Source organism: Engystomops pustulosus, chromosome 5 (assembly GCF_040894005.1).
Source record: "Engystomops pustulosus chromosome 5, aEngPut4.maternal, whole genome shotgun sequence".
Taxonomy (NCBI): Eukaryota; Metazoa; Chordata; class Amphibia; order Anura; family Leptodactylidae; genus Engystomops; species Engystomops pustulosus.
Window position 1 is genome coordinate 198,817,852 of NC_092415.1, and position 288,358 is coordinate 199,106,209.

The window sequence follows — 288,358 nt, forward strand, 5'->3', positions numbered from 1 at the left end:
CCGGGCATGATCTGAGGTGGGACATCGAAAATTATTTTGCATGTAGGTCAAGGTCGAAGGACATTTTTAAGGCAATGTGAGATATAAGTGGAAATAAAAACAGTCCTACAGCATCATGTTATGGTTCTTCCCCCAAAAATTAATATATAACAAAAACACAGACTATTTATGCACTCTCCTGCATGTGACAGGGAGTAGCGTGTTGCATGCTCATAGTTTACTATTAGACTCCTGCCATGTCCTACTGCCAATAATTACATAACACATTCCACTGCAGGAACAAGGATGTGATCGTACTACTGGCCAAATCAGTGAAGCCAGGAAGAGGAGCGTGCAAGTATCCAGAATAGGCAGCTATGTAGAGAAAATCTATTAAAAATTATCATTGATCAATGGTAAACTAATAGTATGTATTATGTTGTCAGGGACAGATTACTGGGAAGGTTCCTGAGGTGCGCACCCCGGGGCCCCCACCAGCAAGCACAATGTGAGCTGTTAATGGGAGTAATGTGTACTTCCTGCCTCCACGCTGTGGCAGTGACTCACTGGGGCTCATTTACTAAGGGTCCGCAGAGCCGTTTTGCGCCGCATTGCCCCTGTATTTTGGCACACGCGGTCAGATTTTGGCGCATTGGTGCCGGCTTGCATGCAACAGAAATCGTGGGGTAACCCGACGGATTCGGACAACGCGCGGGATTTAACATTTAGAAATGTGTCACAAGACACGCACTTACAAACACCGGGAGGAAGGTGAACTCCAGCGGACCTTGGCGTAGACCCGAATCCTCGTCGGACAACGCGCCACAGGTAAGGACCAGGAGTAAATCTGCCCCACTGGCTCTGTCTGCATGCAGTGCACTTGTTCGACACCAGCTCCTTTAGTTCCCAACACTGGTTACTAGCCAAGTCCTAGCCATTCTGTATTAGTTTTCTTCCTCACAAATCACTCGGTGGGTGGGGGGAAGGCGTGAGAGTAGGAAAGAGAAGAAGTGGCTCATGGGACTGGGGCTAGTAATCAGTTCTACTGCCATTACCACTGTGCCAGCAGCTAGGGTACTATGGAAGTAGGTTTAGAATATTCATTATAATTTAAAATAGTAATGTGTACCACTGTCTGGGCTACAATCATTTGGGACCCCACCTGATTTTGTGCCCAGGGGCTGTCGCCCAAGACCGGGCCAGGGAACATCTGGTCCCAAGCCGTACTTACCACCGGTTCTTCTCTTCAGCCCGTGGATCCGGCTTCTTCTATCCTCAGATTGCTGGCGATATGGCTGCGTCATAGCAGGTGCGCTCGGCGGAGGGCATATTGGGAGGCACTTCTGGGGGCTCTTTATTGGGGAACACTGCTGGGGTATTTTATGGAGGAGCACTTCTAAGGACATGTTCTAGGGTGGAGAACTCTGCTGAGGACATTTCTTTAATGGCGGGGAGACAAGGGGACATTATAGGTGTGTGGGGACTATAGAAAATGGGGTATTATTATGTCCCCTTTTTGTGTAGCTGTCGTCTTGCTACAGAAAGAAGGGCAGCTGCAGTAAATGGCATGTCATATGGGTTGGGGTTAGATATGGACTATTTGTGGGACGAAATGTTATTTTCCAGGGACCATGGTAAGAGGGTTGCCTGGCCCGGCCTGGTCCGTGGAAAAATCTCCAGATACAAAAAGGTTGGGGAACACTGATTTAGAGGGTACAGTTCATTGGTCGGTCAAATGGGACGAAGAAGACAACCAAGGAGAGATCATATGCGACCCCTTTGCCTCTTGACCTCACCACATCCCACCCTTTCCCAACCACAACCAAAGGTGAAGCAATTGTCCATTAATATCTAGTAAGAAGGGTGCAAGTGATATATTAAGCAAGTGAACAGTCAGTCCTTCAAGTTAATGGGGCACCGTCCGGAGCAGATCCCGAAAGTGCATTGTCCGACGACATTGCACTGTGCCACGATTCAAGAAGATCGTGCACCCGATATCCTGCATGTGTCGCTTCCCCGCTCAGGTCCGCCGGAGTTCACCATCTTTCTTCTGGTGCACGTAAGGGCTTGGCTTGCGACACAATTTTTTAAGTTAAATCCTGTGGTTTGTCCGAATCCGTTGGATCGCCCATCAGCAGTCCCCGATTTGTGTCGCACGAAAGCCAGCGCGATTGAGACACAATCCGATCGTGTGCAACACAATTGCCTTCTAAGTACCTGTCCCAGCGGCACAAACCCCGAAAACATCGGGAAAACCCGACAGAAATGCGGCCACAGACCCTTAGTAAATATGCCACAATGGGGGTCATTTACTTACCCGGGTCTTTCGGTGATTCACTAAGGTCGTGCGCCCGATGTCCACCAGGTGTCACTGCTGCGCTGAAGTCCGCCGAGGTCCGCTGGAGTTCACCAGCCTATTCCTGGTGCATGTGAGTGCTTGATTTTGCGACACAATGAATTTTTAAAATTCAGCTTTTTTTCCAAATCTGTTGGGTTTTCCAACGGCCACGCCCCCTGATTTCTGTCGCGTGAAAGACGGCACTGATATGCCACAATCCGATCGCATGCGCCAAAATCCCGGGGCAATTCGGTGCAAATCGGAAAAATTTGGGAAACCCGGCGGAAAAACGCGATTCGGACATTCGGAAGTAAATGTGCCACAATGAGTTGGAAGGGCGGAGAATGGGCCACAGATTGAGCATGAATACAAATTTTAGTAAATTTAGAATATGTAATTCTAACCAATCATCAATCTCTGCGCACGTGCACCAGTGTATGATGATATCTCCGCCCCTGTGGCACTGCCGAATACATCAAGAGGCTCCGGTCTCATTATGTATCCAGCGGCCGGACTGCACGGAGCTTATTTCTATGCCAGGTCCTACGTGATGAAGAAATATTCAGCAGCGTGCAAACTTTTACTAAGAAATGTTTGCTAACTTCAGCTGGTATGCAGGCGTGGGGCACAAACAGCAGTGGCCGCGCGCCCCCCCTCCTTTAACGACCCTCCATGACCCTTGGTGTGGAGATGGCATGAAGCAGGTTTGCTAGCAATTGCGATTATTTCATGTTTTCTACCCCGGTTTAATGAGGAGCATTGAACTTTGGACATTTTGGGAAATTTGAATATTTCCCCTAAATGAACTCAGCACTTCTTCTTTTTTTTTCTTTTACATCAAATAATCCATTTTATATCAGTTAATGTCAGGGTTAACTTGCATTAATTTATAGCGTTTTGATATATACATTCTGTTTATTAATATCTGTATCTGCATAGATCAGAAACGGTTAATGAGCATTGAGACACATGTCTGACTGTGTATCTCAAATAAAATTTTCCACAGTTATAGTAGAGATTGTTTTGCAAAAGAAAAACAGACTTGTTTAACAGAAAAGCAGACACTGGACCTTTAGAATGACAGGTGCTGTCTGGAAAGTTGTTTACACTTTAGAAACTTGCTGCCATAGTATATTATAGGAGCTCAATGTAGGTGTATGGGAGAAAACGTTGTAATTTTTTTTTGTGGTAAAATGTAACCATTCCACCCCCAATAGAGGGTATATAAGGAGAATAGTCCTAGTCCTTAGTGTCTTGCAGTTAGGGAACAGAGTTTGGAGAAGAAGACTGCCGGTCTACCTAATCAACCTGAAGCTGAGACGGGGATACTCTGCCATAGACCCTGGGCTCCAGGCTTTGACCAGGGTACCAGCCTTCTGAGAAAGTGAGGGACAGCTAGCCCAGGCCTCTCCTCAGCATTAACCCTTCTTCTGCCAGGGAGGAGTTTGGAGAACTCGCCATTTGATTGCTCGTATTTCTCCGTAGCTGAAATTTTTCAGGATCACTGCAGACCCTGACCTCTGGACTTCCCATTGGGGTGCAGCAACATGTGGTGGCACCTCGATGGTGCCCGGCGGACCCACCATAGCCTTTGGGCCACCCTACATCTGTGCCCCGCTGAGGGGCTGATAAATGTCCCCCTTTGTGATGGTGCAGTGTGGCTTTGGGTGACAGGTCTCACATTTTGCTGATTTGATTATAGTTTGGACTTTTTCCCCCAACAACTGCAATTTTCACATAATTCCACAACATTTTTCTACTCTTCTGCAGAACATTTCACCCTTTTTAAAGAATCGACTCTTTTATTAGAAAATACATCTGGAGATTCTTTAGACGTGGAACACTTCATTATTCTCCACTAAATAGAAAAAGTTACGTTTCTTTTTCTCTTGATTTCGACTTTTGCATTATTCATGTCTTAATGTCTGCAATCAATGACGAAAGATGGAGGGTTCTTCAATTAACAGAGAAACGGGAAAAATCAATACACTGTGACGGTCGGTGACAGATAGAAGAATCAGTTGTGTTGAAATTCATCTCTGCTGCATGTTGTGGTGGATGGATGGCGCTAGCGAGTAATGACGTTTTCAAATTGTTTCCTTAAATTGAATCACCAGCAGAATAGTGAGTGCAGCTCTGGAGTATAATAGGATGTAACTCAGGATCAGTACAGGATAAGTAATGTCATGTATGTACACAGTGACTGCACCAGCAGCAGAATAGTGAGTGCAGCTCTGGGCTATAATACAGGATGTAACTCAGGATCAGTACAGGATAAGTAATGTCATGTATGTACACAGTGACTGCACCAGCAGCAGAATAGTGAGTGCAGCTCTGGGGTATAATACAGGATGTAACTCAGGATCAGTACAGGATAAGTAATGTCATGTATGTACACAGTGACTGCACCAGCAGCAGAATAGTGAGTGCAGCTCTGGAGTATAATACAGGATGTAACTCAGGATCAGTACAGGATAAGTAATGTCATGTATGTACACAGTGACTGCACCAGCAGCGTAATAGTGAGTGCAGCTCTGGGGTATAATACAGGATGTAACTCAGGATCAGTACAGGATAAGTAATGTTATGTATGTACACAGTGACTGCACCAGCAGCAGAATAGTGAGTGCAGATCTGGGGTATAATACAGGATGTAACTCAGGATCAGTACAGGATAAGTAATGTCATGTATGTACACAGTGACTGCACCAGCAGCAGAATAGTGAGTGCAGCTCTGGGCTATAATACAGGATGTAACTCAGGATCAGTACAGGATAAGTAATGTCATGTATGTACACAGTGACTGCACCAGCAGCAGAATAGTGAGTGCAGCTCTGGAGTATAATACAGGATGTAACTCAGGATCAGTACAGGATAAGTAATGTCATGTATGTACACAGTGACTGCACCAGCAGCAGAATAGTGAGTGCAGCTCTGGAGTATAATACAGGATGTAACTCAGGATCAGTACAGGATAAGTAATGTCATGTATGTACACAGTGGCTGCACCAGCAGCAGAATAGTGAGTGCAGCTCTGGGGTATAATACAGGATGTAACTCAGGATCAGTACAGGATAAGTAATGTCATGTATGTACACAGTGACTGCACCAGCAGCAGAATAGTGAGTGCAGCTCTGGAGTATAATACTGGATGTAACTCAGGATCAGTACAGGATAAGTAATGTCATAAATTTTGCTTTATATAATCAGTAAAATATCAATCAACAATGAACCTCATTTGTTAATATTGCATCCTAATTAATAATTACCATAGCCCTTGTACATGATACAATTAGCAGGGACACAGATGACGGATTTGTATGAGAATTCTCAGATGTTATCGTTTCATTTACAGAATATGTTAGAAAAATAGGTCGCGGATCAGACGTCAGATTTAATGCAGTAGAATCTACAAATATTTGGATATTATATAGATATATATGATCTTTATATATTATACTCTGCAGGTTACATTCTTAATGTTTTTTTTCCTCTTTATAATAACATTTATAGATTTCATAAAAAATAATTAACCCTTCCTTGTATACTCATTGCTACAAAATAACTTAAATCTCTTTTTTAAAGCTGCCGCATGTCCCTTTAACCGATATATAAAACTTCTAGAAACTCGTGTAGAGAAAAAAATACACGTCCTGGAAACATCTTCTCATTTGACTCCTTGTGTCACTCACGACTTGGCCCCTCCCACACATTGATTGACGGGATTACCGGATGAGACCCCCTGCACCTCATACATTCTATCTCGATACCCGCTGTCAGATCGGTCACTTTGGTTTACAAGAGCTATGACTTTCAGGGGCCCTACACAGAATTCAGAAGGCCCCCTTGGTAATTTTTAGGATGTGGCCCAGACCCCCAATGACGACTTTACCAGATTTCCCATATAACAACTTTTCCCTGATCTTCATGGGGACATATGATGCGGATTGTTGAGTGCAGTGCTCCACTATTCATCAGTCTCACAGACTGTGAACAGAGGATCAGAGCACATGAGCTGTACCTGTATCTCCAAAAAAAAGGGCACATGAGCCGGAGACTCTTCTTACCAGTGGGAATCCCAATGGTTGGAACCAAAGCGATCTTGTAGTTCCAGTCAACAAGAATTTTTTAAAAACCGCTTATAAAAATATGGCATACATTGCATTCTCCAATTTAAAGGCTGATGAATAGATTCTGTAACCTAAATAGACAATAACACAACACCCCGGGGTATTTAAAGCACCATATCTCATGGGAAGGTGCCTGAGCAATAGGTTTCCTAGCCTGATAGTTCTTGAAGAATCGTTTTCTGTTGCTGTGACCCCTGACCCCTTATCGGACTCTAAACTTGTTCCACCTGTCCTGACCTCTGTCTGATTACCATTTCGACCATCTGTGTTATGAACTCTGCCTACACTGACCTCTGCTTGTCCGTTGACCTGCTAAAAGGTGCAGTTGCACTCAAGTTAATCAAGGTGTTTCCTGCCAATATCAGGAGGTCCATATTATGGATGAAAGTCTTTCATCAGGTTTCTGACACTGGATTATATCTTGACCTGCCTGAGTCTTATACCACTGAACAGTGACTACTCCAAAGACTCAGGGGTCATCTGCAGGGAAGGCAGGGTGCCATTTAGAAAATGAATGATCCCTATGTCGAGTTTGTTCAGTGGAACAGGGAAGTGACAATGAATCAGCCACAGGTCACCACTGTAACCATTTTACATACCAATGTTGGAACATGAGTTTTGGGTGTACAGATATTGGAAGCCTCAGAATGGGAGTGGTTAGGTAACAAGAAGGCCTTAGAATGGGAGTGGTGAGCTAGCAGGGGGCCTTAAAATGGGAGTGGTGGGGTATCAGGAGACCTTGGAATGGGAGTAGTGCGGTACCAGGAAGCCTTGGATTAGGAGAGGCAGAGTACCAAAAAGTCTTGAATTTGATTTGATTGTACCAGTAGGCCTTGGAATGGGAGTGGTGGCTACAGGTGGCCTTGGAATGGCAGTGGTGGGGTGCCAGGAGGTCTTGGAATGGCAGTGGAGGGGTAGCAGGAGGTTTTGGAATGGCAGTGGAGGGGTAGCAGGAGGTTTTGGAATGGGAGTGGTGGGGTAGCAGGAGGTTTTGGAATGGGAGTGGTGGGGTAGCAGGAGGTCTTGGAATGGGAGTGGTGGGGTACCAGGAGGTCTTGGAACGGGAGTGGTGTGCTACCAGGTGGCTTTGGGATGGGAGTGTTGGGGTATCTGGAGGCCTTAGAATGGGAGTGGTGGGGTACCAGAAAACCTTGGAATGGGACTACTCCTATGACCCAGGGGTCATCTGCAGGGGAGGCAGGGTCCCCATATGGTGGTTAAAGGGTAAAAACAAGGAAACCATTTAGAAAATGAATGATCCCAAAGTCGAGTTTGTTTAGTGGAACAGGTAAGTGAATCAGCCACAGGTCACCACTGTAACCATTTTACATACCATGGAGGATCATGATTTTTGGAGGTTGATGTACAGACATTGGAAGCCTTGAAATGGGAGTGGTTAGGTAACAAGAAGGCCTTGGGATGGGAGTACCAGTAAGCCTTGGATTAGGAGAGGCACAGTACCAAAAGACCTTGGAATGGGAGTTGGGGGGTGACAGGGGTCTTGGAGTAGGAGAAGCAGGCTACAAGGAAGCCATGGAATGGTAGTGGTCGGGTATCATGAAGCCTTGGAATGGGAGTGATGAGGTACAAGGTGGCCCTGGAATGGGAGTGGTGGGGGTACCAGGAGGCCTTAGAATGGAAGTAGGTGGTATCAGGAGGCCTTGGAATAGGAGAAGGAGGCTACAAGGAAGCCTTGGAATGGAAGTGGGTGGGAGTAGGAGATGCTGTTTTTAGAAAATATGTTGACTGGACAACCCCTTTAAATGAAGGTATTATTTTTAATCAAATATTTAGTATATCGTTATGTTTAGTACCCTCCTTTCTCTGCCATAGTCAAAGAAATGTATCATTAAATTTCAGGAAGTCAATATAGATTTTTGTAGTGGGCACTGGATTTGGTGGGAGCTGTAATAATATCCACGAAGATCCCCCCTCTTATGGTTGCCCCAAGTATATGCTATGACTATATGTAATGAGAAACAGCTTAGTACTGGACTGCCCTCACCTTGGGCCCCATATCTGTTTACCTGTGGTATTCCCCTCCTAGACATATATCACAAATGTCCACTAGTTGTGGGTCATCTATCACACGTACAAGGTTCTCAGACTCCAACCTACTGGGGACGTTGTGTCCCGCATCTATTGAAAATTTTTTGGTTTTGATGAACCATAAATGTCCAGGATGGGAATACTTCAGCCTTCAAGCAGTTGATAAAGTGTCTACACGAGATGTCGACAAACTTTGGGTAAAAAAACCCTCTACTATTAGACTAAAAAGAAAGAGAGATAGAGAAAATACAAATAAAATATGTTAAGTGACAACCATCCATCCCAAAAAAAGCTTAAAAATCTGGAAATTTTGAGTTGTAAGATTGAAGAGATTTTCAGTCTGTAACTCAAAGGGCCGATATCTGGTCATGAAGTGTGAGGGGCCTGACAGTAGGAGAATAACAGAGTTATAGGAGACCAAACAGTGACCTGATCCTACATCCTGTATGTCTCGGAATTGATGTTCTTTCCTAAAATCGTCATCTCTGACTGGTTAATAAAGTTAAGGTCATCCTGGGGTTCTAGGATCTAGTACTTTCATCAATGATGGTTCCATGGATTTCTGTAGGCCCCAACATTCCACTGACACGTAAAACCCTTCTGTTGGATGGTTTGGATGATTACTAAATGAGTGTTCATAGTAAAGGCGTGACTTGGGATGTCAACCTGTGATTAAGGTGTTTTCCCCAAATATACATCTACAAATGTCTGATAGAAGTAGGTCCTACCCTTACCCTTACCATCTCTACAAAATGACCCTCAATGCAACTTCCAATGATTATATATGTTCCGCCTTTCCCTCTGTTGTGTCATGTTAACCTTTCCGACCCTTTCCAAGAACTTTCTTTTTTTGTCCCACGTTTTTTACGATGTGTGGACCAGATACACATACAACTAGCCCTATCTTTGTTTGAAAACCTTTCCAATCCTCCATGCAGTCAAAGATTTAATTTTGGCGGGCTGCAGACCCCTCTTGGGGGAGCTTCAGAGCTTACTATATGAGGGTTCATATTGATGAGAATAAACTGTAATAACTTCGATGTTGAGGATCCTACATGAAAAAATTCCAATAAAAAAAGGAAATTTGACATGTCCTTATTTCAATTGGCCAAATGTCGTCTGGGAATTCCTTAACCCGCCATCTTTTTGAATGCTATGTCTTGACCAATGCCATGGAGATGTTCATGTGCATGTTACATCCTTCAAACCTAACTCTAAAGAAGGGAAAGACGAAATGCAAGAGGAAGGTCCACCCTTGCATTGCACATACGCAGAAGTTGGAGAAGACATCCTATGACCTTGACTGAAGGCGACAAAGAGTTTAGAGTAGAGGAACTCCTAGGGGACACCGGTCTACCCATTTGGCCATGATGTCTGGTGAGCAGTTGGCTCTGGGGAACATTACACTGTATTCCTCAGGAGTTACCCTGATTCTTTCTAACTTTTTGGAGCTGTCTAGAAATATTTCAACTAATTGAGACTTAAAAACTTAGATGACTAATCCTAGAGGTAAGCTTTTCCTACGTCTTGATATCTAGAATCTTATAGACCTTACTAGAGTTTATGGGAACCCATCACAGCCCATCTTGGATCTTGTAGACCTTCCTAATGGAAGCCTATGCCAACCCATCACATCCAATATTCGAATTTATAGACCTTACACGTGGAAGCTTATGGGAACCCACCACATCCAACTTATTGCAGGAAGTCATATCAAGCCGGACCACCCTTTCCAGATCAAAAAGCTTAAAGGTAATCTTGATGCCACCTAGCACCAACGTCCAAGTTTGTAAAAATTGTGCTCTTGTGACGGAACTTAATGAGCTCTGGTCTAATTTTCTACCACTAATGAAACAGACAGAAATCTGCAGCCAAAAGTCATACAATAATGAGAGGGGATCGTGTCAGACTGTCAACAATGTTCAAGGATTTTTCCATTTGGCTTCAGCAGTCCTTGCCCTTCACAATGTATTGTGGAGAAATCTCAGTCAACGTGATTCTGTCCATAACCACGTGATAAAAATTTCACATTCCCTGAATTGGCAGAAGCACATGAGTCAAAATCTGATCAACTCCATCAGTCCCGTAGAGCAGGACCAAAGTAGGTGGACCAGTAAGCTTCAGAGGTCCCTCCCAACAATGAGTCTTCTTGACAACCCTTACGTCGAAGGCTTTATTTCCATTGAGGGCTTCAGCTCATGGATTCCAAACATCTAGATCTGGTGAAGGATCAGGCGTATGTATCTCCGGAGTTAAGTGCTGTTATCTCTGAGTCCTCTCCGTATTTCCCATTTAAATGTTCACTGTTGGACTCTTGAGAGTAGAGATAAATGGGGACCTCTGTTATGGACGTCGCTGTGTAGGACGTAGATCGCATAGAACAATGTTCTCTTTTTCTCTGACCCCACTGAGTTTTATATTGCATCCACTGTCTCTTCAGCGCGCCCTGAACCTAAAGAACAAGAACAATGGATAGAAAGGTAATTAGGTAAAACATTCCACATGGATTTAGGTTTATAGTATCAGTCATTGGTTGAAGTTGGGAAAACATGGCTGCCTCCTACCAGTAACATTGAATTAGCTCATTAATGCAGTGACCTTTATAACTTTCTGGGGGTGTAGTGCGTTGTACGAAAGTAAAAGGTCACTGCCTGCTGCCTCCGGGCTGCATTATGTACATGGGGAAAGGTCTGTTTATATACAAACGTTCTACTACATCTGTTTTTATGCATTCTATATAGATAACACTGACCCATCATTACATCACTACTGACAATAGATGATGTCACAGCTTATCTCCTCCCCCTCCCTGTACAATGACCTCTATATAGATAACACTGACCCATCATTACATCACTACTGACAATAGATGATGTCACAGCTTATCTCCTCCCCCTACCTGTACAATGACCTCTATATAGATAACACTGACCCATCATTACATCACTACTGACAATAGATGATGTCACAGCTTATCTCCTCCCCCTACCTGTACAATGACCTCGATATAGATAACACTGACCCATCATTACATCACTACTGACAATAGATGATGTCACAGCTTATCTCCTCCCCCTCCCTGTACAATGACCTCTATATAGATAACACTGACCCATCATTACATCACTACTGACAATAGATGATGTCACAGCTTATCCCCCCCTACCTGTACAATGACCTCTATATAGATAACACTGACCCATCATTACATCACTACTGACAATAGATGATGTCACAGCTTATCTCCTCCTCCTCCCTGTACAATGTCCTCTATATAGATAACACTGACCCATCATTACATCACTAATGACAATAGATGATGTCACAGCTTATCTCCTCCCCTTCCTGTACAATGACCTTTATATAGATAACACTGACCCATCATTACATAGCTACTGACAATAGATGATGTCACAGCTTATCTCCTCCTCCCTGTACAATGTCCTCTATATAGATAACACTGACCCATCATTACATCACTACTGACAATAGATGATGTCACAGCTTATCTCCTCCCCCTCCCTGTACAATGACCTCTATATAGATAACACTGACCCATCATTACATCACTACTGACAATAGATGATGTCACAGCCTATCTCCTCCCCCTCCCTGTACAATGACCTCTATATAGATAACACTGACCCATCATTACATCACTACTGACAATAGATGATGTCACAGCTTATCTCCTCCCCCTCCTGTACAATGACCTCTATATAGATAACACTGACCCATCATTACATCACTACTGACAATAGATGATGTCACAGCTTATCCCCTCCCCCTCCCTGTACAATGACCTCTATATAGATAATACTGACCCATCATTACATCACTACTGACAATAGAGGATGTCACAGCTTATCCCCTCCCCCTCCCCGTACAATGACCTCTATATAGATAACACTGACCCATCATTACATCACTACTGACAATAGAGGATGTCACAGCTTATCCCCTCCCCCCTCCCTGTACAATGCCCTCTATATAGATAACACTGACCCATCATTACATCACTACTGACAATAGATGATGTCACAGCTTATCTCCTCCCCCTCCCTGTACAATGACCTCTATATAGATAACACTGACCCATCATTACATCACTACTGACAATAGATGATGTCACAGCTTATCCCCTCCCCCTCCCTGTACAATGACCTCTATATAGATAATACTGACCCATCATTACATCACTACTGACAATAGAGGATGTCACAGCTTATCCCCTCCCCCTCCCCGTACAATGACCTCTATATAGATAACACTGACCCATCATTACATCACTACTGACAATAGAGGATGTCACAGCTTATCCCCTCCCCCCTCCCTGTACAATGCCCTCTATATAGATAACACTGACCCATCATTACATCACTACTGACAATAGATGATGTCACAGCTTATCTCCTCCCCCTCCCTGTACAATGACCTCTATATAGATAACACTGACCCATCATTACATCACTACTGACAATAGATGATGTCACAGCTTCTCCTCCCCCTCCCTGTACAATGACCTCTATATAGATAACACTGACCCATCATTACATCACTACTGACGATACATGATGTCACAGCTTCTCCTCCCCCTCCCTGTACAATGACTTCTATATAGATAACACTGACCCATCATTACATCACTACTGACAATAGATGATGTCACAGCTTATCTCCTCCCCCTCCCTGTACAGTGACCTCTATATAGATAACACTGACCCATCATTACATCATTACTGACAATAGATGATGTCACAGCTTATCCCCTCCCCCTCCCTGTACAGTGACCTCTATATAGATAACACTGACCCATCATTACATCATTACTGACAATAAATGATGTCACAGCTTATCTCCTCCCCCTCCCTGTACAATGACCTCTTTATAGATAACACTGACCCATCATTACATCACTACTGACAATACATGATGTCACAGCTTATCTTCTCCCCCTCCCTGTACAATAACCTCTATATAGATAACACTGACCCATCATTACATCACTACTGACAATATATGATGTCACAGCTTATCTCCTCCCCCTCCCTGTACAATGACCTCTATATAGATAACACTGACCCATCATTACATCATTACTGACAATAGATGATGTCACAGCTTATCTCCTCCCCCTCCCTGTACAATGACCTCTATATAGATAACACTGACCCATCATTACATCATTACTGACAATAAATGATGTCACAGCTTATCTCCTCCCCCTCCCTGTACAATGACCTCTATATAGATAACACTGACCCCTCATTACATCATTACTGACAATAAATGATGTCACAGCTTATCTCCTCCCCCTCCCTGTACAATGACCTCTATATAGATAACACTGACCCATCATTACATCACTACTGACAATAGATGATGTCACAGCTTATCTCCTCCCCCTCCCTGTACAATGACCTCTATATAGATAACACTGACCCATCATTACATCACTACTGACAATAGATGATGTCACAGCTTATCCCCTCTCCCTCCCTGTACAGTGACCTCTATATAGATAACACTGACCCATCATTACATCATTACTGACAATAGACGATGTCACAGCTTATCTCCTCCCCCTCCCTGTACAATTACCTCTATATAGATAACACTGACCCATCATTACATCACTACTGACAATAGATGATGTCACAGCTTATCTCCTCCCCTTCCCTGTACAATGTCCTCTATATAGATAACACTGACCCATCATTACATCACTACTGACACTAGATGATGTCACAGCTTATCTCCTCCCCCTACCTGTACAATGACCTCTATATAGATAACACTGACCCATCATTACATCACTACTGACAATACATGATGTCACAGCTTATCTCCTCCCCCTCCCTGTACAATGACCTCTATATAGATAATACTGACCCATCATTACATCACTACTGGCAATAGATGATGTCACAGCTTATCTCCTCCCCTCCCTGTACAATGACCTCTATATAGATAACACTGACCCATCATTACATCACTACTGACTATAGATGATGTCACAGCTTATCTCCTCCCCCTCCCTGTACAATGACCTCTATATAGATAACACTGACCCATCATTACATCACTACTGATAATAGATGATGTCACAGCTTATCTCCTCCCCCTCCCTGTACAATGACCTCTATATAGATAACACTGACCCATCATTACATCACTACTGACAATAGATGATGTCACAGCTTATCTCCTCCCCCTCCCTGTACAATGTCCTCTATATAGATAACACTGACCCATCATTACATCACTACTGACAATAGATGATGTCACAGCTTATCTCCTCCTCCCTCCCTGTACAATGACCTCTATATAGATAACACTGACCCATCATTACATCACTACTGACAATAGAGGATGTCACAGCTTATCTCCTCCCCCCTCCCTGTACAATGACCTCTATATAGATAACACTGACCCATCATTACATCACTACTGACAATAGATGATGTCACAGCTTATCTCCTCCCCCTCCCTGTACAATGACCTCTATATAGATAACACTGACCCCTCATTACATCACTACTGACAATAGATGATGTCACAGCTTATCTCCTCCCCTCCCTGTACAATGACCTCTATATAGATAACACTGACCCCTCATTACATCACTACTGACAATAGATGATGTCACAGCTTATCTCCTCCCCCTCCCTGTACAATGACCTCTATATAGATAACACTGACCCATCATTACATCACTACTGACAATAGATGATGTCACAGCTTATCTCCTCCTCAAATCAGAAAAAAATGGTCAAAATTCCAGATAAAAATGTAGCTCCTTCAAAAAATATTGATTTCTTTCTGTCCAAATTTCGGTGAAGTTGCCCCTTTAAGATGCTTTGATATGGCCTATGTACAGGGTATATACAGATGGGATGACCCTGAGAGTTATCAGTGAATACAATAGAGACGAGAATCAATGCTTTCTTCTTCTTTGCCACAGCAGATGAAATGTATAGAAGTGACTCTGCACTAGATCAATGTGAACGCGTCCCTACTACTTTTATCGTCATGGACAGCAGTAGGTGGTGGAATCTTTTCTTCTTTCAGTAACACATTCTCGTGAATCACTGAAGAGCCGCGAGTCAATAATGTGCAAGGTAAAGAAAGGATCCTGACACGCAGGCTGTTATCTAAAGTCAGATTGATCCAGCCGGAAATGTGGAAAAATGGCTACGGCAGAGCTGAAGTGCTGAAATGCGGGTGAGAAATTCAAGCTATGTCGCTGGTTTCACAGGTTCTTGTAAGTAGAGGGCAATATTGTGCATTACAACATTTTGGGGATTGGACCAATGGGATGACTATAAAAACAAAATTTTAAATCAATAAATAACTGCCCATCATGACTATTAGTTTACAGCGTTCCCTTTTCTTTCTAGATCGTTGTAAACAGTTTTATTTCCATACAGCGCCACCTCAGGAGAAATGCAGTATTGCACAATTTCTTTGGACATCAATGGGGTGTCTATGCAATACTTGGATGCGCTGGGTTTTTCAGAGCGAAACATTCATCAGTTTTTCCTGGTTTATCAACAGCGTCGGACTGCCCCACCAGAGAATCTGAGGATCCTCCGGTGGGCCCTTCACTGGATTCCATAGATACATTTAAAAAATAGCCTAGTTTAGAGGCCAGAAGGACCTATTTCCAAAAATTTGATTAAGATTGGGCCTCTAGAAGAAGAGTGGACCACCAGAAAAATTTTATGTAGTGGCTCCAAGGAACCCTATTCTGATACAGCTTATCGATGAGGGAATAAAGCAATGAACTTACTATAAACTCAAAGTTACCGGTAAGGTAAGGCTATGTACCCTTGGAAAAAAATAAAAATAGAAAATGAATAATAATTAATAAAAATTAATAATGCACTTTTAGACTTTCCAACACAGATTTTGACCTACCATGCCCTATATTCATGCATGGATTCGCTTCTTTAAGAATGCAGATATCTATTATTGATCTATGATATAAAATTGACTCCAAGGTGTTAAATACCCCTGACGTTTCCCAGATTTTACATACTGATTGAACCTTTTTAGTATAATTGTTTTATCCACATTTCGTGCCTTATTTTTACATTGGTAAAGCAGATGAATAATTGTCATTTCTCTCTGTGTGCGAGAAATTGTAATTATTTCAGTGCTTCTATGTCAGAAAACTGGCAAACTATGATTTGTTTTTGTCAATTCCACCATATCTGGAATTTTTTTCCAGCTTCTCAGTACATGGCACAGAATATCGAACGATGCCAGTAGGAAGTACAATTTGTCCCACAGAAAACAAGACCTCATACAGCTCTGTAAATGGAAAAAAATGGAAAATAAATGGCTTTAGGAAAAAAAATTACTGTTTGGCTTCTAGGATTAGAGGTGCTGTCAAAGAGAAAGGAATAGAGGCAACGTTTTTTTTGTAATAAAAAATTGAAATAATTCTGGTTCCATCATATCCACATTGAAGAGGACATCAGCTCCTCAGAACTAGGGAACTTGAGCCAGACCCAGGCGTCCAGATTTGTAATAATATAATAATATTAAAAATAGAGATGAGCGAACACACTCGTCCGAGCTTGATGCTGGTTCGAGCATTAGCGTACTCGAAACTGCTTGTTGCTCGGGCGAGTATTTCGCCAGCTCGAGAAAATGGCATCTCCCGCCGTTGTGATTTTTGGCGGCCAGAAACAGAGCCAATCACAAGCCAGGAGACTCTGCACTCCACCCAGCATGACGTGGTACCCTTACACGTCGATAGCAGTGGTTGGCTGGCCAGATCAGGTGACCCTGGAATAGACTAGCCCCTGCCCGCACTGCTCGGATCATTCTCTGTCTGGATGCCGCTAGGGAGAGAGCTGCTGCTGGTCAGGGAAAGCGTTAGGGTGTTCTATTGGCTTACTATTAGGCAGGAGTGAGTCTACAAGAACCCAACAGCCCTTCTTAGGCCTACAATAGTGGGACAAATTATTAGGGGTTTGATTTGAATTAGGCAGAGTCTTCTGATTTATTTTTTTTACGTTTATTTCTTTTTATAACTCATTTCTGTTTATAACTTTTTATAAGTCATCAGGCACAGCACAAAATCCAGTTGTGTGCTGTCAGTGTAGGTTAGAAACTAGCCATAACAATAGGATAGCATCGTTTTGTTTAAAAAAAAAAAAAAACACAAAAAAAAAAACAAAAAAAATTTACAGTTTAAACTTTAATTTTGAAAATGTTTAACCCGAGGGCTAGGGGTAGAGGACGAGGGTGCGGACGTGGGCGTCCAACTACTGCAGGGGTCAGAGGCCGTGGTCCTGGGCGGGGGTGAGACACCACCTGCTGATGAGGGAGCAGGGGAATGCCGCAGAGCTACACTCCCTAGGTTCATCATGTCTCAAGTTACTGGGACTCGTGGTAGAGCACTGTTGAGGCCAGAACAGTGCGAACAGGTGATGTCGTGGATTGCGGACAATGCTTCTAGCCATTTGTCCACCAGTCAGTCTTCCACGCAATCCACCCATGTCACCGAAATCAGCACTCCTCCAGCTCCTGCACCTCAGCCTCCTCCCCCCCAGTCTGCCCCCTCCCAGGAAAATTTGGCATTTGAACCGGCGTACTCTGAGGAACTGTTTTCTGGACCCTTCCCAGAGTCACAAACCACTTGTCCGGTTGCTGCTGAGCTCTTTCCGAAGCCCAGGTTTTCCACCGGTCGCAGTCTGTGGGTGATGATGACATTGTTGACGTAGTGGAAGAAGTGTGTAAAGAGGTGTCGGACGATGAGGAGACACAGTTGTCAGACAGTGGTGAAGTTGTTGTCAGGGCAGGAAGTCCGAGGGGGGAGCAGACTGAGGGATCGGAGGATGATGAGGTGACAGACCCCAGCTGGGTTGATAGGCCGGGTGAACACAGTGCTTCTGAGACGGAGGCAAGTCCTCGATGAGAACAGGGTGGAAGAGGCAGTGGTGGGGCCAGGCGGAGAGGCAGGGCCAGAGCTGGTGCATCAGCGCCAAATGTTTCACGTAGTCAAGCTCCCGTGGCGAGGGCTAGATTTTCAGAAGTCTGGAGGTTCTTTAAAGAAACACCGGATGACCGACGGACTGGTGTGCCACATTTGCCAAACCAAGATCAACAGAGGTTCCACCACTACTAGCTTAACTACCACCAGTATGCGCAGGCATATGAATGCTAAACACCCCACTCAATGGCACCAAGCCCGTTCACCTCCGGCCGGGCACACCACTGCTCCTTCCCCTGTGTCATCTGCTGCCTCTGCTAGTCAGCCCCCTGCCCAGGACCCGGGCCCAAACACCTCCCGTGCGAAAACCACATCTTCGCCTCCACGATCCTCCACAGCATCCACCAATGTCTCCATGCGCAGAGTTCAGCTCTACATACCCCAGACGCTGGAGCGCAAAAGAAAGTATAGTGCAACCCACCCACACGCCCAAGCCCTCAATGTCCATATCTCCAAACTGCTTAGCCTGGAGATGCCCAATAGGCTGGTAGAGACCGAGGCCTTTCAAAACCTCATGGCGGCGGCCGCCCCTCGGTATTCGGTCCCCAGCCGCCACTACTTTTCCCAATCTGCCGTCCCAGCCCTGCACCAGCATGTGTCAGACAACATCATCCGTGCCCTGACCAACGCCGTTTCTGACAAGGTCCACCTGACCACGGACACGTGGACGAGTGCTGCCGGGCAGGGCCACTATATATCGCTGACGGCACATTGGGTTAACTTGGTGGAGGCTGGGACCGAGTCTGACCCTGGGGCTGGTCATATACTGCCGTCGCCGAGGATTGAGGGGCCTACCTCGGTCCAGGTCTCTCAGGCCTACTATGCCTCCTCCTCCTCCCACCCCTCCTCCACCTCCTCCGAATTACCATCCGTGGGCATGGCGCCATCAGTCAGTAGCTCTAGGCACAGCAGCAGTGCCGTCGCTAAGTGACAGCAGGCGGTGCTCAAACTGCTGAGCCTAGGCGATAAAAGGCACACCACCCAAGAGCTATTACAGGGCATCACGGCGCAGACTGATCTGTGGCTGGCACCGCTGAACCTGAAGCCAGGCATGGTTGTGTGTGACAACGGCCGTAACCTGGTGGCGGCTCTGCAACTCGGCAGACTGACACATGTGCCATGCCTGGCCCATGTGTTAAATCTCATAGTTCAGCGTTTCCTCAAGACATACCCCAATCTGTCTGATTTGCTCACGAAGGTGCGCCGCATCTGTGCGCATTTCAGGAAGTCCAGCGCAGATGCTGCCACTCTCAGGGCAGCGCAGCGCCGCCTCCAACTGCCCGCTCACCGACTGTTGTGCGACGTGCCCACGAGGTGGAATTCAACATTAACCATGTTATCCAGAGTTTACCAGCAGCGCAGAGCAATTGTAGACTGCCAGATGTCAACTTCCACCAGAACTGGTAGTCAGGTCAGTCAGCTTCCTCAAGTCTACAATGAGGAGTGGATGTGGATGTCTGATAGCTGTCAGGTGCTGAGTAACTTTGAGGAGTCAACACAGATGGTCAGTGGCGATGCCGCCATCATCAGTCTCACCATCCCACTGCTTGGCCTGTTGAAAAACTCTCTGGTCAGCATGAAGTCGGAAGCTTTGCGCTCGTCACAAGAGACGGGGGAAGAAGATTCCCTTGTTGATAGCCAAAGCACCCTTAGGTCTGTTTCTCAGCGCATATCGGAGGAGGTGGAGGTGGAGGTGGAGGAGGATGAGGAGGAAGAGGAGGAGAATGTTGGCGAGACAGAAGAGGGGACCATTGTTCAGTCCTTCACTGTTCAGAGTGTATGGGCAGAAGAAGAGGAGTTGGAGGAGGAGGAAATGGAGAGTCAGGCCAGTGAGGGGAGTGAATTCTTGCACGTTGGTACTATGGCGCATATGGCAGATTTCATGCTAGGCTGCCTATCCCGTGACCCTCGCGTTCAAAGAATTTATTCCAGCACCGATTACTGGGTATTCACTCTCCTGGACCCACGGTACAAGCAAAATCTTTCCACTCTCATCCCTGGAGAGGAAAGGAGTGTGAGAATGCATGAATACCAGCAGGCCCTGGTGCACAAGCTGAAACAGTATTTCCCTTCTGACAGCGCTAGCGGCAGAGGGCGTACTTCTGCGGGACAAGTAGCGAGGGAGAGTAGGCGAGCAGGCAGCTTGTCCAGCACTGGCAAGGGTACGCTTTACAAGGCCTTTTCCAGTTTTATGTCACCCCAGCAAGACACTGTCACCTGTCCCCAGTCTCGGCAGAGTAGGGCTGATCTTTACAGAAAGATGGTGAGGGAGTACGTAGCTGACCATACCATCGTCCTAAATGATCACACAGCTCCCTACAACTACTGGGTTTCAAAGCTGGACATGTGGCACGAACTGGCGCGGTACGCCTCGGAGGTTCTTGCCTGCCCTGCCGCTAGCGTGTTGTTCGAGCGGGTTTTCAGTGCAGCTGGTGGCATCATCACCGATAAGCGTACACGCCTGTTGACTGACAGGGCTGACAGGCTGACGCTTATCAAGATGAATAAAGCCTGGATTTCTCAGGATTTCCATTCTCCACCAGGTGAAAGAACCTGAATAATTTATCCACTCCTCCTCCTCCTCATTGTCCTCCTTCTCCTCCTCTTTGTACACTAAAGCAGAGGAAACTGGCTATTTTTTGCCAGGGCCAACTGGCTCTAGCTATAGTACTCTATGTATTTAATTTTTCTGGAGGGCCACCTACCCGGTCCTCTGTTTTAAACAATTTTTGGGAGTGCCACATACAGGCACTCAATCTATTCAATTTTTCTGGAGGACCACCTACCTGCTCCTCTGGTTTGAAAACTTTTTTGGACTGCCACATACAGGCACTATCCAAATTAAATTGTCTCCATAGCAGCCTCCACACGCTGTCTCCATTGCTACCTCCAAAAGTCGTCCATATAGCTGCCTCCATACATCGTCCCCTTATCAAACGAACTGTGTCAGGCAGAATTTTGGGTTGTTTTCATGGCTCCCACATCAAACTTGTTAACTTTGTCGCCACCCTGCTGTGTAATCCACAAAATATACTGGCAAACTTTTATCATTTACCAATATTATTTCAGCGCTTCTTGCGCATCTGTTTACATTCCCCTCACCCGCCATAACCCAAACTTATAAGAACGCTACTACACTTGATCTTATACAAAAGGTTCTTAGAAGTGCTGTTTGGGGAGTAGTCGAGAGACAGGGGCTAGGACAGGCGAAAGCTCGCCTGGCAGCGGACCGCCAGCTCCATCCCAAGATTAGGCAGCCTCAGAGGCATCCATGCATGCTGCCCCTGCTGTTCCCTGTCCATTTCGCCTCCATGATCCTCCACAGCGTCCACCAATGTCTCCATGCGCAACTTTCAACTCTCTATACTCCAGACGCTGGAGCACGAGAGGATATGCAGCACATCATCCCCTTATCAAACGAGCTGTGTCAGGCAGAATTTTCAGGTGTTTCACCAGATACATAGTGGAACTCGGCCCATCTGTCACCATGCTGGAGACCTGAAGTTGCAATCATAGCAGCGCAATATGAATGCCCCATACTGTCGCTCTTAATCATGGAAGTCGTCTCCATGGCTGCCTCCACATGTCGTCCCCTTATCAAACAAGCTGTGTCAGGCTCATTTTTCGGGTGTTTCACCAGATACGTTATGGAACTTGGTCACTATGTCGCCACCATGCTGTGTTATCGACTAAATATACCGTCAACCTTTTGTTCACATAGGAAATCATTTCAGCGCTTCTTGCTCACCTCCTTTGGTTCCTCTCTGCCACCCATTGGTTTGAAGCCTGAGTCCATTTAGGGTATGTCGCCATGACACTCTCTAGCCTGCCGCTGCTGCCGCTGCCTCTGCATGCCGTCCCCTATAGTGTCAGGGTCAATTATTGGATGTTTTAGATGCTATCTAGCTTCATTCTGTCACTCTGTCATGGCCATGCTGTTGCCCATAATTTTGGCATAATGGTGCGATTAAGCAGCCTCAGAGGCATCCATGCATGCTGCCCCTGCTGTTTCCTGTCCATTTCCGTGGTGTTTCCATCCTTTTCTGAGGTTCCCAGGTGTTTGGCCAAGCTTCCCTGTGCAGAGCCTTGGTCCCCTTGAAAAATGCTCGAGTCTCCCATTGACTTCAATGGGGCTCGTTATTCGAGACGAGCACTCGAGCATCGGGAAAAGTTCGTCTCGAATAACGAGTACCCGAGCATTTTAGTGCTCGCTCATCTCTAATTAAAAATCATTATTATATTATCAATCAATTATCAATATATTATCAATAATCAACATTATTATCATTTTATATTACAGCGGAAATACCATAAAAATCAATACTTAGTGGGCGAGTAGCTCTAAAAAAATAAACTAGAAAATTACGTTATTTCACTCTTATGGGACAGGTTAAATTTTATCATATTTGTTAACATTTTATTTAAAAAAAAAACAATTTCCCTAATAATATTCTCTGTGGTATTAAAGGGCACCTACCACCACAAATCTACCTATAAAGGTAGATTGGGTGGTAGGTGGATCATTGGGACGTGAGGATAGCCCTTTTAAGGGCTAATCCTCACGTCCCTGCACTTTTTTGAGAACTTTAATTTGATATTTATTCAAATGTACTTATGTGGCTACCGGGGCGTGGAGTAGCCGCTTATGAGATTACACGAGGCGGCTACTCCACGCCCCGGTAGCCACTTTACTCCTCCTACTCACCCATCTTCGGCGCGCAGCTCCGCGTAGCTGCGCGCCCTCGTCCGGCGAGCCTGCCGTCTGCGCATGCGCAGAAGAGCAGGCCCGCGCCTGCGCGGTCACAACTCCGAAACAGGCGCGGGCCTGCTCTTCTGCGCATGCGCAGACGGCAGGCTCGCCGGACGAGGGCGCGCAGCTACGCGGAGCTGCGCGCCGAAGATGGGTGAGTAGGAGGAGTAAAGTGGCTACCGGGGCGTGGAGTAGCCGCCTCGTGTAATCTCATAAGCGGCTACTCCACGCCCCGGTAGCCACATAAGTACATTTGAATAAATATCAAATTAAAGTTCTCAAAAAAGTGCAGGGACGTGAGGATTAGCCCTTAAAAGGGCTATCCTCACGTCCCAATGATCCACCTACCACCCAATCTACCTTTATAGGTAGATTTGTGGTGGTAGGTTCCCTTTAAAGTTTAATTAGAGTTTTTCTTATTTTTTTGGGGAAAAAAATAAAAAAATGAAGAAAGCCAAAATAATTATAAAACTTATTCAATGACACTGAGATATATTATAGATATAATAGAACACTGGTGCTAGCTACACTCGATACAATGAATCTATATGGAATACAACATTGAGAACTAGACCTTTCCTGTAACAGTCAGGGGAGCGTTTCTCTAATATGAGCTAATTTTTAAAATTATTATTATGTGATTTTTTTTAGTTCTGATTCTTTTTTTTAATAAATCAACTTTGTTGGGCAAACAAAAAAAGGGACAATTTCACTGTTGTGGTAACAACGCATTTCGCTTCGGTTCTGGAGCTGTCACTTGGTGGAACAATGAGACATTGATCTATATTCTGTGTCCTTCCTCATAGGACAGGACAAGGTCGCCCGGCTCCTCAGGTTACCGTGCCTGACATTTAGATACAATGGGGCAGATTTACTTACCCGGTCCAGTCGCGATCCAGCAGCGCGTTCTCTGACGAGGATTCAGGTCTTTCGGGATTCACTAAGGTCCATGCGCCCGTTATCCAGCAGGTGTCGCTGCTGCGCCAAGGTCCACCGAAGTTTACCTGCTTCTTCCTGGTGCATGTGAGTGCTGATCTTGCAAAACAAGTTCTTTTTTAAATTCCGCAGCTTGTCCAAATCCGTCGGGTTGTCCGACGGCCACGCCCCCCAATTTCTGTCACATGGAAATCCCGGGGTAATTCAGCGCAAATCGGAAATATTCGGGAAAGCCGACGTAAGTGCGTGATTCGGACCCTTAGTAAATGAGCCCCGATGTTCCTACTAAGAAGAAAACGCCCCTCCGGGAAATCAGTCTCTATGGTTTACAGCCATCGCAACGCAATGGGGCAGATTGACCAAGAGTAGACTGTGCCACATCTATTGTCCTCCATCAGACACTGTGATGAGTCTGGCGCAGTATAAGACTGTTTCGTCACCGCTAATTTAGTGTATTCTATGGGGTTTTTTTTTGTTGAAGTCCCACCCATTTGAATGAAGCCACACCCCCTCATTGGATCGGTCGTGAAAATGTTTATAAAACCTTTCATAAATGAGGTGCACAAGGTGTAGGGCAGTTTGGAAGCACAGATTACACCAAGAATTGGCTCTGACCTGATTCTCCCTAAGGGAAGATATATAAAAAGTATCTAAAAGTTATAAAATACAATCCTATCCTGCACCAGTTTACAGTGCCTGACGTTGGATGATAATTCTGGTCTAGTTTGAGGCCGTCTAGTCTAACTTTACACCTCATTATCTGGCCGACACCTCATTTACCAATAAACCCCGCCCCCTTTTATTAGGCCACACCCTTTGGTCATACTAGTTGTAAAAGTGTCTTAAACCTGCTCATAACCCTTGATAAATGTGACCTTATTCTAAACATTTTTAGAAACCTCTCTTTGAAGGGCTCCATGCAGCTCCAGTGGAGGCTCCAGATTTCCATGGATTCTGGTCAATGGTTAAGTCTAATGGGACACAGGAACACGGCTGAAGCTTTGGTGGGACTGTACAGAAGTAAATATGTTTTTCTAAAAAAACATATTTAAAACTTTTTTAACTTTTTTTTTTAAAGTTAAACATAACAGTAATACAGCACTTGGATTTCTCGAAGTTCACAGAATTGTCACAATGGATGCTTTTGACAGCCTGCAGCCACCACACATGGGTTTTTTTGATGTTTTATTCCAGGACATAAATCCCATCTGTCATCTACAGAAGGTCAATAAACCTGAGCCAAGACGTTCAGGTTGCCAGGAGTCAGAGATCGGAGTCGGAGAACAATCTCCTCATGGAATTTGTGTCAAGAAAACTGACACATTTAAGAAGTCATTGGGCTGCACATCCGATGCCACCTGACCCTATCATAAAATGGATCAGTAAATTGACCCAAGAACTTTGTTCAGGAGCAAAATTTGGGCATCTGACAATGGGGCAGATTTACTTACCCAGTCCTGTCACGATCCCGCGGTGCGTTGTCCGACGAGGATTTGGGTCCGACGTGATTCACGTAGCTTGTGATTTCCTGCATCCGTCGCTTCTGCGCCGAGGTCCGCCGGAGTCCACCTGCTTCTTCCCGGTGCTTGTAAGTGCTGATCTTGTGACACATTTCTAATTGTTAAATGCCGCGCGTTGTTCGAATCCGTCTAGATGTCCGACGGCCCGCCCCCCAATTTCTGTCGCGTGAAAGCCGGCGCCGAAGTGCCAAAATCCGATCGTGCGCTAAAATCCCTGGGGCAATTTGGCACAAAACGGAAATCATTGGGAAACCTGACGAAAATGCGTCCGACGGGCCCTTAGTAAATGAGCCCCTATCTCTTCAGTGGAGGTGGGGGAGGCCCCTCTACAGAAATCAAGAAGCTCATGGGTGGTGCACCTGTTTCAGCGTCTCAGGGCTGAATTTTTAGGCAGAGGTGTAACTTAAAACTGAGTCGCCCCAGTGCAAAACCCATACTGAGCCCTCAACTATATTGGGACGCATTTACTTACCCGGTCCAGTCGCGATCCAGCAGCGCGTTGTCCGACGAGTATTCAGGTCTGCCGTGAATCACTAGGGTCATGCGCCCGATATCCAGTAGGTGTTGCTGCTGCTCCAAGCTCCTACTTCTTCCTGGTGCATGTGAGTGCTTGATCTTGCGACACAAATTGTTTTTTTAAATTCTGAGGTATTTCCGAATCTGTTGGGTTGTCCCACGGCCACGCCTCCTGATTTCTGTTGCGTGAAAGCCGGCACCGATGCGGCACAGTCCGATCGCGTGCAGCAAAAACCCAGGGAAATTTGGCCCAAAACAGAAATATTCAGGAAACCCGATGAAAGTGTGTTGATTATTGTGCTATACTCTTCGTATGAGAAGGCCAACTAAGGCTTCTGGTCCCACTTGACCAGAACCTGGATACCCCCCTGCTTTCAGGAAATGCTCTCTGGCTAAAGACATTCAAAGTAGCTATAGAAGTTCTAGAAGTTCTTCTAGAAGTTAGAAGACTGATGACAATGACATGGATGTGATGAGTCTCTTCTTAAGATTTGGGATATTGTCCAAGTCCTGGAGAATGTGGAGGAAACCTATGATAAATGTCCCTCATAGAGGAGATCGCTTTGTCACAAAAACATTGACTTAAAATTATCACAAAAATTCTGTAAATACAAGATCTAACATTAACGAGCCAGTATACATGAGAGAAGGGAACTCTTACCTCCCCGTTGAAGAAACAGAAGATTGTAGCAACAAGTAATCCCTGGGAAAAAGAGAACATTATTACTATCATCGCAGTATACGTACAGAGATGTCATTGTTAAAGGGGGTTTCCAGCTCCTCATACCACTAATGACTTATCCATAGGGTCATTAATAGTTGCCATTTTGCTCTCATTCTCTATGGAGCAAGAAGAACAGAGTTCCGACCATAGAATATAAGATCGGGGCAGGGGTGCCCCACCCATCAACTACTAGTGACCTATGCAATGGACTACCCAACTTTTTTAAGAGCTGTAGAGGGGTGGGGCTCATCTCTAAGACCCCCCACACCTAATTACCATTCTATCCAACCAGGAAGATGGGAGTCTGGCTTCAGCCATTGAAGTTTAAGGAGCTGCTGTCTCCATAACATCCATGTAACTCAATGGCGAGGGAGATGAGGCTATAGGTCCCTCTGATCAGATAGGGGCCCCGACCATCCATCTTGATATCAGGGTTTCTTGGCCCAATAATCTTACATTTCCTGATACCTAATGATATGGATTCCAAAAGTGTGGAATGGAGAATCCTTCAAACTCAAATATCAATGACTCCTAACCGTACAAACCAAATGACCTGCAAAACATGTCGAGTTTGTGGACATCTGTCTAAAAGTGGTTGGACCAAGGTGTAAAATTGGGCATAGGGATGGAAATGTTCAGAGTCATGGATGTCCTACAATGGTGGTCAAGGATGAAACTCTCTACTGCCTGAGGCGAGCTACAGAACGGAACCCCCTCTCCCCTAACCAGAAGTAATATATCAGGTTGTGCTTTATAGACGTTGAATGCGCCCCTGATGCTGCCCCCTATCTTGCTCCAGTTGGCGCTGCGTCAGGCAAGAGGCTCAACTCGCCTCATGGATGGTGCACCTCTGATGGTAGTCACCAATAATGGAGGACAAGTGGTTGATGGCCCCTCCCAAACACTTGAGGACATGCATCTAAGAGGAGAATAATGTCTCCAGATATAGGTGGAATGTGAAGATACCTGATAATGCATCAATATGTGCATAATGTAGTCATAGATTTCTCCTGCCAGACGATTCTCCGGCCTCCACGGAATGATAACAAACTGGATACCCAGCAGCGGCACCAGAATTAATGTGGCTCTGACAGCTTTCATGTACATGTTGGACTCAGCTCGGTGAGTGTCCCGTAACTTCGTCACCAGAACGAGGACAATGTTCAGGAGAAAGAACAAGTTGACCTGGAAAGCAGAGAAGTTCAATGTCAATGAATTCATTATGGAGAGTCTCTCAACCTATCACTCACTGGATCGTTAGATTGTGACAATTTAGGTGGTTACCGATACAATAGGACATTCCTGATCTACGTTTGATGGAAGGGTGTAGACCATCTGGCTGCAATGGGGCATCTAGAGATGGAGGACTAAGCCAAATCCGGTTAAATCCTCGCTGCTACTGAGTGTTGGGTTCATGAGAAGGACTACCTTCTCCTACACATTGAAGTTAGCCAAATCCTAAATTTTACAGGACTGCACTGATCTAATGTGTATAGTGGAGCTCAACGCTGATGGAGATGTCTGGGGATAGAAGACTCAACATGTCCAGGTCCTTCAAAGGCGTCTTTGGAGTTTTCTGATGGTGGTTTAAGCTTCCAAGTAATGTATGGGGAACACAAGAGGAAGAGCTGTAGCCAGTTGAAGGCACAATGGCCATAAAGATTACCGGGCAAGGGCAATCAAGCAACAGATCAGTATTGATTTGGGTATCTTGGGCTCCTGTGCAGTAGAAGTTGTCCTGTTCATGGAAGTGCGTTGGCTGACTAATAACGTGGGGACCCCCTCCACTAAATTGGGTGGGAAAGCTCCAAGTAGAGAGATAACTGTAAATAACTTGCTCAATATATTTGAATCTATTGCATGTCCTACCCTGGACCATACCATCCCAACCCAACCCCCCTACCCCAATCCAGTGGGACAGTCCTAGATGTGCTGTACTTGACTCCCGGGTCAATACTAAAATATCCCACCAGTGTCAAGCAGTGTCGGAATGGGTTTCCTTAGGCCCACCAGAGAAAATCAATCTGGGGGCCCACCGGAGGATCCTCTGGTACTCTGGTGGGCCAGTCCGACACTGGTGTCAAGTCAAGTTGGCGACTGCTACGTCTGGATTTCTCTCTTCCGTCTTTAAGAAAATACAAGACTCTTACCAGCAGAGCAGCCATGATTGGCCCATGGACAATATATAAAAGATGCGTCTCCACGCTCATCCAGCAACTGTGGAAAAAAAGGCAAGGTTACATTTTAGAAGAAAGATGAATGTGAACATTAAAGGGAACCTGTCATCAGGTTTTACCCCAATAAACTCCCAGCCCTCTTGGATAGGGGATGAAATGTCCTTTTTAAAAATTCCCAGAATCAGGCAAATATGACTGTTCTCATCCCATATTTACATGAGATAAGTCAAGTTTAGTAGTTGCAGGGGTAGTGTCATTTTAGGAGCCTCTATCTTCTGTTCCATAGCATCTAGAAACATGCTGCTGGTGTCATATTAAAGATAAGGATCTCATCTTTTAGATTACATAAGATCTACAGAAACTGAGATACAGGCAGCTAAAGAGATGGGTGGAAATGCAAGCTGTAGCTAAAAATCCAGTTCCCACCTATTTCTAACTGCATTCATGTCCAGTTCTGTAGCACAAAAAATTAGATTTTTATCTTTAATATAAAACATAAAGCATGTTTCTAGGTGCTATATAAGAGAAGATAAGGGCTTTTGAAGTGACACTTCCCGTGCAACCACTAAACTTGACTCACCTCATATGAAGATGAGGTGAAATGAGTCATATTTGCCTAACTTTGGAGGAGATTTTTTTATATAGGTAAATGAGTGAGATTTCATATTAAAGAGGGAATTCTAGAAAGGACATTTCATCCCTTACCTGAGAGGCTGGTATTTTTTTTTAAAAAACAACCTATTTAATAAAAAGAGTCCTAAATGACCAAATGTCCTGATATGAAGTTACAGAAAACCTGTTATACATAAAAATATCATCAAATCATTCTTGACCCAAATCCACAAAAGACTATGGGGCTCATTTACTAAGAGCTCCGCGGCCGCACTTTTGTCGGGTTTCCCAAATTTTTTCGTTTTGAGATTAATTCCCATGGGATTTTGGCACACGCGATCAGATTTTGGCACAATCGCGCCGGCTTTCGCGTGACAGAAATCCGGGGGCGTGGCCTTCGGACAACCCGACGGATTCGTAAAAACCGCAGAATTTAAAAAACTAAATATGTCGCAAGATCAAGCACTTACATGCACCGAGAAGAAGCAGGTGAACTCCGGCGGATCTCAGCGCAGAAGCGACACATTGCAGGATATCGGGTGCACGACCTTAGTGAATCCCGGCAGAACCCAAATCCACGTCGGACAAGGCACCGCGGGATTGCGACTGGACCAGGTTAGTAAATGAGCTCATATTTAAGAGATCATATTTTGTCCCCTACTTAAGGACACCCGACTTACAGATGACCCCTAGTTACAGACGGACCCCTCTGATGCCTGTGACCTCTGCTGACCTCTCTGGATGTTACTATAGTCCCAGACTGCAATGATCAGCTGTAAGGTGTCTGTAATGAAGCTTTATTCATAATCCTTGATCCATGACAGCAAAAAATTGTCACTGGGACAAACAAATTTTTTGTCTGGAGCTACAATTATAAAATATACAGTTTCGACTTACATACAAATTCAACTTAAGAACAAACCCAAAGAACCTATCTTGTATATAACTTTGTAACAATAAAATACACAAAAAAGAAACATTGACCACTTACTTGTCATTGAAATATTTTGTTCTGGCAAAGGCGTGAATCGATGTCGGCACTAATGGAAATCCTGAAAAACAGGAAAGTATAATAAGGTTTCCCTTAAAGGGGTGGTACATCATCACTAGCAGCGCTTCTAGATTGGAGCTGAGACTTATAAATTGAATCTTTCTAAGACTGAACTTCTTGTCTTCTGATTTCCCGTCGCCTTCCGAATACAGTTTAAAATAATCACCCTCATCCACAAAGCTCTGCACAATGCTGCACCTCCCTGGGGGAGTTACCAGAGCCCCTCTATGTTGTAGCTTCACAGGCTGTTACACTTTCTTCCCTGTAACAGCCTGTGAAGGACTCTGGTAATTCCCCCCTAGAGCCAATTCTGGCTCATTTATATAATTTTAAAAGTTGATTTTAGAAGGAAGGAGGTCAAAGAGAACAAATATAAGAAGTTTAAAGTGTCTGGATTTATGAGTAATTAAAGGGATGGATGCACTTACCCCAGCCCAGGAGATAATACCAGTGCAGATGCTGTTCTTCCGCAAACACGGCCACCACTATCAAGGTGTGGAGGTAGATGCCTTCACACAACATCCAGAAATAGTTACATCCCATCATATACTGGTGGAAGAACTGGAGAACCTTGCAGCTCACCTGGAAGATACAAATCGGGAATGTGTCAGAGAGGGGGTGGACCACCAGGCTGATTAAAGCGGGTTTCCCACCAAACATGGTGGATAGGGTCTAACTTGGTGATCAGTGAGGGACTCAGTGATGAGAAACCCACAGATCACGAGAATGGGGGGTCCAATGGGGTCCCAGGTGCCTCCGTTGGACCCCTACGCATGTCCCTTCTGCTCCAGTCATCTCTATGGAGCTGAAGGACATTGCTGAGCTTTCAGCCTCAGGTGGCTCCTCTGCTCCTGTCCCGGATCAGTCTCTCTGATCCCGTCCTACAACCGGGTAGACATGTCCCCCCCCCCCCTAGGGTTGTATATTTTCTCGGAAGGGTTTTTCGTTTATCCAATGATTGAATCCTTTGTGCGCAGGTCGTACATGTGATTGGTTAATAATGTTGTGGTCAGCCACCACTTTTTCTCCAGGAGATGTCTTTATTTACTTGGTGGGGGGTAAGAGTGAATGTGGCGATTCTACAGTTTGTGTGCCATCAGATTCGGAGGTCTGCACCTTGTATGGTGATATGAGATGGAAAGAATTTCCTACAGACATGAGGAGAGAACTGCCTGTAGAGCCCTTAAACATGAGGAGAGAACTGCCCGTAGAGTCCAGAGACATGAGGAAAGAACTGCCTGTAGAGTCCAGAGACATGAGGAGAAGAGAAATTCCTACGGAGCTCAGATACAGAATTAGTAAGATGAACATATCTGGTGCATGGCACAAAAAAAATGCTGCTGCACTGAAAGGTCCTCAGAATACAGGGGTTTTTTTTTATCGGTAAACGGGTGAGAATTCACACAAAAGAGGAAATTCTAGAGAGGACATTTCAGCCCCGACCAGAGTGGACTAGAAGTTTAATGGTGACAGGTTCCCTTTCTGCTGACAGGTTCCCTTTAAAAGGAAGAAGTCAGAACTAGCAGCTGTCCCCTCCACCAATCTTACCGAGACCCGAGACCTTGGTAAGAGAGATGACCCAGAACCCAACCACCTACCTGGGCCGTATGACCTCTCCTTAGTACAAGGTCCATTAGGATCCCCAGACTGAGAAACAAGATTCTCTGATCCGATAAAACCGAGATGAAACTTTACCCCTTCATGTCTGGAGGAAATCACCAATGACCCTCAATAGAATTTTTTTAAAAAATTTGGGGCCCTTTTTGTAAATCACTCATTTTCCTTCTGTCTTCTGGATGCAGGGAGTGAACGGCCCCCGGAATAATCTCCAATATTACTAATCACATCTCATAAGACAAGGCTGCGGCGGAGCTGCGACGGGTCTCCACGATACAATGCTTTCCTAATAGTCCGTCTAGACAGTAGGGTAATGGAGTCCATAAATGGGACAACATCTCCGCCGCTCGCCCTCCTATTGGGCCTATAGTATCCGGCAGCCGCTTAATATGGGAAATGATTAGGGAAATCAGAAGAAAATAGGATTGGATGAAGGAAACATCACGGAGACGCATCGCAGCCGCATAATCATCTGATGGAAAATATCATCTTATTTACAGAAACACAAACATGTAAAGCGGCGACTTATTGTTATCCCATCATAAGAATTAAAGGCACAATCCAAACACTAATCATTTATTATGTAATACCTATTGCATGGCCTGGGGGGTGCAAAAGGGCCAGCTCCTCCTGCTCTATAATATGCTCCCTTCAGATAGGACACTATGTATAATCTGCTCTGCTCCTCCTGCTCTATAATATGCTCCCTTCAGATAGGACACTATGTACAATCTGCTCAGCTCCTCCTGCTCTATAATATGCTCCCTTCAGATAGGACACTATGTACAATCTGCTCAGCTCCTCCTGCTCTATAATATGCTCCCTTCAGATAGGACACTATGTACAATCTGCTCTGCTCCTCCTGCTCTATAATATGCTCCCTTCAGATAGGACACTATGTACAATCTGCTCAGCTCCTCCTGCTCTATAATATGCTCCCTTCAGATAGGACACTATGTACAATCTGCTCAGCTCCTCCTGCTCTATAATATGCTCCCTTCAGATAGGACACTATGTACAATCTGCTCAGCTGCTCCTGCTCTATAACATGATGCCTGCAGATAGGACACTATGTACAATCAGCTCAGCTGCCTCTGCTCTATAACATGCTGCCTGCAGATAGGACACTATGTACAATCTGCTCAGCTCCTTCTGCTCTATAACATGCTGCCTGCAGATAGGACACGATGTACAATCTGCTCAGCTCATCCTGCTCTACAACATGCTGCCTGCAGATAGGACACTATGTACAATCTGCTCAGCTCCTCCTGCTCTATAACATGATTATGTACAATCTGCTCAGCTCCTCCTGCTCTATTACATGCTGCCTGCAGATAGGACACGATGTACAATCAGCTTAGCTCCTTCTGCTCTATAACATGCTGCCTGCAGATAGGACACTATGTACAATCTGCTCAGCTCCTCCTGCTCTATAACATGCTCCTGCAGATAGGTCACTATGTACAATCTGCTCAGCTCCTCCTGCTCTACAACATGCTTCCTGCAGATAGAACACTATGTACAATCTGCTCAGCTCCTCCTGCTCTATAACATGCTCCTGCAGATAGGACACGATGTACAATCTGCTCAGCTCCTCCTGCTCTATAACATGCTCCTGCAGATAGGTCACTATGTACAATCTGCTCAGCTCCTCCTGCTCTACAACATGCTTCCTGCAGATAGAACACTATGTACAATCTGCTCAGCTCCTCCTGCTCTATAACATGCTCCTGCAGATAGGACACTATGTACAATCTGCTCAGCTCCTCCTGCTCTATAACATGCTCCTGCAGATAGGTCACTATGTACAATCTGCTCAGCTCCTCCTGCTCTACAACATGCTTCCTGCAGATAGAACACTATGTACAATCTGCTCAGCTCCTCCTGCTCTATAACATGCTCCTGCAGATAGGACACGATGTACGATCTGCTCAGCTCCTCCTGCTCTACAACATGCTGCCTGCAGATAAGACACTATATACAATCTGCTCAGCTCCTCCTGCTCTATAACATGCTGCCTGCAGATAGGACACTATGTACAATCTGCTCAGCTCCTCCTTCTCTATAACATGCTGCCTGCAGATAGGAAACGATGTACAATCTGCTCAGCTCCTCCTGCTCTATAACATGCTGCCTGCAGATAGGACACGATGTACAATCTGCTCAGTGACTCCTGCTCTATAACATGCTGCTTGCAGATTCCACAATATGTACAATCTGCTCAGCTCCTCCTGCTCTATAACATGCTGCCTTCAGATAGGACACTATGTACAATCTGCTCAGTGCCTCCTGCTCTATAACATGCTGCCTGCAGATAGGACACTGTGTACAGTCTGCTTAGCTCCTCCTGCTCTATAACATGCTGCCTGCAGATAGGACAATTTTATAATCTGCTCAGCTCCTCCTGTTCTATAACATGCTGCCTGTAGACAGGACACTATGTACAACCTGCACAGCCCCTCTTGCTCTATAATACACTACCTGCAGATAGGACACTATGTACAATCTGTTCAGCTCCTCCTTCTATATAACATGATGCCTGCAGATAGGACACTATGTACAATCTGCTCAGCCCCTTCTGCTCTATAACGTGCTGGCTGCATATATGACACTCTGTACAATCTACACAGCTCCTCCTGCTCTATAACGTGCTGCCTGCAGATAGGACACTATGTACAATCTGCTCAGCTCCTCCTGCACTATAACATGCAGTCTGCAGATAGGACACTATGTACAATCTGCTCAGCTCCTCCTGCTCTATAACATGCTGCCTGCAGATAGGACACTATGTACAATCTGCTCAGCTCCTCCTGCTCTATAACATGCTGCCTGCAGATAGGACACTATGTACAATCTGCTCAGCTCCTCCTGCTCTATAACATGCTGCCTGCAGATAGGACACTATGTACAATCTGCTCAGCTCCTCCTGCACTATAACATGCGGTCTGCAGATAGGACGCAATGTACAATCTGCTCAGCTCTTCCTGCTCTATGACATGCTGCCTGCAGATAGGACACTATGGGGGTCATTTACTAAAGGCCCGATTCGCGGTTTCCCAACGTGTTACCCGAATATTTCCGATTTGCGCCGATTGTACCTGAATTGCCCCGGGATTTTGGCGCACGCGATCAGATTGTGGCGCATCGGCGCCGGCATGCGCGCGACGGAAATCGGGGGGCGTGGTCGAACGAAAACCTGACGTATTCGGAAAAACCGCCGCATTTAACAAAAGAATTGCACTTACCTTCATCCAGGATAGGCCGGTGAATTTCAGGGCATTTCGGCGCAGCAGCGCCACCTGGTGGACGGCCTTGATAATTCCCGGCCGGACCCGAATCCAGCGCAGAGAACACGCCGCTGGATCGCGAATGGGCCGGGTAAGTAAATCTGCCCCTATGTATCATCTGCTCAGCTCCTTCTTCTTTATAACATGCTGCCTGCAGATAGGACACTTTGATAAATCTGTTCAGCTCCTTCTGCTCTATAACATGCTGCCTGCAGATAGGACACTTTGATAAATCTGTTCAGCTCCTTCTGCTCTATAACATGCTGCCTGTTGAAAGGACATCAAACTTTCCTATATATGATTTTATTCTTGGCCTTTGGAAGAGTTTTAGACTTCAGATCCATCTGAATGAGCAGCAGCCGAGATACAGACAGAATGTGAAGAATTTCTCCTTCTTATTTATGTCCGATATTGATGGAAGACATGAACCTGTCAAAATTCTGACTCTGTAACTGAAGTGAACTATTCTCCTAGGAGACAGGGCATCAGCCGCTACAAATAAAGCACATTCCTCCCTCTAGAACATTGGTCTGCATTAGGAATAGTGCAACTCTTCTTAAAGGGGCGGTCCAAGATTACCAGAACATGGATGCTGCTGATATTACATCTAAGATTCATTTGGGGAAATAAATAAGGGTGCGTTCACACTTCACTTTTTCAGATGCAGTTTTTGAAGCCAAAATCAGCTGTGGATTATAATGGGGCGCATTTACTTACCCGTCCCCTCGCGATCCCCCGAGGTGCGTTGTCCGACAAGGATCCGACATGTGTCGCTTCCCCGCTCAGGTCCGCCGGAGTTCACCTTCTTCCCCGCTCAGGTCCGCCGGAGTTCACCTTCTTCCCCGCTCAGGTCCGCCGGAGTTCACCTTCTTCCCTGCTCAGGTCCGCCGGAGTTCACCTTCTTCTTCCCGGTGCATGTAAGTGCATGGCTTGGGACACAATTTTGAATGTTAAATCCCGCGCGTTGTCCGAATCTGTTGGATCGTCCATCGGCCCGTCCCCCGATTTCTGTTGCATGAAAGTTGGCGCATGCGCCGAAAACCCCTTCTAAATGAGGCGCACATTGGAAATCGTCGGGTGTTCCGACGATAGTGCGGAACGCGGACCCTTAGTAAATGAGCCCCAATATGTGAGGTCCTTATCACCTATTTCCTACGGTGTGATCCTGTGTTATCTGCCAGGAATGGATTTAGCTATAATAGATCCCACACAACTTCTGGGGACCCCACAGACGAGCCGGCTTTTATAACCAAGGAGGAGAGGGATGACGCCCCACTTTCTGGGTGCTACTGTCCAGTTGCAGTGTCCGCCTCGCTCCTTACCCCTCGCAAAATTTTAAGTGCCATGGGGTGAAGGAATAAATGAGACTGAGCGGTGCCTCATCACATCAAGGGGCACAGTCTGGCATTAGAGGTCCTCGAGAAATAACTCTGCTTGGGGCCCTCAAAAATACAAATGCTCTATGGTGCTATGTGTCCCCAGTGGTGGATTTAGCCATAACGGAAGATTCCTGTTTTGGGAAACCAGGAAGGAGACTAAGATGAGGACCATCATTGTCCTTGTCTACCTTATGGTGGGGTTTGGCCCCATTACACCAAGGGGTGTATTTTAAGGAAATCTACCCCCAGGATGTATACCAAGCACACTGACATACTGGTGTTAGCCCCCTCTGGCAGGATCTGCTCTTCTTGTAGCCTTGTATGCCTTTGTTTTTAAGAAAAAGAGGCTTTAAAAATTATGCAGATGAACCTTCGGGGCTCCAAGCTCTATTGACATCTATGGGGTCTGGAGCCCCTGAGGCTCATTTGCTCAATTTCTGAAACCTTTTTATTGTAAAAACAAGGTCCTAAGAAGCTAAAAGAAAAGCAGAATCTGCCAGATGGGGCACTCACCAGTATGTCAGTGTGCTTGGTTTACAATCCTTCATCCTGGTGGTAGATTTCCTTTAAGTATTTGATGGGGCGCCGCATGTTGTAACATTGCTTGAGACTCCCAAAATGTCAAATCCCCCTTGTCTGACCCCAGTATTGTAATCCTGAGCAAATGGTCTTCAAATGGTTTTCTAACGTTACTCCCTACTTTATGTCCTGGAAGGAGTTTCTCTAGAACAGGATAACTTGTTCTTCATAAAATTGGACCTTCTATAACTCATGAAGAAGCGATAGTAATTATATTAACGTTCTCGGATTACACTCGGAAGGAAAGGCCCGGATGGTGCTTAGGATTTTATGACCCAACTTAGAATTTTATGGTCCATAAAATAATCGATAAACAAGGGCAGAGAATTTCTACGTCTTCATACTCTTATCTCACTGCTCTTCCTCGTCGTGGGCTCTCTGCTCCAGTCCTGGCCACTTTAAGAAACTGTGACCTGCTGCCTCTGCTGCACCTGTGACCTGCAGCCTCTGTTGCACCTGTGACCTGCAGCCTCTGCTGCACCTGTGACCTGCAGCCTCTGCTGCACCTGTGACCTGCAGCCTCTGCTGCACCTGTGACCTGCAGCCTCTGCTGCACCTCGGACCTGCTGCCTCTGCTGCACCTCGGACCTGCTGCCTCTGCTGCACCTCGGACCTGCTGCCTCTGCTGCACCTCGGACCTGCTGCCTCTGCTGCACCTGTGACCTGCTGCCTCTGCTGCACCTGTGACCTGCTGCCTCTGCTGCACCTGTGACCTGCAGCCTCTGCTGCACCTGGGACCTGCAGCCTCTGCTGCACCTGGGACCTGCAGCCTCTGCTGCACCTGGGACCTGCTACCTCTGCTGCACCTGGGACCTGCTGCCTCTGCTGCACCTGTGACCTGCTGCCTCTGCTGTACCTGTGGGTTGTTTAAAGTACAACTGTTAAGAATAAAAACTTTTGCCTAACTCTGCACTAAGCAAAAATAAGCACATCTCTAATTTACTGTTATTAGCTATCTGCAAGTGTTTAGCAGCTAGCAGAGGCTTTACCTTGCCCCCTCCCCCACCCACCCCCCAGGCTAATCTCCATTTGCCATGCTTCCTGGTAACAATAGGAAACTGTATAGAACGGCAAGAAACAACAGGAAACTTGGAAGGAGGGGCTGTAGGATCTTAAGTGATGTAAGAACCTGCTGGTCTGCATCATTTGAAAGTCCTTAGTGTTCTGGCAAATGACCTTAAGTGATGTCACAAGCATGTGACTCAGATTGGCTTCAGATCGACCAATTACAAACATCCTGTCCTGTTCTGGCTTCATTGCCCTGAGCTGATGTCACAGCCTGGAAGTGCCCGCCCACATCAGGAATAACTGAATCCAATGTTCTATATACCAGATATATCTCAGGCTAGGAAGAAGCCAGCAGCCTGATACAGGTATCGTTGGAATTGTTATCAAAGGCTCTTTCCAGCTGTGCCAACACAATTTCTTGTTAGCAACTTTACAGTTATGCTTTAAGGCTGTTTATCCCACAGGAAGTCTCCTATCTTGTTAGTGTCCTTCAAAGTTGCTTCTCATTTTATGTCTAATTACCTGTTTTTCTGACCTTGCTTTTGGATCCGACTCTCTGCCCCCTGTTCTGACCTTCTGCTTATATTCTAATTGACTCTGAATCGGTGCCCTGAGGCTGCGTTCACACGTGGCGTTAACGCATGCATTTTGAAATGCATTACAACAAAGGAGAAGAGGATATTTGACTAATTACATTGCTGTCAACATTACATTTACAAAACGCATGTGTGAACGCACCCTGACATTTGCATATCTATTGGATTGCACTTACACTGCACTCCCAAATTTTGGATTGTACTTTGAATAGGTCTTTGCCTGTCTCTTAGCCGCACATATAGTCCACCTGACCTGCAAGGGTCTGCTGCCACCATAACTCCATGATCCACCAATGACAAGGACAAATTAAGTAATTAGGATATACAGTACAATGTATATATTTGGACAGTTTAAATAGCTCCACCAATGCCATAAAGATGCAACAATGACATCAGGCTCTGCCAACGACATCTAGATACACCCAGAAAATTTAGCTCCACTTATGACACAAGACTCCACTTACAACACCAAGTATGGATCTATGACACCAGACTCTACCTACAACATGGACATCCCCTATGAAACCAGACTCCACCTACAACATGGACATCCCCTATGAAACCAGACTCCACCTACAACATGGACACCCCCTATGACACCAGACTCCACCTACAACATGGACATCCCCTATGAAACCAGACTCCACCTACAACATGGACACCCCCTATGACACCAGACTCCACCTACAACATGGACATCCCCTATGAAATCAGACTCCACCTACAACATGGACCCCCCCTATGACACCAGACTCCACCTACAACACGGACACCACCTATGACACACATACCACCTACAACACGGACACCACCTATGATACCAGGCTCTGAACTATGACAACAGGCTCCGATATATGACAACAACCTCCACTTATGTTACCAAGCCCCACTTAGGACATCAGGCTTCACCCTATAACAATAAGCTCCACCTATAACACCAAGGTCCACTGTAGACACCAGACTCTAATTTATAATACCAGGCTCCATCTATGCCATCAGGCTCTGAACTATGACAACAGGCTCAGATATATGTCTACAAGCTCCACTCATGTTACTGAGCCAAACCAAGGACATCAGGCTCCGACCTATGACAACAAGATCCTCCTATGACACCAAGGCCAACCTTAGACACCAGACTCCCACTATGATGCCAGACTCCATCTATGACACCGGGCTCTGACCTATGACACCAAGGTCCACCAGTGACATTAGATTCCAACCTATGATATCAACCTCCTACCTATGAACCTATGACACCAAGCTACACCAAGGTCCACAATAGACAACACTCTGACTATGATACAGACTCCATCTATGACACCAGGCTCTGACCTATGACACCAAGGTCAACCTGTGACACCAGACTCCAACTTATAATAACAACCTCCTACCTATGACACCAAGGTCCACAATAGACAACAGACTCCGACTATAATACCAGACTTCATCTATGACACCAGACTCCATCTATGACACCAGGCTTTGACCTATGACACCAAGCTCCACCTATGAGACCAGGATCTACTCAGGACAACATTCTCTGCCTGCAATAAGAGGACATTAGGACAAATGAAACCTTAAGCAGGTGTGAACCATCCATAGTTGAGCCTGTTGCCTCAGGAAGTACCAATTGCAGCATCAGGAGGGCAGTGACCTGCTATAAAGAAGGACATGACCCCTAAAAAATAGTGTCTCTTCCCACCTAATGTCAGCATGTGTGTGAGACTGTATGGAGAACCTGAGAACCTGCTAACTAAAAATATAAGCTGATATATTACTAGTGGATGAGACGTAGGGGGCGCCAGGACCGGATTAAAGGAGGGGCTCATGGGGCTCGAGCCCCGGGGCCCCCACCACTTTCACTTTTTAAAGGGGCCCCCACCAGTTGGCAGGCTACATACTACAGGGGGCTGGCAGGCTACATATTACAGGGGGCTGGCAGGCTACATACTACACTGGGCTGGCAGTCTACATACTACAGGGGGCTGGCAGGCTATATACTTCCATAAGCATTGTTGGAAGGGCCCCCACCAGATTGCGCCCAGGGGCCCCCACCACCCTTAATCCAGCCCTGGGGGGCGCCATTCTGTAGCTATAGATTAGTCAGTAATGATGATACACAATGCATATATTTGGACGGCTTCCTCACATTTGAAGTGTCTCGGAGTCAGTAAATTCCTGGAAGCGGCTGGGATTTGGCAGTGAAGAGGTAAATGTCTGATTCTGTCACCTCGTGTTAGAGGCGTCTCTCATCGGCAGAGAAGACAATTGCCAGGAGACGTTGCGAGGCCCGGCGGTGTATTGCAGGTGTCAGGTCGGCTCGCACAGAGATTGAGTTGTCTATCAACTGCGCGATGGTGACAAAGGAAAGTCACGAAAGTTGCTCAGATCAGCGATAGCGTCTGAAGAGAGGAGACAAGGCGTCTCCAGGTCAACCTCAAGACATGGCGAAGAAATGGGAAACTTCTGGAGAGACGTGAACTTGGTCCTGCCGGCCCAAAGTACTTCTGTGTAATAACACAGGCGATAAGTGGGAAGAATACCGCCATATAGTGCACATGTAACCAGCTGAAGAACAACTTTATACATTTTATACCGCCATAGAGTGCACATGTACTAATACAACTCCTTACTGTGCAACTACATACAATTACCCATGTAACAAACCAACCTGTGCCTACAGCACCCCGGTAATAGAGTTCTCCCACGTCCTGGCGATCGTCTTCCATCCGTTATTTATATATAGTGTTAATTATCTACTTCATTGAGTGTGATAATGAGAAAAGTCAGACTGACTGCAATGTAATTTGTTCTACTCTGATAGTAATGTATAGATCTGACAGCTCTCACCCCCTCCTCCCAGATACATTTCATATACATATCAGGGCTCGGGTTCTGGATTTTCACTGGGCATGAGGAGAATTTTCATTCTTGTCACTTTTGGGAAGTTTAATGACTTTGCTTCCTTCCGTAGCTGATAGATTCGTTCTTAAATTGCAAGTGACCTGCTTGACATTCCAGGGGGCGACGGTATATACTAGAACACTTAGACTATGTCTGGTATATGGATTCTTGGGTATATGGAATTGTCCCATAAAGTATAATATTGGGATACAATACAGGATGTAACTCAGGATCAGTACAGGATAAGTAATGTCATGTATGTACACAGTGACTGCACCAGCAGCAGAATAGTGAGTGCAGCTCTGGAGTATAATACAGGCTGTAACTCAGGATCAGTACAGGATAAGTAATGTCATGTATGTACACAGTGACTGCACCAGCAGCAGAATAGTGAGTGCAGCTCTGGGGTATAATACAGGATGTAACTCAGGATCAGTACAGGATAAGTAATGTCATGTATGTACACAGTGACTGCACCAGCAGCAGAATAGTGAGTGCAGCTCTGGGGTATAATACAGGATGTAACTCAGGATCAGTACAGGATAAGTAATGTCATGTATGTACACAGTGACTGCACCAGCAGCAGAATAGTGAGTGCAGCTCTGGGGTATAATACAGGATGTAACTCAGGATCAGTACAGGATAAGTAATGTCATGTATGTACACAGTGACTGCACCAGCAGCAGAATAGTGAGTGCATTCTCATTCTGCTGTGAGCTGCTGACGGGTGTGGTTGTGTGCTGCTGAGCTCCTGCACCACCTGGAGCAATCTCCATCCACCCAGGCCTGCTCTCTCCTCCCCAGGGAGGGAGTGGGTTCTCTGGGATGAATCAAGCTGGAAAGTCCCAGGCTCCTGTCTCCCGGACCAGGCCGGCGGGAGGCAGGAAAAACAAGTTACCGGCCAAAGCAGAAGGGGTGAGAAGATCTGCCCGGAGCCAAGGACGCAGCGATGTGACCTCGGCTGCCACCCCCAAGACCCAGGGAAGCCGCAAGGTCTCCGGTTCACAGAAGATCAAGGCAAGTGACATCAGCCTGAGTGCTCCTCCTGGAAAGCTGGATGTATGTGCGGGAAAGCTGGGTGGTTCAGCTGAAAAGCTGGGTGCTCACGGGGGTGTGCAAAAAGCATGGGGTGATCTTAAGGCCCGGGAGTCTGCTTCCATCTATGGCTCCCGGATTGCTGAGCACCTCCGTGAGTACGAGGAAGCTGGAAAAGCGCTGAGGAGGCTCCAGGAGGAGATAAGGGAGACCTTGGCCCTAGCGGGGGTGGCTACGCAGAGAAAGAAAAAGTCTGATCTACTTACCACCATAGACAGACTAAAAGCCGAGGTCACCGCTCTGCAGGAGAAGCGTCATCTTATCCGTGAGCACAGCGGTCCGTTTCGTGAAAAATTGGAGAATGATGCGAGGTTTGATGACATGCGCCAGGAGCAGCTGAGAAAGCTGAAGGGGCTTGAGATCCAGGCGGATGATGGCGATGATGAGGAGGAAGAGGAAGACCTGCCGTGTCCGTCTGGTGGCCTGCACCAACACCAGCAGGCCTCGCACGACAGGCTGCCTGCGGAGCAAGCGCCATTACCATCAGGCTGCGGCTCTGCCAACCTGGAGGAGGAAAGTGATGACAGCGGCCAGGGGGGGGCGCTAATGGCTCAGATCCGTCAGCTTGAGTCCCCAGTTCACCTCCAGAACTTTTCCTTCGGCGATGATATCCCGAGTGACGACCAAAAGAGAAAGAAGACGAGACCCAAGAAGACCAAGGCGTCTCAGGAGGTGAATCTGGTGTTTCGTCCCCTCCCTGTTCCCTCCGGGCGGGCAGCAGTGCCAGCCTGTCGTGTAGGCCCCGTTACCCAGCCCAGCACGAATCCTGCAGTGGACTCGGTGCCAGGGTGCGGGGAGAGTGCAAAGCCACGTTCCATCATGGCGCAGAGCACCAGCCTTGTTTGTAGTAGCAAGGATGGTGCAGGGAAGGCATCGGCCGAAAGGCCGGACAGTGAGGGCGATCTGGCAGGTCCTGGTACTGTGCGCTGCCCCCCAGTGGGAGGGGGGGGTGGCCCAGTGCCAGGGGCAGTGGCGGTGGCTCCTGTGGCCCTTAGCGCTGTTGCTTGCTCCGGTGAGCAGCGGCAGTGTGATGGGGCTGCTGGGGCTTGTAGTGCGGCGCCTCCCAAACATCCCGTGCAGCCTGCAGAGAAAGTCGCAGGAAAAGTGTTATTCTGTATTGGTGCATCAAACTCTGAAGATATGAAAGGGGCAAAAAGACTGTCTGGAGTCTGTAAGGACAAGAGGCCTCTACCACCAATCGAGCAGCGATGCTCAAACATTATAAAAACTGCAGGACAACAAGGGGTTAATGCCAATGAGGCAGAGGGCACAAGTAAGATCGGGGTTGGAGCTGCCTCTTCTCAGGCTGTATCAGCTATGGAGGTAGCTCTACCCCCAGTGCCCAGTGACGCCGAGGCAACCCCAGGTCCTCCTGGCCCAGCTGGTGTGAGTGATGCAAGGAAGCGAGGCAGTGATGCAAGGAAGCGAGGCAGTAATGTATATAGTGTGGTGAATGTGGGGGTGGTGAATGGCGCTGAGGGGGATCCTGGTGTGAGTGCTGGTCCATCTGCACCCCCAGTGGTGGCCGCTCCCATAAGGAGCTATGCGAGTGTCACCGCTGGGGCAAGTGGGGTTAACTCCTTGTCTCCTGGCTCTGGGAACAGCGTTTTGCAAAGGCGTCTTCTGGAGGCTCTCAGGAGAGGGGAAAAGTCAATCACTGTAGAGGGGAGAGATGTTGATCTGTCCTTCTGGACAGACAGGCATGGCCTGGCAGCCTTCCAAGAGAAAAGGGGGGGAGAGACTGTATGGTCTTTACCCACAACCGGGCCCGGAGCTGCCCGTAGGAATGTGGTTCGTCTTCGCTGGAGGGGCAGTGACGCATGCCCACCCAGGTCAAGGGTGGTGGAGCTCCTCCTGAAGATGAACTTCAGGGCTAGTGACATCTTTGCCCTGATACATCCTTATGGTACTCCGGAGTTCGATGTCAGCTTTGTTCGGCCGGAGGGCTTAGAGCTCTTCTGGTCGAATTATGAGCTGGCAAAGAACGAGCCCGCATGGCGAGACTTTGCTGTGCAAGCAGTGTCTCGCCAAAACACAGTCAGGAAAGTGACCGTTTTGACCCGTAACGAGTCACTTTCTTGCATGGACATCATGACGTGGCTCAGTCGTTATGGTGAGGTTGTACAGGTACCTCAGAAAAACCGCGATGAATTTGGCATTTGGTCTGGGGCCTGGACCTTCATGATGAAGTTGAAGTGTTCAGGCGGCACAGTCGCCCACATTCCCTCTTCAGCCTTTCTTGGGCGGGACAGAATCCTGATTTTCTACCAGGGGCAGCCGAAGGTCTGTCACAGGTGCGGTGACCCCACACACTTTAGCGCCAGCTGCCAAGTGCAGAAGTGCGCTTTGTGTGGTGGGCTAGGTCATCTCGCTGCATCCTGTAAGGACATTAGGTGTAACCTGTGTGGTGAGCTCGGTCACCCTTTCAGCCGTTGTCCTCGCTCCTTTGCCAATGCGGTTGTGACCCCAGTGGAGGAGAGCCAGGAGGTTGCTTCTGCTGGGGAAGGTACCAGCAGAGGTGGAGGAGCTGAGGGGCCTGTGAAGAAAAGCAAGAAGAAGTCGCCTTCTCAGTTAAGGCGGCTTGAAGCCAGACAAAAAGGGAGAGAACTGGGGAAGCCTCAGGTTGCTGGGGTGACCCTTGGTCCTTCCTCAGAGGCTGGTCATGCTACTGAGGCCCTGAGGGATGATGAGTTGGATGAGGAGGTCAGGAGGATGGAGCGCGAGAAAGGTGCCATGTCCTCCACGTCCTCCCATTATGAGAGTATGGATGAGGATAACAGGATTTGGCTAGAAAATAAGCGCAAGCAGAAAAAGAAAAAACGCGGCCTATCTAAGGTACCTAAGGAAGGGAAAACTTCCTCCCCTCTGGTTGAGCTTTCCAACCAGTTCCTCACCCTCGATGAGATCGCCTCCTCGGAAGGAGAGGCTGAGGGTGGGGTTCTGGAGGTGGCGGCGGAGCAGCCTGCAGGGGGCGCCGAGTCTCTATCCTCTGGGGATGCTGGGTCCTCAGAGTGGGAGACTGACTCAGAGCCAGGAGACAAGGACGAAGGAGAGGGTGGTCCGGGTGGGTCCTTGGGGGCCAGTAATAACATGGACACCTCAATTTCGTTAAAAAGAAGTTGCCCCAATTCTGAAGGGAAAAGGGAAAAGGGATCATCCTCAGAGGACAGTAGAGGGAAGGGAGTTAGTAAGAAAAAAGCCGTCTAACTCAATCACTCATGATGGCGGCACCCACTCCGTTGACGCTGGCGTCCATTAATGTCGCCAGCATTAAGTCTGATGCGGCTAGATTTGCGGCCTTTGATTTTCTCGGCCGTGTTGAAGCCGACATTTTATTTTTGCAGGAGACCAGGCTGCCAGATTTGGCGGCCGTGTTTAAAGCTAAGAGGGAATGGAGACACGGGCCTTCCTATTGGTCTCTTGCGGCCGAGCCGTATAGCGGAGTGGCGGTCCTTTTTACCGCACCGGTAGAATGCCGACGAGTTATTGAGTTAGAAATGGGGAGGTGCCTGATCATGGATGTCCTCATGAAGGGACAAGAACTTCGCCTAATTAACATCTATGGTCCCCAGTCCAAGTGGGACAGGAAGTGTCTCTTTATGAGGATCAAGCCCTACCTTTTTACAAGTCGGCAGGTGGTCTTTGGAGGGGACTTCAATGCTGTCACGAGGTCCCAGGATAGGGGAGGTTCCAGAGACAAGCTGACTTATGATAGCGTCGCTCTTAATAGCATAGCTAGTGAGGCTCGCCTGGTGGATGTCCACATCCGGCACACCCCAGGCCACGCGGGGTTCACCTATTATAGGGGTAGCTGCAGGTCTAGAATAGACAGGTTTTATTTAAAGGAGGAAGCCATCTCTTCAGCAGTGTCCGTTGTTGAGGTGGAGTTCTCCGACCACTGTCTAATTTTGTTTTCTCTGAATGTTACAGAGACCCCCCGGATGGGAAGAGGCTACTGGAAGCTCAATTCGTCTCTCCTGGAAGAAGCAGAGATAAGACAATCCTTTGAGGACTTTCTTCAGAGCCAGGTACCATTGCTGGGCCTTTGTAGCAGTAAGTCAGAGTGGTGGGAGATGCTCAAGAAAAGGGTGGCGAGATTCTTCCGCCAGCTCTCGAGCCTCAGGAGCCTGGACAGGTACCGCCTGTATCAGGGCCTGAGGAGGAAACTCGAGCATCTCGTCTCGACTGGAGGTAGTCGTGAGGACATCTCCAGAGTGAAATCCTTGCTGAAGAGGTGTCAGTACGATAGACACGCATCTTTGGTTTTTGAGAGGGATTACGGGAAATACCGCTCGCCCGACCCTTACAGAAACTGCAAGATGTCAGTGAATGGTAAAGTTGTCACAGGACTGGTTGACAGTACGGGATCCCTGAAAAGGTCCAGATCAGGGATTCTGGAGGTCGTCAGATCCTTCTACTCGCACCTCTTGGGCAGGAAGGATCTAGATCGGGATGTGATGTCGGCTTTCCTGGCTGAAACTGTCCCTGAGCCAGGAGTAGACCCCTCTCTTGATGTTTTGACAGAGATGATTAGGGAAGAGGAAGTCAGCCGGGCGATTGAAGGGCTCGCCCTCAAGAAATCGCCGGGTCCGGATGGCTTAACATCTGAGTTTTATAAGACCTTTAAGGACGCCTTGGTTCCCCTCTTGACTGAGGTATTCAATGAGTGTCTTTCCTCGGGCGCTCTGCCGAAGTCAATGAGGAGGTCTGCCCTGATCATCCTGTCAAAGGGTAAGGACCGATCTCGTATTGAGAACTGGCGTCCCATAGCGCTTCTCAATACGGACAGAAAGGTTTTGGCAAAGGTGCTGTTTAATCGGCTGGTGCAGTTTGCACCCCGGCTCCTTTCGGGGACCCAGCACTGCTCTGTTCCAGGCCGCAGTACATTTAGTGCTGTGCTTTGTGTCCGGGAGGCAGTGGAACAGGGCAGGGCTGGTAACTGGAAGGGGTACTTGCTGTCCTTGGATCAGGCAAAAGCGTTTGATCGGGTTAACCACGAGTACCTCTGGTCTGTCCTTCTGAGGTATGGCCTGCCGGGGGAGTTTGTCAATTGGCTGAAAGTTTTGTACGCAGGGGCAGAGAGTTTCCCGCTTGTGAACGGTTGGATTGGCCGCTCTTTTGAGGTTGGGTCTGGTGTTCGCCAGGGTTGTCCTCTGAGCCCACTACTGTACGTGTTCGCGATTGACCCATTCCTTAGGAGGGTTGATCGTGGGCCGTTGGTGGGAGTCGGGATGGACCGGGCAGCACCGGAAGCCACTCTAAGGGTGGTAGCGTATGCTGATGACGTCACTGTTTTTGTGTCCTCGAGAGGGGAGGCGCAATGGGTGATGTCAGAGGTCTACCGCTACTCAGAGGCTTCTGGGTCCAAGATCAACCGGGATAAGTGTGAGAGTCTCTGGCTGGGAGAGGGAGGTCCAGGCTTTGATCTCCCGGACACTCTTCCAGGGCCCCAAGACTCTGCCAAAGTTCTCGGCATCGAATTTGGCCAGGGGGATTACCCCATGCAAAACTGGGACGGCAGGCTTAAGATCGCCGCTCAGAGGGTGGACCAGTGGAAGGGTTGGTCTTTGACCCTCAGAGAAAGGGTTAATCTGATCAAAACTTACCTGCTCCCATTGCTGATTTACCTGGGCAGTGTGTGCATGTTGCCAGAACCCCTCTGGACTCGGGTTTACAGTCTGTTCTTCCAGCTGTTATGGGGGAATAGGCTGAACCTAATCAAGAGGGAGGTTACTTACCGCACGAGGAGACAAGGAGGGTTGTGTATGGTCAACCCTGTGGTGTTCCTAGTGAATACCTTTCTTAAAATCAATGTAGCAAACCTCTGGAAAGAGAGGGCTCCTCCGTGGGTATACTCCTGCAGGGGATGGTTTCGGCCTTTCTTCCAGGAATGGGAGACAGGAGGACAAGTGAAGGATCTCCGCACACCGCATGGGCATCTTCCGGCTTACGCTACCCCGGTTCTGAAGGTGATTCGCCGGTGGGGTCTGGGAATGTGGGAGATCAGGACCATGTCGAGGAAAACCCTTGACAAAAGGGTTCTGTTTGCCCGTTTCCAGAAGCCTCTGGCCCTCAGGGATTGCCCAAGTCGGGATCTTGGGGTGGGTTTGAGTTTATTGAATTCCATCAGGATCCCCTTGAAGTTTTGGGACTTGACTTGGCGCTGCTTCCATGGAAAGCTGTGTGTGAGGGACAATCTGAAGTGTAGGAGCTCTGAGGAAAGGGGTTGTCCCCGGGAGGAGTGCGGTGGCCTGCTGGAGAGCATGGACCACTTCCTGCTTCAGTGCCCCTTTAACACAGAGGTGTACAACCGGGTGGGCGCTTCCATCCATTGGTCCGGGTTGGCTGGTCTCTCCTATGCGGAGTGGGCCTATGGAGCATTCAGAGGCCTGGGTGGCCGGGACCGCTGCACTTTATTCCTAGTTAGTCTAGTGGTCAGGTACCACACGTGGAACGCACGGTGCTTAGTTTCGACGCAGCGTAAAATCCTCCCGGTGGATGAGGTGGTTAGGAACATTCTGGGTGACCTGGTGAAGGTGCGCTCTCTGGAGTATGAGGGGCTGGGCACGGGGAGGGCCTCTCTCCTTTGGAGGGGGTTCTCCTTTAGTGTCCCTTAGTCTGTCATCTCCTCTCCTGGTGTTGGGCTGAAGCTGACACTGTAGATTTTTGTTTTGTATCTGAGGTTATAGTGATGTAGGGGCTTGCAGGCGCCGAACCTGGGCTTTATGTGGTTTTGATATATGTTGATATGTTTAATGTGTTTGTATCTTGTGTACAGTGTGATATAGTTATATGTAGTTATAGTTCTTGTGTGTATATAGGTTGGTTGGTTTTGGGGTGTTGGTGTTAGGGTGTTAGGTTGGGAGGGGGGTGGACGGGACTTGGACTATACGATCCTGGGCACTGGTCTGGACTATATAGCGCGGACTTTGGACGTTAGACCAGTGTCTGGGGGGGGAGGGTGATGGGCGTGGGATTTAGTTAGTTATATTTTATGTTATTTATTGTTATTAATGTTATTTCCGTTATATTCATTGTTATTTCTGTGTTTATTTTTTTGTTTATTTATTTATGTGTATTTTGCTGTGTATTTTGATATAAAAAAAAAAAAAAAAAAAAATTTAGGTGGTGGGACTGGGTGAAGGTTTTGTTTGTTTTCATGCTGAGTGTGTGTGGCTGGGCCAGGAGGTTTTGTAAGTTTATTTTCGTTTATATTTGTTCTTTTGTAATTCTTTTGCCAGAAGTTATGGCTTTATTTATGTTTATTATTGTTATGTTTTTCACTTTTATATAAAATAAAAGATTTACAGGATGTAACTCAGGATCAGTACAGGATAAGTAATGTCATGTATGTACACAGTGACTGCACCAGCAGCAGAATAGTGAGTGCAGCTCTGGAGTATAATACAGGATGTAACTCAGGATCAGTACAGGATAAGTAATGTCATGTATGTACACAGTGACTGTACCAGCAGCAGAATAGTGAAACTTTTTTTGTGGATTCTTTCTATGTGTTGCCCATGCTGTTGTACAGTACAATGAAGCTTTCAGTATTCCGCTGTATAAATAAAGATTGTTATTATAATTAGTGACTAATTAGCAGTTGTGTTGTACAGATGCAGGTAAGTGACTGTATAGGAGATGCATGTACTTACAGGTCCCCTCCTCACCAGGTCTTGATCCGGTACCACAGCGGTGAGATGAACGATTGTGAACAGAGAATTCAGGACGTAGGAGAAAAATAAATTTTTATGCAGCGTAATCCTCTGGCAGCTGAGGCTCCTAGAATGCAGAATATAAGCCACATTTAATTAAAGCAATGTAAGAAGTGGAGTCTTATGTACACAAGTAGGAGACACAGATGTGCAAGGAGAATTATGTGCACAAATCCCTCAAAAGTAGATGTGCACAGGACATATGTTACTCACCTTCCCCCGATCCAGCATCGTGAGCTGCTTCTCCTCTCACATCAACAACCCAGCGCTCAGTAATGTCTTCACCTGTTGGGTTGTTCTACCTCCACACAGATTCCGGTATATTGAATGATAATATAGATGGTCTTCTCTCCATCCCCCTAACTCTAACCCTGCAGTTTAGCTTCCTAGCTGTATCTCATCTACTGTATATTGCAAGTCCAACAGCTATACTGTAAGTACAACTCTGTTCTACCATTGCCTCTACAGCAAACAGTGGCAAACCACTGTTCAACAACTCTTTACAGCCTGTCTCTCCAACATCAAGAGGTTCCAGCTGAACTATATCTCATGACCACAGTTGAGCATTACCACTGCATCTGCACAGCTCAGCTTCCATCAAAACACTCACTACTGTTCCTCTACATCCTCTGTCATCCAGCCTGTCACGTCCTGCAACGCAACCAATCAGTTTTACTCCATCTGATCAAGCCAATGTACCTTATTGCATCAATGCTTTTGCCTGTGTCCATTCAGGCTTCACCAGAAACAACCTACAGACTAGCAAATCCACCAAATCCATTGTGAACAACAGAGAGGAAATGGGATTTAAAGACTATAATCATCATGAGAGTCTTTTTGTACCTATGTACATTGAGAATCTTGAGCAGTAAAGTCCATCTATTGGATTGTCAGCTTTGCTCTATACGCTAGGACAGAATGAGCAGAGCCACTTCACAATTAGTAGAGGATGGATGAGTCAAATACTCATTAAAACCTTGATAAGGCTGGATATTAGCACTGTACACTATAGACATATCTACAGCTCTGTATGTAACTTTTTGGTCATTACCTGATCTTGGGGGAGGGGTTATATCAAATTTTTCCTAAAATGTTAATAATCTGCTATTCTATTTTCAGTTAACCAACTCAATGGGGCAGATTTACTTACCTGTCACGATCCCGCGGTGCGTTGCCCGACGAGGATTCCGGTCTGCCACGATTCACTAAGGTCGTGCGTCCAATTTCCTGCATGTGTCGCTTCTGCGCTGATGTCCGCCGGAGTTCACCTTCTTCTTGCCGGTGCATGTGAGTTCTGATCTTGCGACACAATTCCGTTTTTAAATTCTGCAGTTTGTCCGAATCCGTCAGGTTGTCCAACAGCCACACTCCCCGATTTCTGTCGAGTGAAAGACGGCGCAATTGCGGCACAATCCGATCGCGTGCGCCAAAAAACAATTCGGTGCAAAATGGAAATATTCGGGAAACCGGACGGAATCGCGGTCCGCGGACCCTTAGTAAATGAGCCCCAATGTCTTTGTAGCTAATATGAGGCACCTCCCTCTGCTGTTGTTCTCACACAGACAATACAGGAAGGGACTCAGTGTCCCCAATATGGCTGCTCCGCAGGGAAATTTTTCCAAATTAAAAAAAAAAAATGATTAACATCAAAATTTACAAACAGAACAAACACATTTAACGCTTCGTCTACAGACTCTGACGCACGGAAGAGAAATGACAGAAATGAGACATTCCCTTTAAGTCTCCAAACTAATTTTTTTTCGTTCCATCCTCGATTTATAAAATTACTTATGTGTTTTGTGTCTCGCACTTGATAAAGACACAACAAGTGAATTCCATTACCTGCCGAGCAGATGTGATTTGCGCTCGTACATCAGTATTCCGCCCCTCACTTTTTCCATTAATATTAAGCTCAGGAATTCAGTCGCAAACAATTAGAGTCGGAATGACACAAGCAGGTGGCACTTACTTGAAATAGAAGAAAATTCCAAGGGAAATCAACAATGAGACGATGGACAAGGCGTGTCCTACTATGGCCATGTAGTATAGGATGTAGGCGTTCTAGGAGGAGAAGGAGAGAGAGATATGTAATTTAATGTTATCCTTAAAGGGAACTTGTCAGGGGCTATAGAATGGTGGCTTAGTGTCCCTAATAGTGGCTTCATAGTCCTATAAGTACTCCAGATGTCAGCACATGTGCAGTTCAACCATGGAGAAGGAGGAGGATATGGAGGTGCAGCAAGTGAGAAGGAGGGGGATATGGAGGTGCAGACAGGCGAGAAGCAGGGGGATATGGAGGTGCAGACAGGCGAGAAGGAGGGGGACATGGAGTTGCAGACAAGTGAGAAGGAGGGAACATGGAGGTACAGACAAGTGAGAAGGAGGGAACATGGAGGTACAGACAAGTGAGAAGGAGGGGGACATGGAGGTGCAGACAAGTGAGAAGGAGGGGGTCATGGAGGTGCAGACAAGTGAGAAGGAGGGGGACATGGAGGTGCAGACAAGTGAGAAGGAGGGGGACATGGAGGTGCAGACAAGTGAGAAGGAGGGGGTCATGGAGGTGCAGACAAGTGAGAAGGAGGGGAACATAGAGGTGCAGAAAGTGAGAAGGAGGGGGGCATGAAGGTGCAGCAAGTGGGAAGGAGGGCGACATGGAGGTGCAGCAAGTGAGAAGGGGGGAACATGCAGCAAGTGAGAAAGAGGAGGAAACGGAGGTGAAGTTAGTGAGGGGGAGGGGGACATGGAGGTGCAGACAAGTGGGAAGGAGGGAACATGGAGGTGCAGACAAGTGAGAAGGAGGGGGACATGGAAGTGCAGACAAGTGGGAAGGAGGGGGTCATGGAGGTGCAGACAAGTGAGAAGGAGGGGGACATGGAGGTGCAGACAAGTGGGAAAGAGGGGGTCATGGAGGTGCAGACAAGTGAGAAGGAGGGGGACATGGAGGTGCAGACAAGTGAGAAGAAGGGGGACATGGAGGTGCAGACAAGTGAGAAGGAGGGGGTCATGGAGGTGCAGACAAGTGAGAAGGAGGGGAACATAGAGGTGCAGAAAGTGAGAAGGAGGGGGACATGAAGGTGCAGCAAGTGGGAAGGGGGGAACATGCAGCAAGTGAGAAAGAGGAGGAAACGGAGGTGAAGTTAGTGAGGAGGAGGAGGACATGGAAGTGCAGACAAGTGAGAAGGAGGGGGGCATGGAGGTGCAGACAAGGGTAGAAGGAGGGGGACATGGAGGTGCAGATAAGTGAGAAGGAGGGAACATGAAGGGGCAGCAAATGAGAAGGAGAGAACATGGATGAGCAGCAAGTGAGAAGGAGGGGGACATGGAGCTGCAGATAAGTGAGAAGGAGGGGGACATGGAGGTGCAGACAAGTGAGAAGGAGGGAACATGGAGGTGCAGACAAGTGAGAAGGAGGGGGACATGGAGGTGCAGACAAGTGAGAAGGAGGGGGACATGGAGGTGCAGACAAGTGAGAAGGAGGGGGACATGGAGGTGCAGATAAGTGAGAAGGAGGGGGGCATGGAGGTACAGACAAGTGAGAAGGAGGGGGACATGGAACTGCAGATAAGTGAGAAGGAGGGAACATGGAAGTGTAGACAAGTGAGAAGGAGGGGGACATGGAGGTGCAGACAAGTAAGAAGGAGGGGGACATGGAGGTGCAGACAAGTGAGAAGGAGGGGGTCATGGAGCTGCAGACAAGTGAGAAGGAGGGGGACATGGAACTGCAGATAAGTGAGAAGGAGGGAACATGGAAGTGTAGACAAGTGAGAAGGAGGGGGACATGGAGGTGCAGACAAGTAAGAAGGAGGGGGACATGGAGGTGCAGACAAGTGAGAAGGAGGGGGTCATGGAGCTGCAGACAAGTGAGAAGGAGGGGGACATGGAGCTGCAGCAAGTGAGAAAATGTGAGCTCCCCTAAATATTTACTTGAGGTTGAGGCACAGACAGCGCTGGAGGCTCTCGGCCTTATTCTGTATATAAGAGATGGGGGAGTATGACATCACTCGCGTCCCCGTCCTCGCCTCTACATGCCGAGCTCTAATAGATGCAATGTATCTAATTAGCGGGTAATATATATGTACATTAGTTCACTGCTCGTATCCATCGCATCCTCAGTGCGTTACAATGTGTCGGGAGCCTCACATCAGCAGGTGCTAAATGGATCCTGTGAATGTTCTGGGTCATTATGCAGCGCTGTGTCTGCTGTCCTACAGATGGAAGACTCCATGTATATTACTGGAGGAGAAATGATTATTCCATTGTATTTTATTTTCAATTATTTTATGCCATGCAATCACCCCGAAAAAAAAAGATGATTTTTCCGAACATTTTTGCTTTTATTGTTACTTTTGTATTTATTCATATTTAAAGGAGTTTTCCACATTCAGCAAATAATTGATTTTGTTTGTAATGAACAGTTCTGCAATTTTTCTAACACACTTTATAAATCAATTCCTTTTCTAGATCTCTGCTTGCTGTAATTCAACCGTTTACCTCTTGTGGATGTGAATATGTCCATGTGCATGTGATGTCACACAGGTGCATGGATCTTTATACCCCTGATCATGTGATGTCACACAGGTGCATGGATCGTTACATCCCTGGTCATGTGATGTCACACAGGTGCATGGATCGTTACATCCCTGGTCATGTGATGTCACACAGGTGCATGGATCGTTTATACCTGGTAATGTGATGTTACACAGGTGCAGGGCTCTTTATTTCCCTGGTCCACATGCACCTATGTGACATCACATGACTAGGCATATAATGAGCCATGCATCTGTGTGACATCACATGATCAGGGATATAACGAGCCGTGCACCTGTGTGACATCACATGACCAGGGATATAAAGAGCCGTGCACCTGTGTGACATCACTTGACCAGGTATATAATGAGCCGTGCACCTGTGTGACATCACATGACTGGGGACGTAAAAAGCTGTGCACCTGTGTGACATCACATGACCGGGGACATAACAAGCCGTGCACCTGTGTGACATCACATGACCAGGGACCAGTGTTTATCCAAAGAAAGTATAAAATGAGGCTTCCTATAAAATGACAGCAAGCAGAGATCTAGAAAACACTGAGGAATTGATACACAAAGTATATTGTAAAATTTTATAAATTTTCATTATCCAAACCACATGATTAAATTTACTGAAAGTGGACAACCCCTTTAACTCTTGGGTCTCCCCAAACTAGAATAAAGGGATTAATCAAAATGACAACTTACTGCATTAAAGAACTTTTCTGTGTGAAATAACATGTATATTTTTAGATGACATATTTGTAGAACAGGTTCTTAATGTGATATTGATTTAGTCTGCACCCAGGACCCCCTCAGATCAGCTGATATTAGGCAGAGAACAGAGGAGGAAACACAGCGCCGTTCTCAGTGTAGTGGTGAGACCAGTGTAGTGCATATCAGCTGAGCTGCAGGAACTCGATTCAGCCACTACAAAACGAATGGCGCTTTCAAGGGCGTCCCTCAGACAAGGGTGCACCAGCCATGAGGCCGGTTGAGCCTCTCGCCTCAGGCAGCAACAACTACAGGAAGGTGTGGGCAGTATCAGGGGCGCAGTCACCTGCCACAAAGCAGGACCTGACCATTAATAATTGTTTCTTCCCACTTGATTTAAGATGTCACTCAGCTTTCTTATTCCTCCACCCCATAATCAGACAGATTTGCTATTCAGGGGCTGGGGAAAGCTGGGTGTGGGGCTATAGGACTTAATGCAAAGCTGAGGTATTAGACAAGTGTTGATCATGTAAAACAACTGCTCCAAAGCAAAGAAGAAGAAGGAAATCCGTGGTGTTTGAAGAGGGAAAGTCAATAAGAAGGAATATCTGGCGCCTCCAGAATACAAGGAGATACAAATCCTAAAACTAAGACTCTTCCAGAAGCTCCGGAAAAAAATACAAGATATTAGAAGAGGAGACGACATCAGAACTGCTGGAAAACACAAAAAACCTGAGGATGGACCCCAAGGCGACTGTGATTGGAGGAGAGTAGCTGGAGGTCTGGGGCGGCAGATTTCGGGATCGTTTTCGGCTAGAAGGGGGGGGGGATGTTTAGAGATCATAGAGGTGGGGGCCGCAGTAATCATAACATTCAACAGCATGGCGGGATATCAATAGGAGACCACACAAGAGGCGCCGCAGGGGCTGCAGCTTGTGTTTAGCTTTCTGGGTACAATCGATGGGATACCGGTAATAAAGACCAAACTAAAGGTGGGGGGTCACAAGGGGGTCACCTACTGGAATGAAATAGACTTACACAGGTTTCCCTTTAAACCTGAGTGTCCCAATATTTATGGTGTCCCGATAATGACCGGATAAATACTGGGATCAGTCTGTACCCTGTAACAATGGGAGGCAGAGGCTCAAATAGGGAGACAGCCCCATGAGTAAGAGCGCTAGCCCCCCCATAACAGTGACAACCATAGTCTCCATAATAGTGACAGCCACAATCCCCCATAACAGTGACAACTATAGTCCCCCATACTAGTGACAGCTATAGTGCCCCATAATAGTGACAGCTATAGTCCCCTATAATAGTGACAGCTATAGTCCCCTATAATAGTGACAGCTATAGCCCCCCCATAACAGTGACAACCATAGTATCCATAATAGTGACAGCCACAATCCCCCATAACAGTGACAACTATAGTCCCCCATACTAGTGACAGCTATAGTGCCCCATAATAGTGACAGCTATAGTCCCCTATAATAGTGACAGCTATAGCCCCCCCATAACAGTGACAACCATAGTATCCATAATAGTGACAGCCACAATTCCCCATAACAGTGACAACTATAGTCCCCCATACTAGTGACAGCTATAGTCCCATATAATAGTGACAGCTATAGTCCCCCATAACAGTGACAGCTATAGTGCCCCATAATAGTGACAGCTATAGTGCCCCATAATAGTGACAGCTATAGTGCCCCATAACAGTGACAACTATAGTCCCCCATAATAGTTTACAGCTATTGTCCCCCATAATAGTGACAGCTATTGTCCCCCATAATAGTGACAGCTATAGTCCCCCATAATAGTGAAAGCTATAGTCCCCCATTATAGTGACAGCTATAGTCCCCCATAATAGTGACAGCTATAGTCCACCATAATAGTGACAGCTATAGTCCCCCATAACAGTGACAGCTATAGTCCCCCATAATAGTGACAGCTATAGTCCCCCATAATAGTGACAGTTATAGTGCCCCATAATAGTGACAGCTATAGTTCTCCATAATAGTGACAGCTATAGTCCCCCATAATAGTGACAGCTATAGTCCCCCATAATAGTGACAGCTATAGTCCCCCATAATAGTGACAGCTATAGTCCCCCATAATAGTGACAGCTATAGTGCCCCATAATAGTGACAGCTATAGTCCCCCATAATAGTGACAGCTATAGTGCCCCATAATAGTGACAGTTATAGTGCCCCATAATAGTGACAGCTATAGTGCCCCATAATAGTGACAGCTATAGCTCTCCATAATAGTGACAGCTATAGTCCCCCATAATAGTGACAGCTATAGTCCCCCATAATAGTGACAGCTATAGTCCCCCATAACAGTGACAGCTATAGTCCCCCATAATAGTGACAGCTATAGTCCCCCATAATAGTGACAGCTATAGTCCCCCATAATAGTGACAGCTATAGTCCCCCATAATAGTGACAGCTATAGTGCCCCATAATAGTGACAGCTATAGTTCTCCATAATAGTGACAGCTATAGTCCCCCAAAATAGTGAAAGCTATAGTCCCCCCATTATAGTGACAGCTATAGTGCCCCATAATAGTGACAGCTATAGTGCCCCATAATAGTGACAGCTATAGTTCTCCATAATAGTGACAGCTATAGTCCCCCATAATAGTGACAGCTATAGTCCCCCATAATAGTGACAGCTATTGTGCCCCATAATAGTGACAGCTATAGTTCTCCATAATAGTGACAGCTATAGTCCCCCATAATAGTGAAAGCTATAGTCCCCCCATTATAGTGACAGCTATAGTGCCCCATAATAGTGACAGCTATAGTGCCCCATAATAATGACAGCTATAGTGCCCCATAATAGTGACAGCTATAGTGCCCCATAATAGTGACAGCTATAGTCCCCCATAATAGTGACAGCTATAGCCCCCCATAACAGTGACAGCTATAGCCCCCCATAACAGTGACAGCTATAAAGCCCCATAATAGTGACAGCTATAGCCCCCCATAACAGTGACAGCTATAGTCCCCTATAATAGTGACAGCTATAGTCCCCCATAATAATGACAGCTATAGCCCCCCATAATAGTGACAGCTATAGTCCCCTATAATAGTGACAGCTATAGTCCCCCATAACAGTGGCAGCTATAGTTCCCCATAACAGTGACAGCTATAGTGCCCCATAACAGTGACAGCTATAGTGCCCCATAATAGTGACAGCTTTAGTCCCCCATAATAGTGATAGCTATAGTCCCCCATAATAGTGACAGCTATAGTTCCCCATAATAGTGACAGCTATAGTCCCCCATAATAGTGACAGCTATAGTCCCCCATAATAGTGACAGCTATAGTCCCCCATAACAGTGACAGCTATAGTCCCCTATAATAGTGACAGCTATAGTCCCCCATACTAGTGACAGCTATAGTCCCCCATAATAGTGACAGCTATAGTCCCCCATACTAGAGACAGCTTTAGTCCCCCATAATAGTGACAGCTATAGTCCCCCATAACAGTGACAGCTATAGTCCCCCCATTATAGTGACAGCTATAGTGCCCCATAATAGTGACAGCTATAGTGCCCCATAATAGTGACAGCTATAGTGCCCCATATAAGTGACAGCTATAGCCCCCCATAATAGTGACAGCTATAGTCCCCCATTATAGTGACAGCCACAGTCCCCCATAACAGTGAAAGCTATAGTTCCCCATAATAGTGACAGCTATAGTGCCCCATAATAGTGACAGCTATAGTCCCCCATAATAGTGACAGCTATAGTCCCCTATAATAGTGACAGCTATAGTCCCCCATAATAGTGACAGCTATAGTCCCCCATAATAGTGACAGCTATAGTCCCCCATAATAGTGACAGCTATAGTCCCCTATAATAGTGACAGCTATAGTCCCCCATAAAAGTGACTGCTATAGTCCCCCATAATAGTGACAGCTATAGTCCCCCATAATAGTGACAGCTATAGTCCCCCATAATAGTGACAGCTATAGTCCCCTATAATAGTGACAGCTATAGTCCCCTATAATAGTGACAGCTATAGTCCCCCATAATAGTGACAGCTATAGTCCCCTATAATAGTGACAGCTATAGTCCCCCATAAAAGTGACTGCTATAGTTCCCCCTAACAGTGACAGCTATAGTCCCCCATACTAGTGACACCTATAGTGCCCCATAATAGTGACAGCTATAGTCCCCCATAATAGTGACAGCTATAGTCCCCCATACTAGTAACAGCTATAGTCCCCCATAATAGTGACAGCTATAGTCCCCCATAATAGTGACAGCTATAGTCCCCCATAATAGTGATACCTATAGTGCCCCATAATAGTGACAGCTATAGTCCCCCATAATAGTGACAGCTATAGTCCCCCATAACAGTGAAAGTTATAGTCCCCCATAACAGTGAAAGTTATAGTCCCCCATAATAGTGACAGCTATAGTTCCCCATAATAGTGACACCTATAGTGCCCCATAATAGCGACAGCTATAGTCCCCCATAATAGTGACAGCTATAGTCCCCCATAATAGTGACAGCTATAGTCCCCCATAACAGTGAAAGTTATAGTCCCCCATAACAGTGAAAGTTATAGTCCCCCATAATAGTGACAGCTATAGTTCCCCATAATAGTGACAGCTATAGTCCCCCATACTAGTGACAGCTATAGTTCCCCATAATAGTGACACCTATAGTGCCCCATAACAGTGACAACTATAGTCCCCCATAACAGTGACAACTATAGTCCCCCATAACAGTGACAGCTATAGCCCCCCATAATAGTGACAGCTATAGTCCCCCATTATAGTGACAGCCACAGTCCCCCATAACAGTGAAAGCTATAGTTCCCCATAATAGTGACAGTTATAGTCCCCCATAATAGTGACAGCTATAGTCCCCCATATGAGTGACAGCTATAGTTCCCCATAATAGTGACAGCTATAGTGCCCCATAATAGTGACAGCTATAGTCCCCCATAATAGTGACAACTATAGTCCCCCATAACAGTGACAACTATAGCCCCCCATAATAGTGACAGTTATAGTCCCCCATAATAGTGACAGCTATAGTTCCCCATAATAGTGACAGCTATAGTTCCCCATAATAGTGACAGCTATAGTCCCCCATAACAGTGACAACTATAGCCCCCCATAATAGTGACAGTTATAGTCCCCCATAATAGTGACAGCTATAGTGCCCCATAATAGTGACAGCTATAGTCCCCTATAATAGTGACAGCTATAGTCCCCCATAATAGTGACAGCTATAGTCCCCTATAATAGTGACAGCTATAGTTCCCCATAATAGTGACAGTTATAGTCCCCCATAATAGTGACAGCCACAGTCCCCCATAACAGTGAAAGCTATAGTTCCCCATAATAGTGACAGCTATAGTCCCCTATAATAGTGACAGCTATAGTCCCCCATTATAGTGACAGCCACAGTCCCCCATAACAGTGAAAGCTATAGTTCCCCATAATAGTGACAGTTATAGTCCCCCATAATAGTGACAGCTATAGTCCCCCATATGAGTGACAGCTATATTTCCCCATAATAGTGACAGCTATAGTGCCCCATAATAGTGACAGCTATAGTCCCCCATAATAGTGACAGCTATAGTCCCCCATAACAGTGACAGCTATAGCCCCCCATAATAGTGACAGTTATAGTCCCCCATAATATTGACAGCTATAGTGCCCCATAATAGTGACAGCTATAGTTCCCCATAATAGTGACAGCTATAGTCCCCTATAATAGTGACAGCTATAGTCCCCTATAATAGTGACAGCCACAGTCCCCCATAACAGTGAAAGCTATAGTTCCCCATAATAGTGACAGCTATAGTCCCCTATAATAGTGACAGCTATAGTTCCGCATAATAGTGACAGCTATAGTGCCCCATAATAGTGACAGCTAAAGTTCCCCATAATAGTGACAGCTATAGTCCCCCATAATAGTGACAGCTATAGTCCCCCATTATAGTGACAGCCACAGTCCCCCATAACAGTGAAAGCTATAGTTCCCCATAATAGTGACAGCTATAGTTCCCCATAATAGTGACAGCTATAGTTCCCCATAATAGTGACAGGCACCAGTTACCATAAGTCGGGTGCTGATCCCGAAAAATCTCAGATAATGAACCCATCAATATGGAGTGCTACAGAACCCCAAATAGCGGTGATCTACACAGAACCCCTATAATCATGGGGCTATAGTTCCTCCTGAATAGGACCCCCATTAGTTCTAAAACTCGCATAACAATGACACACAGAGGACCCCTTTATTAATGACCCCATAGATAACCATCTACACTACACAGCAGAGGCCTACAACCTGCTGGTACCACCTCCTTACCTTTAGCTTCTCCTGGGTAAAGCTGATGCACATGGTGTAGTTGGACCAGGTCCTGTTGCTTTCAGGATGTTGGAACCAGTTCCCCTTCTCATCACAATATTTTGAAGCTTTTTCTGTAAAATTATTAAAGTATTCAGATTAATGGCACTAATATCATCTCCCAGAATGCACTTGTACAATTTAAAGGAGTTATACAAGACTAGAATAACATGGCTGCATTGCTTCAAGAACAGCACCACCCCTGTCTACAGGTTGTGTGAGGTATTGCAGCTTTAGTATGACAGAGCTGGTGTTGCTTGGAGCAAAGATCAGAATTTCCAGCCATGTATGTAACGGCTCGCTGGACGGATACGTTACAAACTTTTTGCGCTTCCAATGTCCTTTAGATAATAAATCGAGACACCCAGTAGGTGAAATGAGGGATGTTTCAGCTCCGCCTGGATCCAGGACACTACACTTCTAGAGACACTTAAAGGGCACCCTTCTCCTAGGGTGCTCTTTAATGTCCTTAAGAATGTCCTTAAGATGTAGGTGAAGTGTGACCAGCTAATCCTGCAATCTGTGTAGTTCCCATAGGAAGTTGCCTTTAAGAACAGGCCCTTTTACCCTTAATATGATATATTTATTCCTTAGTATTGTTACCACCTACAGACCATGACTGGTATTGCGGCTGCAAAACACCTGCCTGGTCACGAAAGGTTTACGTTTTGTCCAATGATATGCAATATTTGATTAACATGAATTGACTTGTAAGAAGGTCCCTGGTTGGATGATAAAGATAAAGCCTGCAGCAGCTCTGAGACCCACCACCAGAGGACCTCTCCAGCCTGAAGCTACAGGAACCAGACTGTGAGCCCCCACCCTTTGCCGGATACAATCCAACCAGCTACCTTGGACCTGGACCAGTTGAACTGTTACATTGGTCAGTTGCCTTTGCTGTGTTCGTGTTCTGGAATAAAGGAACCGAGAGTTGACATTTCACATCCTTTGTCTCAGTGTGATCCCTGGAAGCTGCTAACATCAAGGGCCTCGCCTCAACCATCTACCTGGGGATCCTCACACATACAGACATCAGGAGTGCCCCAAGTCTTTCCACCCACCCTCGGCTTCTTCCTCTTCTTGCAACCCACCTGTCGGACACCTGCTCAGCGTGGACAAGCTCTGTTCCATCTGGCACTCCAGCCAGTCAATCCGGTACCAGGAGAATCCAGATGCCCCCAAACTAATAGGTCAGGCCCTGGCAGGGGACGTTGCATGTACAACCCCTTTAACAAAACGGCTCGAAATATTATGTGCGTCGCCTTCGCATTATTCATAGAGGGTAATAAATCATTGCATAGTTTTAATAGTCATGAAAAATCCTATTTGCAACAAATGTCGTTTTAATAGCCAGGGATATTTTCGGTCTATGGCTAATTGCGTTATAAATGAATGTTATTACCGGGACTTTGTACACGACAAATACAGCAACGGCTCCGAACACCGAGCATTAAACATTACAAATCTGCCAACTCTGGAAGCAAAACGAATGAAAAATCACTTACCGTTTTGTGTCCGCAGCTCCTATGCAGAGTTCTGCATCACCTTTGTTACAGACTACTAACCAGATTACTGCAGGTTCAGACTACAAAGGGTCTGTTACCATGGCAATTAATTTTACTAAATACAATAGCAGCTTTATACACTAAAGGTTTTTTTTTTTAAAAAAGAAGAAGATCTGCAAATTTGTTTAATTTCTCTTTGAGGATGCAATGGAGAATGGCAATCAATCGTCATGACAGTCAGGAGCCCATCAAAGGCTTCCAGGACTGCCAGATTCTAGATTCCCTACTATACCCTGCATCTAGCAGGATGTAATAGATAACATGAAATCCAGAGGTCTCTCAAAGGCTTCCAGGACTGTCATTCAAGATTCCCTACTATACCCTGCATCCAGCAGGATGAAATAGATAACATGACATCCAGAGATCTCTCAGAGGCTTCCAGGACTGTAATTCTAGATTCCCTACTATACCCTGCATCTAGCAGGATGTAATGGATAACATGGCAGCCAGAGGTCTCTCAGAGGCTTCCAGGACTGTCATGTAGATTCCCTACTATACCCTGCATCTAGCAGGAGGTAATAGATAACATGACATCCAGGAGCCTCTCAAAGGCTTCCACGACTGTCATTCTAGATTCCCTACTATACCCTGCATCTAGCAGGATGTAATAGATAACATGACAACCAGAGGTCTTTTAAATGTTTTCAGGCCTGTAATTCTAGGTTCCCTACTATACTCTGCATCTAGCAGGATATAATAGATAACTTGGCAGCCAGGAGCCTCTACGAGGCTTCCAGGACTGTCATTTAGATTCCCTACTATACCCTGCATCTAGCAGGATGTAATAGATAACATGAAATCCATAGGTCTCTCGGAGGCTTCCAGGACTGTGATTCTAGATTCCCTACTATACCCTGCATCTAGCAGGATTTCATAAATGACATGACAGCCAGGAGCCTCTCAAAGGTTTCCAGGACTATCATTCTAGATTCCCTACTATACCCTGGATCTAGCAGGATGTAATAGATAACATGACATCCAGAGATCTCTCAGAGGCTTCCACGACTGTGACTAAGATTCCCTACTATACCCTGCATCTAGTAGAATGCAATAGATATGCAATATGCAATAGAATGCATTTCCTCACTGTGGGTCTAAAATAAGTGATCAGAAGGTCATACAGACCCCAAAATGGTAGCAATAACTCTTCCATTACACTACACTTGGAATATTTTTCCAGCTTCCCAGTACACGGTGTGGAATATAAAACACTGTCTCTAGGAAGGACAATTTGTTACATAAAAAACAAGCCCTCACACATCTCTGTACACAGGAAAAAAAGAAAGTTAGAATTAAGGTTATGGCCCAGCCACAGGATGAAGATTGCAATTCACAAAATGACCACTGGGCGGCTGCACGTAAAAAGATACAGTAGCACTTTATGACACTGCTGTGAAAACATTTCTCTTGCTAAGCAGCTCATCTTGTGACACTCAGAGCCTGTAAAATAGAGGACGCTGGTTCCGTAGTGAATGGATTTACATACATCTCCTGTCTGGCCATGCGTGACGCCAGCGCTCCCGAATATTACTAGACATCAAAGTAACCAACAGTTCAGAAGTTTTACTGCTTTATATCAGAGGTTTTGTCCTCTGCCTCATTTTTCATAGAGATCATTCTCACGAAAATACCATTTCCCTTCACCTCTGGCTATAATTAGCATATTGATGGTTGTGCATCTCCTCGCAGGCGGCGGAGCACCCGCTAATATCTCATAACCGAGCCCAGGGTGCAGGCGCCCAATCACCCTGAGCTCATGCAGCAATTTGGTTCCTCAAATGGAAGAAGCAATGAAATTAGAGGGAAAGTCTGTGACTGGTTGTGCTCGAGGAGCCGTCACCGGGATAATCACTGACACTTCTGTGAGCAGCTTTATTAGATGCAATAGAAGATACAAACCGCCAGGAATAAAACCTGAGATTAAACCGGAAAGAAAAGGAGCAAATTATAGTCACAATGGTGGAAGCTTACTGTACAGAGCTCCATACAGGACTAGTACACCGGATTAGTGACATCACTGTGTGTATTATCCCTGTACTGTGACATCACTGTGTGTATTATCCCTGTACTGTGACATCACTGTGTGTATTATCCCTGTACTGTGACATCACTGTGTGTATTATCACTGTACTGTGACATCACTGTGTGTATTATCCCTGTACTGTGACATCACTGTGTGTATTATCCCTGTACTGTGACATCACTGTGTATTATCCCTGTACTGTGACATCACTGTGTATTATCCCTGTACTGTGACATCACTGTGTGTATTATCCCTGTACTGTGACATCACTCTGTGTATTATCCCTGTACTGTGACATCACTGTGTGTATTATCCCTGTACTGTGACATCCCTGTGTGTATTATCCCTGTACTGTGACATCTCTGTGTGTATTCTCCCTGTACTGTGACATCACTGTGTGTATTATCCCTGTACTGTGACATCACTGTGTGTATTATCCCTGTACTGTGACATCACTGTGTGTATTATCTCTGTACTGTGACATCACTGTGTGTATTATCCCTGTACTGTGACATCACTGTGTATTATCCCTGTACTGTGACATCACTGTGTACATGGTGGCGTTTACTACTTAATTTATTTTGGGGGCTGGAATTACACCTGCAATAATCTCTCTTATGACGCTATGAAGTTATTCTGTCTGCAGACTCTTCTCTTTATAATAATACAAGGTGAGAACATCATTTGTATGAATTGTATTTGGATCCTGGTTATTACAGAACATTGCCCGGAGTTATAGCAGCCGACATCCGTGTGCACCACATCACAGCCACAACTGATATAGGTCACTCCATAAGGGACATCTTCTCAGTGTGACTCTTCTCCGCCCCTGTGACTCCTTATAGCTCATTTGCATACAGCGTGTGATCAAGTTCTGTGCTGAATCTCCCAACATCTAGAAGGACATCGCTGTGACCCTACAGACTGCGCCCCAGGTCCTCCCCACATGAGGATTCCTTACCCGTGGTGTCAAAATCTGGAAAATAGTCGGGGCAGTTCTGTGTAACGTTGTGCCCCGCGGGGGCATCATCCCAGCACAACCAGCCGTCCCAGGTGCGGTTACAGAACAGACCTGAGGATGAGAAGATGGACACAGGTTACTGGACAGAACAATGGTCACTTCTTACCACTCCTTAAACCTAACTACTTGTCTGAGATCACCTATCTATCTATAAGGCCTGGCATTAGGGCGTGGCAAACGGGGCATTTGCCTAGGGCCCCATGTCCTAAAGGGCCCCCTGCATGTGGACTGTTGTGGGCAGAGGATGTAATCATAGACATCCTACAAGAGGAGATGCCTGGGACGTGTCATGTAATAGAAAGTGATCCATGTGGGGAGAAGTGGAGCATTTATCTTACTGGATGTACAGAATAAGTACTGATAAATAATACCGTCATATCAGTCATTCTGTTCTTGAGAGAGAAAAAAACTTAAAATACAAATGACAGACTCATAGAACAATCCATTATACTGACAGGAGACTACAGGAGCCCCAGGTAGCTCCTCTATACAGGACATGTCAGTGTAACACAGGAGATGTGTCTATTATGTACAGAGCGCAACATTGTATTATAGAGCAGGACAATATTTCAACAAACCGCTCTGTGGTGCTAACAATCTACATGTCATGTGTTCTGACAATATAACAAGGGTATTGTGTTATATTACCAATACCGAGAAGTATTATAATAGTTATATCCTTGTACATAGGGGGCAGTACTATAGTAGTTATATTCTTGTACATAGGGGGCAGTATTATAGTAGTTATATTCCTGTACATAGGGGGCAGTATTATAGTAGTTATATTCTTGTACATAGGTGTCAGTATTATAGTAGTTATATTCTTGTACATAGGGGGCAGTATTATAGTAGTTATATTCTTGTACATAGGGGGCAGTATTATAGTAGTTATATTCTTGTACAAAGGGGGCAGTATTATAGTAGTTATATTCTTGTACATAGGGGCAGTATTATAATAGTTATATTCCTGTACATAGGGGGCAGTATTATAGTAGTTATATTCTTGTACATAGGTGTCAGTAATATAGTAGTTATATTCTTGTACATAGGGGCAGTATTATAGTAGTTATATTCTTGTACAAAGGGGGTAGTATTATAGTAGTTATATTCTTGTACATAGGAGGCAGTATTATAGTAGTTATATTCTTGTACATAGGGGGCAGTATTATAGTAGTTATATTCTTGTACATAGGGGCAGTATTATAGTAGTTATATTCTTGTACATAGGGGGTAGTATTATAGTAGTTATATTCCTGTACATAGGGGGCAGTATTATAAAAGTTATATTCTTGTGCTCAGGGGGCAGTATTATAGTAGTTATATTCTTGTACATAGGAGGCAGTATTATAGTAGTTATATTCTTGTACATAGGGGGCAGTATTATAGTAGTTATATTCCTGTACATAGGGGGCAGTATTATAGTAGTTATATTCTTGTACATAGGGGGCAGTATTATAGTAGTTATATTCTTGTACATAGGGGCAGTTTTATAGTAGTTATATTCCTGTACATAGGGGGCAGTATTATAGTAGTTATATTCTTGTACATAGGTGTCAGTATTATAGTAGTTATATTCTTGTACAAAGGGGGCAGTATTATAGTAGTTATATTCTTGTACATAGGGGCAGTATTATAGTAGTTATATTCTTGTACATAGGGGGTAGTATTATAGTAGTTATATTCCTGTACATAGGGGGCAGTATTATAGTAGTTATATTCCTGTACATAGGGGGCAGTATTATAGTAGTTATATTCTTGTACATAGGGGGCAGTATTATAGTAGTTATATTCCTGTACATAGGGGGCAGTATTATAGTAGTTATATACTTGTACTCAGGGGGCAGTATTATAGTAGTTATATTCTTGTACATAGGAGGCAGTATTATAGTAGTTATATTCTTGTACATAGGGGGCAGTATTATAGTAGTAATATTCCTGTACATAGGGGGCAGTATTATAGTAGTTATATTCTTGTACATAGGGGGCAGTATTATAGTAGTTATATTCTTGTACAAAGGGGGCAGTATTATAGTAGTTATATTCTTGTACATAGGGGCAGTATTATAGTAGTTATATTCCTGTACATAGGGGGCAGTATTATAGTAGTTATATTCTTGTACAAAGGGGGCAGTATTAGAGTAGTTATATTCTTGTACATAGGGGGCAGTATTATAGTAGTTATATTCTTGTACAAAGGGGGCAGTATTATAGTAGTAATATTCTTGTACATAGGGGCAGTATTATAGTAGTTATATTCCTGTACATAGGGGGCAGTATTATAGTAGTTATATTCTTGTACATAGGTGTCAGTATTATAGTAGTTATATTCTTGTACAAAGGGGGTAGTATTATAGTAGTTATATTCTTGTACATAGGAGGCAGTATTATAGTAGTTATATTCTTGTACATAGGGGGCAGTATTATAGTAGTTATATTCTTGTACATAGGGGCAGTATTATAGTAGTTATATTTTTGTACAAAGGGGGCAGTATTATAGTAGTTATATTCTTGTACATAGGGGCAGTATTATAGTAGTTATATTCTTGTACATAGGGAGTAGTATTATAGTAGTTATATTCCTGTACATAGGGGGCAGTATTATAGTAGTTATATACTTCTACTCAGGGGGCAGTATTATAGTAGTTATATTCTTGTACATAGGAGGCAGTATTATAGTAGTTATATTCTTGTACATAGGGGGCAGTATTATAGTAGTTATATTCCTGTACATAGGGGGCAGTATTATTGTAGTTATATTCTTGTACATAGGTGTCAGTAATATAGTAGTTATATTCTTGTACATAGGGGCAGTATTATAGTAGTTATATTCTTGTACAAAGGGGGTAGTATTATAGTAGTTATATTCTTGTACATAGGAGGCAGTATTATAGTAGTTATATTCTTGTACAAAGGGGGCAGTATTATAGTAGTTATATTCTTGTACATAGGGGCAGTATTATAGTAGTTATATTCTTGTACATAGGGGGTAGTATTATAGTAGTTATATTCCTGTACATAGGGGGCAGTATTATAGTAGTTATATTCCTGTACATAGGGGGCAGTATTATAGTAGTTATATTCCTGTACATAGGGGGCAGTATTATAGTAGTTATATTCTTGTACATAGGGGGCAGTATTATAGTAGTTATATTCTTGTACAAAGGGGGCAGTATTATAGTAGTTATATTCTTGTACATAGGGGCAGTATTATAGTAGTTATATTCTTGTACATAGGAGGCAGTATTATAGTAGTTATATTCTTGTACTCAGGGGGCAGTATTATAGTAGTTATATTCTTGTACAGAGGAGGCAGTATTATAGTAGTTATATTCTTGTACATAGGAGGCAGTATTATAGTAGTTATATTCTTGTACATAGGGGGCAGTATTATAGTAGTTATATTCCTGTACATAGGAGGCAGTATTATAGTAGTTATATTCTTGTACATAGGGGGCAGTATTATAGTAGTTATATTCTTGTACATAGGAGGCAGTATTATAGTAGTTATATTCCTGTACATAGGGGGCAGTATTATAGTAGTTATATTCCTGTACATAGGGGGCAGTATTATAGTAGTTATATTCCTGTACATAGGAGGCAGTATTATAGTAGTTATATTCTTGTACATAGGGGGCAGTATTATAGTAGTTATATTCTTGTACATAGGAGCAGTATTATAGTAGTTATATTCTTGTACATAGGAGCAGTATTATAGTAGTTATATTCTTGTACATAGGGGGCAGTATTATAGTAGTTATATTCTTGTACATAGGGGGCAGTATTATAGTGGTTATATTCTTGTACATAGGGGCAGTATTATAGTGGTTATATTCTTGTACATGGGGGCAGTATTATAGTGGTTATATTCTTGTACACAGGGGGCAGTATTATAGTAGTTATAGTCTTGTACATAGGGGGCAGTATTATAGTAGTTATATTCTTGTACATAGGGGGCAGTATTATAGTAGTTATATTCTTGTACATAGGGGGCAGTATTATAGTAGTTATATTCTTGTACATAGGGGCAGTATTATAGTAGTTATATTCTTGTACATAGGGGGCAGTATTATAGTAGTTATATTCTTGTACATAGGAGCAGTATTATAGTAGTTATATTCTTGTACATAGGGGCAGTATTATAGTAGTTATATTCTTGTACATAGGGGGCAGTATTATAGTAGTTATATTCTTGTACATAGGAGCAGTATTATAGTAGTTATATTCTTGTACATAGGAGCAGTATTATTGTAGTTATATTCTTGTACATAGGGGGCAGTATTATAGTAGTTATATTCTTGTACATAGGGGGCAGTATTATAGTGGTTATATTCTTGTACATAGGGGCAGTATTATAGTGGTTATATTCTTGTACATAGGGGCAGTATTATAGTGGTTATATTCTTGTACATAGGGGGCAGTATTATAGTAGTTATATTCTTGTACATAGGGGCAGTATTATAGTAGTTATATTCTTGTACATAGGGGCAGTATAATAGTAGTTATATTCTTGTACATAGGGGGTAGTATTATAGTAGTTATATTCTTGTACATAGGGGCAGTATTATAGTAGTTATATTCCTGTACATAGGGGGCAGTATTATAGTAGTTATATTCCTGTACATAGGGGGCAGTATTATAGTAGTTATATTCTTGTACATAGGGGGCAGTATTATAGTAGTTATATTCTTGTACATAAGGAGCAGTATTATAGTAGTTATATTCTTGTACATAGGGGGCAGTATTATAGTAGTATTATACCTTTATATAGGGAAAGAATTATGGTTGTTATTTTCATGTACATAGGGGGCAGTATTTAAGCATAAAAACTTATCAAACAATAGGATAGTAATAATTACAAACCCAGTGTTATGGCTATTACATGTGTATGGAGAATAGATATAACATCAGTTTATACTCCGCCATCAGTACAGACAGATGTGTATGTCGCCTCCTGTGCTGCCTTTCATTTTAAATTAATTGTTAAATTTTTCCTTTGCTTTACATAAATTGCTATTAAATTCCTATCACTGAGATGAAGATGTTACAAGTAATAAGGCTCAGACGTTCTCTGCTTCTGAAATTCTCTTTATTCCTCTGCCTTGAAATACCTACGGTCAGTTTGAGGACATTTCATGAGTACATGACCAGGAGGAACCTTCTATACGTTGTATCTAGAGAGACGATGGAGGAGGAATTATCCGTCCATTGTCAGACAAGTCCTCATGGCTCGGTGAGGATGTATAGCGGAGCCGTGTTATACAGTATAGGGAAGCGATGGCAGAGGTGAGATTTACCTGATTTAGAATACGGAGGATCTCGCTTCATTTTCTCATAACATTTAAATTGGGAATTCATGATTTTCTCCCTGGCGCGGGCGTCCTCGTGTGCGAGCGGCATCAGAGTAGGATCAGCATAGTTTACTGTAGAGCCATAACCTGGAGCCATTCTCTGCAAAAATAGAGAGAGAAAAAAATAGAGAGAAAAAAGTAGGTATCAATCTGTAATGAGTTCTGGAAATAGATAGATATGAAATAGATATGAGATGGATAGATAGATAGATAGATAGATAGATAGATAGATAGATAGATAGATATGAGATAGATAGATAGATAGATAGATAGATAGATATGAGATAGATAGATAGATAGATAGATAGATAGGAGATAGATAGATAGATAGATAGGAGATAGATAGATAGGAGATAGATAGATAAATATGAGATAGATAGATATGAGACAGATAGATATGAGATAGATAGATAGATAGATAGATATGAGATAGATAGATATGAGAAAGATATGGGATAGATAGATAGATAGATAGATAGATAGATAGATAGATAGATATGAGAAAGATATGGGATAGATAGATAGGTAGATATACGATAGATAGATATGAGATAGATATGAGATAGATAGATAGATAGATATGAGATAGATAGATATGAGATAGATATGAGATAGATAGATATGAGATAGATAGATATGAGATAGATAGGAGATAGATAGATAGATATGAGATAGATAGATATGAGATAGATAGGAGATAGATAGATAGATAGATAGATATGAGATAGATAGGTAGATATGAGATAGATAGATATGAGATAGATATGAGATAGATAGATATGAGATAGATAGATATGAGATAGATAGATATGAGATAGATAGATAGATAGGAGATAGATAGATAGATAGATAGATAGATATGAGATAGATAGATATGAGATAGATAGATACCCTGTTTCCCCTAAAATAGGACATCCCCCGAGAATAAGACCTAATAGAATTTAGTTCAAGCTTAGTAATATAAGGCCTCCCCTGAAAATAAGACCTAGCGGCAGCCATTGCGTCTGCTCCCCCCATGTCTTACATTAGTATTAGTAGATCATTTAGATACCACAAGAGGTTGGGACATGTGGGAAGAAATCATAGCATAAAATCTCTGGCTGTTGCGCTGAAAATGTGATACAAGCAGCTACCCGGACAAGAAGGGGATCATTTAAGGAAACTGCTATTGCTAAATCTGAGAGATTGGGGGCAATGATTCCATTAGAAATGGAGTCACAAGAAATTCTGCATGAAATAAATTTGGAGAGTTATAAGGATGTTAGAGAAGTTTTTTTTTTTTCCAATAATAAATGTGAATTATTTTTCATGGAAATACATGTCATCCCCTGAAAATAAGACCTAGCACCTGTTTAGGAGCAAAAATTAATATAAGACACTGTCTTATTTTCGGGGAAACAGGGTAGGTAGATAGATATGAGATAGATAGGTAGATAGATATGAGATAGATAGATAGATAGATAGATAGATAGATAGATAGATAGATATGAGATAGATAGATATGAGATAGATAGATAGATAGATAGATAGATATGAGATAGATAGATATGAGATAGATAGATATGAGATAGATAGATAGGTAGATAGATATGAGATAGATAGATAGATAGATAGATAGATAGATAGATAGATAGATAGATAGATATGAGATAGATAGATATGAGACAGATAGATAGATATGAGATAGATAGATATGAGATAGATAGATAGATATGAGATAGATAGATATGAGATAGATAGATAGATATGAGATAGATAGATAGATAGATAGATAGATATGAGATAGATAGATATGAGATAGATAGATAGATAGATAGATAGATAGATAGATAGATAGATATGAGATAGATAGATAGATATGAGATAGATAGATAGATATGAGATAGATAGGTAGATAGATATGAGATAGATAGATAGATAGATAGGTAGATAGATATGAGATAGATAGATAGATATGAGATAGATAGATATGAGATAGATAGATAGATAGATATGAGATAGATAGATATGAGATAGATAGATAGATATGAGATAGATAGATATGAGATAGATAGATAGATATGAGATAGATAGATAGATAGATAGATAGATATGAGATAGATATGAGATAGATAGATAGATATGAGATAGATAGGTAGATAGATATGAGATAGATAGATAGGTAGATAGATATGAGATAGATAGATATGAGATAGATAGATATGAGATAGATAGATAGGTAGATAGATATGAGATAGATATGAGATAGATAGATATGAGATAGATAGATAGATAGATAGATAGATAGATAGATATGAGATAGATAGATATGAGATAGATAGATATGAGATAGATAGATATGAGATAGATAGATAGATATGAGATAGATAGATAGATAGATAGATAGATATGAGATAGATAGATATGAGATAGATAGATAGATAGATAGATATGAGATAGATAGATAGATAGATAGATATGAGATAGATAGATATGAGATAGATAGAGAGATAGATATATAGATAGATATGAGATAGATAGATATGAGATAGATAGATATGAGATAGATAGATAGATAGATAGATATGAGATAGATAGATATGAGATAGATAGATATGAGATAGATAGATAGATATGAGATAGATAGATATGAGATAGATAGATAGATATGAGATAGATAGATAGATATGAGATAGATATGAGATAGATAGATAGATAGATATGAGATAGATATGAGATAGATAGATATGAGATAGATAGAGAGATAGATATATAGATAGATATGAGATAGATAGATATGAGAGAGATAGATAGATAGATATGAGATAGATAGATATGAGAGAGATAGATAGATAGATATGAGATAGATAGATATGAGATAGATAGATATGAGATAGATAGAGAGATAGATAGATATATAGATAGATATGAGATAAGTATTCAGTACTTATTATTTTAGCCCTCGGATGACTATAGTTTGGAGTTGGATGGGACACATGACTCATGGTCCGGTTTTCCTCTATAAACCCTCGGCCACACAATTATGGGACTTCTTACCACTATTAGGAAGAGGAATGACTATGAGCCTGGACCTGCCAGGAGTCCGTGTAGCGCGCCGCCGCTATGTGCCGCCTGGTGCTGGGGGTGATGGCTGTAGACCCGCTGCTGTGGATGGTCGTACATTATTTTTCTGGCTTCTCGCTGCGCTAATACAAAACCTCGCAGGCAGAGGGAGGACATTCATCTTCTGAGACGTAAATTACCTTCTATTAAAGAGCAGAAAACTTGTGATTTAGGGCTGAGCAATGTTCCCGCGTTTGGAACCAGTGTATGGGGAAGTAAGGGACCTGGCATGGACGCTGCATCGATTGAAGGGGATGTGTTGCAAAGATTTATTTTGACTCATTAAAACCAGATGACAAAATATTGTTATTTCCAATCTTTTTTGTTTGCCTTTTTCTGTCTATGATTATAGGGCGGCCATCATCATAGAAAGCAATAGTATATATCCAACTCACTGAGGTCTATAAGAGTGGTATAGTAATGTTCTAGGCAGAAATTCGGAGTTGAGAACCTGTGACATCATCTATTGTCAGTAGTGATGTAATGATGGGTCAGTGTTATCTATATAGAGGTCATTGTACAGGGAGGGGGAGGAGATAAGCTGTGACATCATCTATTGTCAGTAGTGATGTAATGATGGGTCAGTGTTATCTATATAGAGGTCATTGTACAGGGAGGAGGAGGAGATAAGCTGTGACATCATCTATTGTCAGTAGTGATGTAATGATGGGTCAGTGTTATCTATATAAAGGTCATTGTACAGGGAGGGGGAGGAGATAAGCTGTGACATCATCTATTGTCAGTAGTGATGTAATGATGGGTCAGTGTTATCTATATAGAGGTCATTGTACAGGGAGGGGGAGGAGATAAGCTGTGACATCATCTATTGTCAGTAGTGATGTAATGATGGGTCAGTGTTATCTATATAGAGGTCATTGTACAGGGAGGGGGGGGATAAGCTGTGACATCATCTATTGTCAGTAGTGATGTAATGATGGGTCAGTGTTATCTATATAGAGGTCATTGTACAGGGAGGAGGAGGAGATAAGCTGTGACATCATCTATTGTCAGTAGTGATGTAATGATGGGTCAGTGTTATCTATACTGAGGTCATTGTACAGGGAGGGGGAGGAGATAAGCTGTGACATCATCTATTGTCAGTAGTGATGTAATGATGGGTCAGTGTTATCTATATAGAGGTCATTGTACAGGGAGGGGGAGGAGATAAGCTGTGACATCATCTATTGTCAGTAGTGATGTAATGATGGGTCAGTGTTATCTATATAGAGGTCATTGTACAGGGAGGGGGAGGCGATAAGCTGTGACATCATCTATTGTCAGTAGTGATGTAATGATGGGTCAGTGTTATCTATATAGAGATCATTGTACAGGGAGGGGGGGGGAGATAAGCTGTGACATCATCTATTGTCAGTAGTGATGTAATGATGGGTCAGTGTTATCTATATAGAGGTCATTGTACAGGGAGGAGGAGGAGATAAGCTGTGACATCATCTATTGTCAGTAGGGATGTAATGATGGGTCAGTGTTATCTATATAGAGGTCATTGTACAGGAGGGGGAGGAGATAAGCTGTGACATCATCTATTGTCAGTAGTGATGTAATGATGGGTCAGTGTTATCTATATAGAGGTCATTGTACAGGGAGGGGGAGGAGATAAGCTGTGACATCATCTATTGTCAGTAGTGATGTAATGATGGGTCAGTGTTATCTATATAGAGATCATTGTACAGGGAGGGGGGGGAGATAAGCTGTGACATCATCTATTGTCAGTAGTGATGTAATGATGGGTCAGTGTTATCTATATAGAGGTCATTGTACAGGGAGGGGGAGGAGATAAGCTGTGACATCATCTATTGTCAGTAGTGATGTAATGATGGGTCAGTGTTATCTATATAGAGGTCATTGTACAGGGAGGGGGAGGAGATAAGCTGTGAAATCATCTATTGTCAGTAGTGATGTAATGATGGGTCAGTGTTATCTATATAGAGGTCATTGTACAGGGAGGAGGAGGAGATAAGCTGTGACATCATCTATTGTCAGTAGTGATGTAATGATGGGTCAGTGTTATCTATATAAAGGTCATTGTACAGGGAGGGGGGAGGAGATAAGCTGTGACATCATCTATTGGCAGTAGTGATGTAATGATGGGTAGTGTTATCTATATAGAGGTCATTGTACAGGGAGGAGGAGGAGATAAGCTGTGACATCATCTATTGTCAGTAGTGATGTAATGATGGGTCAGTGTTATCTATATAGAGGTCATTGTACAGGGAGGAGGAGATAAGCTGTGACATCATCTATTGTCAGTAGTGATGTAATGATGGGTAGTGTTATCTATATAGAGGTCATTGTACAGGGAGGGGGAGGAGATAAGCTGTGACATCATCTATTGTCAGTAGTGATGTAATGATGGGTCAGTGTTATCTATATAGAGGTCATTGTACAGGGAGGGGGAGGAGATAAGCTGTGACATCATCTATTGTCAGTAGTGATGTAATGATGGGTCAGTGTTATCTATATAAAGGTCATTGTACAGGGAGGGGGGAGGAGATAAGCTGTGACATCATCTATTGGCAGTAGTGATGTAATGATGGGTAGTGTTATCTATATAGAGGTCATTGTACAGGGAGGAGGAGGAGATAAGCTGTGACATCATCTATTGTCAGTAGTGATGTAATGATGGGTCAGTGTTATCTATATAGAGGTCATTGTACAGGGAGGAGGAGATAAGCTGTGACATCATCTATTGTCAGTAGGGATGCAATGATGGGTAGTGTTATCTATATAGAGGTCATTGTACAGGAGGGGGAGGAGATAAGCTGTGACATCATCTATTGTCAGTAGTGATGTAATGATGGGTCAGTGTTATCTATATAGAGGTCATTGTACAGGGAGGGGGAGGAGATAAGCTGTGGCATCATCTATTGTCAGTAGTGATGTAATGATGGGTCAGTGTTATCTATATAGAGATCATTGTACAGGGAGGGGGGGGGAGATAAGCTGTGACATCATCTATTGTCAGTAGTGATGTAATGATGGGTCAGTGTTATCTATATAAAGGTCATTGTACAGGGAGGGGGGAGGAGATAAGCTGTGACATCATCTATTGGCAGTAGTGATGTAATGATGGGTAGTGTTATCTATATAGAGGTCATTGTACAGGGAGGAGGAGGAGATAAGCTGTGACATCATCTATTGTCAGTAGTGATGTAATGATGGGTCAGTGTTATCTATATAGAGGTCATTGTACAGGGAGGAGGAGATAAGCTGTGACATCATCTATTGTCAGTAGTGATGTAATGATGGGTAGTGTTATCTATATAGAGGTCATTGTACAGGGAGGGGGAGGAGATAAGCTGTGACATCATCTATTGTCAGTAGTGATGTAATGATGGGTCAGTGTTATCTATATAGAGGTCATTGTACAGGGAGGGGGAGGAGATAAGCTGTGACATCATCTATTGTCAGTAGTGATGTAATGATGGGTCAGTGTTATCTATATAAAGGTCATTGTACAGGGAGGGGGGAGGAGATAAGCTGTGACATCATCTATTGGCAGTAGTGATGTAATGATGGGTAGTGTTATCTATATAGAGGTCATTGTACAGGGAGGAGGAGGAGATAAGCTGTGACATCATCTATTGTCAGTAGTGATGTAATGATGGGTCAGTGTTATCTATATAGAGGTCATTGTACAGGGAGGAGGAGATAAGCTGTGACATCATCTATTGTCAGTAGGGATGCAATGATGGGTAGTGTTATCTATATAGAGGTCATTGTACAGGAGGGGGAGGAGATAAGCTGTGACATCATCTATTGTCAGTAGTGATGTAATGATGGGTCAGTGTTATCTATATAGAGGTCATTGTACAGGGAGGGGGAGGAGATAAGCTGTGACATCATCTATTGTCAGTAGTGATGTAATGATGGGTCAGTGTTATCTATATAGAGATCATTGTACAGGGAGGGGGGGGGGAGATAAGCTGTGACATCATCTATTGTCAGTAGTGATGTAATGATGGGTCAGTGTTATCTATATAGAGGTCATTGTACAGGGAGGGGGAGGAGATAAGCTGTGACATCATCTATTGTCAGTAGTGATGTAATGATGGGTCAGTGTTATCTATATAGAGGTCATTGTACAGGGAGGGGGAGGAGATAAGCTGTGAAATCATCTATTGTCAGTAGTGATGTAATGATGGGTCAGTGTTATCTATATAAAGGTCATTGTACAGGGAGGAGGAGGAGATAAGCTGTGACATCATCTATTGTCAGTAGTGATGTAATGATGGGTCAGTGTTATCTATATAAAGGTCATTGTACAGGGAGGGGGGAGGAGATAAGCTGTGACATCATCTATTGGCAGTAGTGATGTAATGATGGGTCAGTGTTATCTATATAGAGGTCATTGTACAGGGAGGAGGAGATAAGCTGTGACATCATCTATTGTCAGTAGTGATGTAATGATGGGTAGTGTTATCTATATAGAGGTCATTGTACAGGGAGGGGGAGGAGATAAGCTGTGACATCATCTATTGTCAGTAGTGATGTAATGATGGGTCAGTGTTATCTATATAGAGGTCATTGTACAGGGAGGGGGAGATAAGCTGTGACATCATCTATTGTCAGTAGTGATGTAATGATGGGTCAGTGTTATCTATATAGAGGTCATTGTACAGGGAGGGGGAGGAGATAAGCTGTGACATCATCTATTGTCAGTAGTGATGTAATGATGGGTCAGTGTTATCTATATAGAGGTCATTGTACAGGGAGGGGGAGGAGATAAGCTGTGACATCATCTATTGTCAGTAGTGATGTAATGATGGGTCAGTGTTATCTATATAGAGGTCATTGTACAGGGAGGGGGAGGGGATAAGCTGTGACATCATCTATTGTCAGTAGTGATGTAATGATGGGTCAGTGTTATCTATATAGAGGTCATTGTACAGGGAGGGGGAGGAGATAAGCTGTGACATCATCTATTGTCAGTAGTGATGTAATGATGGGTCAGTGTTATCTATATAGAGGTCATTGTACAGGGAGGGGGAGGAGATAAGCTGTGACATCATCTATTGTCAGTAGTGATGTAATGATGGGTCAGTGTTATCTATATAGAGGTGTGTTAGACTCCTGCGTCATCTCAGGAGGATTTATGTATCTTGATCGGAGTTACCTTTTGAATAAAGAACTTGTCGACTTTTTGAAGCTCTATTGATTTTATCTCATGTTCTTTTAATTCAACCCCATAAATTTCCTAAACTCATTCATTTACCGACATTCATGCGGAGCACGGATCAGCCTCAGGAGACGCAGCGCGGAAGTTTCAAGGAAAAACCTGTCAGTCAGTGGCAGTAACTTCTCAGGGAAAGTTTTTTTGCCATCTGTTCTTTTTGAAGGCAACCTGTTACCTCTCGGATTTGCAATGGTGATGGTGATAACATGGAAAAAAGTTCCTGAAGGGAGCAGTTATGTTGGGGAGATAGGTGAAAACATAACAGAACCATTTCTGGATCCCCAAGAGCCTGGCCAGGAGTAAAGAGAAAGGGGGTGCAGTGAGGAAAAGCTTATTTACCCCCAAAATTTGGCTCAGTACAGACCATACATGGGGCAAATACAACATCAAGCTGGGATTGGGAAGAGGGTGATGACCTGAAGAAAGGTTTCTATATCCACACTTGGGTCTCAGATTGTACTGGGAAGATTATTAGTAAGATGGCGGTGTGACTTAAAGGGAACCTGTCACCAGGGACCTCATTTTCACTAAAGACAGGTTGCAGAAGCCCATTACTGCTGCATTGCACATGTGCCTTTCTGATGCTTTTCTTTCTGCATTACAATATAATTGTGTATTATAACGTACCTTGCACCCTGACAGAATCCTCTGTGTAGTCCCAGGGGTTGGGCTTTGGTTTGGATGCATTTCAAAAAACAACATATGACTTTTCTGTGCTGCTGACTCCTCAGCTCTCAGGAGCACAGACAAGTCACATGTTGTTGTTTGAAATGCATCCAAACAAAAGCCCAACCCCTGGGACTACACAGAGGATTCTGTCAGGGTGCAAGGTACGTTATAACACACAATTATATTGTAATGCAATATGTTAAAAGAAGGCAGAAAGGCAGATGTGCACTGCAGGTGTCATGGGCTTCTACAACCTGTCTTTAGTGAAATTAAGGTCCCTGGTGACAGGTTCCCTTTTAAAGGGGTGCCGTTATGTTGGTAAGATGGGTGATAAATTGAAGAAAAGTTTCTGTATCCCCAAAGTGCGAAATTATCGGTGGTAAGATGAAGAAACGGAACTGAAGGGTTGGAACCTGCAAAGTTCGCTACTAACTCAAACTTTTCAGTTCTGGTCCACTGGACACCAATGACAATAACAAGTCCTCATTGGGACTATGGAGGCTGAATAGGAAGAGATTACAGTGTGATTGGAAAGGGGGGTGATGACATGAGGAGAAGTTTCGGCGGTCTCTAGAGTTTTAGCACATGGGGAGAAATAATTTACAGGTGATACAGATGAAGCTTCTTTGTTAGAGTAAATGTATGGGAAGAAGTTACAGTATTCGGGTGTGATGTAAGGACGGTGATAACATGAAGCAAGTTTATGTAACCCTGACTGTACATGGCGAGTGATGTGAGTATCAGGACTGTGTTAGTAAAGGTAACACTTTCCACCATAGATACATTTCTCCTAGGATCAGTGGAGATTAACAGGATGGAATTGGAAGGGGGTGATAATATGAAGAATCACTATCCTCAAGTAGGGGCTGTGAATGGGGGGGAAATGTGAGTAACTATGGCAGCACCGTGGCTCAGTGGTTAGCACTACAGCCTTGCAGTGCTGGGGTCCCGGGTTCAAGTCCCATCCAGGTCAACATCTGAAAGAGTTTGTATGGGTTTGCGTGGGTTTCCTCTGGGTCCTCCGGTTTCCTCCTACACTCCAAAACATAGGAACATATAAGAAAGTGCCTCTCGTAGTGTATGTATGTAACTGTAACGTTAAGTCTGTCTCTGTGTGTAACAACTGCCGGAACATTGGGACACATTTTCTTACCCGGTCCCTGTGCGATCCCCGATCCGGACTGTCCAATGATAACGCTCTGTACCGCGATTCACTAAGATCGTGCGCCCGATATCCTGCAAGTGTCGCTTCCCCGCTCAGGTCCCCGGAGTTCACCTTCTTCTTCCTGGTGCATGTAAGTGCATTGTCTTGCGACACAAATTTAAATGTTAAATCCGAATCCGTCGGATCGTCCGCCATCCCGATTTTTGTCGCGTGAAAGCGGCACGATTGCGACACAAAACGATCACGTGCGACACAATCCCCGAAAAGTTGTGAAACCCGACAAAAATGCGGCCAAGGGACCCTTAGTAAATAAGCCAAATTGTGTACAAAACAAATTCCCCCCAGGGGATCAATAACGTGCTATTGTATCGTATCATATGAAGAAAGTTTCCTCCTTTGAACAACGAGCATATGGAAAAGATAAGTAACCAGATTTGCAAAGAGGAAGAAAAGGTCTTCCATCCGTCAGGGATCACTAGAGACTGCACAGGGAGAGAGATGACACATACAAGCTATAACCTTTGTTCTTCCTCCATCCAATGTACAGACAGAATCGGGAAGTAAAACTTTCCCAATGTTGCCGATCATCTCCGCCTTTTTACATACCTGCCCAGCGGTGAAAGGGTTATTTCTATCACATGGTCTGCCGCTACAGAAGGCCATCCGAGGACAACATCCAGAGGCTCATTGTCTCCAAATGTCGACAAATACAATTCCGATTATGATTTTATACCTTATTACAAAACCTTAACCTGTAATCAGACCTGAGAGTGAATGTCCGTCCAATGTCATTGTCCCCGAAGCCTCTGCAGACACTTCCTCCGTAGATGACAGGCTGATAGATGATGAGCTGCTATTAGCCTTGATGATTATGTGTCGCATTGAATAGATCATGTTAACTGCTCCAATTATCTGAATCTTAATTCCTCACGAAATCTGTGGGCAGGTGCGATGTTTGTCACTGCAGAGCCAAATGGCCATAATACTGATTATATATAGATAATGATAATGACTGACAAGGTCACATGACACGGCAGATGGCAACTTGCGACTATATAATGGTCATAGAGCTCCATGATAATATTCTGGACACTCGTGGCCACCACTAGAGGGAGCTCCCTACAGCTATAAAAATTCATCTTTAGACATATACATATTCTGCTGTCAAACTGCTGATATGGTAACAAAATCAGACCTCGAAATGCATACAGACCATGATTGATGCCAAAGAATATAGACAGAGACCAGACCCCTATAGCAAATACAGTCCCAAAACCATGTCCTTAAACAAATACAGACCCACGGCCATGTCCCTAAGCAAGAACTGACCCAAGGCCATACCTCTCAACAAATAGTGACCCAAGACTATGACCCTAAACAAGTACTGATATACACCTTAGACTGAATCCCTTAAACAAAATCAGACCGAGATCAGACAGCCCCCTAAAAAAATCAGAGGCCAGACATCATAAACAAATGTCGACTTCAAATTTTTTACAATGGCTCCTTCTAAATTGAACTTTTAAAATTATGCTAATGAGTCAGAAGGGCACTGGGGAGCATTATCAGAGCCCCTCTGTGCTGTAGCTACATAAGCTGTTAAATTGTACAGTAGCAATTCTCCACGGTGCCACAGTTGCCTGCAGGTGGTTTTGGGTACTGCAGCTCAGTTACACTGAAGTGCATTGGTGATGCCATACACATTTACTAAGGGCCCAAATCGCGTTTTTCCATCGCGTTACCCGAATATTTCCGCTTTTGCGACGATTTTCTCAGAATTGCACCGGGTTTTTGGCACATGCGTTTGGTTTGTGTCGCATTTGCGCCAGCATGCATGCGACGGAAATCGGGGGTGTGGCCGTAAGAAAACCCGACGGATTCGGAAAAATCGCCGTATTAAACAAAAAAAAAAAAAGTGTTGCTTGACACGCACTTACCTGCACCCAGTGTAGGATAGTGAACTTCAGTGCACTCCGACGGAATTCAGAGCAGCAGCGACACCTAGTGGACATCGGGCGCACTACCTTAGTGATTCGCTGGAAGACCCAAATCCTCCACAGAGAAGGTGCCGCTGGATCGCAACAGGACCGGGTAAGTAAATCTGCCCCAGTGTATTCGTATGCAAATGATTTATATTCTGTCCCTTTAAGCTTCTATGTAGATCAGGAGCTTTCTGGAAATCCTTTGCTTGTGTCAGCCGCCTCCTACACATGGTATGGCGGTGTAATGATGACAAGGTGATTATGGTTTGTGTTGAACATGTAAAGATGTGATGAAATTGCGATAGTCATCATCTCCCCCATCTGCCGCCTCTCAGCGCTCCGCTAGTTACAGCCTTTAGGCGGCCGATGAACCTTCCTGGCAAGTTCTGCTTATTGTACAGATGGCGAGATCCATGAACCGGATTCATCGCCTGGACCATAATACTGGGGGACACCATTGTGTGACGCTTCAGTCTTTCTCCCGTACGCTGTATTCATGCCGGGTGCACCAATGTCTACCTGAGGAACACAGTCAATACCCTCTGTTCCCAAGTCATACTTGACTTTTTGGGGTCTACCCAGCCCTCTATTTTCACACCACACCCATCGAGGGACATGTCACACCCCGTTTTTGGGATGCAGGTAGTTAACACTCCGGTCACACCTCTTTTTTTGGGATGTGACCAGCACATGGATACTGTTTATTTGGGAACATGAAGGAACTTTCTGTGAGTTAGAAGAGGTATAGAAGCAGATTGGGAGACAAGAGGTGTAGGGATCAGTCTGCGAGGGAGCTAAGAAATGGGGTTGAGCTCTGCGCAAGGGAAGTAGGAAATATAAGGGTGGTCTGAGTATCAGTAGACGCAAAGGAGACTTCTGTAAAAAGATAAGGAGGAGTCTATGAAATACATGAGGAACTGGGGGGATCAGTCTGCGAGGAAGATAAGGACGTGTGCTCAGCAGTCTGTGGTAACAAAGTAGCAGAACAAGGGAGAACAAGGGGAGCAGTCTGTGTATCAGAAGAGATGGAGGAGAATTCTGTGGAAGGAGGCATGGGAACAATTTGTGAGAGAAGGGGGAAATGGAGGGAAGGGGGAGCAGTCTGTGAGGGAAGGGGGAGCAGTCTGTCAGGGAAGGGGGAGCAGTCTGTGAGGGAAGGTGGAACAATTTGTGAGGGAAGGGGGAACAGTCTGTGAGGGAAGGGGGAACAGATTGTAAGGGAAGGGGGTGCAGTCTGTGAGGGAAGGGGGAACAGACTGTGAGGGAAGGGGGAACAGACTGTGAGGGAAGGGGGGGGCAGTCTGTGAGAGAAGGGGGAACAGACTGTGAGGGAAGGGGGAACAGACTGTGAGAGAAGGGGGAACAATTTGTGAGAGAAGGGGGGGCAGTCTGTGAGGGAAGGGGGAACAGACTGTGAGGGAAGGGGGAACAGACTGTGAGGGAAGGGGGGGCAGTCTGTGAGAGAAGGGGGGACAGTCTATGAGGGAAGGGGGAGCACTCTGTGAGGGAAGGGGGGGCAGTCTGTGAGAGAAGGGGGGACAGTCTATGAGGGAAGGGAGAGCAGTCTGTGAGGGAAGGGAGAGCAGTCTGTGAGGGAAGGGAGAGCAGTCTGTGAGGGAAGGGGAAGCAGTCTGTGAGGGAAGGGGGAGCAGTCGGTGAGGGAAGGGGGAGCAGTCTGTGAGAGATGAGGAGCAGTCTACATATCTGAGCCTTCTGTATGAGAAGACGGCCATAGAAGTGCTTCACAGTGCGTTTTGAACCTTTGACCAAGAAATGGTTTCATCTTGACTATTATAGACTAGTGATAGGAATTCCGGCTCTTCTTAGTGATCTGGATCATTAGGCTCAGCTCACTAAGAAAAGCCGGCTCCCTATTAAATATATAATAGGGAGCCGCAGGCCAGCCAGTCACCCCACACCACTCCACTTTTTACCCGATTGTATTGGGTTAAAGGGGGCATGGTGAGCCGGTTAGGGGTGGGGTTAAGTGAGCCATCGGCTCACTAAGGTGAGCCGGCTCACGTCGCTCACAAACAAGAGCCGGCTGGTTCTCAAACAACACATCACTAGTATAGACCTACTCACACCCCCAATGAGCCCCAGCATATGCCCAGGTGTTCTCATTATTGTCTTGGTCTATTGGGGTGAGGGGCAACAACTTCAATTTCTCACCCAGAATGAGATTATTCTTTCGAATTGTCAAAATCTGTTTCCACACTGGCCGGTTACTGTATCTGACTTCTTATCCCCCTCCGTTCTCCCTCACATCGGCGCTGATGAGATCTGATCCCGAAGTCTCCCGCTGTTCCTTGTGTCCTCATAAATAATCCAGACTCTTCCGAGTTGAAAGGGAAGCGTGATAAATAATTTGCGCGGGTTAGTCTGGGCGATTGCCCTCTATGCTCCATTCAGCACAATGAACAGATCCCAGAGATTTGCGCAAAATTTCCTGCTATTTGTTTTATAAAATTTCTTTAATTTACTGGGGAAATCACCAAACGCAGAAGAAAAGGAAAAAAAAATTCTCATTAATTAGACTGGAAGACGGAAGAAGACCCCATAGACCTGACGGATCCAGCACCGCTATTCACAGGCCGTTACCACGTATTATATTCACTATTATATAACATATCCAGCAATTATATACTCTACATCAAACCTCTTTATCTAGGCTCATCCTGAGCTTGCTGGTTCATGAACACAAAACCAACACTGAATCCCCACAACAGTCTGTGGTGTAGGTTTATACATGGCATCATCCTCTCCTAATTAGAAGATAAAGATCAAGATCTGTTCTATATTTGGCCGGCCCCTTAAATAAATGATGAGCCCAAGCTAGGTACCCTGAAAATTACACACCCCAGATTCCCAAACCTATTGAAAAAAGGTTATACCCCTGTCTAGTTACGGGCCACAAATTTATGCCCCAGACCTTCCCAACGAGATACCCCACACCAGAGCTATACACAAACTCGAAATATTTTGGGATTGGTCAAGAGTCTGTATGTAGGGAGGTCAAACTTCCCCTTTAAAGACCACAAACCTGGGGTTCCCGTGCTGTTGTTCCCGTGAATTAATATATGTGGCACCCAAGAGATTTACTAATAATGTGAAATCACCCCATTTTTTAGGGGTCTCCCCAGGGTTGGCTCCAGGTTTCAGTAGGCCCCTGGGCAACAGAGCCTCAGTGGGCCCCTTTACAGTGACCTCAGTCTCCTGTCTACTAAAATATTCCCTAGTTTATCATCCCAAACAGCCGCCTTATGGATATTTTATATAAAGTCCCCCTCACCCTCATGGATTCCTTATGTACAGCCTTAGGGTACATTCACACAGCGGTATGCCCGCCGTGCGGGCATACCGCCGTGTGCTGGAGAGGAGGAGGAGGCAGCCCCTCCTCCCTCCATAGAGAATAGCGGCGCACGGCCGCACACACGCCAAAAGATAGAGCATGCTCTATCTTTTTGCGGTGTGCGGGCCGGATCGGTGCCACACATGTGTGGCACCGCATCTGCGCCGCGCCGCTATTGCCGTCTATGGGGACGTACATGCGGCCGCAAATTTGCGGCCGCATGTACGTCCCCGCAGACGGCCATGTGAATGTGCCCTTAAGTGGACCCCCAGCAGCTCTGGGCCCTGGTACTTTCTCAGGTAAGCCCAGTGTTGGCGCCGGCCCTGGGTCTCCCACAGTTTCAAGAAAATTGGTAACTTCTTCATATATACCAAGTTTTAATTGGTTAAAATCAGGGTAATTAGTGTTATAATCAGGCAGCAGCAGGTTGTAGAGAAATATACTGTGATCCCCAACATATCCCCCTGTACATTATGCTATTCCCACGATATTCCCAGTTTAATCTGTATGCTAATGAGGTGGTGATGCCTAAGGACTGTTGTAGAAACTCATCAACATGGTTAATGAATATGTCTTTAAGGCTTTTAAATGAGGAAATAAAGAAAAAAAAGATTTTAAGAAGATCTCCACTGGTGCTGGGCTTCTGCTTCTTTCATTACTGATGAGGCAGTTGGTGTGCTCAGCACCAAAAGTCTTGCTATTCCCCCCTACATCATGTCCCTTTTCTGCAATGTAGCCCCATACTTCTCACCAGACAAATCTCCTGCCTTTCTGGTGTGAGAGTAGTGGTCCAAGTGCTCCTAGTGCGGAGGATGTATCCTGAGTGCACCTACTGCCTCATTAGCATATGGATTCAAATGGGAGTTTCTTGGAAATTGCAGAAATAATAAAAGTACTTTTTATGACAGGTTTACTATCAACTATTTGACACTTTGTGGTGGCGCAGTTTAAGATTCTACAGGATGCACCATCTAACTTTTAGACAGTTGTAGTTTATTGCCCCAATTGTACCTACCCCAAGCTTATAAAATTAAAGAGGATATTCTAGCCAGGCCAGCTGCACACCCACTGGACCAAGGGCATAACTAGGAGGGGCAGGGCCCCATAGCAGCTTCTGAATGGGGCCCCCTATCCCACTTAAAAAATATACATATTTGTAAACTTACACATGCGAGTTACAATCACAGATTTATACACTCATATAGAGCATATACACACATACAGGGGCAGATTTACTTACCCGGCCTGTTCGCGATCCAGCGGAGCGTTCTCTGCGCTGGATTCTGACGGGATTCATCAAGGTAGTTCCTCCGCCGTCCACCAGGTGGCGCTGCTGCGCTGAAAAGCATCTGAACGCACTGGAGTTCACCGGGCCGGACCAAGTGAAGGTAAGCGCGTCCCAAGTGACACATTTCTTTTTTTAAACGCGGCGGTTTTTCACGAATCCGTCGGGTTTTTGCTCGGCCGCGCCCCCCGATTTCCGTTGCGTGCATGCCGATGCACCACAATCGGATCGTGTGCACCAAAATCCCGAGGCAATACAGGGGAAATAGGCACAAATCGGAAATATTCGGGTAACACGTCGGGAAAACGCGAATCGGGCCCTTAGTAAATGACCCCCACAGTGTCATATACAAAGGTACAGCATATATACACACATAGGAGGTCATTTACTAAGGGCCCGAATCGCTCTTTTTCGTCGGGTTTCCCGAAAATTACCAGCTTGTGCCAAATTGCTCCGCGTTTTTAGCGCCCGCGATCATATTGTGGCGCATCGCCTCCGGCATGCATGCGCCGGAAATCGGGGGACGTGGCCGTCGGAAAACCTGACAGATTCGGAAAAACCGCAGTATTTTAAAAAAATGTGTCGCTTGACACGCACCCAGGATAGGATGGTGAACTCCGGCGGACTTCAGCGCAGCAGTGACACCTACCTTCACCGGAAGACCCGAATCCCCGACGGAGAACCCGCCGCTGGATCGCATCAGGACCGGGTAAGTAAATGTGCCCCGTACAGTATATACACAGACATACATCATATACACATACAGCATATACCCCTCATATATACGATATATAAACATCACATATATGTTATATACATATCATACTGTACAATGTGCAGCATAATATGTATATAACAATGCCCATCCTCCACTCTTTAGTGTGTCAGGTCGGATGACATGGGGCCCCCTGACACTGCAGGCCCCTTAGCAGCTTCTGTGGCCGCGGACACTGTAGTTATGCCCCTGCACTGGACCCTACTAACAATGTACTTACTATGGCAGGAGGCAGGGATCCATACATGAATGCAAATAGTTTGTAATTAAATCTATGTCATTCTACAGTAGCTGGAAAATTGTCATTCAATGTCTCGGGAGTAGAGAGAAGTGACACAATGTGAGGAGATGAGACATTATCATGGCAAGTGCATTGTACAGAGAGCACCGGGGTCACATTATAAATGGATAGGTTTCTTCTATTTGTACTGCAGGGCAGCTGGCAGCATACCCAGACGTCACATTATATGATGGAGGGAAATACCAAGGAATGCAAAGGGGCATTTTAGTGTTAATCCATTATTTTAATGAGAAATCACTGAACTAATGTTTTGGCTTAGAGAACCGACTAGTAGATAAAAAGTAAGCAAAATGAAAGCTAGTTTATAGACATTAGATAAAATAGAAATAGATTCTGTAGATAGATAGATAGATAGATAGATAGATGATGGATATTCACTGATAGACAGGTAGGTAAAGGCGGCTTTCCTAGATGGAGAGGCTAGTAAGTGGCACCGAAGGGATAGCCAGTGGTGAGTGTACAAGCTGAGGTCAGAGCAGGCAGAGATGTGGTCAGTGTACAAGCTGAGTTGAGGGCAGGCAGAGATGTGGTCAGTGTACAAGCTGAGGTCGGGGCAGGCAGAGATGTGGTCAGTGTACAAGCTGAGGTCAGGACATACGGAGATGTGGTCAGTGTACAAGCTGAGGTCAGGGCAGGCAGAGATGTGGTCAGTGTACAAGCTGAGGTCAGGACATACGGAGATGTGGTTAGTGTACAAGCTGAGGTCAGGGCAGGCAGAGATGTGGTCAGTGTACAAGCTGAGGTCAGGGCAGGCAGAGATGTGGTCAGTGTACAAGCTGAGTTCAGGGCAGGCAGAGATGTGGTCAGTGTACAAGCTGAGGTCAGGGCAGGCAGAGATGTGGTCAGTGTACAAGCTGAGGTCAGGGCAGGTAGAGATGTGGTCAGTGTACAAGCTGAGTTCAGGGCAGGCAGAGATGTGGTCAGTGTACAAGCTGAGGTCAGGGCAGGCAGAGATGTGGTCAGTGTACAAGCTGAGGTCAGGGCAGGCAGAGATGTGGTCAGTGTACAAGCTGAGGTCAGGGCAGGCAGAGATGTGGTCAGTGTACAAGCTGAGGTCAGGGCAGGCAGAGATGTGGTCAGTGTACAAGCTGAGGTCAGGACATACGGAGATGTGGTCAGTGTACAAGCTGAGGTCAGGGCAGGCAGAGATGTGGTCAGTGTACAAGCTGAGGTCAGGGCAGGCAGAGATGTGGTCAGTGTACAAGCTGATGTCAGGACATACGGAGATGTGGTCAGTGTACAATCTGAGGTCAGGACATACGGAGATGTGGTCAGTGTACAAGCTGAGGTCAGGGCAGGCAGAGATGTGGTCAGTGTACAAGCTGAGGTCAGGGCAAGCAGAGATGTGGTCAGTGTACAAGCTGAGGTCAGGGCAGGCAGAGTTGTGGTCAGTGTACAAGCTGAGGTCAGGACAGGCAGAGATGTGGTCAGTGTACAAGCTGAGGTCAGGACATGCAGAGATGTGGTCAGTGTACAAGCTGAGGTCGGGGCAGGTAGAGATGTGGTCATTGTACAAGCTGAGGTCAGGGCAGGTAGAGATGTGATCAGTGTACAAGCTGAGGTTAGAACAGGCAGAGATGTAGTCAGTGTACAAGCTGAGGTCGGGACAGGTAGAGATGTGGTCATTGTACAAGCTGAGGTCAGGGCAGGTAGAGATGTGGTCAGTGTACAAGCTGAGGTCGGGGCAGGTAGAGATGTGGTCAGTGTACAAGCTGAGGTTAGAACAGGCAGAGATGTGGTCAGTGTACAAGCTGAGGTCGGGGCAGGTAGAGATGTGGTCAGTGTACAAGCTGAGGTCGGGGCAGGTAGAGATGAGGTCAGTGTACAAGCTGAGGTCGGGGCAGGTAGAGATGTGGTCAGTGTACAAGCTGAGGTCGGGGCAGGTAGAGATGTGGTCAGTGTACAAGCTGAGGTCAGGGCAGGCAGAGATGTGGTCAGTGTACAAGCTGAGGTCAGGGCAGGTAGAGATGTGGTCAGTATACAAGCTGAGGTCAGGGCAGGCAGAGATGTGGTAAGTGTACAAGCTGAGGTCAGGACATACGGAGATGTGGTTAGTGTACAAGCTGAGGTCAGGGCAGGCAGAGATGTGGTCAGTGTACAAGCTGAGGTCAGGGCAGGCAGAGATGTGGTCAGTGTACAAGCTGAGTTCAGGGCAGGCAGAGATGTGGTCAGTGTACAAGCTGAGGTCAGGGCAGGTAGAGATGTGGTCAGTGTACAAGCTGAGGTCAGGGCAGGTAGAGATGTGGTCAGTGTACAAGCTGAGTTCCGGGCAGGCAGAGATGTGGTCAGTGTACAAGCTGAGGTCAGGGCAGGCAGAGATGTGGTCAGTGTACAAGCTGAGGTCAGGGCAGGCAGATATGTGGTCAGTGTACAAGCTGAGGTCAGGGCAGTCAGAGATGTGGTCAGTGTACAAGCTGAGGTCAGGACATACGGAGATGTGGTTAGTGTACAAGCTGAGGTCAGGGCAGGCAGAGATGTGGTCAGTGTACAAGCTGAGGTCAGGGCAGGCAGAGATGTGGTCAGTGTACAAGCTGAGGTCAGGACATACGGAGATGTGGTCAGTGTACAAGCTGAGGTCAGGACATACGGAGATGTGGTCAGTGTACAAGCTGAGGTCAGGGCAGGCAGAGATGTGGTCAGTGTACAAGCTGAGGTCAGGGCAGGCAGAGATGTGGTCAGTGTACAAGCTGAGGTCAGGACATACGGAGATGTGGTCAGTGTACAAGCTGAGGTCAGGGCAGGCAGAGATGTGGTCAGTATACAAGCTGAGGTCAGGGCAGGTAGAAATGTGGTCAGTGTACAAGCTGAGGTTAGAACAGGCAGAGTTGTGGTCAGTGTACAAGCTGAGGTCAGACAAGCAGAGATGTGGTCAGTGTACAATCTGAGGTCAGGACATAAGGAGATGTGGTCAGTGTACAATCTGAGGTCAGGACATAAGGAAATGTGGTCAGTGTACAAGCTGAGGTCAGGATATACAGAGATATGGTCAGTGTACAAGCTGAGGTCAGAACAGGCAGAGATGTGGTCAGTGTACAAGCTGAGGTCAGGGCAGGTAGCAATGTGGTCAGTGTACAAGCTGAGGTCAGGGCAGGCAGAAATGTGGTCAGTATACAAGCTGAAGTCAGGGCAGGTAGAGATGTGGTCAGTGTACAATCTGAGGTCAGGGCAGGCAGAGATGTGGTCAGTATACAAGCTGAGGTCGGGGCAGGTAGAGATGTGGTCATTGTACAAGCTGAGGTCAGAGCAGGTAGAGATGTGGTTAGTGTACAAGCTGAGGTCAGGGCAGGTATAAATGTGGTCATTGTACAAGCTGAGGTCAGGGCAGGCAGAGTTGTGGTCAGTGTACAAGCTGAGGTCAGGACAGGCAGAGATGTGGTCAGTGTACAAGCTGAGGTCAGGGCAGGTAGAGATGTGGTCATTGTACAAGCTGAGGTCAGGGCAGGTAGAGATGTGGTCAGTGTACAAGCTGAGGTTAGAACAGGCAGAGATGTGGTCAGTGTACAAGCTGAGGTCAAGGCAGGTAGAGATGTGGTCAGTGTACAAGCTGAGGTCGGGACAGGTAGAGATGTGGTCATTGTACAAGCTGAGGTCAGGGCAGGTAGAGATGTGGTCAGTGTACAAGCTGAGGTCGGGGCAGGTAGAGATGTGGTCAGTGTACAAGCTGAGGTTAGAACAGGCAGAGATGTGGTCAGTGTACAAGCTGAGGTCGGGGCAGGTAGAGATGTGGTCAGTGTACAAGCTGAGGTCGGGGCAGGTAGAGATGTGGTCAGTGTACAAGCTGAGGTCGGGGCAGGTAGAGATGTGGTCAGTGTACAAGCTGAGGTCGGGGCAGGTAGAGATGTGGTCAGTGTACAAGCTGAGGTCGGGGCAGGTAGAGATGTGGTCAGTGTACAAGCTGAGGTCAGAGCAGGTAGAGATGTGGTCAGTGTACAAGCTGAGGTCAGGGCAGGCAGAGATGTGGTCAGTGTACAAGCTGAGGTCAGCGCAGGTAGAGATGTGGTCAGTGTACAAGCTGAGGTCGGGGCAGGTAGAGATGTGGTCATTGTACAAGTTGCTCTGTAAAGTCTTATTTTCTTTGTATATGTAACACACGGTAAAATCTGGTGACTGGTGGGGAGAGATGAGATGCTCTGCAGTTGATATAAGATAAGTAAATAAAACCTAGATAATACAAAGATAGATTTTAGCCATCAAAAAATATAATATTATTATTCAATCAAATATATATACAGGCAGTCCCCGGGTTACGTACAGGATAGGTTCTGCTGGTTTGTTCTTAAGTTGAGTTTGTATGTAAGTCGGAACTGTATACTTTATAATTTTAACCAAAGTCAAATTTTTTTTGGTCTCTGTGACAATTGGATTTTAAAAATGTTGGGTTGTCATAAGAACCAGGATTAACACTAAAGCTTCATTACAGACGCCTTTGATAATTGTTATAGCTGATTATTGTAGCCTAAGGATAAAGTACAATAAATTACCAACACCCAGAGGCCCGTCTGTAACTTGGGGCCGTATGTAAGTCAGGTGTTCTTAAGTAGGGGACCGGCTGTATATATATAACAGTTTCTTTATTTCTGCATATAACATAACTATAATCATATGGCATAGACGCTGAGATCCTAGATATCTGGTATCAGAGCAGTTGCGGGATGAGATATGCAGCAGTTTAGCAGCCGTACATATGATGTCACTCCTAAAAAGCCAAGTAAATGACGTCATACATACGACCACTAAGCCACAACCATTAGTGTCTTGTCAGCCGCTCCCATGGAGGAGAAAGAAAGGTTAGTGAAGACACAGTATCATATACAGACACATTTCCTATAGTATAGAGGTTGTATAGGTAGGAAGATAGTTATTATTATTTATCCATAGGGCCTCATTACTTCCCTGGTGCTGTACAATCAGTAAGAGGGTCACATACATTACATTAAGACAAGAACAAATACAAGTACAAAATACAAAAACTATAGAGATCAGGAGAAAAGTAGGAGGAGGACCCTGCCCTGAGGGCTCACAATCTATATGGGAGGGGGATAGAGACACCAGGTGCGGGAGCAGAGCAGTTATTGTGTGTTGTAGATTCTGGACAGGTGGGACTTCAGGTAACGTTTGAAGGTTTGGAAAGTGGGGGACAGTCTGACACATTTTGGTAGAGAGTTCCGGAGTATGGGGGAAGCACGGGAGAAGTCCTGGAGATTGTTATGAGAAGAAAGGATGGTAATAGAGTGAAGCTGAAGGTCCTGTGAGGAGCGGAGATTATGTGTGGGACGGTATTGGCTGATTAGGTCGGAGATATATGGAGGGGACATGTTGTGGACGGCTTTGTAGGTCATGGTTAGGGTTAGTATTTTAACTGAATTTGCTGTGCAATGGGTTTAGAGACTGGCAGAGAGGAGGCAGAGGAGAAGAGAGGAGACGGATGGATGAGCCGGGCAGCAGAGAGGAGGCAGAGGAGAAGAGAGGAGACAGATGGATGAGCCGGCAGCAGAGAGAAGGCAGAGGAGAAGCCAGGAGACAGATGGATGAGCCGGGCAGCAGAGAGGAGAGGCAGAGGAGAAGCCAGGAGACAGAGGGATGAGCCGGCAGCAGAGAGGAGAGGCAGAGGAGAAGCGAGGAGACAGATGGATGAGCCGGCAGCAGAGAGGAGAGGCAGAGGAGAAGCGAGGAGACAGATGGATGAGCCGGGCAGCAGAGAGGAGGCAGAGGAGAAGCGAGGAGACAGATGGATGAGCCGGGCAGCAGAGAGGAGAGGCAGAGGAGAAGCCAGGAGACAGATGGATGAGCCGGCAGCAGAGAGGAGAGGCAGAGGAGAAGCCAGGAGACAGATGGATGAGCCGGCAGCAGAGAGGAGAGGCAGAGGAGAAGCGAGGCGACAGATGGATGAGCCGGGCAGCAGAGAGGAGAGGCAGAGGAGAAGCCAGGAGACAGATGGATGAGCCGGCAGCAGAGAGGAGAGGCAGAGGAGAAGCCAGGAGACAGATGGATGAGCCGGGCAGCAGAGAGGAGAGGCAGAGGAGAAGCCAGGAGACAGAGGGATGAGCCGGCAGCAGAGAGGAGAGGCAGAGGAGAAGCAAGGAGACAGATGGATGAGCCGGCAGCAGAGAGGAGAGGCAGAGGAGAAGCGAGGAGACAGATGGATGAGCCGGGCAGCAGAGAGGAGGCAGAGGAGAAGCGAGGAGACAGATGGATGAGCCGGGCAGCAGAGAGGAGAGGCAGAGGAGAAGCCAGGAGACAGATGGATGAGCCGGCAGCAGAGAGGAGAGGCAGAGGAGAAGCCAGGAGACAGATGGATGAGCTGGCAGCAGAGAGGAGAGGCAGAGGAGAAGCGAGGCGACAGATGGATGAGCCGGGCAGCAGAGAGGAGAGGCAGAGGAGAAGCCAGGAGACAGATGGATGAGCCGGCAGCAGAGAGGAGAGGCAGAGGAGAAGCGAGGCGACAGATGGATGAGCCGGGCAGCAGAGAGGAGAGGCAGAGGAGAAGCCAGGAGACAGATGGATGAGCCGGCAGCAGAGAGGAGAGGCAGAGGAGAAGCCAGGAGACAGATGGATGAGCCGGGCAGCAGAGAGGAGAGGCAGAGGAGAAGCCAGGAGACAGAGGGATGAGCCGGCAGCAGAGAGGAGAGGCAGAGGAGAAGCGAGGAGACAGATGGATGAGCCGGCAGCAGAGAGGAGAGGCAGAGGAGAAGCGAGGAGACAGATGGATGAGCCGGGCAGCAGAGAGGAGGCAGAGGAGAAGCGAGGAGACAGATGGATGAGCCGGGCAGCAGAGAGGAGAGGCAGAGGAGAAGCCAGGAGACAGATGGATGAGCCGGCAGCAGAGAGGAGAGGCAGAGGAGAAGCCAGGAGACAGATGGATGAGCCGGCAGCAGAGAGGAGAGGCAGAGGAGAAGCGAGGCGACAGATGGATGAGCCGGGCAGCAGAGAGGAGAGGCAGAGGAGAAGCCAGGAGACAGATGGATGAGCCGGCAGCAGAGAGGAGAGGCAGAGGAGAAGCCAGGAGACGGATGGATGAGCCGGCAGCAGAGAGGAGGCAAAGGAGAAGCCAGGAGACAGATGTATGAGCCGACAGCAGAGAGGAGAGGCAGAGGAGAAGAGAGGAGACAGATGGATGAGCCGGGCAGCAGAGAGGAGGCAGAGGAGAAGCCAGGAGACAGATGTATGAGCCGGGCAGCAGAGAGGAGACAGAGGAGAAGCCAGGAGACAGATGGATGAGCCAGGCAGCAGAAAGGAGGCAGAGGAAAAGCCAGGAGACAGATGTATGAGCCGGGCAGCAGAGAGGAGGCAGAGGAAAAGCCAGGAGACGGATGGATGAGCCGGCAGCAGAGAGGAGGCAGAGGAGAAGAGAGGAGACAGATGGATGAGCCGGGCAGCAGAGTTGAGGATGGATTGGAGAGATGTTACAGAGTGATCTGGGAGACCACAGAGAAGAATGTTGCAGTAGTCTAAGCGGGAGATGATGAGGACATGGACTAGTAGTTCTGTAGACTCTGGATTGAGGAAGGGTTGTATGCACGAGATGATCTTGGAGGTGGCAGGTTGTAATGAGGACCTTGACATGAAGCTTAGAGGAGTCAAAGATTATATAAAGGCAGTAAACGTTTGGGAGTGGGGAGTCAAGAAAGTTTAGGTCTGATGTGGATGAAAGATTATGGGGCTCATTTACTAAGGGCTCTGCGTCCGCACCTTTGCCGGGTTTCCCGAATTTTTCCATTTAACGCTGAATTCCGCCGGGATTTTGGTGCACGCGATCAGATTTTGGCTTTCACGCAACAGAAAACGGGAGGGGGGGGGATGTGGCCTTCGGAGAAAACGCAGAATTTAACGAAATGTGTCACAAGATCAAGCACTCACATGCACCAGGAAGAAGCAGGTGAACTCCGGCGGACCTCGGCGCAGCAGCCACACCTACTGGATATCGGGTGCACGACCTTAGTGAATCCCAGCAGACCCGAATCCTGGTCGGACAACGCCCGGGGGGATCGCGACAGTAAGTAAATGAGCCCCTATGAGTCCCGTTTTATCCAGTTTCAGAAAACGGGAAGTGAAGAAGGTGGACACGGCTCATAGACATTCTGGAATTTTGGCTAGAAGAGAGATGATTTCTAGGCCAAAGGTATAGATCTGTATGTCATCAGCATAGGAGAGGTATTGAAAGAAATAACATAGACGGGTACATCCTATGAGGTTACAGCAAAATCTGAAAACACACAAGTTCTGTAACTATATAATGTACAATATGTTATCAATATCAGAACTGACTTAATCCTGAGCAGCGTCTTTCACATACAGAGGTTCGTCTTCCTTACTATAGGTAGATTTTTATATATATATATAAGATCTATTTTAATCATATGGAAATTCCAGCCTCAGATAGAAAGCAACACACAATAGATAGGGAAATCATTACAAAAACTAGGCCAATATGCAAAAAAGAGTAAAAGATATTTACCTATTTACTGTTTGCATAGGTAAGTAGCTGCCAGATTTTTCTTATTAAATGCCTTTGAATAATTGATCATCAGAAGGTGTGACCACCTCCATAAAAGCAGGCGTTTGGGCAGTTTGCTGGTCTGCTGCATTCTGATGTGCACATAACGCAATGCCAAAGACCAAAGACACCAGCAATGCTCTGATAGGAGCAATTGAGAGTTAGAAGACCACAAGGTTTTAGAAAATATACCCATATATACTCGAGTATAAGCCTAGTTTTTCAGCACAAAAAAATGTGCTGAAACCCCAAACTCGGCTTATACTGGAGTAAAAAAAAATATAGGTTTTTGTGGTAAAATTAGGGGCCTCGGCTAATACTTGGGTCAGCTTATAGTCGAGTATATGCATACTTAATTTAGCTTTTTCTGTTTTGGGACTCCAAAACAGAGTCCAATATGGATTCCAATATCTCCATCTGAAAATGTTTCTTATTACCATATAATTGAGGCTTTGTCGGGTCTACACTGGTACCGTGTATGTGCAGCGGGAAACGGCGGAGCCTTATCGGTCTGAAAGATCAATGTGAGAGACATTTTACAGCTTGACTGCACATCATCCAGGGAGCTGAGTTAGAGGCAGGACGGCGCCTGACAAAACCGGACAAATCTACAAATCCCAACAGCAATGTCAGATCTCATGTCGGGATTGCTTAAGTTTGTGGCACAACCGACAGAGAAGAAAATAACATTTTGCCAAAAATACAAGGAAATTATAGAATTAAATTCCCCAAATATAATATTATCTAATATCAAAATCCATCAAAATCTGTAACTTATTGGAAGGGGAAGATCGTATCATCGCTGTAGTTCCTCTCCAGGCCCCTCGAACAGGTGTGGCCCAAAAGAAAGAGCCCAAAAAGCCCAAATAATAATCTGACCCTGTCCACAATTTCTCACTCTCCCTGCAGTCCCAGGAACCCACAGAGTGGGCTCTGAGTGCCACCTCTAGCACCCATGCCATAGGCTCACCACCACTGGTATAGAGGAAGCTGGTACAACCCATGTGATATAGCTAGATAAGACGTACAGTGGAATGGAAGGTTGGGGCAAAAGGATCTTCGAGCACCTTGGACCATACAAGTAGGGATGAGCAGACCCATTAAGGTTTGGGTTCAGCCGAGTTCAGTTCAGGTATCGAACCTTAACCTCAATGCTTAATCCAGTGGTGCATGCACCCTGCCATTTTACTGTGGATCGTCACTTTGCAAGGGGCATTTAAAAGAAAATCTACCACCAGGATGAAGGATTGTAAACCAAGCACACTGACATACTGGTGTGCTCCCCTTCTGGCAGGATCCGATCTTCTTAGAGCTGCTTATGGCTTCGTTTTTAGGAAAAAAAAAGATGTAAATGAGCCTGAGAGGCTCCAGGTTCAATTAGCAGTTATGGAGCCCAGAGCCCAGAGCCCCTCCGGCTCATTTGCATAAATTTTAAAGCCTTTTTTTGTAAAAACAAGGTCATAAGAAGCTAAAAGAAAAGCAGATCCTAACAGAGGGGGTACACACCAGTATGTCAATGTCCTTGGTTTACAATCGTCCATCCTGGCGGTAGATTTCCTTTGAAGAGTTAAGAACTGCTATTACGGGTCTTAACGGTGGGGGGGTTGAGCAGAACCCGAACTTGTGGCCTTAGTTCTGGTTTGAGAACCAGAACCCACAATGTTTGGCCTGGTTCTGCTCAGGGCCGGATTACAGGCAGGGCTCCCAGGGCGTGTGCCCCAGGGCCCCCACCATCTTGCTTCCACTGGGGGCTCCCACCAGCTGAGCATGTCTGACACTGACTGCGAGCTGTCACTCTCTGGAAATGGGAGCTATGCCCATACTATATTTTTTTCTTAATTTGCATTTAGAATCAGGTTGACTTTTAAGTAACCTTGGGACATAACAGGGAAGCCGGGAGAGGACTGCGGCCGCCGATGTGTTCACATAAATAAGACTATCTGATGAATTAATCTGTATTACTGATAAGACGGATCTCGCAGGGGAGGAAAGTTCCGGCCACGTTCCTTTTATTGTTCTAATCCTTAAGTAATTGCTGACTTTCCAAACAACTAATAATCCCCTTCAGATTCTACTCAACTTCCATTTATTAATTATTAATATTCCTTCTAAGGTAAAATGTGTTGAGAGGTGATAAGTAAAACTTTTGTAAGATCCCTTTAAGTGTTTCATGTTTATATTTCCATGTTGCAACTCGGCTTATCCAAAATCGGTGCTCAAAAATGATAAACTGTTGTTGCCTGTGGCCACCACTAGATGGAACACAGCATCAGAATTCGGTCAGCTCTTAAGCTCCCTCTAGTGGTGGCTATGGAAAGCCAGAATGTTAAACCTAGATTATTGTATTCAGGAAATTAGATTCTAACTTCTAGTAACATACATTAAAGGGAATCTATTAGTAGTTTTGATCACACAGACTGCAGACAGTCATGTCTAGAAGAGATGTGTAATCATAATTCTGTGTATATTTTTAGTATCAACAGGACTATAAAATATGGATTTACATTCCAGGATTGTAGCATCTCCAAATACACTGGAGGCGTGTCCTCACACTGCTGCGCACTGTGCTCTCTGCAGCCAGTGTTAAGTATTGTCCCTGGAGAGATGTGTACTCAGACCTTTGACCTGCTATTAATTATTAGCAGCAGAAGGACTCAGAAATGTTGATTTATATTCCAGGATTGTAGCTTTTCAAAGTGCGCTGAGTGTATGTCCTCACACTGCTGTGTTCTGTGCTCTCTACATTCAGTTGCTTCACAGCCCCCCACCCCCCTTTTATGATTAAAAGCTGTAACAGACTTATGATTGAATATTTGAGCAGCCAATTAGAAAAGAGGGAAGGGTCTGTGGAGCAGTACAATGTAGAGACATAAGAGCACAGCAGTGTGAGGATACACCACCTTCCCTTGGAGAAGATACATTCTTAGTATATAAATCCAGTAACAGAGCATTAATCATAAGGGAAAATATTTGCTATAAGACGTTTCAAGAAATTGCTTCATAAACGGAAACAAAGTCTAGAGACCACTGAGAATTGTTATTCTAGATCATTGAAATGAAGAAAAGTGAATGCAGACTAATGAGCAGGGATTCTTAACTTATTGTCATTCTCATGATGCTCCAGCACACATTTTCTTTATATTGAATATACTACAGGCCTTACTGAGTAATATAATATGTACAAACCTTCAACTTTTACGCCATTTTAGACATTGCCTACATAGTAATGTTTCACATATATTTTTGTAAGAGTTAAAGTTAATGCTGTGAGTCTATGCTGTGAGAGGGGAAAGGGAAGGGCAGAGAGAAGAAAGCTGGATGATTGCTATGATACATATGATGTATATTGAGGAGTATCTCGTTATGTTAGAAAGGGAAGAGAAAATCAGTGGGAGGATCTGAAAGTAGCTGGTGCTGTTAGAGGATGCTGTGAGAGGGGAAAAAGGGAGGAAGTGTACTTGTCAGAGCTCATACAGTGTATTTGACATAACAGTTCATGCTGTGAGGGGACGCTGCGAGAAGGGAAAAAAAGAATAGCAGTGCAGAGAAAGATAATTGGTCCAGAGCACATATGCCACACATTAGGGAACAGTTCAAGCTGTGAGAGGATGCTGTGCTAGGGGAAAGTGAAGAACAGTGGGAAGAAAACTTATTGGGCATATGTTGTACATTGGGGAGCAGCTAATGCTGTAAGAGGGGAGTGAGAAGAGCAGTAGACAGAAAGTTTATTGGTCATAGCTTATCTGAAGGTTATCTCATGCTGTGAGAGGATGCTGTGAGAGGGGAAAGGGAAGAGCAGTAGGAGGTCCAGGTATGACCATGCTGCCTCTATGCATCTCATGTCTATCGGCAGCTTTAGTCTTTGAGACTTCTGGCCTCACTAAATCAGCATCAGCGAGATCGTTCATACAGCATTGTAGACCTTGTGATACTTACTATGAAAAGGACAATGAGTAAGAAGCAGCAGTGATCCGTCTTCTCCTCCATCCTTTCTTTAAGAAATGAAAATTTCATTTTTTCTGGAAAAAATAAAACACAAAAACTATATGAAATATAAAAATAACTTAATTAAGTTTTTTTTTTGTGCACACCTATTGGTCCCTTTACCCAGCTGGATCCTCTACATATACTCGAGTATAAGCTCGCCCAAATATAAGACAAAGGACCTAATTTTACCACAAAAAACTTGGTAAACTGGACTAAAGTATGAGCCTAAGGAGAGAACTGCATTGGTCACAGTAATGAAATGCCCATCAGCCTTTCCTCACTAATGAAATGTCCAGCAGTCTCCCGTCAGTAATGAAATGTCCAGTAGTCTCCCCTCACTAATAAAATGTCCAGTAGCCTCCCCTCACTAATGAAATGCCCAGCAGCCTCCCCCACTAATGAAATGCCCAGCAGCCTCCCCTCACTAGTGAAATGCCCAGCAGCCTCCCCCACTAATGAAATGCCCAGCAGCCTCCCCTCACTAATGAAATGTCCAGCAGTCTCCCCTCACCAATGAAATGTCCAGCAGTCTCCCCTCACCAATGAAATGTCCAGCAGTCTCCCCTCACCAATGAAATGCTCAGTAGCCTCCTACAAATAGTAAAATGCACAGCAGCCTCCCCAACTAATAAAATTCCCAGCAGCCTCCCCTCACTAATGTAATTCCCAGCAGCCTCCCCTCACTAATGTAATTCCCAGCAGCCTCCCCTCACTAATAAAATTCCCAGCAGCCTCCCCCACTAATGAAATGCCCAGCAGCCTCCCCTCACTAATGAAATGTCCAGCAGTCTCCCCTCACCCAGGAAATGACCAGTAGCCTCCTACAAATAGTGAAATGCACAGCAGCCTCCCCAACTAATAAAATTCCCAGCAGACTCCCCTCACTAATGAAATTCCCAGCAGCCTCCCCTCACTAAAGAAATTCCCAACAGCCTCCCGCACTAATGAAATGCCAAGCAGCCTCCCCAGTAATGAAACTCTCAGCAGACTCCCCTCACTAACGAAATGTCAAGCAGTCACCCCCAACTTGTGAAATGTCCAGCAGCCTCCCCTCACTAATATAATGCCCAGCAGCCTTTCCTCACTAATGAAATGCTCAGTAGCCTCCTACAAATAGTGAAATGCACAAAAGCCTCCGCAACTAATAAAATTCCCAGCAGCCTCCCCCACGAATGAAATGTCCAGTAGCCTCCCCTTACTAATGAAATGCCAGCAGCCTCCCCTTACTAATGAAATCCCCAGCAGCCTCCCCTTACTAATGAAATCCCCAGCAGCCTCCCCTCAGTAATGAAATGCTCAGAAGCAGCCACTCGAGTATACACCGCAAGTTACAATGGTAGCTGTGCCACACACACCACCATATAGTGCTACATGTATTACACATAATATCATTGAAGAGGTTTTCGGGGACTTAGATACTGATAGCCAATCCTCAGTCCAGGTCATAAATATCAGACGTTCCAGTGACGTTCCAACACATTAACCTTCTCTTACCCACCAGCTGGTACTGACAACAGTCTATACAGTGGTGGGAAACAGAATGATGGCGCCATACACTGTGTAGTGGCCAGACTGGGTAACTGCAGTGCCTATTCAAGTGTAGGGTTGTCTTGATTGTTAGCTACTATTAAGAGGTTAAACATTTCCAATATGGAATCCAGCATTGGATTTACTTGGGGACAAGGGATGGGGTCACATGTCTTTTCACGTGTCACGTGTCACATGTCAAACATGAAGTTTGCAGGTCAGCTCGAAACTCCCGTAACATATAAAACCCTTTTATATAAGGGGACATTGATAAATCTGGTATCCACTAATGTGACATGGGTCTACCAGAACTACCCAAACTACTACTAATTTCCCACTACGGAGGTCTACCAGTAGATGGCGATCTACCAGGCGGCGACCACTGATCTAATTCATTCTCCTCTATGACCTCTGTATAGAGAACACAGATTGGTAGAATCTCCTTATAAATGAAAGGCAAATATCCTTGGGAGCAGAACAATTTGGAAGCCATTACGCCCCAAATCCTATTCTCCTAGAGAATAATAAATCAGAACAAAACCGAAAAGATGAAACATTTGGGTAAAGATGGAAAACATGGACGGGAGAAGATCTTAGGATGCAAATTGGAATTTATTCTAATGAGTTATCAGATTTAACCTCGAGCCGCCTTAATACCAGTGTGAGTAACCCTCCGGGGGGATCAATCTGCCGCCCTCCCATACATTAAAATATGTACAGTCACAGCACAACCCCAGCCGGAATATCACATCCGAATTCTGCAGATTCCCTCTACGTGCCCCTCGTGTATGAAACTTTAGAACAAAAGCTTCATTTTAGCATAACTGAGTCATGTGCGGATTTCCTGATGAAAGATAATCAGAGATATCATTGTACAAGCGGTCCCCTACTTAAGGACACCCGAATTACAGACGACCCCTAGTTACAGACGGACCCCTCTGCCCCCTGTGACCTCTGGTGAAGTCTCTGGATGTTACTATAGTCCCAGACTGCAATGATCAGCTGTACGGTGTCTGTAATGAAGCTTTATTGATAATCCTTGGTCCCATTACAGCCCAAAATTTAGGAACTCCAAAATTCTTTTTTTTTTTGGAGCTACAATCATAAAATATACAGTTCCGACTTACATACAAATTCAACTAAAGAACAAACCTATGGAACCTATCCCGTACGTAACCCAGGGACTGCCTGTATAAACTTTTTGATGGCACAATTTATTCATTTTTGGCAAATCACAAATAAAATCTGAATTTGACACAAACATAAAGAAATTTAGAAAACGATTTTTACCCTCATCTCCCTCCCCCCCAAAAAAACAATTGTCCCTTTGGGAAAAGGCCATGGGGAAGTTTGATACAAAATTGCAGGAAGGTGCACACAAGTGTTCACTTAAAAGGGAATCTAACCACCCACAGGTCCTTTTATGGGAAATCTCGCCCATATACCTATGAAAAATCTCCAAAGTCATGTGACAATGAGCAGAGATGAGTCATATTTTTTATCTGGGATGTCAGGTTTAGAGGCTGCATGGGGAGTGTTACTTCAGATTATATACATTTCTACAATACCGAGAAGCATGGTGCTGGTGTCATATTAAAGATAAGGATCTCATCTTTCATATCCCCATCATTCTTGTGTTTCTGTGGGTTACAGAACTGGACATACAGGCAGTTATAGGAATAGTTGGGAATTTTAAACTATGTCTTCTCAATCTAAAAGTTGAGATTATTATTTTTAATATGACACCAGCACCATGTTTCTAGGTGCAACAGAACAGAAGATAGAAGTGTCCGAAGTGACTCTCGCCCTGCAGCCTCTAAACTTTTGCAGGTAAAATTTGACTCTTCTCTGCTCATTATCACATGACGCCAAAGAAGGTAAACAGGTGAGCTTTCACATAAATGAGGGAATTCTAGAAATGATGTTTCATCCCCTGGGGTAATAGTTTAATGGGGTAACATCTGGTGACAGTGTCCCTTTAAACATTCTCTATAGGTAAATTCAGATCTTTCAGAATGATAGAGACTCAGAGGGAACAGAATTTTCACTGTAAATAGTAATTACACAAGTTCCAGTTATAAGGAAGGAGCTCACAGCCTCCCTGACTGTATACTTATTGTATGAAGAAAATCGATAGAGGAGATTACAGTGCGCCTAGACCTGGCAAAGACTGGTTCTGGATGGTCATGTGATGCTAATGCTAAGGTAGGTGAGCACTTAGTGCAGTGATGGCGAACCTATGACACGCGTAGTCATTTTTGCTGACACGCGGCCGCCCAGCGCCCGCTGTCCCCCCCCCCTCCCTGTGTAATGTGCTACCCCTATGTTAATGTCCCGCCGCCCCCGTCCCTGTGTTTCTGTCCCTGTGCAATGTGCTCCCCCTGTGTTAATGTCCCTGTGTAATGTGCTGCCCCTGTGTTAATGTCCCTGTGTAATGTGCTGCCCCTGTGTTAATGTCCCTGTGTAATGTGCTACCCCTATGTTAATGTCCCGCCGCCCCCGTCCCTGTGTTTCTGTCCCTGTGCAATGTGCTCCCCCTGTGTTAATGTCCCTGTGTAATGTGCTGCCCCTGTGTTAATGTCCCGCCCCGTCCCTGTGTTTCTGCCCCCTGCTTACCTGTCCGGCGCCGCGTTGGTCCGCCCACCTTCTGCAACTCCTCGGCTCCTCCAGGCTGCAATGCGCGCTGCTCGTCACGTGACTGAGGCGACCTGACGTCAGATCACGCCAGTCACGTGACCCGAGGCGCGCGGTGCAACCTGGAGGAGCCGAGCCGCCTGCAGTAAAGCTACAGGGAAGAAGACATCACTGGGTAAGTATGTAAGTTTATTATTATATTATATTTAAAGGGAGGGCGCTAGGGGTATTTTAGTAGTAAAGGGAGGGTGCTAGGGGTAATTTAGTAGTAAAGGGAGAGTGCTAGGGGTATTTTAGTAGTAAAGGGAGGCCGCTAGGGGTATTTTAACAGTAAAGGGAGACCGCTAGGGGTTTTTTAGTAGTAAAGGGAGGGCGCTAGGGGTATTTTAGTAGTAAAGGGAGGGCGCTAGGGGTATTTTAGTAGTAAAGGGAGGCCACTAGGGGTATTTTAGTAGTAAAGGGAGGCCGCTAGGGGTATTTTAACAGTAAAGGGAGACCGCTAGGGGTTTTTTAGTAGTAAAGGGAGGGCGCTAGGGGTATTTTAGTAGTAAAGGGAGGGCGCTAGGGGTATTTTAGTAGTAAAGGGAGGCCACTAGGGGTATTTTAGTAGTAAAGGGAGGGCGCTAGGGGTATTTTAGTAGTAAAGGGAGGCCACTAGGGGTATTTTAGTAGTAAAGGGAGGCCGCTAGGGGTATTTTAATAGTAAAGGGAGGCCGCTAGGGGTATTTTAGTAGTAAAGGGAGGCCGCTAGGGGTATTTTAACAGTAAAGGGAGACCGCTAGGGGTTTTTTAGTAGTAAAGGGAGGGCGCTAGGGGTATTTTAGTAGTAAAGGGAGGGCGCTAGGGGTATTTTAGTAGTAAAGGGAGGCCACTAGGGGTATTTTAGTAGTAAAGGGAGGCCGCTAGGGGTATTTTAGTAGTAAAGGGAGGCCGCTAGGGGTATTTTAGTAGTAAAGGGAGGCCGCTAGGGGTATTTTAGTAGTAAAGGGAGGGCGCTAGGGGTATTTTAGTAGTAAAGGGAGGGCGCTAGGGGTATTTTAGTAGTAAAGGGAGGCCGCTAGGGGTATTTTAGTAGTAAAGGGAGGCCGCTAGGGGTATTTTAGTAGTAAAGGGAGGCCGCTAGGGGTATTTTAGTAGTAAAGGGAGGCCGCTAGGGGTATTTTAGTAGTAAAGGGAGGGCTCTACGGGTATTTTAGTAGTAAAGGGAGGGCTCTACGGGTATTTTAGTAGTAAAGGGAGGGCGCTAGGGGTATTTTAGTAGTAAAGGGAGGCCGCTAGGGGTATTTTAGTAGTAAAGGGAGGCCGCTAGGGGTATTTTAGTAGTAAAGGGAGGGCGCTAGGGGTATTTTAGTAGTAAAGGGAGGGCTCTACGGGTATTTTAGTAGTAAAGGGAGGGCTCTACGGGTATTTTAGTAGTAAAGGGAGGGCGCTAGGGGTATTTTAGTAGTAAAGGGAGGCCGCTAGGGGTATTTTAGTAGTAAAGGGAGGCCGCTAGGGATATTTTAGTAGTAAAGGGAGGGCGCTAGGGGTATTTTAGTAGTAAAGGGAGGCCGCTAGGGGTATTTTAGTAGTAAAGGGAGGGCGCTAGGGGTATTTTAGTAGTAAAGGGAGGCCGCTAGGGGTATTTTAGTAGTAAAGGGAGGCCTCTAGGGGTATTTTAGTAGTAAAGGGAGGCAGCTAGGGGTATTTTAGTAGTAAAGGGAGGCCGCTAGGGGTATTTTAGTAGTAAAGGGAGGCCGCTAGGGGTATTTTAGTAGTAAAGGGAGGCCGCTGCTGGACATGTTATTAATAAGGGGAGGCCGCTGCTGGACATGTTATTAATAAGGGGAGGCCGCTGCTGGACATGTTATTACAAAATTAGGTTTTTCCTAAAGGTGACACAGCACCCGAGTTATGCTCGTTTTTTTGGCGAATTTTGACACACCTAGCTCAAAAGGTTGCCCATCACTGACTTAGTGGGTAGTTTATCACCCTGCTGCTTCAATCTCTCTTCTACAGATGAGTTGGGGACATAAGATGACCTCCTTAGTACTCTGAAAATGTGCATGGCTCTCTAAATCGGCCATGTGATGCTGTGCTGCAGCATCATGGGGTTGAGAGCCAATTACAAAAATTCAAAAAAAAGAGTTTTTTTTAAGCCAATGAGAGTGCAATGAGTATAAAGGAAGTGCAGAGTGTGATAGGTGGGTAAAGAGATGGAAAGTTGTGATTATCGCCCCTTTAATTATTCAAAAGCAATGTTGGGGGGGGGGGGGGAATTCTGTCTTCCTCCCTCAATATACCTCCCCCAGATGAGATGGAGACTGTAGACCTTCCATGTAGACTGGAAATATGTAAATATGTCTGATGTGCTGCAGCATCATGGGATTGAGAGCTAATTAGAGAGAAAAAAAAGAATGATAGAGTACAAATAAAAAAGGAGACTTTTTTAAGCCTATGGGAGAACAATAAGTATAAAGGAAGAGCAGAGTGTGATAGGTGGGTACAGGAATGGAAAGTTGTGATTAGAGAACAGTTGCTCTCACATTAAACCACCCCTTTAATTATTCAGAACCAATTGTATGGGGGCGGGGGGGGGGGGGGGGGAGTAATGATCCTGCTGCCTTCCTCCCTCAATATCCCTAAGTTGGTGACTGTAGATGACCTTCCATGTAGACTGAAAATATGTAAATATGTATGTGATGTGCTGCAGCATCATGGGATTGAGAGCAAATTAGAGACAAAAAAAAAATCATAGTGTCAAAAGAAAAAGAGGAGTCTGTTTTGAACAAATGAGAGCAGTGATGTATAAAGGAGTGTGATAAGTGGGTCCAGGAAGGGAGAGTTGTGATTGGACCGGAGGGGGAAGCGGCCATATTGTTCTAATCTCATACCGCCCCTTTAATTATTCATAGTCTTAAGTTTGCTCTGGTGTTACAATCGGTTGCAGAAGTTTTGCGCCGGCTCAGCACTCAGCGAGATGCTAAATCGCTCCCTTCATTTCCATTAATTTAGTAAACAGCTTGGAAACAAACGGCGCCATTAAGCGAAACGTTTTATCACGGTTTTAGTGCAATGACAAATGTGTAAACACCTCGGCCGGGACTGACATATCCACAGCAAGGGGGGAGGGGGGAAGTGCAGACAATTTAATTAAAACCGGTCAGTTACAGGAGAGGGGAAACTTGAAGAACTGCCCAAATTTGAGTCATTAGTCACCAGCGACTAAAACTGTGTAAACAACACGAGGCGAGGAGCGCGAGGATTAATAACACAACAACATCATACAACCAACTAATACTGAAGTATCCAAACTGCTGCTCTATAGCTGCTGCAGGGATAATACTGACAGTGATGTCACAGGACAGGGATAATACACACAGTGATGTCACAGGACAGGGATAATACACACAGTGATGTCACAGTACAGGGATAATACACACAGTGATGTCACAGTACAGGGATAATACAAACAGTGATGTCACAGTACAGGGATAATACACACAGTGATGTCACAGTACAGGGATAATACACACAGTGATGTCACAGTACAGGGATAATACACACAGTGATGTCATAGTACAGAGATAATACACACAGTGATGTCACAGTACAGGGATAATACACAAAGTGATGTCACAGTACAGGGATAATACACACAGTGATGTCACAGTACAGGGAGAATACACACAGTGATGTCACAGTACAGGGATAATACACACAGTGATGTCACAGTACAGGGATAATACACACAGTGATGTCACAGTACAGGGATAACACACACAGTGATGTCACAGTACAGAGATAATACACACAGTGATGTCACAGTAAAGGGATAATACACACAGTGATGTCACAGTACAGGGATAATACACACAGTGATGTCACAGTACAGAGATAATACACACAGTGATGTCACAGTACAGAGATAATACACACAGTGATGTCACAGTATAGGGATAATTCATACAGTGATGTCACAGTACAGGGAAAATACACACAGTGATGTCACAGTACAGGGATAATACACAGTGATGTCACAGTACAGAGATAATACACACAGTGATGTCACAGTACAGAGATAACACACACAGTGATGTCACAGTACAGAGATAACACACACAGTGATGTCACAGTACAGGGATAACACACACAGTGATGTCACAGTACAGGGATAATACACACAGTGATGTCACAGTACAGGATAATACACACAGTGATGTCACAGTACAGGATAATACACACAGTGATGTCACAGTACAGGGATAATACACACAGTGATGGCACAGTACAGAGATAATACACATAGTGATGTCACAGTACAGGGATAATACACACAGTGATGTCACAGTACAGGGATAATACACACATTGATGTCACAGTACAGGGATAATACACACAGTGATGTCACAGTACAGGGATAATATACACAGTGATGTCACAGTACAGGGATAATACACACAGAAATGTCACAGTACAGGGATAATACACACAGTGATGTCACAGTACAGGGGTAATACACACAGTAATATCACAGTACAGGGATAATACACACAGTGATGTCACAGTACAGGGATAATACACACAGTGATGTCACAGTACAGAGATAATACACACAGTGATGTCACAGTACAGGGATAATACACACAGTGATGTCACAGTACAGGGATAATACACACAGTAATATCACAGTACAGGGATAATACACACAGTGATGTCACAGTACAGGGATAATACACACAGTGATGTCACAGTACAGGGATAATATACACAGTGATGGCACAGTACAGGGATAATACACACAGTGATGTCACAGTACAGGGATAATACACACAGCGATGTCACAGTACAAGGATAATACACACAGTGATGTCACAGTACAGAGATAATACACACAGTGATGTCACAGTATAGGGATAATACATACAGTGATGTCACAGTAGAGGGAAAATACACACAGTGATGTCACAGTACAGGGATAATACACACAGTGATGTCACAGTACAGAGATAATACACACAGTGATGTCACAGTACAGAGATAACACACACAGTGATGTCACAGTACAGGGATAACACACACAGTGATGTCACAGTAAAGGGATAACACACACAGTGATGTCACAGTACAGGGATAATACACACAGTGATGTCACAGTACAGGATAATACACACAGTGATGTCACAGTACAGGGATAATACACACAGTGATGTCACAGTAAAGGGATAACACACACAGTGATGTCACAGTACAGGGATAATACACACAGTGATGTCACAGTACAGGATAATACACACAGTGATGTCACAGTACAGGGATAATACACACAGTGATGGCACAGTACAGGGATAATACACACATTGATGGCACAGTACAGGGATAATACACACAGTGATGTCACAGTACAGGGATAATATACACAGCGATGTCACAGTACAGGGATAATACACACAGTGCTGTCACAGTACAGGGATAATACACACAGTGATGTCACAGTACAGGGATAATACACACAGTGATGTCACAGTACAGGGATAATACACACAGTGATGTCACAGTACAGGGATAATACACACAGTGATGTCACAGTACAGGGATAATACACACAGTGATGTCACAGTACAGGGATAATACACACAGAAATGTCACAGTACAGGGATAGTACACACAGTGATGTCACAGTACAGGGATAATACACACAGTGATGTCACATTACAGGGATAATACACACAGTGATGTCACAGTACAGGGATAATACACACAGTGATGTCACAGTACAGGGATAATACACACAGTGATGTCACATTACAGGGATAATACACACAGTGATGTCACAGTACAGGGATAATACACAGTGATGTCACAGTACAGGGATAATACACACAGTGATGTCACAGTACAGGGATAATACACACAGTGATGTCACAGTACAGGATAATACACACAGTGATGTCACAGTACAGGGATAATACACACAGTGATGTCACAGTCAGGGCCGGCGCTATGGGTAGGCAAAGGTGGCAATTGCCCAGGGCCCCCAGGGAGAAAGGGGAGAATCTCTTCTTTCAAATGAATCTTGAATTGTGTTTCTAGGTGCTATGGATCCAGAGATATTCAGGTTTAAAGTGAGAATATCAGGTGCCATTTTTATATATAAATATCACTTCCGACGGCAGTTTAACAGTTAATGTCTCCGTTTTTCTGCATTTTAGAAACACAAATTTAGATTCATATAAAAGAGGAGACTCTCTTCTTTCATAGGAAAAAAGAAGTGAGGTTCTATGTGTCACAGAGCCAGAGATACAGCCCCCTGAATTGTAGCCCCCTCCAGATTCTTAGCCATCAGGCTGCGGGAGCATTTGCTGCACACAGGAGCTGCTGCACCTCACAGATAATGGAAATAGTCACTTTATATGTTACTACATTTTGAGAAGGGATAATATCAACTAATATTCATGTTTTTAACCCTTCTCTATGCAAATCTAAGAACACACTTTGGGCCACATGTATCAATCGTTTTTCTCTGTTGTTTTTGCGCCTTTTCATTCAGGCGCACCATTTTTTGTGTGACTAAATGCGACTAAATGCCAAACTAGCTGCGCAGCAAAAAAATAACCAGCTTTCCCTCATTTATCCTAGCAATCCAGATGTTTTGATGCGCCTAATGATATTCATCACTTGCGACTTTTCATTTAGGCGCAAAAACGGGCGCAAAAACACTCCAACCCGAAGGTGGCGTTAACTGAGAAGAAAGCACTGAGCCCCTTTGCAGAACAGCTAATTTCTAGCAGCAAAGCTCATCCAGACACTGCAGACACTAGAACAGATCATACAGACATGAGATACTCTGCAGACACTAGAACAGATCATGCAGACATGAGATACTCTGCAGACACTAGAACAGATCATGCAGACATGAGATACTCTGCAGACAGGAGCTGCAGACTCTATTTACACTTCATCACCTTCTATTTACAAAACATTCTGCAGAATCCTGAGCTCACAGCAAGAGAGAAGAGAACTTTACAGAATGTTGCAGATACTACAGACAAGTGTCCCCCATGTAATTCTGCACAGTATCCCCAGTATCTGAGGGGGATACTGTGCAGAATTACAGGGGTGCAGCAGGAGACCAGCACTGGGGGATCCCCTCCAGGAGAAGCCCCTGCTGAGGAGGTCACTGGGTGCTGGGTGTCACACACCTGGGTGCTGCTGTGAGTGTTATCTTCATTCTGGGCTGTGGGAGAAGCAGAGAGGAGCTTGTAGCAGGATCACATGTAACTGCCTGAATCTAACATTGCGCCTAAACTGTGTTAAAGTAAAGTGATTAATAAGAGGCAGAAAATATACTTATCACAGATGGTTGTAGCTTGTGATAATTCTGGCAAAACAGTGCGACAGAATTTAGGCGCAACTACTACACTTAGGCGCACAAAAGTGATAAATGTGGCCCATTCTCTCTTATTCCCTTTTATTTTGTGATAGTTTTTTTTTGTTGGGAAAATTGACTGATACGATGAACATTCGATCCTCTTCGCCTAATGTGACTACACCGCGACCAGAACATGTCCATAAAGTTATATGTAACACCAAAAACACTCACATGTCCTGGAATAAAGTTTTTATTTCCCATCATCCTCCAATATTTACACCCATGTTATGACATTCTCAATCTGATTCTTATGAAGCGCGGAGGGTTCTGTTATTGTGCGGATAATACAATGGCGACATCTAAACGTGACTTTTATTATCTCATTAGAGAGGTTTATGGATATATAGTTATTTATTTGGGTTACCATTGTGTAAGGAACAGACAATGATACATCTGTGTGAATTTTCTGCAGTTCCCTTTGCTGCATGTTTTGGTGAATATATTGGTGTGGGGTCTGTATGATCTCCTCACATCTTACTGTTTTAGGAAAGTAGATTTTCTTTATATAAGTATCTGGATTTGTACATATTTTAGAGGAAATTTTGAATGTTAATTGCCAAATGCATCGCCTGGTTGTCTGCTTTCAAAATTCTATAGGTTTTATGGCGCCTTTACTTTTTATTCTGTTTTATTGATATATTTTGCAGGTTGTGACTTAAAATGTCTAGCTGAAAAGCAGATCTCTAGTTATTACAGCTTTTGTGATATTATGTGGATTTATTCATGTGAACATATCAATAGGGCACATTTGTGAACTCTACAAATATCCATGTATTACATTTAGGAGATGTGAAGGTAAACATTTTCTGTTTGGATCAAATTTTTTGCCATCAAAGTCAAATTTTAAGTATTTTTAATAAAATGTTTCAATTTGAATCAAAATTGCATGGAGGCGCCAATTTCTATAAAATCCTTGATGCAATTTTGAAAATGGGGCAAGTGTCTGCTTTCAGAAAATATTGGTCCCCCTCCCCAATGGGCCTCACAGTCTAATCAACCTACCAGTAATTTTTTGGAGTGTGGGAGGAAACCGGAGGACCCGGAGGAAACCCACGCAGACACAGAGAGAACATACAAAATCTTTGCAGATGTTGACCAGTGCTGCAAGGCTGTAGTGCTAATCACGGAGACACCATGCTGCCCATAAATCTCCCTATCATCTATCTATCTCCTATAAAATTCTCCCATATTACAGTTTGTTTTACCATACTAAAGGAGCCTCTTCCTGACTGTGACTGGTCATAAAATAGTTTTATTTTGGGGCCCCACTTTTAGTTTTGCCCAGGGCCCCACTTTCTCTAGAACCGGCCCTGGTCACAGTACAGGGATAATACACACAGTAATATCACAGTACAGGGATAATACACACAGTGATGTCACAGTACAGGGATAATACACACAGTGATGTCACAGTACAGGGATAATACACACAGAAATGTCACAGTACAGGGATAATACACACAGTGATGTCACAGTACAGGGATAATACACACAGTGATGTCACAGTACAGGGATAATACAAACAGTGATGTCACAGTACAGGGATAATACACGCAGTGATGTCACAGTACAGGGATAATACACGCAGTGATGTCACAGTACAGGGATAATACACACAGAAATGTCACAGTACAGGGAATATACACACAGTGATGTCACATTACAGGGATAATACACACAGTGATGTCACAGTACAGAGATAATACACACAGTGATGTCACAGTACAGGGATAATATACACAGTGATGGCACAGTACAGGGATAATACACACAGTGATGTCACAGTACAGGGATAATACACACAGTAATGTCACAGTACAGGGATAATACACACAGTGATGTCACAGTACAGGGATAATACACACAGTGATGTCACAGTACAGGGATAATACACACAGAAATGTCACAGTACAGGGATAATACACACAGTGATGTCACATTACAGGGATAATACACGCAGTGATGTCACAGTACAGGGATAATACACGCAGTGATGTCACAGTACAGGGATAATACACACAGAAATGTCACAGTACAGGGAATATACACACAGTGATGTCACATTACAGGGATAATACACACAGTGATGTCACAGTACAGAGATAATACACACAGTGATGTCACAGTACAGGGATAATATACACAGTGATGGCACAGTACAGGGATAATACACACAGTGATGTCACAGTACAGGGATAATACACACAGTAATGTCACAGTACAGGGATAATACACACAGTGATGTCACAGTACAGGGATAATACACACAGTGATGTCACAGTACAGGGATAATATACACAGTGATGGCACAGTACAGGGATAATACACACAGTGATGTCACAGTACAGGGATAATACACAAAGTGATGTCACAGTACAGGATAATACACACAGTGATGTCACAGTACAGGATAATACACACAGTGATGTCACAGTACAGGGATAATACACACAGTGATGTCACAGTACAGGGATAATACACACAGTGATGTCACTAATCCGGTGTACTAGTCCTGTATGGAGCTCTGTACAGTAAATTCATGAGCTTCCACCATTGTGACTGGGGGCAGTATTATAGTAGTTATATTCCTGTACATAGGGGGCAGTATTATAGTAGTTATATTCTTGTACATAGGGGGCAGTATTATAGTAGTTATATTCCTGTACATAGGGGGCAGTATTATAGTAGTTATATTCTTGTACATAGGGGGCAGTATTATAGTAGTTATATTCTTGTACATAGGGGCAGTATTATAGTAGTTATATCCTTGTACATAGGGGGCAGTATTATAGTAGTTATATTCCTGTACATAGGGGCAGTATTATAGTAGTTATATTCATGTACATAGGGGGCAGTATTATAGTAGTTATATTCCTGTACATAGGGGGCATTATTATAGTAGTTATATTCCTGTACATAGGGGGCAGTATTATAGTAGTTATATTCCTGTACATAGGAGCAGTATTATAGTAGTTATATTCCTGTACATAAGGAGCAGTATTATAGTAGTTATATTCTTGTACATAGGGGGCAGTATTATAGTAGTTATATTCTTGTACATAGGGGGCAGTATTATAGTAGTTATATTCTTGTACATAGGGAGAAGTATTATAGTAGTTATATTCTTGTACATAGGAGCAGTATTATAGTAGTTATATTCTTGTACATAGGGGGCAGTATTATAGTAGTTATATTCCTGTACATAGGGGGCAGTATTATAGTAGTTATATTCCTGTACATAGGGAGCAGTATTATAGTAGTTATATTCTTGTACATAGGGGCAGTATTATAGTAGTTATATCCTTGTACATAGGGGGCAGTATTATAGTAGTTATATTCCTGTACATAGGGGCAGTATTATAGTAGTTATATCCTTGTACATAGGGAGCAGTATTATAGTAGTTAAATTCTTGTACATATGGGCAGTATTATAGTAGTTATATTCCTGTACATAGGGGGCAGTATTATAGTAGTTATATCCTTGTACATAGGGGGCAGTATTATAGTAGTTATATTCTTGGACATAGGGGCAGTATTATAGTAGTTATATCCTTGTACATAGGGGGCAGTATTATAGTAGTTATATTCCTGTACATAGGGGCAGTATTATAGTAGTTATATCCTTGTACATAGGGAGCAGTATTATAGTAGTTAAATTCTTGTACATATGGGCAGTATTATAGTAGTTATATTCCTGTACATAGGGGGCAGTATTATAGTAGTTATATCCTTGTACATAGGGGGCAGTATTATAGTAGTTATATTCTTGTACATAGGGGGCAGTATTATAGTAGTTATATTCTTGTACATAGGGGGCAGTATTATAGTAATGATATCCTTGTACATAGGGGGCAGTATTATAGTAGTTATATTCTTGTACATAGGGGACAGTATTATAGTAGTTATATTCCTGTACATAGGGGGCAGTATTATAGTAGTTATATTCTTGTACATAGGGGACAGTATTATAGTAGTTATATTCTTGTACATAGGGGCAGTGTTATAGTAGTTATATTCTTGTACATAGGGGGTAGTAATATAGTAGTTATATTCTTGTACATAGGGGGCAGTATTATAGTAGTTATATTCTTGTACATAGGGGGAGTATTATAGTAGTTATATTCCTGTACATAGGGGCAGTAATATAGTAGTTATATTCTTGTACATAGGGGGCAGTATTATAGTAGTTATATTCTTGTACATAGGGGCAGTGTTATAGTAGTTATATTCTTGTACATAGGGGCAGTAATATAGTAGTTATATTCCTGTACATAGGGGGCAGTATTATAGTAGTTATATTCTTGTACATAGGGGGTAGTATTATAGTAGTTATATTCTTGTACATAGGGGGAGTATTATAGTAGTTATATTCCTGTACATAGGGGCAGTAATATAGTAGTTATATTCTTGTACATAGGGGGTAGTATTATAGTAGTTATATTCTTGTACATAGGGGGAGTATTATAGTAGTTATATTCCTGTACATAGGGGCAGTAATATAGTAGTTATATTCTTGTACATAGGGGGTAGTATTATAGTAGTTATATTCTTGTACATAGGGGGCAGTATTATAGTAGTTATATTCTTGTACATAGGGGGCAGTATTATAGTAGTTATATTGTTGTACATAGGGGACAGTATTATAGTAGTTATATTCTTGTACATAGGGGACAGTATTATAGTAGTTATATTCCTGTACATAGGGGGCTGTATTATAGTAGTTATATTCTTGTACATAGGGGCAGTGTTATAGTAGTTATATTCTTGTACATAGGGGGTAGTAATATAGTAGTTATATTCTTGTACATAGGGGCAGTATTATAGTAGTTATATTCTTGTACATAGGGGGCAGTATTATAGTAGTTATATTCTTGTACATAGGGGGAGTATTATAGTAGTTATACTCCTGTACATAGGGGCAGTAATATAGTAGTTATATTCTTGTACATAGGGGGCAGTATTATAGTAGTTATATTCTTGTACATAGGGGGAGTATTATAGTAGTTATATTCCTGTACATAGGGGCAGTAATATAGTAGTTATATTCTTGTACATAGGGGGTAGTATTATAGTAGTTATATTCTTGTACATAGGAGGCAGTATTATAGTAGTTATATTCCTGTACATAGGGGCAGTAATATAGTAGTTATATTCTTGTACATAGGGGGTAGTATTATAGTAGTTATATTCTTGTACATAGGGGGCAGTATTATAGTAGTTATATTCTTGTACATAGGGGGCAGTATTATAGTAGTTATATTCTTGTACATAGGGGGCAGTATTATAGTAGTTATATTCTTGTACATAGGGGGCAGTATTATAGTAGTTATATTCTTGTACATAGGGGGCAGTATTATAGTAGTTATATTCTTGTACATAGGGGGTAGTATTATAGTAGTTATATTCTTGTACATAGGGGGAGTATTATAGTAGTTATATTCCTGTACATAGGGGCAGTAATATAGTAGTTATATTCCTTTACATAGGGGGCAGTATTATAGTAGTTATATTCTTGTACATAGGGGGTAGTATTATAGTAGTTATATTCTTGTACATAGGGGGAGTATTATAGTAGTTATATTCCTGTACATAGGGGCAGTAATATAGTAGTTATATTCTTGTACATAGGGGGTAGTATTATAGTAGTTATATTCTTGTACATAGGGGGCAGTATTATAGTAGTTATATTCTTGTACATAGGGGGCAGTATTATAGTAGTTATATTGTTGTACATAGGGGACAGTATTATAGTAGTTATATTCTTGTACATAGGGGACAGTATTATAGTAGTTATATTCTTGTACATAGGGGACAGTATTATAGTAGTTATATTCCTGTACATAGGGGGCAGTATTATAGTAGTTATATTCTTGTACATAGGGGCAGTGTTATAGTAGTTATATTCTTGTACATAGGGGGTAGTAATATAGTAGTTATATTCTTGTACATAGGGGCAGTATTATAGTAGTTATATTCTTGTACATAGGGGGCAGTATTATAGTAGTTATATTCTTGTACATAGGGGGAGTATTATAGTAGTTATACTCCTGTACATAGGGGCAGTAATATAGTAGTTATATTCTTGTACATAGGGGGCAGTATTATAGTAGTTATATTCTTGTACATAGGGGGAGTATTATAGTAGTTATATTCCTGTACATAGGGGCAGTAATATAGTAGTTATATTCTTGTACATAGGGGGTAGTATTATAGTAGTTATATTCTTGTACATAGGAGGCAGTATTATAGTAGTTATATTCCTGTACATAGGGGCAGTAATATAGTAGTTATATTCTTGTACATAGGGGGTAGTATTATAGTAGTTATATTCTTGTACATAGGGGGCAGTATTATAGTAGTTATATTCTTGTACATAGGGGGCAGTATTATAGTAGTTATATTCTTGTACATAGGGGGCAGTATTATAGTAGTTATATTCTTGTACATAGGGGGCAGTATTATAGTAGTTATATTCTTGTACATAGGGGGCAGTATTATAGTAGTTATATTCTTGTACATAGGGGACAGTATTATAGTAGTTATATTCTTGTACATAGGGGGCAGTATTATAGCAGTTATATTCCTGTACATAGGGGGCAGTATTATAGTAGTTATATTCTTATACATAGGGGGCAGTATTATAGTAGTTATATTCTTGTACATAGGGGGCAGTATTATAGTAGTTATATTCCTGTACATAGGGGCAGTATTATAGTAGTTATATTCTTGTACATAGGGGGCAGTAATATAGTAGTTATATTCTTGTACATAGGGGGCAGTATTATAGTAGTTATATCCTTGTACATAGGGGGCAGTATTATAGTAGTTATATTCTTGTACATAGGGGCAGTATTATAGTAGTAATATTCTTGTACATAGGGGGCAGTATTATAGTAGATATATTCTTGTACATAGGGGCAGTATTATAGCAGTTATATTCTTGTACATAGGGGGCAGTATTATAGTAGTTATATTCTTGTACATAGGGGGCAGTATTATAGTAGTTATATTCTTGTACATAGGGGGCAGTATTATAGTAGTTATATTCCTGTACATCGGGGAAGTATTATAGTAGTTATATTCCTGTACATAGGGGCAGTATTATAGTAGTTATATTCTTGTACATAGGGGGCAGTATTATAGTAGTTATATTCTTGTACATAGGGGGCAGTATTATAGTAGTTATATTCTTGTACATAGGGGGCAGTATTATAGTAGTTATATTCTTGTACATAGGGGACAGTATTATAGTAGTTATATTCTTGTACATAGGGGGCAGTATTATAGTAGTTATATTCCTGTACATAGGGGGCAGTATTATAGTAGTTATATTCCTGTACATACGGGCAGTATTGTAGTTTTATTAGTATCCATAAAGTGTAGCATTTCTGATCAGTTGTCGCTTTCCCTTTCCTTTTTTCGTCTTGGTTGAGTTTTTTGCTGAGCAGAAGATGAAAAAAGAAAAAAGCGCTGAAGGTCAAGAAATAAATACACTTTCCCTTCATCCTGAGACGTAATGGAAGTACAAAGAAGAAAAAGTTCAAAAATTCCACCTCCTGGAATAGCTCCTTAATACGTGGAGCCATCACTTTGAGGTTACATTGTATCGGGGCTATTAATAGACGGAGGGGGACAATTAATCATAGACTATTAGTAATACCGCAATAAGTGGATCTGCTCTGAGGTTCTATTATCAGTAATAAATGGGCGGTGCAGACATTACGGACCGCTATAATGACTGCTCTCAGGGGGAATCGGTCAGCCCCGCATTCTCCTCCGAAGATCTTTTCTCTCTCCATCTAGAATTGCAGTTTAAGCTTCACAAGATGTCAATATATAAAGAAAGTGGAAGACGAAAGACATCAGCTCTATATAAACCTCCAAGATTCAAAAACTGCCCCATAAATCACTTGCCATGGCAACGACACATCAATCATCCGGATTTATGTGATGCCGAAATTTTCAATACTTTAATGCTTCAATACACAAACATGTGAACTTCAATGTAAAATTGTCCTGAAGATGTCGCCCTCAAATATTTTTAACATTCTGTAGTTGATTATTCTTCTCTTGACGGGTCGTAATTAAAGGTGAAGAAAATCTATGGGGCAAAAGGACTACTGAGGTTGCCTTTAAGAAGGACCTTCCATCACCTCTACCAATTCCCACTCTCTGAATATCTTAACCGATGCCGATCCACTAATTCTGTCGCAGTTGGAATTTTTTCTCTAGCACCCACTGTTCCTGAGTAATCAATACCTGAAATTTCTGTAGGTTGTATGCTAATTAGGCTCTCTAATGTCAGGTGGGCGGTCCTGGGAACCACCCATCTGACTCTAAAGAGTCTAGTTATAACATCTGGTGGCGAAACAACAAGAACTGGTTGCCCATAAACGGTGAGGGATAGAGAAAAAATTCCACTTGTGATGAAATCGGTGGAGCGTCACCTATTCAATAATGTAAGAAGTTGGTGAGGATGATGATGAAGGGTCTCCTTTAAGGGTTTTCTTAGGGCACACCATAAAACACAATGAAGAAGAAAAACAATTACTAAAAGAATTAATACTATGCTGCCACCAACCCAAATTATACATCACCCAAAACTTCCTACTGTATGTCATATAGAAAAGTCATGAAGCAAAAAAAACTTGTTAAAAAAATGTCCAAATATATATATTTTTTGGAATGTTTTGGCCCTTTGGCAGTGATTCTCCTCACCACGAATTATGATGCCCATTAGACAGAAGCTATCACATATACTACCCCACACTAACTAAACAGATCTATGAAAACTGCTATTTTGCATCAGTAGAGCTATCCATATATTGTTATACCCCATATTATACCCCACAATGAGGCACATTCGGAATCCCAAACTTCTCTTCACATTACGTTATCCTGAGGCGGTATTATATATTTTGTACGGTTTAATTACTTCTTAGAAGTCGCATTCCCCGTTGGTTCCTTAGCCATAATTATAATTAATCATGACAGCCAGAGATGAATTAGTTAATTAATGTGACTTATTATGTATGCGCAATGAGGAATCGGGTCTGCGGAATATTCTGTGGAGAGATAGAAAGGTTAGAGCCGTGGACGCCCCCGGGAGCTGTCACTGAGGCGTCAAACTGAGCCGGATCTCACATTTGCACCGTGACCATGAGATAATAAAGGAGCGATAACCCCCCCCCCCCCCCCCCCAGGCCGAGAAATCTCATCTGTTCTCAGAGAGAAATGCGGAAATTAGTATAATGACCCCCAGTCTAGTTCTACAGGGGATAATGGGACACCAAACCACAAGTCCATGAAGATTGGTGGGTAGTTTAATGTTCCAAATCCCCCTCACAGGTCCCTTTTTTAAATATTAAAACCTGCAATACACAACACAACCACTGGGTGGCCAAACCCGATTAACACGTAGGATACCACTTTGTGACACTGTTGTGAAACAAACTTGTCTTGGAAAGTTGATCACGTGATTCAAGAGGAAGGCAGAGAGGAAATCGGTGGCAGAAGCTTTCCATACGTCCTCTGTTACTGTGCACAAACCATAAATGTATTAAAAATTACCCCTTAAAGACGAGATCTGTGTATATTTTTGAGGTCTTTTGATGTTTACGTGGTCAATGATCTCTGTATATTTGTGTGTTGTGTGTGGGTTTGTTTCCAGGGCCTGGGGTCTCTGTATATTTGTTTCCAGGGTCTGGACTGGGATCGCTGTATGTTTGTTTCCAGGGTCTGGGGTCTCTGTATATTTGTTTCCAGGGCCTGGGGTCTCTGTATATTTGTTTCCAGGGCCTGGGATCTCTGTATATTTGTTTCCAGGGTCTGGACTGGGGTCTCTGTATGTTTGTTTCCAGGGTCTGGACTGGGGTCGGTGTATGTTTGTTTCCAGGGTCTGGGGTCGCTGTATGTTTGTTTCCAGGATCAGGTCTGGGTTCTCTGTATTTTGATTTCCAGGGTCTGGGGTCTCTGTAGGTTTGTTTCCAGGATCAGGTCTGGGGTCTCTGTATTTTGATTTCCAGGGTCTGGGGTCTCTGTATTTTGATTTCCAGGGTCTGGACTGGGGTCGCTGTATGTTTGTTTCCAGGGCCTGGGGTCTCTGTATATTTGTTTCCAGGATCAGGTCTGGGTTCTCTGTATTTTGATTTCCAGGGTCTGGGGTCTCTGTATTTTGATTTCCAGGGTCTGGGGTCTCTGTATTTTGATTTCCAGGGTCTGGGGTCTCTGTATTTTAATTTCCAGGGTCTGGGGTCTCTGTAGGTTTGTTTCCAGGGTCTAGTCTGGGGTCTCTGTCTCTCTGTTTGCTTTTAGGTTCTGGTCTGGGGTCTCTGTCTCTCTGTTTGCTTTTAGATTCTGGTCTGGGGTCTCTCTGGACTAGGATCATTATAGAAGGTTCTGGTCCCTTATGATAGATCTCTGCGCACCTGTCCATAGTCACAATGATAAAATGTGACAATGTAACATCCTCCGCTCTGCTCCTCGAGTCGTGAATCTGCAGGAAGACTATTTACATAATAGCCGCTTACAAAAATATTCGTGATTAACCCAGCGCCGGAGCCGATCCCCTGTGGATTTACACATCGGCATTTCCCATGAAGGAGAAATTGAGAGATTACTCCTACGAGTCACATGACCGGCCACTTATATTATCCAAAGGAAATCAATTCCCGGCGTATAATTGACAGACTGGATCACGGAGAGAAGCCCACGCGCCCGGGTGGGGGTTGGGTAATTGATCATTGAGCATTTAGCTGTATTAATTTTAGAAGGTTAATGGTGGAGATGACGACTGTGGATATGTTCAAGGTCAATAAAAGACATTACGGCTTCTGCAACATAGATCTGTATCCGTCTCTGTATTCAGACTCTATAATTATATGGCTCATAATTATGTAAATTAAGGATCTTCTATGTGCTCGTTTACTTCTTTACTGAAGACATTCAGGTGCAAAGCAATGCAAGCAAATCAATAGGCTGACTTCTCCAATCCCCTGCCTGGTAGACGAAGGGTTACTTCTGAGGATAGGCCAGGGCTAGCTGTCCCTCTCTTTCTCAGAAGGTTGGTAGCCAGGTCACAGGCTAGGAGCTCAGAGTCTATGGCAGAGTCTCATTTTCTTCTTCTGGTTGCTCAGGTAGACTGTCAGTCTTCTCCTCCAAGCACTGTTCCCTACTGCAAGACACTAGGAACTGGGGATGTTCTCCTTATATACCTACTACCAGGGGAGGAGGGGTTACATTTCAGCATAAAAACAATGACACAGCAATCTCCCATAGACTTACATTGAGTCCACATAATATTCTATGTCAGCAAGTTTCTAAAGTGTAAACAACTTTCCAGACAGCACCTGTCATTCTAAAGATCGGGCTGTCTATTGTATAGTAAACAGGTCTGTTTTTCTTCTGCAAAACAATCTCTTCTATAGCGATGAAAAATGTATAGTTTCTCTTACAAATAGAGATAAAAAGTCAGAAATATCTCCTAGGGTTCATTAACCCTTTCTACTGGTCTACACAGATACAGTACTAAATAAACAGAATGGGGCAGATTTACTTACCCGGTCCATTCACGATCCAGCGGCGCGTTCTCTGCGGTGGATTCGGGACTTCAGGCGATTCAATAAGGAAGTTCCTCTGACATCCACCAGGTGTCGCTGCTGTGCTGAAGTCCGCCGAGGTCCGCCGGAGTTCACGATCCTATTCCTGGTGCAGGTAAGCGCGTGTCCAGGGACACTTTTTTTTTTAAATGCGGCGGTTTCTCCGAATCCGTCGGGTTTTCGTTCGGCCACGCCCCCCATTTCTGACTCGTGCATGCCGGCGCCGATGTGCCACAATTCAATTGCGTGCGCCAAAAACCCGGGGCAATACAGGGAAAATCGTGCCCAAAACGGAAATATTCGGGTACCACGTCGGGAAAACGCGAATCGGGCCCTTAGTAAATGACCCCCTATATATGTAACTAAACATTTTAGATAGATGCAAGTTAACGCCTGATGTAAAAAAAGTAAGAAGTGCTGAGTTGGCAAAGGGAAAATATCCAAAAAAGTTCAAAGCTCCTCTGATCCCGGGCACTACATAATCTATAAGATAAACTTTTTTCTTTAAATTTCAAGATCATTTTTTACTTAATACTTCTTGAATATTTCTTAAATGAATTTCCTTTTCCAATTTACTTTTCAAGTGACTCTCCACCCAGAAAACAAAAATGAACGGTCAACATACTTGATGCCCTCCTTTTCGACTTTGGGTTCCTCTGTCAAATTATTCACCTCCATCATTGGTCTTCCAAGGAAATGGCCCCAGACTTACTTAGTGAGAAGAGAATGTCACTTCAGAGTTGTCCTATCTTCAGTTCTTTAGCACCCAGAAACATGCTGCTGGTGCCATATTAAAGAAAATCTAAAAACATGTACTTTAAAAATTATGCAAATGCAGTGCAAGTGCTTCAGGGGCGTGTAATAGTTATAACCCGGGGGGGGGGGGGGGGGGTTGTAACGCTCCCCCAAGCCCTGGTAACACCCCTGCTCCTCCCGTTCACCCCCCTCCCTCTGCCTTGTCTTATATTGCAGCAGCAGAGTAATTTTTAGCTTTGTGCTGCTGTAATAGGCGGAGGGAGCGGAGGAGCAGGGGTGTTACAAGGGCTTTGGGGGGCGTGGATTCTGTTAACACCCTCGAAACCCTTGTGCTCTATTTGCATAATGTTAAAAGTCCATGTTTCAGCAAAGAGTTTGCATGTTCTCTCCGTGTTTGCGTGGGTTTCCTCGAGTCCTCCGGTTTCCTCCTACACTCCAAAAGCATACTGGTAGGTTGTTTAGATTTTGAGCCCCATGGGGACAGGGACCAATTTGACATGCTCTGTGCAGCGCTACGTAATCTGTGTGTGCTATATAAATAAAGAATTATTATTATTATAACTGCAGGAGCAGCGCTGATCTTTATTTGCCGCTCGCACTCCCACTAATGTCTTTACCTGCCTGTATTTTGGATCTTGTAGCTCACAGAAGCACAAGCCCGATTCGGTTCGAAAGACGAGACCCTTATCTTTAATATAAGAAACTGAAAATATGGGCTTCTGAAATGCAGCCGCTAAACTTGTCTCATCTCTGGCAAAAATATGACTCTTCTCAGCTCATTTGCATATGAATTTGGAGGAGAATTTTTCAGGTAAAAGAGGGGATACTAGAAAGGAAATTTCATACCCGAACTGAATGGTAATGGGAGTTTCATGGGGTAAAAACTGGTGACATATTCCCTTTAAGGAGTCGGAATACATCTTCCTCGTAAAGACTCTGCGTCCTGGATTTATCTATGCTCTTGTTTAATATCTAGACAGATGTGGACATGACATTACAACATGGCTTCATGAATGTTTGATCCACCGCCGGTGCCATGGAGGATTCATCAGCTCATCCATTCTCCTGACAGATACACGGGTAACATACGGTGAGCGTCCCGGGCGTCGTAACCCGACAGCCAGGCGTCCGCCTTCACACGCGGAATATATACGAGACCAATGGATATTTGTTTCTATCTCCTTGATGTGTCAGATTCCCAGTTAAATGACGAACATAAAAGGAAATAAAAAAGAAAAACCCATAAAAAACATTGCGGCTACAGAGCGGAAGCAAATTGGGTGAAGGTTTCAGGTTTTTCATCAAATTTTCCGGTTGTACAAATATTAGTGTCTCGTGGCAGGAGGAAAAGCAGAAGCACAAAGGAAAAGAACGTAAAGTTCAGAACGAGAACATTGTACAATATTGTTTTTAGAAATGTCACCATCAAAGGTATCATTGTTTTTGACTTTATATACTTTTTCTTTAGACTCTTAAAGGGGAAGTTCACTGTGTTCTTCTCAGTCATTGGCTGAAGGTATAAGATGATATACAAAAAGGTTGGGGCGGTGGAATATCTTGTAAAATACATATCAGATCAAAAAATGTAAAATATATATACGTGTCAAATATTTTTCTAAATCTATCCAATGATATACAACTTAAGGAGACTCACATTACACCAGCCCCCGATGTGTGAGAGGTGGGGACTCACATTACACCAGCCCCTGATGTGTGAGAGGAGGGGCCTCACATTACACCAGCCCCCGATGTGGGAGAGGTAGGGGCCTCACATTACACCAGCCCCCGATGTGTGAGAGGCGGGGACTCACATTACACCAGCCCCCGATGTGTGAGAGGCGGGGACTCACATTACACCAGCCCCCAATGTGTGAGAGGTGGGGACTCACATTACACCAGCCCCCAATGTGTGAGAGGTGGGGACTCACATTACACCAGCCCCCGATGTGTGAGAGGAGGGGACTCACATTACACCAGCCCCCAATGTGTGAGAGGAGGGGACTCACATTACACCAGCCCCTGATGTGTGAGAGGCGGGGACTCACATTACACCAGCCCCCGATGTGTGAGAGTTGGGGACTCACATTACACCAGCCCCTGATGTGTGAGAGGAGGAGACTCACATTACACCAGCCCCCGATGTGTGAGAGGCGGGGACTCACATTACACCAGTCCCCGATGTGTGAGAGGCGGGGACTCACATTACACCCACCCCTGATGTGTGAGAGGTGGGGACTCACATTACACCAGCCCCTGATGTGTGAGAGGAGGAGACTCACATTACACCAGCCCCCGATGTGTGAGAGGCGGGGACTCACATTACACCAGTCCCCGATGTGTGAGAGGCGGGGACTCACATTACACCCACCCCTGATGTGTGAGAGGTGGGAACTCACATTACATGAACCCCCGATGTGTGAGAGGCAGGGACTCACATTACACCAGCCCCTGATGTGTGAGAGGCAGGGACTCACATTACACCCACCCCTGATGTGTGAGAGGTGGGAACTCACATTACATGAACCCCCGATGTGTGAGAGGCGGGGACTCACATTACACCCACCCCTGATGTGTGAGAGGTGGGAACTCACATTACATGAACCCCCGATGTGTGAGAGGCGGGGACTCACATTACACCAGCCCCCGATGTGTGAGAGGCGGGGACTCACATTACACCAGTCCCCGATGTGTGAGAGGCGGGGACTCACATTACACCCACCCCTGATGTGTGAGAGGTGGGAACTCACATTACAACAGCCCCCGATGTGTGAGAGGAGGGGACTCACATTACACCAGCCCCCGATGTGTGAGAGGCGGGGACTCACATTACACCAGCCCCGGATGTGTGAGAGGCGGGGACTCACATAACACCAGCCCCCGATGTGTGAAAGGACAGGACTCACATTACACCAGCCCCCGATGTGTGAGAGGCGGGGTCTCACATTACACCAGCCCCCAATGTGTGAGAGGCGGGGACTCACATTACACCAGCCCGCGATGTGTGAGAGGATGGGACTCACATTACACCCGCCCCCGATGTGTGAGAGGTGGGGACTCACATTACACCCACCCCCAATGTGCACACACACATACACTCACAATACATACATGCATTGCCTATTCAGGAGTCTTATAAAGTTGAGTGCCGTCCCCCGAGGAGCTGTGAGAGGAACATTCAGGCTTCGGTCTGATTCTGCCCTCATTACTGCTCTGCCTTCAGGCTCTCTCCTCATATCTGAGCCGCGCTTTCTAATTCGGAATATTTACAGCCATTTTCAGTGACCTTTAAAGGAAATCAATAAGGAAATAGTCACAGGATCATCTCGTCTGGATGACGGCATCACCGGACATAGGGATGTGTGGACTTCAGACAATCGGCTTTCTACAGTCCAGAACAGGGTCATCCATGGAGAAATTCAGAGGCAAAACTTGAAACGGATGATTCTACTCCCACATGTGAGGACGTCTTATCTCGCACATCCCCTACTCCCACATGTGAGGACGTCTTATACCGCACATCCCCTACTCCCACATGTGAGGACGTCTTATACCGCACATCCCCTACTCCCACATGTGAGGACGTCTTATACCGCACATCCCCTACTCCCACATGTGAGGACGTCTTATACCGCACATCCCCTACTCCCACATGTGAGGACGTCTTATACCGCACATCCCCTACTCCCACATGTGAGGACGTCTTATACCGCACATCCCCTACTCCCACATGTGAGGACGTCTTATACCGCACATCCCCTACTCCCACATGTGAGGACGTCTTATACCGCACATCCCCTACTCCCACATGTGAGGACGTCTTATACCGCACATCCTCTACTCCCACATGTGAGGACATCTTATACCGCACATCCCCTACTCCCACATGTGAGGACGTCTTATACCGCACATCCCCTACTCCCACATGTGAGGACGTCTTATACCGCACATCCCCTACTCCCACATGTGAGGACGTCTTATACCGCACATCCCCTACTCCCACATGTGAGGACGTCTTATACCGCACATCCCCTACTCCCACATGTGAGGACGTCTTATACCGCACATCCCCTACTCCCACATGTGAGGACGTCTTATACCGCACATCCTCTACTCCCACATGTGAGAACGTCTTATACCGCACATCCCCTACTCCCACATGTGAGGACGTCTTATACCGCACATCCCCTACTCCCACATGTGAGGACGTCTTATACCGCACATCCCCTACTCCCACATGTGAGGACGTCTTATACCGCACATCCCCTACTCCCACATGTGAGGACGTCTTATACCGCACATCCCCTACTCCCACATGTGAGGACGTCTTATACCGCACATCCCCTACTCCCACATGTGAGGACGTCTTATACCGCACATCCCCTACTCCCACATGTGAGGACGTCTTATACCGCACATCCCCTACTCCCACATGTGAGGACGTCTTATACCGCACATCCCCTACTCCCACATGTGAGGACGTTTTATACCGCACATCCTCTACTCCCACATGTGAGGACATCTTATACCGCACATCCCCTACTCCCACATGTGAGGACGTCTTATACCGCACATCCCCTACTCCCACATGTGAGGACGTCTTATACCGCACATCCTCTACTCCCACATGTGAGGACGTCTTATACCGCACATCCCCTACTCCCACATGTGAGGACGTCTTATACCGCACATCCCCTACTCCCACATGTGAGGACGTCTTATACCGCACATCCCCTACTCCCACATGTGAGGACGTCTTATACCGCACATCCTCTACTCCCACATGTGAGAACGTCTTATACCGCACATCCCCTACTCCCACATGTGAGGACGTCTTATACCGCACATCCCCTACTCCCACATGTGAGGACGTCTTATACCGCACATCCCCTACTCCCACATGTGAGGGCGTCTTATACCGCACATCCTCTACTCCCACATGTGAGGACGTCTTATACCGCACATCCCCTACTCCCACATGTGAGGACGTCTTATACCGCACATCCCCTACTCCCACATGTGAGAACGTCTTATACCGCACATCCTCTACTCCCACATGTGAGGACGTCTTATACCGCACATCCCCTACTCCCACATGTGAGGACGTCTTATACCGCACATCCCCTACTCCCACATGTGAGGACGTCTTATACCGCACATCCCCTACTCCCACATGTGAGGACGTCTTATACCGCACATCCCCTACTCCCACATGTGAGGACGTCTTATACCGCACATCCCCTACTCCCACATGTGAGGACGTCTTATACCGCACATCCCCTACTCCCACATGTGAGGACGTCTTATACCGCACATCCTCTACTCCCACATGTGAGGACATCTTATACCGCACATCCCCTACTCCCACATGTGAGGACGTCTTATACCACACATCCCCTACTCCCACATGTGAGGACGTCTTATACCGCACATCCCCTACTCCCACATGTGAGGACGTCTTATACCGCACATCCCCTACTCCCACATGTGAGGACGTCTTATACCGCACATCCCCTACTCCCACATGTGAGGACGTCTTATACCGCACATCCTCTACTCCCACATGTGAGAACGTCTTATACCGCACATCCCCTACTCCCACATGTGAGGACGTCTTATACCGCACATCCCCTACTCCCACATGTGAGGACGTCTTATACCGCACATCCCCTACTCCCACATGTGAGGACGTCTTATACCGCACATCCCCTACTCCCACATGTGAGGACGTCTTATACCGCACATCCCCTACTCCCACATGTGAGGACGTCTTATACCGCACATCCTCTACTCCCACATGTGAGGACATCTTATACCGCACATCCCCTACTCCCACATGTGAGGACGTCTTATACCGCACATCCCCTACTCCCACATGTGAGGACGTCTTATACCGCACATCCTCTACTCCCACATGTGAGGACGTCTTATACCGCACATCCCCTACTCCCACATGTGAGAACGTCTTATACCGCACATCCCCTACTCCCACATGTGAGGACGTCTTATACCGCACATCCCCTACTCCCACATGTGAGGACGTCTTATACCGCACATCCCCTACTCCCACATGTGAGGACGTCTTATACCGCACATCATCTACTCCCACATGTGAGGACATCTTATATCGCACATCCCCTACTCCCACATGTGAGGACGTCTTATACCGCACATCCCCTACTCCCACATGTGAGGACGTCTTATACCGCACATCCCCTACTCCCACATGTGAGGACGTCTTATACCGCACATCCCCTACTCCCACATGTGAGGACGTCTTATACCGCACATCATCTACTCCCACATGTGAGGACGTCTTATACCGCACATCCCCTACTCCCACATGTGAGGACGTCTTATACCGCACATCCCCTACTCCCACATGTGAGGACGTCTTATACCGCACATCCCCTACTCCCACATGTGAGGACGTCTTATACCGCACATCCCCTACTCCCACATGTGAGGACGTCTTATACCGCACATCATCTACTCCCACATGTGAGGACATCTTATACCGCACATCCCCTACTCCCACATGTGAGGACGTCTTATACCGCACATCCCCTACTCCCACATGTGAGGACGTCTTATACCGCACATCCCCTACTCCCACATGTGAGGACGTCTTATCTCGCACATCCCCTACTCCCACATGTGAGGACGTCTTATACCGCACATCCCCTACTCCCACATGTGAGGACGTCTTATACCGCACATCCCCTACTCCCACATGTGAGGAGTCTTATACCGCACATCCCCTACTCCCACATGTGAGGACGTCTTATACCGCACATCCCCTACTCCCACATGTGAGGACGTCTTATACCGCACATCCCCTACTCCCACATGTGAGGAGTCTTATACCGCACATCCCCTACTCCCACATGTGAGGACGTCTTATACCGCACATCCCCTACTCCCACATGTGAGGACGTCTTATACAGCACATCCCCTACTCCCACATGTGAGGACGTCTTATACCGCACATCCCCTACTCCCACATGTGAGGACGTCTTATACCGCACATCCCCTACTCCCACATGTGAGGACGTCTTATACAGCACATCCCCTACTCCCACATGTGAGGACGTCTTATACCGCACATCCCCTACTCCCACATGTGAGGACGTCTTATACCGCACATCCCCTACTCCCACATGTGAGGACGTCTTATACCGCACATCCCCTACTCCCACATGTGAGGACGTCTTATACCGCACATCCCCTACTCCCACATGTGAGGACGTCTTATACCGCACATCATCTACTCCCACATGTGAGGACGTCTTATACCGCACATCCCCTACTCCCACATGTGAGGACATCTTATACCGCACATCCCCTACTCCCACATGTGAGGACGTCTTATACCGCACATCCCCTACTCCCACATGTGAGGACGTCTTATACCGCACATCCCCTACTCCCACATGTGAGGACGTCTTATACCGCACATCCCCTACTCCCACATGTGAGGACGTCTTATACCGCACATCATCTACTCCCACATGTGAGGACGTCTTATACCGCACATCCCCTACTCCCACATGTGAGGACGTCTTATACCGCACATCCTCTGCTCCCACATGTGAGGACGTCTTATACCGCACATCCCCTACTCCCACATGTGAGGATGTCTTATACCGCACATCCCCTACTCCCACATGTGAGGGCGTCTTATACCGCACATCCCCTACTCCCACATGTGAGGGCGTCTTATACCGCACATCCCCTACTCCCACATGTGAGGACGTCTTATACCGTACATCCCCTACTCCCACATGTGAGGACGTCTTATACCGCACATCCCCTACTCCCACATGTGAGGACGTCTTATACCGCACATCCCCTACTCCCACATGTGAGGACGTCTTATACCGCACATCCCCTACTCCCACATGTGAGGACGTCTTATACCGCACATCCCCTACTCCCACATGTGAGGACGTCTTATCTCGCACATCCCCTACTCCCACATGTGAGGACGTCTTATACCGCACATCCCCTACTCCCACATGTGAGGAGTCTTATACCGCACATCCCCTACTCCCACATGTGAGGACGTCTTATACCGCACATCCCCTACTCCCACATGTGAGGACGTCTTATACCGCACATCATCTACTCCCACATGTGAGGACGTCTTATACCGCACATCATCTACTCCCACATGTGAGGACGTCTTATACCACACATCATCTACTCCCACATGTGAGGACGTCTTATACCACACATCCTCTACTCCCACATGTGAGGACGTCTTATACCGCACATCCCCTACTCCCACATGTGAGGACGTCTTATACCGCACATCCCCTACTCCCACATGTGAGGACGTCTTATACCGCACATCCCCTACTCACACATGTGAGGACGTCTTATACCGCACATCCCCTACTCCCACATGTGAGGACGTCTTATACCGCACATCCCCTACTCCCACATGTGAGGACGTCTTATCTCGCACATCCCCTACTCCCACATGTGAGGACGTCTTATACCGCACATCCCCTACTCCCACATGTGAGGAGTCTTATACCGCACATCCCCTACTCCCACATGTGAGGACGTCTTATACCGCACATCCCCTACTCCCACATGTGAGGACGTCTTATACCGCACATCATCTACTCCCACATGTGAGGACGTCTTATACCGCACATCATCTACTCCCACATGTGAGGACGTCTTATACCACACATCATCTACTCCCACATGTGAGGACGTCTTATACCACACATCCCCTACTCCCACATGTGAGGACGTCTTATACCGCACATCCCCTACTCCCACATGTGAGGACGTCTTATACCGCACATCCCCTACTCCCACATGTGAGGACGTCTTATACCGCACATCCCCTACTCCCACATGTGAGGACGTCTTATACCGCACATCCCCTACTCCCACATGTGAGGACGTCTTATACCGCACATCCCCTACTCCCACATGTGAGGACGTCTTATACCGCACATCCTCTGCTCCCACATGTGAGGACATCTTATACCGCACATCCCCTACTCCCACATGTGAGGACGTCTTATACCGCACATCCCCTACTCCCACATGTGAGGACGTCTTATACCGCACATCCCCTACTCCCACATGTGAGGACGTCTTATACCGCACATCCCCTACTCCCACATGTGAGGACGTCTTATACCGCACATCCCCTACTCCCACATGTGAGGACGTCTTATACCGCACATCCCCTACTCCCACATGTGAGGACGTCTTATACCGCACATCATCTACTCCCACATGTGAGGACGTCTTATACCGCACATCCCCTACTCCCACATGTGAGGACGTCTTATACCGCACATCCCCTACTCCCACATGTGAGGACGTCTTATACCGCACATCCTCTGCTCCCACATGTGAGGACGTCTTATACCGCACATCCCCTACTCCCACATGTGAGGACGTCTTATACCGCACATCCCCTACTCCCACATGTGAGGACGTCTTATACCGCACATCCCCTACTCCCACATGTGAGGACGTCTTATACCGCACATCCTCTGCTCCCACATGTGAGGACGTCTTATACCGCACATCCCCTACTCCCACATGTGAGGACGTCTTATACCGCACATCCCCTACTCCCACATGTGAGGACGTCTTATACCGCACATCCCCTACTCCCACATGTGAGGACGTCTTATACCGCACATCCCCTACTCCCACATGTGAGGACGTCTTATACCGCACATCCCCTACTCCCACATGTGAGGACGTCTTATACCGCACATCCTCTACTCCCACATGTGAGGACGTCTTATACCACACATCCCCTACTCCCACATGTGAGGACGTCTTATACCGCACATCATCTACTCCCACATGTGAGGACGTCTTATAGCGCACATCCCCTACTCCCACATGTGAGGACGTCTTATACCGCACATCCCCTACTCCCACATGTGAGGACGTCTTATACCGCACATCCTTTGCTCCCACATGTGAGGACGTCTTATACCGCACATCCCCTACTCCCACATGTGAGGACGTCTTATACCGCACATCCCCTACTCCCACATGTGATGACGTCTTATACCGCACATCCCCTACTCCCACATGTGAGGACGTCTTATACCGCACATCCCCTACTCCCACATGTGAGGACGTCTTATACCGCACATCATCTACTCCCACATGTGAGGACGTCTTATACCGCACATCCCCTACTCCCACATGTGAGGACGTCTTATACCGCACATCCCCTACTCCCACATGTGAGGACGTCTTATACCGCACATCCCCTACTCCCACATGTGAGGACGTCTTATACCGCACATCATCTACTCCCACATGTGAGGACGTCTTATACCGCACATCCCCTACTCCCACATGTGAGGACGTCTTATACCGCACATCCCCTACTCCCACATGTGAGGACGTCTTATACCGCACATCCTCTGCTCCCACATGTGAGGACGTCTTATACCGCACATCCCCTACTCCCACATGTGAGGACGTCTTATACCGCACATCCCCTACTCCCACATGTGAGAACGTCTTATACCGCACATCCCCTACTCCCACATGTGAGGACGTCTTATACCGCACATCCCCTACTCCCACATGTGAGGACGTCTTATACCGCACATCCCCTACTCCCACATGTGAGGAGTCTTATACCGCACATCCCCTACTCCCACATGTGAGGGCGTCTTATACCGCACATCCCCTACTCCCACATGTGAGGACGTCTTATACCGCACATCCCCTACTCCCACATGTGAGGGCGTCTTATACCGCACATCCCCTACTCCCACATGTGAGGACGTCTTATACCGCACATCCCCTACTCCCACATGTGAGGACGTCTTATACCGCACATCATCTACTCCCACATGTGAGGACGTCTTATACCGCACATCATCTACTCCCACATGTGAGGACGTCTTATACCGCACATCCCCTACTCCCACATGTGAGGACGTCTTATACCGCACATCCCCTACTCCCACATGTGAGGACGTCTTATACCGCACATCCCCTACTCCCACATGTGAGGACGTCTTATACCGCACATCCCCTACTCCCACATGTGAGGACGTCTTATACCGCACATCCCCTACTCCCACATGTGAGGACGTCTTATACCGCACATCCCCTACTCCCACATGTGAGGACGTCTTATACCGCACATCCCCTACTCCCACATGTGAGGACGTCTTATACCGCACATCCCCTACTCCCACATGTGAGGACGTCTTATACCGCACATCCCCTACTCCCACATGTGAGGACGTCTTATACCGCACATCATCTACTCCCACATGTGAGGACGTCTTATACCGCACATCATCTACTCCCACATGTGAGGACGTCTTATACCGCACATCCCCTACTCCCACATGTGAGGACGTCTTATACCGCACATCCCCTACTCCCACATGTGAGGACGTCTTATACCGCACATCCCCTACTCCCACATGTGAGGACGTCTTATACCGCACATCCCCTACTCCCACATGTGAGGACGTCTTATACCGCACATCCCCTACTCCCACATGTGAGGACGTCTTATACCGCACATCCCCTACTCCCACATGTGAGGACGTCTTATACCGCACATCCCCTACTCCCACATGTGAGGACGTCTTATACCGCACATCCTCTGCTCCCACATGTGAGGACATCTTATACCGCACATCCCCTACTCCCACATGTGAGGACGTCTTATACCGCACATCCCCTACTCCCACATGTGAGGACGTCTTATACCGCACATCCCCTACTCCCACATGTGAGGACGTCTTATACCGCACATCCCCTACTCCCACATGTGAGGACGTCTTATACCGCACATCCTCTACTCCCACATGTGAGGACATCTTATACCGCACATCCCCTACTCCCACATGTGAGGACGTCTTATACCGCACATCCCCTACTCCCACATGTGAGGACGTCTTATACCGCACATCATCTACTCCCACATGTGAGGACGTCTTATACCGCACATCCCCTACTCCCACATGTGAGGACGTCTTATACCGCACATCCCCTACTCCCACATGTGAGGACGTCTTATACCGCACATCCTCTGCTCCCACATGTGAGGACGTCTTATACCGCACATCCCCTACTCCCACATGTGAGGACGTCTTATACCGCACATCCCCTACTCCCACATGTGAGAACGTCTTATACCGCACATCCCCTACTCCCACATGTGAGGACGTCTTATACCGCACATCCCCTACTCCCACATGTGAGGACGTCTTATACCGCACATCCCCTACTCCCACATGTGAGGAGTCTTATACCGCACATCCCCTACTCCCACATGTGAGGGCGTCTTATACCGCACATCCCCTACTCCCACATGTGAGGACGTCTTATACCGCACATCCCCTACTCCCACATGTGAGGGCGTCTTATACCGCACATCCCCTACTCCCACATGTGAGGACGTCTTATACCGCACATCCCCTACTCCCACATGTGAGGACGTCTTATACCGCACATCATCTACTCCCACATGTGAGGACGTCTTATACCGCACATCATCTACTCCCACATGTGAGGACGTCTTATACCGCACATCCCCTACTCCCACATGTGAGGACGTCTTATACCGCACATCCCCTACTCCCACATGTGAGGACGTCTTATACCGCACATCCCCTACTCCCACATGTGAGGACGTCTTATACCGCACATCCCCTACTCCCACATGTGAGGACGTCTTATACCGCACATCCCCTACTCCCACATGTGAGGACGTCTTATACCGCACATCCCCTACTCCCACATGTGAGGACGTCTTATACCGCACATCCCCTACTCCCACATGTGAGGACGTCTTATACCGCACATCCCCTACTCCCACATGTGAGGACGTCTTATACCGCACATCCCCTACTCCCACATGTGAGGACGTCTTATACCGCACATCCCCTACTCCCACATGTGAGGACGTCTTATACCGCACATCCCCTACTCCCACATGTGAGGGCGTCTTATACCGCACATCCCCTACTCCCACATGTGAGGACGTCTTATACCGCACATCCCCTACTCCCACATGTGAGGACGTCTTATACCGCACATCCCCTACTCCCACATGTGAGGACGTCTTATACCGCACATCCCCTACTCCCACATGTGAGGACGTCTTATACCGCACATCCCCTACTCCCACATGTGAGGACGTCTTATACCGCACATCATCTACTCCCACATGTGAGGACGTCTTATACCGCACATCATCTACTCCCACATGTGAGGACGTCTTATACCGCACATCATCTACTCCCACATGTGAGGACGTCTTATACCGCACATCATCTACTCCCACATGTGAGGACGTCTTATACCGCACATCCCCTACTCCCACATGTGAGGACGTCTTATACCGCACATCCCCTACTCCCACATGTGAGGACGTCTTATACCGCACATCCCCTACTCCCACATGTGAGGACGTCTTATACCGCACATCCCCTACTCCCACATGTGAGGACGTCTTATACCGCACATCCCCTACTCCCACATGTGAGGACGTCTTATACCGCACATCCCCTACTCCCACATGTGAGGACGTCTTATACCGCACATCCCCTACTCCCACATGTGAGGACGTCTTATACCGCACATCCCCTACTCCCACATGTGAGGACGTCTTATACCGCACATCCCCTACTCCCACATGTGAGGACGTCTTATACCGCACATCCCCTACTCCCACATGTGAGGACGTCTTATACCGCACATCATCTACTCCCACATGTGAGGACGTCTTATACCGCACATCATCTACTCCCACATGTGAGGACGTCTTATACCGCACATCCCCTACTCCCACATGTGAGGACGTCTTATACCGCACATCCCCTACTCCCACATGTGAGGACGTCTTATACCGCACATCCCCTACTCCCACATGTGAGGACGTCTTATACCGCACATCCCCTACTCCCACATGTGAGGACGTCTTATACCGCACATCCCCTACTCCCACATGTGAGGACGTCTTATACCGCACATCCCCTACTCCCACATGTGAGGACGTCTTATACCGCACATCCCCTACTCCCACATGTGAGGACGTCTTATACCGCACATCCCCTACTCCCACATGTGAGGACGTCTTATACCGCACATCCCCTACTCCCACATGTGAGGACGTCTTATACCGCACATCATCTACTCCCACATGTGAGGACGTCTTATACCGCACATCCCCTACTCCCACATGTGAGGGCGTCTTATACCGCACATCCCCTACTCCCACATGTGAGGACGTCTTATACCGCACATCCCCTACTCCCACATGTGAGGACGTCTTATACCGCACATCCCCTACTCCCACATGTGAGGACGTCTTATACCGCACATCATCTACTCCCACATGTGAGGACGTCTTATACCGCACATCATCTACTCCCACATGTGAGGACGTCTTATACCGCACATCCCCTACTCCCACATGTGAGGACGTCTTATACCGCACATCCCCTACTCCCACATGTGAGGACGTCTTATACCGCACATCCCCTACTCCCACATGTGAGGACGTCTTATACCGCACATCCCCTACTCCCACATGTGAGGACGTCTTATACCGCACATCCCCTACTCCCACATGTGAGGACGTCTTATACCGCACATCCCCTACTCCCACATGTGAGGACGTCTTATACCGCACATCCCCTACTCCCACATGTGAGGACGTCTTATACCGCACATCCTCTGCTCCCACATGTGAGGACATCTTATACCGCACATCCCCTACTCCCACATGTGAGGACGTCTTATACCGCACATCCCCTACTCCCACATGTGAGGACGTCTTATACCGCACATCCCCTACTCCCACATGTGAGGACGTCTTATACCGCACATCCCCTACTCCCACATGTGAGGACGTCTTATACCGCACATCCTCTACTCCCACATGTGAGGACATCTTATACCGCACATCCCCTACTCCCACATGTGAGGACGTCTTATACCGCACATCCCCTACTCCCACATGTGAGGACGTCTTATACCGCACATCATCTACTCCCACATGTGAGGACGTCTTATACCGCACATCCCCTACTCCCACATGTGAGGACGTCTTATACCGCACATCCCCTACTCCCACATGTGAGGACGTCTTATACCGCACATCCTCTGCTCCCACATGTGAGGACGTCTTATACCGCACATCCCCTACTCCCACATGTGAGGACGTCTTATACCGCACATCCCCTACTCCCACATGTGAGAACGTCTTATACCGCACATCCCCTACTCCCACATGTGAGGACGTCTTATACCGCACATCCCCTACTCCCACATGTGAGGACGTCTTATACCGCACATCCCCTACTCCCACATGTGAGGAGTCTTATACCGCACATCCCCTACTCCCACATGTGAGGGCGTCTTATACCGCACATCCCCTACTCCCACATGTGAGGACGTCTTATACCGCACATCCCCTACTCCCACATGTGAGGGCGTCTTATACCGCACATCCCCTACTCCCACATGTGAGGACGTCTTATACCGCACATCCCCTACTCCCACATGTGAGGACGTCTTATACCGCACATCATCTACTCCCACATGTGAGGACGTCTTATACCGCACATCATCTACTCCCACATGTGAGGACGTCTTATACCGCACATCCCCTACTCCCACATGTGAGGACGTCTTATACCGCACATCCCCTACTCCCACATGTGAGGACGTCTTATACCGCACATCCCCTACTCCCACATGTGAGGACGTCTTATACCGCACATCCCCTACTCCCACATGTGAGGACGTCTTATACCGCACATCCCCTACTCCCACATGTGAGGACGTCTTATACCGCACATCCCCTACTCCCACATGTGAGGACGTCTTATACCGCACATCCCCTACTCCCACATGTGAGGACGTCTTATACCGCACATCCCCTACTCCCACATGTGAGGACGTCTTATACCGCACATCCCCTACTCCCACATGTGAGGACGTCTTATACCGCACATCCCCTACTCCCACATGTGAGGACGTCTTATACCGCACATCCCCTACTCCCACATGTGAGGGCGTCTTATACCGCACATCCCCTACTCCCACATGTGAGGACGTCTTATACCGCACATCCCCTACTCCCACATGTGAGGACGTCTTATACCGCACATCCCCTACTCCCACATGTGAGGACGTCTTATACCGCACATCCCCTACTCCCACATGTGAGGACGTCTTATACCGCACATCCCCTACTCCCACATGTGAGGACGTCTTATACCGCACATCATCTACTCCCACATGTGAGGACGTCTTATACCGCACATCATCTACTCCCACATGTGAGGACGTCTTATACCGCACATCATCTACTCCCACATGTGAGGACGTCTTATACCGCACATCATCTACTCCCACATGTGAGGACGTCTTATACCGCACATCCCCTACTCCCACATGTGAGGACGTCTTATACCGCACATCCCCTACTCCCACATGTGAGGACGTCTTATACCGCACATCCCCTACTCCCACATGTGAGGACGTCTTATACCGCACATCCCCTACTCCCACATGTGAGGACGTCTTATACCGCACATCCCCTACTCCCACATGTGAGGACGTCTTATACCGCACATCCCCTACTCCCACATGTGAGGACGTCTTATACCGCACATCCCCTACTCCCACATGTGAGGACGTCTTATACCGCACATCCCCTACTCCCACATGTGAGGACGTCTTATACCGCACATCCCCTACTCCCACATGTGAGGACGTCTTATACCGCACATCCCCTACTCCCACATGTGAGGACGTCTTATACCGCACATCATCTACTCCCACATGTGAGGACGTCTTATACCGCACATCATCTACTCCCACATGTGAGGACGTCTTATACCGCACATCCCCTACTCCCACATGTGAGGACGTCTTATACCGCACATCCCCTACTCCCACATGTGAGGACGTCTTATACCGCACATCCCCTACTCCCACATGTGAGGACGTCTTATACCGCACATCCCCTACTCCCACATGTGAGGACGTCTTATACCGCACATCCCCTACTCCCACATGTGAGGACGTCTTATACCGCACATCCCCTACTCCCACATGTGAGGACGTCTTATACCGCACATCCTCCGGCAGGTGTTTAATTTGACAAAATGTGATTCACCTGCTCAGTTCATTTGTTAAACTGCACCTAAAACCCCCTCCCATTGTGTGAGATTACATCACGCAGCAGGAGGTGGGAAGTGCTGAATGAGCATGTGTAACCCAGTGAAAACAGGGATATCATGATCTCTAGATCCCTGCTTCACAAACACAGCTAAACTGTGCACATACACATGTGTATCACACTACTACACAGCAACTATAGAGTTAACTAAACAAAGCTGCTGTAGTGACATCACACAATATTGTTACATTTTGCAGAGACCAGTGCAGACCAGGCCTTGTGTCTGAGTTGTTGTAGTGCAGAGCAGGTCCAGTGTCTGGGTTGTAGTGCAAGAACCTGTAGCAGCAGAAGACACCTCAGCAAAGCTGGGAAGAGATTGCACATTAATTGCACATAAGAAAGAACTGGAAGCACAAGATATTCCTGTACAGGACAGAGAGAATGAATATATGTAACTGCAGAAGCTACAGAGGATCCAGAGACATGTGCAGAGGGAGGACACTGGAGCACAGAGACACCTCAGCCTCATACATCAGGTACTGAAGTCACTGCCCCTAGAACTTCTCTTGGATTATTATTACTGTGATTGGTGTCTGAAGTGTTCAGACTGCTGAGAATAAACTGTTCAAAGAGACTGTGGAACATGTGCTTATCTATCTGGGCCTAATATCCCCTAAACTACACACCCTCAGGATCCTAAAAGAACTCGCCCCTGCTAGCCCATCGTGGTCTGGCGTGTGTGGCTGTTACATTGGTGGCCCGTACGGGGATTTTGAGTGGATTTGGGATGCCCCAGAGTCTCTTAAAGATACAGTACACCGCTAGTGAATCTCAGAACTGTGTATAAAGAGAAAGTGCCTTGCTGTCCTAACAATAGCCATGGACATACAGCAACAGTTAGATGCCATTAGTGGGTCTCTCCTGCCATTAACCCATGCAGAACTGGTGTCAGTGGCCAAACAAGCCAAGGTGCCAGAGGACAGAATTAATCAAGCCCGCACCCGCAGACATCTAATCACAGCCATTAATAGGACCCTTGATGAAGCTGAGGAGAGTGAAGAATCAGAGACTGTGATTGTGTTCTTGCAGAGACTAGCTCAATTTATTGCAAGCCTGGAAACTAGTAACTCAAATGAGGGTTTGGTGTCTGAAGAGAACCTGTCATCCCCACAAAAGGTGCTGCAAGGATTAAAAGAACAGGTTCAAGCCCTACAACAGACTGTGTTAGATTCAGCTACTACACTGGAAGTGGTATATAGCACTGGTCCATCTCCAAGCAAGTCTAAGCCAGTAAAGAGAACCAGTCCTACTCCTGAGATCACCATCAGGAAAGAGTTTAAAATAAATGGCAAGATTGGGGAGCAAGAGGAAAGAGAAAGACTGTCCTATACTAATCTCATCCATCAGATAGATTTGGGAGTCCAGAAAGGATACCGTGATGAAGAAATTATTGAGGCAGTAGTAAAAGCCATCAGTCCTGGACTGCACCTCAGAAATATGCTGGAAATGAAAAATAATCTGACTTTACCCCAACTCAGAATTATCTTAAAGGGACATTACAAAGAAGAAAGCACATCTGACCTTTACCATAAACTGATCAATATCTCTCAAGAAATCAGAGAATCCCCTCAAAACTTCTTGTTCAGAGCTATTGTGCTTAAAGAGAGGCTTTTGTTTGCATTCAGAGAAGATGAAGCAGAAGAAAGATTTGATCCAGGTTTAATCCAGAAGAAGTTTCTCAGATCTGTTTGGACAGGTTTATTAAGTGAAAACATCAAGTTCCAGTTGAAGCGGTATCTGGAAGTGCCCCACATAACAGATGAGGAATTAATTGAGAAACTGAATGATGCTGTCAGCCTTGAATCAGAAAGAGAACAAAAGTTAAAGAAGCACTCTGCAAGCAAAATGACCAAGGTGACTCCTCCTAAAACAGAAATGGTGGGTGTGCCACAAGGAGAAGTCAGAGAAACTGATCTTGTGCCTAACCAAGCACCAATCACCCCCAAACCACTACTTAAAACGACAGTAACACCAACTGATTGGGAAGCAGTAGTGAGTGATCTTCGAGCAGAATTGGCTGAAGTGAAAAGAGCTTTAAGAGCAAAACCAGAACAGAGATTCGGGAGAACACGTCGAGTCTTTCAACACAGACCACCCCCGGTGGACAGACCACCTCCAGCTTGTGAAGATTGCATAAACTCCAATCAAGCTAGAGCCTGTTGCCATTGCCTTAAATGTGGTGAAGAAGGACATTTTTCTAAAGACTGCAGAGTACCTCGTTTCAAGCAGTTAAAAGGCAGAGGGTTGCTGGTGAGGGACAACCAGTAACCTCAACCCCAAAGAGGTCCCAAACTAATCACACAAACCATGCTATGTCTTTTGAAGCTACTCAGAATGGAGAGAGGTTGCGCCAATATTATCCCCAAGTGTGTGACCGTCTTCAACAACTCCAAGCAAGAAGAAACTACTCAGTCACCAGTATTGATAGTGAAACTTCTTCAGGCTATGCTCCATCAGAGGAAAGCATGTCAGAAGACCAGCCTAAACTAATTAACCTGGTTGGAGAAAAATGCATGATCCAGTGCACGCTAGATGGATTTCCTTTTAAAGCTCTGTGGGACACAGGAGCTCAAGTCAGTATCCTGAATGAAGAGTGGAGGCGACAATACCTACCTCACACCAGACTCAGGTCAGTACAAGAACTGGTAGGTTCTGGCCCATTCAGTGGAAGAGCTGCAAATCAGACTGTAATACCTTTCTTAGGATGGGTTTAAGTTACCTTTAGATTGTGTGCCAAGCAGAACAATTCTTGTGAACTGTCAGTACCTTTCCTGGTTACTAGTGACCAGCGAGTCGCAGAAGAACCTATTATTGGTTACAATGTGATTGCTGAAGTGGTTCAACAAACCAAGAGTTACACTCCACTAGTGGACTCAGTGTCTACATCCTTTGCATTACCTAACAGGGCAGCAGAGAGAGTGGTGCAAGCTCTCAAGAAGGCCGAAACAACTGTGTCAGTCCGAGAGGTAAGGACGGGCCTACGCTCAAATACCATTCCTGCTCATACAGCGGTGGGAGTGAAGTGTGGTGTCAGAGTGGGACCAAGACCAAAGCCACAGAAGATGCTGTTTGTTCCTCAAGATCCTGCTCAGCTGCCTGAAGGAGTCATCACAGGTGAGACTGTGGTAAGCGTTCCTTATAGTGGTTTTGCCAAAGTTACTGTGCTAGTTATGAATTCCACCAAGCATGAAGTGAAATTGGATCCTAGAACTTCATTGGGACATCTTGAAGATATCAAGACTGTTTACCCAGCCAATGTGAGACCAATCCATTCACCACCTGAGAGTGCATCATCATCTCCTAGAGTGAACACCTGTCAACAAGAGAAACAGACACCTTCATCGAGAGAACATTGGGATCCACCGGTTTCCCTAGAGCATTTGGGAGCAGAAGAACAACAGATGGTAAGACGGATGTTGAGAGAAGAATGTCATGCCTTTGCTAAAGATGACTTTGATGTTGGATGTATTCCTTCACTGAAAATGAGGATCAACCTTAAAGATAATACTCCAGTGACTAAGGGGTATACAGGAGTACCAAAACCGCTACACAAAGAAGTTAAAGAATACCTACAAGACCTTATCAACAGAGGATGGGTCCAGAAGTCAAAATCATCTTATTCCTCTCCCATTGTGCGTGTTAGGAAGAAGGATGGAACTCTTAGACTTTGCTGTGACTACAGAGAGTTAAATTCAAAGACTATACCAGATCGTCATCCTCTACCCAGAATACAAGATATGCTAGACAGCTGGTCCGGAAGCACTTGGTTTTCTGTCCTAGACCAAGGCAAGGCCTATCATCAAGGTTTTATTGAAGAAGCCAGTCGACCATTGACCGCCTTCATTACTCCTTGGGGTCTCTATGAGTGGATTCGCATTCCCTTTGGACTCAGCAATGCACCCGCCGAGTTTCAAAGAAGTATGGAAGCCTGTATGGAAGGATTGAGAGATGATATCTGCCAGCCATATTTGGATGATAACCTCGTCCACAGTAAGACCTTCGCTGATCATGTGGAACACATAAGAACTGTTCTACAACGTTATCAACAACATGGAGTGAAGCTGACACCCAAAAAATGTGAACTCTTCAAGAGAAAGGTCAGATATCTTGGAAAGATTGTATCCGGAGAAGGTTATACAATGGATTCAAAAGAAATTGCTCCAGTGAAAGCATTGAAAAACAAACCTCCATCTACAGTAGGAGAACTAAGAAAAGTTCTAGGTTTCCTTTCCTACTACCGAACTTACATTCAGAACTTTTCCAAGATTGCATCTCCTTTATATGCTCTCTTGTCAGGAAACTCCACCTCTAGTGCTGTGACACCAGAGGACAAAAAGAAGAAACAAAGCAGACCTAAAACCAAAGGAAGAATATCTGCTTCTGCCCAACAACCTATCAACTGGACTTCTCATCACCAAGAAGTGCTAGAGGAACTAGTTGACTGTTTGATCCAACCACCAGTTATGGGATACCCTGACTTTAACACTTCATTCATCCTACATTGTGATGCTTCTCAAGTAGGACTTGGAGCCGTCCTGTACCAAAGACAAGATGGAAAACTAAGAGTTATTGGTTATGGGTCAAGAACTTTAACACCAGCTGAGAAAAACTACCATTTACATTCTGGGAAGTTAGAATTCCTAGCTATGAAGTGGGCCATCTGTGAAAGATTCAGAGACTACTTATACTACAGTCCAGAATTTGTGGTCTACACAGACAACAATCCTTTGACTTATGTCCTAACCACAGCAAAACTAAATGCAACTGGTCAAAGATGGGTCGCGGAACTAGCAGACTTTAATTTCAGTATTAAATATCGTCCAGGCAAGTCTAACACAGATGCGGACGTCTTGTCAAGAATGCCACTTGAACCAGATGACTACATGCAACAATGTTCAGAAGAAGTGGGAATGGAAGACATTGTGAGTACTGTCCAAGCCATTCAAATACAACAAGAGGAATACATGCCCACCTGGTGTCCTCTTGCCGTGGAAATAACTGTAAAGGATCAGGAATTGGACTCTACTGTTTCTATTCGTCAGTTGTCCAAAGAGACAATCAGAAAGGCTCAGAAAGAAGACAGAGTTATTGGAAGAGTACTTCATTATCTAAGTCAAGATAGACTTCCAAGCAAAAGAGAGAGAGAAGCTGAGTCACCTGCTATCAATACTTTATTGAAGGAGTGGCCTAAGCTCTATTTGACTTTAGATGGGATTCTACATCGAAAGAGAGGACCCAATTCACAACTTGTGTTACCAAGAGTCTACCACCATACAGTGTTTAGAGAACTCCATGAAGACATGGGTCATTTAGGAGTTGAAAGAACAACTAACCTAATTCGAGAAAGATTCTTTTGGCCTTATATGCAGAAAGACATTGAAAGATATGTGACCAAGGAATGTGGTTGTTTAAAAGACAAACGCCCTCATAAACCTATCAGAGCACCCATGGGAAATATCACAACAACTTACCCGTTTGAGATGGTGTCCATTGACTTCTTACATCTAGAACAATGTAAAGGAGGTTATGAATACATCCTTGTTGTCATGGATCATTTCACTAAGTTTGCACAGGCTTATGCAACTACCAATAAGTCTGGGAGAACAGCTGCTGAGAAAATCTTCAATGATTTTTCCCTCAAGTTTGGCTTTCCAACCAAGCTCCACCATGATCAAGGTAGAGAGTTTGAAAATCAGCTCTTTCATCACCTTGGAAGATACTGTAGAATTCAGAAATCACATACCACCCCATATCATCCAGAAGGAAATGGCCAAGTGGAAAGATTCAACAGAACTCTACTATCCATGTTAAGAACTCTTACCTCAGAAGAGAAAAGAGATTGGAAAAATTCACTGTCTAAGATGGTGCATGCCTACAATTGTACCAAAAGTGAAGCCACAGGATATTCACCCTTTTATCTTCTATTTGGCAGATCACCCCGTCTTCCAATAGACATTATGTTTGATACACCAGTTTCAGACACTTACAAAACTTACCCTGACTATGTTCGTGCTTGGAAACAACGCATGACTGAAGCCTATAAAATAGCTTCTAAAGTTGCCACTGAAGGACAACACAAAAACAAAGACCGCTATGATAGGAAATGTCATGGAGCTGAATTGTTACCTGGAAACAGAGTGTTGGTGAGAAATCTACTTGAAAAAGGTGGACCTGGTAAACTTCGTTCTTACTGGGAAGACAAAATCTACGTTGTTGTCAGAAGAAGGAGTAAAGATAGTCCTGTATATGAAGTGAAGCAAGAAGCGGGAAACAACAATAAAACAAGAATCCTACACCGAAACTTGTTATTGCCTTGTGACTACCTACCACCAGATAAATTCAATCGTGAATTAAGGAATCAACCTAAACCTTCCAAACCTTCAAGAAGACCTCAACTTCAAGAACCACTTGAAGAACCTGAAGAAAATTACTTAGACAGCTCAGATGAAGAAGATAATACTTACATCTTGAGAATGCCTACTAGGAGCAGTAATCCTAAAAACAGAAATACATTAAACCCTGAAGCCTCAGAGTTTACACCACAAACATCTTGTGAAGAAACTCCTGAAAGTACTGAAATCGTACTAGAGCCAACTACAGTTGAACCAGAAGCTGAAACAGATCAGGAACCTGAACTTGAACCGATTCCAGAAGTTGATGCTGATGATCCAATACCTGAGACTGTAACCAGATCTTCTACAAGAGAAAGAAGAAGACCTCTTACTTTAACCTATGACACATTGGGTGAGCCAAGTGCCGTACCAAGAACTGTTCAATTGAAACAAGTTTCATTACCTGTTACCCAGGAATTACAACCTGAGTGGTACCTACCAACCACTTGTTTTTCCGAACCTTTTTGAACACTGATTTTTGAATCCTTTTTCTCATATTTTTTTTGATGGACTAAGGACATACAAATGTTCTATCACTTAGTTAGTGTTAGTTTAGGTTTCAAGCTCCAAGGAACAACAGATCAACCCAACAAGAACTCAAGACACTGTTTATATATATATTCATGCAATGTTTAATGCATCTTTAACATTCTTTTTCTCCTTTAAGCAGGAAATTCTTCGAGAATGTTAGTTAGAATTTATAGAATAGGATGTTATTGTTTTTGCTGTAACCTGTTTAAACCTACATCTGTTAATATGTCAGGTCATCACCTCCCTTGTCACCTCACAAAAAGGACAGGTCAAGCCATATACACCTATCACGGTGGAAACCTGGTTCACATGCCTTAAACCAGTTTACCAACTGGACCACTGGAAGTGTAGACGTCCACTACCCAGAGGAAGCCTTACCAGGGGGAAACTGGGAAGACTAGTTCCAACCAACCCTGTCTTCACCAGTGTAACTCACTGATGTCGAGGACGACATTAAATTCAGAGGGGAAGAGTGTAACCCAGTGAAAACAGGGATATCATGATCTCTAGATCCCTGCTTCACAAACACAGCTAAACTGTGCACATACACATGTGTATCACACTACTACACAGCAACTATAGAGTTAACTAAACAAAGCTGCTGTAGTGACATCACACAATATTGTTACATTTTGCAGAGACCAGTGCAGACCAGGCCTAGTGTCTGAGTTGTTGTAGTGCAGACCAGGCCTAGTGTCTGAGTTGTTGTAGTGCAGAGCAGGCCTAGTGTCTGAGTTGTTGTAGTGCAGACCAGGCCTAGTGTCTGAGTTGTTGTAGTGCAGACCAGGCCTAGTGTCTGAGTTGTTGTAGTGCAGAGCAGGCCTAGTGTCTGAGTTGTTGTAGTGCAGACCAGGCCCAGTGTCTGAGTTGTTGTAGTGCAGACCAGGCCTAGTGTCTGAGTTGTTGTAGTGCAGAGCAGGTCCAGTGTCTGGGTTGTAGTGCAAGAACCTGTAGCAGCAGAAGACACCTCAGCAAAGCTGGGAAGAGATTGCACATTAATTGCACATAAGAAAGAGCTGGAAGCACAAGATATTCCTGTACAGGACAGAGAAAGAATATATGTCACTGCAGAAGCTACAGAGGATCCAGAGACATGTGCAGAGGGAGGACACTGGAGCACAGAGACACCTCAGCCTCATACATCAGGTACTGAAGTCACTGCCCTTAGAACTTGTCTGGGATTATTATGATTGTGATTGCTGTCTGAAGTGTTCAGACTGCTGAGAATAAACTGTTCAAAGAGACTGTGTAACATGTGCTTATCTATCTGGGCCTAATATCCCCTAAACTACACACCCTCAGGATCCTAAAAGAACTCGCCCCTGCTAGCCCATCGTGGTCTGGCGTGTGTGGCTGTTACACATGGGAATCGGTGAGACAGTGTAACAGCATGTGAAGCTACAGCAAGGAGGGGCTCTGAAAATGCCCCCAGAGCCGTTCAAGCTAATTAAAATAATTATTAAAGTTGATTTTAGAAGGAGAGAGGCCATGGATAACAAATATAAGAAGCTCAGTCCTGGATCTATGAGTAATGTCCCTGTTTTATCGTGATGGATTCTGATGGTAGATGTATTTTCTTTAATGTTTTTAGGTTTTCTGTTCACTGTCACGTTAATGGACATTTAATATTGGCATTTATTGTATAAAAAGGCAACTAAAAAAAAAATCAATAAAACAGCCATAATCAAGTATTTTTTGTTTTATCCTTTTTTACTGTTAATTTTTTTCCCCAGAATTTTAAGTGCAGGAATCAGGGAGAGGTAATCTCCATGTAGCGGCTGCCTGAAGAGGGGGATAATGACTACTTTGGATCCCGGCAAGTTAAGAGCTGCTCTTATCTCCTGCTCCGGGCGCCATTAACTCCAGACTAATGTGCAGACATTTAGAAGCTGCAGAATTGTATTTTTTTCTCATTGTATTTTATAATTCGCCATTCTGTTGTCAGTAGGAATATTTTTGATTTCCTCAGTGTTTGTACAGCAAACCCAATCTTTTGTTGTTATGGGATGTGCAAATATTAGAGCAAATGTAAGTTCGGCTGAGATCTGTTGTCATGTGCTGGGCAAAGGGGGCACAGGAAGCAGAGGGAGGGTAAGACAGTGTAACAGCATGTAAAGCCAGATGACAGAGGGCTTGGGGTAGCCCTACGGAGGTTGGAATTACTGTGAAGGAGCATAGGAGGTGGCTGTGACAGTGTAACGGCCTATGATGCTGCAACATGGAGGGGCTTTGGTAAAGCCATTCTGGCAAATTAACATCATTTTTGAAGTTCACCCTTTTTTGGGCTAATCCTCACGTCCGGGTGTCTTTTAGAAAACTTTATTGTAGCTCTATGCTAATTTTTTTATGCGGCTACTGGGGCGTGGAGTAGCCGGACATGAGGCTACTAGTCGCGGCTACTCCACGCCCCAGTTGCCACGTTACTCCGCCTACCAGATAATCTCATCCAAGTCCCCCGTCTACTGCGCATGCGCAGTAGTTCCGGCCCCGGAGCCGCGGCCGCGCAGCCGAAGGCCTGCATTCTGCGCATGCGCAGAACGCAGGGGACCCGGACGAGGGCGCGCAGCTACCAGGAGCTGCGCGCCGAAGATTATCTGGTAGGCGGAGTAACGTGGCTACTGGGGCGTGGAGTAGCCGCATAAAAAAATTTGCATATAGCTTTATAGGTAGAATCGGGGTGGTAGGTTCCCTTTAAGGTCCGGGATCAGGCAGGATCCAGGCTCAGGTACAGTTTTCAGAACAGTGAAACACAAAGAGACAGTAGAGCAACAAATCACAGGAGAAAGTATAACCAGCACTGAGTGAACTGAGAACTGGATATTTAAGGTGTTCTTGGATGCCTCCCTCACAGCTGACTGGTTTGTCCATTAATCAACCCACACATGCAAAATGAAACCACCTACATTTCCCTAATATATATACACAGCTCAGCCAAGAGAATCAACTCTGCAAGGCAGCTGTCAATCACAGCTCCAGCAGAGAAGCCCTGGGTGGGGTAGCAAACTCTGCAGCCAGAAACCATTCAGAGGGTTCTGACACATAGATAGTACATCCTCCCAGTTTCTTAAACTACATAAATTACTCTCTGTGATATAACAAGCCGTGCACCTGTGTGACATGACATGACCAGGGATATAAAGAGCTGTGCACCTGTGTGACATCACATGACCAGGTATATAATGAGCCGTGCACCTGTGTGACATCACATTGCCAAGGACAAAGTTCCGTGGCCCTGTGTGACATCACATGACCAGGGATATATAAGGAGTCGTGCACCTGTGTAACATCACATGACCAGGGATATAACGAGCCGTGCAACTGTGTGACATCACATGACCAGGGATATAACGAGCCGTGCACCTGTGTGACATCACATGACCAGGGATAAAACGAGCCGTGCACCTGTGTGACATCACATGACCAGAGATACAACGAGCCGTGCACCTGTGTGACATCACATGACCAGAGATATAATGAGCCGTGCAACTGTGCGACATCACATGACCAGGGATATAAAGAGCTGTGCACCTGTGTGACATCACATAACCAGGTATATAACAAGTCGTGCACCTGTGTGACATCACATGATCAGGGATATAACGAGCCGTGCACCTGTGTGACATCACATAACCAGGTATATAACAAGTCGTGCACCTGTGTGACATCACATGATCAGGGATATAACAAGCCGTGCACCTGTGTGACATCACATTGCCAAGGACAAAGTTCCGTGCCCCTGTGTGACATCACATGACCAGTGATATAAAGAGCCGTGCACCTGTGTGACATCACATAACCAGGTATATAACAAGTCGTGCACCTGTGTGACATCACATGATCAGGGATATAACGAGCCGTGCACCTGTGTGACATCACATGACCAGGGATATAATGAGCCGTGCACCTGTGTGACATCACATGACCAGGGATATAATGAGCCGTGCACCTGACAAAGGAAGTAAGCATTGAAACTTCCTACAGAATGACAGCAAGCAGAGATCTAGAAAACCGAGAGGAATTGATACAGAAAGTATATTGGAAAATTATATAACTTTGCATTACACAAACAATAACAATCGTCTGCTGAAAGTGGACAACCCCTTAAAGTTTAAGGATCTGGGTCCCATATGGTTAGGTCATATTTTGCTTTTATGGCACAGCCCCTTTGAAGGTTTGGGAACAAATGTACACAATAATATGACACATAATGACACATATAATCTCCTGCTATTAGCTGGAGCTGAGATGGACCCCCCCCTCCCCCTCCCCCGTTATGTCCCTTATGTTATGTCCCTTATAATTGTTGAGTAATTCTGTCCTATTTTTCCAAGAATCTACAGAACCAAGTTACTAAATCTAAGTCTATTCCGCAGCCATCGGAGACTCGTATCTGACAAGCAATTACTAAGCGCATAATCGGATCAGCGCAACAGATGCCTGGAACGTAACTGGAGATGGAGATTCAGGAGGAAAGAGACAGAAGAAGTTGAAGGCTAAATTGTTACCTTGTCTGATACTTTTATTATTGCGCTGATATTAATGTATCAACCTCAAAGAAATCGGAACCGTTTAGCCCGGGTCCTATCATACGGAGCCTAATGTGGACCCTGATAATCGCTCGCAGAACAAGGACGAAGCTGATGTGCAGATGGTCCACAATAATCTACTAGGTGTCACTGATAATACTGGTACTTACTGCCCAGTCCATCCTGATACACCGGGGGCACTTACACATAGATCCAGGCCCCGTGACTGTGGTAATCTTCTGATATCTGTTATCTGTGGCCTCCTTCCATCTAAAATCAGCTTTTAGAATTATGCTAATGAGTCAAAGCATAAACAGAGTCCTTCCATGTTGTAGCTTCACAGACTGTTACACTGTGCAGGAGCACTTTCCCCCTGCCACTGTGTGAGATACAGCAGGCAGAGGGAGGGGGAGGTGCAGAGGGAGCAGGGGGAAGGGGAGACAGTGTAACAGACAGTGGGGCAGATTTACTTACCCGGCCCATTCGCGATCCAGCGGCGCTTTCTCTGTGGTGGATTCGGGTCCGGCCGGGATTCACTAAGGCAGTTCCTCCGCTGCCCACCAGATGTCGCTGCTGCGCTGAAGAGCATTGGAACGCTCTGGAATACACCGAGCCGGGCTGAGTGAAGGTAAGTGCAAGCTCCGCCACACATTTTCCGTTTTTAAATGCGGTGGTTTTTCCGAATACGTCGGGTTTTCGTTCGGCCACGCCCCCCGATTTCCGCCGTGCGCATGCCGGCGCCGATGCGCCAAAATCCGATCGCGTGCGCCAAAATCCCGGGGCAATACAGGGGAAATCGGCGCAAATCGGAAATATTCGGGTAACACGTCGGGAAAACGCGAATCGGGCCCTTAGTAAATGACCCCCAGTATGTGGCACCCCTTGGTCTACAGATGCTCATCATACGGTATCTTTTCCCGAACTTCCACAGCTCTGTTCATTACATTACTGTTAATAAAATAGTAGGGAAAATGATTTTTTGGTAGCGATGGACCATGTGGTCCACTGGGTCATGTGTATGGAAAATCTCAGCGGCCCTGGTGGTCTAGGGCAGTGAATAGTTAATCATAACTGGTGTCCATTTGGCTTCTCTGGACATGAGTTTACTTCATGGATCAGAAGGAAGGAGAGAACCCCTCCCCCCTCCCCCTTGTTCATGTGTAAGTATAGAAAAGTTTCCAAAAATTTAGGAACCACCCAAAACGACTAAAATTCCCAAACAGTATCAAACTTCCCCCCAATGACCCTGTAGCATTTGCAATGCCGGACTATTATTCGAATGAGCCCCATATTGGAGAATCAGCTCACATCAACAACTGGGTTGCAGTATGGTCCTGGTTTATTATCGTGGATTTTTATGGAAGATTTCCTTTAAGGTCCTGGATAAGGCAGGATCCAGGCTCAGGTAAAGTTTTCAGGACAGTGAAACACAAAGAGACAGTAGTGCAACAAATCACAGGAGAAAGTATAACCAGCACTGAGTGACCTGAGGACTGGATATTCAAGGTGTTCTTGGATGCCTCCCTCACAGCTGACTGGTTTGTTCCTGGTTTATCATCATGGATTTTTAAGGAAGATTTCCTTTAAGGTCCGGGATCAGGCAGGATCCAGGCTCAGGTAGAGTTATCAGAACAGTGAAACACAAAGAGACAGTAGTGCAACAAATCACAGGAGAAAGAATAACCAGCACTGAGTGACCTGAGGACTGGATATTTAAGGTGTTCTTGGATACCATCCTCACTGCTGACTGGTTTGGCTGTCCATTAATCAACCCACACATGCAAAACGCCAACTCAGAAGCAAAATGAAACCCACATACAGTAATCCTACAGATGCAACAGGACGTGGCTATGTGTGTGTAGTCTTGCTTAGATCTGATTACTTAAAGGGAACCTGTCAGTAGGGGTGACCATGCAGACTGCAGCCAGTGTTTTTGAACATTTTTTTCTAGGACATTCAAGTGGTCACTTGAAAAAAGGGGAAAGAAAAAGTTATACTAAACTTTCCGGAGGCCCCCTGATTCCAGCACTGCTGCTCTGGGTCCTCACTAGTTCGAGTTTGGTTCAACCGGATCCCATTCAATATGCAAATGATTGTTCAGTCCATCCCTCCCTGCACTCAACGGTCATGAACCATTCATCCACATGTGACCACTGAAGCCAGTGATTGGCTGGACCAAGACTATGACATCATCACTACTGAGTCAATGGGATCGCAACCTCTGGGGACCTGAGCAGTGGTGCTGGAACTGGGGGACCCAAATGCAGGTGAGTACAGCCTTCACTTGTTTTGTCCATCTTAGATACATAAAAATAAATGAATAAATGGAAATTTCCTTTAACAAGGATGATAACATGAGAAAAGCAGAGTCTAATAAATGCTGCAGCGGTAAAGTCCTGAGCGATGGCGGAGAGTAATAATCCCGAGCGGATATCACAGCGGATCACGGATCCTTCCAATATATCTTATTCAGGCCAAATGTCTTCCCAGCTGCTGCGGCAATAAAAGGGGAAGTCATCAATTATGTGCGGTATAATAACGTTGGTATAGTCCCTGCAGAGATGTGTAATCAGACCTTTGTGTGTATTGTTAGTAGCAGCAGGACTATATTGCAGGATTCTATATCTATATGTGTATATATATCAATAAAGATCTATATTCCAGGATTGTAGCTTCACAAAGTGCACTAGGGATATATTTCCTCACACTGCTGTGCACTGTGTTCTCTACAGTTAGGTATCATGCCTAAAGAGAGGTGTACTTAGAATTTTGAGTTAGTAGCAGCAGGACTGTGAAACGTGGATTTAGTTTCCAGGATTGTAGATTCTCCAAGTGCATTGTGGGTATTCCCTCACACTGTTGTGCTCTTTGCTTTCTGGAGAGATGGGTACTCAGACCTTTGTATATATAGTTAGTAGCAGCAGGACTGTGAAACGTGGATTTAGTTTCCCAGGATTGTAGATTCTCCAAGTGCATTGTGGGTATTTCCTCACACTTTTGTGCTCTTTTCTTTCTGGAGAGATGGGTACTCAGACCTTTGTATATATAGTTAGTAGCAGCAGGACTGTGAAACGTGGATTTAGTTTCCCAGGATTGTAGATTCTCCAAGTGCATTGTGGGTATTTCCTCACACTGTTGTGCTCTTTGCTTTCTGGAGAGATGAGTAATCAGACTTTTGTGTATGTAGTTAGTAGCAGCAGCACTGTGAAATTTGGATTTATATTCTATTTTTGTACACTGGATACATTTCCTCACACTGCTGTGCTCTGTGCTCTATGCAGCCAGTGTTAGGTATTGTCCCAGGAGATCTGTGTAATCAGGCCTTTGTGTATGTTGTTGGTAGTAGCGGACTGCAAAATATGGATACAAATTCCAGGATTGTGGCTTCTCCATATGCACTGGGGGCATGTCCTCACACTGCTGTGCTCTGTTCTCCCTGAAGCCACTGTTAGGCTCTGTCTCTGGAGAGATGTTTAATCATACTTTCTTGCATTTTGTTAGTAGCAGCAGGACTGTAAAATATGTATTTATATTCCAGGATTGTAGCTACTCAAACTGCACTGTGGTTGTGCTGTGAGATCTCTGCGTTGTGTTGCTCTACTGTTCTTGTTCTCTGTCGTGAACAAATATTGTAGCGGCTATCAGGTTGAACACTACAGTAGTTATTCAGTAAAAGGGAGGAGCTGTGGAGCAGGTCAATGCAGAGAACTCAGAGCACAGCAGTGTGAGGACACCGAGCACTCGGAATCTAAATTTATTTTTCACAGTTCTACAACTGCTAACAGCACACAAATTATAGCAATGAATTTAAAGAAGCTGCAATCCTGAAGAATAAACCCACATTTCACAGTCCTGCTGCTACTAACAACATACATAAATGTCTGATTACACATCTCTCCATGGACAATACCTAACACAAGCTGCAGAGAGAACAGAACATAGCAGAGTGGGGAAACTCCTTGTGAATTCGGAGAAGCTGTAATCCTGAAAAATAAATCCATATTTCACAGTCCTGCTGCTACTAACAACCCACACAAAGGTCTTATTACACATCTCTCCCTGGACAATACCTAACTCTGCCTGCAGAGAGCACAGAACAAAGCAGAGTGGGAACACACCTAGTGAAATTGGAGAAGTTACAATCCTGGAGTATAAATCCATATTTCACAGTCCTGCTGCTACTAACAACATAAACAAAGGCCAGATTACACATCTCTCCATGGACAAAACATAACACTAGCTGCAGAGAGAACAGAATATATCAGAGTCGGGACACTCCTAGTAAAGTTGGAGAAGTTACAATCCTGAAAAATAAATCCATATTTCACAGTGCTGCTGATACTAACAATATACACAAAGGCCAGAATACACATCTCTCCATGGACAATACCTAACACTGCCTGCAGAGAGCACAGAACATAGCGGAGTGGGGAAACTCCTTGTGAATTCGGAGAAGCTACAATCCTGCAAAATAAATCCATATTTTACAGTCCTGCTGCTACTAACAACCTACACAAAGGCCTGATTACTCATCTCTCCCTGGACAATACCTAACACTGCCTGCAGGGAGAACAGAACATAGCGGAGTGGGGAAACTCCTTGTGAATTCGCAGAAGCTGCAATCCTGAAAAATAAATCCATATGTCACAGTCCTGCTGCCACTAACAACACACACAAAGGTCTGATTACATATTACACATCTCTCCATGGACAATACATGACACTAGCTGCAGAGAGAACACAACATAGCAGAGTGGGAACACTCCTAGTGAATTTGGAGAAGTTACAATTCTGAAAAATAGATCCAGATTTCACAGTCCTGCTGCTACTAACAACACACACAAAGGTCCGATTACACATCTCTCCATGGACAATACCTAACACTAGCTGCAGAGAGAACAGAACATAGCAGAGTCGGGACACTTATGGTGAATTTGGAGAAGCTACAATTCTGAAAAATAAATCCAGATTTCACAGTCCTGCTGCTACTAACAACACACACAAAGGTCCGATTACACATCTCTCCATGGACAATACATAACACTAGCTGCAGAGAGAACAGAACATATCAGAGTCGGGATATTCCTAGTGAATTTGGAGAAGTTACAATCCTGGAGTATAATTCCATATTTCACAGTCCTGCTGCTACTAACAACCTACACAAAGGTCTTATTACACATCTCTCAAAGGGCAATACCTAACTTTGCCTGCAGAGAGCACAAAATATATCAGAGTGGGGTCACCCCTAGTGAATTTGGAGAAGTTACAATCCTAAAAAATAAATCCATATTTCACAGTCCTGCTGCTACTAACAACACACACAAAGCTCTGATTACACATCTCTCCAGGGACAATACCTAACACTGTCTTCTCTACTACATGACACGACGCATGCTCGACTGGATGCACCATCATTAGTGTAACTGGGGCCCCGATCCCTACAGTCACATCATTAACTCCTGTGTATCCAAGCCCATAAGATGGGACCCTCCCGCCTCCGCGGACCCCCCGATATGCACAATCATTGTTGATTTATATTTGATTCCGTTGTGGCGCGGCATTCGGATGCATAACACATAGGGAACATCCAGCGAGCAGCGTGGGGCTTTTATCAATCAGGAATGTATTCGGAAATCCCAGCGAGCGTCTGATTGGTTACAAGAGATTAAAGGAAATAAATAACGAAAATCTATTGTGTCCATAATTAAATCTCACATTACAGCAAAATATTTCCCTCCCCCCCCAGCGCTCCGAAACCGAGGATCAAACAAGCGTCAACAAAAGCAGATTACGGCTTCATCCACAGCTCCGGGAGCTCAACACATGGATGTAGCAGAGCTGAACGTGCAACGGAAATGCTGCCGATGCCTTAGCCTAACGTTGTGAAGTCCTATGTAAAGGAACACAGAAGCCTGTACATTTACATGGGACTGCATAACTTTGTTCGGCACCAATTGACAACCTCAGCAAAAAAAGTAAATTTAGATTCCAGGATTGTAGCTTCTTTGAGTGCACTAGGGGTGTGTCCTACCACTAAACAGCTCTACAGTCCCTCCCCTTTGCTCTGTGTAACTGCTTTAGTATAAAACCCGAAGCCTGCAACAGCTTTTACTCAGAGGAGACGGACTGTAAAGCAGCTAAATGTATGGAAATCAGAGAGCACAGGTGCAAGGACCGGATCTGAGGAAGCAACAATCCAGGTATAATAAACAGTCCTGCTGCTACTAACATTATACACAAAGGTCTAATTACACATCTCTCCAGGGACAATACCTAACACTGCCTGCAGAGAGCACAGAGTACAGTAACCTACAATCCTGGAATATAAATCTATATTTCACAGTCCTGCTGCTACTAACTTCATATACAAAGATCTAATAACACATCTCTCCAGATACAATGTATAACACTGTCTGCAGAGAGCACAGAGTACAGTAGTGTGGGGACATGCCCCGCATGCACTTGGAGAATATAAATCTATATTTCACAGTCCTGCTGCTACTAACTTCATATACAAAGATCTAATAACACATCTCTCCAGATACAATGTATAACACTGGCTTCAGAAAGCACAGAGTACAGTAGTGTGGGGACATGCCCCGCATGCACTTGGAGAATATAAATCTATATTTCACAGTCCTGCTGCTACTAACTTCATATACAAAGATCTTATCACACATCTCTCCAGATACAATGTATAACACTGGCTGCAGAGAGCACAGAGTACAGTAGTGTGGGGACATGCCCCGCATGCACTTGGAGAATATAAATCTATATTTCACAGTCCTGCTGCTACTAACTTCATATACAAAGATCTAATAACACATCTCTCCAGATACAATGTATAACACTGGCTGCAGAGAGCACAGAGTACAGCAGTGCGGGGACATGTCCCACCGTGCCCTTTGAGTAGCTACAAACCTAGAATATAAATCCAGTTTTCACAGTTCTGCTACTACTATCAGCATACAGTATCACACATCTCTCAAGGGACAGTATCTAACACTAGCAGCAGAGGACACAGAGCACAGCAGTGTGTGGAAATGCCCCCAGTGCACATAGAGAAGCTACAATCCTGGAATATAAATCCATAAATCACAGTCCTGCTGCTACTAACAACATATACAGAGGTCTGATTACACATCTCTCCAGGGACAATACCTAACACTGGCTGCAGTCTCATGTGGTTATATACCTGCTGACAGTCTCCCTTCAGTGATATCTTTATGTGGCTTAAATCCGGGAAAATATATAAGTGACTGATGTTCTTTTATTAAGATCATTTCTAATTACATGAGTCTATTGGGAAGTCAGGTGACATCTCTAACGAGGAGCAGAAATCCTTTATAAACAAAGTTATACAATATTGGGGCTCATTTACTAAGGGTCCGCGGACCGCATTTTCGTCGGGTTTCTAGACGATTTCCATGTTGCGCGACATTTAACATTGCAAATTGTGTCGCAAGAAATGCACTCACATGCACCAGGAAGAAGAAGGTGAACTCCGGGGACCTGAGCGGGGAAGCGACACATGCAGGATATTGGGCGCATGATGTTGGTGAATCGCGCCGGACTTCATCTTCGTCGAACTGTCCGGATCGGGGATCGCGACAGGTCCAGGTAAGTAAATGGGGCACATTTACTTACCCGGTCCATTCGCAATCCAGCGGCACGTTCTCTGCGGTGGATTCGGGTCTTCCGGCAATTCACTAAGGCAGTTCCTCCGACTTCCACCAGGTGTCGCTGCTGCGCTGAAGTCCGCCGAGGTGAAAGTAAGCTTGTGTCCAGCGACACTTTTTTTTTTAAATGCGGCGGTTTCTCTGAATCCGTTGGGTTTTCGGTCGGCCACGCCCCTGATTTCCGTTGCGTGCATGCCGCCGCCGATGCGCCACAATCTGCGTACGCCAAAAACCCAGACGCAAATCGGAAATATTCAGGTAACACGTCGTAAAAACGCGATTCGGGCCCTTAGTAAATGACCCCCAGTATGTCCCTTGTTCCTTGAGTCTCCATGAAAGCTGTAAGAAAATCTTGATGAAATGACCTAAAGGTGATATATTGGGGAACGTTTACTTACCTGGTTCCTGCGCGATCCCCGAGGTGTGTCGTCCGATGAGGATAAAGTCTGCCACGATCCACATAGATCGTGCGCCCGATATCCTGCATGTGTCGCTTCCCCGCTCAGGTCCGCCGGAGTTCACCTTCTTGTTCCTGGTGCATGTAAGTGCAAGGGTTGCAACACATTTTGAATGTTAAATCCCGCGCTCAGTCCGAATCTGTCGGATCGTCCGACGGACCGCCCCTCTGTTAAATGAAAGTCGCGCTGGTGCGCCAAAATCTGATCGTGTGCAACACAATCCCCTTCTAAAATCAGCGCACATCGGAAATCGTTGGATATTCCGACGATAGTGCGGTCCGCGGACCCTTAGTAAATGAGCCTCATTGGGGCACATTTACTTACCCGGTCCTGTCGCGATCCCTGAGGTGCGTTCTCCGTCGTGGATGAAGTCCGGTGTGATTCACTAAGATCATGCGCCCGATATCCTGCATGTGTCACTTCCCCGCTCAGGTCCGACAGAGTTCACCTTCTTCTTCCCGGTGCATGTATGTGCGACACAATTTGAAATCCTGCACTCAGTCCGAATCAGTCGGGTTGTCCGACGCCCACGCCCCCGATTTGTGTCGCATTAAAGTCGGCACGATTGCGTCACAATCCGATCTCGTGCACAAAAAAGCCATGTTTAATGCAGCACAAATCAGAAATAGTCGGGAAACCCGACGGAAATGCGGTCCGCGGACCCTTAGTAAATGTGCCCCATTATCTCTATAACTGTGCACGTGGGCGGAGTCCTCCTGGTACAGAGTTTAGAGACATCCTGTGTTCTCTAGCCAATCAGATGACTCCGAAACTGAAGCTCCTCCCTTTCCCGTTGCAGAATTAGGTCCAACCAGACACCACAGTTACCGCTCCTCTCACAGCAACAAATCAAGATGGAAAGATTGCAACATTGTCAATATTTTTGTTTTATCACTGAGAAAAGTTTCTTAGCTTCCGGAGAGATCCATGGAAAATCCCGGATATATCTCCTCGGAATAATATAAAGTCTTGTAATAAAAATCTCATCCACTGCGGATCCGCACATGGACTCTTCTCTATATTTTATATTGTTGTCATCGCCCAGCGCTAAGGAGAAGGCGCGGTAATGTTATTGATGGTGACCTACGATATTCCGGCAGGATGGGATATCCTTCAGTGGATTTGATGGAGTCGGAAAAGGTTCTTGAGATAATAGTAAAATCAGTCAATGTTCTCAAGAATTAAGAATGTTCCTTCAATCAAGCAGAAAAGCCACATCCAGGCGCCTCAGTATGAAGGGGAAGTGAAGGGCAGAGGCTTCAGCCAAATCATTCTGGCAGACTGAGCAGCTTGTATAATAGGGATGTAACTCAGTCTTTAAAGAACAGCGCCACCATCGCCTGCAGGATGTGTGAGGTATTACACCCATTAATAGCTACCACTTAAAATATCACCTATAATTCCCTCCATTACTAGACCCCCACCTATAATTCCAGCCATTACTAGACCCCCACCTATAATTCCAGCCATTACTAGACCCCCACCTATAATTACCTCCATTAGTAGACCCCCACCTATAATTCCCTCCATTACTAGACCCCCACCTATAATTCCAGCCATTACTAGACCCCCACCTATAATTCCAGCCATTACTAGACCCCCACCTATAATTACCTCCATTAGTAGACCCCCACCTATAATTCCCTCCATTACTAGACCCCCACCTATAATTCCAGCCATTACTAGACCCCCACCTATAATTCCAGCCATTACTAGACCCCCACCTATAATTCCAGCCATTACTAGACCCCCCACCTATAATTCCCTCCATTACTAGACCCCCACCTATAATTACTCTCCATTACTAGACCCCCACCTATAATTACCCTCCATTACTAGACCCCCCACCTATAATTCCCTCCATTACTAGACCCCCACCTATAATTACTCTCCATTACTAGACCCCCACCTATAATTACCCTCCATTACTAGACCCCCCACCTATAATTCCCTCCATTACTAGACCCCCACCTATAATTCCCTCCATTACTAGACCCCCACCTATAATTCCCTCCATTACTAGACCCCCACCTATAATTCCCTCCATTACTAGACCCCCCACCTATAATTCCCTCCATTACTAGACCCCACCTATAATTCCCTCCATTACTAGACCCCCACCTATAATTCCCTCCATTACTAGACCCCCACCTATAATTCCCTCCATTACTAGACCCCCACCTATAATTACCTCCATTACTAGACCCCCCACCTATAATTCCCTCCATTACTAGACCCCCACCTATAATTCCCTCCATTACTAGACCCCCACCTATAATTACCCTCCATTACTAGACCCCCCACCTATAATTCCCTCCATTACTAGACCCCACCTATAATTCCCTCCATTACTAGACCCCACCTATAATTACCTCCATTATTAGACCCCCACCTATAATTCCCTCCATTACTAGACCCCCCACCTATAATTCCCTCCATTACTAGACCCCCACCTATAATTCCCTCCATTACTAGACCCCACCTATAATTCCCTCCATTACTAGACCCCACCTATAATTACCCTCCATTACTAGACCCCCACCTATAATTACCCTCCATTACTAGACCCCCACCTATAATTACCCTCCATTACTAGACCCCCACTTATAATTCCCTCCATTACTAGACCCCCACCTATAATTCCCTCCATTACTAGACCCCCCACCTATAATTCCCTCCATTACTAGACCCCCACCTATAATTCCCTCCATTACTAGACCCTCACCTATAATTACCTCCATTACTAGACCCCCACCTATAATTACCCTCCATTACTAGACCCCCACCTATAATTACCCTCCATTACTAGACCCCCACTTATAATTCCCTCCATTACTAGACCCCCACCTATAATTCCCTCCATTACTAGACCCCCCACCTATAATTCCCTCCATTACTAGACCCCCACCTATAATTCCCTCCATTACTAGACCCCCACCTATAATTCCCTCCATTACTAGACCCCCACCTATAATTCCCTCCATTACTAGACCCCCACCTATCATCCCATACATTGATAGACCCCCTCCTATAATTCCCTTTATTAATTGAACCCCACTTGTAATTGTGTCCATTTGTAGACCCCCATTTATAACCCCCCTGTACATTTTAGGCCCCTTGCTTATATTAATGTCTATTATTTGGATGGCTTCCCCCCCCCTCAGTAATTTCATGCAGACAGCCCCTTTAAGTGGTCAGGCTAACAGGTGGCGCATATGTATCCGATCATCTCTCGCCTCCTGCAAGATGGGAATCCATGTTGTAAAAACGTACGACATAGAAATGGACATTTTTACCGGGAAATTTATTGCAACGAACAATAAGAGACGACTCAAAGAAAAGACAACAAATGAAAGACGTCTACAACATCCCTGGCCCCCCGCTCCGCTCCCCGCGCTCCATTATCCCAGCACAATGCCCCAATCTGCTGCTGTGAGACGTCTCCTTCTGCTCCCGAGCCGCGGCCGCCATCGCTCTCGTCTTCTGCTTTCCACATTCATTTAGCAGCAGAAACCTTTCCAATCTGGGAGGAGAGTGCTTGGGCTCTCGGAGCACTTTCCGTCAAAGTAAATTTTACTTAATTAAACAATAATACCCACGCCCGAGCCGGGGGTGAGGAGACGGACGCTCATGTACAACACATTTAATTAGAGGAATTAAAGAAATTGTTCTGACTCCATCTGGAGAGAAGGGAGAAGGGAGGTGCGAGCCGCCATGTGGAAGCCTCAATTATTTACCACCCAGTGTTTACACGGGGCTCAATACAAATCCCCGCACTTCATTATTACACAGGTCCATGTACTGTAGCGGGAGGGGGGGATGAATACCAAATATTTGGATGTCGCAGTGGCCAACAAGCCAGCTGCAAACCTGTACATAGTAAATGCTGTGGCATTCAGTCTAGACAATGCTCTGTGAGCTCCACAGCCAGGACTCGAGAATGATACATTGTAACAAACCTGTACATAGCGAGGCCTGCTATGAGCTGAGGAGTATATACAATGGCATCAAGTCTAGACAATGCTCTGTGAGCTCCACAGCCTTTACATTGGACTGATAAATTGTAACAAACCTGCACATAGTGAGTCCTGCTATGAGCTGAGGAGTATATACAATAGTATCCAGTCTAGACAATGCTCTGTGAGGTCCACAGCCAGGACTCAGGACTAATACGTTGTAACAAACCTATACATAGTGAGTCCTGCTATGAGCTGTGGAGTATATACAATGGCATCAAGTCTAGACAATACTCTGTGAGCTCCACAGCCAGGAGTCCAGACTGATACATTGTAACATACTTGTACATAGCGAGTTCTGCTCTCAGCTGAGGACTATATACAATAGTATCCAATCTAGACAATGCTCTGTGAGCTCCACAGCCAGGACTCCAGACTGATACGTTGTAACAAACCTGTACATAGTGAGTCCTGCTATGAGCTGAGGAGTATATACAACAGCGTCCAGACTAGACTGGATACTCAACACTATACATTACAGCAATCCTGTACATAGCATCAGCTAAGAAGTGAAAACAACTGCATGAAGTTTTGACAATGCTCTGTGAGCTCCACAGCCAGTGCTCCCGACAGATAGCTCACAGAGTAGACTTTGATAGATTTGTATTTACTTCTCAGCTAAGAGCAGGACTAGTCGTGTACAGGTTTGCTACAGTGTATCAGTCTGGAGTCCGGGCTATTTAACTCACAGAGCATTGTGTACACTGGATACCATAGTATGCTAAGGATGTAGCTAATCCTTCTCTAAGCTGAGAAGTGGAGACAATAGTATTCAGTGTAGACAATGCTCTGTGAGCTCCACAGCCTGGGATTCTAGACTGATGCATTGTAGTGACCCTGTACAGAACTAGTCCTGCTCTTACCAGATACAATTGTATCCAGTCTAGACAATACTCTGTGAGCTCCACAGCCTGGGCTCCATACTGATACATTGTAGTTACCCTGTACAGAACTAGTCCTGCTCTTACCAGATACAATTGTATCCAGTCTAGACAATGCTCTGTGAGCTCCACAGCCTGGGCTCCACACTGATACATTGTAGTTACCCTGTAAAGAACTAGACCTGCTCTTACCCGATACAATTGTATGCAGTCTAGACAATGCTCTGTGAGCTCCACAGCCTGGGCTCCACACTGATACATTGTAGTTACCCTGTACAGAACTAGACCTGCTCTTACCCGATACAATTGTATGCAGTCTAGACAATGCTCTGTGAGCTCCACAGCCTGGGCTCCACACTGATACATTGTAGTTACCCTGTACAGAACTAGACCTGCTCTTACCCGATACAATTGTATCCAGTCTAGACAATGCTCTGTGAGCTCCACAGCCTGGGCTCCACACTGATACATTGTAGTTACCCTGTACAGAACTAGACCTGCTCTTACCCGATACAATTGTATGCAGTCTAGACAATGCTCTGTGAGCTCCACAGCCTGGACTCCAGACTGATACATTGTATAAAGCAGGTTCATAGTTAGTCCTTCTCTAAGCTGAAATAAGTGTATCCAGTCTTGACAATGCTCTGTGAGCTAAACGCATCACTGTGGGAAGGAGGGAAGGAGAAAAACATATCCCTTCTGCTCTAAGTGACTGTTGTACTAGTCCTCAAAAAGTGTTTGCTAAAGCTTAAACTGACAAAAGGGAGGAGTCGCTGTGAAGCAGTTTAATTCAGAGAGCACAGAGCACAGCAGTGTGAGGATAACCCCGCACCCCACCCACTGCACATGGCAGAGTTTTAATCCTGAAATATAAATCCATATATCAACAGCCCTGCTGCTACTAATAACATACATGAAGGTCTGATTACATGTTACACCAGGGACAATACATAGCACTGCCAAATAAGGCAAAACTGAAAGTAAAGTAATGTGTATAAAGGGTTAAAGAAATAACTGGGGTGTTATTCTGTCTACTGTCATGATTATTATGTGTCTCTACAGTAAGACCCCCATCATTCTGGGCAGCCAGGAAATGATCCTACCATAGGGAAAGTACTATGACTCCAGCAGTAAGACCCCCATCATTCTACAACGTATCCACTATCTGTACATGGCAGCCTGGAGATGATCCTACCATATGGGGGGACTCTGACTCCTGCAGTAAGAACCCCATCATTCTACAAGGTACCCACTATCTGTACATGGCAGCCAGGAGATGATCCTATCATAGAGGGGGATTGTGACTCCAGCAGTAAGACCCCCATCATCCTACAACGTATCCAGTACCTGCACATGGCAGCCTGGAGATGATCCTATCATAGGGGGAACTCTGACTCCAGCAGGAAGACTCCCATCATTCTACAACGTATCTGTACATGGCAGCCTGGAGTGGACCATACCATGGGGGAGGAAGGGAGGACTATGACTCCCGTAGTGAGAGGTGGATGCTGGTTCCAATCTTCTGGTGTCTATATATAATATTACAGCGCAGGGCAGTAAAGGGTTAAGGTCCTTCTCAGCTCCGACTTTACAATTTATGCTCATTGCACTCACAGAACGAGGGATTTACTGCAGATGGAAGAAAAATGATTGTATATTTTTCCCAAACATTAATATACGAGCAAAATGCATCTTTAAATCATCTCAGAAGTGTCACGGAGTACGGACCCAGCCAAGTCCTTCATCTACAAGGCTAAGCTGAGGGCTCCGAAACTCATCCCAAATGGAAAAAGTTCTGGCAGCTCCCAAAACACTTGGAGCCTGATATAAAGGCAGATCAGAAATGGAGCTGATAGGTCCTTCACTGATATACCATAAAACATCATGGATGATGGACATCACAAATCCATTGATACCAGAATCAGGAGGATTCCAGAGAAGAACTTCTCATTATTAGTGTCTTGACTCCAGACCATCATCAAGATCTACTACTTCAGCGTCTACTGGTGGATCATGATGAGTTTCCTTACTACAAGATCCAATGAGAAGATGTCCTACTGATGGCTCCAGACCATCATCAAGATCTACTACATCAGCGTCTACTGGTGGATCATGATGAGTGTTCTTACTACAAGATCCAATGAGAAGATGTCCTACTGATGAATCCAGACCATCATGAAGATCTACTACTTCAGCGTCTACTGGTGGAACATGATGAGTGTCCTTACTACAAGATCTAATGAGAAGATCTCCTACCGATGAGTCCAGACCATCATCACGATCTACTACTTCAGCATCTACTGGTGGATCATGATGAGTGTCCTTACTACAAGATCCAATGAGAAGAAGATCTCCTACTGACGACTCCAGACCATCATCAAGATCTACTACTTCAGCATCTACTGGTGGATCATGATGAGTGTCCTTACTACAAGATCCAATGAGAAGATGTCCTACTGATGACTCCAGACCATCATCAAGATCTACTACTTCAGCGTCTACTGGTGGATCATGATGAATGTCCTTACTACAAGATCTAATGAGAAGATGTCCTACTGATGACTCCAGACCATCATCAAGATCTACTACTTCAGCGTCTACTGGTGGATCATGATGAGTGTCCTTACTACAAGATCCAATGAGAAGAAGATCTCCTACTGACGACTCCAGACCATCATCAAGATCTACTACTTCAGCATCTACTGGTGGATCATGATGAGTGTCCTTACTACAAGATCCAATGAGAAGATGTCCTACTGATGACTCCAGACCATCATCAAGATCTACTACTTCAGAGTCTACTGGTGGATCATGATGAGTGTTCTTACTACAAGATCCAATGAGAAGAAGATGTCCTACTGATGACTCCAGACCATCATCAAGATCTACTACTTTAGCGTCTACTGATGGATCATGATGAGTGTCCTTACTACAAGATCCAATGAGAAGATGTCCTACTGATGGCTCCAGACCATCATCAAGATCTACTACTTCATCGTCTAATGGTGGATCATGATGAGTGTCCTTACTACAAGATCTAATGAGAAGATGTCCTACTGATGACTCCAGACCATCATCAAGATCTACTACTTCAGCATCTACTGGTGGATCATGATGAGTGTCCTTACTACAAGATCCAATGAGAAGATGTCCTACTGATGACTCCAGACCATCATCAAGATCTACTACCTCAGCATCTACTGGTGGATCATGATGAGTGTCCTTACTACAAGATCCAATGAGAAGATGTCCTACTGATGGCTCCAGACCATAATCAAGATCTACTACTTCAGAGTCTACTGTTGGATCATGATGAGTGTTCTTACTACAAGATCAAATGAGAAAAAGATGTCCTACTGATGACTCCAGACCATCATCAAGATCTACTACTTCAGCGTCTACTGGTGGATCATGATGAGTGTCCATACTACAAGATCCAATGAGAAGATGTCCTACTGATGGCTCCAGACCATCATCAAGATCTACTACTTCAGCGTCTACTGGTGGATCATGATGAGTGTCCTTACTACAAGATCCAATGAGAAGATGCCCTACTGATGACTCCAGACCATCATCAAGATCTACTACTTCAGCATCTACTGTTGGATCATGATGAGTGTCCTTACTACAAGATCCAATGAGAAGATGTCCTATTGATGGCTCCAGACCATCATCAAGATCTACTACTTCAGAGTCTACTGGTGGATCATGATGAGTGTCCTAACTACAAGATCCAATGAGAAGATGTCCTACTGATGACTCCAGACCATCATCAAGATCTACTACTACAGCGTCTAATGGTGGATCATGATGAGTGTCCTTGCTACAAGATCCAATGAGAAGATGTCCTACTGACGACTCCAGACCATCATCAAGATCTACTACTTCAGCGTCTACTGGTGGATCATGAAGACTTAGCTGGACTCCTGCTTATGCTCCACAAATTAGTGGGATAGATGTCTGATTTCTGGATGCCCAATGGCTGTGACCCTCCATAATTACGAGATTGAAGGTGCCCCCTAGTGCCTGTGTGAATGGGACAGAGACCCAATCAATTCCATCATGACTATTCCATTGAATTGAATAGAGAAGAGTTCAGACATGGATTAGGGGGTACTTGTAGCAGTTGGGCTTGTTATTTAAGATAGTTGCCCCACTAATTTTCCATGATAGAGAATACTGTAAATGTCAGATTGTTGTTGGGACGCCCAGCAACATCAAGACCATAGTCCACAAGGGCTCTTAGTCCTTTATATGATGGTAGCACCAGGTTGTACTGTATGATCTACCATCACTCCTTTCCATTCTATGGGACCTTCAGGACATCTATCTCCTATATTCGCATACTGCAATGCTCCACTCATAAGGAACCCTAAGTGGCTCTTGCAGAACCTCTACTGGTGGTCCCTGTGTAGGAACCTAAAAAAATCTGAAATTTATCACATCATGTCAAGAGTGGAAAAGCCACTTAAAGTCAGTGGTGGCCAAAATGGAAATCATGATTCATCTGTGGACCTCAAAGTGAGGCGTAGAACTTGAAGTTGGTCCAACCACAATGTTCTCCTGCTGAATTTTGCACAATAACTTTTTTAATAAAAATGTCCTCCTTATCATTCAGACTTTGTTGGGTCTTCCAACTTCCAATCTTTTTGGTGACATGCTCATTGAATCCTATGGAACTCCCAAGTGTCAACCCCTCCACGTAGCCTCCTGCCACATCTGCCCAAACCCCTGCTAGATACACCTAATACTCTACAATGAAGTAGATCCGGTATTCAAACAATATAAAGAAGATCATACCTAAACTACGTAAAATAATCCTCGTAAATCAACTCTTAGGTGAAATTTTGGCTTGCAGGAACGAAACGTCACTGAACATGAAGGGTAAGAAGATGTATGAAGACTTCATGAGATCTGGTCTGGCTGCAGAAATGTCCTGTGGTGTTTATTTCTCCCTTCTATCGGACGTGGCTCTTGGCCGATCTCCAGTGAGCTTTGCGCTCCATCAGTCAACACATCGTGAGCCGCCGGGAAAAGCTACCGGCTATGGCTCAGTGTGAGGTGCGTTGTTAGGAAGCAGACGTCCTTGACAGGTCTAATCTTGGTCACGTCAGTCATAGACTCGAGCTCTCGAGGCGAAGATCTGGAGTGTATCGCGGAGTTGTAAATGTTATAACTCATTTTTTGCTTGTGTTTTCTCTTATTCTGTAGCTGGTGGCTTCCTAGCTCTTGGAAACTGAGCAAGAACTGGGCATTCTGGGAGATACAGTTTCGCAACAATTGGAGAGTTTCTGGTTGGTGGTTGGAACAAATTTTCATATCATGTGATCTTTTTGAAACAGAATCCCATCAAGTATAGTCCTGACCCCCACACTATATACCAAATCCCCTAATCTCCATACAGGTAGTTGATATGGTGCTTACGTATTAAGCTTGGTTTTGGTGCTTCATATTCATATTCAGCTTGTTTCTGGTGCTGTTTTTACTGTGTATGCACTTAGGTATTTTCAAGTGCTGTCTGAATGTAGTAAGCTTGGTTCTGGGGCTGTATTTCTATACTGAGTTAGTGCTGTATGTATGTACTAAGCTCACTTCAGGTACTGTGTTTAGGTCCCGAGCTGGATTTTGGTGGTGTATTTATGTAATAAGTTTGATTATGGTGCTGTATTTATATACTGAGCTTGGTGCTGGTGCTGTATGGTACGATGGTTGGTTCAGGAGATGTATTTATGTAGTAAGTTTGGTCCTTGTCCTGTATTTCTAGACTGAACTTGGTGCTGGTGCTGTATCTATGTACTAACCTCAGTTCAGGTACTGCATCTGTGTACTGAACTAGTTCCGGTACTGTATCTATTCACTATTCTTGGTTCTGCTGCTATATTTATTTATTTAGCTATTATAATAATTCATGGGAAGCACCAGAGTAGAATCTAATTTAAGGAGCACTCTATGTATTGTAATTAAAGCAGTTGGGTCACTTTACTTGTTCTAATTATTTTAGGGGAAGCAATGCATAAATTAACTAGTAATTGCAGTGTATATACTAGAATTCATCCAAAAAGAATGTAATATATTTACCCTTGTTAATGTGATAATTAATTTGAGTGGGTATTGTATATATTGTAATAACACCTAGGGTGGGTGGGGGGGGCATATTTTGAGATTTGCTGTTTAGAATAATTACCTAGTAACTGTACTGTGAGTATAAACCTGTGAATATTCCTGTATGCAGTGTGGATATGTGTGAAAGTAGTTATGCAGTGAGTGTGCGTATGTGACAATATATGTATGCAGTAAGTGTGTATATGTGTGCGAGTATGTTTGGCAGAACAGTGGCTCAGTGGTTAACACTACAGCCTTGCAGCATGGTGGTTCAGTGGTTAGAATTACAGCCCTGCAGCGCTGGGGACCAGGCTTCAAGTCCCAGGTCAACATTTGCAAAGAGTCTGTATGTTCTCTCCGTGATTGTGTGGGTTTCCTCCGGGTCCTCCGGTTTCCTCCCATACTCCAAAACATACTGGTAGGCTGATTAGATTGTGAGCCCCATTGGGGACAGGGACTGATTTGGCAAACTCTGTGCAGCGCTGCGTAATCTGTGTGCGCTATATAAATCAAGGAATTATAATTAATGTGCATTATAAATGTATGTATGTATACAGTAAGTGTGCATGTAAGTATGCAGTGAGTGTGCATATGTGACTATTTATGTATGCAGTAAGTGTGTATATATGTTCGAACTTTATATGAACACGTAGGTAAGTTGTATGTATTTGTGAGACTACTGTAATTGTATGTAGTGTGTAATATGTATGTGTGTATGTGTGTGCTTTCCTGTATGTGTGTATGTGTGTGCTTTCCTGTATGTGTGTATGTGTGTGCTTTCCTGTATGTGTGTGCTTTCCTGTATGTGTGTATGTGTGTGCTTTCCTGTATGTGTGTGCTTTCCTGCATGTGTGTGCTTTCCTGTATGTGTGTGCTTTCCTGCATGTGTGTGCTTTCCCGAATGTGTGTATGTGTGTGTTTTCCTGTATGTGTGTGCTTTCCTGTATGTGTGTGCTTTCCTGTATGTGTGTATGTGTGTGCTTACCTGTATGTGTGTATGTGTGTGCTTACCTGTATGTGTGTGCTTTCCTGTATGTGTGTATGTGTGTGCTTTCCTGTATGTGTGTATGTGTGTGCTTTCCTGTATGTGTGTATGTGTGTGCTTTCCTGTATGTGTGTGATATCTTATTACAATATGTATCTATTAGCATTTTGAAGATATTTTTGTATCCTTACATCTTTATTATGATGTGTATCAGCCTGGTGTCAGACATGTTATACTATATGCAGTGTGTTATGGGCCGGCGCTGGTGTCAGACATGTTATACTATATGCAGCGTGTTATGGGCCGGCGCTGGTGTCAGACATGTTATACTATATGCAGCGTGTTATGGGCCGGCGCTGGTGTCAGACATGTTATACTATATGCAGTGTGTTATGGGCCGGCGCCGGTGTCAGACATGTTATACTATATGCAGTGTGTTATGGGCCGGCGCTGGTGTCAGACATGTTATACTATATGCAGCGTGTTATGGGCCGGCGCTGGTGTCAGACATGTTATACTATATGCAGCGTGTTATGGGCCGGCGCCGGTGTCAGACATGTTATACTATATGCAGCGTGTTATGGGCCGGCGCCGGTGTCAGACATGTTATACTATATGCAGTGTGTTATGGGCCGGCGCCGGTGTCAGACATGTTATACTATATGCAGTGTGTTATGGGCCGGCGCTGGTGTCAGACATGTTATACTATATGCAGCGTGTTATGGGCCGGCGCTGGTGTCAGACATGTTATACTATATGCAGTGTGTTATGGGCCGGCGCTGGTGTCAGACATGTTATACTATATGCAGTGTGTTATGGGCCGGCGCTGGCGTCAGACATGTTATACTATATGCAGTGTGTTATGGGCCGGCGCTGGTGTCAGACATGTTACACTATATGCAGTGTGTTATGGGCCGGCGCTGGTGTCAGACATGTTATACTATATGCAGCGTTTTATGGGCCGGCGCTGGTGTCAGACATGTTATACTATATGCAGCGTGTTATGGGCCGGCGCTGGTGTCAGACATGTTATACTATATGCAGCGTGTTATGGGCCGGCGCTGGTGTCAGACATGTTATACTATATGCAGCGTGTTATGGGCCGGCGCCGGTGTCAGACATGTTATACTATATGCAGTGTGTTATGGGCCGGCGCTGGTGTCAGACATGTTATACTATATGCAGTGTGTTATGGGCCGGCGCTGGTGTCAGACATGTTATACTATATGCAGTGTGTTATGGGCCGGCGCTGGTGACAGACATGTTATACTATATGCAGCGTGTTATGGGCCGGCGCTGGTGTCAGACATGTTATACTATATGCAGTGTGTTATGGGCCGGCGCTGGTGTCAGACATGTTATACTATATGCAGCGTGTTATGGGCCGGCGCTGGTGTCAGACATGTTATACTATATGCAGCGTGTTATGGGCCGGCGCTGGTGTCAGACATGTTATACTATATGCAGAGTGTTATGGGCCGGCGCTGGTGTCAGACATATTATACTATATGCAGCGTGTTATGGGCCGGCGCTGGTGTCAGACATGTTATACTATATGCAGTGTGTTATGGGCCGGCGCCGGTGTCAGACATGTTATACTATATGCAGCGTGTTATGGGCCGGCGCTGGTGTCAGACATGTTATACTATATGCAGAGTGTTATGGGCCGGCGCTAGTATCAGACATGTTATACTATATACATGGTGTTATGGGCCGGCGCTGGTGTCAGACATGTTATACTATATGCAGCGTGTTATGGGCCGGCGCTGGTGTCAGACATGTTATACTATATGCAGTGTGTTATGGGCCGGCGCTGGTATCAGACATGTTATACTATATACATGGTGTTATGGGCCGGCGCTGGTGTCAGACATGTTATACTATATGCATTGTGTTATGGGCCGGCGCTGGTGTCAGACATGTTATACTATATGCAGTGTGTTATGGGCCGGCGCTGGTGACAGACATGTTATACTATATGCAGCGTGTTATGGGCCGGCGCTGGTGTCAGACATGTTATACTATATGCAGTGTGTTATGGGCCGGCGCTGGTATCAGACATGTTATACTATATGCAGCGTGTTATGGGCCGGCGCTGGTGTCAGACATGTTATACTATATGCAGCGTGTTATGGGCCGGCGCTGGTGTCAGACATGTTATACTATATGCAGCGTGTTATGGGCCGGCGCTGGTGTCAGACATGTTATACTATATGCAGCGTGTTATGGGCCGGCGCTGGTGTCAGACATGTTATACTATATGCAGTGTGTTATGGGCCGGCACCGGTGTCAGACATGTTATACTATATGCAGCGTGTTATGGGCCGGCGCTGGTGTCAGACATGTTATACTATATGCAGTGTGTTATGGGCCGGCGCTGGTGTCAGACATGTTATACTATATGCAGCGTGTTATGGGCCGGCGCTGGTGTCAGACATGTTATACTATATGCATTGTGTTATGGGCCGGCGCTGGTGTCAGACATGTTATACTATATGCAGCGTGTTATGGGCCGGCGCTGGTGTCAGACATGTTATACTATATGCAGCGTGTTATGGGCCGGCGCTGGTGTCAGACATGTTATACTATATGCAGCGTGTTATGGGCCGGCGCTGGTGTCAGACATGTTATACTATATGCAGCGTGTTATGGGCCGGCGCTGGTGTCAGACATGTTATACTATATGCAGCGTGTTATGGGCCGGCGCTGGTGTCAGACATGTTATACTATATGCAGCGTGTTATGGGCCGGCGCCGGTGTCAGACATGTTATACTATATGCAGTGTGTTAACCAGATGTCTGGACCTATAATACACTTCTTCATGCTGAGACTCGGCGCCGGCAGCATAAACAAACATTGGATCACTGATGTCTCATCCACCTGCAGATCCACGACCCAGACTGTTCTGCTCCAAGCTGCGACTCGTCCGGATAAACTTTTTGGAAAAGGCAATTTTTTTACTTTGTGACATTTTCAATATGTGATTTTTGGATGAGGAGATGTCATTATCATCTCAGAGGGACACAGCAGAGTATCCGTGTCCTGCTACATATGGGCCCAATAGTGTGGCACAGGAGGGCACAGCGCTGCCCATGTTGTGACAGCACTGCCAGCACACTAGGGGGCGCAATGCCGGGGGTTATACAGCATATTCCAGCTCCACAGGAAATCCATAGAATAGGTCCTAAAGCAGATGCTTGTGGGCCGGCAGCGACTACACTGGCACATCCATCTATGATCCAGGAAACGAGCCAAACACAGAACAGAGGAATATAAATTTATATACACACACAATAGGAGTAGTAGTACTGTGTTTTGCCTATAAGAAGTATACAGGATTGCAGTAGTATACAGGATAGGAGTATTAGTACTGTGCTGTGCCCATATATACAGTACAGGATAGGAGTAGTAGTACTGTGCTGTGTCCATATATACAGGATAGGAGTAGTAGTACTGTGTTGTATCCATATATACAGGATAGGAGTAGTAGTACTCTGCTCATATATACAGGATAGGAGTAGTAGTACTGTGCTGTATCCATATATACAGGATAGGAGTAGTAGTACTGTGCTGTGTACATATATACAGGATAGGAGTAGTAGTACTGTGCTGTGCCTATGTATACAGGATAGGAGTAGTAGTACTGTGCTGTATCCATATATACAGGATAGGAGTAGTAGTACTGTGCTGTATCCATATATACAGGATAGGAGTAGTAGTACTGTGCCAATATATACAGGATAGGAGTAGTAGCTGTGCTGTGCCTATATATATACAGGATAGGAGTAGTAGTACTGTGCTGTGCCCATATACACAGGATAGGAGCAGTAGTACTGTGCTGTATCCATATATACAGGATAGGAGTAGTAGTACTGTGATGTGCCCATATATACAGGATAGGAGTAGTAGTACTGTGCTGTATCCATATATACAGGATAGGAGTAGTAGTACTGTGCCAATATATAGAGGATAGGAGTAGTAGTACTCTGCTACATCTGCAATGACTGTGCAGTGATAAGAAGGTGAATGTTATTTTTGGACATTTCCACCACCATTGCTCTGTCACTCCGCACATGTCCGGAGGGGGAACGCTCTGCAGATCCGACTGTGCTCCCTGCCTGTGCAGACCCCCTTCCCCGCGCCATCTGAGGACTCTCCATGTGTTATATATTTATTTGTTCCGCTGTCATGTTTCATCATCAGACTAATCTCAGCGTGTCCCCTACAAGCCTCCGGCCCGGGCAGTGCTGCCTTTTACAGGTCTTTGATTACAACATGAGACACGCAGCAAGGGGGCAGCACCGGGCAGGACAGGGGGTATATAGACCTGTATATATCACACTACTGCAGCTATATATCTATCCGTCTCATATCTATCATCAGATCTTTTCATCTGTCTCATATCACATTTCTGTCAAGCCAAGGCTTCAGAAAAGCTTCCGATTAGGGGCTGAAACGTGGCACTGGGGCCAATGAAGAAGCTGCTTTTGATTTTGATTTTAATTGTATTGTCTGTGGGTTGCGGGAACCACTACTCTATCAATCCATCCACTGTATTTACCTACATCTTCAAGGCTTCTCTTGATGTTCCTTGTGGTCTCCTGGTTTCCACCCTTCAACCTTCAACTTGGGCATCTGGGTATCACCAGGTTACTACCTCATGACTGTATCGAGTGTTGTGCCAAACCAACTGCAGCTGGACACATAACGGGGGTGTATCGCACACTGGTGCATGATGGCGCCAGCGTATGATTTAACCCCCACCCCCTTCCCGGAACGCGTGTGATCTATCAGGAAGCTACGAGCTTCTATTTTTTATAAACAAACAGGGACTCGACACAGCGGGACCACGGAGCGGGACACCAGGAGGGACTGAGGAGGTGAACAAAGGGCACAGAATGGAGGGACCGTGGTGTAGAACACCGGGAGGGACCATGGAGGTAAGTACATGTTTATATTTTTTTGAAGCCCCTCTCTCGGGCTTCTTTTGGTCTCCTAGTTTCCATCCTTCAACTTGGGCATCTGGGTATCACCAGGTTACTACCTCATGACTGTAGTACATGATGATGCCAACGTATGATTGGACCCCCCACTTGGAACGCACAAGATCTATTCCAAAGCGGAGCTTTCATGCCCTATAAACAAACAGGGACGTGACACATAGGGATCACGGCGCCGAACACCGGGAGGGACCAAGGAGGTACAAACAGGGGCACAGAACGGAGGCACTGCGGTGAGGGACACAGTGACCAAGATGGTAAGTACATGTCAATTTGTTTTATGTAAACTGTCACAGCAGGCGGGTATCGGAATTGGCCGGCCACCCAGAACCTTCTAGAAGGGAGAGCCAAAAGTTATTAAAAAGGGTTCCACCTTGGGGTTGAGTCATTTAGTGAGTACAGTCTATGGACTATTAGGGGAGGAGTGAAGTCTGCGTTTTGTATAACAGAGTGCAAAGTGGTTAGCATTAAAGAGGGGACAGCCTGCAGACCAAATTTAGCAGCAGGTCATAGACCAAATCCAGTCCCGAGCCAAGACCTTCATTCAGCCCTGCCAGCCGCCTGCTACCTGACTGCTGTTTCTGCTGCTGGTGGATTCCAGTTTTGAGAATAAAGGGCTGCAAGTTGGAATCACATGTCTCCATGTGTGTCCCTGGGCACATTACCATCATGGGCCTCCCCTTTAACCAGAGCTGTGGAGTCAGATTTGTGATAAAATATACAATAAATTTTGGAAATTATGAAATTGCCTTTAAATGTTTGTTCTACTCCTGATCTAAGGGCGAACATTTATTATTTAGATGCACCGACAACCACAGTACAGCACAAAATGCCACCCCAGATGAATGTGGCTGCACTTTATGTACATGCTCAGTGGTGAAGCTCCTCCACTACAGATCAGAGGAATAAGACACTAAGAGACATGGCCGCATATATCTCAGCACTGCTAGAGGGACCAGGAAAACATGACTATGGAGTCCATGTCGGCGACCATGTTGGTGGAATTGGATTCGGAGTCGGAGTCGTAAGTTTGGCCTTAAACATCAACCTGGGACAGGTACCAGCTGGGCGTGGCCCAGGGGGGTCCGTACTTCTTACATCGTCCTTGCCAGCCCCAACATATGTTGGGAGGATTGTCATCAGTCAGTAAGAGGCCCAAAGTGACCACTCAGCACCAAGACCTCTGGCCTTCTGGGTCAATGTACAATTCCGTTCTCCAGTCTCATAGAGGGCGTCTTTATATAATTGGAAACCAATTAGGAGGGTGATGATTTTTGAGTCAGTTTTGGGTATAATTGATACTTCCACATCATGAGGACTATTGTCCTTCTATCATTCTGCAGATGTATTCCACAGCCTTGATTCCTGTGCTTAATATTTGTTTTGTCCTGAAACCAATCATCCTGCAGTATTTATAATCATCCGGCTCCTTCTCCCTCCGCCTGGAGCCCTGAATCCCGCAATTATCTTATTTCTACAGAAAGAAAAAAAAAACAGGGAATTGATGTGAGCGGAAAGTTTACTGCTAATGAGAACTGAAGCACCAAGAGGCCAAAGACAACATTTAACACTGATTAATCCTCTCTGCATGTAGAGGATCTGATAGAAAGGTCTACCCAACGTAATCCGAAATACAGATGTCACATCTCATTGTCTATCTATCTCCTATCTATCCATCTCATATCTATCTATCTATCTATCTATCTATCTATCTATCTATCCATCTCATATCTATCTATCTATCTATCTATCTATCTATCTATCTATCTATCTATCTCATTGTCTATCTATCTATCTCCTATCTATCCATCTCATATCTATCTATCTATCTATATCATATCTATCTATCTCCTATCTATCTATCTACTTATCTTCTATGGGCTAGATGTATCCCTGTTCTGTGCTTAATTGTAGTTGTTGTGCCTTATTTCCTGCACATTAATCACAAGTTACAACCATCTGTGATGAGTTGAGTTCCTGCCTCTTATTAATCAATTTAGGCGCAATGTTAGATTTGGGTGCTTACATGTGATCCTCCTACAAGCTCCTCTCTGCTTCTCTCCCACCCCCCAGCATGAGAATGACCCTCACAGCAGCACCCAGGTGTGTGACACCCAGTGATGTCCTCACCAGTGGCTTCTCCTGGAGGGGATCCCCCAGTGCTGGTCTCCTGCTGCTCCCCTGTAATTCTGCACAGTATCCCCCTCAGACACCAGTGTGGTCATCCTGCTAAATGTGGTCACTTCTCTGTCCTGTCTGCAGCTCCTACACTTGTCTCTTCTATCCTGCTAAATGTGGTCACTTCTCTGTCCTGTCTGCAGCTCCCACACACTTCTCTTCTATCCTGCTACACGGGGACACTTCTCTATCCTGTCTCTCCTCCACACACTTCTCTTCTATCCTGCTACACGGGGGACACTTCTCTGTCCTGTCTGCATGTCCTATACACCTCTCTTCTATCCTGCTACACTGGAACACTTCTCTGTCCTGTCTCTCCTCCACACACTTCGCTTCTATCCTGCTACACGGGACACTTCTCTATCCTGTCTGCAGCTCCCACACAATTCTCTTCTATCCTGCTACATGGAGATACTTCTCTGTCCTGTCTGCAGCTCCCACACAATTCTCTTCTATCCTGCTACATGGGGGACACTTCTCTGTCCTGTCTGCAGCTCCCACATACTTCTCTTCTATCCTGCTACATGGGGACACTTCTCTGTCCTGTCTGCAGCTCCCACACACTTCTCTTCTATCCTGCTACATGGGGGACACTTCTCTGTCCTGTCTGCAGCTCCCACATACTTCTCTTCTATCCTGCTACATGGAGACACTTCTCTGCCCTGTCTGCAGCTTTACATACTTCTCTTTTATCCTGCCACATGGGTGACACATCTCTGTCCTGTGTTCAAAATCCTACACACTTCTCTTCTATCCTGCAACACGGGGAGGACTTCTCTGTCCTGTCTGTAGTTCCCACACACTTATCTCCCATCTCATATCTATCTATCTATATTTTAAATGGATATTCTATTCAAAAGTTATCCACACGACCCCCACTATCAACATCATGGATCCATCATAGAACTTCCTTCATCCGTTCATAACTTTACGCTATGATACATTCAGTTGGGTTGATTACATGTGGTTTGAATGTTGTTCGTTACCATGGAGACACATAGGTTTGCACAATAATAGCTGTATAAACCAAACAATAGGAAGTTTTTAATCAAAACCAATAGAGTTTCTTTATCTCTTATTTTAGATGTATCAGTACAATACAGAATAATGGGGCCGATGTAGCTATTATTATTATATTTATGCATTTTTTTTCATGTGTTTGCGCCTAATTCATCTTTGTACTGCACCTGGCGGCAGATGTTGGCGCATGATGTATCACTGATTTTAAAAATTTTGGAAAAACTGCATAAATACAGGCGTAGGTAACTATTATATATGGGTTGCAGCAAAAATTGCGCAAATATCAGAAATCAGAACATGATTTATTTAAAAGGAAATCATCCCATAGGTAAATCAAAGAGCAGAATAGTTAAAAAAAAACTGTGCAAATTGCAAGACTAAAGATACATCTGCCCCAAGTCCACAATGTAGCAAATCATTAAGAACTGATGGGTTCCACCTAATGAAAATCATTGTACTTGTCTCTATCAGCTTCATAAATGTCTCCAAGGTCAATAGTCTCATCCCCAAGAGAAAGCAAAAAATCCATAGAGACAAGAAGAGAATCTGATCCATCACCGAGCAAGACAATGCCCCCTGTAATGTATCACACAGACCCCCCAGGCCCCTGTACAGTAATCACAGGTCACACCTGCAATCACAGGAAGGCTCAGATGCTGGAATACAAGGCCAGAATTACAGTATAGACTGACACATATATAAGCAGAAGAGTAGGAAATAGGGAAGGTACTTCAGATATAAAGATAGAGGGGCAGGGGTATCAATAAGGGAGAATTTCCCAAGATAATTGGCAAGGAGGTGACCCCCCCCCCCCCCCACTGGATAGATATGAGAAAGATAGATGGATAGATAGATAGATAGATAGGAGATAGATAGATAGATGGATAGATAGATAGGAGATAGATAGATAGGAGATAGATAGATAGATAGATAGATAGATAGATAGATAGATATGAGATAGATAGATAGGAGATAGATAGATAGATAGATAGATAGGAGATAGATAGATAGGAGATAGATAGATAGATAGATAGATAGATAGATAGATATATAGATATGAGATAGATAGGAGATAGATAGATACATAGATAGATAGATAGATAGATACATAGATAGATAGATAGATAGATAGATAGATAGATAGATAGATAGATATGAGATAGATAGATAGATAGATAGGAGATAGATAGATAGATAGATAGATAGATAGATAGATAGGAGATAGATAGATAGATAGATAGATAGGAGATAGATAGATAGATAGATAGATATGAGATAGATAGATAGATAGATAGATAGATAGATATGAGATAGATAGATAGATAGATAGATAGATAGATAGATATGAGATAGATAGATATGAGATAGATAGATATGAGATAGATAGATAGGAGATAGATAGATAGATAGATAGATAGATAGATAGATAGATAGATAGGAGATAGATAGATAGATAGATATGAGATAGATAGATAGTAGATAGATAGATAGATATGAGATAGATAGATAGATAGATAGATAGATAGATAGATAGATAGATATGAGATAGATAGATAGATAGATAGATAGATAGATAGATAGATAGGAGATAGATAGATAGATAGATAGATAGATATGAGATAGATAGATAGTAGATAGATAGATATGAGATAAAAGATAGATGGATGGATAGATAGATAGATAGATAGATAGATAGGAGATAGATAGATAGATAATAGATAAAAGATAGATGGATAGATAGATAGAAGATAGATAGATATGAGATAGATAGATAGATAGATAGATAGATAGATAGATAGATAGACTCTTATAAAGCAATGTGACAGGACACCCATACAAGTTCTATTTTTTAGTTTTATTTCAATTTTCTCAAACCAAAAATGACCTTTTAGCTGTATGTTATATACTGTAGATGCTCCTCTTATCATCACCTCCAGCAAAATCCAAGATGTGACAATATAAAGGTCATGTGCGGCCGAGCGGTGACATCTCCAGACTGACCTCAGCCTCTGGTCACACATGGGGACGGCTGTGACTATTACTGGTGGCTTCTTATACTCTACCTGTTCTGTACCTCCATACTGTACATCTCCCCTGTACCTTTATACTATTCTTATATATATATATATATATATACCCCCACGCTGTACTGCCATAGTGTACCTCTGTATTGTCCTGCACCTGTACCTCTCTATTCTGCATTTCTCTATTCTGTACCTTTATACCGCCATATTGTACCTTTATACCACCCTACTGCACCTTTATACTGCCATACTGTACCTTTATACCGCCATATTGTACCTTTATACCGCCATACTGCACCTTGGTACCGCCCTACTGCACCTTTATACCGCCATACTGAACCTTCATACCACCATATTGTACATTTATACCGCCATACTGCCCCTTTATACCGCCATACAGCCCCTTTATACCGCCATACTGCACCTTTATACCACCATATTGTACCTTTATACCGCCCTACTGCACCTTTATACAGCCATACTGCACCTTTATACCGCCATATTGTACCTTTATGCCGCCAGACTGCACCTTTATACCGCCATATTGTACCTTTATGCTGCCATACTGCACCTTTATTCCGCCATATTATACCTTTATACCGCCATACTGCACCTTTATACCGCCATATTGTACTTTTATACCGCCATACTGCACCTTTATACCGCCATACTGCACCTTTATAAAGCCATATTGTACCTTTGTATTCTATACCCAGAGCTCAAATTTTCTAATGTGATGATTACACATTTATCTTTCGCCCCATGAGGAGATAATTGTGATGTATGAAGTCACAAAATCACAGCACCAGAAGTCCAATGGGCCATAGCAGAATCAGAGAGTGACACAAAATACTGCTATACTATGTCTCTGCGGCGCCTCCACAGGAAAGATTAAGTATCACACAATTCCCATTCAAATCAAAGACCGGGTCCTCCAGAGCAATAGATGAGCTAAACCAGATAAAGGACAAGCCGCCTCCTACATACAGCCGCCATAGCGTGAGCCTTATTATACCGCCATCACCTGCTCCCAGCACGGAGGGTTAGTGCAGCTTTACAGTCTGTGTCGGTTTTATTGATTGGTGCCACACGTCGGCCATGGATTTGTGTTTTACTGAGATTTTTATGATTTACAGTATTTTTTTTTTACGGTTTGATCTTAACCTATTCCTCAGTTTTACGGCGGCTGTAAATTCAGACTTATATACAGACGGCTACTCTTTATTATACCGCTTCTTCTATACTTACATTTCTCAGTGATTTCTTTCTTCCTCTCGCATGTCTGCTATACTCGTCATCATCCTGGTATCTCTATGCGGTTATGGTAGGCCTTTAACCCCTTAAAGGGATTTTCTGGGTGGAAAACCCACCCAAAAGAAGGCATGCCCTTATGTACACTCTTTCCGGTCAAAGTTTTGAGGCTCTTGTGACTGCTGTGGGTCAATCACTGGCTCTACTTCCTGGTCCCTCCCATACAGGAAGTGCCTATCAGCCAACCACTAGCTGAGCTGTAAGCTGTAGTCATTGATTGGCTGAGTGGTCATTTCCTGTGTGAAAAGGAAGCAGCAGGGGAATCGGTAACTTCCTGGCCCCACCCATACAGGAAGTTCCTATCAGCCAACCACTAGCTGAGCTGTAAGCTGTAGTCATTGATTGGCTGAGTGGTCATTTTCTGTGTGAAAAGGAAGCAGCAGGGGATTGGTAACTTCCTGGTCCCTCCCATACAGGAAGTGCCTATCAGCCAACCACTAGCTGAGCTGTAAGTTGAAATTATTGATTGGCTGAGTGGTCATTTCCTGTGTGAAAAGGAAGCAGCAGGGGATCGGTGAGTCAACCATAGCTTATATTCTTTTACTAATTACCCATTTTCAAAAGTTTAACTCACCACACAAGTATGTTTGTCCCCTTAAAGTTTTTTTTATACTCAATGTATCTTTCTTGTGTAATCCAGGCTTGTCATTGGCTGCTACCTTAGAGCATGTATTTAATGACCATGGTATTATATCAGACCAGGCCTGCAGCTCTACAGAAATTGAGCAGCACATGAATTGCAGAGCTGCTGAAGCAGCAGAGCCAAACAGGCTCCAAAGAAGACAAAGCCAACCGAGCTGACCCATAGGTCCAGGACTGAGGTACTCAAACTGTACCTGCAACTAGGGACTATTCCCTTCAGCAAAAGTCAGCCAACATACAGACCTGCTAGCCACAGGAGAACCATTGCCAGCCTGTACTGTGCTGTGGTTTGGACTGTTTGCTATTAAAGGAACTGTGATTTTTTTAACACATTATTTCAGTGTCTCCAGTGGGCATCCCTGGCCTCAAGGACTTCCCTTTTGCCACCTGCCAGGGATTGATCACCTATACCCCGATACATCAGGGGGGGACATCTACTATAACACAGCCCCCCGCCCCCTTCTCTTGTTTCTCCTATGCTGGCCCAGACAGGGGTGGGCAAGGCCTAGTTTAGGACCAAGTTACATTGATACCAGCTCCAAGGCCACTACTAATCCAGACCCTCAAAACGTAGCCACCTAATTGCCCCCATCCAATGTCGGTCCATACGTCTATGTCAACATGCTAAAAGCCGTAACACAATGAAACAAGGCGTCATCCTGTGACATTACTGCAAAAAGAAAAAAAATCCTGGAACTGTTGACATTAACCCTTCATCCTCTCCATTTTTATTGACTATATCCCATCCTAATTCGAGTGCTCTAGCAGTTGCCTTTGGTGACATCACTATACAGGTGTCCTTTTATCTTATTGCGAGTCCTTGGTAATTATAGCCTATAATAGCCGTCAATTTCTTGCCAGTACAGTAAGTTACTCTCCCGGTGAAGAGGGGGCCACTTACAGCGATTGTGTCGTAAAGCTGAAGATAATGGTCTCTACCCTTCAGTAGTCATAAACCACATCGATGGCTTCTTTTATGGTTGATATTGAATTTTCCCTCAGTCAAGAGTCGTAAATATCCCTTTAAGGTCTCTTCTAATTGTTGGAAACTTCTCATCTTTCCTTCAATTTGAGGCTTTTAGATGCCACCTCTGGCACTCAGCACCAAAACATAAACCATACTTCATCCTTGATTGGGAACTAGTAGCCTATTACATGATATTTTTTTGGTTGTCGCTATCGTTATCCCTTTAAGGAGAACCTTCTTCCAACCCCTAATAACTCCAATTTTGGCTACTCTAGTAGATGCCACTCCAATGATTCCGGGGCAGTTGGAATTTTTTAAGTAGCCCCTACCGTTTCCTAGCAATGAGTCCTGATACTTGAATCAAATAAGTTCTCCACTGTCAGGTGGGTGGTCGCAGGGTGTCTCCTCCAGTACAGGACCGCCCACCTGACAGGATAGGTTGGGTTCTGAAACTAATGACACTGATTGCTCGGGAACGGTAGGGCCTAGAGAAAAAATTCCAACTTCTCCAGAATCTTAGAAGCGACGACTATTAAAGAGTCGGAGGTGACAGAGATGGTGATAGGTCTTTGTTAGGGGAAATTTAAGGCCCCTTTAAGGGAAATGTTAAGACATCCCAACACAATAGCATGATTACAATAAGTCTTCGTGAACAACATCTTTGGACTGGCCTGATTGGCTGATTGATGTAGGTGTAAGAGGTCGGAACCCTACCCATTATCATATTGATCATATGTACTAAGTAAGGTAAGTGATCAATATTTTAGTTCCAAAGCACTGATTTAGGATGCAATGTGTGCAACAATTCAGCAAAATGTTGTTGCAAATTTCCACTAATACAGCCTAAAGATGGACTAAATGTATTATCCAGCATTGTCCAAGGTGGCCTATTTTAGTCTGGTCTAAATCTTAGGTTGAATTAGTCATTTCGCATGTTAGTCATTAGTCATATCAGACTGCAAAGAAAGAAATCATATGTCACAGGACTAATAGTCCATCCACTGATTATTTAGTGTGCTTTTTGTCTATTTTAGTCTAGTCTAAATCTAAGGCTGGATTGGTCATTCTGGACTTATCCCATATGATTCTGTGGTGCAATCTCGTATCAGACCGCCTAGCAAGACATCAAATGTCACAAAACTGATAGGAAAGAGGATATTTCGATGGTCATTTATTGATCTTTTGAAAATGGCCTATTTTAGTCTGGTCTAAATCTTAGGCTGGATTAGTCATTCCGTACTTATCTCATATGATTCTGCGGTGCAATGTTAGTTATATCAGACAACATAGCAAGACATCAAATGTCACAAGACTAATAGACAAGAGGACTCAAAAATAATCTAAGGGTCATTTATTGATCTTTTGAAAACGGCCTATTTTAGTCTGATCTAAATCTTAGGCTGGACTAGTCATTCCGTACTTATCTCGCATGTTTCTAGGGTTCCATCTCATATCAGACAACATAGCAAGACATCAAATGTTACAAGGCTAATAGGCAAGATGACTCAAGGATAATCTAAGGATCATTTATTGATCTTTTGAAAATGGCCTAATTAAGTCTGGTCTAAATCTTAGTCTGGATTAGTCATTCCGTACTCATCTCGTGTGATTATGTGGCACAATCTCATATCAGACAACAAAGCAAGACATCAAATGTTACAAGACTAATAGACAAGATTACTCAATCAGGGTCGGACTGGCCCACCAGAGTACCAGAGGATCCTCCGGTGGGCCCAGGCTCAACCCAAAACTGAACCCCTGAGACCATCAGAAAACACCACAATTTGAAGGATGCTAGAGTATATTTCCTGGGGGATGATGAAGAGTGGGCCCCCAGATTGATTTTTCTCTGGTGGGCCTAAGGTAACCCAGTCCGACACTGGACTCAATAATGATCTGATTATTCTTTATTGATCTTTTTGGAAATGGCCAATTTGAGTCTTAAGCCAGACTTATCATTGTGTGCTCATCACATGTGATTCCGTGGAGGAATCTCGTATAAGACTCCATAGCAAGACATCGAATGCCTGAGGACTAATAGACGAGACGACACAAAGATCATCCGCTGATTATTTATTGATCGTTTTGGAAATGTCATATTTTAGTCAAGTCTAAGTCCTAAACCAAGTCAGTCCATCCTTATCTCATGAGATTCAGTGCTGCAATCTCCTATCAGTCTGCCGAGCAAGACATCAAATGTCACAGGACTAATAGACAAGAGCGCTCACAGATAATCCCATGATTATTTATTGATTTTTTTTTTTGGAAATGCCGTAATCACATAATATAAGATCTTACAGAGTCCGGGATGGACCTCACCGCGCATGCGCCGTACATACAGCGCCCACTGACACCTGCCATAAGTAGTAGCAAAATGCGGATTAACACTGCAAGACATCACTATAAAAAAAACATTGGGGCTTATTTACTAAGGCTCACGGATCGCACTTTCGTCGGACTGTTCACGGTTTTCGGGATTTGCGCTGGGATTGTGGGGCATGCGATCGGATTGTGGCGCAGCTGCACGGCTTTCATGCGACAGAAATCTGGGGGCAGGCATCGGACGATCCGACTGATTCGGACTGAGCGCAAGATTTAACTTTCAAATTGTGTCGCATCCAATGCACTTACATGCACCAGGAAGAAGAAGGTGAACTCCTGGGACCTGAGCGGGGAAGCGACACATGCAGGATATCGGGCGCACAATCTTAGTGAATCGCCGCACAGTGCATTATCGCCGGACACTGCATTTTCAGGGAACTTCGTTGGACAGGTAAGTAAATGTGCCCCATAGAGTGTCATAAAAAAATTAAATTTACAGACTCTCCAGAAGGGGGAGCACTAACTTCTATCACAGTTACCCTCTGGTGATTAGGCAGCCTCTGATTGGTGGCGCTGTAGCCTCCTGACTGGATGATTATGGTCCGACAAGACAGAAAAAATGTGCACTAAAAGCGTCTGTTGCTGCGTAATCAGAGTTTGCGCCACATTTATTGCTTACTGTGCCACAATTCTGCAGCATGAACAAAGGGCACCAAAAAAGGGCGCAGGGGGCGCCAGATTCATGAAGATCGTGCACCGGTTTTGATGAATCTGACGCCCCCCTGGCACATTACACAGGAAAAGTTCACATAGTAAAGACTGCACTGTGTATGATAAATGTGGCTATAAAGTGAAGGATAATGACACTGTCCTCCCAGCAGGCAAAGATGGTACATTATCTAGCTGCCCATGTGATGTTGTACGGAGGCATCATGAGAATGATAGAAGACAACACAGAGAGTGAAGACTAATAGTAAAAGGCAGGTGCACAATATACATCTCCTATGGAGCCTGGACATGATTGGGCAGGGCAACGTATCTGCCCGCTCATCACTGACACATGGCAGGAAGCAGGGACCGAGCGCTGATCTCTATATAACACTTTTGTCTATAGATGAATGGTCTCTATATAACACTGATCTATATATAACACTGATCTATATATAACACTGATCTCTATATAGCACTGATCTCTATATATAACACCAATCTCTATATAACACTGATCTCTATATAGCACTGATCTCTATATAGCACTGATCTCTATATAGCACTTATCTCTATATAGCACTGATCTCTATATAGCACTGATCTCTATATAACACTGATCTCTATATATAACACCGATCTCTATATAACACCGATCTCTATATAACACCGATCTCTATATAACACTGATCTCTATATAGCACTGATCTCTATATAGCACTTATCTCTATATAGCACTGATCTCTATATAGCACTGATCTCTATATAACACTGATCTCTATATAACACTGATCTCTATATAACACTGATCTCTATAACACTGATCTCTACATAACACTGATCTCTATATAACACTGATCTCTATAACACTGATCTCTATAGATGATTGATCTCTATATAACACTGATCTCTATATAACTGATCTCTATAGATGATTGATCTCTATATAACACTGATCTCTATATAACACTGATCTCTATATAACACTGATCTCTATGTAACACATCTCTATATATGATTGATCTCTATATAACACTAATCTCTATATTACTGATCTCTATAGATGATTGATCTCTATATAACACTGATATCTATATAACTGATCTCTATATATGAATGACCTCTATATAACACTGATCTCCATATAAAATTGATCTACATAACATTGATCTCTGTAAAAAATGATTTCTTTATAACACTAATTTTTATATATAACACTGATCTCCATATAACACTGATCTCCATATAACACTGATCTCCATATAACACTGATCTCCATATAACACTGATCTCTATATAACACTGATCTCTATAACACTGATCTCTATATAACACTGATCTCTATATAACACTGATCTCTATATAACACTGATCTCTATAACACTGATCTCTATAGATGATTGATCTCTATATAACACTGATCTCTATATAACTGATCTCTATAGATGATTCATCTCTATATAACACTGATCTCTATATAACACTGATCTCTATATAACACTGATCTCTATGTAACACATCTCTATATATGATTGATCTCTATATAACACTAATCTCTATATTACTGATCTCTATAGATGATTGATCTCTATATAACACTGATATCTATATAACTGATCTCTATATATGAATGACCTCTATATAACACTGATCTCCATATAAAATTGATCTACATAACATTGATCTCTGTAAAAAATGATTTCTTTATAACACTAATTTTTATATATAACACTGATCTCCATATAACACTGATCTCCATATAACACTGATCTCCATATAACACTGATCTCCATATAACACTGATCTCCATAAAACACTGATCTCCATAAAACACTGATCTCCATAAAACACTGATCTCCATGTAACACTGATCTCTATATTACGATCTTCACATGAGGGTAATTTCAGTACCACGCTGATCTCTATATAACATTGATACACGGCACAGATTCTATTAGTAACCAGCGAGCACCTTCTGTACCGGGCACAGGATTTATCTGCATCACCTCGGACTTGGATCTCTGACAGACTGTGGGTAATGCAAGCCCAACACTACACGACTGGGGACAGGACACTGACACCTGGTAGGTTCTGATAGATAGATAGATAGATAGATAGATAGATAGATAGATATGAGATAGATAGATATGAGATAGATAGATATGAGATAGATAGATAGATATGAGATAGATAGATATGAGATAGATAGATAGATAGATAGATAGATAGATAGATAGATAGATATGAGATAGATAGATAGATATGAGATAGATAGATAGATATGAGATAGATAGATATGAGATAGATAGATATGAGATAGATAGATAGAAAGATAGATATGAGATAGATATGAGATAAATAGATAGATACATATGAGATAGATAGATAGATAGATAGATAGATAGATAGATAGATAGATATGAGATAGATAGATAGATAAATAGATAGATAGATAGATATGAGATAGAAAGATAGATAGATAGATAGATAGATACATATGAGATAGATAGATAGATACATATGAGATAGATAGATAGATAGATATGAGATAGATAGATATGAGATAGATAGATATGAGATAGATAGATAGATAGATAGATATGAGATAGATAGATAGATATGAGATAGATAGATAGAAAGATAGATATGAGATAGATAGATATATAGATAGATATGAGATAGATATGAGATAAATAGATAGATACATATGAGATAGATAGATAGATAGATAGATAGATAGATAGATAGATAAATAGATAGATATGAGATAGATAGATAGATAGGAGATAGATAGATAGATAGATAGATAGATAGATAGATAGATAGATAGGAGATAGATAGATATGAGATAGAAAGATAGATAGGAGATAGATAGATAGATAGGAGATAGATAGATATGAGATAGAAAGATAGATAGATAGATAGATAGATAGATAGGAGATAGATAGATATGAGATAGAAAGATAGATAGATAGATAGATAGATAGATAGATAGATAGATACATATGAGATAGATATGAGATAGATAGATAGATAGATAGATAGATAGATAGATAGATAGATAGATATGAGATAGATATGAGATAGATAGATGGATGGATAGATAGATATGAGATAGATAGATACATATGAGATAGATAGATACATATGAGATAGATAGATAGATAGATAGATAGATAGATAGATAGATAGATACATATGAGATAGATAGATAGATAGATAGATAGGAGATAGATAGATAGATAGATATGAGATAGATAGATAGGAGATAGATAGATAGATAGATATGAGATAGATAGATAGGAGATAGATAGATAGATATGAAATAGATAGATGGATAGATAGATATGAGATAGATGATAAATAGAGGAGAAATACAAAGAGGAATTAGGCGCAAACCAGGAAACTGCTACACGGCGAAAAAAGGCACAAAAAATTGTGCAAATAACCAAATGCGCTCAAATAGTCACTAAAATACAACCAAAAAAGGCTAAGATAAATGACCCCCATTGTGTGGATAATACTGTAATAATGATACAACTGATAACAATACATGATGCTACTAATGGACAAGTTATCCTACTATACATAACAAGCAGGAGTTACTACTACTACATATAAAGTACCACAACTATGAGGTAAAACACATCAATAAGAACATAAACATATAACGACTAGAGCGACTGCATAAAACACATTGACTACAATAGATACAATGTAAGTCCTGGTACAATGTGCAGAATCCATCAAGTATAACATAAATGAATAATACTACAAGGCTGAATACTAGTGATACTACTACTCTGTGAAATATTACTGCTACTGTGACATAAAATATTGCAACGGTTACATAAAATACTATTGAACAGCAAAAATTACTAGTACTAGCACCTTACTCTTACTACATAGCCTACTACTAGTAGTACTTTGAAAAATACTGTTGTAACGAATCCTACTACTACATAGCAAACTACTACTACATAAAAATGACATACTCCTACTACAGGGAGTACTACAACTAGTAGTAATGCATAAGAAAATTACTAGTATAAGGATTGCTGCTACTACTACATAGAGTACTACTCCTAATAGTGCATAAGAAAATTACTAGTATAAGGATTGCTGCTACTACTACATAGAGTACTACTCGTAATAGTGCATAAGAAAATTACTAGTATAAGGATTGCTGCTACTACTACATAGAGTACTACTACTAATAGTGCATAAGAAAATTACTAGTATAAGGATTGCTGCTACTACTACATAGAGTACTACTACTAATAGGGCATAAGAAAATTACTAGTATAAGGATTGCTACTACTACTACATAAAGTACTACTCGTAATAGTGCATAAGAAAATTACTAGTATAAGGATTGCTGCTACTACTACATAGAGTACTACTCGTAATAGTGCATAAGAAAATTACTAGTATAAGGATTGTTACTACTACTACATAGAGTACTACTACTAATAGTGCATAAGAAAATTACTAGTATAAGGATTGCTACTACTACTACATAAAGTACTACTCGTAATAGTGCATAAGAAAATTACTAGTATAAGGATTGCTACTACTACTACATAGAGTACTACTACTAATAGTGCATAAGAAAATTACTAGTATAAGGATTGCTACTACTACTACATAGAGTACTACTCGTAATAGTGCATAAGAAAATTACTAGTATAAGGATTGCTGCTACTACTACATAGAGTACTACTCGTAATAGTGCATAAGAAAATTACAAGTAAAAGAAATATGGTACTACTACTATATAACAATTACTTTCACAAGAAATACTACTACAACTACCCACAAATTACAAGTATTAGTACAAGGAATAGTACTACTACATAGGATACTACTACAACTAAGGCATTAACAATATTACTAGTACTAGCACCTGGGAATACTCTTACTACATAGAACTACTACTGCTGGTACTACATGAAAAAACTATTAGTATAAGAAATACTCTACTACATAGCATTCTACTACTACATAAAAAATTACCAGTTGAAGGAATACTCTTACTACATGGCGTACAGTTACTACTAGTAATACATAAGAAGATTACTAGTATGAGGAATTCTACTACTACATAGTAGTACTACTACTAACTGCAAATACTGCTTAAGAAAATTACTATAACAATAAATACTACTACATAAAAATTACTGTTACAAGGAATACTACTTAACTTAACAATCTACTACCACAACTAATGACAAATAACTAGTACAAGGAATACTACCACTACATAGGATACTAGTAAAGCATTAACAATATTACTAGTACTAGCATCCAGGAATACTCTTACTACTTAGCATACTACTACTGCTAGTACTAAATGAAAAATTACTAGTATAAGGAAAACAACTTAACATATTACTATGAAATACTAGTATCTAAAATACTTCTACTACTACATTACATATTACAGCTTCTATAAAGATGGATGATGAGGAGGATGATGAGAATTTTCCTCCAGCCCGGGGCATTGTGGACACCTGTGATTAGGTAGCTGTATAGTAACTGTATAGTAACTGTAGAGTATCTGTATAGTATCTGAATAGTAGCCGTATAGTAGATGTATAATAGCTGTTTAGGAACTGTATAGTAAGTGTATAGTATATGTATAGTAGCTGTATAGTAACTGTATAAAAGCTGTATAGTAGCAGTATAGTATCTGTATAGTAACTGTATAGTAGCTGTATAGCAACTGTATAGTAGCTTTATAGTAACTGTATAATAGCTGTATAGTATCTGTATATTAACTGTATAATAGCTGTATAATAGCTGTATAGTAACTGTATAATAGCTGTATAGTATCTGTATATTAACTGTATAATAGCTGTATAATAGCTGTATAGTAACTGTATAATAGCTGTATAGTAACTGTATAAAAGCTGTATAGTAAGTGTATAGTATCTGTATAGTAAGTGTATAGTATCTGTATAGTAGCTGCATAGCATCTTTATAGTATCATCCGTATAGTAAGTGTATAGTATCTGTATAGTAAGTGTATAGTATCTGTATAGTAAGTGTATAGTAGATATACAGAAACAGTACAGTAGCTGTATAGCATCTTTATAGTATCATCTGTATAGTAAGTGTATAGTATCTGTAAAGTAAGTGTATAGTAAGTGTATAGTAGCTGTATAGTAGCTGTGTAGTATCTGTATAGTATCTGTATAGTAAATGTATAGTAGATATATAGTAACAGTTCAGTAGCTGTATAGCATCTTTATAGTATCATCTGTATAGTAAGTGTATAGTATCTGTATAGTAAGTGTATAGTATCTGTATAGTAAGTGTATAGTAAGTGTATAGTAACTGTATAGTAAGTGTATAGTAAGTGTATAGTAACTGTATAGTAGCTGTAAAGTATCTGTATAATAGATGTATAATAGCTGTATACCATATGTATAGCGGACTTACCGTTCTCCTGTGAGCGGATCCGTCAGTGACCTCTGGACACATTCCTCTCCATGGATGCAGAGCAGTAGGAATCCTGCGGGTGACGAGTTATAATCCTGCTGGTGGTAGTAGTGTCACTGGGGGTAGTAGTAGTGTCACTGGGAGAAGTTCGGGCAGGAGCCGGAGCAGTGTGATTGGCGGGAGAGCGGCGGAGAACACAACACGAATCCTGCAACATTCTCAATGAACCGGACCGGGAGGAGAGAACCGAATACTCCGCACGGGCCCCGCCCCCCGCACAGGAGACTCCGCCCCCAGAACCATCCATAGGGAGAGGGGACGAACCTGCTGCCACCCGGCACCACCCGCTCCAATCACCGAGGAGGAGATGTAGCAGAGCGGAGCCCGTCACATCATGCTGAGGAGGATGCAGCTACATACACTATATACAGGTACATACACTATACACAGGTATATACACTATACACAGGTACATATACTATACACAGGTACATACACTATACACAGGTACATACACTATACACAGGTATATACACACTATACACAGGTACATACACTATACACAGGTATATACACACTATACACAGGTACATACACTATACACAGGTATATACACACTATACACAGGTACATACACTATACACAGGTATATACACACTATACACAGGTACATACACTATACACAGGTACATACACACTATACACAGGTACATACACTATACACAGGTATATACACACTATACACAGGTACATACACTATACACAGGTATATACACACTATACACAGGTACATACACTATACACAGGTATATACACACTATACACAGGTACATACACTATACACAGGTACATACACACTATACACAGGTACATACACACTATACACAGGTACATACACACTATACACAGCTACATATACTATACACAGGTGCATACACTATACACAGGTACATACACTATACACAGGTACATACACACTATACACAGCTACATACACACTATACACAGCTACATATACTATACACAGGTGCATACACTATACACAGGTACATACACTATACACAGGTATATACACACTATACACAGGTACATACACTATACACAGGTATATACACACTATACACAGGTACATACACTATACACAGGTATATACACTATACACAGGTATATACACACTATACACAGGTACATACACACTATACACAGGTACATACACACTATACACAGGTACATACACACTATACACAGGTATATACACTATACACGGGTATATACACACTATACACAGGTATATACACTATACACGGGTATATACACACTATAAACAGGTACATACACACTATACACAGGTACATACACACTATACACAGGTACATACACACTATACACAGGTACATACACTATACACAGGTACATACACTATACACAGGTACACACACTATACACAGGTACATACACAATATACACAGGTACATACACTATACACAGGTACATACACACTATATACTGGTACATACACTATACACAGGTATATACACACTATACACAGGTATATACACACTATACACAGGTACATATACTATACACAGGTACATACACTATACACTGGTACATACACACTATACACAGGTACATACACACTATACACAGGTACATACACTATACACAGGTATATACACACTATACACAGGTATATACACACTATACACAGGTACATACACACTATACACAGGTACATACACACTATACACAGGTACATACACACTATACACAGGTACATACACTATACACAGGTATATACACTATACACAGGTATATACACACTATACACAGGTACATACACTATACACAGGTATATACACACTATACACAGGTACATACACACTATACACAGGTACATACACTATACACAGGTATATACACTATACACAGGTATATACACACTATACACAGGTACATACACTATACACAGGTATATACACAGGTATATACACACTATACACAGGTACATACACACTATACACAGGTACATACACTATACACAGGTATATACACTATACACAGGTATATACACACTATACACAGGTACATACACAATATACACAGGTATATACACACTATACACAGGTATATACACACTATACACAGGTACATACACTATACACAGGTATATACACAGGTACATACACTATACACAGGTACATACACAATATACACAGGTACATATACACTATACACAGAAATGTGTTGCACTTCCCAAGTTAAAGGTGCACCAAAAAAAGTGCAGGAGGCACCAGATTCATGAAGAACGTGCCCCAGAAATCCTGACTCTGGCGCCCCCTGCACACTACACAGGACACTGCACAAAGTACACACTGCATATAGTACACACTGCATATAATACACACTACACACAGTACACATTGCACATAGTCCACCCTGCACATAGTACACACTGCATATCATACACACTGCTCATAGTACACACTGCACATAGTACACACTGCACATAGTACACACTGCATATCATACACACTGCTCATAGTACACACTGCACATAGTACACACTGCACATAATACACACTGCATATAATACACACTGCACATAGTACACACTGCATATCATACACACTGCTCATAGTACACACTGCACATAGTACACACTGCACATAATACACACTGCATATAATACACACTGCACATAGTACACACTGCACATAGTACACACTGCATATAGTATACACTGCACATACTGCAGACTGCACATAGCACACACTGCACATTGCACACACTGCACATAGTACACACTGCACATAGTAAACACTGCATATAGTATACACTGCACATAGCACACACTGCATATAGCACACACTGCACATAGTACACACTGCACATAATACACACTGCACATAATACACACTGCACATAGTACACACTGCACATAGTACACACTGCATATAGTATACACTGCACATAACACACACTGCACATAGTACACACTGCATATAGTACACACTGCACATAATACACACTGCATATAATACACACTGCACATAGTACACACTGCACATAGTATACACTGCATATAGTACACACTGCACATAGTACACACTGCATATAGTACACACTGCACATAGTACACACTGCACATAGTACACACTGCACATAGTATACACTGCACATGGTATACACTGCATATAGTACACACTGCACATAGTACACACTGCGCATAGTACACACTGCATATAGTATACACTGCACATAGTACACACTGCACATATTACACATTGCATATAGTACACACGGCACATAGTACACACTGCACATAGTACACACTGCATATAGTACACACTGCACATAGTACACACTGCATATAGTATACACTGCACATAGCACACACTGTACATAGTACACCCTGCACATAGTACACACTGCACATAGTACACCCTGCACATAGTACACAGGACACTGCACATAGTACACAGGACACTGCACATGGTACACCCTGCACATAGCACACACTGCACATAGTACACACTGCACATATTACACATTGCATATAGTACACACTGCACATAGTACACACTGCACATAGTACACACTGCATATAGTATACACTGCACATAGTACACACTGCACATATTACACATTGCATATAGTACACACTGCACATAGTACACACTGCACATAGTACACACTGCATATAGTACACACTGCACATAGTACACACTGCATATAGTATACACTGCACATAACACACACTGCACATAGTACACACTGCATATCATACACACTGCACATAATACACACTGCATATAATACACACTGCACATAGTACACACTGCACATAGTATACACTGCATATAGTACACACTGCACATAGTACACACTGCACATAGTACACACTGCACATAGTACACACTGCACATAGTGTACACTGCACATGGTATACACTGCATATAGTACACACTGCACATAGTACACACTGCATATAGTACACACTGCACATAGTACACACTGCGTAAAGTATACACTACACATAGTACACACTGCACATATTACACATTGCATATAGTACACACTGCACATAGTACACACTGCACATAGTACACACTGCATATAGTATACACTGCACATAGTACACACTGCATATAGTATACACTGCACATAGCACACACTGTACATAGTACACCCTGCACATAGTACACACTGCACATAGTACACACTGCATATAGTACACACTACACATAGTACACCCTGCACATAGTACACACTGCACATAGTACACCCTGCACATAGTACACCCTGCACATAGTACACAGGACACTGCACATAGTACACCCTGCACATAGCACACACTGCACATAGTACACACTGCACATATTACACATTGCATATAGTACACACTGCACATAGTACACACTGCATATAGTATACACTGCACATAGTACACACTGCACATATTACACATTGCATATAGTACACACTGCACATAGTACACACTGCACATAGTACACACTGCATATAGTACACACTGCACATAGTACACACTGCATATAGTATACACTGCACATAGTACACCCTGCACATAGCACACACTGCACGTAGCCCACACTGTACATAGTATACACTGCACATAGCACACACTGTACATAGTACACCCTGCACATAGTACACACTGCACATAGTACACACTGCATATAGTACACCCTGCACATAGTACACCCTGCACATAGTACACACTGCACATAGTACACCCTGCACATAGTACACAGGACACTGCACATAGTACACCCTGCACATAGCACACACTGCACATAGTACACACTGCACATATTACACATTGCATATAGTACACACTGCACATAGTACACACTGCATATAGTATACACTGCACATAGCACACACTGCACATAGTACACACTGCATATAGTACACACTGCACATAGTACACACTGCATATAGTACACACTGCATATAGTATACACTGCACATAGCACACACTGCACATAGTACACCCTGCACATAGCACACACTGCACGTAGCCCACACTGCACATAGTACACACTGCACACAGTATACACTGCACGTAGTACACACTGCACACAGTTTACACTGCACATAGTACACACTGCACGTAGCACACACTGCACATAGTACACCTTGCACAGAGTACACACTACACATAGTACACACTACACATAGTACACACTGCACATACTACACACTGCACATAGCACACACTGCACATAGTACACCTTGCACATAGTACACACTGAACATAGCACATACTGCACATAGCACACACTGCACATAGTATACACTGCACATAGTATACACTGCACATAGTACACAGTGCACATAGTACACACCGCACATAGTACACACTGCACATAGTATACACTGCACATAGTACACACTGCACATAGTACACACTGCACATAGTACACAGGACACTGCACGTAGCATACACTGCACATAGTACACACTGCACATAGTACACACTGCACATAGTACACACTGCACATAGTACACAGGACACTGCACATAGCACGCACTGCACATAGTATACACTGCACATAGTACACACTGCACATAGTACACACTGCACATAGTACACAGGACACTGCGCATAGCACACACTGCACATAGTACACACTGCACATAGTACACACTTCACATAGTACACAGGACACTGCGCATAGCACACACTGCACATAGTACACACTGCACATAGTACACAGGACACTGCACATAGCACGCACTGCACATAGTATACACTGCACATAGTACACACTGCACATAGTACACACTGCACATAGTACACAGGACACTGCGCATAGCACACACTGCACATAGTACACACTGCACATAGTACACAGGACACTGCGCATAGCACACACTGCACATAGTACACACTGCACATAGTATACACTGCACATATTACACATTGCATATAGTACACACTGCACATAGTACACACTGCATATAGTATACACTGCACATAGTACACACTGCACATATTACACATTGCATATAGTACACACTGCACATAGTACACACTGCACATAGTACACACTGCATATAGTACACACTGCACATAGTACACACTGCATATAGTATACACTGCACATAGTACACCCTGCACATAGCACACACTGCACGTAGCCCACACTGTACATAGTATACACTGCACATAGCACACACTGTACATAGTACACCCTGCACATAGTACACACTGCACATAGTACACACTGCATATAGTACACCCTGCACATAGTACACCCTGCACATAGTACACACTGCACATAGTACACCCTGCACATAGTACACAGGACACTGCACATAGTACACCCTGCACATAGCACACACTGCACATAGTACACACTGCACATATTACACATTGCATATAGTACACACTGCACATAGTACACACTGCATATAGTATACACTGCACATAGCACACACTGCACATAGTACACACTGCATATAGTACACACTGCACATAGTACACACTGCATATAGTACACACTGCATATAGTATACACTGCACATAGCACACACTGCACATAGTACACCCTGCACATAGCACACACTGCACGTAGCCCACACTGCACATAGTACACACTGCACACAGTATACACTGCACGTAGTACACACTGCACACAGTTTACACTGCACATAGTACACACTGCACGTAGCACACACTGCACATAGTACACCTTGCACAGAGTACACACTACACATAGTACACACTACACATAGTACACACTGCACATACTACACACTGCACATAGCACACACTGCACATAGTACACCTTGCACATAGTACACACTGAACATAGCACATACTGCACATAGCACACACTGCACATAGTATACACTGCACATAGTATACACTGCACATAGTACACAGTGCACATAGTACACACCGCACATAGTACACACTGCACATAGTATACACTGCACATAGTACACACTGCACATAGTACACACTGCACATAGTACACAGGACACTGCACGTAGCATACACTGCACATAGTACACACTGCACATAGTACACACTGCACATAGTACACACTGCACATAGTACACAGGACACTGCACATAGCACGCACTGCACATAGTATACACTGCACATAGTACACACTGCACATAGTACACACTGCACATAGTACACAGGACACTGCGCATAGCACACACTGCACATAGTACACACTGCACATAGTACACACTTCACATAGTACACAGGACACTGCGCATAGCACACACTGCACATAGTACACACTGCACATAGTACACAGGACACTGCACATAGCACGCACTGCACATAGTATACACTGCACATAGTACACACTGCACATAGTACACACTGCACATAGTACACAGGACACTGCGCATAGCACACACTGCACATAGTACACACTGCACATAGTACACAGGACACTGCGCATAGCACACACTGCACATAGTACACACTGCACATAGTATACACTGCACATAGTACACACTGCACATAGTACACACTGCACATAGTACACACTGCACATAGTATACACTGCACATAGTATACACTGCATATAGTACACACTGCACATAGTACACACTGCACATAGTACACACTGCACATAGTACACCCTACACATAGTACACACTGCATTTAGTACACACTGCACTGCTCTTAATAAATGTGCCCCATTATCCCCTGGCAGTGGAGAAGGTTAAAGCGCCCCCTTATGTCTACTGGATGTGAACACACGTCAATTGTCTCTCCCCAGTCCTGACTCCGTGTAGGATCAGGTCGATCCCTTCTGTAGTCTAATAATTTCGCTTCCTGTCACTCTCAGTCCTGTTTACAAGCGCAGCGCGGCTCCGGCACCCGATGAATGTTTCATGGAAGCAGTGATGTGAGGAAATCACCGGCCGCCCTCCATCTGAGGTGTAGGAATAATTCCCGGCTGTCAGATGAATTGTTACGGCTGATAAGAAAACGTATGAGTGGTGTAAAGTGGCGCAGATTGGGGCACATTTACTAAGGGGCAGTGCCAGATTCATAAAGAACGTGCGCAACAAATCCTGAATCTGACGCCCCCTGCACACTACATAGGTAACTGCACATAATACACACTACACTACACATAGGAGCTCATTTACTTACACGGTCCAGTCGCGATCCCGCGGTGCCTTGTCCGACGCTGATTCGGGTCTGCCGGGATTCACTGCGGTCGTGCGCCCGATATCCAGCAGGTGTCGCTGCTGCGCCGAGGTCCGCCGGAGTTCACCTTCTTCTTCCCGGTGAATGTAAGTGCTGATCTTGCGACACAAATTCTTTTTTAAATTCCGCGTTTTTTCCGAATCTGTCGGGTTGTGCGATGGCCACGCCCCCCAATTTCTGTTGCGTAAAAGCCGGCGCCGATGCGACACAATCCGATCCCGTGCGCCAAAATCCCGGGGCAATTCAGCGCAAATCGGAAATATCCGGGAAACTCAACGAAAGTGCGGCGTTCGAACCCTTAGTAAATGAGCCCCATAGTACTCACTGGGGCAGATTTACTTACACGGTCCATTCGCGATCCAGCGTCGCGTTCTCTGCGGTGGATTCTGGTCTTCCGGTGATTCACTAAGGCAGTTCCTCCGACGTCCACCAGGTGGCGCTGCTGTGCTCAAGTTCCTTGGAATGCACTGATCTTCACCGGCTCGGGCTGAGTGAAGGTAAGCGCGTGTCCAGCGACATTTTTTTTTAAATGCGTCGGTTTCTCCGAATCCGTCGGGTTTTCGTTCGGCCACGCCCCCCGATTTCCGCCGCGTGCATGCCGCCGCCGATGCGACACAATCCGATCGCATGCGCCAAAAACCCGGGGCAATTCAGGGAAAATCGGCGCAAATCGGAAATATTCGGGTAACATGTTGGGAAAACGCGAATCGGGCCCTTAGTAAATGACCCCCATTGTATTGTTCTTAGTAAATGTGCCATCTTTATACAATGGGCCACATTTATCAAAAACAGTGCAGTGTGTACTACGTGCAGTGTCCTGTGTATAGTGCAGGGGGTGCCAGATTCACGAATTGTGTCGCATGTTCTTCACGAATCTGGTGCCCCCTGCACTGGCCCGACTTTTTTTTTTTGGTGCCCTATTAAGATAGAATGTGCAACATAATTCTGTCGTTATAATAATAAGCACCGGAACGCTTCTTTAGGTGTCGGATTTCGTGGAGCGTCAGGCATTGTGCAGCCGTGATGCAAAACTGGCGCAGACACTTCATAAATACAAGCAGTTTGCATGTTCTTTCTAGTGCAAAGTCAGACAGAAAACTGGTGCAAACACTTTAATAAATTTGGGCCAATGAGGCTCATACTCATCAGCCACCAGTGACCCTGGCACAAGGAGATAGCGGCTTTGAATGGGGGAGGGGGGGTGACATAACATCCCTTACAGAACACTGCGCTGTGCCATCCCCCAAACTATAATATTTTTACTTTGTCCGTGGAGTCAGACATTTATGTTTGTGGTTAGTAGCAGCAGGACTGTGACATATGGATTTATATTTCATGAGTGGAGCTTCTCCAAGTGCACTGGAGGCATGTCCTCACACTGCTGTGCTCTCTGCAGCCAGTGTTAGGTATTGTCCCTGGAGAGATGTGTAATCAGACCTTTATGTTTGTGGTTAGTAGCAGCAGGACTGTGACATATGGATCTATATTTCATGAGTGGAGCTTCTCCAAGTGCACTGGAGACATGTCCTCACACTGCTGTGCTCTGTGCAGCCAGTGTTAGGCATTGTCCCTGGAGAGATGTGTAATCAGACCTCTGTGTGTGTTGCTAGTAGCAGCAGAACTGTGTTGTAGGGATTTATATTCTAGCATTTTTCCAAGTGCATCGGCCTGGAGCTCTCTTCTTACAGCGCAGAAATCGCCCCCTGAGTAATTGCTGTATTAATGAAACAAAAGCTGCTACAGCTGTGACTCATAGCAGAGGGGAGGGGCAGTGTAAAGATCTAAGTGCATGAATCCAGCTGCAATCATGGAATATAAAAGCTGTTTGGCACATTCCTTCTGCTACTCCAGAAAAGAGTGAATCAGAGCAACAATTAGCATTTCACAAGTTTCAATTGTGAGAAATAGAAGTATTCTGGAGACGTTTCTGAGATGCAGCAAGAGATTGAATATACGGGGCAAAGGAGAGGTCAGAGTCCAGCACAAGAGCGGATCTGCTACTTTGGGGTTATGGTGACCCCACAGACTGAGATGGAGAGGTTAGGATAGACTCTGTTAGTGGAAGGTGGAAAGACCAGAAGTTCAGTCTTTACGTTTACGTTTCAAGAAGAGAGAGGACATGACGGTAGAGACAGTAGAGAGACAGTCACTGGTGTTCTGCAGTAAGGTCGGGGTGCAGATGTATGTAGCTGGGTGGCATCAGCATAAAGATGATGCTAGAAACCAAACCTGCTGATGGTTTGTCCAATGGGGGCAGTATAGAGAGAGAAGAGAAGAGGACCTAGGACTGAGCCCTGAGGAACCCCGACACTGGGAGGAGAGGACCTAGGACTGAGCCCTGAGGAACCCCGACACTGGGAGGAGAGGACCTAGGACTGAGCCCTGAGGAACCTCGACACTGAGAGACCAAGGACTGAGCCCTGAGGAACCCCGACACTGGGAGGAGAGGACCTAGGACTGAGCCCTGAGGAACCCCGACACTGAAAGGAGAGGACCTAGGACTGAGCCCTGAGGAACCCCGACACTGGGAGGAGAGGACCTAGGACTGAGCCCTGAGGACCCCGACTCTGAGAGGAGAGGACCTAGGAGTGAGCCCTGAGGAACCCCGACACTGGGAGGAGAGGACCTAGGACTGAGCCCTGAGGAACCCCGACACTGGGAGGAGAGGACCTAGGACTGAGCCCTGAGGAACCCCGACACTGGGAGGAGAGGACCTAGGACTGAGCCCTGAGGAACCCCAACAGTGAGAGGAGAGGACCTAGGACTGAGCCCTGAGGAACCCCGACTCTGAGAGGAGAGGACCTAGGAGTGAGCCCTGAGGAACCCCAACAGTGAGAGGAAGATCCAGAAAAGGAGACACTGAAAGTGCGGTCAGAGAGATAGGGGGAAAACCAAGAGAGTGCAGTGTCCTTTAGGCCAATGGAGCGAAGCCCCTGAGGAGGAGCTGGTGGTCCACAGTATCCAACGCTGCCGATAGATCCGGAAGAACAAGGAGGGAATAATCACCTTTGGATTTAGCAGTGAGGAGATCATTGGAGACTTTAGTAAGAGCAGTTTCAGGGGAGAACATAGAGCGGAAACCAGATTGGAGGGAGTTATAGAGAGATAGCGGGTTATAGAGAATCGACCAGGTGTTCCAGGAGTTTGGAGATGAAAGGGAGGTTAGAGACTGGTCGGTAGTTAGTAGCATTGGATGGGTCCAGTGAAGGTTTCTTTAGTAATGGGGTAAAGATCATGCTTGAAAGAAGAGGGGACGACACCATGGGGGTGCAGGGGCCAGACCCTCTATGGGTGCACTGTGCCTGTGTGTGTTGGTTATGCATATATTTGTTATCCATGGCCTCCTTCCTTCTAAAACCAGTGCGAGGGGGGGGTGTAACAGCCTGTGAAGGGGCTCTTGTTTAGCCCACCAGAGCCTTTCTGGCTCATTAGCATAATTTTGATGTTAGAAGGAAGGAGGCCATGGATGACAAATATAAGAAGATACCACAGTCCCGGTGCCTGGATCTATGAGCAATGTCTCTGGTTTATCAGGATGGATTGTGATGGGAGATTTCTTCTACTTCTCAATGAACATTTTCCCATCTAAGTAACAAATAAAATATAAAAATGACAACTTTATCGCAGTCTTTTTCATATTTATGTAATTTTTTATCATCTTTCTTGTCAGTTATGATTTCCTCTTGTTTCCCATCAAGCTTTGAGATGATCCCTGTCATTCCTGGATCCGTCAGGATACAACGATGCTTTCTGTTTCCATCCTTACCTCAGTCATCTAAGAGTTATCAGCGGAGAAGAAAGTTTATAGGATTCCTGGAAGGATGTTGTGGCCAATCGTCTGTGGCTTCTAGTCACCCGGATTGGGCTTTCATGGTAGGATCATGGAGGTCACGACTCTGGATCTAATCCCTCCACTTGGAGACCACAAAAATGGCTGACAATCACTGCCGAATACTACACTGGAAAGATATGCAAATCAGCCCAACCCGAGACACCATAAAGAACTGTTTCTGAGTTTTTACCCCTCATCAGCACACGGTAGGATTACTGGATTGTTCTGGATGTGGATGCCTTCCTAGAAGGATTGGTATAACAGATCTGGTGTGTGAATTTAATATACCTAAACCTTAAGGACAAATGGCGCATCCTACAACAGGTAATACACCTACCTGTACCCCATAGACCGGTAGTGGTCGTGTCTGTAGCTCAAACGCCTTCATGCTGATGATTTTTGATCCCTTGAAAGCCGAGCCCCAAAATATTATACATTTAAAGGGAACCTGTCATCACATTTTTCACAATCACAACTAGTGACTGGTTCCCTAGTTCTAGTAACTAAATTGCACCCTTCTTTTAGCTAAAAATTGTTTCCCTTGTGTTTCCATAAAATCAACTTTATGTTATAATCCCTGGCATCAGAGGGGGTGTGTCTTGCTCGACCGGCCCCTCCCATATACTCCTCCCCATGCCAGGGTGATGTGGACTGTGGACTTTTACTCCACCACATAGGATGCTGTGATTTCATATGATCCGATACATACGTGGGGTAGATGTTAGAGATACTGAGTAAGCAAAAGGGCCTAAATGACATCACCCTGGTCACATGACAGAAAGTGCTCAGTGATTAACAGAGTTCAACCTTCCAGCAAGGCACCGTGTAAAACATTAAGCACAGTATTTAGTTTAACCCCTAATGATAAGTAAACAGAGCTGTATATGGCGGTAGTTGAATGTTGGCAGATGGTCCTTAAACAACAGGTCTTAGCAGTGAGACCTGTCAATCAGGAACAAAATGGCGGGGTAATGCAAGTAAAACTTAATATTGAGGACTCCATTACTATCACTAGACTCAACTCTGGTGATTTGCCCTTCAGACACACGCATGCCTGCCGTACCGTAGCACTTCGTACACACTTTGGTGCCGGGCAGAGGAGGAGGAAGTGCTCACCCCCGGCCCTCTCCCTAGGGATATATGGTGCACGGCGCCATATGCCGAAAAAAGATAGGACATGTCCTATCTTTTCATGGCTAAGGAACGGTACGGTGCCGCACATGTGCGGAACTGTACTGCTCCTGTATGGCGCCGCACGCCCATTGCCGGCCTATGGAGGACGTATATCCGATGTATATACATCTCCGTATACAGTCCCCCATACGGCTGTGTGAATGCGGCCTAAGATGCACCAATAAAAAGATGGTGAACTCTGTCGGACCTCAGCAGGGAAGCGACACCTGCAGGATATCGGGCGCACGATCTTAGTGAATTTTCTGTGAACTCCGGAGACGGGGTAGGTAAATGTGCCCCAATGGCCCACATTTACTGACAACAGTGCAGTCTGTACTATGTGCCTGTGTAGTGCGCAGGGGGCTCCAGATTCATGACTTGTGGCGCACATTCTTCTGGCGTCCCCTACACTGCTCCGACAGAGAGCACCAATTTGTTTTTTGGCGCACCTTTAACATAGAGGGGCACATTTACTTACCCGGTCCAGTCGCGATCCCGCGGCGCGTTGTCCGTCGAGGAATCGGGTCTGCCGGGATACACTAAGGTCGTGTGCCCGATATCCAGCAGGTGTCGCTGTTGCGCCAAGGTCCGCCGGAGTTCACCTTCTTCTTTCCGGTCCATGTAAGTGCTGATCTTGTGACACAAATTGTTTTTTTAAATTCCGCAGTTTTCCCAAATCCGTCGTGTTGTCCGACGGCCACGTCCCCCTATTTCTGTCGCATGAGCGCAATTTGGCACAAAATGGAAATATTCGGGAAACCCGACGAACGTGTGCCGTTCGGACCCGTAGTAAATGAGTGTGCAGCACACTTCTGTTGGACTCTGCATGATAAATGTGGCGAGCGGTCCAACTGAGCACCGGATGCCCCTTTATGTGCAGAAATATAGTGCAGCCGCGACACAAAGGAATATACTGTGACACATCTGTAGAGCAGACACTTCTTAAATATCTGTGCAAGCGGAAAAGAACGTGCAAAGTCCAACAGAAAACTCGCCCCAATGTATTGACCTCCTAGGTCGCACGTTGCACTTCACAGCTTCTTCTCCGTTCCATATTTGCCTTCACTCCACAGATCTCTGCTGCAGATGGAGAACGGTAAAACCTGCAAATATTGTCCAAATAGCAAAATTATTCTTCAGCAGATGTTTCCTAGATAAAATCCGCAGCTTACAAGTTCCATTTATCTAATTTTAGCTGCAGGGGCTATAAGTCAGGAGAACATTAATACGACTCATTTTATGGCTAAGCGAGTAACAGCCAATCCAGTGACGACTGCATCTGTCCCTCGTCTCATCACTTACCGAAAGGAAAAACTATTTACACCTTTCTTCACATCTTATGTCGTCAAATTTATTAATGATTCATCGAAAGAACCATAAGGGGGCAGAAGCATCTTCTTTGCATTTTCTTTCTATTCTTTTTGCATTTTTTTACTATTGTGCGTTTTTTGTCGACAGTTTTTCCTGTTGTGTGCCAAATTCATCTCTGAACTGTGCCTGGTGGCAGATGTTAGCACATGATTTATCACTGATTTGCACCAATACAGTCAAAAAAAATACTACTTTGACCAAGAATATAACTACTATAATACTGCCCCCAATGTACAAGGATATGACTACTATAATACTGCCCCCTATGTACAAGAATATAACTACTATAATACTGCCCCCTATGTACAAGAATATAACTCCTATAATACTGCCCCCTATGTACAAGAATATAACTACTATAATACTGCCCCCTATGTACAGGAATATAACTACTATAATACTGCCCCCTATGTACAAGAATATAACTACTATAATACTGCCCCCTATGTACAGGAATATAACTACTATAATACTGCCCCTATGTACAAGAATATAACTACTATAATACTGCCCCCTATGTACAAGACTATAACTACTATAATACTGCCCCCTATGTACAGGAATATAACTACTATAATACTGCTCCTATGTACAGGAATATAACTACTATAATACTGCCCCCTATGTACAAGAATATAACTACTATAATACTGCCTCCTATGTACATGAATATAACTACTATAATACTGCCCCTATGTACAAGAATATAACTACTATAATACTGCCCCCTATGTACAAGAATATAACTACTATAATACTGCGCCCCTATGTACAAGAATATAACTACTATAATACTGCCCCCTATGTACAAGAATATAACTACTATAATACTCCCCCTATGTACAGGAATATAACTACTATAATACTGCCCCCTATGTACAGGAATATAACTACTATAATACTGCCCCCTATGTACAAGAATATAACTACTATAATACTGCCCCTATGTACAAGAATAAAACTACTATAATACTGCCCCCTATGTACAGGAATATAACTACTATAATACTGCCCCTATGTACAAGAATATAACTACTATAATACTGCCCCCTATGTACAAGAATATAACTCCTATAATACTGCCCCCTATGTACAAGAATATAACTACTATAATACTGCCCCCTATGTACAGGAATATAACTACTATAATACTGCCCCCTATGTACAAGAATATAACTACTATAATACTGCCCCCTATGTACAGGAATATAACTACTATAATACTGCCCCTATGTACAAGAATATAACTACTATAATACTGCCCCCTATGTACAAGACTATAACTACTATAATACTGCCTCCTATGTACATGAATATAACTACTATAATACTGCCCCTATGTACAAGAATATAACTACTATAATACTGCCCCCTATGTACAAGAATATAACTACTATAATACTGCGCCCCTATGTACAAGAATATAACTACTATAATACTGCCCCCTATGTACAAGAATATAACTACTATAATACTCCCCCTATGTACAGGAATATAACTACTATAATACTGCCCCCTATGTACAAGAATATAACTACTATAATACTGCCCCCTATGTACAAGAATATAACTACTATAATACTGCCCCTATGTACAAGAATAAAACTACTATAATACTGCCCCCTATGTACAGGAATATAACTACTATAATACTGCCCCTATGTACAAGAATATAACTACTATAATACTCCCCCTATGTACAGGAATATAACTACTATAATACTGCCCCCTATGTACAAGAATATAACTACTATAATACTGCCCCCTATGTACAAGAATATAACTACTATAATACTGCCCTCTATGTACAAGAATATAACTACTATAATACTGCCCCCTATGTACAAGAATATAACTACTATAATACTGCCCCCTTTGTACAAGATTATAACTACTATAATACTGCCCCCTATGTACAAGAATATAACTACTATAATACTGCCCCCTATGTACAAGATTATAACTACTATAATACTGCCCCCTATGTACAAGAATATAACTACTATAATACTGCGCTCTATGTACAAGAATATAACTACTATAATACTGCCCCCTATGTACGGGAATATAACTACTATAATACTGCCCCCTATGTACCGGAATATAACTACTATAATACTGCCCCCTATGTACAAGAATATAACTACTATAATACTGCCCCCTATGTACAAGAATATAACTACTATAATACTGCCCCCTATGTACAAGATTATAACTACTATAATTCTGCCCCCTATGTACAAGAATATAACTACTATAATACTGCCCCCTATGTACAAGAATATAACTACTATAATACTGCCCCCTATGTACAGGAATATAACTACTATAATACTGCTCCCTATGTACAGGAATATAACTACTATAATACTGCCCCCTATGTACAGGCATATAACTACTATAATACCGCCCCCTATGTACAAGAATATAACTACTATCATACTGCCCCCTATGTACAAGAATATAACTACTATAATACCGCTCCCTATGTACAAGAATATAACTACTATAATACTGTTCCCTATGTACAAGAATATAACTACTATAATACTGCCACCCATGTACAAGATTATAACTACTATATTACTGCCCCCTATGTACAAGAATATAACTACTATAATACTGCCCCCTATGTACAGGAATATAACTACTATAATACTGCTCCCTATGTACAGGAATATAACTACTATAATACTGCCCCCTATGTACAAGAATATAACTACTATAATACTGCTCCCTACGTACAGGAATATAACTACTATAATACTGTCCCTATGTACAAGACTATAACTACTATAATACTGCCCCTTTGTACAGGAATATAACTACTATAATACTGCCCCCTATGTACAGGAATATAACTACTATAATACTGCCCCCTATGTACAGGAATATATAACTACTATAATACTGCCCCCTATGTACAGGAATATAACTACTATAATACTGCCCCCTATGTACAAGAATATAACTACTATAATACTGCCCCCTATGTACAGGAATATAACTACTATAATACTGCCCCCTATGTACAGGAATATATAACTACTATAATACTGCCCCCTATGTACAGAAATATAACTACTATAATACTGCCCCCTATGTACAAGAATATAACTACTATAATACTGCCCCCTATGTACAGGAATATAACTACTATAATACTGCCCCCTATGTACAAGAATATAACTACTATAATACTGCCCCCTATGTACAAGAATATAACTACTATAATACTGCCCCCTATGTGCAAGAATATAACTACTATAATACTGCCCCCTATGTACAGGAATATAACTACTATAATACTGCCCCCTATGTACAAGAATATAACTATTATAATACTGCAAGTCCAAAAACACCGGCTCAAGGGAAAAAGCGCTTCACTCCATGTATGTAGTAAAATATAAATTCTTTATTCCAATCTTCATGATATCGTACACAAAATGTAAAAACCATGGACACACAAAAGGCACTCAGTCAAGACGTACAAGCCTACGCGTTTCGGATGAACACTACATCCTTATTCATGGCTAACAAAAACCGCAATGATCCTAGACTTATATTATTGCTCGTTAGGTTGTCAGCTGATAATCAGCCAATGACACTCGAGCCACATCTAACCAATACGTTCTCTAACAATTTAGGAAACAAAGCAAGTAACAATAAAACAGGAAATAATGTATTGTATAAGAAATATCAGATAAAATGAGAACATGCAATACTTTTATATAGATATACATAATTACCAAATGGTACTATATTATTTTTTATAGCTGGCATATAACGTCTAGTCGTTTATTTAATCCCTTAGGGGTCCGGGTTTCCAAACAGAAAATCCAATAGGTCTCTCTATTGAACATTTTTTTCTTTCGATCCCCTCCTCGTATTGGATTAAAAATCCTCTCAATTCCCATGCAGGAGAATGATTTACAATCCCCACCATGGATCAACTGAAAATGTCTCGAGGCCATAGAAATGTTAACTGCATCTGCATTTTTTGCATCTGAGAGATGTCTCCTGATGCGGTTTTTGAGGGGGCCACTAGTACAGCCGACATACTGGAGCTTGCAACTTTCGCAAGTGATTAAATAAACCACATAGGATGTGTTACAATTAATGTAACTCGCTATAGTATGTCGTTGTTCTAAGTGAGTAGATTGGAAACATTTTTGTGGAACCGCATGATTGAGCCGGAGAAGCTACCCTACATGGATGTTAAATAGAGCTACTAATATAGTGGACAAGATACCTAGGGTCGATCTCATTAAGGACAAGAGTCGTAGAGCAACTTCTAATACGGATAACTCTTTAGGCACAGTGACTTTCTCTACATCTTATAGTGAACAATACTATGATGTGGTACGTATCATTAAAAAATTCTTACCATTGCTACACACGGATAGCACCATCTCTGGCTCTTTGGCAAACAAAGTCAAGTTCGTATCCAGGAAAGCCCCAACACTAGGCAACATATTATCACCTAGTTTATACTCCTCACTACCCCCCCACAAAAATACGTGGTTATCGACAAAGGTTTTTTTTAAATGCGGACATAATCGATGTTTATGTTGCAATCATGCGGTTCCACAAAAATGTTTCCAATCTACTCACTTAGAACAACGACATACTATAGCGAGTTACATTAATTGTAACACATCCTATGTGGTTTATTTAATCACTTGCGAAAGTTGCAAGCTCCAGTATGTCGGCTGTACTAGTGGCCCCCTCAAAAACCGCATCAGGAGACATCTCTCAGATGCAAAAAATGCAGATGCAGTTAACATTTCTATGGCCTCGAGACATTTTCAGTTGATCCATGGTGGGGATTGTAAATCATTCTCCTGCATGGGAATTGAGAGGATTTTTAATCCAATACGAGGAGGGGATCGAAAGAAAAAAATGTTCAATAGAGAGACCTATTGGATTTTCTGTTTGGAAACCCGGACCCCTAAGGGATTAAATAAACGACTAGACGTTATATGCCAGCTATAAAAAATAATATAGTACCATTTGGTAATTATGTATATCTATATAAAAGTATTGCATGTTCTCATTTTATCTGATATTTCTTATACAATACATTATTTCTTGTTTTATTGTTACTTGCTTTGTTTCCTAAATTGTTAGAGAACGTATTGGTTAGATGTGGCTCGAGTGTCATTGGCTGATTACCAGCTGACAACCTAACGAGCAATAATATAAGTCTAGGATCATTGCGGTTTTTGTTAGCCATGAATAAGGATGTAGTGTTCATCCGAAACGCGTAGGCTTGTACGTCTTGACTCAGTGCCTTTTGTGTGTCCATGGTTTTTACATTTTGTGTACGATATCATGAAGATTGGAATAAAGAATTTATATTTTACTACATACATGGAGTGAAGCGCTTTTTCCCTTGAGCCGGTGTTTTTGGACTTGCATTGATTGCTCCACGGAAGCTGGAGGTAGCCGTGCTCGGGATTGCCATCCTTGTGTCAAACACGTCCCAGGTGAGCTGACCATACCTCGTGTACTTTGTTTGTATTATAATACTGCCCCCTATGTACAGGAATATAACTACTATAATACTGCCCCCTATGTACAGGAATATAACTACTATAATACTGCCCCCTATGTACAGGAATATAACTACTATAATACTGCCCCTATGTACAGGAATATAACTACTATAATACTGCCCCCTATGTACAAGAATATAACTACTATAATACTGCCCCCTATGTACAAGAATATAACTACTATAATACTGCCCCCTATGTACAGGAATATAACTACTATAATACTGCCCCCTATGTACAAGAATATAACTACTATAATACTGCCCCCTATATACAAGAATATAACTACTATAATACTGCCCCTATGTACAGGAATATAACTACTATAATACTGCCCCCTATGTACAGGAATATAACTAGTATAATACTGTCCCCTATGTACAAGAATATAACTACTATAATACTGCCCCCTATGTACAAGAATATAACTACTATAATACTGCCCCCTATGTACAGGAATATAACTACTATAATACTGCCCCCTATGTACAAGAATATAACTACTATAATACTGCTCCCTATGTACAGGAATATAACTACTATAATACTGCCCCCTATGTACAGGAATATAACTACTATAATACTGCCCCCTATGTACAGGAATATAACTACTATAATACTGCCCCCTATGTACAGGAATATAACTACTATAATACTGCCCCCTATGTACAGGAATATAACTACTATAATACTGCCCCCTATGTACAGGAATATAACTACTATAATACTGCCCCCTATGTACAAGAATATAACTACTATAATACTGCCCCCTATGTACAGGAATATAACTACTATAATACTGCCCCCTATGTACAAGAATATAACTACTATAATACTGCCCCCTATGTACAGGAATATAACTACTATAATACTGCCCCCTATGTACAAGAATATAACTACTATAATACTGCCCCCTATGTACAGGAATATAACTACTATAATACTGCCCCCTATGTACAGGAATATAACTACTATAATACTGCCCCCTATGTACAAGAATATAACTACTATAATACTGCCCCCTATGTACAGGAATATAACTACTATAATACTGCCCCCTATGTACAAGAATATAACTACTATAATACTGCCCCCTATGTACAGGAATATAACTACTATAATACTGCCCCCTATGTACAGGAATATAACTACTATAATACTGCCCCCTATGTACAAGAATATAACTACTATAATACTGCCCCCTATGTACAGGAATATAACTACTATAATACTGCCCCCTATGTACAAGAATATAACTACTATAATACTGCCCCCTATGTACAGGAATATAACTACTATAATACTGCCCCCTATGTACAAGAATATAACTACTATAATACTGCCCCCTATGTACAGGAATATAACTACTATAATACTGCCCCCTATGTACAGGAATATAACTACTATATGAGCTCAGGCTATGCGTTGGGTGCAGCCTGATTGATGAACCTTTATACATCCGGATGATATAGTCACTGATTTTATTTTAATATGTATTAATGTGAAGCCACATTTTGGCAGAGACTGTTAGTGTGGTGACTGGTTAGCAGGTCCAGGTTCTTCTGCCAGGATTGTATTATCAGCTGTAGAATTTATGGGGAAAGTTATCTGTGTTTTCCCGCTGTGGATTGTAATGAGGTTTTATTTATCCTCCATTATATATTCAGCACGGCCGCAGATATCCCGTTCTCCAATTATTTACTGCTAAGCACATTATGGGGCTCTCCAAGGATCAGAGATTTCTATTAGGCAATGTTTTTGGTCTTTATGTTGGGACTGATGAAGTCATTTATCTTAAGGGGTCCTCTATGTGTAGGGGAAATCGTCATCTGACAATAGGAGATATTCAGGGTGATGTTCTCCTATACATTTCAGAATAATTCTTTATTTAAATAGCACACACAGATTCCGCAGCGCTGCACAGAACATGCCAAATCAGTCCCTGTCCCCAATGGGGCTCACAATCTAATCACCCTACCAGTATGTTTTGTAGTGTGGGAGGAAACCGGAGGACCCGGAGGAAACCCATGCAAACACAGAGAGAACATACAAACTCTTTGCAGATGTTGACCCTCGGACTTGAACCCAGGTCCCCAGCGCTGACCCCTAAGCCACAGTGCTGCAAGGCTATAATGCTAACCAGTGATCCACAGTGCTGCAAGGCTGTAATGCTAACCACTGATCCACCGTGGTGCAAGGCTGTAATGCTAACCACTGATCCACCGTGGTGCAAGGCTGTAATGCTAACCACTGATCCACCGTGCTGCAAGGCTGTAATGCTAACCACTGATCCACCGTGCTGCAAGGCTGTAATGCTAACCACTGATCCACCGTGCTGCAAGGCTGTAATGCTAACCACTGATCCACCGTGCTGCAAGGCTGTAATGCTAACCACTGAGCCACCATGCTGATAAATTTTCCCTTGCAGTGGAATTCGAGAAGCGTTTGGTGTTAGCATTTAGGGTCGTTCTCTCTTTGCATTCTATTTTCTATCCGGGGGTTCTGCGAGACCCTTATCTTTGTTTTTGTATATTTGATACCATTGTATTTTGTTGCACTGTTATCTATTATTGTTCTTGTTTATATGTGTTATATGTTAATAAACTAGATTGAACCATAAGATAACTTTTCTGTGTCTCACCATATTCTGATACTTTGGGAGCCGTGTAAGGTGGCATTTTTTTGTAGTATAAGATGAGGTCGCATTGTATTTATCATATTTATTCTATTTTTTTTATTTATTTTTATATATTTAATTTTTTAAATAATTTTCTCGCACACAATGGGGCAGATTTACTTACCCGGTCCATTCGCGATCCAGTGGCGCGTTCTCTGCGCTGGATTCGGGTCCGGCCGGGATTTATTAATGTATTTCCTCCGACGTCCACCAGGTGGCGCTGCTGCGCTGAAGTTCCCCGGAACGCACTGGAATACACAGAGCCGGGCTGAGTGAAGGTACGTGCAAGCTCTACAACAAATTTTTTTTTTTAAATGCGGCGGTTTTTCTGAATCCGTCGGGTTTTCGTTCGGCCACGCCCCCCCGATTTCTGTCGCGTGCATGCCAGCGCCAATGTGACACAATCCGATCGCGTGCTCCAAAATCCCGGGGCAATAGAGGGAAAATCAGCGGAAATATTCGGGTAACACGTAGGGAAAACGCGAATCTGGCCCTTAGTAAATGACCCCCATTCTGTTAGTTCTCCGGTCTTCTAGGTGTCTGGGATTAATATTATTACGAGTCCTTTTCCCTTGGGGAAGTTTTTTATACTGTTTTCTTCAGATGATTTGTTGCCGTTTCTTGTTTATATTTTTTTCTTCCTATTTTGATTGTTTTTGTGTTATTATTATTATATTAGGCAGACACGCGAGCGCTCGGCGGCCAAGTTAATCTGCAGCACCGGCTACGCGGCACACACTCGGCAGCGCGCCAAACCCGGAGCTGCTTGGAGTTGGAATCTTTTATACACAAAACATATTTTTCATCCAATATTGATCTTCTACACTACTTTAAAAATTTCTCATGAAATCCAAAAATACTTGAGTCGCCATCTTCCAACACGATCTCTCCAGTCATTTATATCCTGGGAATGGGAAATAACCTGGGAATATTGATAAGGGATAAATGTCTGATAGCAGGGGGTTCTGGGAAATATATTGAAATACGCTTAGAGCGCGGACCGGCGTTTTCCTTTGTACCGCTGTGACAGCTGTGCCGCTGTGTCACACGTGATCGGATTTTGGTGCAATTGCGCCGGCTGGGGGGTGCCGACTGATTTGGACTGAGTGCGGGATTTAACTTTCAAATTGTGTCGCAAGACAATGCACTTACATGCACCAGAAAGAAGAAGGGGAACTCCGGGGACCTGAGCGGGGAAGCAACACATGCAGGATATTGGACGCACGATCTTAGTGACTCCCCGCACAGCGCATTATACACGGACAATGCACTTACATGCACCAGGAAGAAGAAGGGGAACTCCGGGGACCTGAGCGGGGAAGCGACACATGCAGGATATCGGGTGCACGATCATAGTGACTCCCCGCACAGCGCATTATACACGGACAATGCACTTACATGCACCAGGAAGAAGAAGGTGAACTCCTGCGGACCTGAGCGGGGAAGCGACACATGCAGGATATTGGGTGCAGGATCTTAGTGACTCCCCGCACAGCGCATTATACACGGACAATGCACTTACATGCACCAGGAAGAAGAAGGTGAACTCCTGCGGACCTGAGCGGGGAAGCGACACATGCAGGATATCGGGCGCACGATCTTAGTGACTCCCTGCACAGCGCATTATACACGGACAATACACTTACATGCACCAGGAAGAAGAAGGTGAACTCCTGGGACCTGAGCGGGGAAGCGACACATGCAGGAAATCGGGTGCACGCTCTTAGTGAATCGCGGCACAGTGCATTCCAGTCGGACAATCCAGATTGGGGAACACGCTAGGGACTGTTAAGTAAATGAGCCCCATCATTTTAAAGTTGATTTTAGAAGGAAGGTGGCCATGGATAACAAATATAAGAAGATACCACAGTCCCGGTGCCTGGATCTATGAGTAATGTCCCTGGTTTATCCGGACGGATTTTGATGGTTGATTCTCTGTAGTTTGTGTTCTCTGTTGTTGTTACATTGTTATCTGCGCTCGGAGGCCGCGTTCTATACTGTGATGTTATGTGTCGTCACTTCTTGTCCTTTCTAAGAGAAGATACAACACTGTTTCTGTTTCTATGTGATGTTTTCTGTGGCAGTGATAAAATAACATCATTCCCAGGGATTTTGAGTTTTCTGGGAAAGTTCTCTTTTATCATCAATAAGTGATTCATCTACAGATTGAAAAACTTAAAGAAAAGTATCCGGAGAGAAATGTAACCCCGAATCTCTGTCCTTATGCGGGAACATTGCGGATGTACATTCAGAGGACATATAATTACTATAAAGAGACTTGTACACACACAACGCATCAATGGTCAATGTAATGGTTCAATGACATGGCTCACGGCATAATATGTCAGTCTGGGAGATACAAATCATAAATGATTTATAGATTGTTCTAATGTCTAGAAGAGATAAAGGGCACATTGATCATTGGCTGGTGCCAAGTGCGGCAGCATCACCATCATAGGAGGAAACAGCCAACTGCAGTCCCTGGCCTGGCCACTAGATGACCCCGAGCTGCAGACCACTTGTCATGTGATGTCACACAGGTGCATGGCTCGTTATATCTCTGGTCATGTGATGTCACACTAGTGCACCGCTCGTTATATCCCTGTTCATGTGATGTCACACAGGTGCACGGCTCGTTATATCGATGGTCATGTGATGTCACACAGGTGCGCGGCTCGTTATTTCCCTGGTCATGTGATGTCACACAGGTGCACTGCTCATTACATCCTTGGTCATGTGGTGCCACACAGGTGCACAGCTCGTTATATCACTGGTCATGTGATGTCACACAGGTGCAGGGATCATTATATCCCTGGTCATGTGATGTCACACAGGTGCACGGCTCGTTATATCTCTGGTCATGTGATGTCACACAGGTGCATGGCTCGTTATATCCCTGGTCATGTGATGTCACACAGGTGCATGGCTCGTTATATCCATGGTCACGTGATGTCACACAGGTGCGCGGCTCGTTATTTTACTGGTCATGTGATGTCACACAGGTGCACTGCTCATTACATCCTTGGTCATGTGATGTCACACAGGTGCACGGATCATTATATCCCTGGTCATGTGATGTCACACAGGTGCATCTATCTGTCTAATATCTATCTATATCTCTAATGAAGTAGAAATATCTTATTTATTTATGTTCCTCTTTACTCTCCATGGGCCTCATTTATTGTGCCTAAAATCTGACATGGACCCAGATTTAGCTAAATGGGTATAGAGGGGTGTGTAGGGGGCACCATCATACGCTGGGGCACCTAGCACAAGCATATGATAAATGTGCCCCTATGTATATAAGTGCCGATCATGATGTATGTGTCTTTTTCTGCAGATACTATAGAATATTCCGGCACTATTTATATGTAACATGAGCGATGTGTAACTGGCATTTTAAAAAACAATGAATTTTTATTATCTACGGGCGAACAAAGGAAATTCAATATGAGTATTATGTTTCCTGAAAAGGTCAAGAGCTGAAACCACAGGTTAGTTTTAAATATTATCACAAAAAGAGAATTATGTATGAAACACAAGCAGCAGATAGTATGGACGCCTGTTATGTGTATGGGATTTATAGATGTATAGATAGATAGATAGATAGATAGATAGATAGATAGATAGATAGATAGATATGAGATAGATATGAGATAGATAGATAGATATGAGATAGATAGATATGAGATAGATAGATAGATAGATAGATAGATATGAGATAGATAGATAGATATGAGATAGATATGAGATAGATAGATAGATAGATAGATAGATAGATAGATAGATAGATAGATATGAGATAGATATGAGATAGATAGATAGATAGATAGATAGATAGATAGATAGATATGAGATAGATAGATATGAGATAGATAGATAGATAGATAGATATGAGATAGATAGATAGATAGATAGATAGATATGAGATAGATATGAGATAGATAGATATGAGATAGATAGATAGATAGATAGATAGGAGAAAGATATGAGATAGATAGGAGATAGATAGATAGATAGATAGATAGATAGATAGATAGATAGGAGAAAGATATGAGATAGATAGGAGATAGATAGATAGATAGATAGATAGATAGATAGATGGAATTGCAATGGAATAAAGATACAACCCTAATTTTGATGGTAAGTCTGACTGCTTCTTCTTCATTGGATTAGATATAGATGGAGATACTGTAAAGTCTGGCTACCTGGGAACCCAAACCCAGCCAGACACAAACATGGACCAACCACAGCTGACCAAAGCCAATATAATGGCGTTGATAAACAAGGGACAGGAGGAACATGTCAGTGACTGGAGGACCACCATAGAGTCATCCCAGAAGCTGACCATCTACCAGGGTCTACAGAAACTACCGGACCCCTGAGACCGCCGGATCCTGAGCCGCTACAGACTGAGCGCCCACAACCTGCCATGGAGTCCGGGCGGCACAGACTGACGTACGTGCCCAGGGAGAGCAGACTGTGCCAACAGTGCCAGGACCAGGAGGGCACCGAGGATGAGGTCCACTTCCTGCTACACTGCTCCAGATACTCAGCAGTGAGGGACACTCACTTCAGGAGACGCTCACATGTCCTCCCGGGCTTCTGCTCCATGGAGGAGGGAGAGAAGATCCATCCGGCTCAGGGGGCAGAGGAGACCACAATGGCCACAGCACAATGGGGGTCATTTACTAAGGGCCTGATTTGTGTTTTCCCGACGTGTTACCCGAATATTTCCGATTTGCGACGATTTTTCCTGAATTGCCGCAGGTTTTTGGCACATGTGATCGGATTGTGGCGCATCGGCGCCTGCATGCACGCGACGGAACTCGGGGGGGGGGGGGTGTGCATTCAGAGAAAGGGATTCGGAGAATCCGCGCTTACCTTCACCAAGAACTGCCTTAGTGAATCGCTGGAAGACCCAAATCCACCGCAGAGAACGCGCCGCTGGATCGCGAATGGACCGGGTAAGTAAATGTGCCCCAATATGTCACTGCCTGCCATAGACGTGTGATATACCAGGGACTGAGACATATATGAAGCCATGGACTATAATAACCCCTGAACCCCATGTCCCCCATCATACACAATCCCCCATTCTGGCCTGTAATGTGTATGTACAGTATCCTGTGCCTCCCCTATACTCAGTATAATATCCCCCGAGCCTCCTGCGCCTTCTTTGTTTCCCACCTGTAATTAAGTGGAGACTTTAGAGCGGACGAGGGCCGGCACATGAATGTTCTGCCGTAGACGAGAGACATTTTACATCAAAGCTTCTTTGTTAACTATTTTTCTATTTCCTAAAATTACAGACAATGCCCGGAGCCTGGAATCACTGTTATGTGAGCGGAATTAATGGCTACCGAGAGCGCAGAACATCACAGCCGCCAGGAGACAAAGACCGACTCATCCCGTAATTACACTACCTGCACCCGCATTACGTCTCTGCCTCCCTAGCGATGGAAACAAAGAAATTTCCATCGATTACTCCGGACAATAACCTAGTGTGGACCTCAGTGTCACTGGATCTTCTCTACCAGGAATCACACGGATGATTGTTTTGGCTTTACAGAAAAACCATGGCAGATATAGGTGGAGATTCCTATTGGTGAACTAAGGGTTAATCTATGATAGAGAGATGGCTGCTGCTATTGGCCTCAATAGGGAGCAGGAGCAAAACACTGGCCTCAGTAGGGAGTAGAGGTTTAAACACTGGCCTCAATAGAGAGTGGTGTCCCAAAATAATGGCCTATATAGGGACCAGGATGCAAAACCATCATCCAATTTCTGTATATCTTCCATTCAGTACATAATAAAGTATAACAAATCTCATAGAAGACACAGGGCCAAAAACTATGATATTCCGAAAAATCAGTAGGGGCCAGGACTCCAAATTACCGGCCTCAAGACTTCAAAACACTTGCGCCACCAGTGAGGGGAACTCTAAATTAGGGCCCTTAATAGGGAGCAGGACTCCACAATACTGGGGTCAATAGGGAGTGGGAGAAGGAATAGGGAGAAGGACTCTGAGTCATCAGTCTCCATAGGGAGCAAAACTCCTAAATATTGGCCATAGTTAGTAGCGAGATTCCAAATCATTGGCCCCAGTAGGCAGTGAGAATCCAAAATACTGGCGCCCCCTGTGAGCGGAACTCTAATACAATGGCCTCAATAGTGAACTGGTCTGCAAAATACTGGCCTTAATAGGGAACAGGACTCCACAACACTGGGGTCAATAGGGAGCGGGAGAAGGAAAAGGGAGAAGGACTCCATAGGGAACGGAACTCCCGGAATACTCGCGCCCCCTGTGAGCGGAACTCTAATACAATGGCCTCAATAGTGAACTGGTCTGCAAAATACTGGCCTAAATAGGGAGCCGGGCTCTAAAATACTGGTCACAAGAGGAAGCAGGACTCTACAATGCTGGGGTCAGTAGGGAGCGGGAATCAACAGTCTCTCAAATTCAATTGAACTCCAAAATATAGGCAATAGTTCTAAGCAGGACTCCAAAACATCTTATAAAAGACAAAGGGCAGAAAATTCTGATATTGTGAAAAATCAATGGGGAGTCGAACTCCAAAATATTGGTCTCAATAGTCATCAGGACTCCAACGTATTGGTCTTAATAGTGAGAAATCCCAAATACCGGCCTCAAAATGGAGCAGGACTTACAAGTGTTTGCTTTAATTGGGAGAGGAAATACAAGATACCGGCCTTATTGGGGTGTGAAACTCCAAAAATACCAACCTCAGTAGGGAGAGGGACTCAAAACGCTGCCTTGAAAAAGGAGCTGGACTTCAAAAAGCTGGACTCAGTATGGAACAGGACTCCAAATTGCCAGCCTCGATGAGGATGAGCTCTACAAAAGACCGGTCTTACCAGTGAGTGGGGCTGCAAAATACCAACCTCAAAGGGGAGCTGGACTCTAAAATATCAGCCTAAAAATGGAGCAGGACAACAAAATACTGGGAAGGTCCCTTTTCTGGTAGCTGAAAAACCATAAAAATACAAGTCTCTGACAAGTCAATAGTAAAAGCGTTGGCCAAGCCGGTCAAAAATTTAGACCATTCCTTAAAAAGAGTGGATTTTCCCAACATGTGAATGACTCAAGTCTCGAAACCTTCCAAATCAACCTGTTACATTATCAGCAACATATTTATTGTGCGGTACAATAATGAAAGATGGAGACGAAGCCCCCGACCCTATCCCCTACCCTGAAGATTTCCCAGGAGGCCTCGGAGGGGACAGAGGTTATGCTGATTACATGGTGTTTAGCTCACATGAATATAGACCAGGGGAAGCTCTGCCGATAATCTCAGGTCATGATGAATACATTTCTCCTCCATTATTCAGGATTATTCTATCTCTGGGGACGCACTATACCGAGTGGGAGACATTAACACATTCATGAACCGGGCGCAAAAACATCGTAGGATTTCTCTACCTCTTCCTCTCGATACTCAAAGGGCAGAAAATTCTGATATTGTGAAAAAGCAATTAAGTATATGATATACTGTTACTGGGCCAATCACGGAAGTGGGGGAAGGGCACTTATTTTGCTTATTGTCTAAATGGATCAGCCATTGTGGCTAGTAAAAGAATAGAAGACCATTGGCCATGGGCTCTTCCAGAACCTTTGACGTCTCCTTCACAACCACCACCCTTCCAGGTCTTTCAGTACTGTTTAAGGGCTCTGCCCCCTATAGACAGTATGAAATCCTCATTGACAGACACTGGGGGTCATTTACTAAGGGCCCGAATTGTGTTTTACTGGCGGGTTACACAAATTTTTCCATTTTGCGCCAATTTTCCCTGTATTGCCCCGGATTTTTAGCGCACACGATCGGATTGTTGGGCATCGGTGCCGGCTTGCACGTGACAGAAATCGAGGGGCGGGCCGCCGGACAACCTAATGGATTTGGACAAACCGCAGAATTAAAAAAAAAAAAATGTGTCGCTTAACACGCTTACATGCACCAGGAATAGGTTGGTGAACTCCGGCGAACTTCGGCGGAACTCAGCGCAGCAGCGACACCTGGTGGACATCGGGCGCAGAACCTTAGTGAATCGCCAGAAGACCCAAATCCTTTACGGAGAACGCGCCACTGGATTGCGACAGGACCAGGTAAGTAAATGTGCCCCAGTGTCTTGTAGAGAATCCCCGTATGTTCATCAAGGGATTCAGCACTTCTGCTACTTACTTTTTTAGCTGTGTGCAGACTCTCCATGCTTCTTTGTTTACATGTCTGAGCTCTGCTGAATAGGAGGAGCTGTAGCAGAAGAGTTATGACTCCTCCTGCTCCCTCCCCTCTTCCTGTCTCTGCCAGGGAGGATGGACTGTGAGAAAAAATATATAGTTGACCATGCCATAAGGACAGTCTGGAGCAGGGAGAGAGAGAGGAAGCTGTGTATACATGCAGAGGGCAGCATGGTGGGAACAGAGAAAGGCTCAAGCTCCGGAGGCAAAGACACAGGTACATATGCAGAGACATGTCTAATGGAAGAGATTTATTGAAAAGTGGCCAACCCCTTTAAGAACAAACCTACAGAACCCATCCTAGGAGGCAGCATGTATAATTTACACAGGGGAATCGTAACCCCGCAGATGACCACTGAATCATGACTCACATCTCCACTATATCATCCCACCCCAAGCTGTTTCAATGGATTAGAATCACATACTATGCCAGGATTCATGGAGAGAGAATTATTTTACCTTCTGCAATTAGTAAAATAATGAATTTGTTGCTTAATTAAAGTGATTTCCATGTTCGGGTAATAAACCGCGCAGCATTTCTGCTAATGAGCGATATAATGAGATGTACTTCTCTGTGGGTCAGAGATATCACAATATTCTCTAGATAATCAATTTGTCTTAATTTATGGATAGGATTCCGATAATTACAGGAACTGCACTGACACAACGTCTATAGTGTTTGTGGGTTCATTCAACAATAGCAGCTAACGATTTATCAATGGTATATAGAAAGTTCTAATTGTCTAACAGGGTCGGGGTTCTCTCCTCTTTGGATATGTTACTGCTTCTCCAAAATGTCCCACAATAATATGGCGGTCACTTGAATCAGTGATCTGTGAGAGAACTTGTGTAATTTCCCTACAGCACCTCTAGAGGGGAAATGAAGTATGACACCATGGGGCACATTTACTAAGGGTCCGCAGACCGCGATTTTCCATTGGATTTCCCAAATATTTCCGTTTTGCACCGAATTACCCTGGGTTTTTTGGTCACACGATCGGATTGTGGCGCATCGGCGCCGGCTTGCATGCGATAGAAATCGGGGGCGTGGCTGTCGGACACCCCGACTGACTCGGACAAACCACAGAATTTAAAAACAAAATTGTGTCGCAAGATCAAGGAAGAAGAAGGTGAACTCCGGCGGATCTCACCGCGGAAGCGACACATGCAGGAAATTGGATGCACGACCTTAGTGAATCGTGGCAGCTACGAATCCTCGCCGGACAATGCACTGCGGGATCGCGACAGGACCGGGTATGTAAATCTGCCCCAATGTTCTTTTAACTACCCATGTTCTTTATAACTCTTCCTCTTTTTGACTGATAGGACCAACTCATCACATTTAATCTAATTGATCCGAATTCATGTCCACAGGTTTAACCCCAAAGACCAGGGGCGATGATGCTGAGACAGTTTCGGACTGGCCCACCAGAGTACCAGAGGATCCTCCGGTGGGCCCAAGCTCTAACCAAATTAGGAACTCCATAGATACAGCAGAAGACAACCTAATTTGGAGGCCAGTAGAGTCTATTTCCTAGAGGATGATGAAGAGTATGCCCTTTTATCTGGGAGGCCCAAGATACCCCAATGCGACACTGGGCCCAGTCTCCAGAACAGTCTCCAGTCTTCGTTTATGTAGGATGTATCATCAACAAGATCTGAAAATCCACTCCACTATATTTTTGCATTGTCCCATAAAGTTTAGAGGGTATAGTCACACATGAGCTCCGGAGGCTTAGGAGAACCTAAGATTTCCTATATGGAAATTAAAGGGATGATTCCACAATGGAGTCAGCATCTTTTCAGTGTCTAAGATCTCCAGTAACATCCACATGGGTTTGTCTACTGCTGCACCTTGGTGGCCGATTAATATGTGTAAGAGTTTGGGCCCTTCGAAGGATGGTCTTCTACTGATGGGTCATCCCAACCCTAAACAGAATTATGCAATGCATATATGATCTAGTGTCATCCCATACTGGTTTGATGGCCACTTACTGGATTCTGTTGATAGGCATCCCTGCCATGAAACTCATAATTGGGAAGTAAACATTATGGAGACTGCCATTTAAGGCCCCCTTGAAGGGCTTGCGGAGTCTTGTAGCCATTGATGCTCCACTTGGGGGATTCTGGGGAAATATGTAAAGTTTTCCAGGATGTGATAAGGAAAACCATGCCTCTTTTAGCTAACTTGCAAGGCAGCTCCCTTGACATCAAGCTTGACCTACAGGAAGCCTATTAACATGATGCAGGATTAAAACCAAACCAGTATATCTATTCCAGAAGGAACAGACTGTAGACAGCGATGTAGACAGCGATGTTTCGACCTGGTTGGGTCTCCGTCGTGCTGTACCGAAGAGACCCAACCACGCCGAAACAGCGCTGTCTACAGTTGGGAGTCTGTTCCTTCTGGAATAGATATACTGGTTTGGTTTTAATCCCACATCATGTTATAAGGCTTCTTGAAGGTCATGCTTGATGTCAAGGGAGCTGCCTTACAAGGTAGCTAAAAGAGGCGTGGTTTTCTTATCCGATCCTGGAAATCTTTGCCTATTTTCCCATGAAACTCATAAAGGAAACTTCCAAGAAGGAGAGAAGATGCTGGAGAACTGATGGATAAGTACACTACAGAGAGTAGAAATACAAAGACGCAAGACCGAGCGTTCCCACCTTGATTAAAGCTGGACTTCATCTTTTACCCGACTTTCTCTTAGTTTTAATTTTGTAAGTCGTAAAAAGACTTCCTCGAAAATTGGTTTCTCAGTTCACAGAACTCTTTGAAATAAAAAAAGACTGTGAAAAGAAAGCGATGAGAACCTAAAAACGCTGAAATAAATGAAAAAGAAAAAAGCTCCTCGGAAACATTTACATAACACATTGAGCAGCCGGATACAAATGATATTTTACAGAACCAAAAAGAAGAACGTTAAGAAAAACCTCCTCGTGAGGAACATAACAAAAGGTAGTCTGAGATCCATGACATTTACTACAAGCTATTAGCGCTTAGGAATAGGAGACGTGGGGTGATGAGATGTTATTAACGTCTTGCTCGCAAATTAGTTTTCGACTTTTGAAGATGGTGTAATCATTAAACCTGCACTACCTTAGGTACCTAGGTAGCCATCAGTCAAGGCTGACGACCTGTACGGGTTCAGATAGTTCACATAGACCCATATCAGTATTCCATGACGCTGAGGACCTGCTAGAAGACTAATAAAGACCAAGTCATCTACATAGGGCAGTTGTAGGACCATCACCATAAAATCTCATGTCCACAATGGCCTGAACTTCCAAAACTTGTTTGCTCGGTCCGCCTTGTTCTAGCACCACAACCTAGTAATCAGTCACAGCTCCTGCTGGCGCCTTCGTCAGGTTGCTAAGCAAATTCTTCCAATGTTCCTGTTCTTCCTGCTATTTTGAGCCTGGATGTACAACGCTGATAAAGGGTTAATGTAACTGGTGGCTGGAGATAATGTAAGATCTGGCAGATATTAAAGAGGACCTTTCACCAACTCCACCAGCTCCAACTTTTTATTAGGCGTTAGTCCGATGACACCAGTATCGTTGGGATTTTTCTCCAGCGCCCACCATTTTCAAGCGATTATTGGCATTACACTTATCACGCAATATGCTAATTAGGATCTATAATGTTGGGTAGACGACATGGGGGTGTTAGGATTGGGTAACACAAAAGACAGGGGATAGTGTGCCCTGAGCTTGCCCCAACCTCTGTCCCTTCCTATAGCCCCCCCACGCTAAACCGTGGAGCGACTACTTGAAGACTCGAGATACGCTGGATAAAAGTGAGGGAAGGGAAACACAAACAGACTGACAAACATAAAACACAAAAGAATCGTAAACAAGCCGGAGTCACAACGAGAGGGAATGTCAATAGCAAAATCAGTAAGCAAAGAGTCAAAGTCAAAAACTAGCCGAGGTAACAACAATACAGATACAGATACTGAGCAATACAACCTAGTAGCAGCGAGTGGAGAAAGGGATTTTCAAACACTGGCACAGGTGACTAGTGAGGCTGCAATTTATGCAGCCAGAACTCCACCTCCAGAACCTGATAGGAGCTGGACAGCTTCTGGGAATTAACCACTCATGGTGCAGAACGACCAGGCATCATGCAGAGGTACCACAAGTCCCAGCAGTTCCGAACATAACTCCTAGACAGCGCGAGATCTTAGCAGCCGCTGCCCGGGACGAGAGGTGGAGTTTGCGCGGATACGCGCCGGGGGTCTGAGAACGCTGCTGGCACCAGCAGTAGAACCAGAAATCCCAGCATTCTCCCTAGCGACCCTGACAGGGGGTCTACCCACCTCACTGACCTCATTAATACCTTGGCTACTAAAACAATTGACTCCAAAATGGTGGGGGCTGGAGGGACAATTCATGCCACACTGGACTTGTTGACTGGGCGCCTATTGAAGGACGAAGTTGTTGGAGTTGGTTGAGTTGTTGAGAGGTATTTCCCTCATTTTAGTTCATATCTTTCCTGGCTATTGTTCATGAGTTTCTAATATTGTGATTGATTCCTGAATCTGATCCAGACGTGAGACTTGTCCTTGATCATGTGTCTCCGATTGGTTATCTGATTAGCAAATGTGCTGGTAGAATAAGCATTTAACTTGTGATGGTTATGACTTTGGTGGTCCACTTTTTTCCAAAAACTGTTTTTTTCAAGCCCATTGGTTTAATCTAGTGGATTGTTTGGCCCTCGATGAGACCCTGCTGCAACTCCATGTACGTATCATGATAAAGACGGCCATAGGCCTTGGGCTCTATGAAAATTTTGGGCAATTACAGGCCTAATTATTCAATGGCATTTCCTTCCTACAGTACTAGAATCAAGCTACCTCAGAAAGGAGGGGGGTCTCTTCTGTCTACTTTTAGTTCTAGAAGGACCCTTGTGTTGAGAGCTTGAGGATTTCATGGCTGGAGGTCCTTCTCATTATTACCTCTACATGGCAGTATTAAACTTGGCGATTGGTTCAGGTGGTCATGGGCCCCTTAGTAGTCTTGGGTCCAGGGTGGCCGCCCAACATACTACTGACACAAGGGCAAACTTGATATTTTGGGGGCCCCAAGCAAGGTCAATATGTGTAATGCTGTGACAGCCCCACCACCGCATGCTGTGGCCTTCAGCGGAGAAGTGTGACGCTGGCCTGTGCCACATCAAACCAAAGAGGGCACAGAGAGGATTTGGATGTTTACATGATTCCTTCCAGGTTCTCCATGGTCACTGTGGCCCTCTGCTGTTGTATGGGGTGGTTTAAGAGAAAATCTACCTCTGGCAGTAGGAGTTTTACTCCTTCTAGTAAAACCAGCGTCAAGAGTACACATTTTCAATAAAGTTGAAAATCCAAAATATCTGCTTTATGCCACGCTGCGAAGCCCTGAAACGGTTATTTTTATCGCACTCTCAGAGCAATAGACTGAGTCATACTTGTTGTTATATCCAGATCCAACATCAATGAAATCCCATCGGTAAGTCATGTTTCGGTCCCACTTAAGCTTCCATTATTAAGAATCTTAATAAGTGCAAAAAGTAATGACTATCCTCCTACATGTAACTATGGAAACACCGAATCTACACAACCACAACCTGTTACCATGGTGACATATATGTTTATACCGGTGGTATACATAGTGACAGAGGAGTTCTACCAGATCTTTATGTATCGTTTCCATGGCTACAAGTCATCGTTGGGGACAAGTTTAAGCAAAATATTAGCTGTAAAGTTAAAAGGATTATGCCGTGAACCCTCGTACAGGACAAAAAGACGAAACAAAGAAAAGTAGTGGAATCCTGTTCATTCATAAAAGAAACATTAATTTGGCTTTGTCTTGTCAGTAGTTGGATGTTGGGCGTCTGTAGCGCTAAACCCCTGTGACCTCCTCTACCTGTAATATAATACAGAGCTGACCCTTCTTCAGAGTAATGTGTCCTCCCATATAATGCATGCGAGCGGGAACTCTACTTCATAAACTCTTGAAAGGCCACAATCGGGGAGTGGAGCCCCAGTCAAGGGCCCAACCAGAACAAGGGGGCCATGTCCCGTAGTCCCACTACTGACCCCCCCCCCATATACCTGATTAATTGTGCAAAGGGTGGGATCAGACCGGAGAGAAGATCGGTCTGGATCCCACCAGCTTTTAATTTGGTAGTGGAGCACCGGCTCTTACAGCTCCTTGCTTCATGCGTTCCCATTCAGAGATGATCCGGCGCCGGTGGACGCATGATGATGTCATCACCAACTTTACTAATTCCTGTGACTTTATTAATTTGGGGGGGCACTACAATTTACCTACTATGAGGGGTAACTAGGACTTGGCTGCTATTTGGGTGATTTGAGACTTGGCTACTGTGGGGGCAATAGGACTTGTTTACTATGAGGTCGAAGTGACTCTTTACTACTGTTTGGAGGCACCCGGACTTGCTACTATGGAGGGGGGGGGGGGTATTAGGACTTGGCTACTGTAGGGGCACTGTGATTATTGGCTACTGTGGGTGGCACTGTTACAATTCTGGCTGATGAATGGCCCATGTGGTTCTATTTGCTGCTGTGGGGGAATTGTCACTATACTGGCTATTGAGGGGGCACCATTACTATGTTGGCTTCTGTATGGGCACCATTACTATGTTGGCTTCTGTATGGGCACCATTACTATGTTGGCTTCTGTATGGGCACCATTACTATGTTGCCTTCTGTATGGGCACCATTACTATGTTGGCTTCTGTATGGGCACCATTACTATGTTGGCTTCTGTATGGGCACCATTACTATGTTGGCTTCTGTATGGGCACCATTACTATGTTGGCTTCTGTATGGGCACCATTACTATGTTGGCTTCTGTATGGGCACCATTACTATGTTGGCTTCTGTGGGGGCATAATAGTGATTTCTATGGGTGCAACTGTATAATATTACATTTATCCTGCCCTATTCTCCCCACTGGGCAGATTCTTACCAAATCTCTGAATCAAAAACAGATTCTAGTTGTCTAGTTACTACCATATGGGTTGACTCGTCTCCTAAGATTCTGGCCGCCACAAAAAAAACTAATATTACATATATTTAAGCCCCTGCTCTTAGTACTGCAATGGGTCATCCTCTACATGAGAGCTGCACCTACATTGAGCAAGTGCAGCACTAGGAATGGAGGCCATTTCCATCCATAACAGCTGATGGGTAAGGGAAGTGGTTAAAGCGCCCCCTGGTGTGCGGGGAAATTGTATTCAACAAGTCCTTCACCCAGTTCAGTTTCGACACCTCTAGGCTTGACTTTGTAAACCTCCCCCCTCGTAGATAACTCTCTGACTAGTGTTGGCAACCTGCCTGAATTTGCCAATAATTCGAGCTCGGAATCGCTTTTCTAACCCTCAGAATATGCAGATTTCCTTATTATTCTGTAAGTTTTTTTTTTTAGAAAATAAAGAAAAAAGATTCAACTGTGATAAAACTTTTTTTTAATATGCAAAAATTTAGACTATTCGAGGCGACCCCTCCTCCCGGGGTGCAGATAGGAAATGTTTATTGAGAAAGCAAATTACAGTCAGAGTTATGGAGCGGCTCATGATTGAAAAGCTCTTCCCGTCCTTTCACTGAGCGCTCGGGCGTGCGCTCCGGTCTGTCAGGCAGAACCAACTTTTGTGATTCGCTAGAAAATACATTCTGTAAGTTTCTAGAAGAATATCCCCCCTTTTTCAAGTTTGCATTGGATTTTATGCTAATTTTTCTGCACGTACAAAATTGTGCAAACAAAAATTAAGGAGGGGAGGAAAGGGTTAAGAGCGAGAGGCCTTAGTATGAGATCGGTAAAAAAATGTATATATTGAAATTTTTGTAACAGACCCAGTACATCCTTATATATAGGTTTTTAATGGGCCAAATGTAATACCCTTTCCCCCCTGCGGAGGCACTGTGGGGAATTTTTATACTGTTCATAGAGGACACTTGTTTTTTTTGAAGGCAGAATTTGATGTGACTAACCACAGTGTAATATTTATTTCAACCTATAGTGGTTCTGCAAGTAAATCATACCTTTTTGGTCAGGTTTTCCCTAAGATGGAGAACTAAGGGTTCTAGTGGAAGAACAATGGAGAGGATGGGGCACATTTACTTACCCGGTCCAGTCGCGATCCAGTGGCGCGTTCTCTGCTCTGGATTCGGGTCCGGCCGGGATTTATGAATGTAGTTCTTCCGCCGTCCACCAGGTGGCGCTGCTGCGCTGAAAGTCATCTCATCGCGCCGGAATGCACCACCTCGGACCAGGTGAAGGTAAGCGCTCCCCAAGCGACACTTTTTCGGTTTTTAAATGCGGCGGTTTTTCCGAATACGTCGGGTTTTCGTTCGGCCACGCCCCCCGATTTCCGTCGCGCGCATGCCGGCGCCGATGCGCCACAATCCGATCGCGTGCGCCACAATCCCGGGGCAATTCAGGTACAATCAGCGCAAATCGGAAATATTCGGGTAACATGTCGGGAAAACGCAAATCGGGCCCTTAGTAAATGACCCCCGATGTGTTGAGAAGATGTTATCAGGTCCCCCATGTTAACTTGGAAAGAAATTATGGAACTCCAGTCACACTGTTAGGTAGTCTTTGAATTTATTTTAACACAAACTCCAATTGTGACGTTTCGGTCTGTATTAGACCTTCATCAGACTCTGTGGGTACAATAGGTGCATATTATAGTGGGTATAAAGTTTCAAAATATACAAATATATACATATATACAAAATTGTTTGGAAAGCATTTCTGATATTCTCAGCACATGTGTGTAAGCATAATACTTATATTGTGGAATAACATCATCATAACAATATCATGACGGAAAATACATGATCACCAAAATTTTAAACAAGGTAGTATAGTCGTGCGGAAGGTAGATAGACGTCGGCTTGCCATGGAAGGGACTACTTTGTGAGAAGCGGAAACATGTAATGGGGATCTCCAATCACAGGGTACATATATTAAATCTGGTCAAGATGACATGATCTGAAAAGAGAAAAACAGCTTACCAGTTTGTCTTATTGAAATGGGGATCAAGGTGGTGGCATGTAACCCTGGAGCACCGAGAGGCAGGAATTGCGGTCGTAGCCGCTCTGGGAAAGAGGTGCTGTGTGTCTCATGGTGCCGGCATCTTTAAAAAGCCTCCGTGGAGGAGGTGGGAGGGAACTTCCGGTTTCGGGCCGGAGCACTTCCGGTTGCCGACCGGAAGTCATGGTATATGCGTTCCATTGTTGGAACGCATGTGCGCGCATGCGCACAAGAGATTCGGGTCGTAATGGGCGAGGATCGGGAAGAGGAGACATCGCGGTCGCGATTTGAAGAATGGGTAAGTATCTAGGGATATAGGTACAGTATATGTTTAGTTGATGCAGAAAAGGGGCTGGTTGATCAACATACAGAGGAAGACAGTTTAACGACTTAGAGACTGATGACAGAGGGGTATTGGCTGTCGGAGCAGATCAGAATTAGAGAAAATAGAGTCAGGTATATAGATTATAGGATGAGTGAAATGGGGAAAAGGAAAGTTAAGGCATGGGGAAAAAAAGGGGGAGAGTAGCACACGGGGGATAGGGTTGTTACCCATCCTCGGACGTGCTGCGCAGGTAGTCCCATCTTCCTTGTCTTATCGTCTCTGTGGGAAATAAGTTGGTACGATGTTATATCAATAGCATATGTATTCAACAAAAACTCTGTATGCTATAGTCCCGGTTGAGTCCATCTGGTTGCAGAGTTTGTAATGTGTGAATCCAATAGGATTCACGCTTTTTTAGGAGGGCAACTCGATCCCCTCCTCTCCTTGGTGTCTCAATCCGATCGATAATCTGAAATGTGAGTTGGTTAATTGAGTGTCTGGCCTCTGAGAAATGAGCTGGAATGGGAAGCAATATGTTGTTCAAACGGATAGTGGATTTGTGTTTGGATATCCTGTCACGTATCTTTTGTGTTGTCTCTCCTATATAGCCAAGGCCGCATGGGCACTTGATGAGGTAGATGCAGTAGTCTGTGTCACAGGTATAGTATCCTCTTATCGGGTAGCGTTTGCCTGACAGTGGGTGTGTGAATGAATCACCTCTGTGCACGTTGGTACATTGGGCGCAGTGTCGGCATGGGAAAGTGCCTTTTTTGGGGGTTTGTAGAAAAGTTTGTCGGGGTACTTTGGTTATTGTGCCCAAGTCAGCTTTAACAAGTTTGTCTCTTAGATTGTGGGGTCTCTTAAAGCATGGTAAGAATGGGTGTTGAAATTCAACTACGGATGGATGCCCTTTGTTGAGGATGGACCAGTGTTTTCTGATGGATTGGTGGATCTTATATGCACTGGGGTGGTATGAATGTACAAAAGTAATACGTGGTGGTTTATTTTGTTGTGGGCGTGGTTGTCGGGTTCTATGGATGTCTAGGGTGTTTGTGGGATAACCTCTGTTGGTAAACCTGGTTTCCATCTCTTTAAGGCGTGTATCGACTAGTTCCGGTTTGCTGACTATGCGTTCAACTCTGCTAAATTGGGAAAAGGGTAGTGAGGTTTTGGTGGATTTTGGATGATAGCTGGTAAAGTGTAGCAGGTTATTGCGATCGGTGGGTTTAGTGTATATGTCAGTCCAGAGTGTGCCATCGCTGTTTTTGTTGACCAATGTGTCCAGGAATTGTATCTTATTGGGATCGTGGTGGATGGTAAATTGTAGTTCGGGTCGGATGGAGTTGAGGTAGTGTAGGAACTCTAGGAGTGAAATTTCAGTGCCCTCCCATACACAGAATATGTCGTCTATATAACGTTTCCAAATATGGCAATGTTCTGAAAATATGTGGTTGGGATAGATGTAGGATTCCTCGAAGTCTGACATATATGTATTGGCGTAGGGGGGGGCTACGTTTGAACCCATGGCGGTACCCTGTCTTTGTATGTAAAAGGTGTCTTGAAACATAAAGTAATTTTCGGTGAGTACTAATTGTAAAAGGTCCATGATGAAGTCTATTTCAGATTGTTGGTATTCATGTAGAGTGAGTAATCTCTGTACAGCTGCTATGCCTAAGTCATGTCTGATGGATGTGTAAAGGCTATTGACGTCAAACGTGGCAAGGATGGTATCAGGATGTAGTCTGTGAATGTCTTTGATGAGTTGGAGGAATTCTGATGTATCTAGAAGAAAGGACTTGGTAGTTTTAACCAGTGGGGTGAGGATTTTTTCTAATAGAATGGATAGTGGTGAGAGGACCGAATCAGTGGATGCAACAATGGGGCGACCAGGAGGATTGTTAAGGTTCTTGTGGATCTTGGGCAATGTGTAGATAACTGGGATAATTGGGTTAGTTTTGGTAAGGAATCTACGTGTGTCCCAGTTAATGATGCCCAGATTGGTGTATTTGTCTAAGACTCTTTGTATTTCGGTAACAATTCTGCTGGCAGGGTTCCTGTCTAGCTTGTTGTAAATGGTAGTATCATTTAATTGAGACAATATTTCGTTGATGTATTTGTCTTTGTCTTGTATCACTATGGCACCCCCTTTATCAGCGGGTTTAATTATGATATTTTTGTTAGACATGAGATTAGAGAGGGCGGTTCTATCGCTGCTTGAAAGATTTTGTGGTGCGTGTATCTGTTTGTTATTGATGTTGCGTCTGAAGTTAGTGACGTCCTTTTGAATGAGTGATATAAAGGTTTCAACTGCATGTGAGTTCTTGGGGGGCATAAATGTGCTTTTGTTCCTGAGACCTAGGTTCCGTATGTTTATGGGGCATGTTGGGTTGGCGGAGGTAGCGGAAGTGTCAATTGGTGATGGCTCTGAGAAGTGTGCTTTGAGTCTTATGTTTCGATAGAATTTTTGGAGGTCCATGTCAAGATTGAAGGTGTTATATCTGTAGGAGGGGCAGAAAGACAGACCTTTCTGAAGTAGGAGGAGTTCTGCTGGACTTAGGGATGTGGATGAAATGTTGACTACCAAGGAGGTGTTCCTATCTGGGATTTGGTCAATTGGAAGTGATGGGTCCCTACCTGGGATCGAGTTGCCATCGTTGGGGGTTGATCTCGGGTGATGTCTCTTGCTCCTCCTCGTCTTCCTCTTGGTGGGCGTCCCCGATTTGTACCTAAAAAAGAAAAAGTTGACTGGTCTTGGTATTCCCCTTCCATGCTCGAAGCTGAAGAGGTGGCGGGTGATCTGTATCTTCGTCGACGAGAGTTGTATGACTGAAAGTTGTCCTGCCATTTATAGACCCTGTCGTTGAGGTAATCGTCTGCGTCTCTGAAGAACTTCTGGCGCTTCTTGGTTTCCTGTTCTTTCTTGAATGTGTCAAGGGATGTCTTTAGTTTGGTCTGTAAGGATGAAAATTCTTCAGTAGGAACTGTTGTCTGAAGTTGAGTTTCTATGCTGGAAACTTTTTCTTGGAGATTAGCAATCTCCTTGTGTAGAAATTCAACGGTGAGGGTCATTAAATCAAGGGAGCACTTGTTCAGGATCTGTTCAAATTTTGAGCAGAATTCCTTATTATCTTTGAAAAAGGTCGGTCTGAGGGGGACTCGTAGTCCTCTAGGTATGCGTTGGACTTTCAAGTACTCTGATAGGGTGGCACAGTGAAGTTGGGAATTCAAGGCCTGTTTCGAATATGTAGAATATGTAGAAATTCTGTTGAGATTGTGGGCTGTGACAGAATATCAGCCGTTTCTTCACAATTATATGAAAAGGTTTCTAGTGGCATTGTATAATAGGTGCCAGCGGAAATAAGGGTAGCATCAGGTGAGATTCTGATTTCAGCTGCACACTGTTTAGGAATGGAGGGTTCAGGTGCTCTGGAGAGGGTCCCAACCCCGTATCGTATAGAAATTATGGAACTCCAGTCACACTGTTAGGTAGTCTTTGAATTTATTTTAACACAAACTCCAATTGTGACGTTTCGGTCTGTATTAGACCTTCATCAGACTCTGTGGGTACAATAGGTGCATATTATAGTGGGTATAAAGTTTCAAAATATACAAATATATACATATATACAAAATTGTTTGGAAAGCATTTAACTTGGGCATGTGACTAAGTCATATGGACTTCAGAAATAATGAGGAACGTCAAGTCAACAGCCGAAATGACACCACAGTTAACTCTACACCATATCATAAGGAACGCGGCTACATGGTGGCAAATAAGTCAATGCGGATTACAGTTGTAGACACCTGGCAAAAAAAACTTTACCCCTGCTGGCAACTCTATTCTGATCTGACCCCTATTGAAGCTCCAATGATGGGACATTGCCCCCAATCCACTGCGTTACTCTCATAGCAGCAGATAGGGCTGTCCCCGGACCACTATTCTACTAGCCCAGCTTGTGTTTTTACTATTGGGGCCCATTGGAGAAAATTTTTTGAATGAGAACTATATCTTATTGTGGCCACTATTTTTTAGTTCTACTCCCCTTTGTTTTTGAGTTCCACCTCAATAGTGTCCAGTATTTTTTAGTTTTACCCCTATAGTGCCCAGTATGTTTGTGTTTTACGCCTATAGTGCCCAGTATTTTTGAGTTTTACGCCTATAGTGCCCAGTATTTTTGAGTTTTACACCTATAGTGCCCAGTATTTTTGAGTCTCACCCCTATAGTGTCCAGTATTTTTGAGTTTTACCCCTATAGTGCCCAGTATTTTTGAGTTTTACACCTATAGTGCCCAGTATTTTTGAGTTTTACACCTATAGTGCCCAGTATTTTTGAGTCTCACCCCTATAGTGTCCAGTATTTTTGAGTTTTACCCCTATAGTGCCCAGTATTTTTGAGTTTTACTCCTATAGTGCCCAGTATTTTTGAGTTTCACCCCTATAGTGCCCAGTATTTTTGAGTTTTACCCCTATAGTGTCCAGTATTTTTGAGTATCACCCTTATAGTATCCAGTATTTTTTAGTTTTACCCCAATAGTGCCCAGTATTTTTGAGTCTCACCCTTATAGTATCCAGTATTTTTTAGTTTTACCCAAATAGTGCCCAGTATTTTTGAGTCTCACCCCTATAGTGCCCAGTATTTTTGAGTTTTACCCCGATAGTGCCCAGTATTTTTGAGTTTTACGCCGCTATAGTGCCCAGTATTTTTGAGTTTCACCCCTATAGTGCCCAGTATTTTTGAGTATCACCCTTATAGTATCCAGTATTTTTGAGTCTCACCCCTATAGTGCCCAGTATTTTTGAGTCTCACCCCTATAGTGCCCAGTATTTTTGAGTTTTACCCCGATAGTGCCCAGTATTTTTGAGTTTTACGCCGCTATAGTGCCCAGTATTTTTGAGTCTCACCCCTATAGTGCCCAGTATTTTTGAGTATCACCCTTATAGTATCCAGTATTTTTGAGTCTCACCCCTATAGTGCCCAGTATTTTTGAGTTTTACCCCGATAGTGCCCAGTATTTTTGAGTATCACCCTTGTAGTATCCAGTATTTTTAAGTTTTACCCCTATAGTGCCCAGTATTTTTTAGTTTTACCCCTATAGTGCCCAGTATTTTTGAGTCCTACGTTAATAGTGCCCGTTTTTTTTGAGTCCTATGGTAATAGTGCCCGGTATTCTTGAGTTCCGTCTTCTATATCCAGTCTTTTTGCCTTGTGATGGTGGTAACCCCAGAAGGAGCACCAATTCTATGCTCCACTGTCATCCCATATCCTACTTACCTGCAACACCAGTATCAGCAACAACCTACAACCCGGTGCACTCTTGGCTAAGGATCTCTGTGCCATGCCTTCAACAACTCAAATCAGACATCACCACCACAGTTTCTTTCTAGTTCTCTGCTGAATATCAACACAGTCTCTTGATGGAAGCTAGTTGCCTTTTATGACCAAGCCATTTTGGACATTTCAACCAACGGCCCAAATCTCACAAAGTTCATTTTACTCCATGAGTTCGAAAGACCCTTAATCCCAGTATCCCCATGTAAGAAGTGTCTCACCATCACTCAACCTTGACCTAGTCCCAGGGTCCTGGAACCCTCCCACAGTCGGACACGCTTGAATGTTTCTTCACCAAAAACCCAAATTAATATCTGGACTATGGACTGACAGTGGAGACCTCTGAAGACAAAAAATGAAGCAGTTTCAGATTCACAATTCAGTAAGAGGGGGATTATTCCATAAAAGTGATGATGACAGGTGTACACGCAAGAAGCCCAAGGACACTGACAGTCTCCACAATCTGGAGTGGACATCTCCGCAGCTTCAAGGCTCCTCTATTTCATCCCCACCAGGAGGCACAGATGTAGTCACCGACCTTGCCCCTAGTGAGAGGATAATCCTTCATCTCAGATCAGCTGCTCATCGACATTTCTAGGAACCTCGGTGGTGATGAGTCTTAAATATCACGTAGGAGATATCGTGTTCTCACCAGGTCAGACGTGTGCTGAAAAATTATTCACATTTGCTTTTTGGAAAATTTTCTTAACCCATCCCTTTCCTGCTTCGTTCTTCGCGGCTCGCACCGAGTAACACGTTAGGGATATCCTCTTCACTTTCTACTATTGACTTTTTCTTCTCTTCATGACTCTCTCCTCCCTGGTACCTCTTAGCTTCTTGCCCTTAACTCTGCCCCTGGAAGTTAGACCCCAGAATAACCTACGACTTTGGCCGGGGCATTTACACAGTTTACACCCATGATGGACACTGGTTGGGGGGTCTAGGTTCAGGACCCAGGACCAGAAACGCCTTTTAAAATTTGTGGATTTGTAAGAACTCGGCTGATCCCAACTTTTAACAGATGAGAGAAAGAAGGTTGTGGGGAAGATTCTCTGCTACTTTTCTATGTGCAGTGTGTGGGGGGACATCATAGCAGCCGGTCTCCAGGCACCGGCTCTGACACAACTAAACATTACAGTCTGTAGAGGGAAAAACTGCTAAATAATACACAATACAAGTCATATAATGTACAATGTACAAACATACGGCTGCTTATCCTGAGAAGTTATCTTAAAGGAAATCTACCACCAGGATAAAGAATTGTAAACCGAGCACACTGACATACTGGTGAGTGCCCCCTCTGGTAGGTTCTGCTTTTTTCTTTTAGCTTCTTAGGACCTTGTTTTTACAATAAAAAGGTTTCACAAATTATGCAAATGAGCCTCAGGGGCTCCCAACTCTATAGATGTCAATGGAGCTTGGAGCCCCGAAGGATCATCTGCATCATTTTTAAAACCTCTTTTTCTTAAAAACAAAGGCATACAAAGCTACAAGAAGAGCAGATCCTGCTAGAGGGGGCGCACACCAGTATGTCAGTGTGCTTGGTTTACAATCCTTCATCCTGGTGGTAGATTTCCTTTAAAGCGTATGTACCACCAGGATGAAGGATTGTAAACCAAGCACACTGACATACTGGTGTGTGCTCCCTCTTACAGGATCTGTTCTTCTTTTAGCTTCTTATGCCTTGGTTTTTAAGAAAAATAAAGTTTTCAAAATTATGCAAATGAGCCTTAGGGGCTCCAGGCTCTATTAACATCTATGGAGCCTGGAGCTCCTTAGGCTCATTTGCATAATTTAAAAGCCTTTTTTAGAAAAAAAAAAGGGTATAAGAAGATGAAAGAAGAGCAGGTGCTGTCAGAGGGGACACACACCAGTATGTCAGTGTGCTCGGTTTACAATCCTTCATCCTGGTGGTAGATTTCCTTTAAAAGCCCCAGTATTCTGTAAGAGTTTTGTCAGCGTAAATAGAATCTTTAATGCATCAAAGAACCAGAGGAATGAGACATATAAAAGAAGGTACAAATTATAATACACACAACAGGAAACCGGTGACTAATCCGACTCTAAGAGATGTATTAATATGTAATAAAGCCGGGTTACACTGTAACAGGCCTGGCGGGTCTAGCTCTGGCACAATGAATTAATCTATGGAAATGATTCATCAAACTAAGGATAACCTAATATATATATAGTCATAAGATCACACATAATTGCAATTAAAGGGGATGTCTACTTCAAGATATTATTTTTTAAAGGGGTTTTCAGGGTCCCTAAATTATTAATAATCATATACATGGATTAGTACATTCATTATGAGTGGATTGTTGCTCCGGTCCCTGTTTTGGGCATAATCTCAGAAATAATCAAGCACTTTGAGGTTAAATAAAAGTTTTAAAAAAAAGTAAGCCAAGATTAAAAATTCGATCTTTCAGATATTTCAGCAGTTTCTATGAATAGTTGAGTCACTTGGTAACTGCTGCTCTTTGTTCCCGGCAGAGCAGATCCCCCAGACACTTGCTGTGCGTAAAACTTCAACCCAGCGTTGACTCTTCTCCGAGATTGGGCTCCCGCTGTTCACAATGTTATGGCGGCCTACCTTACATTTTTCAAAGAATAATTTGAACACTATAAAATAATTAAAGAGTTAAAGGAAATCTACCACCAGGATGAAGGATTGTAAACCAAGCACACTGACATACTGGTGTGCGCCCCCTCTGGCAGAAGTTGCTCTTCTTGTAGCTTTGTATGCCCATGTTTTTAAGAAATAGAGGTTTTAAAAATTATGCAGATGAGCCTTCAGGGCTTCAAGCTCCATCGACATCTACAGAGTCTGGACCCCCTGAGGCTCATTTGCATAATTGGTGAAACCTTTTTATTGTAAAGAAGCAGAACTGATGAGCTGATGAGTAAAAAGTCTGCAGCCACAGACACCAGGCCAGATTATGGGGAGGGCTCCTGAGGCGCGTGCCCGAGGGCCCCCACCAATCAGTGGTGGATTATAGTGTGTTGGATTTGAGCGGTCGCATTGCCGCCAAAATTGCCCACTATACATTTGGGGATTGAATATGGGTGGTAACTGGAGGCTGACGTGGACCTGACCCCCTACATACTGCTTTCTGTGGCAGAGCAACGAAACAGTATGCTCAGTCATAGGCTACATTCACACGAACGTATGGAGGACGTATATACGGCCGACGTATATACGGCCGATATACGTCCCCCATACCCTTCTATGGGCGCACGGCACCCTACGGGAGCGGTACGGTGCCGCACACGTGCGGCACCGTACCGCTCCGTACCCGGGAAAAAGATAGGACCTGTCCTATCTTTTCCCGTAATACGGCGCCGTGCGCCATGTATCGCTATGGAGAGGGGCGGGGGTGAGCTGCGCTCACCACCTCCTCCTCTCCCCGTACACTGCCGTTGCCCGCTACGGTACGGTACGGGCGGGCAACGGCAGTGTGAATGTAGCCATAGACAGAGGTGTGCACAGGATGTCAACAGTGCCGCATTGCACTGCAAATCCTGCACTAGATGTCTGACTGAGGAGAAGAGGCTGAGGGTGCGCCGCACACCTGGGAAGCAGGTGCTATTTATTATATATTTATTACTGGGGGGCTGTATATATTACACACAAGATAGTTTCTGTAGGTTTGTTCTTAAGTTGAATTTGTATGTAAGTCGGAACTGTATACTTTATATTTGTCACCCCAGACAGATTTTCATTACAGACGCCTGTGATAACAGTTATAGCTGATTATTGTAGCCTCAGGCTAAAGTACAGTAAATTACCAACATCCAGAGGTCCGTTTGTAACTAGGGGTTGTCTGTAAGTCGGGTGTTCTTAAGTAGGGGACCGCTTGTATATGTATTACTCGCAACATTTACCTTATTGACAAAAATTGTGGGGTGAGCTACAGTCTGTCTTCATTGGAGACAGATGTGAGCAGTGAACTCAGCAGTTTTGCAAGTAGGAGAGGACTGATAGCAGGAGATAGAGATGTTTTCTTCTGATTAGATATAAGTTTTTATAGTCACCTGACCAAAATTTTACCCTCAACTTTTACTTTTAAAGTCCTCCGCAGAATCGGTGGGATGGTCTTTATTACTTTATGATGCTGCAGGAGAAATAAGACAATGGGGGTCATTCACTAAGGGCCCGAATCGCGTTTTTACAGCGATTTACCTGAATTTTTCCGTTTTGCGCCGATTTTCCCTGTATTGCCCTGGGATTTTGACGCACGCGATCAGATTGTGGCGCATCGGCGCCGGCATGCACGCGACGGAAATGGGGGGGCGTGGCCTAACGAACACCCGACAGAATCGGAGAAACCGCCGCATTTAAAAAAAAAAAGTGTCGCTGGACACGCGCTTACCTGCACCCAGCGGAGGACGGTGAACTCCAGTGCATTCCGATGAACTTCAGCGCAGCAGCGACACCTGGTGGACGTCAGAGGAACTGCCTTAGTGAATCGCCGGAAGACCCGAATCCTCCGCACAGAACGCGCCGCTGGATCGCGAATGGACCGGGTAAGTAAATCTGCCCCATAATACGAGACCTTAGGGCCATCTATAAAACACTTCAGACAGGTATTTTCTACGACAATTACACATTTATTTTCTATGACAAAGTCACATTTTTTCCCAAAACCGTTTTTTAAACTTTATTTTTTTTAATACTTTTCCCATCACCCCAGTCCCAGGCTGCTCATCCCCAACAAAACCGCTTATTCTCATGTCAGCTGATTTATTCATTTTTTTTTGTACTTAAAATACAGCTGCAAAATCAGGTTCTTGTTTTGACCCATTTGCAGGAATTTTACATGAGCCGTAATGTTAGAGACATACTTTTTCCCTCCAAAAAGCCTACAAATCACAAATTTGTCAGACCGTTAGACTGAAATATGCATGAAATAGAAACACGATGATGTATTGCACCTGCCTCAACGATGAATTATGGATTTTATATTAATCATAAAGAAGCAGAAACGTCACCAGGAATGAATGAAATATCGGTAAAAGTGGGAAATAATAGTTGACACTGTACAATGGGTACATTAACCCTTTAAATTCACAAAACAAGAGATATTTATAGTTCTTACCATATTTTACTCTATTTATAGTTTTACCGTACACGGGTTTGTATTTTGTGAGAAAAGTTGCAATTTTTATATACAAGTATATACTGCTAGGTTCTCGTGGAGTCCTATTAACTAAATGACATCCTTCTTTTAGCTAAAAATTGTTTCCCTTACATCCCCAGAAAATCAACTTTGTTATCTTACCTGGCATCCCCAGAAAATCAACTTTGTTATCTTATCTGGCATCAGCAGCGAGTCAGAGAGGCTGTGTTCTGCTTGGTCGCATTCAGCACTTCATGTCATATGACCAGGGGGATGTCATCTAAGGTCCCTTACCCAGTAACACTTGCAAAATGTACCCCTTGAATATATCTGATCACATGAAGTCACAGCAGCCTCCGTGGAGGATGGGGAGGAGTAAAAGTCCATGGAGGTTGCTGTGATTTCATGTGATCATATACATACATAAGGTAGATTTAGCAAATAATATACTACTGACTACTGACAACAACATACACAAAGGTATGATTACACTTCTTTCAAGGGCTAATACACTGGCTGCAGAGAGCACAGAGCAAAGCAGTGTGAGGGCACGACCGCAGTGCACTTTTAGAAGCTACAATCTTGGAATATAAATCCATATTTTACAGGCCTGCTGCTGCTACTAACTACCTAGGTATGAGTACACAATCCTCCAGGGACAATGCATAAAACTGGCTGTAGAGAGCACATAGCACAGCAGTGTGAGGACACCCCTCCATTGCACTTGAATCAATGGAATATAAATAACAATTCTTTATTTATATAGCGCACACAGATTCCGCAGCGCTGCACAGAACTTGCCAAATCAGTCCCTGTCCTCATGGGGCTCCCAATCTAATCATCCTACTAGTATGTTTCTGGAGTGTGGGAGGAAACCGAAGAAAACACACAAACTCTTTGCAGCTGTTGACCTGGATGGGATTTGAACCCAGGACCCAAGCGCTGCAAGGCTGTAGTGCTAACCACTGAGCCACCATGCTGCCCAAATCCACATTTCACAGTCCTGCTGCTACTAACAACAAACAAAAAGCTGATTACACATCTCTCCAGGGACAATACCTAACACTGGCTGCAGTACAACATGGTCAAACATTCTGACGGATTCTCTGCCGCATTAATGAACCCTAAAAATCTGCAAGAAGATCTGCGCACTTGTAGGACAGCAGGTGATTACTTTTTAGGGGATGATTTGCGTATATTAGTCTTATTTTTGTTACCCCTACATACAGAGACACCACTGTTCCTGTATTACAAGCCCAAGGGTGGGGGTCTAATATAATTTTTTTGTATTTTTATTTTAAAAATTTGCAAAAAATTGGTCATATCCCATGAGGTCGGCCCCACCCCCTCCGCTCTCGTATTATTCAGTCCTATATATTCCCAGTTTTTCCCACAAATGTTAATTAGGGTCAAGTCTTCTTAGATAAGAATAATTAAATGAATCAAACCCCCGGTAATGAGTTTATATCAGGAGATTTGTTTTATGAAAGCCAAATTAGCTTTTTTTCATTCCATCCTTAATATCTCCGGGACCCAGACGAGGCGAGAAGTAATTATTCGGTTCTTAATTGAGTTTTAATGAATGCAATATTAGTCAAATATAGAAATTGTCATCAGAACAATATTTACATGAAGCTGGTGTCACCGGCTGCATTATACCAGACATTTTCAATCACAAGAATCTTTGTTATACACATCAAATATTTATTTACAAATAATATGACATTTTTGATTTAACCCCTTCCTGCCGATAACCTTTTTCCATTTTGCGTTTCCATGATTTGCTCCCCTCCTTTGTTTTTTTTCCGTGTACAGAGCTATAATGGGGCTTGTTTTAAAAAAAAACCTTAAAAAAAATAATAAACTTCTTTATGTGTTGTTCTCTTCTGGGGAGGGCCAAATATTGTGTCGGATGAGACCCCATGACCACTCTCTGCACTCACCTTTCAGTGTCAGCAGCAACATCTGCTTTCAAATGACTTGCTTAGACTTGTTGTGCCTTTAACAGGGTATTCCATACCATAACACCTCTGCAGTGCCATCAGCTGATCCCTCCATGCTATAACACCTCTGCAGCGCCATCAGCTGATCCCTCCATACCATAACACCTCTGCAGTGCCATCAGCTGATCCCTCCATACCATAACACTTCTGCAGTGCCATCAGCTGATCCCACCATGTCATAACACCTCTGCAGCGCCATCAGCTGATCCCTCCATGCCATAACACCTCTGCAGCGCCATCAGCTGATCCCTCCATGTCATAACACCTCTGCAACCCATCAACTCATCCCTCCATACCATAACACCTCTGCAGCGCCATCAGCTGATCCCTCCATGCTATAACACCTCTGCAGCCCATCAACTCATCCCTCCATACCATAACACCTCTGCAGCGCCATCAGCTGATCCCTCCATGCCATAACACCTCTTCAGCGCCATCAGCTGATCCCTCCATGCCATAACACCTCTGCAGCGCCATCAGCTGATCCCTCCATGCCATAACACCTCTGCAGCGCCATCAGCTGATCCCTTCATGCCATAACACCTCTGCAACGCCATCAACTGATCCCTCCACGTCATAACACCTCTGTAGATCCTTCAGCTGATCTTTCCATACCATAACACCTCTGCAGCGCCATCAGCTGATCCCTCCATGCCATAACACCCTTGCAGCGCTATCATCTGATCCCCTATGCCATAATGCCCCTGCAGCGCCATCAGCTGATTCCTCCATGCCATAACACCTCTGCAGCGCCATCAGCTGATTCCTCCATGCCATAACACCCCTGCAGCGCTATCATCTGATCCCCCTGTGCCATAACACCTCTGCAGTGCCATCAGCTGATCCCTCCATGCCATAACACCCCTGCAGCGCTATCATCTGATCCCCCTATGCCATAATGCCCCTGCAGCGCCATAAGCTGATCCCTCCATGCCATAACACCTCTGCAGTGCCATCAGCTGATCCCTCCATGCCATAACACCTCTGCAGCGCCATCAGCTGATCCCTCCAGGCTATTGATGAAGTCATTCATGCAAAAGGAACCCCAACCAATAACTAAGGGCATTTATTATGTCATTTGAATGGGCCAACATTTCTGTGTTCAAAACATTTTTTACAGTTGGTCTTATAGAAAATTCTTACATTCTGAGATAATGCCCCTTCAGTCAGTTTTTTGTCTGACTTTACACATTCTTTGCTGTGAAAACTGCTTGCACGTGTATTTATAAAGTGTCTGCAACACAATGTGGCACATGTTTTATCGCATCTGCGGCAAAAAAATGCCGGAATTTTAATGCTTCTTTTGTGCAGAACTGTTGTGGATCATTTATAATTAGTTTGCGCCAGAAAAAACAGATGTTTCTGACATGTTTGGCGCAAGTGGGCGTGGCCTAACATTTCCACATTATCCTTCCCCATTTATGTGTATTTTGTCGGCATTTTTAGGCGCAATTTTTGGCGCACAATAAACCAAGAAAAAGATTGGTCTGAGAGGAAAATTAAGGTGCAGTCGGCATTTTTATGGCGCCTGACTGATTAGTTCCATCTACCCATTAATTACTAACAGCCTTGCCCCACTTAAATACATCGGGCTGTACTTTGTGGAGACTGATCTCCGATGCCGACAGACGTGCTTGCGCCACAATTAGTAAATCCCCCCAATATATATCCGCAACACTATATAAATGTGTCACTCGCCCCATATTAAAGGTGAACCAAAAAAAAAATTGGTGCTCTCTGTTGGAGCAGTGCAGGGGGCGCCAGATTCATGAAGAACGGGCACAGAAATCTTGAATCTGGCGCCACCTGCACAGTACACAGGCAACTGCACATAGCACACACTGCACTCTTTTTCATAATTGTGGGACAATGGGGCAGATTTACTTACCTGGTCCATTCGCGATCCAGCGGCGTGTTCTCTGCGGTGGATTCGGGTCTTCCGGCGATACACTAAGGCAGTTCCTCCGATGTCCACCAGGTGTCGCTGCTGCGCTGAAGTCCGTCAAGGTCCACCGGAGTTCACGATCCTATTCTTGGTGAAGGTAAGCGCGTGTACAGTGCCACTTTTTTTTCGAATCCGTCGGGTTTTCGTTCGGCCACGCCCCCCGATTTCCATTGTGTGCATGCCGGCGTCAATGCGCCACAATCGGATAGTGTGCGCCAAAATCCTGGGGCAATTCAGGAAAAAACGGTGCAAATCGGAAATATTCAGGTAACACGTCGGGAAAACGCAAATCGGGCCCTTAGTAAATGACTTTTGGGTTTTCATCAACATTTACAGAAACAGAAAACACTTGAGAAAGTTCACTCTGCTTCTGATGACTCTAATGATTATCTAATGATAATAGATGAGTTTAAATTTTGAATTAAATAATAAAAAAAAAAAAATCTTTTCGCTGATACTGTAATTTATTGATCTGCTGACCCCATACGTCTTTTGTCTGATAACTGGTGAAGTTATACGGAAAACCGAAACTGTAATTTTCTACATTCCCACAAAAAAAATTAATGAAATAAAAGCGATTTATCAGCGGCTATAAATACGACCCAGCAGATACAAGATCTATGGCGGCCGAGCGGCTTGTCACAGCCTTTCAAGGGATTTAATCGCGTTTCGACTTTTCCTAATCCAATTTGCGGCTGGTGTGTAAGTATGCATCTAGGAGCGGAGGCATTATCTAATTACATGGGCCGTGCCAAGGATGGAGGGAGAAGTTTTTTTTTGCTCCATTGAAAACCATTATTGTATTTGCAATAAACATAAATAGAAGGTAATCTGTGTTATCGACCCCGCAGGAGCCGCTCCCATTTACCAGCAGCGCATGGACGCTCTCTGTCCGCTGATGGCTGAACCTGCGCCTGCAGAGGAGGGGGAAATGATACCTAATTCAATCACACGGAGAACACTACAAGTATTTAAGCCCGGGCAGCAGGTGAATCAAATTTTTTGGCAGAGTTGGGGTCAGAAAAGGTCTTCGAGTGCATCCATAATACTTGCACGTAGTAGAGAGTACGAGGATTAAAGGGGTTGTACTAATTTTCATTGTTATCCCCTATGTTCAGGGGTCCTGTTCTCATGATCGGTGGGGGTCCTGTTCTCATGATCGGTGGGGGTCCTGTTTGCACGAATCGATAGAATGGATAGTCGAGCCAATACTGTGGGAGTGTGGGAAATTGGTTTGTATGGGAACACTCCCATAGTAATGAATTGAGCAGCAGGATACATGCTTGACCTGCCGCTCCATCAGTAAGTGAGAACAGGATACTATTTTCGTGATCGGTGGGGTCCAGATTCTCACTGATTCATGGAGCGGCAGGTCAAAAATGTATCCGGCCACTCAATTCAGTCCTATGGAGTTTGGTAAGTATGCCAACACTCCCATAGTAATGAATTGAGCGGCAGGACACATGCTAGACCTGCTGCTCCTGCAATAATAGAGAAGAGGATCGTTGGGATTACATTCTCACTGATTGATGGAGCGCCGCTCAGTTCAGTACTATGGGAGTGTTGGAAATTGACAACTATACCAACGTTCCCATAGACTCAAGCGGCAGGACACAAGCTCCACCTGCTGCTCCATCATTCAGTGAGAAGGGGATCCTGTTTTCATGATCGGTGGGGGTCCTGTTCTCACTAATTGAAGGAATGGAAAGTCAAACATTCATCCTGCCTCTCCATTTCATACTATGGGAGTGTTTGAAATTAGTAAGTATGGGGACACTCCCATAGTAATGAATTGAGCAGCAGGACACATGCTCGACCTGCTGCTTCATCAGTAAGTGAGAGCAGGATACAATTCCCGTGATCGGTGGGGTCCAAATTCTCACTGATTCATGGAGTGGCAGGTCAAGCATGTGTCCTACTGCTTGATTCAGTACTATGGGAGTTTTGGAAACTGGTAAGTATGGCAACACTCCCACTATAATGAATTGAGCATAAGGACACGTGATCGGTGGGGTCACATTTTCACTGATTCATGTGAAGATTCATTGTGCCACTCCATTCAATACAATGGGATTGTTGGAAATTGACAACTATCAGACACAATCAGGGATCTAATCAGTTATCCCCACAATCAGACTGTTACTGGATCGGGGATAACAATGAAACCTGTTAAAACACCTTTAAGGCTTGTGGGAGATTTGGCCCAGTAGAGACCGTGGTAGCGGGGTTTTGTGATGCAGTTCAAGACAGTGACACCAAGGTACAGTCTAAAACAGGTCTTGCCTGTGTTTATTTCGTCAGCAGGAACAAAATAAAACAGCCTTTACATTCAGGCGTCAAAACAAACAATATCCTACCCGTCTGGGCACTAACTACACAGAGTTTCTCTAACTCACCACTAACACAAAAGACTTTGCTGCTCCAGGCACAGGGGTCAGGGCTGTGTGTGCTCTCCAGCCTCCACTCAGAGAGACAACGCTCTCAGCTCTGCTCAGCAGCTTTATGCAGGCTGATTAGGCTGCTCCCACCACCTGTGTCCAAGGTGCTGGACAACACAACCTCAGCACTAAGGCCTTGCATAATAGCAAAACCTAGGGGAAACATACCGCCCATCCACAGTTAACCCCTTCAGTGTCTCACAGGCTATTAAACGCGAAAGCAACTACACAGTGTAGAACTGGGATGTTTTGGGCCTCCCAGTACCGGTAGCCCACCACTATACAGCGACATGCAGACATTACCCGACACCCATCTGCTAATTCCTGATACATGGCTAGGACAAATCTCTTCCATTATTAACTTGTGTCTTAGCCCGTTATGGTCCTGGGGGCCCAGTCACTAGGCTGCTGATGGACACTTTCCATGAACTTAGTCGGAAACTGTTCCCTCCACGAATAATTGTTATCATTTGCTGATAAACGGAGAATGCAACAGGAAACAGACAGCGCCATCCTCTGTGTAGTGGCTTAACCAAATCATTGCAGCTTAGCTCTTATTTCCTAAAATTGAAGCTGCTCTGCAGTAACCTTGTCCGACCACTACAGATGGAATGGTGCTGTTTGCTTTCTATTCCACTGCTGAGAACAGTTGAGCTGGGGGGACAGGGGTGAGGGGGAGGCTGTGTGTCAAGTTCCCCCCAATCTGACATTGATGATCTAGCCTTGCATAGGGATAAGTCTTCAATATTTTAAATCTGGAACACTCCTTTAATTCCCATGTCTAGGGCCGGCTTCCTTCCTTATACTGATCTACTCCATTGACTAAAACTTTTTAAAATGAGAATATCACTATGCTAGAGGTAAAGGTAATGGCAGATCTCTCATAGTTAATCTACACAGAATTATACGTTCGCTGGATGAAAACTACGTAGACTCGTGGAAGAAAATTGAAGGGCGGCTCCACATATACGCTAACACGTCGGAAGCATCGGTAAAGATTATAATTAACTTTTTGATATTTGAAGGTAACCAAAAGCCCATTGTTTCCGATATATACGTTCCCATTGTCCATAATGAGATGGAAGGGATCCACTAATCTACTGTAAGGATATACATTGTCCAGGATGTCCTTATCCCAAAATTCTAGTAGACCAAAAGTAATGAAGACTTCAGACCAGTCCCAGCTTAGAGCAAAAATAAAATTCCGGATGCCAGACCATTCCCTAAATTAATTGAGACCCCAGATCAAACCTTTTATTAATGCAGACCCCAAAACCATCCCCTTATGCGTTATTAATCATAAGCTGCACAAGATTCCTCAATTCATTAAGACCCCAACTCAATTCACACCCCAAACCAAACCATAAATTCAGACCCCAGACCATTCCCTAAATTAATTCAGACGCCAGATCAAACCTCTTATTAATGCAGACCCCAAAAGCTGCACTAATCTGCATAATCTACTAAACGGCATTAATCATAAGCTACACAAGATTCCTCAATTTATTAAGACCACAACTCAATTCACACCCCAAACCAAACCTTAAAATAAATTCAGACCCCAGACCGTAACCCTAAATTACAGTCACGCAGGTGCCAGAGCAAACACCCAAATTCATTTTAATCTTAAGCAAAACCCAGAATTCATTCAGAGCCCCATAGGAAACACTAACCCCACACCAATCCTTTAAATAACTAAAACCATAAACCTTAAACCTAAATTACTCAGATCCCATATCCAACATCTAATAAATCTGTCCACAGCAAAGAAGTCTAGATTGTAACTCATCCCCCTAAATTCAGATCCCAAGTGATTCTGATCCCAGACCAAACCCATAAAATTATGAAGGTCCCAAGACAATTCTTATTATTTTATACACAAAGACTAAACCAATTGATCTGCGAGCAGGTTTATGTCACTGTCAATCACGGCCGCCACTAGGAGGTTTTGGAGAATTCCCATAACCCCCATACTATATTAATACAGAGTTACTCTTAAAGGAAAAGTCCAGGGTTTCAATCTGTATCGCCTTTGCTTAGAAGAGGTAATCATTAGTGATGAGCGGACCTCTTAAAATTGGGGTTTGGTTGAATTCTCCTGACCTGAATTCTAAACAATTTGTTGAACCAGGACCCAAACCCATATCAGTAACACCAGTGATTGGTGCTGGCAAATCACTGCAGCCGTGTGCACACCGGTACTGGCATGCCAAGAGCACTGCGCGTCACCATTTTGGGGAGGGTCGTCACTCTTGATACGCCCATGCTAGTGCCCAGGGCTGGCGGAAGCACCAGGCATACCTGGGGAAGTGCCAGGGCCCAGAGCTGCTGGGGGGGGGGGCCCACATAAGGCTGTACATAATGAATCCTTGGAGTAAGGGGGACTGTATATTATGAATCCATAGGGGGCGAGGTGGCTTTATATAAAAAATAACCATGAGGAGCTGGTACGATCAAGTAGGGAATATTTTAGGGAACAGTTTTAGTTTTAATTCTTTATGCTGCCACGTGAATTCACTGCAAAGCAACCCACTGACCTCCCAGGAGCCCCTCACCCTCCCAGGAGCCCCTCATCTGGCTTACATGGCTAATTGGTGGGGCACCAGGTGTCGTTCTCCGACAATCAGATATTGATATTGACCGGCCTTGACAGGGGTAGGCTACAATAGTGTCAGACGTGATTGTATTGCACTGGACAGATGCTGTTGGACCAGTGGAAATTGCCCCATGGATAATCATAACTTTATCTTCTATTCCTCTCCTAATACTTCCCCTTGAAAGGGAACCTGTCACCACATTTTTCACAAATACAACTAAATGTCAGCCTTCTTTTAGCTGCAAATTGTTTCCCTCACATCCCCATAAAATCAACATTGTTATTATACCTAGCATCAACCAGGGGGCATGTTCTAGCCCCTCCCATCCTCACTGTCTTCTACTCCTCCCCATGCCCCCTTCTTACCATTCAGCACTTCATGACATGTGACCATGGTGATGTCATCTAAGGTCCTTTACCCTCCAACATTTTCAAAATCTACCCTGATCACATGAAATCACAACCTCCATGGAATTCCTCTCCTCCTCATCCTCCATGGTAGGCTGCTGTGATTTCATGTGATCAGATATATACATGAGGTAGATTTTGCAGATTTTAGTGGGTAAAGTAACCTAGATTACGTCACCCTGGTCACACGACATGAAGTGCTGAATGGTGAGAACAAGAGGCATGGGGAGGAGTAGAAGTAAGTGAGGATAAGAGGGGCCACTGGGCGGGACCAGGATACGCCAGCTCTGACTCGCTCTAGATCTGGCCAGGTAAGATAACAAAGTTTATTTTATGGGGATGTGAGGGAAACAATTTGCAGCTAAAAGAAGGGTGTCATTTAGTTAATAGGGCTCGATGGGAACCTATCACTAGCAGTATTTGGGGTGACAGACTCCCTACCACTATTAAGCCATGCACTAGACAAAACCAAAGACTTCAAAAATTTACCATGGTGGCCCAGGTTCATCACCCCAGAGATTGCAAAAATTTCTTCCAAACAAAGTTTCCCTCACCTTTAAATGTCTTGAAAAATAAAAATCCCCTGAAGGACGAGCCCTTCCCCATCCATCAGTATTCATTACCGGTCCTACCTCCGATATTCCAGAGATCAATAAACATCCCGAGACTCAAAGGCGGAATGAACCCAGCAATGAATGTGTCGGCTCTGTAAAGTTGTGTACAGAAGTGGCGGCGGGCGGTCGCTGAGGCGTGGGGGGAGGGGGGGCGCCCGAAAATACAAATGAAGAAAACATTTTAATAAAGTTACAGAAGACGAGCGGCAGATGATTAAGACGGAAAAAATGGAAGTGAAATGTAAAACTGCGGGAGATAATGAAATTGTGCTGTAAATAGAAGCCTCCGATCAGATTCCCATTTGTTGTTGTATTGTTGCTTTTTTAGATATTTTGGGGAAATTTTTTTTAACTGGTGGTTAAAATACTTGCAGTTGGCAGTAACTTCCTAGTAGCTTGTGATAGACATAGGACATATAGCAATCGGTGCTACATACATATAAAATACGTTGTAATGTAGTATAGTCAACGAGGGTAAGGCCAGGGTCATGCCTTGCACATTCGCTGAGCATGTACATGTACTGACAGGCAGCGGCTTTGTTTTTATCATATACTGTGTAAAAAGCAGCTTGGAAAGACTTCAAGATGGCCCCTGCACATCTGCTTTATGCTGGGTCGGACTGGCTGCACTATGGCAGGGGCTTTTGTCCATACCCCTAGGAGCCCCCCGCCAGTGGCTGTAATAGAACTCAATGCAGCCAAAACCAGTCGCTCGAGTACTATGTCTACAGGCTGCAGATAGTGAGAGCGTTGTGGCCAGGAGGCATCATCATCATCCTTTACCGTCCGGCGGCACCAGCGACCGAAGACCAGACGAAGCAGGAGGTGATTACATGATTTTTGCTTTTTTGCTTTTGCAACAGGGAGAAGGGACCCAGTGGTGCTCATTTACTAAGGGTCGCGGATCGCGCTTTCGTCAGACTGTGCGCCGTTTTCGGGGATTACACGGCTTTCACAGGTATTTAGCAAGTGTCTGCACCGGAATTTTGGCGCACGCGACCGATTTTTGGCACAGCTGAGCTGCTTCAATAAGACACAAATCGGGGGCCATCGGATGATCCAACTGATTTGGACTGAGTGCGGGATTAAACATTCAAATTGTGTCGGTAGACAATGCACTTACATGCACCAGGAAGAAGAAGGTGAACTCCCGGGACCTGAGCGGGGAAGCGACACATGCAGGATATCGGGCGCACGATCTTAGTGACTCCCTGCACAGCGCATTATACACGGACAATGCACTTACATGCACCAGGAAGAAGAAGGTGAACTCCGGGGACCTGAGCGGGGAAGCGACACATCGAGGATATCAGTGAATCGCAGCACAGTGCAGGATCAGCGGACAGTGCACTTTCTGTGAACTCCTCCAGACCGGGTAAGTAAATGTGCCCTAATATGTGAGATTATTTGGAAAGGAAAAGGGGATGGGCCGTGTATATAATTAATAAGGGGGGCCAATATATACAATTCATGGGGGGTCAGTGGCTATAATAATGGGGGCAATTATGTAATATAATAGTGGAGGGCAGTATACAAAACTCATGGGAGGGGCAGCTTACATAATTAATGAGAGGGCCCAGTATATACAATGCATGGGGGGGGGCAGTGTGTAAAATAAGGGGGTTCATTATGTAAATTCATGAAGGGAGGCAGTATATAAAACTCATGGGGGGCAGTGTATATAATTCATGAGGGGGGTCAGTGTGTATAAATCATTAGGTCTTGGGGCTTTTGTACCTAATGTTCTTTGCTCATAGCCAAACCAGCAACATGTGTTTATGTATTTAAACATTTGGGGCCCCAGTTTGCCTAAAACCATCCCTGACTATAGGACAGACTTTAAGAGTATAACACGCTACTGTCCTTACTGAGCATGGTTGTGGTTACTACGGGTTAAAAGCTGGATGACGAGCTGCTGAAGGCTGAACAAGGACTTCTGGTTGAAGTTCGGGTTTGGGGACTCAAACCCATTGGGGCTTATTTACTAAGGGCCCGTCAGACGCATTTTCGGCGGGTTTACCAACGATTTCCGTTTTGCGACGAATTGCCCCGGGATTTTGGTGCATGCAATCAGATTTTGCCACATCGGCGCCACCTTGCACGCGACAGAAATGGGGGGCGGGCCGTCGGACAACCCGACGGATTCGGACAACGCATGGGATTTAACATTTAGAATTGTGTCGCTAGACACGCACTTACAAGCACCAGGAAGAAGAAGGTGAACTCCGGTGGACCTCGGCGCAGAAGCGACGGATATAGGAACTCGGGCGCACAACCTTAGTGAATCGCATCGGACCCGAATCCTTGTCGGACAATGGACAACGCGGGATCACGACAGGGCAGGGTAAGTAAATCTGCCCCATGATGTTCAGCACTAGGAACTAGGACTCTGTGGTTCGGGTTCACTCGCCGCTATTCAGGAGTTTCCAGACGGGGAAGACAAGAACAGTCCCTTCTGATCTCCTTATGATGGACCTTTTCTTCTCTTTCATAGAAAATGAATGAACTTTTAGATGCTGTGGTCTAATTAACCCATGGCATCTGAGGGGTCCATGCTCAGAGGAGACTCCAATCACCAGCCGTTAGGCCTTTACTATGTATGGTGGAGGGCACCCAAAGGGGTTGGTTTACAGAGAGTGTGACATCAAATCGACAACGAACCCCCCTCTGTCTACCAGAAGAGGCCATCAATGATGGGAGGAGCAACTTTGAAAGTGGTTGAGAAAAATTTTATGACTTTTATTATTTTATATCTAACTTTTTCATTTCATAATTCTAATGTTTATTGTAGATGTTTGATTTTTTATAACTTTTTTTTTTAATTTAATAGTAAAACCTCATTGGTTGTCCCTAAATTTCGGGATGACTATACATTTATGGGTTTGTATTATTCTTCAACGGGAGAAAAATATTTTTATGCAGTAAAACCTTAAATTGTCAAATGAGTTAATGTATTAAATATGAGTGCATGTTCCCGGCACAGCTGCCGCCTAATCTATATGGATTGTTCTCCCGTAACATGAAACACTGTTTTGTCACCTTTTGTGGATTTTTTGGATCATGACTATTCACATCATGGAAACTGTCAATGTGCCTGACCTTTCCGATGAGGTAAAATGAAATCCTACGAGGTCACTCCAACCGATGTCCAAGTGTGGAGGTCAACCGGTTCTACGGTATGAGGCATGGCTGGTGTAGAGGAGTAGTAAGAGCGTTACACAACTCAAAGTCCTGCACCCTGGCCTATTGTCCGCACATCATTAGGTCAGGACAGGTGATGGATGATCTCCAACAACCCTACCCCAACATTCTAGAACCACCATGGGGTAAGGAGAGAACACGCTCCTGCGAAAGGGGGTTTCTAGTTTGTTTTAAAATTAATTTTTTAATTTACAAACTAAAAATGGACTTAACTTAATATGAAATATTTATTGAAATGGGCTGCAAACAGGAAGATATTTGTAGATGGAGATGGGGGGGGGGTAGCGCTGTTTATGATCTCGATAGGAGTTGGCCAACCATGCACAACACGGGTAGGACTAGGACCAGCTCTACAATTTGCAGTGCAGCTGCTCATCCCAGTCACGGTGTGCACTTCACCAAACCGATCTAAAGATCAGAACCGGTGGAGTTTGTGCCCTTATACATTAAGAGTCCCGAGCCTCTTAGTGTATTCGGGTGTAGGACCAACGAAGGAAAGAGTTTTAACACCAGTCTCAATGAATCTCCCCCAAATTGTTAAATTCCCCCCATTGTGTTCCAGTCTCCACAACAAACCTGAGCTGTAAGGAGGAGGGAGCGTCATCCTAGTGGCCAGTGTGAAAATCAATGCTGACAAGAAGGAGAAGGAGAATGATTTGTTTTATTTTTTATCTGTATGAAAGAAAATATGATAAATGCATAGTATATAAGAATGTAATTATATAGTGATGTAGGTGGGAGATGGAAGACGGGAGGGTTAAATATAAAATTTGTCATTAGGACCCTCCTGGTTGACTGACTCTGGACTTCCATCTATATTTCCATTAATTTTCATTCAGCTGTACAGGAGGGTGATAAATTACTCTAGAACAGGGTCTGTAACCCACTGAAAGTGATTGATGGGTATAATGCCAAGAAGTGCTGCGTCAATCTCTCTTGGTAGCTCAAGGGCTTAAAGGGGTTTTCCCATCTGGGCATTCACATTTAAGTTAATTTATCTGCCATATGTATAGATTTCTTCGATTACATGTTATTAAAAAAAAATCTACCTGTGTGAAGATAATTTCTCATATATGTTGCCATGTTGTCCCTTAGAAACAAGATAGCTGTCTTTGGATACAACCACCCCTGCACCCTGGCAGTGGTGGAGGTTACACATGTGCTATTGAGATGCCGGACCACCTGGATTCAGAGATTTGGCTGTGGGGCATGCAGTAACTCCCGCCAATTTCATATGGAAAAAACTATTTGTTTCTCGGTACCATCACTCCAGCAGCGGTGGTTGTATCCAAGGTCAACAATCTCATTTCTAAAGGACAACATGGCTTCATTTTTAATAACATCTAACAGATGAAATGTTTATATAGATGAAGTAAATTAAATGTCAATATCCAGAAGAGAATAACTCTACTGGCGGCCATAGAGCTGGGTGCTGGGCACATACCCTGGTGTCTTACACCACTTTAGGCCTGTATAATAAAGTACAAAGCAGCTCTGGCACTACCTGATCCCATAGACAGCCCTTCAGGAATGTCGCACAACAGGGACTGGATCACTCAAAGATGAATGTGAAATAGTCCAATACTTAGTTTCTACTCTTTATGGAAGTCCTTAGGGGACCCCTACTACATCATTACTATTGGGGTTCCTTTGGAAGCATTTTGCCTATTTTGGATATTACAGGGATCACTATTGTAGATCAGGACATTCTGGATGAACATTAATACAACTAATGTTTACTATTGGAAGCACCATAGTAGAATTCTATTACTATTTTGGCTTTATAGGGCAGTAATGTTACTATTGACAACATTATAGGGGAGGACTAGTACTATTGGGGGACTATGAGCAGACTACCTCTGGGAGCCCTCTGGTAGAAAACTATGACTATTGGTGGCACTATGATTAGATACAGTGACTTCCACATCCGCTGTGGAAAGGCCTGTCGTAGTTGTTTTTTGGGAGCATTGTTGGACCCCAAACTGTAAAGTTTAAGTCCGTGCAAAACTTACGTTACGTTTGAGTTCCCAAACATGAACCCAGACTTCAACCGGGATCAATACAGAAAATGATGGGCTGCTAAACTTTTAATAAAGGTTGAAGGCTGAGATCCAGCAGCAATCACGGGTGTTCAAGGAAACTTACCACCACGGAACTACCCATTAAGGTAAGATCCGGTGGAAGGTGCATCTAACGAATGTAAGGATAGCCCTTTTTAGGGCTAATCCTTTAGTCCCAACAATCTTTTAGAAAGTTTAATGGCCTTGATATGCAAATTTTCTAAAGAGGCTACTGGAGGCATGGAGTAGCCGGAGCTGAGGCTACAAAGCGCGGCTACTCCTCGCCCAAGAAACCTCCTTGATTCTCCTACCAGATATCTTCAGCGCACAGCTCTTTAGCTGTCCGCGAAGCCAGCGTTCTGCGCATACGCTGGAGCTCTGGTGTTGGAGCCAAGATTGAGCAGCCGCTGGCCTGTGTTCAGCTCTGAATACTCCATGCCCCAGTAGCCTCCTTTATTCTCCTACCAGATATCTTCAGTGCGCAGCTCCTTGTAGCTGTCCGCAAAGCCGGCGTTCTGCGCATACGCAGGAGCTCTGGCTTTGTAGCCGAGATTGAGCAGCCGCTGGCCTGTGTTCAGCTCCGGATACTCCATGCCCCAGTAGCCTCCTTTATTCTCCTACCAGATATCTTCAGTGCACAGCTCCTTGTAGCTGTCCGCGAAGCCGGCGTTCTGCACATACTCAGGAGCTCTGGCTTTGGAGACAAGATTGAGCAGCTGCTGGCCTGTGTTCAGCTCCGGATACTCCACGCCCCAGTAGCCTCCTTGATTCTCCTACCAGATATCTACAGCGTGCAGCTACAAGGAGCTGCGCGCACTAGTCCATGAAGCCGGAGTTCTGCGCATGCACAGTAGCTCTGGCTTTGGAGCCAAAATCGCGCAGCCGTTGGCCTGTGTTCAGCGCCGGCTACTCCACACCCCAGTAGCCTCTTTAGAAAGTTTGCATATCAAGGCCATTAAACTTTCTAAAAGATTGTGGAGACTAAAAAGGGCTATCCATACATTCGTTAGATGCACCTACCACCGGATCTACCTTAATAGGTAGGTCCGTGGTGGTAGGTTTCCTTTAACTTTGTTTTAAAGGTTTGGTCGAACTTGCCGAACCCGGACGGATTCACTCGTCCCAACTGTTGAGCACAGTTGTTGGGGGCATTATAGCTGGCACAGTTACAGTATAATTAAGGTCACTGCAGTAGTAGATTTATACAAAAAATAGAGTTTGAAAGTTGTGACCACTTTGTGACTGGGTTCATAGGGTACGTTTTTGTATAAGACAAGCAAATCGTCCAGTTCGGACGTGTGTTCCCAATTGTCACTAAAATATAACTTTTAATAATTTTTAATTTAAAAAGTGAAAATTGATAATGTACAGCGGATAGAGGGTGAGGGTACAGTTCCAGCACACTCAAGTTAAAATTACAGTCAGATGAGTAGTTGGAGCCTTATTTTAATCAATATCAAGTAAGTCCTATGAGTGTTTTTTTCCTTTTCATGTGTTACTGATACTACAAGTTTGTATCTAGTTTCCCACTATGGTCTGATTAGTGAGAAGGACTCAGAGAGGAGAGGTCATTCACCCCTATCCCTGTTTGTAAACCTCCATAGGGTATGTATGGGGGTACATATGTCCTCCCTATTTAGGGGCAGATTTCACCCATATACTGGGCTCATACTCTCATGGTTCGTATGGTTCTGCCTCCCTTATCCCTATCTAGGAGTATTAGTAGATGTTTTATAGAGTCTGTACTCCAATAGGTACTCTATAGGTTTTACACTCGATAGAATTCAGCTATGCTAGTAATCCTCTTTTTTGGCTCCACAACTCTACTGCTGATCTAAAAACCTAACGGTATAGCCCCCCCGACATGTTTCACTGCATAGAGCAGCGTCCTCAGGGGTGCCGGGGCTATAATGCGGCACACCACGTGAATTCCCGTCCTTTATGACTTCCCATTCTGACGTAGTCAGGAAGGGCCCGTCTCTCCCATCCAATCAGAAAGCTAGATTCCAATAGCCAATCACGGCAGTGGGCTGTGTCTACTGTCATCCAATCTCCGTGAAGTCACCATGTGACATCACCGATAGCGTTCCTTCCCTGCGCATGTCTGTTTTTCTTAGTGCCTAGTATATTCGCTTCAGTGCGCCTGCGCAAAGGTGCCACATCTAGGCCCCTGCGCATGTCTATTTTACTTAGACCCAATCTCGGTAAATCCTCTGCGCATGCGTGTCGACTTGATGTTCCGTACTCTTGATTTTTTGTCTCCGCGCATGCGCGCTGACTTAGTATTTTGTGCGTTCAATTCCTGTTATACGTTCGATTCCTTCTCTTCGCGCATGCGCGCTGACTTCATATTCAGTATGTGCGATTTCTTCTCTTCGCGCATGGTGGGGAACCTGTTTGCGGTTCGGCTGTTTTACCATCTACTTAATAGGTGGGTCCGGGTAAGTAAGTGGATTCCAGTGGTTATGTATTTTTTATCAATACTAGGGGGGACGAGATTGTAACAGTATCAAGCGATGGAGTTATCTCTCCATCTTAGTAAGGATGAAGTCGTTCCTAATGATGGGATCTCCGTATCTACAGATACTACGTCGTATCTAATGATGGGATCTCTGTAATTACAGAGATATAGCAATACCAAGTGACGGGATACTTGTGACTCATTTTTAGTTTTGTCCTTTTATGGTGTCTCAATTCTTTAATTGGCACCTTGACATAGTAAGTGGCGTGCTTCTTAAGCTGGACTGTATTTCGTCCTACAATTCCTATTTATTATCTTTTATAAATTCAAAACACGAATCATTTACAGAAAAGCTGCATAATTAAATCCCTCGTTAAGGCCTTTAGGGCTCATCGTTCCTAACCTGTAAATCCATTTTGCCTCCAATTGGAGGAGGTCTCGATCGAGGTCACCCCCTCTTACACCCGTCTTCAGATGATCAATGCCCCAAAAGCGAAGCTGCTCAAGGTCACCATTGTGTGTCATCTTCATATGTTTTGAGAGGGTTGTGTCTTTTTTTGTTCTCACTGTACTAAGATGTGAGGAGACTCTCTTTCTTAACTCCTGTATTGTTTTTCCTATGTACATTTTTGGGCACCTACATTGTGCCACGTATATCACCCCTGTTGTTTTGCAGTTAATAAAATGTCTAATCTGATAGATTCGAGTATTGTCTGGGTTGGAAAATTCTTTTTTCCTAGACATATATTTACAAAGGGAGCAATCCCCACAGGGAAACGAGCCAGTGGTTCGAGGTGGTAACCACATTTGTGGGGTTAGACTTTTATCCGCATAGTGGCTGTGTACCAGGAGGTCTTTTAGGTTTTTTCCTCTTCTATATGTTATTGACGGGTGTTCTGTTAGGACGGATTGGATGTCGTTATCGGCCCTCAGAAGTGGCCAGTATTTCCGAAAGATGTCTGTTACTTCCTGTGAGTAGCCATCGAAGGTGCCTATGCATCTAATTGGTCCCTGTTGTTCCTGCTTCTTTTCATTTTTCAGTAGGGTTTCACGAGCTGTCCCCTTCGCTCTCTGGTAGGCTCTGTGTAGGGCCTTCTTAGGGTACCCTCTAGTCCGAAATCGTTCGTATAGTTCTCCACATTCCTTTTCGAACTCCAGATCTGATGAGCAATTCCTCCTCGCCCGGAGGTATTGCCCCACAGGAATGCCTCTTCTAAGGGGGGTTGGGTGCCAGCTTTTCCAGCTTAGCAAGTTATTGGTCGAGGTCTCTTTCCTATATATTGAGGTCTGTAGGGAGCCCTGTTCATCTATTCTGATGTTTAGGTCTAGAAAGCAGATGTGTTCCTGGTGTATTTCTGATGTAAAGTGCATTCCTATTAGGTTATTGTTCAGGCAATCGACGAAGGTCTTAAAGGTGTCTCTGTCCCCCTCCCAGAGGATCAGGACGTCGTCGATATACCTTCCCCAAAGTGCTATGTGCTTGGTGAACTGTGCTAGTTCATCTGAGAAGACAATTGTGGCTTCCCACCACCCTAAGAAAATATTAGCGTACGTGGGTGCGCAGATGGTCCCCATGGCGGTGCCCTTCACTTGATGGTAAAAGGCACCGCCAAAGAGAAAATAGTTGTGAGTAAGAAGGAACCTTAGTAAGGAAATTAAAAATGCATTGTGTTTCCTGAATTGTACAGCCTTAGTGTTCAGAAAATAAGTAACTGCCTTTAGACCTAGTGTGTGTTGAATACTACTATACAAAGCCTCGACATCCAAGCTTGCCAGGTAAGTATCTTTTGTCACTGTTATTCCCTGTAATTTGGTAATCACGTCTTTCGTGTCCCTAAGGTACGATGGTAAGGAGGTCACGAATGGCCGTAGTAGTTTGTCAATATACTCGCTTATCCCCTGGGTGAGACTGTTAACACCCGAGACAATAGGTCTCCCGGGTATTGGTTTGACCTGTTTGTGCACTTTTGGCAGTGCATAAAACGTTGGTATTGTGGGTTTTTTTGTGTAGAGATATTTGAACTCATCCTTTGAGATCATATTCTCCTCCAGAGCCCATGTTAATAAGTCTGAGAGTTCTTGTACGAAACTACTTGTCGGATCTCGTTCCAATAATTTGTAGGTGTCCCTATCTGCCAGCAGTTTTTTGACCATATCCACATAATCGCATTTATCCATCAGTACCGTGTTCCCCCCCTTATCCGAGGGTTTGAACACAACCTCTTCTAAGGAGGTTAATTCGTCTAGAGCTTTGCACTCCTCATTGTTCAAATTCGAGGCTATTCTTTTTTTATCTGGTTTAATTTTTTCCAGATCATTCGTCACCATATTGACAAAGGCCTCAATAAGCGGGTACTGAGAGAAGAGCGGTGTGTTCTTGCTCTTTGGTTTTAAATTTGTTAGTGGCGGGGTTATATCGGTAGGTGCTACCAGGTTTTCTTCTGCTAGTTCTGATAGAAGTTGTACTACTCTTTCATCATTAGTGTTTGTCTCTTGTTGTGAGAGTTGGTGATGTTTATAAAGGGCTATTTTCCGGGCAAATAGGTTCAGGTCTTTTATCCAGCCAAATCTGTCAAAACTAGGTACAGGGGTAAATGATAAACCCTTCCGAAGTACCCTCAGTTGCATTTCGTTAAGTTCTAGCCTTGACAGATTGATCACAAGTTTGTCTGTTTGATTCTGCACGAAGACATCTGAATCTATTTCCCGTTGTATCCCCATCTTTCTCTGTCTCTTAGGGACATATTTTGGGCTGCTCCTAAAAAAGAGACCGCAGCGGGGAGTGTTTGTTGAGAGTTCCTGTTTGCTCCCGCCTGTATTGGGGTGGTGGTACTTATTAGGTACGGGGTAATAGTATTGTAGGTCCCTGGTCCCCCCGTGAGGTTTACATGTGACGTCACTGGAGCAGTGACAGGGACACTCGTCAGTGTTGATAACCCAGATGATTGTGAGGAAACAATTGAGGAGGATAGAGTATTCGGCTGTTCTATATTTGGCCATTGTCTTTGCTACTACTGCAGTAGTAGCACCCTATGTGGGGTGCTAGAGTATATTAGGAGGTACTTGGTTATGTTTATAGTGCTAGCATGTCAGTACTGCAGTACAGTGTTTGTATCATAGCAGACTGACACTGGTAGTGCCCTAGGAATCATGGCTGGAAGAAGTACTCATGGTGTCCGGGCTGCCTGGAGAAGATGAGGACCTACTCTTAACTAAGGTCACTAGTCCAAACTGATGGATGCAGTCTAATCTAATTTTCCTCTTAGTTCTTCCAATGCAGGACTTTAGCTATAATTTATAGATATTTTATTTATAATTTATAGAGATTATTTATATAATTTAATTTTTTTAACTTAAGAGAACTTTCTCCGGGTCAAGTTATTTTAACAGCGGGAGATACTCGATACGCAACAGTAAAAGAAGAAACTATTATCTGCAAAATCTAAGCAATGGATATTATAGTGGTAATGAGAAGGATAATCGTGCATTATACAGAGAATATGGTGATGTGCATGGATGTGATACATAATACACTGTACATGAAATTGTAGACACTTATATCATGGAACATAGTGGTGGTAATTGTCCTGCCGCAGTTATGTGCGATTGTCCGCTGTGTCCTGCTGGGCCTGGATTCTAGAACCACTTGTAACGCTTCATGTCCTTAAAGCATGTACAACACTACAACTCCCAGCATGCTCAGCATCACATGCTAGATATTAGTATTCTGGTACTTAAAAAAATCTGAATTCTATTATTGGGTTATCAGTGACATCAGTTTTGGATGTCTAGAAGGACCATGGCCAGAACTATAGCAGCAGGAGCTCCTATGGAGTCCAGACGTGGAGGACACCTCATCTTTATCTTTATTTCATAACAGTTTCACCCTCTTCAGTCTTTGTCCGTGCAGTTGTCTGAAAACCCTTGTGTGAAGATGTAGCTGCTGTGACCTGATCCTCCCCCTCGCCACTCCATAGACTTCTTCTACAAACTAGGAAGGAGGAGGGAGGATGATAAAAGCCAAAGTAAGCGTAGAAGGAAGCATTTTCCTCTGATAAGATATATTACAGTTTCTTGGACTATGTAATGTTTGTCAAAAAGTTATTGACCATATAAAGGGGTTGGCCACTTTCCAATAAATCTTTTCCATTAGACATGTCTCTGCATGTATGTTTTTCAGCCTTTCCTTGTTCTCTGTCCTCTGCATATATACACAGCATCCTCTCTCTCACTGCTCCAGCCTGTCCTCATGGTGTCTCCCACTGTGTTTCTCTTCTCACAGTCTATCTTCACTGACAGAGCCAGTAAAATGCGAGGGGAAAGGTGTAGGATGAGTAATCTCCTGCTGCAGCTCCTCCTATTCATCAGAGCTCAGACATGTAAACAAAGAATCACAGAGATTCCGCACACAGCACAAAAGTAAGTAGCAGGAGAGCTTAAGTACTTGATGAATATTCAGTGATGATTATTAAGGCAGTAAAGGCACACACATTTCAAATAACAGATCAAACATGAATCACAAATGATGATACATCTTGCATATAATCACTTTAGGGATGATTTTTACATGCTCACGCTCTGGTCTCCCCACTATTTTTATAATATTAAGGAACAAGACCATGGGAAAATTCCTGGACTCAGCGGAGTGTCCAAAGGGGCCCCCGGAGCAACACTAACTATAGCAACAGAAAGGTAAAATATGGGAGGATAAGGGGGTACTAGAGTAGTGGGGGGAAGGATAAGGCGGGAGGGTAGACAAAGGAGTGGGGACGTCCAGGTTGGGGGGAGGAAGAACAGCCAGAAGGGGCTGGAGAAGAACCCTCTCCAGGATGTCAAATGGATTGCCTGGTTGGAAGAGGATCCACGGCTGCTAGGTTTTGTAGAACTTGGCTTATGTGCCATGCAAAGAGGAAGTAAGGTCTTCCATGTGCATGATGTCGTTTACTTTGTTGATCCACATGGCTATTGTTGGAGGGGTGATCTGTTTCCAAAGTATTGGAATGCAGGATTGGGCCGCTATTACGAAACGCAGTAGAGATCATTTGTACGTCTGCGTTGGAGGATTAGGAGAAGATCCAGTCTGGCAGAATCTCCACAGATTAAGGAGATTAGTTCTACAAAAAAGGGTCACGGACCCGGCATGACCAAAACATATGAAAGAAGGATCCTTCCTCCTCTCGGTAAGATGGTGTGTAACCGGGAAGGAACCCTATACCACCTGGCCGTGAGTTTGTACCCTGCCTCCTGGTATCTTGGGCTTACCGAGGTGCTGAGACATAGTTCGAAAATGCATGATTCTGCCAGGTTCCCAAGCAAATTTATGCTGGATGGCGTTTAGGGAGCGGAAATATGCTTTTGGTATTTGGTAATTGCTCTTCTCATGCAGTTACCTAGTATCTGTAGTATCTGTGGTTCTACAGCAAATATGTAACTCCCAGGATTCCCTGATAGATGCTTTAATATCTCCTGATTTTTAAAATACTCCTTAGGGACAATATAAGGAACAGTAGCAATAATAACAAGTCCTAGTTACTATGTTATTAGTAGATTCAGACAGATAACCATGGGATTTCGGATGTTCTCCCGACTCTGTGGAGCGGAGATTACTGTCCCGGGAACATCATCATCTACAATACATAAGATGAAGGACACGGAAGGAAGAAATTGAGACTTTCGTCTTATTCCTGTCTAGAGTCTCCACTTGGTTTGTTCGTGGATCTGCAAAAGAGGAGAATTCGGCGCTGGAGAAGATTAGTTCATCTAAATGTTAACAGAATATAATTCCCCAGGGAACTATAGTTTTGCCTTTCAGGAATCGAGCCGCTTCATCTCGGGACCCGACGCTTCGTGCTTAAAGGAAACGTACCATTTGATTTGATGCATTATGTACACATACCCTGAGAATGCTGTAGCTACACTGATGCAGGATCATATCTTGGTTAATCCCTGAGCTGAGTGGTTTTGCAGAAAAAACAGTTATACCATTCAGGACCTTGGGAAAGCTGGGCGAGGGTGGCTGACATTAACACATTACACATGGGAGCTTTTCATTAGTTAAGACATGACTAATCAACCTGAGCTGGATCACTCATACACAGCAGCTGGGGGTTGGTGCAGCAATTGATTATTCTGCCTTCAGGCACAACCCAGGGATTACATCATCCTTTTGTACAGTGAATAACTAATGTGCTAGGAGAAGCAGTGAGCAGCCATAGAAGCCACAGAGTTTCATCATAATGTTATATCTGTTTTATTAGCAAAACCACTCAGCTCAGGGATTAACCAAGTTATGACCCTGCATCAGTGCAGCTACAGCATTCTCAGGGTATGTTTGCTTCATAATGCACCAAATCACATGGTAGGTTTCCTTTCTAGAGAGAAACACACAAATCTCTGAATTTCCATTTTTTTACATAAATTTTTCTGCAGCCTGATTATGTCTATTGGACTAGACAGTGACGTTCCAGGATTCAAAGCGGACCTCTAACCACCTTGAATTACTTACTACTTCCATTATAAATTATTAGTTAATTAATAATTATTATTAGTATTAACGAGAAGCTAGTATTAATAGGTGACATTCAGCTGATTTCGGAACTGTTGGAATTTTTTCTCTAGTCCACACCGTTCCTGAGCAATCAGTGCCATAAATGTTGGCACCCAATAGGGCACATTTACTTACCCGGTCCTGTTGCGATCCAGCGGCGCGTTCTCCAACGAGGATTTGGGTCTTGCAACGATTCACTAATGAAGTGCGCCCGATGTCCACCAGGTGTCGCTGCTGCGCCAAGGTCCGCCGGAGTTCACCATCCTATTCCCGGTGCATGTAAATGTGTGTCAAGCGACCCTTTTTTTTTACCGTGGTTTTTCCGAATCCGTCGGGTTTTCCGACGGCCATGCTCCTGATTTCCGTTGCATGCAACCCGGTGCCGATGTGCCACAATCCGATCGCATGTGCCAAAAACCCGAGGCAATTCAGCGCAAACCAGTAATTTTCAGGAAACCCGACGGAAAAGAGCGATTTGGGTCCTTAGTAAATGAGCCCCAATATGTTAATTTAGCTCCCTACTGTCAGCAGGGTAGTCCTGATATTTCAGAAACACCCACTTGACATTAGAGAACCTAATAGGCATGTTGGGTGCTCAAACTATGGTGTGATGGGGGCTAGAAAAAAATTCCACCTTTTCTGGAATCAGTGGAGCAACAACAACTAATGGAAGCAGAAAGTTGTAATTCATGGAGGTGGTGATTCTCAGTGGTGGGCAGTGCTGGACTGGGGTTCTTTGGACCCACAAGATAAAATTATCCTAGAGGCCCACCATCCATCAAACTCAAGGAAATAGACCCTAACAACCTCCAAATTGAGTTTTCTACTCCTGTAACTCTGGGGTCCAGTATTGGGTTAGAGTCTGGGCCCACCTATGGTCTGACACGGGTGTTGGGCAAAACCAAATAACTCGAGTTAAGTGGGCAAAACAGACATCTTGACATGTGCTGCTCATGCTAGACCCACATGTGATTGGAAGGCGGTTATATGGCAGTGATATACTAACCATACAGCAGGACCATTCCAATTTATATGTAAATGAGTATTCCGGAACACCATGGGAGTGGCCAGGAAATCGCATTCATTTTAAATGACTAGCTTCTCCCACCTAGAATTGATCTCCATTGCTGATTCAATGGAATGAACCACTTCATAAGTCACTAGTTTTGGGTAAGTTATGCTTCGAAGGAAGAAATGATCCCCCCCCGAAACACATTGATCTTTATTTTAACATTTGGTCCTGACAATTTCTGTGTGTTACACCAGATTTTCATTCTGTGATAGAATTAAAGCACATCTACCACCAGGATGAAGGACTGTATGCAAATGAGTCTGAGGGGCTCTAGCCTCCATTAACACCAATGGAGCCTGGTGCCCCTCAGGCTCATTTGCATACAGTCCTTCATCCTGGTGGTAGATGCCCTTGATGTAATTTATATAGAATGGCACATGGCACCACATCTCCTATCTGTTCATCTTAGTTGGGGGCCCAAAGTGTGTGCACATTATCCACTGGTCATGTTTTAACTCTTGATAAAGTTTTGGAAACTTAATGGAAGTCAGTTTGGGGCAAGAAAACCCCCCAAAAAACCACCAGCTGCGGTTTAGGTTCCCAAAACTACCTTAGGTAATAGTGTGCTCACAGGGATCGAAAACTGGGAGTAGCACACTGCCAGATGGAGAAGGGAGGGGGAGTGAGCTCTCCTCTTCACCCCTCCCCTCTCCATTGAAAGACGAGACGGCCACAGTACAAATCTGCCAAAATATAGGACAGGAGGTGACGATGTTGCTTTGGACCCACAGTGCACGCGCATGAAATGTAGTGAAGCTGAGGTAAGTACTTCTCACTTCATTGCACATGCACCCAATGTTCTGCGCATGCGCAGTGAAGCACCAAGTACTGACCTCATTGTCACTATACAAAATGTGCGTGCGCTGGTAAACCAAAGTAGAGTCAAGCCACCGGACCGTCACCTTTCACCTCCGGTAGGTAATTGCTGCCTACAGACAGGTTCCCTTCAATCCCGGGTATTTTCCTTTAAATGACTGTAGAGTCAGACTACACATTGGTTTCCTTTGTAGTCTGTAACTATGGTGATAAATAGTTCCACACCGGTGCTGTATACACAAAACGGTAGCATTTCACAAATGACAGACAAGTGACTTTCATGTGTTCAGACTTGTCTTCATGGTGAGGGATAAAGTGTAGTGTGTAGTCTATAGCATGGATGATGGGGGTGGTGGTTCCATAGCACTGACCTCATTAACCCCTCGTGCTACATCTGGAGCTGTCATCTGATGTTGATGGGCTGAGCGCATAAGGGTTAAGAGAAAACATCATCTTTATATCACAAGAGGCCGGAGTCTTAATAGGAATCAATTCATCTATTCTTCATATAATATTCCATAAAGATGAGACTAATATCTCAGTGAATAAGAGATGACACCGGAGTCCCGGGGAGCCCATTACATTACACATCTACTCCGCGGGAAATGTCTTATGGATTAACATTCGTTATAAAACAGCTCGGAGATAAGGCGCATCTATTATTAAGCAAGTGGAAGACGTCAGCCTAAGCCTTCTGCTGGTTTCTGGGTTGGATGGTGAGGAGGCACCGAAGACCCCAATGACCATTATTGGGCTTCTGCTGGTGGGTTCTGTGGATGACTTCTAGGTGCCCCACTACAGTAACTCCAAACATTCACGAGACATCTGCACCATATGACAATGATGAGAACCAATTTGAATGCACACATGGTCAAGTATGGACATTGTTCCCCCTGAGGACCAGGTGACCATATAATGTGAATGGCGAATGCCCTGGCTCTCCGACAATATCATATATAAAGAAAAAAGAACGATCAGGCATATTGGATTTCATCATGGGCTATCCTTGGCGAAAGATAAGCCATCACTAAAAATTTGAGAATCAGCTTATTCATTCCTATCTATTGAGACCATACAAGGTTAGGTAGGGAATTTATTGCATCAACTCTTGACCTCTCGCTCAAGAGGACCTCAAATTGACATTCTAGTGCTGTAGGGAAACTGACCTCTTCCTCTCCCATTGATTTAAATAGGATGTGTAATACTTCATCCATCCTGTGGGAGTGATGTAGGGAAACTGACCTCTCCTTCTCCAATTGATGTAAATAGGATGTGTAATACTTCATCCATCCTGTGGGAGTGCTGTAGGGAAACTGACCTCTTCCTCTCCCATTGATTTAAATAGGATGTGTAATACTTCATCTATCCTGTGGGAGTGCTGTAGGAAAACTGAACTCCCTCTCCAATTGATTTAAATAGGATGTGTAATACTTCATCCATCCTGTGGGAGTGCTGTTGGGAAAACTGAACTCTCTCTCTCATTGATTTAAATAGGATGTGTAATACTATGGGGCTCATTTACTTACCCGGTCCAGTCACGATCCCGCGGCGCGTTCTCTGACGAGGATTCGGGTTCTGCTGGGATGCACTAAGGTCCATGTGCCCGATGTCCAGCAGGTGTCGCTGTTGCGCCGAGGTCCGCCGGAGTTCACCTTCTTCTTCCCGGTGCATGTAAGTGTGTGTCAAGTGACACAAATTCTTTTTTAAATACCATGTTTTTTCCGAATCTGTCGGGTTTTCCGATGGCCACTCCCCCCGATTTCCATTGCGTGCGCCAAAAACCCAGGGCAATTCAGGGAAAAGCGGCGCAAATCGGTAATATTCGGGAAACCCGGCGATTCAGCCCCTTAGTAAATGAGCCCCTATATCTCTCCTGTGGGAGTGCTGTAGGAAAACTGAACTCTCCCTCTCCAATTGATTTAAATAGGATGTGTAATACTTCATCTATCCTGTGGGAGTGCTGTAGGGAAACTGAACTCCCTCTTCAATTGATTTAAATAGGATGTGTAATACTTCAACCATCCTGTGGGAGTGCTGTAGGAAAACTGAACTCTCCCTCTCCAATTGATTTAAATAGGATGTGTAATACTTCAACCATCCTGTGGGAGTGCTGTAGAGAAACTGAACTCCCTCTCCCATTGATTTAAATAGGATGTGTAATACTATATCTCTCCTGTGGGAGTGCTGTAGGAAAACTGACTCTCTCTCTCCCATTGATTTAAATAGGATGTGTAATACTTCATCTATCCTGTGGGAGTGCTGTAGGAAAACTGAACTCTCCCTCTTAAATTGATTTAAATAGGATGTGTAATACTATATCTCTCCTGTGGGAGTGCTGTAGGAAAACTGAACTCTCCCTCTTCAATTGATGTAAATAGGATGTGTAATACTTCATGTATCCTGTGGGAGTGCTGTAGGGAAAACTGAACTCCCTCTCCCATTGATGTAAATAGGATGTGTAATACTTCATCCATCCTGTGGGAGTGCTGTAGGAACCTGAACACTTACTTTTGAGTACTGAAGAAGATGACAACAAATTACTTGGGTCCCAGCAGGAAGAGTCTATTTTTAAGGGGTCCTTCTAAAAAATAGGCATTGCTCAAAATATAGAAACCCTTTAAAGTCACTTTGGACATTTTGAGAAACACAAATCTCGGAGACATCAGAGACGCTAATAGAGATGAGGCCATTGACAGTGAAGGGTAGAAGGAATGTTTGTAGATTTGTGGAAAACATACAATAAATTCCTCCAATTTCGGCTTCAGTAGAAAACCTTCTGTCCGAGGATTTATGTGTCTCTCGGATCTTGATTCCAGATGTTTTCCAGATGAGACGCAGTGTGTGCTAAAAGGAAGCACAGGAAACATACTGTACATACATGTCACATTCCTCGAATGTCCACATATTGCATCAACAGAAATAAACAAGCAGAGTTATAGAAAGGCAGTGAGGGTGGAGAGCGCCCCCTAGCGCCCAATCTCTCAATGACCTTGGATTTGTAAAATCTCTGCTACCCTTGTAGACCTTTGGCATATGGTGGGTAATGAGCCGTGTGATGCCTCTGCTGAACTCGCTGGTTAGTGATGATATCATATAATTCATTCATGGTCCAGGGCGGGGAAAACATGAGAATGGAGTCCGGACGTGGAGTCAGTGATGGAGTCCAGACCTGGAGTCAGTGATGGAGTCCGAACCTGGAGTCAGTGATGGAGTCTGGACCTGGAGTCAGTGATGGAGTCTGGACCTGGAGTCAGTGATGGAGTCTGGACCTGGAGTCAGTGATGGAGTCTGGACCTGAAGTCATGGATGGAGTCTGGACCTGGAGTCATGGATGGAGTCTGGACCTGGAATCAGTGATGGAGTCTGGACCTGGAGTCATGGATGGAGTCTGGACCTGGAGTCATGGATGGAGTCAGTGATGGAGTCCGGACGTGGAGTCAGTGATGGAGTCTGGACCTGGAGTCAGTCATGGAGTCTGGACCTGGAGTCATGGATGGAGTCAGTGATGGAGTCCGGACGTGGAGTCAGTGATGGAGTCTGGACCTGGAGTCAGTGATGGAGTCTGGACCTGGAGTCAGTGATGGAGTCTGGACCTGAAGTCATGGATGGAGTCTGGACCTGGAGTCATGGATGGAGTCTGGACCTGGAATCAGTGATGGAGTCTGGACCTGGAGTCATGGATGGAGTCTGGACCTGGAGTCATGGATGGAGTCAGTGATGGAGTCCGGACGTGGAGTCAGTGATGGAGTCTGGACCTGGAGTCAGTGATGGAGTCTGGACCTGGAGTCATGGATGGAGTCAGTGATGGAGTCCGGACGTGGAGTCAGTGATGGAGTCTGGACCTGGAGTCAGTGATGGAGTCCAGACCTGGAGTCAGTGATGGAGTCCGGACCTGGAGTCAGTGATGGAGTCTGGACCTGGAGTCAGTGATGGAGTCTGGACCTGGAGTCAGTGATGGAGTCTGGACCTGGAGTCAGTGATGGAGTCTGGACCTGAAGTCATGGATGGAGTCTGGACCTGGAGTCATGGATGGAGTCTGGACCTGGAATCAGTGATGGAGTCTGGACCTGGAGTCATGGATGGAGTCTGGACCTGGAGTCATGGATGGAGTCAGTGATGGAGTCCGGACGTGGAGTCAGTGATGGAGTCTGGACCTGGAGTCAGTCATGGAGTCTGGACCTGGAGTCAGTCATGGAGTCTGGACCTGGAGTCAGTGATGGAGTCTGGGCCTGGAGTCATGGAGTCTGGACCTGGAGTCAGTCATGGAGTCTGGACCTGGAGTCAGTCATGGAGTCTGGACCTGGAGTCAGTCATGGAGTCTGGACCTGGAGTCAGTCATGGAGTCTGGACCTGGAGTCATGGATGGAGTCTGGACCTGGAGTCATGGATGGAGTCTGGACCTGGAGTCCGTCATGGAGTCTGGAACTGGAGTCAGTTATGGAGTCTGGACCTGGAGTCAGTGATGGAGTCTGGATCTGGAGTCAGTGATGGAGTCTGGACCTGGAGTCAGTGATGGAGTCTGGACCTGGAGTCAGTGATGGAGTCTGGACCAGGAGTCAGTCATGGAGTCTGGACCTGGAGTCAGTGATGGAGTCTGGACCTGGAGTCAGTCATGGAGTCTGGACCTGGAGTCAGTGATGGAGTCTGGACCTGGAGTCAGTGATGGAGTCTGGAGCAGGAGTCAGTGGTGGAGTCTGGACCTGGAGTCAGTGATGGAGTCTGGATCTGGAGTCATGGATGGAGTCTGGACCTGGAGTCAGTGATGGAGTCTGGACCTGGAGTCAGTGATGGAGTCTGGACCTGGAGTCAGTGATGGAGTCTGGACCTGGAGTCAGTGATGGAGTCTGGACCTGGAGTCAGTCATGGACTCTGGGCCTGGAGTCAGTCATGGAGTCTGGACCTGGAGTCAGTCATGGAGTCTGGACCTGGAGTCAGTCATGGAGTCTGGACCTGGAGTCAGTGATGGAGTCTGGAGCAGGAGTCAGTGGTGGAGTCTGGACCTGGAGTCAGTGATGGAGTCTGGATCTGGAGTCATGGATGGAGTCTGGACCTGGAGTCAGTGATGGAGTCTGGACCTGGAGTCAGTGATGGAGTCTGGACCTGGAGTCAGTGATGGAGTCTGGACCTGGAGTCAGTGATGGAGTCTGGACCTGGAGTCAGTCATGGAGTCCGGACCTGGAGTCAGTGATGGAGTCTGGACCTGGAGTCAGTCATGGAGTCTGGACCTGGAGTCAGTGATGGAGTCTGGACCTGGAGTCAGTGATGGAGTCTGGACCTGGAGTCAGTCATGGAGTCTGGACCTAGAGTCAGTCATGGAGTCTGGACCTGGAGTCAGTCATGGAGTCTGGACCTGGAGTCAGTCATGGAGTCTGGACCTGGAGTCAGTCATGGAGTCTGGACCTGGAGTCATGGATTCTGGACCTGGAGTCAGTGATGGAGTCTAGACCTGGAGTCAGTGATGGAGTCTGGACCTGGAGTCAGTGATGGAGTCTGGACCTGGAGTCAGTGATGGAGTCTGGACCTTGAGTCATGGATGGAGTCTGGACCTGGAGTAAGTCATGGAGTCTGGACCTGGAGTCAGTGATGGTGTCTGGACCTGGAGTCAGTTATGGAGTCTGGACCTGGAGTCAGTCATGGAGTCTGGACCTGGAGTCAGTGATGGAGTCTGGACCTGGAGTCAGTGATGGAGTCTGGACCTGGAGTCATGGATGGAGTCTGGACCTGGAGTCAGTCATGGAGTCTGGACCTGGAGTCATGGATGGAGTCTGGACCTGGAGTCATGGATGGAGTCTGGACCTGGAGTCATGGATGGAGTCTGGACCTGGAGTCAGTGATGGAGTCTGGACCTGGAGTCAGTGATGGAGTCTGGACCTGGAGTCATGGATGGAGTCTGGACCTGGAGTCAGTCATGGAGTCTGGACCTGGAGTCAGTCATGGAGTCTGGACCTGGAGTCAGTGATGGAGTCTGGACCTGGAGTCAGTGATGGAGTCTGGACCTGGAGTCATGGATGGAGTCTGGACCTGGAGTCAGTCATGGAGTCTGGACCTGGAGTCATGGATGGAGTCTGGACCTGGAGTCAGTGATGGAGTCTGGACCTGGAGTCAGTGATGGAGTCTGGACCTGGAGTCATGGATGGAGTCTGGACCTGGAGTCAGTCATGGAGTCTGGACCTGGAGTCAGTGATGGTGTCTGGACCTGGAGTCAGTGATGGAGTCTGGACCTGGAGTCAGTGATGGAGTCTGGACCTGGAGTCAGTGATGGAGTCTGGACCTGGAGTCAGTGATGGAGTCTGGACCTGGAGTCAGTCATGGAGTCTGGACCTGGAGTCAGTCATGGAGTCTGGACCTGGAGTCAGTGATGGAGTCTGGACCAGGAGTCAGTGATGGAGTCTGGACCTGGAGTCAGTGATGGAGTCTGGATCTGGAGTCAGTGATGGAGTCTGGACCTGGAGTCAGTGATGGAGTCTGGACCTGGAGTCAGTGATGGAGTCTGGACCTGGAGTCAGTGATGGAGTCTGGACCTGGAGTCAGTGATGGAGTCTGGACCTGGAGTCAGTAATGGAGTCTGGACCTGGAGTCATGGATGGAGTCTGGACCTGGAGTCATGGATGGAGTCTGGACCTGGAGTCATGGATGGAGTCTGGACCTGGAGTCCGTCATGGAGTCCGGAACTGGAGTCAGTGATGGAGTCTGGATCTGGAGTCAGTGATGGAGTCTGGACCTGGAGTCAGTCATGGAGTCTGGACCTGGAGTCAGTGATGGAGTCTGGACCTGGAGTCAGTCATGGAGTCTGGACCTGGAGTCAGTCATGGAGTCTGGACCTGGAGTCAGTGATGGAGTCTGGACCAGGAGTCAGTCATGGAGTCTGGACCTGGAGTCAGTCATGGAGTCTGGACCTGGAGTCAGTCATGGAGTCTGGACCTGGAGTCAGTCATGGAGTCTGGACCTGGAGTCAGTGATGGAGTCTGGAGCAGGAGTCAGTGGTGGAGTCTGGACCTGGAGTCAGTGATGGAGTCTGGATCTGGAGTCATGGATGGAGTCTGGACCTGGAGTCAGTGATGGAGTCTGGACCTGGAGTCAGTGATGGAGTCTGGACCTGGAGTCAGTGATGGAGTCTGGACCTGGAGTCAGTGATGGAGTCTGGACCTGGAGTCAGTCATGGACTCTGGACCTGGAGTCAGTCATGGAGCCTGGACCTGGAGTCAGTCATGGAGTCTGGACCTGGAGTCAGTGATGGAGTCTGGACCTGGAGTCAGTCATGGAGTCCGGACCTGTAGTCAGTCATGGAGTCTGGACCTGGAGTCATGGATGGAGTCTGGACCTGGAGTCAGTCATGGAGTCTGGACCTGGAGTCAGTCATGGAGTCCGGACCTGGAGTCAGTGATGGAGTCTAGACCTGGAGTCAGTCATGGAGTCTGGACCTGGCGTCAGTCATGGAGTCTGGACCTGGAGTCAGTCATGGAGTCTGGACCTGGAGTCAGTCATGGAGTCTGGACCTGGAGTCATGGATTCTGGACCTGGAGTCAGTGATGGAGTCTGGACCTGGAGTCAGTGATGGAGTCTGGACCTGGAGTCAGTGATGGAGTCTGGACCTGGAGTCATGGATGGAGTCTGGACCTGGAGTCAGTCATGGAGTCTGGACCTGGAGTCAGTGATGGTGTCTGGACCTGGAGTCAGTGATGGAGTCTGGACCTGGAGTCAGTGATGGAGTCTGGACCAGGAGTCAGTGATGGAGTCTGGACCTGGAGTCAGTGATGGAGTCTGGACCTGGAGTCAGTGATGGAGTCTGGACCTGGAGTCAGTGATGGAGTCTGGACCTGGAGTCAGTGATGGAGTCTGGACCTGGAGTCAGTGATGGAGTCTGGACCTGGAGTCAGTGATGGAGTCTGGACCAGGAGTCAGTAATGGAGTCTGGACCTGGAGTCATGGATGGAGTCTGGACCGGGAGTCAGTCATGGAGTCTGGACCTGGAGTCATGGATGGAGTCTGGACCTGGAGTCAGTCATGGAGTCTGGACCTGGAGTCATGGATGGAGTCTGGGCCTGGAGTCAGTGATGGAGTCTGGGCCTGGAGTCAGTGATGGACTCTGGGCCTGGAGTCAGTGATGGAGTCTGGACCTGGAGTCAGTGATGGAGTCTGGACCTGGAGTCAATGATGGAATCTGGACCTGGAGTCAGTGATGGAGTCTGGACCTGGAGTCAGTGATGGAGTCTGGACCTGGAGTCATGGATGGAGTCTGGACCTGGAGTCATGGATGGAGTCTGGACCTGGAGTCATGGATGGAGTCTGGACCTGGAGTCATGGATGGAGTCTGGACCTGGAGTCATGGATGGAGTCTGGACCTGGAGTCAGTGATGGAGTCTGGACCTGGAGTTAGTCATGGAGTCTGGACCTGGAGTCAGTGATGGAGTCTGGACCTGGAGTCAGTGATGGAGTCTGGACCTGGAGTCAGTGATGGAGTCTGGACCTGGAGTCAGTCATGGAGTCCGGACCTGGAGTCAGTCATGGAGTCTGGACCTGGAGTCATGGATGGAGTCTGGACCTGGAGTCAGTCATGGAGTCTGGACCTGGAGTCAGTCATGGAGTCCGGACCTGGAGTCAGTGATGGAGTCTGGACCTGGAGTCAGTGATGGAGTCTGGACCTGGAGTCAGTGATGGAGTCTGGACCTGGAGTCAGTCATGGAGTCCGGACCTGGAGTCAGTCATGGAGTCTGGACCTGGAGTCATGGATGGAGTCTGGACCTGGAGTCAGTCATGGAGTCTGGACCTGGAGTCAGTCATGGAGTCCGGACCTGGAGTCAGTGATGGAGTCTGGACCTGGAGTCAGTGATGGAGTCTGGACCTGGAGTCAGTCATGGAGTCTGGACCTGGAGTCAGTCATGGAGTCTGGACCTGGAGTCAGTCATGGAGTCTGGACCTGGAGTCAGTCATGGAGTCTGGACCTGGAGTCATGGATTCTGGACCTGGAGTCAGTGATGGAGTCTAGACCTGGAGTCAGTGATGGAGTCTGGACCTGGAGTCAGTGATGGAGTCTGGACCTGGAGTCAGTGATGGAGTCTGGACCTTGAGTCATGGATGGAGTCTGGACCTGGAGTAAGTCATGGAGTCTGGACCTGGAGTCAGTGATGGTGTCTGGACCTGGAGTCAGTTATGGAGTCTGGACCTGGAGTCAGTCATGGAGTCTGGACCTGGAGTCAGTGATGGAGTCTGGACCTGGAGTCAGTGATGGAGTCTGGACCTGGAGTCATGGATGGAGTCTGGACCTGGAGTCAGTCATGGAGTCTGGACCTGGAGTCATGGATGGAGTCTGGACCTGGAGTCATGGATGGAGTCTGGACCTGGAGTCATGGATGGAGTCTGGACCTGGAGTCAGTGATGGAGTCTGGACCTGGAGTCAGTGATGGAGTCTGGACCTGGAGTCATGGATGGAGTCTGGACCTGGAGTCAGTCATGGAGTCTGGACCTGGAGTCAGTGATGGAGTCTGGACCTGGAGTCAGTGATGGAGTCTGGACCTGGAGTCAGTGATGGAGTCTGGACCTGGAGTCATGGATGGAGTCTGGACCTGGAGTCAGTCATGGAGTCTGGACCTGGAGTCATGGATGGAGTCTGGACCTGGAGTCAGTGATGGAGTCTGGACCTGGAGTCAGTGATGGAGTCTGGACCTGGAGTCATGGATGGAGTCTGGACCTGGAGTCAGTCATGGAGTCTGGACCTGGAGTCAGTGATGGTGTCTGGACCTGGAGTCAGTGATGGAGTCTGGACCTGGAGTCAGTGATGGAGTCTGGACCTGGAGTCAGTGATGGAGTCTGGACCTGGAGTCAGTGATGGAGTCTGGACCTGGAGTCAGTGATGGAGTCTGGACCTGGAGTCAGTCATGGAGTCTGGACCTGGAGTCAGTCATGGAGTCTGGACCTGGAGTCAGTGATGGAGTCTGGACCAGGAGTCAGTGATGGAGTCTGGACCTGGAGTCAGTGATGGAGTCTGGATCTGGAGTCAGTGATGGAGTCTGGACCTGGAGTCAGTGATGGAGTCTGGACCTGGAGTCAGTGATGGAGTCTGGACCTGGAGTCAGTGATGGAGTCTGGACCTGGAGTCAGTGATGGAGTCTGGACCTGGAGTCAGTGATGGAGTCTGGACCTGGAGTCAGTAATGGAGTCTGGACCTGGAGTCATGGATGGAGTCTGGACCTGGAGTCATGGATGGAGTCTGGACCTGGAGTCATGGATGGAGTCTGGACCTGGAGTCCGTCATGGAGTCCGGAACTGGAGTCAGTGATGGAGTCTGGATCTGGAGTCAGTGATGGAGTCTGGACCTGGAGTCAGTCATGGAGTCTGGACCTGGAGTCAGTGATGGAGTCTGGACCTGGAGTCAGTCATGGAGTCTGGACCTGGAGTCAGTCATGGAGTCTGGACCTGGAGTCAGTGATGGAGTCTGGACCAGGAGTCAGTCATGGAGTCTGGACCTGGAGTCAGTCATGGAGTCTGGACCTGGAGTCAGTCATGGAGTCTGGACCTGGAGTCAGTCATGGAGTCTGGACCTGGAGTCAGTGATGGAGTCTGGAGCAGGAGTCAGTGGTGGAGTCTGGACCTGGAGTCAGTGATGGAGTCTGGACCTGGAGTCAGTGATGGAGTCTGGACCTGGAGTCAGTGATGGAGTCTGGACCTGGAGTCAGTGGTGGAGTCTGGACCTGGAGTCAGTGATGGAGTCTGGATCTGGAGTCATGGATGGAGTCTGGACCTGGAGTCAGTGATGGAGTCTGGACCTGGAGTCAGTGATGGAGTCTGGACCTGGAGTCAGTGATGGAGTCTTGACCTGGAGTCAGTCATGGACTCTGGACCTGGAGTCAGTCATGGAGCCTGGACCTGGAGTCAGTCATGGAGTCTGGACCTGGAGTCAGTGATGGAGTCTGGACCTGGAGTCAGTCATGGAGTCCGGACCTGTAGTCAGTCATGGAGTCTGGACCTGGAGTCATGGATGGAGTCTGGACCTGGAGTCAGTCATGGAGTCTGGACCTGGAGTCAGTCATGGAGTCCGGACCTGGAGTCAGTGATGGAGTCTGGACCTGGAGTCAGTCATGGAGTCTGGACCTGGCGTCAGTCATGGAGTCTGGACCTGGAGTCAGTCATGGAGTCTGGACCTGGAGTCATGGATTCTGGACCTGGAGTCAGTGATGGAGTCTGGACCTGGAGTCAGTGATGGAGTCTGGACCTGGAGTCAGTGATGGAGTCTGGACCTGGAGTCATGGATGGAGTCTGGACCTGGAGTCAGTGATGGAGTCTGGACCTGGAGTCAGTGATGGTGTCTGGACCTGGAGTCAGTGATGGAGTCTGGACCTGGAGTCAGTGATGGAGTCTGGACCAGGAGTCAGTGATGGAGTCTGGACCTGGAGTCAGTGATGGAGTCTGGACCTGGAGTCAGTGATGGAGTCTGGACCTGGAGTCAGTGATGGAGTCTGGACCTGGAGTCAGTGATGGAGTCTGGACCTGGAGTCAGTGATGGAGTCTGGACCTGGAGTCAGTGATGGAGTCTGGACCAGGAGTCAGTAATGGAGTCTGGACCTGGAGTCATGGATGGAGTCTGGACCGGGAGTCATGGATGGAGTCTGGACCTGGAGTCATGGATGGAGTCTGGACCTGGAGTCAGTCATGGAGTCTGGACCTGGAGTCATGGATGGAGTCTGGGCCTGGAGTCAGTGATGGAGTCTGGGCCTGGAGTCAGTGATGGAGTCTGGGCCTGGAGTCAGTGATGGAGTCTGGACCTGGAGTCAGTGATGGAGTCTGGACCTGGAGTCAATGATGGAATCTGGACCTGGAGTCAGTGATGGAGTCTGGACCTGGAGTCAGTGATGGAGTCTGGACCTGGAGTCATGGATGGAGTCTGGACCTGGAGTCATGGATGGAGTCTGGACCTGGAGTCATGGATGGAGTCTGGACCTGGAGTCATGGATGGAGTCTGGACCTGGAGTCATGGATGGAGTCTGGACCTGGAGTCAGTGATGGAGTCTGGACCTGGAGTTAGTCATGGAGTCTGGACCTGGAGTCAGTGATGGAGTCTGGACCTGGAGTCAGTGATGGAGTCTGGACCTGGAGTCAGTGATGGAGTCTGGACCTGGAGTCAGTCATGGAGTCCGGACCTGGAGTCAGTCATGGAGTCTGGACCTGGAGTCATGGATGGAGTCTGGACCTGGAGTCAGTCATGGAGTCTGGACCTGGAGTCAGTCATGGAGTCCGGACCTGGAGTCAGTGATGGAGTCTGGACCTGGAGTCAGTGATGGAGTCTGGACCTGGAGTTAGTCATGGAGTCTGGACCTGGAGTCAGTCATGGAGTCTGGACCTGGAGTCAGTCATGGAGTCTGGACCTGGAGTCAGTCATGGAGTCTGGACCTGGAGTCAGTGATGGAGTCTAGACCTGGAGTCAGTGATGGAGTCTGGACCTGGAGTCAGTGATGGAGTCTGGACCTGGAGTCAGTGATGGAGTCTGGACCTGGAGTCATGGATGGAGTCTGGACCTGGAGTAAGTCATGGAGTCTGGACCTGGAGTCAGTGATGGTGTCTGGACCTGGAGTCAGTTATGGAGTCTGGACCTGGAGTCAGTCATGGAGTCTGGACCTGGAGTCAGTGATGGAGTCTGGACCTGGAGTCAGTGATGGAGTCTGGACCTGGAGTCATGGATGGAGTCTGGACCTGGAGTCAGTCATGGAGTCTGGACCTGGAGTCATGGATGGAGTCTGGACCTGGAGTCATGGATGGAGTCTGGACCTGGAGTCATGGATGGAGTCTGGACCTGGAGTCAGTGATGGAGTCTGGACCTGGAGTCAGTGATGGAGTCTGGACCTGGAGTCATGGATGGAGTCTGGACCTGGAGTCAGTCATGGAGTCTGGACCTGGAGTCAGTGATGGAGTCTGGACCTGGAGTCAGTGATGGAGTCTGGACCTGGAGTCAGTGATGGAGTCTGGACCTGGAGTCATGGATGGAGTCTGGACCTGGAGTCAGTCATGGAGTCTGGACCTGGAGTCATGGATGGAGTCTGGACCTGGAGTCAGTGATGGAGTCTGGACCTGGAGTCAGTGATGGAGTCTGGACCTGGAGTCATGGA

At 44.7% G+C, this 288,358-nt stretch overlaps 1 protein-coding gene across 1 annotated transcript; it reads right to left on the reverse strand.

The window, feature by feature from the left end:
* Nucleotides 1–9,641: 9,641 nt before the first annotated feature.
* CALCR (calcitonin receptor) lies at nt 9,642–198,399 on the reverse strand. The gene is made up of 13 exons (XM_072154324.1): nt 198,195–198,399; nt 102,808–102,890; nt 72,499–72,652; nt 67,145–67,255; nt 62,557–62,669; nt 52,938–53,029; nt 50,909–51,035; nt 31,217–31,370; nt 30,729–30,789; nt 29,099–29,165; nt 27,915–28,133; nt 26,886–26,927; nt 9,642–10,948 (listed from the first exon to the last, which is right to left on the reverse strand). Exons 2-13 carry the CDS (start codon nt 102,883–102,885, stop codon nt 10,727–10,729), a joined length of 1,440 nt encoding a protein of 479 aa, XP_072010425.1. The 5' UTR covers nt 102,886–102,890; nt 198,195–198,399; the 3' UTR covers nt 9,642–10,726.
* Between the last annotated feature and the right edge of the window lie 89,959 nt (nt 198,400–288,358).

Excerpts from the sequence above, each read along its gene's own strand:
- CALCR (XM_072154324.1), bottom strand. The coding sequence starts at position 102,885 with ATGAAATTTTCATTTCTTAAAGAAAGGATGGAGGAGAAGACGGATCAC. Across the intron at positions 72,653-102,807 it reads TACTCATTGTCCTTTTCATA|AGAATGGCTCCAGGTTATGG; the intron begins GTAAGTATCACA and ends CTATTTTTGCAG. Across the intron at positions 10,949-26,885 it reads TCTGTTTCTTCAACGGGGAG|GTTCAGGGCGCGCTGAAGAG; the intron begins GTAAGAGTTCCC and ends CTTGTTCTTTAG.